Source organism: Phyllobates terribilis, unplaced genomic scaffold, assembly GCF_046119375.1.
Source record: "Phyllobates terribilis strain yellow unplaced genomic scaffold, ASM4611937v1 Scaffold_11__3_contigs__length_659146591, whole genome shotgun sequence".
Classification (NCBI taxonomy): Eukaryota; Metazoa; Chordata; class Amphibia; order Anura; family Dendrobatidae; genus Phyllobates; species Phyllobates terribilis.
In genome coordinates this window covers 579277346-579565703 of record NW_027362771.1, presented here as the reverse complement: position 1 = coordinate 579565703, position 288358 = coordinate 579277346, and the positions used below count along the sequence as shown (strand labels likewise).

Here is a 288358-nt window from a genome sequence, read left to right as displayed (position 1 = left end):
GCGGCTATATGGAGCCGTCGCTGCTGTGCTGAACCTCTGGAGCTGTTGTTTAGTGCAGCAGAGTTGGTTCAGCTCTCCACAGGCAGAGCTTAGCTCCAGGGCAGCGTAGAGATGTTGTAGATGTTATAGGTGATGCTGGGCGTTGTAGTGCAGGGGTGATGGCGCAGATAATAATCACAGAGACAGTGGGATGCAGTCTTCAGGGTCTTTACTCACGGTTGTTGCAGTCCAAGTTACAGGTACCGGTGTAACTTCCCTCATCGTACTGCGCTTACTCAGAGAGAGGTTCGGCCAACCCCCAGATATCTCAGGAGTACTTAGCGGGACCCCCTTCTGTGTGTTCTCCCTCTCTGGCCGTCTCCCTGCACCTCATACCTAGTGTCCCAATCTGGTACCTGCGGGCCTTGTCGAGTGACGTTTGTTCCGTCCCCTGGGTCCTCTATGGCTACCTTCTTGGTGAGACTGATATGGACTGTTGGCTGCAAGACTTGAAATACGGCAGCCTCCAGTTTCTAGTTGAGTCATAAAGTACTCTGCTAGTTGAGTGACCGGTCCCCTTTGTGCGGCCTGACCCCTCCACCTCCTGCTAGATTCGGGCGTACGGGTGGCCTCCAGCACTGCCTGTACCCTTGGGGTCCCTTCCTTGTTCCTGGAGCCTTTCCTGCTCCTCTCCTTCTCTCTTCAGTCCTGGGCCTCTCCTCAGGCCCTCCTCCTGAGCAGAGCTCCTGCTCCCAACTCCTCTCACTGTAGACTTGTAGCGCCCCGAGGGTTCGGTCGCTACAGAGGTACTGCATCTCACCCAGAGGTGTGATATCTCACTTCCAGGTAAGGATGGAGTGTGGCTCAGGACCCTAACACCCACATGCACTACACCACATTTCCGGGGAACAGGGCGACAATGCTCGCGGGTGTGAGCACAACTGTCCCTGTCCCTAGCTGGAGTGGGGGGAGGGAACACCTAGAAAGGGGGAATCCGGTAGTGTGTGGGTGGGGAGAGTAGATCCCAGGTGCACGATAAAGGGAGTATATAAGGTGGGCACCATCTTAGAGTCAGTGTTGAAAGAAGTGGAAAGAGAGAGAGAGCAGAGAGAGAAGGAGGCTGGGAGCAGAGGCTCTGCATGGGCGCTGCTCCGCAGGCAGGCCAATTCTCAAGGCCTGGTCCTGGAGGAGAAGAAAGGAGAGGAGAGGAATGGAGGAAGCTCTAGGAGAAGACTGAAGGGACCCCAGGGGTGCGGACCGGTCAGTCGCCACCGCACGCTCGTTGCTACCAGAGTAGGGGGGTCAGGCCAAGAAAGGGAACCGGATCCCTCATCTAGTGGAGGAGAGTAACTACCCTCAGCTAGCAACCGGAGGCCGTGGCATTGTACGTGCACGGCCCCTCACTACACCCGTTAGGAAGGCACTATATAGGACCCAGGGAAATGGAACATACGTTTGCCCACCAAGGCCCGAGGCAGCTGGACAGAAACGTGGTCAATTGTGGGGTACGACAGACCAGAGAAAGGACACACGAAGGGGGTCCTGAAAAGCATTCCAAAGGTACCTGGGAGTTGGCCGAGCCCCTCACCTGGTGAGCACAGCACGACGTAGGCAGCCATTACCTGCAGAAGTGGCCTGGAGTGTAAAACTGTGAGTAAAGACCCTGGACTGCATCACTGGACTCTGAGTCATTACTGTTGCTCCCGCGCACCATCACCCCCGCCATCTGCACTCACTGCCCTGAAGCTATACTCCTCCCGTGGGGAGTTATACTACCCCCTGCTGCACACACAACATCAGCCTCAGCGGTCTGCCCCACAGCGGCGGTTCTCAGTGACCACAATCCATGGGTGGCGTAGTCGGACATTTAAACGTTAAAAACCAAGCAAACAGATCCGCCACTGGTATGACCACCCTGAGCCACAGGACTGGGTCGCCGCCATGGAGACTACAACCCCTGACATTACACAGGGGCCCGGCTCCGGGTATTCCCTCACGCACACGGCCCAGGGGGCGCGTCAGACTCACCCCTACTAGAATGTTCCACCACCCTTTTATATCACTTCCTTCCATGTGCTCCCCTAACCTGCTTCCTCCACCCACACCCTCTACATAGTTCCACTCTTCAGCTAGGGACCAGGGACTGTGCTCTCCCTTAGGAGCAATCTCGCCCTGCCCCCACTGAAGTGGAATGTGTCGGATGCAGGTGTTAGGGTCCCGGGCTGTACTCCTTCCTTACCTGAGAGTGAGATGCCACACCTCTGGGTGAGATGCAGTACCTCTGTGGTGACCGAACCCTCAAGGGCGCCACATTTCCAGTCAGTTTGCCACCACCACCACCAACCTGTCTTCCAAACGGTCCAGTCTCAGTAGCTGTGAGTCTGGACCACATAGTCTTCACCCTGATCCTCCTTCCTCCCATCATGCCGAGTGCCCGGAGACAACTGATCCCTCACTTGGACACTCCGAAGAGCTGTTTTGTTCATCCTTCCATTTACAGATTCTGGCCTCTTGCTGGGTCCGCTTCAGTCGGGGGAACAGGAGATCGCATGTAGCGATGCTCAAATATTTCAGCAGCCATGGTCAAACAAAGGTGACGGCGGGAAAGTGCAATTACTATCGCAAAAGGTGGATGATGATGAGACACAAGGGACAGAAAGTCAGGAGGAGGACCAGGGTGCGGAAGTGTAATGCGGGGTGGTGGACGATGAAGTAGTAAGGTGACATGCATAGCGAGGACAGCCGCACAGAGGGAGAGGAAGATGTAGCACCACAACAGGCAGAAAGAAGCATTGGGGTGGCCACAGACACAAGGCTGGCAACTGTTCACCAAAACACCAATACCAGGGACGTTTCTAGTCCAACTGCTAGGTCTTCCGGAGTTTGGCTCTTTTTTAACCCCTTACCGACGTGGTGAGTATTAATACGCATCATGTTGGTACCCCCAGTTCAACGCGGGCTCCGGCTCTGAGTCTGCACTGAACCGGGCACATGTCAGCTGATTTATACAGCTGACATGTGCCTGCAAGGGCCACGGGTGGAATCGCGATCCACACGGTGCTGTTAACCAGTTAAATGCCGCTGTCAATCTCTGACAGCGGCATTTAACTCACGCTTCCGGGAAGAGCGTCACTGACTCCGCCTATCGGTGACCCCGTCACATGATCGCGGGTCACCGATACTGACAACCCAGGGACAGCAGACCCCTGTGGTTGTCATATCTAGATTGCTATGAGCACCGCCCAGTGGTCGACGCTCATAGCAGAGGTGATCTGCTCATCGCCTGTGTGTAACCGAAACGATCAGATAACTACAGCTTCTAGTCTCCTATGGAGACTATTGAAGCATGCAGAAAGTGTAAAAAATTTTTTTAAAAAAATATAAAAAAAATTTAAAAAATAAAAGTTTAAATCACGCCCCATCCGCCCCATTCAAAATAAAACAATAAAAAAAAACACATACTCATATTTGGTATCATCGCTTTCAGAACTGCCCGATCTATCAATATAAAAAAAGAATGAATCCGATTGGTAAACGGTGTAATGAGAAAAAAATTCTAAACGGCAGAATTACGTTTTTTTGGTTGCCGCAACATTGCAATAACATGCAATAACAGGCGATCAAAACATCTACCCCAAAATGGTATTAATAAAAACGTCAGCTCGGCCCGCAAAAAATAAGCCCTCACCCAGCCCCTGTCCCGAAAAATGGAGGCGCTACTGGCCTCGGAATATGACAACTTTTCTTTTTTTTGGTTTTTTAGCAAACTTTGGATTTTTTTTTCACCACTTAAATGAAAAAGAACCTATACATGTTTGGTGTCTACGAATTCGTGATGACCTGGAGAATAATAATGACAGGTCAGTTTTAACATTCAGTGAACGTGGTAAAGAAGAACAACCAAAGAACAACTGTGGAATTACACTGTTTTTGCAATTTCACCGCACTTGGAATTTTTTTCCTGTACGCCACGTGTGTGCCCATTTCACAAAGTCAGCTACAGCTTCGACCACCCTGAAAGTGCTTCAGCAGCATTTGTAGCTTCCAGCTCACTGACTGGTTTGCGATGTTACCACACTTTAGAAATCAACATTGCAGATGTTGGGAATAATTTGTGAGCAGCAGAGGGTAGTTGTTGAGCACCAGCTTCAACACTCCCGTTGGAATTCAGGTCAGCCTCCCCACATAAGAGCTGATGAGTGGGCATGGATGTTTGACATCTGTGCTGTCCTCCAAAACTTTGAGAACTCCACCATGATAGTGAGCGACAATGATGCCATAATTAATGTCACCATCCTGCTTCTCTTTCTACTGAAATTCTTGCTTTTAACAATTAAAGAGGAGGCATCGCTGGCACAGCAAGGAACTATACAGGATGATGCTACAAAGCCCAGCCTCATCTCATCTCAATGAAGATTGGGTGATAATGAGGAGGACGAGGAGGAGAACATTGAGAGTCATCCTCTTGGTGAGTGTCATAGAAATATTGAAAATCTCTCTTCTCTATCATAGAAAGATTGAAAATCTCTCTTCTCTCCCAAACCCCTCTTCCCTCCTCCCATATACCATTTGTCAGAGGCAAAAAGTTGACAATCTAAAGAGCTGTCTGTATGCATATTAGCACACACAGGAGAAGTGGCTTGTAGGTAAATGCTAGCACAAATGGAGCGACAGACACAATTAACATGCGAGTGTGTTTTCCAGTGGCACAGGCTTGTGATAAATTTACACCTAGGTGAGAATCATGTACTCCTGTTGAGCGAGGGCAGCAATGACACTTCACGGTTGACCAAGTGAGTGTCAAATAATTATGTTACAAGGTTGATTGCGCAATTCAACAGAAAGCCAGACGAAGACAGAGCTCTGTATGGGAGGATTCGGAGAATCTCTAACCCCTGTTTATTCTACTTAGCATTATATATTGTTTTGAGTATATCAATAGCCAATCACCTACAGCCATACTACATGCGTAAACCAATGTTAGTAGAATTATTACAGAAACACACATATGGTCATATTATCGTTAGTTGGGCACATGATGGAAAGTTACAGGGTTATACATCCTGGCTCTGACTAGTTAGATAACAGGAGCAGGGTGTTTCATAGAATGTTCTTGAGAGAAAATTGCATGTGCAGCAGGAGAAAAGAATTAAAGAATGTATGATATGTAAGGAGTAATAATAACATGATTTTAGGATCAAGCAACAGAAATGAAGTAACTATAAAAGTAACCATAGCATGAATATTGATATGTCCTTTACACTCCCGGGCTTCAAAAGAATTCTCTCTCACCCCTCAGTGCCTCACCCTTTTGCTGAACAGCAATCTTCAGTCTGGCAGGCACCGACATGAAATATTGAATATTGGAAGTTCCATATCTCCGATAATAGTGGGACACGTATTTTTAGTGGCAGGGTCAGCTAAGGAACAATATGCTTATTTTTCCGCAGCTATGAGCCCCTCCGGTGAGCTGTGGCGCAAAAGTACCAGAATAACGGACCGCAGCTGTGCCATGTGTAGTCTCTAAGGAAAGGTAAATTCATAATAAAGAATATGGCATCACTTGCAAGTTTCTGCGATCAACCAGAAATAAGTTATCCCAGTAGTTGGAGATTTTAATAAAAATATGAAGGCTGGAGCCCATCCCACGTGATGTCATCACAGTGGGTGTGTGGGCAGGTTCCCCCCCTTCGACATTAAGATCCAGCTGGAGGTGGGTCAGTATTCGTTGCCAGGAGGTATAGATTCTATAATCAAGGGGTCACGTTCGCTGAATGGGTATTGGAGCGCCTCCCCTCCATCTAAACTGAATCGTCTCTGCAATCTCTTTAGTAAGTTCTTCTTTAACCCCATTTTATTTTTGTAACTGTATATTCTGTACTGTAAATGTCTCCATTTGTAAAATATTTGCATACTTTTCATAAACACTGCCTCCCTTTTGGATTATATATAAAATGTAATAGTTCTGTTTCTTTTGTTCTGTAATCGTTCCCACTCCCCCGAAGCCATACATTAGCAGAAAGCAGGCGTCCAATCAGGCCTGTATTGTATTTTAAAAGCTGGTCGGTGGTGGCAGCAAATAATAATAAGTGGGTTATCGTGAAGCTGGCAGTAACTGTACGGGGGGTATTCACCTATTCCATGCATTGCAATCTGGAGGTGTTTACGCCATATGTTAACTGCGCGCTTGCCGATACCTACATAGTGAGTAATCGGAATCGTGTGCGTGCGAATCCCTGCTCAATTCTGTCAAAGTGACGGCAGCAGTGGGATATTGTGTGATCTCCCCAGTGTTGTCTCTGTGAAACCTTGACAGTGAGGATAAGGAAGTCTTGGCTGTCTTGGAAGTCTTGGTACCCCTGTTTCAGTCTGTGGGAAAGCTGTATGAGTTTCGCTTAAAGATGACCTTCAGTCGCCTAAACCATGGCTTTGTTTATACATGTTATTTCTCAAAATGCATTGCAGATCAGGCCATTGCCCAACTCTGTAGTCATGAAATTCAAAGCTTAAAGATCTTTGTGTGTCGAAGCTCTGACAAATGTGAGCTGATGTTGGACGGGCTGCCATTGCTTATGGACCAAGCTGCATTAGAGGACTTCCTGGGGAGAAATGACAGTCAGAGTAGATACGGTTTCCCTCTATGCCAGTCCTTTTACCAACCTAAAGAATATGGCTGTGGTGAAATACAACTCTCACCGAGAAGCAGCCTTGGCTAAGAAAAGTCTGTGTGAAGGTTCCCGGACACTCTATGGCTATTTCTTTTACTGTAAACTGGCTCCAGAAATCTATAAGACTTAAGATGCAATCTGGCACCTTGGCAAAGCCCAATTCTGTTCTCCCTCTGATATCTAACAAACAGGTCATGCTGAAGAAACTTGCACTTACTGCCAGCCAGTGTCTTCAGCTCTTTTGTGAGAAACGAATGTTTGGGCAGCCAGTCTACCAAATAAAATTCCTGAGATATGGAAATTGTAGATAGCTTCGCTTCTGGTACTGGGTGCTAATACCAAACCATGGCATGTGATTCATTGGATATTCCTGGCTGGTTGGAAACAAACTCACTCCCACAGAAAAGTACCAGCAAGCTAAGGAGATGGTGGCGTCTATCATCATGAAGGAGTTTGCTTGTTGTCTAGGAAACTGACCACCACTGCTGTCTACCTTGTGAACATTGTGTTAAAGCTTGCAAGGATTAAGAGGTTACATTGGCGAGACTAGTTTTTATAGTATAGATTCTGCTATGTTTTTATCTTTTTTTACATCTCTTCAAATGTGTATTGGAGTGTGTCCTAATTTTTGCTTGAAATTGCTGCATATGTAATAACAGTATAGGAGACCCACTCCTTAATAATGGGAAGAACAATTCAAATAAATTCTATATTCTAGAATATTACCTGCCTTATCTGAAATTCGTTTATGGGTAAGCTATTGCAGTATGCATAGCATACTACACCAATCCAGCCAGGTATTATTGCCTTATACTGTGTGCTGCTGGTGCTGCAGAAAAAAATACAAATCTATCCTATTCACTATTGATACTGCTGTTAGATGCATATACAATAAAGACAGGTGCTGCTAGGTGGTATCATCAGCTCGCGATGAGTGTTCATTCTGGTCGCATAAATCTCTACCACAGTTCATACCTTTTTTTTATTATTTATTTGGCCTTATATACAAATCATGACCCTGCAAAGAATGTTTCTTAAATCCATTTTAGCTTCGTTTTTGTATGTTTTATTGTCAGTCCATAAAAATGGCGTAATACTTTGACAATACTGTTCACAGATATGCTACCTATAAATAGGTTTGAACAACACATAACTGGCAGATTTTAAATGGAGTGTAATATCTGGCAAGCTCCCCAAAATGTTACAATTATTACGGCAGTAATATGGGATCACGTCTGATCAACACGGTTTTAAGTAGTGGCCTATTAGTATGATATCGGTCAGTGACCAAGTGTGAATAGGTTTTAACAACACATAACTGGTAGACTTTAAATGGAGTGTAATATCTGGCACGCTCCCAATAAATTCCGTATTATTAGCGCAGTAATATCTGATCCGGTCTGATGACCACGGTTTTAGGCAGTGGCATTAGAAATATGGTATTGGTCAGCGACTAAGTGTGAATAGGTTGAACAACACACAACTGGCAGACTTTAACTGGAGTGTAATATCTGGCACGCTCCAAAAAATATGACAATTATTACCGCAGCAATATCTGATCCCGTCTGATGACCACGGTTTTAGGCAGTGGCGTTAGAGATATGGTATTGGTCAGCGACTAAGTGTGAATAGGTTGAACAACACACAACTGACAGACTTTAACTGGAGTGTAATATTTGGTACGCTCCAAAAAATATGACGATTATTACCGCAGTAATATCGGATCACGTCTGTTCACCACGGTTTTTGGCAGTGGCATTAGAGATATGGTATTGGTCAGCGACTAAGTGTGAATAGGTTGAACAACACACAACTGGCAGACTTCAACTGGAGTGTAATATTGGGCACGCTCCAAAAAATGTGACGATTATTACCGCAGTAATATGGGATCACATGGGATGACCACGGTTTTAGGCAGTGGCTTTAGAGATATGGTATTGGTCAGTGACCAAGTGTGAATAGGTTGAACAACACACAACTGGCAGACTTTAACTGGAGTGTAATATTTGGCATGCTCCAAAAAATGTCACGATTATTACTGCAGTAATATCAGACCACGTCTGATGATGGACAAGTTTCTCTGCTTCCACAATACAGCAATGCAAATAAAATTAAAAAAATCTTGCTGTATTCTGCTAACAAGCAAATGGAGTAGTAAAATGGTGTACTATATTGCTTTTTAAGCAAAGAATCTGGATTAAGAGCAAAAAAAAATTAGCCCTGATATAAAGGGCTATGGATATCTGTAACAGCAGCAGCAGCAGACAGAACGTGCAATGGATCCTATTCTGCTCATATACTCTCCAAAAACTCTGCCTGCCTAAGGTTGTGTGCCCACTATGCGTTTTTTAAGCGTTTCTGCAGCGGCCCTTCCACGTTAATCCGCATGTGCTGTGCACATGCTGCGTAAATTTCCGCTGCGGATTATCATTGTGGAAAAATCCGCAGCAATACCAATTATTTTGCGGAAGCGCGGCCTTTCCGCAGCCATTGACTTGCATTGTGTAGCATCGGCGTCTCTGCCCCGTTCTAGGCAGAGACGCCGTCCCTCTCACCTCCCCGCTCCTGGCGCGGCGTCCTCCAGCGCTTCTCTCCCCGCTGCTTCCGACACGCGCCCCTTTCCCGGCAGTGTGCTTAGGGCGCGCGCGCGCGCTCCCCCTCTCTTAAAGGGACCGCGCGCGCCATCCTAAGGAGTCCCCGGCCAATTGCCGGAGGACCTCCCATATAAAAGGCACCTCCTCCAAAATGGAGGTGCCCGAGCAATGTTGTAGCACTGTTCACTACTCTGCTTCAGCCCTCAGGTCCCGTTGCCAGTTACCTGCCAGATACCTGCCAGATTCCTGCCAGATTCCTGCCAGTCTGCTGTCTAATTCCTGCCTGATATCCTGCTACCTGCCTGCTAGCCTGAGGTCCGACCGTCTGCCCTCCAACTTCTGTCAGTCTGTCTAAGGACCAGCTTGCCCGCTCACCTGGGAGCGCACATCTTCTACCTGCCTGCTTGCCTGAGGTCCGACGGTCTGCCTTCCAACTCCTGTCAGTCTGTCTAAGGACCAGCTTGCCCGCTCACCTGGGAGCGCTCATCTGCTGCCTGTCTGCTAGCCTACCAGGAGGCTCTGCCGTCACGTGCTGTGACCACCCGCCTGTCCAGAGACTCCTGCCCGCTCACCTAGGAGCGCTCATCTGCTACCTGTCTGTTGGTCTTCCTGGAGGCTCCGCCGTCACATGCTGTGACCACCCGTTTATCCAGAGACTCTCGCCTGCTCACCTGGGAGCTCACGTCTATCATCTGCCGCCACAGGTCGTACCAATCCTTTACCCAGAGACTGCCCCGGTCACTTGCCGTGACCTCCTGCCCGTTCATCCAGAGACTGCCCCGGTCACTTGCCGTGACCTCCTGCCCGTTCATCCAGAGACTGCCCCGGTCACTTGCCGTGACCTCCTGCCCGTTCATCCAGAGACTGCCCCGGTCACTTGCCGTGACCTCCTGTCCGTTCATTCAGAGACTGTCCCAGTCACCTGCTGTGACTGCCTGCCCGTCTACCCTGGTCGCCACCCGCTCCCTTACAAGGACCACCCCCTTGTATAGTAGCTCAGAGGTTCCGCCTCCCAGACCCGTTACAGTTTGCTCGGGCCATGGAACCCGGTGGCACCCAAGCTCCCTCGCTCTCGGACCTGTGTCATGAACTGTCCCGTCAGAGGTCCCAACAGGAGTCCATCCTGGGTCACCTGCGGAATGTCAATTCTCGCCTGGACACTCTGACTGCTCTGCCTGCAACCACCGCCAGTGCCATGACTCGCAATCCGGCAGCTCCACTGCCCACTAATAACATGGTATCCTACCCCGGACCCCGGCTTTCTGCACCTCCTCGTTTCGGAGGCGACTCCGCCCAGGCTCGGGGCTTCATAAATCAGTGCACCCTGCACTTTGAACTCCTGTCTCACCAGTTTAACTCCGACCGGGCCAAAATTGCCTTCATCATGTCCCATCTCACCGGGGAGGCCCTGGCCTGGCTAAATCCTCTATGGGAGAGAGGAGACCCCCTGGTGTCCGACTTGCCTGCCTTTCTCACGGCTTTCCGGAAAGTCTTTGACGAACCCGGACGGAAGACCTCATCCGCATCATCTCTGCTACGCCTCCGTCAGGGAAGTCTCACCGTGGGCCAATATGCCATACGGTTCCGTACCCTTGCCTCGGAGCTGGCCTGGGATAATGACGCTCTGGTTTCCGTCTTCTGGGAGGGTCTGTCCGGCCGTATTAAAGATGAACTTGCCGGTCGGGACATTCCTACCACTCTCGATGACCTTATAACTCTTGCCACCCGGATTGACCTGCGGTTCCAGGAGCGTGCCAAAGAGGTCACCCGTGAGAGGAGGGTTCCACGTCTAGCTCCTACTTTCCAGAAACCCGTCACTCCCTCCGTCTCTCCTCAGCTACACTCTCCTGAGCCTATGCAGGTCGACCAGACCAAGATGGTCGGTTCTCGCCAAGAATCTCACCGAGCCGAGGGAAGCTGTTTCTATTGTGGCAGTATGAAGCACTTCATCCGTTCCTGCCCGGAAAAAACGGGAAACGCCAGTGTCTAGGACCACTCGGAGAGGTCGTCCTAGACAAAAGTAAGCCCTCTCCGTCTCTGACCTTACCGGTCTCTATTGCTTGGGGAGAGAACCGTCTCTTTGAACTCGCCCATCTGGATTCTGGAGCTGCTGGAAACCTCATCTCCCAGTCTCTGGTAGAGAGATACCATATTCCCACCAAGTCCTTGGCTGAACCATTGTCAGTTGCCTCCGTGGATGGAAGACTTCTCTCGGAGACCATCCTGCTCGTCACCGAACCCATAACCCTGCAGGTGGGAATGCTGCACTCTGAGGAGATCTCATTCCATGTGCTGTCCGGACTTTCTCACTCCCTGTTGCTAGGTCTACCTTGGCTCCAGACACATGAACCCGTATTGAACTGGCGGTCCGGTGAAGTACTCCGATGGGGTCCTGACTGCCATAGGACCTGCCTGGTCCCGGTCCGTCCACTTCGCCCTCAGCCTACTCCAGCTAACTTACCTGGTCTCCCGGCTCCCTACTGGCCCTATGCGGACGTCTTCGGTAAGAAGGAAGCTGAGACGTTGCCACCCCATAGGCCATACGATTGCCCGATCGACCTGGTACCTGGCACCACTCCTCCCCGTGGGCGTTTCTACCCGTTGTCTGCAGCCGAGACCCGAGCCATGTCTGAGTACATTGAAGAGAATCTGGCTAGGGGATTTATCCGAAAATCTACCTCCCCGGCTGGAGCCGGATTCTTCTTTGTCAAAAAGAGAGACGGCTCGCTACGTCCCTGTATTGATTACAGAGGACTCAATCTCATCACGGTAAAAAACAAATATCCCCTGCCACTCATCTCCGAATTGTTTGACCGTCTCAAGGGCGCCAGGATCTTCTCCAAGCTGGATCTATGAGGAGCGTATAATCTGGTCCGTATCCGTCAAGGAGACGAGTGGAAGACGGCATTCAATACCCGGGACGGTCACTACGAGTGCCTTGTGTTGCCCTTCGGTCTCTGTAATGCTCCCGCGGTCTTTCAGGAACTAGTCAATGACATCTTCCGTGACCTCCTGTACTCCTGCGTAGTGGTATACCTGGACGATATCTTGGTCTTCTCTCCGGATCTCCCCACACACCGGAGGGATGTTCGTCAGGTCCTGCTTAGGCTTCGGCAGAACCACCTTTACGCCAAATACGAGAAGTGCCTCTTCGATCAGACCTCCCTTCCGTTCTTGGGCTATGTCATCTCCCAAACAGGTCTGCAAATGGATCCCGAGAAGCTCTCTTCCGTTCTAAAATGGCCTCGTCCTGAAGGTTTGAAGGCGATACAGCGATTCCTGGGCTTCGCTAATTATTATCGTCTTTTCATCCCACACTTCTCGTCTCGGACTGCTCCCATATCTGCACTTACCCGTAAGGGGGCTAACCCCAGGACATGGTCGCCTGAAGCCGAGGAGGCCTTCCTTTCCCTAAAGAAAGCCTTCGCCTCTGCTCCCGTCCTGCACCGTCCGGACTGTAATAAACAATTCTACCTGGAGGTTGATGCCTCCTCCTCCGGAGCCGGAGCGGTGCTCACCCAGAAGTCTTCTACCGGGAGAATGGTAACGTGCGGCTTCTTCTCCAAAATCTTCTCCTCGTCGGAGCGCAACTACTCCATTGGAGACCGGGAATTGCTAGCCATCAAATTGGCACTGGGAGAGTGGCGCTATCTGCTTGAAGGGGCTCTCTACCCGGTAATTATCTACACGGATCACAAAAACCTGGCATATCTCCAAAATGCCCAGAGACTCAATCCTCGCCAGGTCCGGTGGTCGTTGTTTTTTGCCCGCTTCGACTTCATTCTTCATTTCCGTCCGGCGGACAAGAACGTCAAAGCTGATGCCTTGTCCCGGTCCTTCCTGTCCTCCGATCAAGAGGAGGAACCTACGCACATCATCGACTCCTCCAAGGTTATGAATGTGGCCCCCTTGGATCTGACTCGTCTTCCACCCGGTAAGACGTTCGTAGCTGTGCCAGATCGGGAGAGGGTTCTTCGCTGGGGACATTCTTCTAAACTAGCTGGCCATGCTGGCCAAAAGAAGACCTTCCAACTTATTACCCGGCATTACTGGTGGCCTACCCTGCGTAAGGACGTGGTAGACTTCGTCGCGGCCTGTTCATCCTGTGCCCGTAACAAAGTTCCCCGACATCTACCTGCCGGCCATCTCCTGCCCCTTCCCGTACCTGCTGCTCCTTGGCAACACATCGCTATGGACTTTATCACCGACCGTCCAGTTTCTGCCGGTTGTACTGTCATTTGGGTTGTCGCTGACCGTTTTTCTAAGATGGCCCACTTCATTCCCCTGCCTGGTCTTCCGTCTGCACCCGAGCTGGCTAAAGACTTTATCCGCCACATCTTCCGTCTCCATGGTCTGCCCCTCCACATCGTGTCGGATCGTGGGGTTCAGTTCACCTCTCGCTTCTGGAGAGCCACATGTAAGCTGCTGGACATTACCCTGGATTTCTCCTCCGCTTACCACCCTCAGTCCAATGGTCAAGTGGAGCGGATCAATCAGATCTTGTCCAGCTACCTCCGGCACTTCGTTGATGCTCACCACTCGGACTGGGTGGATCTCTTACCATGGGCCGAGTTCTCTTATAACAACCATGAGAGCGAGTCCTCTTCCAAATCCCCGTTCTTTATAGTCGGTGGCCAACATCCCCGGATTCCACTTCCTGTCTCCGTTTCTGTGGACAACCCTGCTGCGGAGTCTCTTGTCAGCGAATTTTCTACTATTTGGGAGAGCACCAGGTCCGCTCTTCTCTCCTCTGAGCGGATGAAGAGATATGCTGATAAGAGACGTCTGGATCCGCCCCAATTCCGTCCGGGAGACAAGGTTTGGCTCTCATCCAAACATGTGCGGCTCAAAGTACCCTCCTACAAGTTGGGTCCTCGATTCATCGGCCCCTTCGAAGTCCTCAGGCAAATTAACCCTGTGGCCTACAAATTAAAACTCCCGGCCACCCTACGGATCCCCAACTCCTTCCACGTATCTCTCCTCAAACCCGTTGTCTTTAACTTTTTTTCCAAAAATCCAGGTGCCCCTCCTGCTCCGGTTTCCGCTGATGACATCTTTGAGGTAGAGAGTATTACCAAGAGGGTAAGAGGAAAAACCTTTTTTTCTGGTAGATTGGAAGGGGTTTGGTCCTGAGGAGAGAACTTGGGAACCCAGGGAGAACATCAACGCCCCGCTTCTCCTTGAGAAATTTCTTTCTGGCCAAAAAAATAGGGGGCCTAAAGGGGGGGGTACTGTAGCATCGGCGTCTCTGCCCCGTTCTAGGCAGAGACGCCGTCCCTCTCACCTCCCCGCTCCTGGCGCTGCGTCCTCCAGCGCTTCTCTCCCCGCTGCTTCCGGCACGCGCTCCTTCCCCGGCAGTGTGCTTAGGGCGCGTGCGCTCGCGCTCCCCCTTTCTTAAAGGGACCGCGCGCGCCGTCCTAAGGAGTCCCCGGCCAATTGCCGGAGGACCTCCCATATAAAAGGCACCTCCTCCAAAATGGAGGTGCCCGAGCAATGTTGTAGCACTGTTCACTACTCTGCTTCAGCCCTCAGGTCCCGTTGCCAGTTACCTGCCAGATACCTGCCAGATTCCTGCCAGTCTGCTGTCTAATTCCTGCCTGATATCCTGCTACCTGCCTGCTAGCCTGAGGTCCGACGGTCTGCCCTCCAACTTCTGTCAGTCTGTCTAAGGACCAGCTTGCCCGCTCACCTGGGAGCGCACATCTTCTACCTGCCTGCTTGCCTAAGGTCCGACGGTCTGCCTTCCAACTCCTGTCAGTCTGTCTAAGGACCAGCTTGCCCGCTCACCTGGGAGCGCTCATCTGCTGCCTGTCTGCTAGCCTACCAGGAGGCTCTGCCGTCACGTGCTGTGACCACCCGCCTGTCCAGAGACTCCTGCCCGCTCACCTGGGAGCGCTCATCTGCTACCTGTCTGTTGGTCTTCCTGGAGGCTCCGCCATCACATGCTGTGACCACCCGTTTATCCAGAGACTCTCGCCTGCTCACCTGGGAGCTCACGTCTATCATCTGCCGCCACAGGTCGTACCAATCCTTTACCCAGAGACTGCCCCGGTCACTTGCCGTGACCTCCTGCCCGTTCATCCAGAGACTGCCCCGGTCACTTGCTGTGACCTCCTGCCCGTTCATCCAGAGACTGCCCCGGTCACTTGCCGTGACCTCCTGCCCGTTCATCCAGAGACTGCCCCGGTCACTTGCCGTGACCTCCTGTCCGTTCATTCAGAGACTGTCCCAGTCACCTGCTGTGACTGCCTGCCCGTCTACCCTGGTCGCCACCCGCTCCCTTACAAGGACCGCCCCCTTGTATAGTAGCTCAGAGGTTCCGCCTCCCAGACCTGTTACACATTGGACCGCATGTCATCCGCATCACTAGATCTGTACATGCGGATACCATGCATTTCAATGTGCGGATGGTACCCGGGTTTGGAGAAGAGGAGACTCTCCCCCAGACCCGGGTACCGTAGAACCTGTAAAAAAAAGAATAAAATAAAAAATAAATATTATACTTACCTTCTGATGGCCTCCGATGTTCTTGTCTCGGCTTGCTGGCAGCTCGCGGTAGACTAAAAGGTCCTGCGGTGACGTCATTTAGTCATGTAACGGGTCACGCGACCGCTGACGTTGGCAGGTCCTTTAATCTACCGCGAGCTGCCGGAAAGCCAGGAAGCATCGGATAAAGACATCGGGGGCCATCAGAAGGAAAGTATAATATTTTTTTTTATTTTTTACCATTCTTTAGGTCACACTATATAAATCCATGGCATTTGCATGGATTTATATACTGTGACCAAGTTGTCAAGCACTTTCCAAGTGATGCTAAAATTGCTTGGAAAGTGCTTGACAACCCACATGCGGAAATGCATGTGAAGAACGCTTCACTTCCACTTGTCCCTGGCAGGAAAAACGCATGTACAATCCGCATGTACAATCAGCATGCGTTTTTTCTGCCAGGGAGATGCAGAAACGCTCAGGAAAAATCCGGAGCATTTCTGCATCACGGGCACATAGCCTAACACCTGATATCACCAGGATTAATAATATATGCAACTGGATTAGTCCTTAGCAGGACTATTAGTTAAGATGTGTATATATAGCTGTGCAATGCCTAATACCTCACTAATAAACCGCCAGTTCTCTCCCTATCTCAGTAGCAGCTCTCCCTACACTACCTGTCTGAAGGGTAGACTGTGACGAACATAGGGTCACCAGGTCTGCTATAGACCTGATGACACTACGGGGCCAGCCAATCACTGTAATGCCACAACCAACATGGCTGCGGCATTAAGTGAGTGGCAGGCAATCCCTGCATGTTTATTCGCTGTTAAAACAGTGCCAAACATGCGGGGCAGGGACTTAAGCTCCCGCCCGAGTATCACTGAAATACTCGCCAAGCGCTGAGCATCTCGAACAGTGAGATGCTAGGGTGAGTACCGAGCAGATGCGAGCACGCTCGCTCATCACTAGTTAGTAGTGATAAGCGAGCGTGCTCATTTAACACTTTCGCCGAGCACACTTGGATGCTTTCTGAGTATCTTCGGCGTGCTCATATATTAAGTTCGAGTCCCTACGTCTGCATGATTTATGGCTGTTAGTCAGAGATTGCCTGTTTGTTAGGGAATCCTCACATCTGTTGAGGCTGGCTAACAGCCATAAATAAACTTAATATAGGAGCACGTCGAAGATACTCGGAAAGCACCCGAGCGTTCTCGGCGAAAAGGTTAAATGAGCACGCTCGCTCATCACTACTAGTTAGTAGAGTTGAGCCACCCCCGTAGTGTTCGGGTTTGGTTCGGTTCGTCGAACACCGGTGCGTTCGCCGAACTGTTCGTCGAACTGTTCATCGAACACCGTTGAACACCGTTAAAACCAATGGCAGGCAAACAAAAACACATAGAAACACATAGAAAACACCTTCAAAGGTGTCCAAAAGCTGACAAACTGCTCAGAAGACACAACTAACACATGGAAAAGTGACAAGTACATATAATCATGCGAAAGGAAAAGAAAAGAAAAGAGGTGGAGGAGTAAAAGGAGGGGGAGACACAGATATAGGCATGTCATGCCCTTCTAAAATCAAGAAAGGCTGGAGTAAAAATCTAAAATCAGCCTACCAACACCCAGACGTCGTAACAAGAAAATTAAAAAAAGAAATATCTTTAGGTAGAATGGCGGTTTGATTCAGAACACTTTCCTTACAAGACGTAGTGGTATCCCCGTTGTGTGTTGTGCCAAAAACGGAACCCAATACATTCGGACTAATCCACCATTTGTCATATCCAAGGGGCAGGTCAGTAAATGACAACATCGACGCGGAACCAAGTACAGTAGTATATACTGTACATCCTTTGACAAGGCAATCAGGCAGATCAAGAAGTTGGGAAGGGTCACCCTAATGGCCAAAACAGACATTGATGCGGCGTTCCGGTTACTTACTACCTGTGCCTCCGAATAGTGTCCACCTATTGGCCTGCTTCTGGGAAGAAGCATCGTATATAGATCGCTGTTTGCCCATGGGGTGGTCCAGATCCGGCTAACTATTTGAGGCGTTTAGTTGCTTCCTCGAATGGGTTGTAATGGACGTTTCTAAGGGGGCACATATTATCCATTACCTCGACCACTTCTTTTGCCTGGGCCCAAAAGATTCGCCACAGTGTGAATACACACGGTAGTCCACCTGTGAGAAGGAGAGAGCTGGAGGGAGAGCGGACACCACAGAGCCAAGGGGTTAGATGGACAACGGAAGAAGGAAAGAAGGCAAGGGAGGTAAGGGAGTACAGTGGAAGGCCGACCTGAGCTCCCCCACGTTCCTGCTGGGCGGGGAACAGCCCTGGGAAGAAAAGTCGCTTACGCATCCCTTTCAGGTTACGGGCACGAGTGGGTAAAGGGACTACGCTGGAGTGCGAAGCCGACACGGCCAGTCCGTTCCTGCCCGTGTGACCTCCTTGTCGCTGGGTTTGTGCCAGAGCCTCGGTGGACCCTGACGGCCAGCCCCCCTCTCCCAATACTGGTGCCTGTCCGCTGGTGGGTCGAGCCCCCCTACGGTGGAGGCAGGTGTAACCTCTGTAATTTAAATTGGCTCTGTAATTTGAATGAGTACACTTTTACAAGGATCTATTGGAGGGCAAGTCTGATGCCAGCTGCCGCGGTAATTCCAGCTCCAGCAGCATACACTAAAGCTGCTGCAGTTATAAAGCTTTTATAAGGATCGAGCTTGGCGGTCCACCGCAAGGCGTGCTACCGCCAGTTCCAGCCCCTTTGCCTTGGGGCGCCTCCCCGATGCTCTTCACTGAGTGTCCCGGGGGCCCGAAGCATTTCCTTTGAAAACATTAAGTGTCCAAACCACAGGTGGTGTAGCTTGCTTAACAGCTGGGATACTCCGCTGACTAGCATGCACTGCTACTAGGCCCAAAGTATTGCCTGGGCTAGATGCAGTTAAAAATTTGTAATTAGATCTACAGGTGGTGGCTACTCTGCTGACTAGCAGACACTGATGCTTTGGAGCAGACCTCTGATTCCCAGGCTATAGTATGAGTAAACAGCTCTTCAGACTCAACCATCTGTGTTACCCCAAGCCATAGTGTATGTAGCTTCTTACGGTTAAAAGGGGAAGGAGGGACCCGACCCACCAGGAATTGACAATGCCAACATCATGTAAAACACAGCAAGGGGACTCCAAAAAGAGTCTCCATTTTTTCCAAAAATTGTGGCACAGACACCACTTAAGTGGCATCAATTGTCCCAGAGTTGCTTAAAATGGTTGGTGAGGTGATTTTCCAAAATCCTCAAGCTTTTAGTCTCCCCAGGATGACACAGGTGGGGCAGATGGTGGTTGGCCCACTGCAACTTATGCTTCATATCCATGTGACGGTTCATGCATGAAGTACTCAAACTATGGATTTTTTGGCCTCTACTTAGCTTTTGGTGACAAATATTACAGATAACATGAGTTGGGTCATCCTTATCGATCTGAAAAAATGCCAGGCTATGCAAGGCTTAGAGCCCATGCGACCTGAAGAGCCACCACGACTTGTGGTCAGAGGCAGAGTTGTGGTTGAGGATGCAGTTGTTGACGTGCTTCCAGTACTCCGTCTCTGTCCAGGAAGGCGCAACCTAACCTCGTCGTCAATAGCATCCTCCATATCCTCCTCCTCCTCCTCTGCTGACCTCATCGACTGGCTGACTGTGTGTTTACAGTAAGTGGGATCTCCAACCTCATCATCATCACCCTGTGTGTTCTCACACCCGTCGTCCTCAGAGCCAACCTCTTCCTGCCCTGACCGATAAGTCAAGTTGTCGCTCCAATCAGGTATTTGAGTCTCATCATCGTTTTCATCATTGTCTCCACCAACAGGAGTTACAGCTTGGGAACGAGGGTCTACATTATGCTCAGAACCTTCTTCATCTGGTCCTGGATCCGACTCATAAAGATTCTGGGCATCAGTGCAGATCATTTCCTCGTCTGGATTAACAGAAGCTCTGGAGCCGACCTCCGTTTCCCAGGCTATAGTATGAGTAAACAGCTGTGCAGACTCAACCATCTGTGTTACCCCATACTCAGATGGGCAGCTGGAGACTTGGCTGCTGTGAGGAAGCAAGTGCGATTGGGGTGACACCTCTGAGGACTGGAGTATTTGTGATGTTGAAGTTGAGGTGGAGGACAGCCCACTTGAAGGAGCACCTGATATCCGTTGAAGCACCTGCTGTTTTTGTGCCTCATCTGGAATTTGTAGCGATGGGCGTGTCCGTAAGAAAGGGATCGCATCACATTGTCCATGAAAACAAGTAGACATCTTAGTTTGGCTGGAAGATGGTCTTTCTTCTGGATGGTCTCTTCTCCAGAAGCTACTGTTGCTTTAACACCTACCCCACGGACACAACCTTTTTTTCCAACACGCCTATTCCCCTTTTCACCAGCAGCAGGCCTTTTGCCATTCATTTTGGTGGTTAATTAATTGACAACTCAGCAGTTGTTTGCACAAAAAACAATGGATGGAAACCGAGCAGAGCTGAGTGGCCAAACTGTGGTACTAGCCCAAAAGGGTTGGCTGGGTTAGATGCAGTAAAACAAATTTATTAGATACACAGGTGGTGTAGCTTGGTACAGATGGGCTACTATAATGAGTAACAGACACTGCTACATGTCCAAAAGTATTTACTGGGCTAGATGCAGTAAAAAATTGTTATTAAATACAAAGGTTTTGTAGCATGGTACAGATGGGCTACTACAATGAGTAACAGACACTGCTACAGGCCCAAAAGTATTTACTGGGCAAAATGCAGTAAAAAATTGTTATTAAATACAAAGGTGGTGTAGCTTGGTACAGATGGGCTACTCCAATGAGTAACAGACACTGCTACAGGTCCAAAAGTATTTACTGGGCTAGATGCAGTAAAAAATTGTTATTAAATACAAAGGTGGTGTAACTTGGTAAAGATGGGCTACTCCAATGAGTAACAGACACTGCTACTATGCCCAAAAGGTTTTACTTGGCTAGGTGCAGTAAAAAATTGTTATTAAATACAAAGGTGGTATAGCTTGGTACAGATGGGCTACTCCAATGAGTAACAGACACTGCTACAGGCCCAAAAGGATTTACTGGGCTAGATGCAGTAAAAAATTGTTTTTAAATACAAAGGTGGTGTAGCTTGGTACAGATGGGCTACTACAATGAGTAACAGACACTGCTACAGGCCCAAAAGTATTTACTGGGCTAGATGCAGTAAAACATTGTTATTAAATACAAAGGTGGTGTAGCTTGGTACAGATGGGCTACTCCAATGAGTAACAGACACTGCTACAGGCCCAAAAGTATTTACTGGGCTAGATGCAGTAAAAATTGTTATTAAATACAAAGGTGGTGTAGCTTGGTACAGATAGGCTACTACAATGAGTAACAGAAACTGCTACAGGCCAAAAGGTTTTACTTGGCTAGATGCAGTAAAAAAGTGTTATTAAATACAAAGGTGGTGTAGCTTGGTACAGATGGGCTACTCCACTGACTACCAGACACTGCTACTATGCCCAAAAGGTTTTACTTGGCTAGATGCAGTAAAAATTTGTTATTAAATACAAAGGTGGTGTAGCTTGGTACAGATGAGCTACTACAATAAGTAACAGACACTGCTACAGGCCCAAAAGGATTTACTTGGCTAGATGCAGTAAAAAATTGTTATTAGATACAAAGGTGGTGTAGCTTGGTACAGATGGGCTACAACAATGAGTAAAAGACACTGCTACAGGCCCAAAAGTATTTACTGGGCTAGATGCAGTAAAAAATTGTTTTTAAATACAAAGGAGGTGTAGCTTAGTACAGACGGGCTACTACAATGAGTAAAAGACACTGCTACAGGCCCAAAAGAATTTACTTGGCTAGATGCAGTAAAAAATTGTTATTAAATACAAAGGTGGTGTAGCTTGGTATAGATGGGCTTCTAAAATGAGTAACAGACACTGCTACAGGCCCAAAAGGTTTTACTTGGCAAGATGCAGTAAAAAATGTTATTAAATACAAAGGTGGTGTAGCTTGGTACAGATGGACTACTCCACTGACTACCAGACACTGCTACTATGCCCAAAAGGTTTTACTTGGCTTGGTGCAGTAAAAAATTGTTATTAAATACAAAGGTGGTGTAGCTTGGTACAGATGGGCTAGTCCAATGAGTAATAGACACTGCTACAGGCCAAAAAGGATTTAATGGGCTAGATGCAGTAAAAAATTGTTATTAAATACAAAGGTGGTGTAGCTTGGTACAGATGGGCTACTCCACTGACAACCAAACACTGCTACATGCCCAAAAGGTTTTACTTGGCTAGATGCAGTATAAAATTGTTATTAAATACAAAGGTGGTGTAGCTTGGTACAGATGGGCTACTCCAATGAGTAACAGACACTGCTACAAGCCCAAAAGTATTTACTGGGCTAGATGCAGTAAAAAAATTGTTATTAAATACAAAGGTGGTGTAGCTTGGTAAAGATGGGCTACTCCAATGAGTAACAGACACTGCTACTATACCCAAAAGGTTTTACTTGGCTAGGTGCAGTAAAAAATTGTTATTAAATACAAAGGTGGTATAGCTTGGTACAGATGGGCTACTCCAATGAGTAACAGACACTGCTAAAGGCCCAAAAGGATTTACTGGGCTAGATGCAGTAAAAAATTGTTTTTAAATACAAAGGTGGTGTAGCTTGGTACAGATGGGCTACTACAATGAGTAACAGACACTGCTACAGGCCCAAAAGTATTTACTGGGCTAGATGCAGTAAAACATTGTTATTAAATACAAAGGTGGTGTAGCTTGGTACAGATGGGCTACTCCAATGAGTAACAGACACTGCTACAGGCCCAAAAGTATTTACTGGGCTAGATGCAGTAAAAATTGTTATTAAATACAAAGGTGGTGTAGCTTGGTACAGATAGGCTACTACAATGAGTAACAGACACTGCTACAGGCCAAAAGGTTTTACTTGGCTAGATGCAGTAAAAAAGTGTTATTAAATACAAAGGTGGTGTAGCTTGGTACAGATGGGCTACTCCACTGACTACCAGACACTGCTACTATGCCCAAAAGGTTTTACTTGGCTAAATGCAGTAAAAAATTGTTATTAAATACAAAGGTGGTGTAGCTTGGTACAGATGAGCTACTACAATAAGTAACAGACACTGCTACAGGCCCAAAAGGATTTACTGGGCTAGATGCAGTAATAAATTGTTATTAGATACAAAGGTGGTGTAGCTTGGTACAGATGGGCTACAACAATGAGTAAAAGACACTGCTACAGGCCCAAAAGTATTTACTGGGCTAGATGCAGTAAAAAATTGTTTTTAAATACAAAGGAGGTGTAGCTTAGTACAGACGGGCTACTACAATGAGTAACAGACACTGCTACAGGCCCAAAAGAATTTACTTGGCTAGATGCAGTAAAAAATTGTTATTAAATACAAAGGTGGTGTAGCTTGGTATAGATGGGCTTCTAAAATGAGTAACAGACACTGCTACAGGCCCAAAAGGTTTTACTTGGCAAGATGCAGTAAAAAATGTTATTAAATACAAAGGTGGTGTAGCTTGGTACAGATGGACTACTCCACTGACTACCAGACACTGCTACTATGCCCAAAAGGTTTTACTTGGCTTGGTGCAGTAAAAAATTGTTATTAAATACAAAGGTGGTGTAGCTTCGTACAGATGGGCTACTACAATGAGTAACAGACACTGCTACAGGCCCAAAAGGATTTACTGGGCTAGACGCAGTAAAAAATTGTTATTAAATACAAAGGTGGTGTATCTTGGTACAGATGGGCTACTCCACTGACAACCAAACACTGCTAGAGGCCCAAAAGGTTTTACTTGGCTAGATGCAGTATAAAATTGTTATTAAATACAAAGGTGGTGTAGCTTGGTACAGATGGGCTAGTCCAATGAGTAACAGACACTGCTACAGGCCCAAAAGTATTTACTGGGCTAGATGCAGTAAAACATTGTTATTAAATACAAAGGTGGTGTAGCTTGGTACAGATGGGCTACTACAATGAGTAACAGACACTGCTACAGGCCCAAAAGTATTTACTGGGCTAGATGCAGTAAAACATTGTTATTAAATACAAAGGTGGTGTAGCTTGGTACAGATGGGCTACTCCAATGAGTAACAGACACTGCTACAGGCCCAAAAGTATTTACTGGGCTAGATGCAGTAAAAAAATGTTATTAAATACAAAGGTGGTGTAGCTTGGTACAGATAGGCTACTACAATGAGTAACAGACACTGCTACAGGCCAAAAGGTTTTACTTGGCTAGATGCAGTAAAAAAGTGTTATTAAATACAAAGGTGGTGTAGCTTGGTACAGATGGGCTACTACAATGAGTAACAGACACTGCTACAGGCCCAAAAGGATTTACTTGGCTAGATGCAGTAAAAAATTGTTATTAAATACAAAGGTGGTGTAGCTTCGTACAGATGGGCTACTACAATGAGTAACAGACACTGCTACAGGCCCAAAAGGATTTACTGGGCTAGACGCAGTAAAAAATTGTTATTAAATACAAAGGTGGTGTAGCTTGGTACAGATGGGCTACTCCACTGACTACCAGACACTGCTACTATGCGCAAAAGGTTTTACTTGGCTAGATGCAGTAAAAAATTGTTATTAAATACATAGGAGGTGTAGCTTGGTACAGATGGGCTACTACAATAAGTAACAGACACTGCTACAGGCCCAAAAGGATTTACTGGGCTAGATGCAGTAAAAAATTGTTATTAGATACAAAGGTGGTGTAGCTTGGTACAGATGGGCTACAACAATGAGTAACAGACACTGCTACAGGCCCAAAAGTATTTACTGGGCTAGATGCAGTAAAAAATTGTTTTTAAATACAAAGGAGGTGTAGCTTAGTACAGACGGGCTACTACAATGAGTAACAGACACTGCTACAGGCCCAAAAGAATTTACTTGGCTAGATGCAGTAAAAAATTGTTATTAAATATAAAGGTGGTGTAGCTTGGTATAGATGGGCTTCTAAAATGAGTAACAGACACTGCTACAGGCCCAAAATGACTTACTAGGCTAGATGCAGTAAAAAATTGTTATTAAATACAAAGGTGGTGTAGCTTGGTACAGATGGGCTATTCCAATGAGTAACAGACACTGCTACTATGCCCAAAAGGTTTTACTTGGCTAGGTGCAGTACAAAATTGGTATTAGATACACAGGTGGTATAGCTTGCAACACAGATAGGCTACTCCACTGACTAACACACACTGCTAGAGGCCCAAAAGAATTGGCTTAGCTAGATTTAGCCAAATGCTGTGAAAAACACTTGCACAGCACTGGCACAGACCTGCCTGGCAAAAGTGCTAGGAACTGCTGTAACCTAGCCCTCAAAATGTCTGCAATTACAACTAGTCCCTACTCCCTAAACCTATCTGTTTATTTAAGAGCAAATTCGCTTGCAATTCACACAGTTACAAAGTATAGCGCCCACAGCAGCAGCGGTGCCGTCTAACACCCAGCTGCAGCAGTGAGAAAATGGTGGCGACGGGGAAAATGGCTGGGTCTTATAGGGCAAGGACATGTGACATACACAGCCAATGACACATGCCCTTGCTTGTGTGAAAGAAAAGCACTTCGCTGCGTGTGCGCTGCTGATAGGCTGACAGACTGCACCTCCCCACTGTAAAGAAAAAAAAATGGAGATCGGCATTATTTCTGCAGAGATCCATCCCCTGCCCCTCTCCCCACCCACTCTACACTGAAACTGTCTATTAACATTGATTAACAGTATTACTGTGAAAAAAATCCAGTTACGATTTTAGTGCATGAACAGTTATCGAACATAACCTCGAACAGCCGGATTTTTTGCAAATCGTTCGTGATCATCGAACGGCTCGAACACCGCCCAAAACAGCTCGAATTTGAGATTGGAGAACAGTTCGAGTCGAACACCGCTCATCTCTACTATTTAGAGCTAATAGGGTTGAAGGGCATTAGGGATAGTTTGGTACAAGGCCCTCAGGAACATTCTTCTCAAAGTTTTTGCACTAGGAGCCAAGAGCTTTGAACTATACTTTAGATGATTTTTTTCACTTGTAATTTCATCACCTTTTTCCATGTAAAACCAGAATACATAATCTTTTAGGTCACATTTTCTTGTATAAACGCAGATGCTCATTAACTCAATAGTTTTATGGCATCATGATACACGGAAGTCAAGACTAAAGACTAAGTACAGGATGAAATTGGGTGAAAAGTGAAGTCATGCATGTCTTTTAATTGCAGGACATTATAATGTCTGAAATCCTATAGTCAAATGTTAGTCACATTTATTTGATTTCTAAAATATCCATATATTTTTTTAAATTATCACACTTGTCACAATAATTATAAAGTGCATACCATTTCTCTATCATCACGTGAACACAGCCCAAGAAAATTTATGATCTTAGGTTATGAAGGGATTAATGCTTCAAAACTAAAATTCCAATTTATTTATTAAGGATAGATGCAAGTAAAATAAATAATTTAAATGAAGCAGGTGAACATACAGCTAACACAGTTATGTTGGAAATTCTTACAACTTTTTTAATAATATATAACCAAATACCTATACATAGAGGGATCTCCAATCAGGGTTAGGCTAAATTGCAAGTGTTTAGGTGAATTACATAGTGTAGTGGTCTCTAGATAGACCTGTCTTTATCGAGCATCAACATTTGATTACCAGTATGTATTTTGCTAGCAGGGTTATGAGACATTTTACTCCTTTTTTATGTATAAAATCAAATACATGTACACAGAGGGTTCTCAAAAACAAGGTAAGGCTAAAGTGCAAGTGCTGAAATAATAATAAATTATATAGTATAATAACCTCCAACTATACCTTTTTTCTAGAGCATCAGCATCTGATTATCAACATGCATCGTGGCACCACACTCGCTCACACCCCTGACAGGCTGAGAGGCACCTTCACAAGCTCCAGCGCAGCAGAACATTGTCAACCTGGGAGAGCTGCCACCAGTTTCTATTAGATATAACGGACTTATATCAGGCTAGAAACCATCCCGGTAGCATGTTCGTCGGACCGGACAATGGACGTGAGAGTTCGTGAATTGAGATAAAAGAGCAGCCCAAGGTTAAATTATATGTTTAATCACCATAAGGGCACACTAGACCATTACACTATATAAATAAGGGTTATACATACTTAATGGTCGGAGATGAAAACACACTATTAGTGGTACAAAATATATAAGCAGAACTTAAGAGTCAATTACCAGTCAGATGAAAGACCTGGCTTGTGGGGGAGGGTCTGCCACATGGGAGGCTTGTGGTGCCCTCTCTCTTTGTTGCAGGACTTCGCCCACACTATGTATCCTCGCGACCTCCCATGGACAAAGACCCTTGGCTCTAGCTATAGGGGCTCTTAACCTCTCTGAGTCACTCCCCTTACTTCCCCCTGGTTGAGCTTAAGTCTCTACCCCTGGTCTCTCTCAGATAAAAACTCCCAAAAACTAAAATGGGCTATACCTCCTTAATGGACGGTCCTGGGAAACCGGTTCTGGTGTCATCGGACCCAGCCGGGCCCCTGCTATGCGTGGATACCAAGCACCGGGGCCCTAGGAGCTCCCACAAGATTGTGCCATGTATCTTCCTTTCCCTACGCGCTGGACTGTGCTGAAAGCCAGTGTGACATTCCCCATTCTCTTGGGTTTCCAAAAATCTACTTTGTGTATCACTGAGATGTATCGTATTCCCATAATTCAGTATTGAATTATAGTATCTGACACAAAGACATGCCGCATGGCTTGGAAGCCACAGGGAGCCTTCCTGTGGCAGCTCAAAGCTGCTGGTGGGTGGGTTTTGTCACTCACTGTGTCTCTCAGCCCCCTCCCTTCTTCTTTAGCTGTAGAAGTGTCGGACTGCAGCTGACACTGTACATTGAAGATCTCTATAATCCCCGCCAAACAGGACACAGTGATTGACATGGGATTATCTTGAATATTCTTTACAGGTGGGTTTTATCTGTTGTCACTAATAGCAGTTCCTAATAAATGTACTCACCTTTAAGAAAGTATGAGATTTTCATATTTTTCTGTGCAATGGTTATCCCTTATGATATGCTAGAAGCACCATCCTTTTCTATTAAGCACAAAACTTTTGTTGCAGTCATGCTGATCCCTTCCAAAAATGTGACACAACATTTTTTTATCTGTCTGGGATTACTTGGAGAGACAGTGCGGAACCAGTTCTGTAGCTGTCCCTCAAAGATGTTTGGAGCAACTTCCCTGCCGAGTTCCTTCAAAAACTAAAGTGTATCTTGAAGAATTAATACTTTTTTCATGGTAAATGATGATCACTTGCATTTAAAGAATAACAGCAGTTATACATGTAAGCAGAGAGAATCTTTCTATAGTTTGAACTGCGGCCTATAGCTAACAGCTAAGGCTGATGTCTCTCATGCAATCGTTTGTGAATTTGAATCCCAGGTAAGACCACAATTACATGAATATATGTATAGGGAACAGACAGTTGCTTGCCCCTCCACCAAGGTTCTGGGGAACTGAGCAATTACAGCAGTGTCTGTGCCTACACAGAGTCAGTGTGCTGGCTCTGAGAAATCATGCAGATTACCAGGGCTGCAACAACAGTACCTTATCCAATATGAGGAACATTTTGCCTCCCCCTTATCCATATTTTCATATAGCCTGAACTCTTAAGGCATTTTTCAATCACATTCTGCAACCGGGCTAGGAAACCATATGTCAATTGCTATACATCACAACAGGCAAGTCCATCTTCTTAGCGAAAACCAGTAACAAGGATACCACACATCCCTAGCTGAGACTTCAAATGGCCCTTAACACATCTGTTAACTAGAAGATAAATGATTACAAAAAAACAAGCATCGTGACCAAAGTAATCATGACAAATATTTTTTCTTTTTATCCCTCTTTTTCCCTTTTTTTATATATTCCATTAGCATGAAAAAATTACTAGAATAGATGCCCAAAGATGCAACTTAAAATAATTTGGGAGAAGGAATGTCTACACAGGTAGACGATACCAACCATAGCACACTCAGAGGGGGAAGGGGCAAAATGAAAAACACTAAAGTTATGGGACCGAAGGTGAGGGAACCCCAGGCTTATCTGGACAACAACCTCCCATGAGTTAGGGTGCACCTTTCTTAGGCCCCCTTCACACATCCTGATATTAGTGGTACTGGAAAAAAACAGTACTAGTGCTATCCATGTCCGTGTGTCCGTGTGTAATATCTAATGGATTGTCCATTTCTGGGGCAGCTGAGGGCTTGTGCTCTTAGTCTGGGAGGGGGTCAATATCCATGGCCCCTTTCCAGCCTATTAATATCAGCCCGCAGCTGTCTGTTTAGCCTTTGCTAGTTATTAAAAATATGGGGGACCCCATGTCATTTTTTTGAGTTCCCCCTTTAATAACAAGTAAACATAAGCAAACAGCTGTGAGCTGTTACTAATAGGCTGGGAACCTTTATGACTATTGGCCCCTTCCCAGAATAATAACAACAGCCCTCAGCTGTCTGCTTTCACTCAGCTGGTTAGGTAAAATAAGGGGGACCCCACACAGTTTTTTTTATTTATTTAATGCATGCTATACACAGACGGTGGGTGCTGTCTCCAACTCTCATCAGCATCTCCTGGTCGTGTTGATCACAGGGAGACCAGGCAACAATGATGAGAGTTGGATTCAGCACCCGGCACATGGGAATAGCGCTAATTGGACTGCTTTTCCCAGTGGTATGTGTCACACTAATGACACATGGATGTCTTCCATGTGTCATCAGTGTGCATGTGTGCGGGATGTATTACAAACCCCGCTGCCGGCAGAAAACTGACCAAGTCTATGTATTTTGCACGGTCCGTGTGAACACACTGACATGTGCGCAGACCCATAGATTTGAATGGGTCTACGTGTGTCAGTGTCTCCAGTATGTGTGAAAACTGTCATGTACTGGAGACACTGACTTGTGAAGGGGGCCTAAGTCAAAGTGCACTACATCCTAAGAACACAAAGCTGAAGTTGGGATACAACCCTGTTCTTTCAGGACAGCTGGACATCTCCCCAAATTCAGGCCAGTCCTGCTGGATCTGGGACAGTTGAGAGGTATGCTGATGGTATGGTAAAGTGATAACAAACACAATGATGTCACAGTATAGGGATAATAATTTCAATCATGTCACAGTATATAGATAATAAACACAGTGATGGCACAGTACAGGATAATAACCATAGTAATGTCACTGTACAGGAATAATAAACACAGTGATATCACAATACAAGATGATAAACACTGATGTCACAGTACAGAGATAATACACACAGTAATGTCACAGTACAGGGATAATAAACACAGTAATGTCACAGTACAGGAATGATAAACACAGTGATGTCACAGTACAGGGATAATAAACACAGTGATGTGACAGTACAGGGATAATACACACAGTGATGTCACAGTACAGGGATAATAAACACAGTGATGTCACAGTACAGGGATAATGAACACAGTGATGCCACAGTACAGGCATAATAAACACAGTGATATCACAGTACAGGGATAATAAACACAGTGATGTCACAGCACAGGGATAATAAACACAGCGATGTCACAGTACAGGGATAATAAACACAGCGATGTCACACTACAGGGATAATAAACACAGTGATGTCACAGTACAGGGATAATAAACACAGCGAAGTCACAGTACAGGAATAATAAACACAGTGATGTCACAGTACAGGGATAATACACACAGTGATGTCACAGTACAGGGATAATAAACACAGTGATGTCACAATACAAGATAATAAACACAGTGATGTCACAGTACAGGGATAATAAACACAGTGATGTCATAGTACAGGGATAATATAAACAGTGATGTCACAGTACAGGGATAATAAACACAGTGATGTCACAGTACAGGGATAATAAACACAGTGATGTCACAGTACAGGGATAATACACACAGTGATGTCACAGTACAGGGATAATAAACACAGTGATGTCACAGTGCAGAGATAATACACACAGCGATGTCACAGTACAGGGATAATTAACACAGTAATGCCACAGTATAGAAATAACAAATATCCTGATATCATAGCTTAAAAATTGGGCATACAATGAAAACACCTTTGGTTTCATATTACACAATGGCCTCCATTTTATATGCATTTCCTCTCACATCCCTTCCTCCTACTATACATACCTGAGAGGACAAAGCTCTGCATATCAAAAACAAACAGACAAAAAACAAAAGAAAATCACAGCAATCAGACTTGACAAGAAGAAGGAATAAAGGGATAAGATAAGTTGCCACTTACATAAGGAGCTCGTATCAATGTGATGTTTGATTTCTGCACTAATCATATGCTGAAGTCAATTGCAAACCGTATATTGAGCACTAGTGATGAGTGAGCATGCTCGCTACTGCTCAGTGCCCGCCCGAGCATCTCACTGCTCTAGATCCTCCGCGCTGACCGAGTATTTCCGGGTTTCTCGACGGGAGCTCGAGTCCCCTCCGTGCATGTTTGGCGCTCCGTAGAGAGCCAATGAACATGCAGGGATTACCTGCCATGCACCCTAATGCCGTAGCCATGTTGGTTGTGGGCATTACAGTGATTGGCTGGCCGCACAGCATCATCAGGTCTATATCAGACCTGGCGCCGCCATGCTCATCACAGTCACTCTGGAATCAGACAGTGTAGGGAGAGCTGCTGCTGCGTCAGGGACAGATTTGCTTGTGTATTAGGTAGTGTAGGGAGAAAAACCGTACATTACACATATCCATCTTAACAAACAGTCCTTCTGAGGACTAATCCATCTGCAAAGATATCAGGCAGGCAGGGTGTATAGGCAGGCAGGGTGTATAGGCAGGCAGTGTATATAGGCAGGCAGTGTATATAGGCAGGCAGGCAGTGTATATAGGCAGGCAGTGTATATAGCAGACTGCAGTGCGTATAGCACAAGAGGCTCCATTCCAATTCTGACTTCTGCTGCTGTTAGATATTTCTATACAAAAGCCCAGGTCTCAGGGGCCAGGAATACTTTTCTTTGGATCTTAATCCTCATTATTTACTTAAAAAGCAATCCAGAGAACACCATTTTTTCTTCCGCATTTGCTTGTTGGCACTGCAGAATACAGCCAGGTCCTTTCCATATTACAGCGCTAGAAATCCAGCTATTTAAAAGTGTGTTTTCTCTGACAAATGGATCACATATACGTTGTCAGAAAATACTGCCATTTCTGGCCTCCATTAAAAATTTCTTTCAGTGTGTCATTGAAGCAATTCACCGCAGTTTGCTGTTCAAACTACTTACCTACAGGCCAGGTATTTAAAACTCCGTTTTCTCCGTCCCACGGATCATATACAAGTTCGCTCCAAACTCAGTCATTTGTAGTGAGCGTGGAAGATACTGTCCTCCATTTAAAATGGGCAAGGCACGTGGCAAGGGACGGGGAACTGGACGTGATGGTGCCTGCAGAGGCCGAGGACAAGGCCGTGAGCAAGGCAAAATTGTGCCACAACAAACACCCACATCTTCTTTCCTGACCTTCCTTTCTCAATTTCTAGGGGACCGCAGCACACCACTATTGAACCCAGAGCAGTGTCAAAAGGTTGTTGGTTGAATAGCGGATAATGCTTCCAGTCACTTAGCCACCACCACCACCACCCTGTTTTCCACAGAGTCGAGTCTCAGTAGCCGTGAGTCTGGACCGCATATTCCTCACCCTGATCCTCCTTCCTCCCACCATGCCGAGTACCCAGAGACAACTGATCCCACACTTGGACACTTTGAAGAGCTGTTCACTTTTCCATTTATAGATTCGGGCCTGTCGCCCGGTCCACTTGAAGCGGGGCAAGAGGAGATCGCGTGTAGCGATGCCCAAATATTTGAGCAGCCACGGTCACAGGAAGGCGACGGTGGAAAAGTGTCACAAGAGGTGGATGATGATGAGACACAATTGGCAGAAAGTCAGGAGGAGGACCAGGGTGTGGAAGTGGAAGACGAGGTGGTGGATGATATAGTAACTGACCCAACCTGGCAGGAGGACATAGCGAGGACATCAGCACACAGGGGGAGGGAGGCAGAGCACCACAACAGGCAGGAAGAAGCAGTGTGGTAGTGGCAGACAGAAGGCAGGCAACCGTTCCCCGTAACACCAACATGAAAGAAGTTAGGTCTACCCGAGTCTGGTTATTTTTTAAAGACTCTGCCGATAACCCCAAAAAGGCCATTTGCACCACCTGCCAGGCCAGCATCAGCAGGGGTGGCAAAACGACCAGCCTGACCACCACCAGAATGATCAGGCACATGGCAGCAAAGCACCCGACTTTGTGGGCCAAACCCCATGGTCCAGGAACAATGTCTGCGGGTGGCACCATTGCTTCTTCCACTGTTGTGCATGCAAGCCAACCCCCTGTCCATGGTGCATGCGAAGACGCCTCCTGCCTTGCACCTGTCATTGCACACTCTCAAGTAGCAGCATCAGGAAGCACGTCCATGTCCTTGTCCCAGCGCAGCATTCAGTTGTCCATATCCCAGTCCTTGGAACGCAAGCGCAAATATCCAGCCAACGCCCCACAGGCCACACTACAAAATTCTCACATTTCACGACTGCTTGCGCTCGAAATGTTGCCTTTTAGGCTCGTGAAGACGGAAGCATTCCGCAACCTGATGGCAGCGGCCGTCCCTCAGTACTCGGTTCCCAGCTGCCACTATTTCTCCCGGTTTGCCGTCCCCGCATTACACAAGCACGTGTCCCAAAACATTAGCCGTGGTCTCAACAATGCAGTTACCGGTAAAGTCTACCTAACCACGGACACGTGGACAAGTGCTTGTGGGCAGGGACAGTACATCTCACTGACGGCACTCTGGGTTAACATAGTGGAAGCCGGGTCCCAGTCAGACCTTGGGACGAAACACGTCCTCCTGACGCCAAGGATTGCGGGCCCTAGGTCAATCAGGGTTGCCCCCACGGTCTACAGCTCCTGCACCTAATCCTCCTCAGCCTCCTCCTCCTCTTCAGCCTCCATCTCCGAAATGACCACATCAGTCACAAGCTGGAAGCACTGCAGCACTGCCTCAGCCAAGCGGCAACAGGCTGTGCTGAAACTAATATACTTAGGTGAAAAACCGCACAATGCTGAAGAGTTGTGGAAAGCTCTGAAAGAGCAGGCAGATCTGTGGCTCACACCGCTGAACCTACAGCCAGGCATGGTCGTGTGTGACAATGACCGGAACCTGGTGGTGGCTCTGAGGCGAGGCGAGCTCACACACGTACCATGCCTGGCCCATGTGCTTAAACTCATGGTTCAGTGGTTTCTCAAATCCTACCCAGAGATTCCGGATCTGCTTGTTAAAGTACGTCACCTGTGTGCCCATTTTAGAAAGTCGGCTACAGATTCCGCTGCCCTTGCCGTGTTTCAGCAGCGTTTGCAGCTTCCGACTCACAGACTGGTGTGTGATGTCCCCACGCGTTGTAACTCTACACTGCAGATGTTGGAAAGGATTTGTGAGCAGAAGAGGGCAGTTGTTGAGTACCAGCATCAACAAGGCCATCGGTATTCAGTTCAGACTCCACACATAAGACCTCAGGAGTGGACATGGATGTCAGACATATGTACGATCGTCCAAAACTTTGAGGACTCCACCAAGATGGTGAGCGGCGATGACGCCATAATTAGCGTCACCATCCCGCTTCTCTGTCTTCTGAAACGCTCTCTGCTCACAATCAAAGAGGATGCATTGCAGGCGAAGCACGATGAGATGAAGCAAGGAACCATACAGGGTGATTACACACAGCCAAGCCTCATCTCATTACAACAAATGGATTGGGTGACAATGAGGAAGAGGAGGAGGAGGAAGGACAGGAGCTAGTTTCATGCACTATAGACGGTATTACCTGCACAGCTGTCATACCGTCTGTTCAGCGTGGATGGCCAGAGGACAGAGAGGAGGAGGAGGAGAACATGGTCAGTCATCCTCTTGGTGAGGACATGGAAGTCTTGCCTGTTAGTAGTCTGGCACGCATGGCTGAGTTTATGTTACGCTGCCTTTCCCATAACCCTCGCGTTCTCAAAATTTTGAGTGACAGTCATTACTGGTTGGTGATACTTCTAGACCCACGCTTCAAGGAGAACTTTATATCTCTTATTCCTGAGGCGGACAGTTCTACAAAAATGGGGCAGTACCAGAAGGCCCTTGTTGCGGAACTATTAAAAAAATTCCCATCTGAAAACGCTGGCGGCAGAGGGCACACTTCGTTGGACAACTAAGGAGTACAGGCGGGAGAGACACAACTTCAATCCAGCAGAGGCAAGGGAACACTGTCAAAGTTCTGGGAGAGTTTTCTCAGACCCTCCCACCCTCCCATCGCACAGGTCCTGAGGTGCAGGGTACTCTCACAAGTAGTGCAAAGTTTGGGAAGATGCTGAGGGAGTACCTTGCCGACCGTATCAACATCCACGTGCCTTATAATTATTGGGTATCCAAGCTGGATACGTGGAATGAACTGGCTCTCTATGCCTTGGAGGTTCTGGCCTGCCCTGCCGCCAGCGTTTTATCAGAGCGGGTTTTTAGTGCCGCTGGTGGAATTATAACTGATAAGCACATCCGCCTGTCAACTGAAAATGCTGACAGGCTGACTCTTATAAAAATGAACAAGGGCTGGATTGGGCCAGACTTCTCAACACCACTGAATGATAGCAGCGTAACATAAACTCAAATCCAGTGTTTTTTCTTGGGAGGTGTATTCCCATGCACCTTTTCACACCCAACACATGGGTATACGCTTCCTGATTTTATCTATTTGCTCTTGTCCTCCTCCTTCTCCTTATCCTCCACCACCATATCACCAGGGTGACCATGGTCCGTGATGCAACACCCACATAATTTTTTATACAGTATGTTCATGTATACCCCCCAGGGGTAAATGTTTGTCTTAGTATGCACTTAGTGCATGGGCATTACAAGTATAGGAGGCCTGCTCCTTTCTAATGGGAACATTTTTTTATGAGGCCCTCCTCCACGTCTCTTCCAAGGGTCATTGAAGTGCCTCCAAATTTTTGGCAGCCCTTGCATTCACTGCATAGGCCAACACTGTGGGAGACTCTCTCCATTCTAATGTGAATTTGTCGTCACTGTGGCCCTGCTCTGTGTGTCTTTAAATTCTTAGTGGGTTTTTCCTAAAATTGGTCAGCCGTTGGACTCACTGCATACCCTATAACTGTATAGCAGACCCTCTCCTTTCTAATGGGAACATGTCATACCTTGTTACTGTGGCCCTGCTCTATGTGTCTTTAAATTCTTAGTGGGGTTTTTCCTAAAATTGGTCAGCTGTTGGACTCACTGCATACCCTATAACTGTTTAGCAGACCCTCTCCTTTCTAATGGGAACATGTCGTACATTGTTACTGTGGCCCTGCTCTATGTGTCTTTAAATTCTTAGTGGGGTTTTTCCCAAATTTTGGCAGCCCTTGTAGTCACAGCATGGGCATTAACACTATAGGAGACCCGCTCCTTTATAATGGGAACATTTTTTTTACTGAGACCCTCTTCTATGTCTCTTCAAAGGGGTATTGGGTTGCGTCCCAATTTTTGGCAGCCCTTGCAGTCACTGGATACGCCTTAACAGTATAGGAGACCCACTTGTTAATAAAGGGAACAACAAAGCATAGCTGGCTGATGGCTCTCTAAAAATAGCTAGGGCCGACTGCTGGCCTTTTAAGAATAGTAAGGGCCATCTGATGTTCCTATAAAAATAGGCTTTATGACTTTCAGAGTCCCTCCATCATAAATAAAAAGGATGTGTCTGATGATGTGTCACACACCACATTGCCAGATAAGGTTGTAAAATGTTAAAATGACATTTCCCGATGAATGCATTTGTCTTAAAATATAACGTAAAAAAAACAAAACAATAGGATCTTTCTTTAGTATAAAAAACAGCGTCACCAATTTAACCTCAATGTAATCACATTGTTCATCTCATGCACCTCCTCCTCCATCTCTGAAATGACCACATCAGTCACAAGCTGACAGCACTGCAGCACTGCATTGGCCAAGCGGCAACAGGCTGTGCTGAAGATAACATGCTTAATGCTTAATTGACAAACTGCCTAGCGCTGCAGAGTTGTTGAAAGCTGTAACACAGCAGCCTGATCTGTGGCTCTCACTGCTGAACATACAGCCAGGCATGGTCGTGTGTGACAATGGGCGGAACCTGGTGACGGAGAAATGACAGCCGGGGTAGATACAGTTTCCCTCTATGCAAGTCCTTTCACCGAGCTAAGGAATATGGCTGTGGTGAAATACAACTCCCACTGAGAAGCTGTTTCAGATTGAAAAACATTGTGCCCACCAGAGGATTTGATTCTGAGGACTAACCTTTCTCACCCGCTCAAGAGCCCCATAGCAGCTGCAAACTTAGCGCTATCATGAACTCTCCTGAGGTAGAAGCCAAGGCACACCTGAGGATTAGAGATGAGCGTTGTTCTACTCGAACTGTTCGCCAATCTCAAATTCGAGCTGTTTTGGGCGGTGTTCGAGCCGGTCGGCGAACACGAACAATTTGAGAAAAATTCGGCTGTTCGAGGTTATGTTCGATAACTGTTCGTGCACCAAAATCATAACTGGATTTTTTCTCAGTAATGATGAAAATTAATGTTAATACGCAGTTTGAGTGTACAGCGGGGCGGGGGGAGGGGCAGGGGATGGATCTCTGCAGGAACAATGAAGATCTCCATTTTTTTTTCTCTTTCCCGCATTTGCAGTGGGGAGGTGCAATCTGTCAGCCTATCAGCAGCGCACACACGGAGCGAAGTGCTTTTTTTCACACAAGCAAGGGCATGTGTGATTGGCAGTGTATGTCACATGTCCTTGCCCTATAAGACCAAGCCATTTTCCCCGTCGCCACCATTTTCTCACTGCTGCAGCTGCGTGTTAGACGGCACCGCTGTTGCTGTGTGCGCTATACCTTGTTAATTTCAAGCCAATTTTCGCACAAATATACAGATAGCTTGGGAGTAGGGAATAGTTGTGATTGCAGTCCTTTTAAGGACTAGGTTACAGCATTTCCTACGACTTTTATCAGGCAGGTCTGTGCTCTTAAATAGATAGATTGTGGGAGTAAAGACTAATTGTAATTGGAGTCCTTTTCAGGACTAGGTTACATCAGTTCCTATCAGTTTTTGCCAGGCAGGTCTGTGCCAGTGCTGTGCAAGTTTTTTTCACAGCATTTTGCTGAATCTAGCAAAGCTAATCCTTTTTGGCCTATTGCAGAGTGTGTTAGTCAGTGGAGTAGCCTATCTGTGTTGCAAGATATACCACCTGTGTATAGAATACCAATTTTTTTACTGCACCTAGTGAAGTAAAATCTTTTGGGCATAGCATCATTCTATTAGTCCATCTATACTGACCTCCATCAGGTTGCAAACTGAATATAATTTTTTTCTGCATCTAGCTCTGAAAAAATATTTGGGCTTCTAGCAGTGTGTGGGACTTGGTCTACTAGTCCATCTATACTGACCTCCATCAGGTTGCAAATTAAAAATAATTTTTTTCTTCATTTAGCTCTGAAAAAATATTTGGGCTTCTAGCAGTGTGTGGGACTTGTTCTATTAGTCCTTCTATACTGACCTCCAGCAGGTTGCAAATTGAATATAATTTTTTTCTGCATCTAGCTCTGAAAAAATATTTGGGCTTCTAGCGGTGTGTGGGACTTGGTCTATTAGTCCATCTATACTGACCTCCATCAGGTTGCAAATTAAAAATAATTTTTTTCTGCATCTAGCTCTGAAAAAATATTTGGGCTTCTAGCAGTGTGTGGGACTTGGTCTATTAGTCCATCTATACTGACCTCCATCAGGTTGCAAATTAAAAATAATTTTTTTCTTCATTTAGCTCTGAAAAAATATTTGGGCTTCTAGCAGTGTGTGGGACTTGTTCTATTAGTCCTTCTATACTGACCTCCAGCAGGTTGCAAATTGAATATAATTTTTTTCTGCATCTAGCTCTGAAAAAATATTTGGGCTTCTAGCGGTGTGTGGGACTTGGTCTATTAGTCCATCTATACTGACCTCCATCAGGTTGCAAATTAAAAATAATTTTTTTCTGCATCTAGCTCTGAAAAAATATTTGGGCTTCTAGCGGTGTGTGGGACTTGGTCTATTAGTCCATCTATACTGACCTCCATCAGGTTGCAAATTAAAAATAATTTTTTTCTGCATCTAGCTCTGAAAAAATATTTGGGCTTCTAGCAGTGTGTGGGACTTGGTCTATTAGTCCATCTATACTGACCTCCATCAGGTTGCAAATTGAATAAAAAAATTTTCTGCATCTAGCTCTGAAAAAATATTTGGGCTTCTAGCGGTGTGTGGGACTTGGTCTATTAGTCCATCTATACTGACCTCCATCAGGTTGCAAATTAAAAATAATTTTTTTCTGCATCTAACCCAGCCAATAGTTTTGGCCTAATACCACAGTTTGGCCACTCAGCTCTGCTCGGTTACCATCCATTGTTTTTTTGTGCAAACAACTCCAGAGTTGTGAATTAGTTAACCACCAAAATGAGTGGAAAAAGGCCTGCTGCTGGTGGAAAGGGGAATAGGCGTGTTGGGAAGGGGAAAAAAGGTTGTGTCCGTGGGGTAGGTGCAGAAGAAAGACCATCTTCCAGCCAAACTAAAATGTCTACTTCTTTTAGCGGACAATGTGATAAGATCCCTTTCTTACGGCCACGCCAATCGCTACAAATTCCAGATGAGGCACAAAAACAGCAGGTGCTTCAACGGATATCAAGTGCTCCTTTAAGTGGGCTCTCCTCCACATCAACTTCAACATCACAAATACTCCAGTCCTCAAAGGTGTCACCCAAATCGCACTTGCTTCCTCACAGCTCCCAAATCTCCAGCTGCCCGTCTGAGTATGAGGTAGAACAGATGGTTGAGTCTGCAGAGCTGTTTACTCATACTATAGCCTGGGAATCAGAGGTCGACTCCAGCGCTTCTGTGAATCCAGACGAGGAAATGATCTGCACTGATGCCCAGAATCTTTATGAGTCGGATCCAGGACCAGACGCAGAAGGTTCTGACCATAATGTAGACCCTCATTCCCAAACTGTAACTCCTGTTGGTGGAGACAATGAGGAAGACGATGATAAGACTCAAATACCTGATTGGAGCGACAACTTTAGTTTTTTGTCAGGGCAGGAACAGGTTGGCTCTGAGGACGACGGGTGTGATAACGCATAGGGTGATGATGATGAGGTCGGAGATCCCACTTACTGTCAACCCACAGTCAGCCAAGAGATGAGGTCAGCAGAGGAGGTGGAGGAAGATGCTAGTGACGACGAGGTCAGGTTGCGCCTTCCTGGACAGAGACGTAGTACTGGAAGCACGTCAACAACTGCATCCTCAAACACAACTCTGCCTCTCACCACAAGTCGTGGTGGCTCTTCAGGTCGCATGGGTGCTAAGCCTTGCATAGCCTGGGCATTTTTTCAGATCGATAAAGATGACCCAACTCGTGTTATCTGTAACATTTGTCAGCAAAAGCTAAGTAGAGGCCAAAAAATACATAGTTTGAGTACTTCATGCATGAACCGGCACATGGACATGAAGCATAAGTTGCAGTGGGAAGCTCAGTGTGCTACAATGCGGTCTAGCCGGCCGGGCCAACCACCGTCTGCCATATCTTGTGCATCCGCGGCCTCTTCATCCTCTGTGACTGGGGGGACAGCAGTCACACCTGTTTTGGGGCGCAGACCTGCCACCTCTTTACCCGCAACAGCCAGCGTGATTGGCAGGTCATCATTTTCTTTGGAGGTGGTAACACCAGCTGGTCTTGAGCGCTGTCCGACATCGATAGCACCACCTTTGGATCAAGGCAACCTAACATGTCCGCCTGCATCTTCCTCACAGACCGGCAATTTGCCGGGGACACCCTTATCAACCCCGTCTAAGCACAATAGCCAGCCCTCGGTCCCTCAGATGTGGACAAGTAAAAGACCATTTCCTCCTAGCCATGAGAAAGCTAAGAGGTTGAATTTCACCATCTGCAAGCTCTTGGCTACAGAAATGCTGCCTTTCCGCCTGGTGGACACAGAAGATTTTCGAGACCTTATGTCCGTCGCAGTGCCCCAGTACCAAATGCCCAGTCGGCACTACTTCTCAAAGAAAGGTGTGCCTGCGCTCCACCAGCATGTCGCACACAACATCACCGCTTCTTTGAGAAACTCTGTGTGTGACAGGGTGCATTTCACCACAGACACTTGGACGAGTAGGCATGGACAGGGGCGTTACATGTCACTGACTGGGCACTGGGTAACTATGGTGACAGCAGGACAAGGGGCTGCTGTCCAAGTCTTGCCGTCCCCACGAGTTGTGCGTCAATCCTCTTTATGTCATTTTTCCTCCACTGCTTCTGCCTCCTCAACCTCCTCTCGGTCTTCCACCTGCACCCAAAGCCTGTCTGGTCATGCCACAAGCTTTCTAACTGCGCAGAAGGGATCCTGCACACCTCCTTACTATGCTGGCAGTAGGGCTCAACGTCATCAGGCGGTTTTTACATTGAAATGTCTGGGAAATGTGAGTCACACAGCTGAGGAGTTGTGGTCAGCTCTGGAGAACCAATTTCATGAATGGTTGTCTCCACTGGACCTGAAACCAGGGAAGGCCGTGTGCGACAATGCTGCAAACCTGGGTGCGGCCCTTCGCCGGGGCAATGTCACACACGTGCCTTGTATGGCTCACGTGTTGAACCTGGTTGTCCAGAAATTTTTAGCCCACTATCCCAGACTAGATGGCCTTCTGCAGAGGGCACGGTCGCTGTGTGCTCACTTCCGCCGTTCGCATCCCGCAGCTCAGCGACTTACATCTCTACAGAAGTCGTTGGGCCTGCCACTTCACCGGCTAAAATGCGATGTGCCTACCCGGTGGAATTCAACTCTGCACATGTTGCAGCGACTGTGGCAGCGCCGACAAGCCCTGGTGCAATACGTTCTGACGTATAGCCTGGGCCAACGAGATTCAGAGGTGGGGCAAATCACGCTGGAGGAGTGGTCTCAGATCAGGGACCTATGCACCCTTCTGCACAGTTTTGAAATGGCGACGAAGATGTTTAGTGCTGACGATGCCATTATCAGCATGACTATTCCGGTGATTTACATGCTGGAGCACATGTTAAACAGATTTCGGAGTCAGGTGGTGGCACAAGAGGAGGTGGAGGAAGTAGAGGAGGAGGAGTTGTATGCGGAAGGGCTAACATCTGCAAGGTCCAGACGGTCGGCAGCACCAAGGCGGCAGGCATGTGAGGGTGGGGGAGATGATTTTACCAGGGCGCATGGTAGCAGCCAAACTAGTGAGGAAGGTGCAGGAGCCCAGGAAGAAGTGGAGGACGAACTGATGGAAGACTCATCAGATGAGGGAGACGTTGATCACATTTCTGTTGTGCGAGGTTGGGGGGAGAGGACAGAAGAAGGAAGCATGATTGCTACCTCGCCACCAACACAACAGGGACTTGGTGCTCCTGGATGCGCAACACACATGAGTGCCTTCTTGCTGCACTACCTGCAACATGACCCTCGAATTGTGAGAATTAGAAATAATCCTGACTACTGGGTTGCCACACTGTTAGATCCCCGGTACAAAAGTAAATTTGCAGAAATTATTCCTGCCATAGAAAGGGATGCACGCATGCAGGAGTATCTGCAGAGACTGTTGCAGAATCTTACATGTGCTTTTCCACAAAATACCAGTGGTGCACGTAGTGAATCTCACAGTTCCAACTAGCCAACCGTGGGACCGTCAAGTGTTCAGCACTCAAACCGTAACAGAACCACAGTATCTGCTGGTAACATCAATTTTGCGGAATCATTTCACCACTTTTTTAGCCCATCCTTTGCAAGGCCACAGGAGACAAGAAGTCTGACACATAGTCAACGCCTAGAGACGATGGTACAGGAGTATCTCCAAGTAAACATTGAAGCCACGACTGTGTCACTGGACCCTTGCTCTTTTTGGGCTTCCAATCTGGATAAATGGCCGGAGCTAGCCACTTACGCCTTGGAGATCTTGTCATGCCCCGCAGCCAGCGTTCTGTCTGAACGTGTGTTCAGCGCTGCTGGTGGTGTGCTGACAGATAAGCGCACGCGGCTCTCCACTGATAATGTAGACAGACTCACGTTCATAAAGATGAACAAATCATGGATCCGAAACGACTTTTCTACCCCTGTGTCATCCTGGGGAGAGTAAAAGCTTGATGATTGGTTAAAATCACCCTACCAACCGTTTTAAGCTTTCAAATTACTAATCATGTTTATCTGTATCTTGACTGGAAAATAATTTGGGCTTTGTAGCAGTGTGCAGCACTGATCCTATTAGGCCATCTATAATAAGCTTCACCAGATTTAAAATTAAAAATAATTTTTAGCTGCATCTAGCCCGGAAAATAATTTTGGGGCTCCGAGATGCGCAAGACACATAAGTGCCTTCTTGCTGCACTACCTGCAGCATGACCCTCATATTGTCAGAATTCGAAGTAATCATGACTACTGGGTTGCCACACTCTTAGATCCCCCAAACTTTTCGATCAACCTTTTCATTTTAATAAAGACAAAAAAAATGGTCATTTTTGAAATTATAAGCATTAGCAGGTTGTTAGAAACTGAAATCAAACAGTTTTCAACTCAAAACTTTATTCTAGGTGATGTTACATTTTCACATAGGACCCCTTGTTCGAAAGGAGCTTCTGAACTCTCTCGTCCATTGAATTTGTCAGGTTTTGGATGGTTTCTGCTTCAATTGTTTTGCATGAGGACAGAATACCCTCCCAGAGCTGTTGCTTAGATGTGAACTGCCTCCCGCCATCATAGACACTCCTTTTAATGATGCTCCAAAGGTTCTGAATGGGGTAGAGGTCAGGGGAGCATGGGGGTCACACCATAAGTTTGTCCCCTTTTATGCCCATATCAGCCAGAGATGCAGATGTTTTATGTGCAGCATGAGATGGTGCATTATCATGCAGAAAAATGATCTTGCTGTGAAATACACGGTTCTTCTTCTTGAACCATGGCAGGAAGTGCTGTTTGAGAAAATCCACATACATTATGGAGTTCATCTTTAGCGCCTTCAGGGATCCTAAAGGGGCCGACAATCTCTCTCCCCATGATTCCAGCCCAAAACATTACTCCACCTCCTCCTTGTTGGCGCTGTAGCCGTGTTTGCGTGGGGTGTCCATCAACCAGCCATCCTCCACTCCATTCATCTGGACCATCGAGCGCTGCACGGCACTCATCCGTGAACAAAACAGTTTTGAAATCAGTCTTCATGTAATGTTTGGCCCACTGGAGCCGTTTCTGCTTGTGTGAAGTGGATAGAGGAGGTCGACAGGATGGCATATGCACAGCTGCAAACCTCTGAAGGACCCTGCATCTTGTTGTTGGGGGGACGTTGGAGGCACAAGCAGCTTCAAAAACTTGTCTGCTGCTATGACAAGGCTTTTTTGCCGCTGCTGTTTCAACCTGACGTAATTGCCTGTAGGAAAGAGTCCTCAATTTGCCCTTATCAGCACGCACACGTGTGTACTGTGAATCAGCTACATACTTCTTGATTGCCAAGACACTTCATCCTGATCATCGCACAATGTTGATTGTAGTCATGCCTTGACCTAAACACTCCACAATTTGTTGCTTCTCAGCAGCCGACACATCCTTTTTCTTTCCCATTTTGGCAGAAAATGTAGGCTGCTTAATAATGTGAGAGAGCCTTCTTAAGTAGCCTTGCCTTTCATTGGACACACCTGCCAAACTAATTAGCACAGGTGTCTGCAATTGCTTACAGTGATATAAAGAGCCCTGACACACATCACCATCAATGAGTTTAACTGACAAACAAACAAATTCTTCCCTTATCACTCCTAAACACTTTTTGCATAATAATTTGGAACGCGGTGTACATGTGCTTTTCCACAAAACACCAGTGGTTCACGTAGTGAATCTTACAGTTCTAACTTGCCAACCGTGGTCTGTATGGAATTGTTCAATAAAGGGCCCAAAATTAAGATAACATAGATGGGAGAGGTCTCTATGAATAGGAATTCCTAAGTATTTGATACCCTGTGAGGGCCAGGCAAAGGGAAAGTTGGACTGGATGGAATCCTATATGGATTTAGGGAGGGAGACATCGAGGGCCTCAGACTTCGCTGCATTGATTTTAAAATTTTACCATGTAACAAAGTGATCTATTTCAGCCATAACAGCAGGGATGGATATATGTGATTGAGTGATATATACTAGGACATCATCAGCAAATAGAGAGCACTTGTACTCGGTGCCTCCCACCTCAATCCACCTAATATTGGGGTTATGGCGAATTGATGAGAGCAGGTGCTCCGTCACTAGGATGTATAAGAGAGGGGACAGAGGACATCCCTGCCTTGTCCCATTGGTGATTGTGAAAGGTGATGAAAATGTTCTGACGCACCCCCTGGGCCTTGGGACACCCGGAGCCGGACCCTTTTTGGTGGATGCTGGTGGTTGTAGTCTTCGTGGTGGCGATCCGGTTCCGTGGCTCAGGGCGGTCAAACCAGTGGCGGAACTATTTATGTGGTTTTGATGTTTAAATGTCCGACTACGCCACCCGTGGATTGCGGTCAGAGTGAACCGCCGCTACAGGGCAGACCGCTAAGGCTGGTGTTGTGGGTGCAGCAGAGCGTAGCATAACTCCCCACGGGAGGAGTATAGCCTCAGGGCAGTGTATGCGGAGGATGGGGGTGATGGTGCAGGGCAGCAGCAGTAACGACACGGAGTCAGTGATGCAGTTCAGGGCCTTTACTCACAGTTCTTATTATCCAGACCACGTCTGCAGGTAACGGCTGCCCACGTCGTACTGTGCTCACCAGGTGAGGGGCTCAGACAACTCCCAGATAACTTTGGAGCGCTTCACAGGACCCCCTTTGTGTGTCCTTTGTCTGGCCTTTCTTACCAACACTTCTGTCCGGCTGCCTCGGGCCTCCTCTTGGTAAACTTGGCGCCAGTTTCCCTGACCCTATGTGGTGCCTTCCTAGCGGGTGGAGCAAGGGGCTGCGCCACATAAAATGTCAGAGCCTCCGGTTTCTAGCTGAGGGTCGTTTCCTGCCTCCACTAGTTCGGGGACCGGTCTCCCCCTTTGGCCTGACCCCTCCACGCAGGTGGATTCGGGCGTGCGGTGGCGACTCGCCGATCCGCACCCCTGGGATCCCTTCATTCCTCGTTCCTGGAGCCTTCTCCGCTCCTCTTCCTTCCTTCTCCCTCTTGCAGGCCTGGGCCTCTGTTACTAGGCCCGCCTCTGGAGCAGAGCTCATGCAGAGCCCCTGCTCCCTGCCACTTCTGCTCAGAATTCTCTGCACTGAACTAAGATGGTGCCCACCTTTTATACTCCCTTCTCAATGCACCCAGGAACTGCTTCCTCCCTGCTCCTGCACTGCAGGGTTCCCCTTCCTCAGTGTTCCCTCCCCCCACTCCAGCCAGGGACAGGGACTGTCGTGCCCATCTCAGGGGCATATTGGTCGCCCTGCCCCACGGCAATGTGGTGTAATGCATGCAGGTGTCGGGTCCTGATCCACACTCCATCCTTATCTGAGAGTGAGATATCACACCTCTGGGTGAGGTGCAATACGTCTGTAGCAACCGAGCCCTCGGTGCTACAGTTCCATTTATCTTCAGCCTAGGTGACGTATTGTGATACAGGGCCGTGATTTTGGCTATAAAAGGGTCCCCTAGACCCCTACCCCAAGCTTTTTAAGAGAATCATATATGGCGTGCCAGGAGACTCTATGGAATGCTTTCTCAGCATCCAACGAGAGTATCTACTTACAAATTTTTAACTGCATCTAGCCCAGGAAATACTTTGTGCCTAGTAGCAGTGTCTGCTAGTCAGCGGATTATCCCGGCTGTTAAGCAAGCTACACCACCTGTAGTTTGGACACTTAATTTTTTCAAAGGAAATGCTTCGGGACCACGGGATACTTAGTGAAGAGCATCAGGAGGCACCCCAAGGCATAGGGGCTGGGACTGGCACTAGGATGCCTTGCGGTGGACAGCCGAGCTCGATCCTTATAAAAGCTTTTTAACTGCAGCAGCTTTAGTGGACGCTACTGGAGCTGGAATTACGCGGCTGCTGGCATGAGACTTGCCCTCCAATAGATCCTTGTAAATGGATTTAAAGTGTATTCATTCAAATTAGAGGGACAATTTAAATTAAAAAGCTTAGAGCTGCCTCCACCACAGGGGGGCTCTCTCGACCCACCAGCGGACAGGCACCAGTATTGGGAGAGGGGGGCTGGCTGTCAGGGTTCACCGCGGCTCTGGCACAAACCCGGCGACACGGAGGTGGCACGGGCAGGAGCGGACTGGCCGTCTCGGCTTCTCACTTTTTGGATTTTAGAAGGGCATGACATGCCTATATCTGTGTCTCCCCCTCCTTTTACTCCTCCACCTCTTTTCTTTTCGCATGACTATATGTACTTGTCACTTTTCCATGTGTTAGTTGTGTCTTCTGAGCAGTTTGTCAGCTTTTGGACACCTTTGAAGGTGTTTTCTATGTGTTTCTATGTGTTTTTGTTTGCCTGCCATTGGTTTTAACGGTGTTCGAAGGTGTTCGACGAACAGTTCGACGAACAGTTCGGCGAACACACGGGTGTTCGACGAACCGAACCGAACTCGAACACTACGGGGGTGGCTCAACACTACTGAGGATTCTCTGGTGGGACTGGCTAAGAAAAGTGTGTGGGAAGGTTCCCGGACACTCTATTGCTGCTTTTTCACTGAGGAGGAAACACAGGCAAACACGGGGAGAACATACAAAGTCCTGGTAGATGTTTTCCTTGCTGGGATTTGAACCCAGGATCCCAGCGCTGCAAGGCTTCAGTGCTAACCACTGATCCAATGTGCTGCCGTTCACCCTCTAATATCTAACAGGCTGGAGAAACTTGCACCTACTGCCACTCTATCTTCAGCTCCTTTGTGAGAAAATGTATTTGGGCAGCCACTCAGTCTACCAAATAAAATTCTTGAGAAGGAAATTGGGGATGGCTTCGCTATTGGTACTGGGGGCAGTGCTAATACCATGCCGTCGTACCATAGTTTGCTGGAAATATTCCAGGCTGGTAGGAGGCAAGCAAATTCCCACAGAAAAGTACCAGCAGTAATGTTCAGGCCACATTTCAAGTGCAAGCTGCTTTAGAGGACTTCCTGGGAGAAATGACACGCAGGGTAGATACGGTTTCCCTCTATGCCAGTCCTTTCACTGAGCTAAATACCACTCTTAGCAAAAAAAGTTGTGGACTGGCTCCGTACCGTCCCTGGCCACATTCACCTGTCCACGTGTTTGTGGTTAGGCGGTCCTTCCCAGTAAGTGCTCTGGGGAGGGCATGGGTAATGTTGTGGGACCTGTGCTTGTGGAAGGCGGAGGCGATACCGGGAAATATAGTGGCGGCTGGGGACCGAGTATGGACACCCGGCCGCCGCCAGCAGGAGGTTGTGAAAAGCTTCCGCCTCCACGAGCCTAAAAGGCCACATTTCAAGTGCAAGCAGCTGTCAAAAACTTGGCAGTATAGTATTGCAGCCTGTGGGAGGGTGGGTGGCTGGCTGCATACTTGTGCTTGCATTCCAAGGAATGGGGTAGGGACAACTGAATGCTGCAGTGGGACAAGGACGTGGATGGTGATTGCTGCAAGTCTGCAACGACAGGTGCATGGTGGGAGGCATCTTCGCATGCTCCAAGGATCACTTATGATGGGCACACTTTTAGGCAGTGACCTGGGAGTCAGAGATGCTTCCAGAGGTCTTCCCCATGTGGTTCCCATGTCTTTTCAGCACTGTATGCATGTGTCTGATGATGTGTCACACACCACATGGCCAGATAAGATTGTAAAATGTTAAAATGACATTTCCTTGTGAATGCATTTGTCTTGGTTGAAAGCAATTCAAAAGTGCAAAAACGCATCAAAAATGCTACGTGTGAACATAGCCCAAGCTGTGGAAGAGTATTTTTGTTTTTGGTTATTTGTTTTGCCTTATATACAAGTCATTACCCTGGAAAGGATGTTCCTAAACATATTTCCCAGGAAAATCCATTTTGGTTTTGTTTTTGTATGTTTTATTGTGAGTCCGTAAAAGTGGCGTAATACTCCGACAACTTTGTTGACAGCAGTGATCTGGGAGTCAGTAATGCTTCCAGGGGTGTTCCCCATGCTGTTCCCATGTCATTTGAGCACTGTTCCCATCGATTTGGGCAATTTTTAGGCCCTCTGCAGACCGCCGGGGGAAGCCTCCTGAAAAGTGCTCGACTTTGTCATAGACTTACATTGGGCTCGTTACTCGGACCGAGCACTTGAGAATTCCAATTTTCTCGACCCGAGCAACGAGTACCCGAGCATCTTAGTGCTCGCTCATCACTATTGAGCACATGTCACAGTATAGTGGTATTATGCAGAGTGATGTCACATTTCAGAGAAATAAACAGAGTTATGTCACAGTTTAGGGATGATACAAACAGTGATGTCACAGTTTTGGAATACCAAGTATCTTAATATCATAGCTCAAGAATCAGGTATTCATTGAATTTACAGTATGAAAGCACTTTCTGTCTAATATTACACAATGGCCTCCATTTTATGTGCATTTCCTCTCACCTCCCACCCTTCTACTATATAGAGCTATGAGGACAAAGTTCTCCCTATTAAAAAAAACAGCCACAAACTGCAACCAGATTGGGCAAGAAGAAAGAATACGGATATAAGAGAAGGTGCCACTTACAGCAGGTGTTCATATCAATGTGATGTTAGATTTCTGGACCAACCATATACAGAAGAAGTCATCTGTGGACCATATACAGTAACATTGAGCCATATCATATGAGCTACAGAGATAAAATCACACACAGGTTCACCCAAGGTAAGAGAAAAATACAACTATATCACACACAATATTGTATTCTAATCTCAATCTAAGCCTATCATGTGTAATATCTGCCAAGCTGTACATCCAAAAATTACATGTATAATAGTGTCTGATGAGCACAGTGCATCTAATTCTAAGACTTTCATATGTGATGTTGAGAGACTACAGGCTGAATTGGACCTATTGAGTGTTTGTGCATCCACGTGGCAGATTAGGTTCAAGGTGGAGGAATGTTAAGTTATTCATATGGAGACTACTAATGTGTGGGTATCATATGTTCTAGGGGAGAGTAAAACTAGGAGAGTCACTTATAGAGAAGGATCTGGGTGTTCTTGTTGATTATAGACGACATAACAGCACGTGATGGCAATCAGCGGCTTCTTTAGCCAGCAGTATACTGTGTGTATATATATATATATATATATATATATATATATATATATATATATATATATACAGTCATGGCCAAAAGTTTTGAGAATGACACCAAAATTATATTTTCACATGATCTGCTGGCCTCTGGTTTTTATTAGTGTTTGCCTGATGTTTATATCACATACAGAAATATAATTGCAATCAGATTATGAGTACCAATAGGTTATATTGACAGTTAGAATGAGTTAATGCAGCAAGTCAATATTTGCAGTGTTGCCCCTTCTTCTTCAAGACCTCTGTAATTCTCCCTGGCATGCTCTCAATCAACTTTTGGACCAAATCCTGACTGATAGCAGTCCATTCTTGCATAATCAATGCTTGCATTTAGCCACAATTTGTTGGTTTTTGTTTGTCCACCCGTCTCTTGATGATTGACCACAAGTTCTCAATGGGATTAAGATCTGGGGAGTTTCCAGGCCATGGACCCAAAATCTCTATGTTTTGTTCCATGAGCCATTTAGTTATCACCTTTGCTTTATGGCAAGGTGCTCCATCATGCTGGAAAAGGCATTGTTGGGTGCCAAACTGCTCTTGGACGGTTGGGAGAAGTTGCTCTTGGAGGACATTCTGGTACCATTCTTTATTCATGGCTGTGTTTTTAGGCAAGACTGTGAGTGAGCCGATTCCCTTGGCTGAGAAGCAACCCCAAACATGAATGGTTTCAGGATGCTTTACAGTTGGCATGAGACAAGACTGGTGGTAGCGCTCACCTCTTCTTCTCCAAATAAGCTGTTTTACAGATATCCCAAACAATCGAAAAGGGGATTCATCAGAGAAAATGACTTTGCCCCAGTCCTCAGCAGTCCACTCCCTGTACCTTTTGCAGAATATCAGTCGGTCCCTGATGTTTTTTCTGGAGAGAAGTGGCTTCTTTGCTGCCCTCCTTGAAACCAGCCCTTGCTCAAAGAGTCTCCGCCTCACAGTGCGTGCAGAAGCACTCACACCAGCCTGCTGCCATTCCTGAGCAAGCTCGGCACTGCTGGTAGTCCGATCCCGCAGCTGAAACAGTTTTAAGATACGGTCCTGGCACTTGCTGGTCTTTCTTGGGCGCCCTGGAGCCTTTTTGACAACAATGGAAGCTCTCTCCTTGAAGTTCTTGATGATGCGATAGATTGTTGACTGAGGTGCAATCTTTGTAGCTGCGATACTCTTCCCTGTTAGGCCATTTTTGTGCAGTGCAATGATGGCTGCACGTGTTTCTTTAGAGATAACCATGGTTAACTGAAGAGAAACAATGATACCAAGAACCAGCCTCCTTTTAAAGTGTCCAGTGATGTCATTCTTACTTAATCATGACTGATTGATCGCCAGCCCTGTCCTCATCAACGCCCACACCTGTGTTAATGGATCAATCACTAAAACGATGTTAGCTGCTCCTTTTAAGGCAGGACTGCAATGATGTTGAAATGTGTTTTGGGGGTTAAAGTTCATTTTCTGTGCAAATATTGACTTTGCAAGTACAGTAATTGCTGTTAAGCTGATTACTCTTTGACATTCAGGAGTATATGCAAATTGCCATTACAAAAAATGAAGCAGTAAACTTTGGAAAAATTACTATTTGTCTCATTCTCAATACTTTTGGCCATGACTGTATATATATAGTTGAAACCATAAGTTTACATACACTAAATAAAAAAACACATATGTATGTTTTTCTCAATATCTGACATGAAATCAGAATAAACCTTTCCCATTTTAGGTTAATTAGGATTACCATAATGTTTAATATTTGCCAAATGCCAGAATAATGAGAGAGAGGGAATGTTTTAAGGCATTTTTATTACTTACTGCAAAGTCAAAAGTTTACATACATTTCATTAGTATTTGGTACCATTGCCCTTAAACTGAATGACTTGGGTCAAACGTTTGGGATATCCTACCACAAGCTTCTCACAATAGTTGGTTGGAATTTGGGCTCATTCCTCCTGACAAAACTGGTGTAACTGATACAGTATGTAGGTCGCCTTGCTCGCACCTGCCTTTTCAGCTTTGCACATAAATTTTCAATAGAATTGAAATCAGGACTTTGTGATGGCCACTCCAAAACATTGACTTTGTTATCCTTAAGCCACTTTGTTACCATTTTGGCAGTATGCTCAGGTCGTTGTCCATTTGGAAGACCCATTTCCCCACAAGCTTTAACTTCCTTGCTGATGTCTTGAGATGTTGCTTCAGTATTGCAACATAATCTTCTTTTCTCATGATGCCATCTATTTTGTAAAGTGTAGCAGTCCCTCCTGCAGCAAAACAACCCCACAACATGACGCTGCTACCCCCGTGTTTCACAGTTGGGATGGTGTTTTTAAGGCTTCCAAGCTTCTTCCTTTTTCCTCCAAATGTAACAATGGTCATTATGCCCAAAAAGTTCAATTTTAGTTTCATCAGACCACAGGACATGTCTCAAAAAATGAAGGTCTTTGTACCTGTGTGCATTTTCAAACATTAATCTGGCTTTTTTATGTTTCTTTTGGAATAATGTCTTCTTCCTGGCAGAGTGGCCTTTCAGCCCATGTTGATATAGTACTTGTTTCACTGTGGATATTGACACAATCTTCCCAGCTTCCACCATCATCTTCACAAGGTCTTTTGCTTTTGTCCTTGGGTGGATATGTACATGTCGGACCAAAGCACGTTCATCCCTGGGACACTGAACCCGTCTCCTTCCTGAGTGTTATGATGGCTGGCCATTCCCATCTTGTTTGTTATTGCATATAATTGTTTGTACAGATGATTGAGGCACCTTTAGGTATCTTGAAATTGTACCCAAGGATGAGCCAGATATCTTCCTGATATTTTGGATGATTTCTTTAGATTTTCCCATGGTGCTACACAAAAAAGCAGTGTGTTTCAGGTGTGCATTAAAATATATCCACAGTTGTGTCTCTAATTAACTCAGATGTTGCCAAAAAAACAGAAGCTTCCAAACACATGACATCATCATATGGGCAGTCCAGAATTGTTTAAAGGCATAGAAACATTCTCTCTCTCTCTCATTATTCTTGACCTAACGAGAAAGGCTTATTCTGATTTCATGTCAGATATTGAGAAAAACATGCATATGTGTCTTTTTATATAGTGTATGTAAACTTCTGGTTTCAACTGTGTATATATATACTGTATATATATATATATATATATATATATTTATGTATGTATATATATATTTATATATATATATATATATATATACTGTCATTTATTAGAAAAGTAAGAACTCGAGGGACACATACGTAATACTACCATTAAGACTTTACAAAGTGGTAGTGTGACGTCATCTGGAATATGTAGTTCAGTTCTGGGCCCTGGAGCTGGAAAAGGTACAAAGTACAAAGAAGAGCCATAAAACTGAAAGGGGCATGGGGGATCTTTGTTATAAGGAAAGGCTAAAGTATTTAAATGTATTAATTGTTGAGAAGAGATGTCTAAGGGGGGAGATGATTAACTTGTTCAAGTACATAATTGGCATATACAAAAATATGGTCAAACTCTGTTTCATGTAAAAGCCCTTCAAAAGACAAGTGGGCACTCCCTCTGCCTGGAGAAAGAAAGGTTGAATCTCCAGATGAGACAAGGCTTCCTTACCATCTGAACCAGTAGCATAGCTACTGGGGGGGAGCAAAGGGGGCGGTTGCCCAGGGCCCTGCGCTCTCAGGGGCCTACCTGGAGCTACGCTAGTATAACTGTAAGGACAACATCTGCAAGGAGTTTGTATGTTCTCCCCATGTTTACGTGGGTTTCCTCCGGGTTCTCTGGTTTCCTGCCACTCTCCAAAGACTTACTGATAGGGAATTAAGATTGTGAGCCCCGATGGGGACAGTACCCATAATGTCTGTAAAGTGCTGTGGAATTAATGGTGCTATATAAGTGAGTAAAATAAATAAAATAAACTGTATGGACGTGTGCAGCATGCTGATACAGTTACACTCTGGAGCAGAGCAGGGAGACTCTATGTCCCTGCACTGCCAGGCTGCTGCTATTGGGCAATTGAGCAGGAGGGGGCAACCCAGTGCCAGCATCGGTCTCCCTGATGATTGCCGGCACTTCACCAGACATGGCCACCCACGGTGCGCTGTGTGGCTGTGTCTGGTAGTAATGCCACGGCAGGGGCGACACTGCGCCTTTAATTGTGCTTGTGTGTTGCCCCTGCCACGTCATTAGTACCAGACACAGCCGCACAGTGCACTGCGGGCGGTCATGTCTGGTAAAGTGCCGGCAATCAAGCAGCAGCACTGGCGGTCCTGCAGAGATTCTGGGGCCAGGTCTGTGATGGCCAAAAACACACCGGCGGTCCTGCAAAGCTGGATGGGACACAGGCCGGGAGCAGGTAAGTGAGGCTTGTTGCCAGCTTCCCTAATCCCCATATTAAATATATTTCTAATGTATTTGTGTGTGTGTGTGTATGATGTGAATGTCTGTGTATAAATATTTATGTCTATTTTATATGTGTTTTTAAGAATTTATGTTCAAATATGTACAGTATGTATGTATGTATGTGCACGTATCTGTGTATATGTTTGTGTATGCGTGTCTGCGTAATGTATGTGTGCATATCTGTGTTTCGTGTGTGTGTGCATGTCTGCATGTGCGTGAGTGCATGTATGTATGCACGTCTGCGTACCATATGCGTGTCTGCGTACCGTGTGCGTGTCTGCATATGTGAAGGATGAGGTGGCAGGCTGAGCCCGTGTTGTATACCTAGATTTCTCCCCTATATCTGTGCATCATGAATTGTGGTAAGCTTTAAAGGGGCCTACTGAGACTCTTTCGCCCGGGGCCCACGAAAATCTGGAGCCAGCCCGGGCCCTGCCAGTCACCCCAAGTTCAATAATGAGAGAGGGAGCGCGACGCTCCCTCTCCCATCAGTCCCCTCTGTGTCTGACGTCTCTGACTGAGCACAATGACATCACCACTTAGCGCCCGCTTTTCTGAGATATGCGGGAGCTCGGAGAAGAGTGGAGAATGAGGAGGAGAGGTGAGTATTGTATTTATTTTTTATGGGGGTGCATTAAACTATATAGACTGCCTACATGGGTGCATTATACTATATACTCTGCCTATGGGGGTGCATTATACTATATAGAGTCTGCATATGGGGGTGCATTATACTATAGACTCTGCCTATGGGGTGCATTATACTATATAGACTCTGCCTATGCGGGTGCATTGTACTATATAATCTGCCATTGAGGTGCATTATACTATAGACTCTGCCTATGGGGGTGCATTATACTATATAGAGTCTGCATATGGGGGTGCATTATACTATAGACTCTGCCTATGGGGTGCATTATACTATATAGACTCTGCCTATGCGGGTGAATTATACTATATACTCTGCCTATGGGGGTGTATTATATTATAGACTTTGCCTATGGGGGTGCATTATATTATATATACTCTGCCTATGGGGGTGCATCCTACTATAAAGACTGCCTATGGGGGTGCATTATTCTATATACTCTGCCTATGGGGGTGCATCATACTATATAGACTGCCTAAGGGGATGTATTATACTATATACTCTGCCTATGGTGGTGCATTATACTATAGAGGCCTATGAGGTGCATTATACTATATGGAGGCCTATGGTGGTGAATTTTACTATATAGAGTCTGCCTATGGAGGTGCATTATACACTATATAGAGACCTATTGGGATGCATTTTACTGTATAGAGTCTGACTATGGGGAGTGTATTATACTATAGAGGCCCATGGGGAGTGCATTATACTATATTGGGGACTATCTGGTGCATTATACTATATGTAGGCTATTTAGGGTGCCATCATACAGTGTGGGAGATAATGTGAGGTCTTTTTACAGTGTTGGAGACATCAGTTTGGAGGCTACTAAGGGGTCAGTATACTGTGTGGGGGTACTATACAGTGAGGTGGCATTATACTATGCATAGGAGAGAATCATACTGTGTAAAGAGGAGTTGTACATGGGGGAGACTCAGGACATTATTAAATGTTAAGTGGGCACTTATCATTATAGGGGAACTCAGGTTATTGTGACTGTCAAAGGGGCACACAGAGGGCACTAATGCTTTCTAGGGGGCAAAATGTGGGCACTGTTTTCTAGGGCACTTGCACATGGCATTTCTATAGTCTAGAGGTTTGTTTTACCATTTAGAGGGCACACCGTACCACACAGAAGGTGCAGTAATAGGGACATGGCAGCAGCGACTCAGTATTGGGGTATCAGCAGGATGAGGAGTTTGTGCAGGTCGGGAATAGATGTGGTCGGTGCCTGAAATGTAAGGAGTCAAATGTGTATTTGTTGTAATCTCTGGAGACGAGTCCTGGATGGAGAAGTTGTCATGTCGGTCTTGGCCACATGGAAAATACGGGAAAAGTGAACGATTTCATCAGACGTCACCTGTAAGGTACTATATATAACTGTACTGTAATCTCTTTAGTGTTCTGCAGGACTGATATCTACCACTATATGGTTACCATATAGCCGTAATATCAGTGCTGGTCTTTGTATAGACATTATTTTTAGTAACAGCTCTGTCCTCTGTTGAGGTTCTCCTGTGGAGGTTTCACCAATTTAAGATACACCAGGTAACTGCTCTCCTCCAAATTAAAGATGTCCGAGTGCATGCAAAGAAGCTAATTAACCAAATTTGCTAATCTGGTTGAAAAACTTCATTCAGAGACTGAACCACGTAAAATGGCATACTTTATGACGTAGACATGGGGTTATATAGTATTCTACTCATAGGTGGGATTAGTAAAATTCATTGCTCTTTCTGATAACTTGGCACACTGCAATTTGCTCATCCATGTATCTCTTGGCCTCAGTAACGCCTTAGGAATTCTGATGGGAGGGATGAAGTCGTCTCTCAGCGCCATCTTTACCAACTCGACATAAATTTCTCTGTTATCAGCCATGCACATACATACGTCATTCCCAGGAAATCATTTAGTTGTTCATGCCTACAATAAGAACAGAAACTGTTAGTTATATATTCATTAACTATTAGCATAATCCATGTGCATAAACACATTTGCATACATACATACACATAGATTATTCCATCATCTCTATATTAATTCACACTGATTAGGTAATCTATTAAAATAAACTAATTGATTTTCTATAATATATATATTTTACCTTGACAGACCCCCCTAAAATCAATTATTTGCTTTTAATATCCATATGCTAAATATCAAAGGGGGAGAAGGAATTGACCCCATGTTAAGACAATTCCAGAACCCTACGATGTGGCGGGCGCCCCGTCCCTTTTAGACGGACCCACCAACGTTTCCTAAATCTAACTCAAACAAAGACCTACAAGAAAGGGATGGAGACCCTAAAAGATCTAGTGACTGGGTAATCGAGGGCCACCCCTAACACAGAAATATGGATATTAACTTTACAAACTCATTTATATCCGGTAATCTCTCTGTTCTCAGGGAACTGTTTGTTCATAGACCTCTTCATTAGATTCTTCGGACAAGATGCTGACAGGTACTGCTGCATCTACTGTTTTGGCAATTAACCTCTTGACACAGGGAATCACACAGATCAGCAATACACTAATTAGAATTATCACACTTAGTAAAATAATTCCCCCTTGGATTAACCAACTCTTCCAATCTCTCATCCAAGAAAAATATTTATCCCAGGGATCAGTCACACCTGAATTCCTTTCCAGTTCTTCACTTAAATCTGACATTTTTTTGAGAGCCTTAGTAACTTTCCCTGTGGGGACGGTATTGTCTGGGATATAAGTACAACAATGCTCACCTATCATTTTGCATTCCCCTCCTTTTTCTGCAAGTAACATATCCAGAGCTATTCTGTTTTGGAAGGCCATTGTAGATGTGGGTGCTAGTTGGTCAGATATCCCTTGCAGGGCATCTTTGGTGTAATTGACAAATCTTTGTTGGTTATAATATATGTAATTTATCCAATCTGCGTTCTTGTTGACGGTTATTGTGGGTATTATGTACTCAAATGTCGCCTTCACTTGGTCTCGGGCCTTGAATTCGTCTGGAACCCCTAGGCACTCTGAGAACATCAATATATATATATGGGTCAAATCTGCCTTTGGGGTTAACTTCTCTCTTGGCCCTGTATGTACCTGCAAACGCAGCCTTTATTTCCTCTTTGGATTCCTGGGACTCAGATATAAGGTAAACAGACATTATTGCTTTAGTTAAGGCACATTCCCTAGTCCATTTGCCCTCCAGTCTAGTCCTAATCTTCATGTCACCACAAATCCAGTACATGTCACTCAGAGATTGTTTCTGGTACTGGGCCTCTGTACTCTCTATAGTACTGTAATTCCCACAGTAACCTTGTGTAAAATTCCCTAAGAAATTCCCACTCCCCCGGATATTTTGGAAACAAGTGTAATTTCCTGGGTAGATGATTATTCCCTGTTCGGGGCTTGATATTCCGGTGGTAATGAAATATTTCGTTCTCCAGGGGATGCAGACACTGGAATTTGAAGTCCTGTTGGTATACATATCCAAGAGACACCTTTGCACCTCCTCAGGGAAGATTAGAGGGACTGTACCCAAATGTGGCCTGGCCTTTGAACATACATAACAATCACTAAAGTTATGTTGGGTTGCTGTATACTTCATCCATTCTAACCACCAGTTATGATCTGAAAATCCCGTTTCTATGGTTAGGGTATCCTCATAAGTGGGATTGGCTATGCCTTCCATACCTTCCATCCTGTGGTGCCGAGGAGCTAATGGGTTTATCTTCGGACCCACTTTTATAGGAATACTGGCCAATTTGAACTTTCCCATACCTTCCATACTTCCTTCACTCCAGGATCCTAATATATATATTCCTCCATCTTGCTCAGTAGGGTTCTCTATGGTGATGGTCAACCCATTACATGTACCTATAGCCTTACACCCAGGTTTAATTGGCCTTTTTAGTAGTTTGAAACGGTCAAACAAGGATTTCCCGTTATTATCCTTTTTGTCCTTAGCAGATTGTGGTTTGTATCCCCAGTTGTAGTCACCTGTGTTCCACCCAACAGCACCCCAGTAATCACATTTTTGTCCCCAGTAATTGTCAGTGACACAGATATATTGGTCAGCGTCCACCCACAAAGCTCTTAACCAGTAACTACTCAATCTCTCATACCCCCTACAAGATACTATCCCACAGTAATCAAATTGGAAAGTCACCACACTCAAGGAAGTGTTGTACCAGAAAACTGGAATATCATTCTCTTTAGTAATAATTGCTTGGAATGCACGTGTTACCGTAGCAAAGGCTTCCCCCATAGCTACTATCATCAGAAAAAGGAACACCAGGGTTGTGGGTCTGAGACCGCCTTCTTGCAATGGGATGCGTGGACCCATGATGTTCGACCTTCGACCTTCACAGCCGTAGGTGATGTAAGCAGCACTTGGTATGGCCCTTCAAATCTGGCATCCAGTGTGCCTTGCACGTGATTTTTTATCCAGACATAATCTCGAGGCTGGATGCTGTGAGTACCTGGTTCAAGATCTGAGTCTGGAATAGAAGAGTATACTGAAGCATGTGTTATTTTTAACTCTTTAGCAAGTCCGACAAAAAAATTCACAAGCTTATCATTCCCTGAACTAAGCTGCTGTGGGTAATATCGACCCATTTTAGGTGGCCCCCCAAACAAGATCTCATATGCTGTGTGCCCTGTGGATTGTCTCAGGGTATTTCAGACTGAGTATAGGTCAATAGGTCTTGCCATGGAAGTGACAATTCTTTACTGGCTTTAAGAATTTTGTTTTTCAAAGTGCCATTCATCCTTTCAACTTTGCCGCTACTTTGAGGATGATAAGGAGTATGCAGGCCCAAATCCGCCCCAATCATCTCCCAGATTGATTTGGTAACTTCTGCCGTGAAGGTGGGTCCTTGATCACTTTCAGTCACCTCTGGAATTCCGAATCTGCATATAAGTTCTGCCAGAAGCCTTTTCACTGTAGTTCTAGCAGTCATGTTGGCCACTGGGTATGCTTTCTGTCCAGCCGGAAAATATATCCACCACCACCAAAACATATTCATATCTTCCACTCTTGGGTAATTGGGTAATTGCATATGATCAATTTGGATTCTCTGGAAAGGATACTGTGACTTTGCCAGCTTCTTCTTTGGCACATGTTCTGTTCTTCCGGGATTACAAGTGTTACAAATCTAACAGCTCCTAGTATAGTTTGTAGCAAGAGCTGAGATCTCGGGTGCAATATAGAGTTTATTGAGAGCTGATATCATCTGATTCTTCCCTCTATGTACCTTTCCATGAGCCCACTGAACCTCTGCAGGATACAGTGCTCTTGGCAGACATATTATTCTTCCCACTCTCCAGATTCCGTCATTACAAAACGTTCCTCCTCGTCCAATCCATTCTTGTTTTTCTTCTTCTGTTACCGCATTCTGCCGGTTCACTAAAGTCCTGTGTGCCGGATTCTCTTCCAGTCTTTGCTCCTCTTCATCTTCCTCCTCTTCTTTTTCCAACCCCAAATTTCTCATTCTCGTTTCTTCCTCATCCCCTCGTTGTCTCTGACTTCTGGTAAGCATAAACACCTCCGTAGCCCCGACACCTCTGCTTCCTCTGGAAATATTGGTTCCATAGCTGCTGCTTTTGCTGTAATGTCAGCCAGATGATTCCCCTTGGCTTCCTCCGAATTCAGTTAACCATGAGACTTAATTTTGATCACAGACACTTGCCTAGGTAACTTCAGAACTTCTAGCAGACTTCTCACTGCCACTGCATTCCAGATTGGAGGTCCACTGGCTGTCTTGTAGCCCCTCAGGGCCCATATCAGGCCAAAGTCGTGGGCAATCCCGAATCCGTACCTGGAGTCCATGTAGATATTGGCCACTCGACTCTCTGCGCACTTGCAGGCTTTGGTCAGAGCATACAGTTCGGCCTCTTGAGCTGACATATAAGATGGCAGTGGTCCAGCAGAAACAACTGTTGGTGGGAACACCAGCACATATCCGGTATGGTAAGTTCCGTTTTCAACTGCATATCTGGACCCGTCAGTATACAATATCAGATCCGCTTCAGGCAGTGGCTGTTCAAAGGCAGTAGGTAGGTGAGAGGTTTCTGCCTTAATGACTGCAAGGCAATCATGGTCACTCGAATCAGGGTTTTCATGGTCTTATAAGGACCCCCCTAAGTCTTCAGAGCAGTCCCCCCTTGACAGAGGAAGCAGAGTGGAGGGGTTCAAGACAGTACATCACCGAATAGCTATATTTTCTGGTAAAAGGAGCTCACATTGGATTCTGACACAATGTTGCATAGATAGATGGTTGTGCTGGGTTTGTGCAAGGATAGCTTTCAAATCATGAGGGGCCAGTATAGTTGTAGGATGGCCAAGTACAACATCTGCTGTTCTGTGGAGGAGTTCTGTAGCTGCCAGCACTGCTTTGAGGCATGTTGGAGCTGTTTGCGCCACTGGATCCAATTTGCTGGAATAATATCCGACGGGTCTCATGTGGCCTCCATGTTTTTGTGTCAAAACTCCTTAGGCATGGCCACACGCTTCAGAGACAAATAGAAAGAATGGAAATTCCTAGTTGGGAATCCCCAGTGCAGGGGCTGAAATGATGAGTTCTTTCAACTGGTCCGTTGCATCCTCAGCTTCTTGGTCAAAATGCAGGTCAAGCTCAGAAGAGTGGACCCGATCATATAGAGGTTGCATGAGAGCTGACATGTTAGGGATCCACTGCCTGCAGTATGTGACCATTCCCAGGAAAGCTTGAAGTTGCTTGACAGTTCTCGGGTACGGGATGTCACGGATGGCAGTTTTCTGCTCTTCAGTGAGATGCTTGGTACCTTGGGATATGCAATGACCCAAAAACACAACTTTGGTACAACACCATTGTAGCTTTCGCAGATGGTGGCCAGAAATTGGAGCAAAGAATAGCTGAACCTGTGGCAAGGTTGGTCATCGGGACAATAGAGGAGTAGATCATCGACATATTGTATCAATGTGACTTCAGGGTTCTCACTCTTCCAGGGTTGGAGACAGGTAGTTAAGGCCAGTGTGAAGTGATGAGGGGAGCTTCTTGAGGCATAACCGTCCAGGTGTACTGTACTCCTCTGTGTGTAAAAGCAAAAAGATACTGACAGTTTGGATGCAGAGGCACAATGAAGAAGGTGTTTTCCAAGTCGATTACTGTAAAATGCGTTGCCTCAGGGGGAATTTCACTGAGTAACGTATGTGGATTTGGCACCACTGGGGTCTCCAGGATTGTAACTGCATTCACAGCTCTCAGATCTTGCACCATTCTAAATTTATCCGGTTCTCCTCTTGCAGTTTCCTTCTTCACTAGAAACAATGGAGTGTTAGAAGGAGAAACACAGGGCATTAATGCTCCTTTCTTGAGTAATTCTTGGATCTGGGCATCTAATGACGCTTCTTGGGCTGCTTTCAGTGAGTACTGTGGGAGTCTGGGAATCCGTACACCTTCTTTCAGGAAAACTTGGACTGGCGGGACAGGCATCCGGCCTATATCATCAGGACCTCGAGACCAGAGTTCAGGTGGTATGCAGTCAAGATAATGCTGTGGTATGGCGGTTATTGAAAATTGGATGACACACAATGGGAGGGTATGTACCCTTGTTTGTTCCTATAATGATAATGGAGTAGAGACATTTAGATGCATTCCATTCTCATCATATGATATCTGAGCATTTAACTTCTGGAGTAGATCTGCTCCCAACAAATTAAGCGGGCAGGTGTCTGAAACGAGCAGTCTGGCCAGCAGCTTCTGTTCTTTCCCAATAGGCAATGGAAATGTTAGTCGGGATGAGTGTGGTTTTCCATCCACTCCCACACATGGAAATCATCAGATATAAGCGATTCATAGGGTAAATCTCTTGACCGTATTACTGATCTGGCTGCACCCGTGTCTACTAGAAAAGGTAAAGTTCTGTCCCCTACATCAATTTTGACAGTAGAAATCAGTCCAGATTTATTGGGGACGTTTTCAACTGAGGTCAAGGTGAGCACGGGTTTGCCACTGTCCTATGCGGGGTAATTCTGCTCTTACACCGTAAACAGGCGTGGTGGGTCCCTGTTGTTGTTTTGAGGATATGGGCCGTCACGATATTGTGGATCCCTGTTACTTTGGTACATCTGTTGTGGTGGCTGGTCTCTGTCATTCTGCACAGGTTCTCTTGGCATTGTCTCATACTCTCCCTGTGGTGGCTGCCATGATGGCTGTCTATACTCTTGGCGGGAGTACCATGGATTCCCTTGGTAGCGTGAAGAATCTCTTCTTTCAAATTGAGGGTTGTAGGAGAGTGGCATCGAGCCATAGAAAGGATCCTCTCTATTCTCTGGACATTCTCTTCTGAAATGACCTGGTTGGTTACAACGGTGACAGATGGGTTCCCTTAGTCTTAAACTCGGTCCTCTGTACATTTGTGGAGGACCCATCCATCGTGGGGGTGAGCGGTATAGTTGTTGTGGGTATCCTGGGGGATATGGCAACTGTTCTTGTTGATTATCTGCAGGTTGATAGACTGCTAGAGCAGCTGGAGCAGGCGCAGGAACAGGAGTCGGTGCAGGTGCTGGAGCAGGCTCAGGAACAGGCATTGGTACAGCATTCAATTGTTTCTCTATAGCTTTAGCAATAAGGAGTACCTTTCGCGGGGACATGTCCACATATTCTGGTCTGGAGTCTGTAAGCTTTGCTGAGATTTCCTCTCTGAGTCCCCTAACAAATGAAGTGACTAGCAGATTCTGTTGGATCCACTGACCTTCATCGGACCCTTGATCCTTGAACAGAGTATAGATTCTGGTGTAAAATTTTTCAACATTCTCCCCTGATTCTTGAGTACAGTCCGATACACTGGTAGATGAGTCTGTGAGCCGCTCCTTGGCCTATTGCTGAAGTTGTTGACAAAAAGCTCCTCCTGATTGGTAAGTCTCCTTGTCTGTCACTTGGCTGTCATTCAGAGCTACTTGAATTATTGGCCAGAAGGCATCTCCCACTTTAATGCTAGTGATTTCATGAAGATCTTTCCAAGTGGCTGAATAAGTTTGTTGAATTTGTCTGATTCTTCTGTAGAACGCCATAGGTTGTCTGTCTGGGTCAGGTAGTTAACTAATCACTTGATTAACTTGCGAGGGTGTGAATGCAACATATCTATTATGGTGATCTGGCACTGGAGATTCAGACTGAGAAGATGTTGAGGGAGATACCGGCAACATAGCAACAGGAGGTGGGCTTGTTTGTCCAGGAAATAGTTAATTTGTGTTATCTTCTGAGGTCATCTGGCGGCTAAGTGGGTCTGATCTAGCTGTGGCACTTTCCACAGCTCTGGTGAGAATTTGAGATTTATGATACTCATTGCTGATTAGTCTTATCTCCTCCAATGTAGTTAGTCCTCTATACTACTGTATAGCTTGGACTATTGCTTGGGCACAGGCTTGCATAGGAAATATATACATTCCAGAACTTATAGCAGGAAGAGCAATAAAAGTAAGGTTCCTTGTTCCAGCATAGTTCAGAATATTGTTGATTGTAGCTCTAAATTGTGACACACACTGATCATGATGATCTTCATCATACACTGGACCTACTGCATGAATGATAAGCCTGCATAGTAATCTCCCTGGTCTGTTTCCTCGACTGGTCCTGAAGAATGTACAATGCTGTTACAGTCTTCCTGAATAGCATTACCTCTGGCTTGCACAATAGTCTTAGCCACTCTTCCCCTATGTTGTAATCTAGGGTTTGCTGCATTAACTATAGCATCCACCTGCTGTGTTACCAGTTCCCCCAGACCTGCTGTTAGCACCGTTGATGACTTCCAAATCATTCTTTCTGTCCATGGTTTCCACACCTGTGGGTATTCTTCATCTGAAAGGGGGGCACGGGATTCCTCCCGATCCGGAGTGAATTCTGATATTGATGTACGAAATGACACACGAGCCGGTTTACCTTCTGTATCGCTTGTCGATGTGGATGCTGATGGTGCTGATGGTGGTGGTGGTAGTGCTGCCGCCTCTTTATCCCCCGGCTCCTCCGGTTCAATAGTATTTCTCCTTCGGTTTAGGGCTTGCCAAAACTCCGGACTATTAAATAGAGTTTCAGCACTAGGCAAATGAGGATAGAGAGGGACATAGTCTTTTGGGACATAGTACGCACCCTCCGGAGTGACAACCGGACACACTGGTATAGGAGTAAATGTAGCGGTTGATGTTCTGGGTGTAGTATGTATTGCGGCCTGTATTCCGGGTGCGCCAAGATGGCCGCCACCGGAAGGAAGCACACTACCGGAAGGGTGCGTGCCACTGGGAGGAAGCACACCCACTGACATCCTTAGACTTATGATCAGACCAGGCAGCTGATACACAAGGAGAATTGTAACAGGTCCCTACACTCCCTACCAAGCACTGAACTGATTCTTTTACGACTTAATGAAGCACTGAAAACCCAGCGCACCCGTGTCCCAGTGACATCTTAATATGCGGCTTAACGATGCAGTTGGCGCCCCGCATATTCCACGTCTTAATAGAGGATTGGTTGGCCCGGAGTGCTCGCGCCCTAATAGCATCTTAATACACAACTTATCAGCAACGTCATTCCCCGCGTGCCCGCGTTACAAACAAAGAAATTTTCCTAAATTCTCAAGTGTATACTTGTACACCCCTGCGTACAAAGATCGTTCTAATGGGACGGAACACCTCAGAAACCACAAAGCAGCAGTTAGCCAGGAGAGACTACACACCAGAGTTCTTGGAATCACACTGCGGGGACTCGCCCAGTCGCACGGGGCTGTCCCTAAGGGCCAATCTAGACACCACAAACTCACCAGAGACCGCTCAAATAATGAACTATCACTACGGATTCATTAACTCTGCAGACTTACCATATTCAGTGATGAAAGTTGATCAGGCTTTCGCTGTGAGCAGTCCCGGCTTGTCCGTAGGTGGTCCGGTGATGGGCACCCCAAGACCTAGAGTCCCCTCGAGTGTGATCCAAGTCACAGCACCATTTGTGGAGGTTTCACCAATTTAAGATACACCAGGTAACTGCTCTCCTCCAAATTAAAGATGTCCGAGTGCATGCAAAGAAGCTAATTAACCAAATTTGCTAATCTGGTTGAAAATCATCATTCAGAGACTGAACCACGTAAAATAGCATACTTTATGACGTAGACATGGGGTTATATGGTATTCTACTCCTAGGTGGGATTAGTAAAATTAATTGCTCTTTCTGATAACTTGGCACACTGCAATTTGCTCATCCATGTATCTCTTGGCCTCAGTAACGCCTTAGGAATTCTGATGGGAGGGATGAAGTAGTCTCTCAGCGCCATCTTTGCCAACTCGACATAAATTTCTCTGTTATCAGCCATGCACATGCATACGTCATTCCCAGGAAATCATTCAGTTGTTCATGCCTACAATAAGAAGAGAAACTGTTAGTTATACAGTACAGACCAAAAGTTTGGACACACCTTTTAATTTATAGATTTTTCTGTATTTTCATGACTATGAAAATTGTACATTCACACTGAAGGCATCAAAACTATGAATTAATACATGTGGAATTATATACTTCACAAAAAAGTATGAAACAACGGAAAATATGCCTTATATTGTAGGCTATTCAAAGTAGCCACCTTTTGCTTTGATGACTGCTTTGCACACTCTTGGCATTCTCTTGATGAGGTTCAAGAGGAAGTCACCGGAAATGGTCTTCCAACAATCCTGAAGGAGTTCCCAGAGATGCTTAGCACTTTTTGGCCCTTTTGCCTTCACTCTGCGGTCCAGCTCACCCCAAACCATCTCGATTGGGTTCAGGTCTGGTGACTGTGGAGGCCAGGTCATCTGGCGTAGCACCCCATCACTCTCCTTCTTGGTCAAATAGCCCTTACTTACACAGCTTGGAGGTGTGTTTGGGGTCATTGTCCTGTTGAAAAATAAATGATGGTCCAACTAAACGCAAACCGGATGGAATAGCATGCCGCTGCAAAATGCTGTGGTAGCCATGCTGGTTCATTATGCCTTCAATTTTGAATAAATCCCCAACAGTGTCACCAGCAAAGCACCCCCACACCATCACACCTCCTCCTCCATGCTTCACGTTGGGAACCAGGCATGTAGAGTCCATCCGTTCACCTTTTCTGCATCGCACAAAGACACGGTGGTTGGAACCAAAGATCTCAAATTGGGACTCATCAGACCAAAGCACAGATTTCCACTGGTCTAATGTCCATTCCTTGTGTTCTTTAGCCCAAACAAGTCTCTTCTGCTTGTTGCCTGTCCTCAGCAGTGGTTTCCAGCAGCTATTTTACCATGAAGGCCTGCTGCACAAAGTCTCCTCTTAACAGTTGTTGTAGAGATGTGTCTGCTGCTAGAACTCTTTGTGGCATTGACCTAGTCTCTAATCTGAGCTGCTGTTAACCTGCGATTTCTGAGGCTGGTGATTCGGATAAACTTATCCTCAGAAGCAGAGGTGACTCTTGGTCTTCCTTTCCTGCAACTGCACTTGGGGACACTTTAAAAGTTTGCCCAATTTTTCGGACTGACTGACCTTCATTTCTTAAAGTGATGATGGCCACTCGTTTTTCTTTACTTAACTGCTTTTTTCTTGCCATAATACAAATTCTAACAGTCTATTCAGTAGGACTATCAGCTGTGTATCCACCAGACTTTTGCACAACACAACTGATGGTCCCAACCCCATTTATAAGGCAAGAAATCCCACTTATTAAACCTGACAGGGCACACCTGTGAAGTGAAAACCATTTCCAGTGACTACCTCTTGAAGCCCATCAAGAGAATGCCAAGAGTGTGCAAAGCAGTCATCAAAGCAAAAGGCGGCTACTTTGAAGAACCTAGAATATAAGACATATTTTCAGTTGTTTCACACTTTTTTGTTAAGTATATAATTCCACATGTGTTAATTCATAGTTTTGATGCCTTCAGTGTGAATGTACAATTTTCATAGTAATGAAAATACAGAAAAATCTTTAAATGAGAAGGTGTGTCCAAACTTTTGGTCTGTACTGTATATTCATTAACTATTAGCATAATCAATGTGCATAGACACATTTGCATACATACATACACATAGATTATTCCATCATCTCTATATTAATTCACACTGATTAGGTAATATATTAAAAGAAACTAATTGATTTTCTATAATATATATATATTTTACCTTGACACTCCTACATCCACTATCTGGGTGCACCACCATAGTTGTATTCAGCGTTACCTGGTAAAGGGCACACTCAGAAGTTTTGCCCCCCTGAACCAAAACCCTAGCTACGCCTCTGATCTGAACTATTGATATGTGTCACACTGACTCTGCGTACAGGAGGTCAGGGGCCTAAGCTGACCCTAAGCTGGGGCCATGACTAATCCCTCTACCTGGAGGTACTGTTAAAGGTACAGAGGTCCAGGCCGCCAGCGTAACCCCTACCTCCTGAGGATCCCTGCACCTCTGTAATCTAGTCCTGAGAAGGACCCCGATCACAACAATAGGGAACAGGAAATAATATGCCAACACTCAGTACTTAGACGAACGAGACAGTACAAGGGTCAAACCAAAAACCACCTTGCATACAAAAACTACACCACAACTACAGAGGGAACACCAACGGGAAAGGAGATAAATGATAAAGCGAGGAAGGGAAAAACCACACCAAATACACTTAGCTCAGAACTCCAAAATACCACGATCCGCTCTGTTTGTCTGTATGAAATGCTTTCACCGACACTTCCCTAACAGACTGGCAGGCATTTGAAGGAGTCCCACTACTGCAGCATTGATTGCAGCTGGGCGAGGCTGGACCTCGTCTAACACAGAGAGAGAGAGTTAACTCCCTCACTGCCGAAAAACACAAAACAACAAAAACTCAGCTGCGAGAAGTCAGGCTGTGTAATCGTGACGATCTTCGTGGTGACACACCCGTGACAATATGTGGAATAGGCTACCTCAAGAGCTGGTCACAGATGGACCCGCTGATGGTTTAAAAAAAGGCTTAGATGTTTGGTTTTTTTTAGCAGAAAATAATATACATAATAATGTAAATGCGTAAAGTTCTTTCCTGAATGTTTAGTCAAGTGGATTGAAAATTGGGATCAGGAGGGAAAGAATTGCTCTTCTGGGGTAGATATGATCATTCATTGTAGTTGTACATATGCCCCTTCCTTTTATCCTTTCCCATCCCTTGGTTGATCTTGACCGAAATTTGTCTTTTTTTCTATGATATTAACTATTTATCCATTAGTTTGTGTGGGGTGCAGTAATAGTGCCCATATTTGTGCGTTATACAGTAACAGTACCTCCTGTTGTGCCTAATCGAATAATAGAGCTACCTTAGTGGCATCAATGCATTGTAAGGCAGAGGCAATGACGATGCGGTAATGAGGCAGTGACCCAGGATAGTTCAACTTAAACGTCTTTATTTTTGGCATCTTACAAAAATAAGTAAAATTTTATCCTCCGGTTCACAGCCGGATCTTCCGTAACAGTCCATATCAATCCATTGCCGTAGCCGACTGCACAGCCGTATGACTTGTGGGTGGGTCAGTGGCTTGGCTCTCACTGGCTCTGATCTGTTTTCAGTTTCACACAGACTTGTCCTGCACAGAGCTCCTGCTCTGTTGCTTGCAAGCCAAAAACTGACACACCCAAACATTAACTTAAAGTTTAAATGGGAATCATGGACATGGGCCCCTCCCAAGATCCATAATGGAAGGAGAGATCTGTCCCACTACCTTCCTACAGATCTCTCCAAAAATAAAAGCCCATGTCAGGTTTACCTAAATCTGATTTGGTCAAATAGTTTTACCAAATCCACACTCTATTTTATTTTGCATAGTAACCACCGCTGTGGCAATAATTACAATCCTCTCCGGCTATGTTTCTATGCATATCCTGGGGGACACGTAAGGACCCACATATATGATTCCCATCACTGTCTCACAACAGTAATAGTGCAACCCAATATCTCCACATAGTATATGTACTCCTTTATTGCCTTCCTCACAGTCACAGTTGACGTCCTACTTCAAAGTAGAAAAAGTACTTTCCACATACTCCCAGAGTAATCCAATAAAAAATGTGTCATTATTTGCTCATCATACAAGAAAATATAATTGTTATAGGTGAAAGAAGCTTGGGAGTGGAGTAAACGCTGAGCTGAGCTAAACTGGTAAATAATTGACAGAAGACAGGTTTTAAAATATTGTAAACCCCTTTTCTCGCTTCCTACTACAAATGTATGTTTAGATATAATTTTTGAAAAGATATTTGCAAAGTGCTCCAAATTATCTGCTTAGAAAGCATGAGCTCTCTGAGCACAATCTATCTAGGGCCGCCACAAGGACAAATTTCAGAGGTCACTGTTAGTGTTGAGCCACCCCCGTAGTGTTCGGGTTCGGTTCGGTTCGTCGAACACCGGGATGTTCGAGGAACTGTTCGTCGAACTGTTCGTCGAACACCTTAGAACACCGTCGAACACCGTTAAAACCAATGGCAGGCAAACAAAAACACATAGAAACACATAGAAAACACCTTCAAAGGTGTCTAAAGCTGACAAACTGCTCAGAAGACGCTTTCTTTAAAAAAGCCGGCCGGCAATTCAGCAGCGGCATACACCGGTACCCGACAATTTAGACAAGAAGGAATAGAGCATCACACATAGATTAGATAGATAGAAACATGTCAGTCACATATATATGAAGTACAGTGACAATGTTGCTTACTGTACTTGTCATTTAGTGTAAAGGATTTATTAAAAAAAATAATAGTGTTTTCATGCACTGTCTCTTTAAAAAAGCCGGCCGGCAATTCAGCATCTGTACCCGACAATTTATAACAGACAGAATAGAGCTTCACACATAGATTAGATAGATAGAAACATGTCAGTCACATATATATGAAGTACAGTGATAGTGTTGGTTACTGTACTTGTCATTTAGTATTAAAATAAAGAATTTATTATTAAAAAAAATTGGCGTGGGGTTCCCCTTAATTTTAGTCTCTAGCGGAGGTTAAGCAGACAGCTGGGGCAGATGTTTGAAGCCTGGGAAGGGGGTAATACCCACGGAGCTTCCCAGGCTACTAATATGAGCCCCCAGCTGAATACATAGCCTTTACTAGCTATTAAAATGGGGGACCCCCCCAAAAAAATGACGTGGGGTCCCCCCTAATTTAATAGCTAGCAAAGGCTAGGCAGACAGCTGGGGGCTGATACATCGAGATAACAGGATGGACCGCAGAAGAAAGCTGCCATCCAGCCTGTCATCCCGCAGACACTGAGAAGCGCAGGCATGCTTGCGCTCTGCAGTGTCTGGCTGTGACGGCATAAAGATGAGACGAGTTCATGTCCAATGAACTCGGCTCACCTCATGCACGTCACTGACAGCGTGGGAAAATTCTCACGCTGAAGCGCTGAGTGCAGGAGAATTCTCCCATGCTGTCAGTGACGTGCATAAGGTGAGCTCATGTCCAATGAACTCAGCTCACCTCCTGCACGTCACTGACAGCGTGGGAGAATTCTCCTGCACTCAGCGCTTCAGCGTGAGAATTCTCCCACGCTGAAGCGCTGAGTGCAGGAGAATTTTCCCACGCTGTCAGTGACGTGCATAAGGTGAGCTCATGTCCAATGAACTCAGCTCACCTCCTGCACGTCACTGACAGCGTGGGAGAATTCTCCTGCACTCAGCGCTTCAGTGTGAGAATTCTCCCATGCTGAAGCGCTGAGTGCAGGAGAATTTTCCCACGCTGTCAGTGACGTGCATGAGGTGAGCCGAGTTCATTGGACATTAACTCGGCTCATCTGGATGCCCTCACAGAGAGACACTGTGGAGCGCAAGCATGCCTGCTCTTCTCAGTGTCTGCGGGATGACAGGCTGGATGGCAGCGTTCTGCTGCGGTCCAGCCTGTCATCTCGATGTAGCAGAGCTGAAGCTGTCATGGGAACCATGGAAAGGTAAGGATGATGTTGCTTTATTATTTTTCTTTTATTTCAGGAGATCGTTGGCTTCAGCTGGAATGGGCGTGACGGTAAGTATGGTTTAATTTAGAACAATAAGGAATTGTGTGTTTATTTCAATTAAAGGACTTTTTTCTGGGTGTTGTGTTTTTTTTAAATACTTTACTAGAAATTCATGGTGGTCATGTCTAATATTGGCGTGACCCCATGAATTTTGGGCTTAGGGCCAGCTGATAATGCCAAGCTGGCCCTAACCCCTTTATTACCCAGTGAGCCACCGCATCAGGGCCCTGGATGAGTTGGGTACAGCGCCAGAAGATGGCGCTTCTATGAACGCGCCATTTTCCGGGGTGGCTGCGGACTGCAATTTGCAGCGGGGGGGGGGCCCAGAAAGCTTGGGCCTCCCTGCGCTGCGGATTCCAGCCCCCAGCTGCCTAGTTGTACCTGGCTGGACACAAAAACAGGGCGAAGCCCCACGTCAATTTTCTTTAAATTATTTCATGAAATAATTAAGAAAAAAAGGGCTTCCCTATATTGTTGTGTCGAACCAGGTACAAATAGGCAGCTGGTGGTTGGGGGATGCCCGTTCCTGCCTGCTGCACCTGACTGGACACAAATATAGTGCGAAGCCCCACGTCAATTTTTTTTTAATTATTTCATGAATTTCTAGTAAAGTATTTAAAAAAAACACAGCACCCAGAAAAAAGTCCTTTAATTGAAATAAACACACAATTCTTTATTGTTCTAAATTAAACTATACTTACCATCACGCCCATTCCAGCTGAAGCCAACGATCTCCTGCAATAAAAGAAAAATAATAAACCAACCTCATCCTTACCTTTCCATGGTTCCCACGACAGCTTCAGCTCTGCTACATCGAGATGACAGGCCATCCAGCCTGTCATGCCGCAGACACTGAGAAGAGCAGGCTTGCTTGCGCTCCTCAGTGTCTCGCTGTGACGGCATCCAGATGAGCCGAGTTCATGTCCAATGAACTCAGCTCACCTCATGCACCTCACTGACAGCGTGGGAAAATTCTCCTGCACTCAGCGCTTCAGCGTGAGAATTTTCCCACGCTGTCAGTGACGTGCATGAGGTGAGCCGAGTTCATTGGACATGACCTCGGCTCATCTTTATGCCGTCACAGAGAGACAATGTGGAGCGCAAGCATGCCTGCTCTTCTCAGTGTCTGCGGGATGACAGGCTGGATGGCGGCGTTCTGCTGCGGTCCAGCCTGTCATCTCGATGTAGCAGAGCTGAAGCTGTCGTGGGAACCATGGAAAGGTAAGGATGAGGTTGCTTTATTATTTTATTTTTATTACAGGAGATCGTTGGCTTCAGCTGGAATGGGTGTGATGGTAAGTATGGTTTAATTTAGAACAATAAAGAATTGTGTCTTTATTTCAATTAAAGGACTTTATTCTGGGTGTTTGTGTTTTTTTTAACTTTGACTATGGGGTTAGTAATGGGGGTGTCTTATAGACGCCTCTCCATTACTAACCTGGGCTTGATGTCAGCTGGCATTATAAGCTGACATCAACCCCAGCCCTATTACCCCCTGCCACCGCAGCAGGGCAGCGTGGAAGAGCGAGGCTAAGTGCCAGAATTGGCGCATCCTATGAATGCGCCATTTCTGGGGCGGCTGACGGCTGGTGTTTCTAGCCTGGGAGGGGGCCAATATTCATGGCTCCCTTCCTGGGCTATTAATATCAGCCCCCAGCTGTCTGCCTAGCCTTTGCTAGCTATTAAATTAGGGGGGACCCCACGTCATTTTTTTGGGGGGATCCCCATTTTAATAGCTAGTAAAGGCTATGTATTCAGCTGGGGGCTGATATTAGCAGCCTGGGAAGCTCCGTGGGTATTACCCCCTTCCCAGGCTTCAAACATCTGCCCCAGCTGTCTGCTTAACCTCCGCTAGAGCCTAAAATTAAGGGGAACCCCACGCCAATTTTTTTAATAATAAATCCTTTATTTTAATACTAAATGACAAGTACAGTAACCAACACTATCACTGTACTTCATATATATGTGACTGACATGTTTCTATCTATCTAATCTATGTGTGAAGCTCTATTCTGTCTGTTATAAATTGTCGGGTACAGATGCTGAATTGCCGGCCGGCTTTCTTAAAGAGACGGTGCATGAAAACACTATTATATTTTTTAATAAATCCTTTACACTAAATGACAAGTACAGTAAGCAACACTGTCACTGTACTTCATATATATGTGACTGACATGTTTCTATCTATCTAATCTATGTGTGAAGCTCTATTCTGTCTGTTATAAATTGTCGGGTACAGATGCTGAATTGCCGGCCGGCTTTCTTAAAGAGACGGTGCATGAAAACACTATTATTTTTTTTGATAAATCCTTTACGCTAAATGACAAGTACAGTAAGCAGCACTTTCACTGTACTTCGTATATATGTGGCTGACATGTTTCTATCTATCTAATCTATGTGTGAAGCTCTATTCTTTCGGTTCTAAATTGTCGGGTACCGGTGTATGCCGCTGCTGAATTGCCGGCTTTTCATGTTTCACTGTTGGCACTGTTCCCATCGATTTGGGCAATCACTGTAATGCCACAACCACCATGGCTGTGGCATTACAGTGAGTGGCAGACAATCCCTGCATGATTGGTGCTCTAAATAGCGCCAGACATGCAGGACACGCTTTTGGTGCACGAACAGTTATCGAACATAACCTCGAACAGCAGAATTTTTTGCAAATCGTTCGGGTTCGTCGAACAACTCGAACACCGCCCAAAACAGCTCCAATTTGAGATTGGTGAACAGTTCAAGTCGAACACCGCTCATCTCTAGTCACTGTATATACTCCATGTGTACAAAGTAGCTGAATTGGGGCTACAGATCATCCCTTCACTGTATCTTGTACCTCTCAGGTCTCAGTGGTAAATTCCATAATGTAATGAAAAACATAATTATATTATTAATTAAACTCCTTTATATGTGAACAAGTTAATATTTTGCAATTTGGTCCATTGCTACATTTAATGATTTTTATTTATCATGGTTGAGCAACTGCTTTACTTTTACAGTGTTTAAAATCGTTTGGTTACAAAGTCATCTCAGAAAAAGAATCAGTCTTATCAACACCAAGTCAGATTACCAATGAACTAAGAAAACAGCGGCCTGCATCATACGATACTCAGGCTAGGAAACTGGTCAATAAATTCCCAAACCCAGCCAGGGAATGCGTACTCAGAAACATGTAAAAAGATTGGAGAAAACATGAGTATCATGGCATAAAAATGGATTTTATTAAATAGTGTAAAATATATATATCAGTAAATCACAATGTATATGTAGCACCCTGAGGATTCGGCTGCTACAGGGGTATTGCACCTCAACCCAGAGGTGTGATATTCCACTCCCGGGTAAGGATGGAGTGTGGAACTGAGCTCGGTAGGCTGCATGCACTACATACATCCCATTTCCGAGGAGCAGGCCGACGGTACTCCCACTTAGAAATGTGCAGGTACGACCGAGTCTGTTCCTGGCTGGAGTGGGAGGGGGGTGGTACATCCCAAGTAGTGTAGGGGCAGATAGGGGGAGCAGCCTGGGTAAAGATAGGAGCTCATTGGGTGCTGGTCACCTGAGCTCACACATAGAGGGTGTATATAAGGTGGGCACCATCAAAGAACAGGGTCAGTCTGTCAGTCAGCCACGGTCAGTCAGCCTGTCAGAGTGGAGTCAGTGAGTCAGCCTTTGCAGAGGAGTGAAAGAGAGCAGAGGAGCAGAGCGGCCTGAGCCAGAGTGAGAGAGGAGAAGAAAGAGAGACCCAGAGGGGGTAAAAAGAAAGGACTCTAAGAACCCAAATTCAATCCCCGGGTGAAGAGTCGGCAATAGGGTACCGGAGCCCAAACTGGTGGGGGCAAAAGCACACCCTAGCCAGAGACCGGAGGCCGTGGGCAGCGTCTGCCACGGCCACCCACCACATCCACCCCGAAGGCAGACCACGTGGAGGGTCAGGGAACCCAAGGCCAAGGGTCTCCCAACAGAAGGCCCGAGGGAGCTGGACCTGGGTGGATCACTAGTGGGGACGGCCAGAGAAAGGACAGAAGGAGAGCTCAGGGTCACGCTCCGGACTTGTTTGGGGGTTGGCTGGATCCAGGACCTGGTGGACGCAGCACGGCTCGGGTGGTCACTTGAAGCTGGAGTGACCGGAACATCAGCAGTAAGTAAATACCCTAAACTGCACAACCCGACTCTGTCTTCATTTTACATCTACGCTGCACCACCACAACCCCCATCCTCTGCACCTGACCCCCTGAGGCTATGCCCCACCCGTTGGGGGTTATACCATCACAAGCTGCACCTATACCATCAGCCTCAGCGGACCCTGCTGCAGCGGCGGCCATAGTGACCGCAATACAACGGGTGGCGTAGTCGACATTAAGAACTTAATAACATCTGTAGGACTGCCACATACAACTGAGTTTGACACCCTGGGCACGGACCGGGTCACAGCCACTCGGAAGACTACAACTCCCATCTGATCCGGCTCCGGATATTCCCCCTAAAGAATATGGCCCAGTGGGCGCGTCATATACAAAAAACATGGAGTGTAGTGGATCAAGAACTGCGACACCGTACGGTGTAAAGAGGACCCAAATATATATCCCATATAAGTGGGAAATGGTGAGAAAAGGGAATAACTATGTAACAATTAATTGGTTGACACAAGTCAGAAACATACAATACTCAGGTCTCACACATAAGCCAATCACAAGTGTCAAACATGAAATGTCCCATATGCCCACCAAAACAGGGGGCCACAAGGCAACATAGGGTGTCACAAAGATGATGCGGAGGTAAAAGCACGCCTCAACGCGCGTTTCGCCCGCAACACTGAGGCTTTCTCAAGAGGCACTCTTGAGAAAGACTAAGTGATTGGCTTATGTGTGAGCCCTGAGTACTGGATGTTTCTGACTTGTGTTAACCAACTGATTGTTATATAGTTATTCCCTTTTCTCGCCATATCCCACTTATATGGGATATATATTTGGGTCCTCTTTACACCGTACGATGTCGCAGTGCTTGATCCACTACACTCCATGTTTTTTGTATACATTGTGATTTACTGATATATGTATTTTACACTACTTAATAAAATCCATTTTTATGCCATGATACTCATGTTTTCTCCAATCTTTTACCAATGAACTAGCAGGATGCAGTAGACCCCCACAATAAAGGCGGGCGGATAAAGGCGGGCGGATAAAGGCGGGGGTAGCACATGTGTAAAATACTGGTGGAACAACCACTCACAAACCATAGGTTTGCCCCATCTTTATCATGGGGGTCTACTGCACCCTGGTAGTGCTTTGGCAATCTGACTTGGTGTTCGTAAGGCTGTTTCTTTTTCTGTGATGATTTTTGAATCTTTGTCCTTCTGTGAGCTGTTTTTACAAAGTCATAGAGTAAACTGAGCTTAAGACGTGACTGCATACAATGCATTGGTATACAAGGCACTTTCATGTGTCAAATACTCGACAAAAATTCAAATGGATGTATTTTCGGGTCACAGATGACCCATCGCAGTACCTTTTAGCTGTCCAAAATAAGATGGATTACGTGGTAATTTCATATAATGTGATGAAAACCATATTTAGCATTTATTTCTGACCATTTTAATACCATGTTGTATTTAGAGTCAAGATTTTTCACTCATACATTTAATAACATATATTGTGCAACAGCTTTTCTCTTACAGTGCTCCATATCTTCTGCTCACAAAACCATAAAGTTAATTGATCACATTCTTGTTGCAGCCACCAATAGGATCACATTAGGAGGCGACTGCATACACTCCATGGGTATATAGTGTGTCAAGCAGTCAATAAAGAAAGCAAATGGATGTCTCTTGAGTCCACAGTTGACCCCATCACATTAACTTGTAGCTGTCTAACACAGGATGTTTAAGTGGTAAATATCCATAGTGTAATAAAAATTACAAACATATCATTAATTAAACTCTTTTATATGTGATTATATTAACATATTGTATTTATTTCCAAGATTTTTATATATTGTTAACAGTTGAGCCATTCCTTTTCTCTTACATTGCTCCAAATCTTCTCACAAAGCCATAACATTAACTGATGGCATTCTAGCAGCTGCCACCACTAGGGGGAGCTTACTGCATACAATGCATGGCTATGCAGGGCATTTGCATGTGTCAAAGATTATAAAAAATTTAATGAATGTGTCTTGGGGCCACAGATGACCCCATCGCAGTACCTTGCATCTGTCTGAAAAAGAATGATTAGAGCATTAACATCACATCACAGCTTTATATTTGCCAATGTTAATTCCATGTTGTACTTAGGTCCAATCTTCTGCACTGATATATTTTATAATATATCTTACTAATGGTTGAGCCACTGCTTTTCTCTTACAGTACTCTAAATCTGTAGCTCACACAGCGAAAGCACTAACTGATCATCTTCTAACTGCTACTGCTAAGGTCAGAAATCGGCGACTCCCTGCAGCCCACAGTGCATGCACTGGGGGGGGATTCATAAGTATGCAGTCACACAGAGTGAATGCAGACTTATCGGTTTGGACTGGAGAACCCCTTTAATCATTCGATATTATTGGTCAACCCCCTTTATACCTGGATTCCACATCCTCAAGCTTGATGTGTACAGTTTTATAAGTTCTTAATTTGCTATTCCAAAGAATCAATATATATAGCCAAAGGCTGGTGCTTGTTTTATAAAAATATGGCTTTATTTACCGTTCTCAGGGCCAGTCATTGGTCATTTCTTTTTTCTCATGTGATTGGTTCTTAATGATTTAAATATGACACCATTTTGATTTGTGCATTATTCAACGACTAAGGGCAATTTTACCAGGAATGCGTCAGAATTTTAATTTTTTTCCACGGATTTGTTTGTGTTTTTTTTAATAGAACTTCAATAAAGAAAAAACATTTTTAGATTTGCCTTGATGGATGTGCTGAATTTCCTCTTCCTATTTTAAAGGAACCCTAACCCTAGAAATGAATGTATAAATTGAACATGAAATATAGTTGGTTTGTGAATTTCCTATATTTACTGTTTCTAAAAGCTTTGCTTCAGTGGAGGGTCAGACCTCCTGAATAAGTATTACTTTTGGGAATAAATACAATTCCTCACTTATGCACCATATGGCAGCACACAGAGTCTATATGAATTCCTTGTGCCATTGTTCAGGATAAAAAAAGGGTAAATACTCTATAGTCAGGAAATGTAAAATGTATCTTTTTTTATACTGTAGCTTTGTTAATATTTTTTGGGGTAGTTTTTTTTTGCTATTTACTACTATCTCTTTTCTAATGTATATTTTGCCTTTGTTAGGTACAGGCCAAACTTTCCTAGGTGCTCATAAGTAGAGATGAGCATCGCGAATATGTTCAAAAAACAATTGCCAATTTCAAATTTGGCACGAATATGACACATTCGGATTCATGATCGGACACATGTGCATTTTATCATTGTGTTGCCACTAAAGTATTTTTAGCACTTTGGCTAGGATAGTGGTGGTGTATGATGAGTGGGGGGGGATGTGTTTGATGAGGGGAGGGGGTGGGGAGAGGTTTTTTTCCAAACTTTATGTATGCAAATTGCGGCTAGCCAATCAGGGCGTGGAACCATCCACAATGTCCAGACACAAGGGTTTGTGCCATTGGCTGCTGAAATCACATGTCCCTCTCTATATAAAGAGCAGACATATATTTCATAGAAGTCTGTTGTGCACTGCTTCTATTGTGCTCCATGCACGAGTACACCTTTAAAAATCAATTTTTTTTCTGTGACTAACGTGAGCCAGCACACCATATCTCACCTTCTCATTTTGTGACAGTGAAATTCAACTGTATGCAGAGCTCATGCAGAGTAAAAAAAACTATTTTTTTTCAGTTGCTATCATGATTCAGCACTCAATATCTCACCTTGTCGTTTAGTGGCACTAAAATTCAGCTGTGTGCAGACTAAAAAAAAAAGATTTTTTTTTTAGTTGCTAACGTGATTCAGCACCCCATATCTCACCTTGTCATTTAGTGGTGCTGAAATTCAGCTGTGTGCAGAGTAAAAAAAAATATTTTTTTCTTGCTAATAGCATGCTCCTACCACACTATCTGAGCAATATAAGTGGGAAAAAGTGAGGTCGTGGTGGAAGGGGGAATAGGCTTGGTGTTCAAGGTTTACATGGGGTAGATAGTAATGTTAGTGAAAGCACTAGTGAGCCAACACCATCACGTCCTATCCAAGCACAACTGACAACTTCTGTTACTAGACAAGCTACTCCACTCCCTTTCTTTGGCAACCGCAGAGCGGTACGCCTTGTTGATGAGGGCCAGAAGGAGTATGTGCTCCAGTGGATGGCAAGCGCTGCTTCAAGTGGCCTCTCCTCTTCTTCCTCCACCTCAACATCACACACAGTACAGTCCACAGAGGTGGCACCCCAATTAGCCTTGCTTTCCTACACATCACAACTCTCCAACCACCCAACTGACTCTAGAGAACCACAGATGGGTGAGTCTGCAGAGCTGTTCACACATTCTATGCCATGGGCATCAGAAGTGTACTCCAAATATTCACAGAGTCAAAAGGAGGAAATCATCTGCACCGATGCCCACATTTTTTTTGGTTGGGTCTGGGGCAGGACGAATTAGGGTTCGAGCAGCATCCTAACCCTTACGTGATCCTGATGGGGGGAGGTGATCCTGATGAGACTCAGATACCTGAGGCTCACGCTGACTGTACTGTGCTGTCAGGGCAGGAAGAGGAGGAGGGGGACTCTCAGGGTGAGGAATGGGATAACACATTGGATGATGATGAGGTTGTAGATCCCACTTGGTGTGAACCCAGAGGCATGCAGCTGAGTAGGTCATCTGAGGAGGTGGAGGAGGATGAAGATGAGCTTATGTTGCGCCATACGGTGCAGACGCAGAGCGATACAACCACGATGAGCACTGCATCCTTAGCCACAACTGTGGCCATGGCCAGCAGCGGTCGTGGGTCTGCAGCTCGCATGGGTGTCAAGGGTTGCCTAGCCTGGGCCTTTTTTGATACCACAAAGGATGAGCCAATTCACGTTATCTGCCAACTTTGCGGAAAAAAAACTCAGTAGACTCAAAGAGTGCAATAATTTGACTACTACATGCATGAACCTTCACATGTGCAATCAACAAGCATTAGTATTGCAATCTCACTGCGATAAAATGCGGACCAGCAGATCTCAATAACCATCAGCCGCTCCATCAACCGCATCTGCTGCTTCTTCTTCCTCCTTTGGTAACCGTGCCAAGTATTGTCACGCAGGTGTCCGACCGCAGAACCTCTGGTTCTTTACCAGCTCCAGTCAGGCTGAGTGAGAGCATGTCTGCTGTAACTGAAGTGGACATGCCTGCTGTTTTTGACCAATCTCAGATAACAAGCACACCACAACTTTATCAATTCACCGTAGCATCTCCGCCTGCACCTCACTCACGGTCCAGCAGTTTGTCCTGTTCACCGTATTCTGCCCTCTCTCAGCACTGCAGCCAGCCCTCAGTCCCACAGTTGTGGTCATGTAAAAGATTGTTTCCTCCTACACATGAGAAAGCTAAGAGGTTGAACTCCACCATCTCCAATCTGTTGGCCACGGAAATGCTGCATTTCCACCTGGTAGATACAGGTGGTTTTCGGAAAGCTGATGGGTCATCGCAGTCCCCCAGTACCAGTTGCCCAGTCAGCATTACTTCTCTAAGTAAGCTGTGCTTGCACTACACCAGCATGTCGCAGACAATATCATCCATTCCTTGACTAAATCTATATCTGCCAGGGTGCATTTCACCACAGACACCTGGATGAGTAAGCATGGCCAAGGGCATTACATCTCGTTTACTGGGCACTGAGTGACTCTGGTGGTTGTGGGGGCAGGCGGGGAAGGAATTGCTTGACAAGTCTTGGAATCCTCAAGGCTTACAGAACAAACCTCTGTATTTCACACTTCCTGCACTGCTTCTGTCTCATCCACCTCCTCTAGGGCCTCCACCTGCGCACTCAACCTCTGCCTTAATGAGATACGCATTCTAACAGTGCAGAGCGAATCCACACCACCTCCATACTGCGCAGCCAGGGCTCACTGCAATCAGGCATTCTTCAAATTAATAAGCCTTGGAGATCGCAGTCATACAGGCGAATAGTTGTGAGCAGCTCTCCAGGCTCAGTTTGAGCAGTGGCTGTCTCCACTGAACCTAGAGCCAGGGAAGGCTGTGTGCGATAATGGTGCAAACCTGTTAGCGGCCCTAGGCCGAGGTAAGCTCGCACACATGCCAGTGTTAAAATTAATATTCTTTGGAGATCACAGTTATACAGCTGAAGAGTTGTGGACAGCTCTCTCGGCTGAGTTTGAGCAATGGCTGTCTCCGCTGATTCTGGAGCAAGGGAAGGCCGTGTGCGATAAAGGTGCGAAGCTGGTGGCGGCCTCACACTGACACAATCTATCACACGTGCCTTGCATGGCTCTCGTCCTCAACCTGGTGGTACAGTGATTTCTTCACCACTATCCTGGCCTGAATCAGCTGCTGCAGAAAGCATGGAAGCTGTGTGTTCACTTACGCCATTCGCACTCCTCAGGTCATTGACTTGCAGCGATGCAGAGGTCTTTGTCCATGCCAGTTAACAGGTTGATATGCTATGTGCCGACATGGTGGAATTACACTCTGCACATGCTGCAGTGACTGTGGCAGCAGCAACGAGCCCTGATGCAGTATGTCATGATGTATTGCCTGGGCAGTACGGATGTGGGGCATATGACGTTTACTGAGTGGACACAGATTAAGGACCTCTGCACAGTTTAGAAATGGCTATTAAGATGGTTAGTCCTGACGATGCCGCCATCAACATCACTATTCCGGTCATCTACATGCTGGAGCAGACTTTGAATAGACTATGGGAGCAGGTGGTGGTCCCAGAAGAAGAGGAGGATGCGGAAAGGATAAAAATGTCTCAAACTTCCAGACTGTCGTCACACAGGTGAGTGCCAAGTGAGGGTGGATTACTGCAATAGAGGGGCTTGTTGATACCAGACAAACTGTTAGTGAAGGTGCAAGAGCCGAGGAACAAATGGAGGAGGAAGAGGTGATGGGTGAGCAACAGTCAGGAGATGGAGAGGATAATCATCCCCTCTCTGTTGTTAATAGTTGGCGGGAGGGGATGGAGGAAACAAGCATCAGTGTTACCCAACCATCAAAACAGCATGGGCTTGGACCTCCTGGAAGAGCCCAACATATGAGTGTGTTGCTGCTGCACTATCTGCAACATGATCCCCATATAGTTATGATTCGAAATAGTGCTGATTACTGGGTTCCCAGTCTGTTAGATCCATGTTATAAGAGTAAATTTTGCCAGATGCTTCCCGCCCTGGAAAGCTGGAGTATCGAGACAAGCTTTTACACAATCTTAAGAGAGGTTTTCCCCAAGACAGCAGTGAGGCACACAGTGTGGATCGCAGGTCTAGACTTTCAACCTCTAGCACGTCAATTCATCAACACCAAAACATTAGCAGCAGCAGTAGTGTAAGTGGCAGAAGCAATTTCTGTGAGCCCTTTCACACATTTTTTACACCAGCTTGTCCACCAGCACAACAGAGCACAAGTCTGACACTTGGTGAATGACTGGAGAGGATGGTGCAGGAGTATCTAGAGCTCAATATCAATACCATCAGGGAGGGTTTGGACCCTATTACAATATGGTCTTCAAAAATGGATGAGCGGCCTGAGCTCGCCTCTCACACGTTGGAGGTTTTATCATGCCCGGCAGCCAGCGTTCTCTCAGAATGTGTCTTCAGCGCTGCTGGTGGTGTCCTGATGGATAAGCGTAGCCAGCTGTCCCCTGAAAGTGTAGACCACCTTACTTTCATCAAGATGAACAAGTCATGGATATCCAAGATCTTTTGCGCCCCAATCGCCGACTATAAAGACTAAGCGATGTTGTCGTTTTTAGTGTGCCGCATTGATCTTGCGTAATTGCGGTCTCTGATATATCTTTAGCGTGGCTTCTGTACCTACTGTTGCTGCTGCTACAGATGTTAACACTAATTTTTGGCAATGTGAACACTCCTGGCTTTGTCTCCATTTGCCGGGTTGACTGTAGTGATAAAGGTGTCGGTCCTAATTATACTATTTCTACTCTAGTGAAATTGATGCCACTTCGGTGGTGTCTGCCATTAGTTTTTGGAAATGTGGAGACTCCTGTTGGGTCTCCATCTGCTGGGTAGGCTGTAGTGGAAGAGGTGTCGGTCTCAATTATACTAATTCTACTCTACTGAAATTGATGCCACTTTTGTGGTGTCTGCCACTAATTTTTGGAAATGTGGAGACTCCTGATTGGGTCTCCATCTGCCGGGTTGGCTGTAGTGGAAAAGGTGTCAGTCCTAATTATACTATTTCTACTCTAGAGAAATTGATGCCACTTTGGTGGTGTCTGCCCCTAATTTGATCTGTTTTGGCAGCTTTTGGGCCCATTTGAAGGTGTTGTGTATGCATTTGGTTTTGCCTCCCATTGAATCCAATGGGGTTTGTATACGTTCGATGAATGTTGAGCAAATTAATCGGCGAATATTGCAAATTCGATGATTGTAAACCGAACTGAACATTGAAATGTTCGCTCCTCTCTATTCATAACGCATATCTGCTGAACATGATGTCAGAATATCAAATACAGAAGAAATAAAGCGAACACTGGGTGGGACTGAATAAAAATGATTCTCCTTTGTTAGATGCATAATTTAAAAGATTAAAACTTGCACTTTGGATATCTATAACTCCAGGGGATAAATATACAGAAACATAACCAACTATTTTCATAAGGAAATGGTGAGTCACAATTCAATATAGCAGCCAATCTGGTATCAATTCTGGGTGAATGGAGTTAGGAAAAGAGATACAATAGCAAAAAGGACAATTGCATACATTTACACAATATTACAAAAAAACACATTTAAGGCAAACAGTTGCATAAAAGGAAAGAGTAAAATGAAAACTTTTCTGGGAGTGGTTCTAAGCACATCATCTCCTGATTGATTCTACACATACCCCAAACTTTCATGTCTTGTGTAAAGTGGAAAATTAGACCATATATTTCATTATTCTCAACTGGTTATGTGCTCATTTATTTGAGTTTTGAAAAAGTTATGGTTCTTATAACTTTAAATGAATGAACAAGTAATAAATCTTTTGGTGCCTATTGTCCCAATTGATGCAGCAGGACAATCTCACAGTCTCCTGGTCCTGGTTGGTGCGCTGAATGTTCCTCACTGCCACCATGCTCCTTTGACATTTACTCCTATTATTAACATAGTGCAGCACCATGTGAGCATGGCAATGACCTACTGAGTTCATGTTGAGCAGAGCAATACAGGTGACCAGGGTGCTGAGGAGACAGCCTAAGGGCAGAGAGGAATGCTGAGGAGATGTATAAAGGGCAGAGAGGAGCACAGAAGAGACAGCCTGAGTGCAGGGAGAGGAACAGTGAGGAGATGGTTGAGGACTGAGAGAAGCACTGAGGCAACAATAAGAAGGTACAGAGGAATGCTGAGGATATGGTCTGAGAGATGAGAGGAATCCTGAGGACAAAGCCTAAGAGCAGAAAGAAATGCTGAGGAGACAGTCTGAGGGCAGAGAGGAACTCCGAGGAGACAGGCTGAAAGCAGTGAGGAACACTGATAACATGGCCTGAGAGCAGAAAGGAATGCTAAGAAGATGGCCTGAGGGCAGAGAGGAATGTAGAGCAGACAGCCTGAGGGCAGAGAGGAGTGCTGATAAGATGGTCTGAGAGCAGAGAGGAGGGCTGAAGAGATAGCCTGAAAGGAGAAAGGAATGCTGAGAAGATGGCCTGAAAGCAGAAAGCAGCGCTGAGGAGATGGCTTTAAAGCAGAGAGGAATACTAAGGAGATGACATGAGGGAAAAGAGGAGTGCTAAGGAGATGACTTGAGAACAGACAACTTGTGCTGAGGAGACAACCTGAGGGTAGAGGTTAGCTATGGGGAGATGCGAATACATTAGAACACTATAGTGCCATGATAGGGGCAGCAGAGTGCTCGTCAGCCCCGGCCCCGACATGCATAGGTGTGATGAGGTCAGCATGCTGTTGACCTCATCACATTGTGTGGCGCCCCTGAGGGTTCAGTCGCCACAGAGGTACTGCACCTCACTCAGCGATGTGGTGCCTCCCTTCACTCAGGTAAGGAGGGAGTGCTGCACAGAACCCCAAAGCACCTGCATCCAACACTACACTGCTCCAGGCCAGCTGGAGGGGCGACATGCAGAGCGCAGCTGCTGAGCCCTGTCCCTGGCTGGAGTGGGGGGAACCCAAAGGTTGGGGGAACCAGTAGTGGGGGTGGATGGAGGAAGTAGTTTAGGGAAGCACTCATACAGTAAAAATATAAAAAGAAGCCATCTTAGAATAGTGCAGTCCAGTCAGTGGGAGGAGAACAGAGAGTCTAGTACTTGGAGTACAGTCAGGGAGCAGAGTCTCTCTAGGGAGCTCTGCTCCACTACAAGGGCCCAGGACTGAGGCCCAGGAGGGGAGCAGGGAGTAGGCTCCATTCTATTGAAGGGATCCTAGGGGGTACGGCGAGTGCTGGTGGCACCCGTACACCCCGAACCTGCCAGGTGTCAGGAGGTTCTAGGCCGCAAGAAGGGGACCGGCCCCTGGCCCAGTTGTGCAGCGCCAAGCCTCGGCTGGAAAACACCGGAGGCTTCTGACTTCTGTAGCAGAAGCCAACCTCTCACTTCAATCCAAGAGTAAGGTCGAGCAGGTCTGTGCAACTCCGACGGACAGGGGGGACCTCGCAGCACCCGAATAGGATTCACAGTGAGAAGCGCAGGGCAGGAGGGAGTAAAGACCCAGCGTGAAGTCAGTCTAGGAAGGTACATTTGAAAGTGAGGTTCTGCCAGGTACACCCGAGCTGCCTGAGGAAGGACCGAATTCCTGCCTGGTGAACGCAGTGCGACGCGGGAGGCTTGCACCAGTACTGTACACCTGAGGAACTTGTACGGAACTGTGAGTAAACTCGGATGACTGCACTGAACTGCCTCCGCTCCTTCATTTCGCCGATACCTTTTTCCTCCCTGCACTACAAAGCCCAGCGCACCTCCTCCATCTTCTACTATACTGCCCTGAGGCCTGCTCCACCTGTGGGGAGCCGTCCCATCACAAGCTGCCCTACCACCTGCCTCAGAGGACTGTTGCAGCGCTGGTGATCCTCACCAGACACCACAGGTGGCGTCACGACAAATCCCCTATACATATTCCCCCTTTCAGTGATCGCCCTGGGCCACAGACCCGGCCAGCCACCGTGATCTCCCCCAAAAGCAGCCATAAGGCCCGGCTGCTGAGTACTGGGGGCGCGTCAATTGCTTCTGGCATTGGGCCCTAGAGGTGGTGAGGACGCAAAGGGCTGTGTGCGGGGGATATTATAGAAAGGGGCAGTTTTGGGGATATTATGAACATTTTGGAGAGGGGAAGTGAGTTGGGGAACATTATGAAGTGGGGTAGTATTTGGGGGGGTACTATGGAGAGGGGCAGTGTGAGGGGGATATTTTTTGCAGGAAGCACAGTAAGGGGGAATTATTTATTCAGTGGCGCAGCATTGGAGATTTTTTATTCATGGGGAAATATAATGATACTTTTATTTCTAAAGGCACTGTGTCGGGAAGTGCTGCTGATGACGGAGAAGAGGGAAGTCTGCAGACAGGCTCTGGGCGTGAAATCTCATCATGGTGTCCGTACTACATGAAGACAAAACAGATAGTAACGACTTGAGTTAGAGAAGATTAGTGTTGAGCCACCCCCGTAGTGTTCGAGTTCGGTTCGGTTCGTCGAATACCCGTATGTTCGCCGAACTGTTCGTCGAACTGTTCGTCGAACACCTTCGAACACCATTAAAACCAATGGCAGGCAAACAAAAACACATAGAAACACATAGAAAACACCTTCAAAGGTGTCCAAAACCTGACAAACTGCTCAGAAGACACAACTAACACATGGAAAAGTGACAAGTACATATAGTCATGCGAAAAGAAAAGAGGTGGAGGAGTAAAAGGAGGGGGAGACACAGATATAGGCATGTCATGCCCTTATAAAACCAAAAAAGTGCGAAGCCGACAGAGCCAGTCCGTTCCTGCCCATGCGACCTCCGTGTCGCCGGGTTTGTGCCAGAGCTGCGGTGGACCCTGACAGCCAGCCCCCCTCTCCCAATACTGGTGCCTGTCCGCTGGTGGGTCGAGCGAGCCCCCCTGCGGTGGAGGCAGGTCTAAGCTTTTCAATTTAAATTGTCTCTCTAATTTGAATGAATACACTTTAAATCCTTTTACAATGATCTATTGGAGGGCAAGTCTCATGCCAGCAGCCGCATAATTCCAGCTCCAGTAGCGTCCAATAAAGCTGCTGCAGTTAAAAAGCTTTTATAAGGATCGAGCTCGGCGGTCCACCGCAAGGCGTCCTACCGCCAGTCCCAGCCCCTATACCTTGGGGTGCCTCCTGATGCTCTTCACTGAGTATTCCGGGGTCCCAAAGCATTTCCTTTGAAAAAATTAAGTGTCCAAACTATAGGTGTAGCTTGCTTAACAGCTGGGATAATCCGCTGACTAGCAGACACTGCTACTAGGTACAAAGTATTTCCTGGGCTAGATGCAGTTAAAAATTTGTAATTAGATACTCTCGTTGGATGCTGAGACAGCATTCCACAGAGTCTCCTGGCACGCCATATATTATTCTCTTAAAAAGCTTGTGGTAGGGGTCTAGGGGACCCTTTTATAGCCAAAATCACGGCCCTGTATCGCAATACGTCACCTAGGCTGAAGATAAATGGAACTGTAGAACCCCGAGGGCTCGGATGCTACAGAGGTATTGCACCTCACCCAGAGGTGTGATATCTCACTCTCAGGTAAGGATGGAGTGTGGATCAGGACCCCGACACCTGCATGCATTACACCACATTGCCGTGAGGCAGGGCGACCAATATGCCCCTGAGATGGGCACGACAGTCCCTGTCCATGGCTGGAGTGAACACTGAGGAAGGGGAACCTTGTAGTGCAGGAGCAGGGAGGAAGCAGTTCCTGGGTGCATTGAGAAGGGAGTATAAAAGGTGGATACCATCTTAGTTCAGTGCAGAGAAGTCTGAGCAGAAGTGACAGGGAACAGGGGTTCTGCATGAGCTCTGCTCCGGAGGTGGGCCTAGTAACAGAGGCCCAGGCCTGGAAGAGGGAGAAGGAAGGAAGAGGAGCGGAGAAGGCTCCAGGAACAAAGAACGAAGGGATCCCAGGGGTGCGGATGGGCGAGTCGCCACCGCACGCCCGAATCCACCTGCGTGGAGGGGTCAGGCCAAAGGGGGAGACCGGTCCCCTAAACTAGTGGAGGCGGGAAACGACCCTCAGCTAGAAACCGGAGGCTGTGACATTTTATGTGGTGCAGCCCCTCGCTACACCCGCTAGGAAGGCACCACATAGGGTCAGGGAAACTGGCGCCAAGTTTACCAAGAGGAGGCCCGAGGCAGCCGGACAGAAGCGTTGGTAAGAAAGGCCAGACAAAGGACACACAAAGGTGGTCCTGTGAAGCGCTCCAAAGTTATCTGGGAGTTGTCTGAGCCCCTCACCTGGTGAGCACAGTACGATGTGGGCAGCCGTTACCTGCAAAAGTGGTCTGGATAATAAGAACTGTGAGTAAAGGTCCTGGACTGCATCACTGACTCCGTGTCGTTACTGCTGCTGCCCTGCACCATCACCCCCATCCTCCGCATACACTGCCCTGAGGCTATACTCCTCCCGTGGGGAGTTATACTACGCTCTGCTGCACCCACAACACCAGCCTCAGCGGTCTGCCCTGCAGCGGCGGTTCACTCTGACAGCAATCCACGGGTGGCGTAGTCGGACATTTAAACATCAAAACCACATAAATAGTTCTGCCACTGGTTTGACCTCCCTGAGCCACGGAACCGCAACCACCAGCATCCACCCAGGGGGTGCGTCAGAACATTTTCATCACCTTTCATAATCACCAATGGGACAAGGCAGGGATGTCCTCTGTCCCCTCTCTTATACATCCTAGTGACGGAGCACCTGCTCTCATCAATTCGCCATAACCCCAATATTAGGTGGATTGAGGTGGGAGGCACCGAGTACAAGTGCTCTGCATTTGCTGATGATGTCCTAGTATATATCACGCAATCACATATATCCATCCCTGCTGTTATGGCTGAAATAGATCACTTTGTTACATGGTCAAATTTTAAAATCAATGCAGCGAAGTCTGAGGCCCTCGATGTCTCCCTCCCCAAATCCATACAGGATTCCATCCAGTCCAACTTTCCCTTTGCCTGGCTCTCACAGGGTATCAAATACTTAGTACTTACTATTCATAGAGACCTCTCCCATCTATGTTATCTTAATTTTGGGCCCTTTATTGAACAACTCCATACAGACCACGGTCGGCAAGTTAGAACTGTAAGATTCACTACGTGAACCACTGGTGTTTTGTGGAAAAGCACATGTACACTGTGTTCCAAATTATTATGCAAAAAGTGTTTAGGAGTGATAAGGGAAGAATTTGTTTGTTTGTCAGTTAAACTCATTGATGGTGATGTGTGTCAGGGCTCTTTATATCACTGTAAGCAATTGCAGACACCTGTACTAATTAGTTTGGCAGGTGTGTCCAATGAAAGGCAAGACTACTTAAGAAGGCTGTCTCACATTATTAAGCAGCCTACATTTTCTGCCAAAATGGGAAAGAAAAAGGATGTGTCGGCTGCTGAGAAGCAACAAATTGTGGAGTGTTTAGGTCAAGGCATTACTACAATCAACATTGCCAAGACACTTCATCCTGATCATCGCACAATCAAGAAGTATGTAGCTGATTCACAGTACACACGTGTGCGTGCTGATAAGGTAAAATTGAGGACTCTTTCCTACAGGCAATTACGTCAGGTTAAATGAGCAGCAGCAAAAAAGCCTTGTCATAGCAGCAGACAAGTTTTTCAAGCTGCTGGTGCCTCCAACGTCCCCCGAACAACAAGATGCAGAGTCCTTCAGAGGTTTGCAGCTGTGCGTAAGCCATCCTGTCGACCTCCTCTATCCACTGCACACAAGCAGAAACGGCTCCAGTGGGCCAAACAATACATGAAGACTGACTTCAAAACTGTTTTGTTCACCGATGAGTGCCATGCAACGCTCGATGGTCCAGATGGATGGAGTGGAGGATGGCTGGTTGATGGACACCCCACGCAAACACGGCTACAGCGCCAACAAGGAGGAGGTGGAGTAATGTTTTGGGCTGGAATCATGGGGAGAGAGATTGTCGGCCCCTTTAGGATCCCTGAAGGGTTAAAGATGAGCTCCATAATGTATGTGGAGTTTCTCAAACAGCACTTCCTGCCATGGTTCAAGAAGAAGAACCGTGCATTCCACAGCAAGATCATTTTCATGCATGACAATGCACTGTCTCATGCTGCACATAACACATCTGCATCTCTGGCTAATATGGGCATAAAAGGGGACAAACTTATGGTGTGACCCCCATGCTCCCCTGACCTCAACCCCATTCAGAACCTTTGGAGCATCATCAAAAAGAGTGTCTATGATGGCGGGAGGTAGTTCACATCTAAGCAACAGCTCTGGGAGGGTATTCTGTCCTCATGCAAAACAATTGAAGCAGAAACCATCCAAAACCTGACAAATTCAATGGACGAGAGCGTTCAGAAGCTCCTTTCGAACAAGGGGTCCTATGTGCAAATGTAACATCACCTAGAATAAAGTTTTGAGTTGAAAACTGTTTGATTTCAGTTTCTAATAACCTGCTAATGCTTATCATTTCAAAAATGACCATTTTTTTGTTCTTCATTAAAATGAAAAGGTTGATCGAAGAGTGTGGGGGATCTAAGAGCGTGGCAACCCAGTAGTCAGGATTACTTCGAATTCTGACAATCTGAGGGTCATGTTGCAGGTAGTGCAGCATGAAGGCACTCATGTGTCTTGGGCATCTAGGTGACCCAAAATTATTTTCCGGGCTAGATGCAGCTAAAAATTATTATTAATTTGAAAGCTGGTGGAGCTTAGTATAAATGGCCTAATAGAATCAGTACTGCACACTGCTACAAAGCCCAAATTATTTTCCAGCCAAGATACAGATAAACATGATTAGTAATTTTAAATCTGGTGGAGCTTAGTATAGATGGCCTAATAGAATCAGTACTGCACACTGCTACAAAGCCCTAATTATTTTCCAGCCAAGATACAGATAAACATGATTAGTAATTTTAAAGCTTAAAACGGTTGGTGAGGTGATTTTAACCAATCATCAAGCTTTTACTCTCCCCAGGATGACACAGGGGTAGAAAAGTCATTTCGGATCCATGATTTATTCATCTTTATGAACGTGAGTCTGTCTACATTATCAGTGGAGAGCCGCGTGCGCTTATCTGTCAGCACACCACCAGCAGCGCTGAACACACGTTCAGACAGAACGCTGGCTGCAGGGCATGCCAAGATCTCCAAGGCGTAAGTGGCTAGCTCCGGCCATTAATCCAGATTGGAAGCCCCAAAAGAGCAAGGGTCTAGTGACACAGTCATGGCTTCAATGTTTACTTGGAGATACTCCTGTACCATCGTATCTAGGCATTGACTATGTGTCAGACTTCTTGTCTCCTATGGCCTTGCAAAAGATGGGCTAACAAAGTGGTGAAATGATTCCGCAAAATTGATGTTACCAGCAGATACTGTGGTTCTGTTACGGTTTGAGTGCTGAACACTCGACGGTCCCACGGTTGGCAAGTTGGAACTGTGAGATTCACTACGTGCACCACTGGTATTTTGTGGAAAAGCACATGTAAGATTCTGCAACAGTCTCTGCTGATACTCCTGCATGCGTGCATCCCTTTCTATGGCAGGAATAATTTCTGCAAATTTACTTTTGTACCGGGGATCTAACAGTGTGGCAACCCAGTAGTCAGGATTATTTCTAATTCTCACAATTCGAGGGTCATGTTGCAGGTAGTGCAGCAAGAAGGCACTCATGTGTGTTGCGCATCCAGGAGCACCAAGTCCCTGTTGTGTTGGTGGCGAGGTAACAATCATGCTTCCTTCCTCTGTCCTCTCCCCCCAACCTCGCACAACAGAAATGTGATCAATGTCTCCCTCATCTGATGAGTCTTCCATCAGTTCGTCCTCCACTTCTTCCTGGGCTCCTGCACCTTCCTCACTAGTTTGGCTGCTACCATGCGCCCTGGTAAAACCATCTCCCCCACCCTCACATGCCTGCCGCCTTGGTGCTGCCGACCGTCTGGACCTTGGAGATGTTAGCCCTTCCGCATACAACTCCTCCTCCTCTACTTCCTCGGCCTCCTCTTGTGCCACCACCTGACTCCGAATTCTGTTTAACGTGTGCACCGGAATAGTCATGCTGATAATGGCATCGTCAGCACTAAACATTTTCGTCACCATTTCAAAACTGTTCAGAAGGGTGCATAGGTTCCTGATCTGAGACCACTCCTCCAGCGTGATTTGCCCCACCTCTGGATCTCGTTGGCCCAGGCTATACGTCAGAACGTATTGCACCATGGCTTGTCGGTGCTGCCACAGTCGCTGCAACATGTGCAGAGTTGAATTCCACCGGGTAGGCACATCGCATTTTAGCCGGTGAAGTGGCAGGCCCAATGACTTCTGTAGAGATGTAAGTCGCTGAGCTGCGAGATGCGAGCGGCGGAAGTGAGCACACAGCGGCCGTGCCCTCTGCAGAAGGCCATCTAGTCAGGGACAGTGGGCTAAAAATTGCTGGACAACCAGGTTCAACACGTGAGCCATACAAGGCACGTGTGTGACATTGCCCCGGCGAAGGGCCGCACCCAAGTTTGCAGCATTATCGCACACGGCCTTCCCTGGTTTCAGGTCCAGTGGAGACAACCATTCATGAAACTGGTTCTCCAGAGCTGACCACAACTCCTCAGCTGTGTGACTCACATTTCCCAGATATTTCAAAGTAAAAACCGCCTGATGACGTTGAGCCCTGCTGCCAGCAGAGTAAGGAGGTGTGCAGGATCCCTTCTGCTCAGTTAGAAAGCTTGTGGCATGACCAGACAGGCTTTGGGTGCAGGTGGAGGACCGAGAGGAGGTTGAGGAGGCAGAAGCAGTGGAGGAACTTTGAGATAAAGAGGATTGTCGCACAACTCGTGGGGACGGCAAGACTTGCACAGCAGCCCCTTGTCCTGCTGTCACCATAGTTACCCAGTGCCCAGTCAGCGACATGTAACGCTCCTGTCCATGCCTACTCGTTCAAGTGTCTGTGGTGAAATGGACCCTGTCACACACAGAGTTTCTCAAAGAAGCGGTGATGTTGTGTGCGACATGCTGGTGGAGCGCAGGCACACCTTTCTTTGAGAAGAAGTGCCGACTGGGCATCTGGTACTGGGGCACTGTGACGGACATAAGGTCTCTAAAATCCTCTGTGTCCACCCGGTGGAAAGGAAGCATTTCTGTAGCCAAGAGCTTGCAGATGGTGAAATTCAACCTCTTAACTTTCTCATGTCTAGGAGGAAATGTTCTTTTACTTGTCCACATCTGAGGGACCGAGGGCTGGCTGTTGTGCTTAGACGGGGTTGAGAAGGGTGTCCCCGGCAAACTGCTGGTCTGTGAGGAAGATGCAGGCGGACATGTTAGGTTGCCTTGATCCAAAGGTGGTGTTATCGATGTCGGACAGCGCTGAACACCAGCTGGTGTTACCACCTCCAAAGAAAATGATGATCTGTCAATCACGCTGGCTGTTGCGGGTTAAGAGGTGGCAGGTCTGCGTCCCAATACAGGTGTGACTGCTGTCCCCCTAGTCACAGAGGATGAAGAGGCCGCGGATGCACAAGATGTGGCAGAAGGTGGTTGGCCCAGCCGGCTAGGCCGCATTGTAGCACAGTGAGCTTCCCACTTCAACTTATGCTTCATGTCCATGTGCCGGTTCATGCATGAAGTACTCAAACTATGTATTTTTTGGCCTCTACTTAGCTTTTGCTGACAAATGTTACAGATAACACGAGTTGGGTCATCTTTATCGATCTGAAAAAATGCCCAGGCTATGCAAGGCTTATAACCCATGCGACCTGAAGAGCCACCACGACTTGTGGTCAGAGGCAGAGTTGTGTTTGAGGATGCAGTTGTTGACGTGCTTCCAGTACTACGTCTCTGTCCAGGAAGGCGCAACCTGACCTCGTCGTCACTAGCATCCTCCTCCACCTCCTCTGCTGACCTCATCTCTTGGCTGACTGTGGGTTGACAGTAAGTGCGATCTCCAACCTCATCATCATCACCCTGTGTGTTATCACACCCGTCATCCTCAGAGCCAAACTGTTCCTGCCCTCACAAAAAAACTAAAGTTGTCGTTCCAATCAGGTATTTGAGTCTAATCATCGTCTTCCTCATTTTCTCCACCAACAGTAGTTACAGTTTGGGAATGAGGGTCTACATTATGGTCAGAACCTTCTGCGTCTGGTCCTGGATCCGACTCATAAAGATTCTGGGCATCAGTGCAGATCATTTCCTCGTCTGGATTCACAGAAGCTCTGGAGCCGACCTCTGATTCCCAGGCTATAGTATGAGCAAACAGTTCTGCAGACTCAACCATCTGTTCTACCCCGTACTCAGACGGGCAGCTGGAGATTTGGGAGCTGTGAGGAAGCAAGTGCGATTGGGGTGACACCTCTGAGGACTGGAGTATTTGTGATGTTGAAGTTGAGGTGGAGGAGAGCCCACTTAAAGGAGCACTTGATATCCGTTGAAGCACCTGCTGTTTTTGTGTCTCATCTGGAATTTGTAGCGATTGGCGTGGCCGTAAGAAAGGAATCTTATCACATTGTCCACTGAAAGAAGTAGACATTTTAGTTTGGCTGGAAGATGGTCTTTCTTCTGCAGATGTTACTGTTGCTTTAACACCTACCCCACGGATATAACCTTTTTTTCCCTTCCCAACACGACCTATTCCCCTTTCCACCAGCAGCAGGCCTTTTTCCACTCATTTTGGTGGTTAACTAATTCACAACTTTGGAGTTGTTTGCACAAAAAAACAATGGATGGGAACCGAGCAGAGCTGAGTGGCCAAACTGTGGTATTAGGCCAAAAGTATTGGCTGGGTTACATGCAGAAACAAATTATATTGATTTTGCAACCTGATGGAGGTCAGTATAGATGGACTAATAGAACAAGTCCCACACACTGCTAGAAGCCTAAATATTTTTTCAGAGCTAGATGCAGAAAAAAATTATATTGAATTTGCAACCTGATGGAGGTCAGTATAGATGGACTAATAGAACAAGTCCCACACACTGCTACAAGCTGAAATATTTTTTCAGAGCTAGATGCAGAAAAAAATTATATTGAATTTGCAACCTGATGGAGGTCAGTATAGATGGACTAATAGAGCAAGTCCCACACACTGCTAGAAGCCCAAATATGTTTTCAGAGCTACATGCAGAAAAAAAATATATTGAATTTGCAACTTGATGGAGGTCAGTATAGATGGACTAATAGAACAAGTCCCACACACTGCTACAAGCTGAAATATTTTTTCAGAGCTACATGCAGAAAAAATTTATATTGAATTTGAAACCTGATGGAGGTTAGTATAGATGGACTAATAGAATGATGCTATGCCCAAAAGGTTTTACTTCACTAGGTGCAGTAAAAAAATTGTATTCTATACACAGGTGGTGTAGCTTGCAACACAGATAGGCTACTCCACTGACTATCACACTCTGCAATAGGCCAAAAAGGATTTGCTTTGCTAGATTTAGCCAAATGCTGTGAAAAAAACTTGCACAGCACTGGCACAGACCTGCCTGGCAAAAAGTGATAGGAACTGATGTAACCTAGCCCTGAAAAGGACTGCAATTACAATTAGTCTTTACTCCCAACCTATCTATTTAAGAGCACAGACCTGCCTGATAAAAGTCGTATGAAATGATGTAACCTAGTCCTTAAAAGGACAGCAATCACAACTCTTCCCTACTCCCAAGCTATCTGTAGATTTGTGCGAAAATTGGCTTGAAATTAACAAAGTATAGCGCACACAGCAACAGCGGTGCCGTCTAACACGCAGCTGCAGCAGTGAGAAAATGGTGGCGACGGGGGAAATGGCTGGGTCTTATAGGGCAAGGACATGTGACATACACTGCCAATGACACATGCCCTTGCTTGTGTGAAAAAAAGCACTTCGCTCCGTGTGTGCGCTGCTGATAGGCTGACAGATTGCACCTCCCCACTGTAAATGCGGGAAAGAGAAAAAAAAATGGAGATCTTCATTATTCCTGCAGAGATCCATCCCCTGCCCCTCCCCCCGCCCCGCTGTACACTCAAACTGCGTATTAACATTAATTTTCAGCATTACTGAGAAAAAATCCAGTTATGATTTTGGTGCACAAACAGTTATCGAACATAACCTCGAACAGCCGAATTTTTTTCAAATCGTTCGTGTTCGCCGAACGGCTCGAAAACCGCCCAAAACAGCTCGAATTTGAGATTGACGAACAGTTCAAGTCGAACACCGCTCATCTCTAGAGAAGATGTCACGTATAAGGTACCTGGTTGTAAATGTTAATTTGTGATACTGCCTGTGATTCATCACTGCCATGGTTGCTGTATGGTCCGCAGTCTGACGATGGCTGGAAACTACAAATTCCAGCATCTCCTTACTATTGTTTAGGACATTGTCATGCTAGGTATGGGAGGGACCCAGCGTACGACGAGGGGAAAAGGAGGGGAAGCACAGCAGCTATGGAAAGGGAGATTGGAGATCCCTCGGTAGATCTTACAACACCCTGGCTCCCCTATCGTCTCTAAATAGGTTCCTCACCTATCGCCGAGCAGGATACCTTGGCCCTGGCTGACCCTGGAGCTAGGTCCTAGGTAGGGAGGGGGAGGGGTGAGCACTAGTCAGCCCCACTGCAACTATAGATAAACAAGGTAAACAGGCAAAGGGATACACTTAGGTTTGAGAAAACACCAAAGCGATCACGACAAAGATCACAAAGGAACTCCAAGAAGAAACTAGCCGACTGCTAGAACTCCAGGGCTGAACAGAGGAATATACTTTTCTCACCAGCAATTCTCTGGAGAGACTGGGTGTTATTTAAAGGTCCAGCTAGGGTGTGTTAATTAGCAGCAGAAAGTGGAGCTCACCGCTGGGTCCTAGAGAGGAAAACATGGTGAAAGAATCAATGTTACGGATCCGGGTGGTGGAACCTCTGTGCTGCGGAGCAAGGAGGGACGAGTGGGGCATAACTAGGTATCAACTCGGACTGACCAAGTTCGCACGGCCGCTCAATCGACTCCGTGAACCAGGGAAGGACCGAGCAGAGGGACCAGGTGCTACTCTGCGCCTGTCCTTGTATGAGAGCAGGTGACTCCCACGGGTAACTGGTAGGAGCCTCCAGGTAGGCTGGCTGATAGGCACAGCAGGTAACTGGTACGTTCTCCGGGTAGGCAGGCAAGCCAGGCCCATTGACAGACTGGCGGGTATGGATCGAAGGCAGACCATCGGACTGGAGAGTACACTTGGCTGGCGGAGACAGGTAGTCAGGCTGGCGGACAGGATTGGTAGTCAGGCTGGCGGACTGGACTGGTAGTCAGGCTGGCGGACAGGACTGGTAGTCAGACTGGTGGACTGGACTGGTAGTCAGGCTGGCGGACTGGACTGGTAGTCAGGCTGGCGGACTGGACTGGTAGTCAGACTAGCAGCGGGACCTGAGGGCTGAAGCAGAGTTTAGGACACAAAGCTGCAACCTTGTACGGGCACCTTCATTTTGGAGGAGGTGCCTTTTATATGAGAGGTCCTCCGGCCATTGGCCAGGGACTCCTTAGGACGGCGTGCGCGTCCCCTTTAAGAGGGAGGGAGCGCGCGCCCTAAGCACAGTGCCCGGGAAGCTGCGCGGGTCGGCAGCAGCAGCACGAGAGCCGGAAGACGCCGGGCCGAGAGCGCAGCGGTAAGAGGGACGGCGTCTCTGCCTGTCAGAGGGTAGAGACGACGATACTACAATCAAGAACGTGTCTGCAAGGCCAAGCGCAGCGACCTTCTACAGTTGGATCCAAAATGACTGTCTGTCACACCCGACACACCCGTGACAGACATACTGGGAATTGTAGGTTCAAGCAGTAGAATTATATATGGGGCTGACATGACATTGCAATTGATTGCTGTACTAAGCTTGGTGTTCTATACATGTGCTGACAGTGGTTCTGATCTTGTACACATCTGTAGCAATTCATAATGTGCTTCATGGCTGTGTTAACATTTAAAAGTCCTCAAAACTTAGAGATTTGAGATTATTTATGAGGAGGACTTGGCGAGTTTCTGCTAAAAAAAACTCATTTTATGTTAGCATGTGTTCATACTGATTTGGTTTTGGAGTAGAAACTCTCCAAATCCTCCTCAAATATTGAAAACTTGGTTTTGGTGATGTATTAAAGTACTGATGGTTCTAGTGATGTATTCCTGTCATTATGGCAATGTGGCCTTTGGACCAAAAAATCTTGTGTACCTCTGTTTTAAAGCATTTGGATGTAGCATATATACCCATCCTGAAGCGTTTCACTAGAGTCAGGAATGATCTGTGTCTGTGATTGATTTTCAGTCACATTTCAAAATATTATCTTTGTGCTTTTAAGAACCTTGGCCTGTGCTGGGCTTCATAGGACATTGCAATACACTCTTCAATATTGAAATTATGACACCAAGAAAGAAAATTTGTGGTATCATGCAAATCACAGGATCAACAGACATTAATTATATGCAAGAGAAACAACATTTTCTAAACATCTCAATTTATTCAGTATGGAGTATGAGCGCCACATGCAGAAATCTCCGCACTTACACATCTTGGCTGCTATGAGTGAGGTTATTAATGGTTGTCTGAGGAACGTTCTGAATTCACCAATGATATCCAAATGTGCTCAATGGGAGACAAGTCCCGAGACGCTGCAGAACATGTTTGCACGTTTAGGCCACACAGGCTGCTTACAGCTGCACGAGCCTGCTGTTGTATTGAAAAATGGCTTCTGGGACACTTTGGAGAAATGTTCACACCACTGGTTCCACATGACAAGCTGTTCGTGCAACTGGAATGAAGACTAGATGTGTCCAGCTACATTATGTCGCCCTCTATCATAATCCTGGGTGTAGGACAGGTGTGATGTTCCATGTGAAGGCCTCTTCCTGGCATTCTCCAGACCAATTTCTGACTGTCATTGCATCTAAGGCAAAGGGGGACACATCGCTAAACATGATAGATCTCCATTCCTACCTCCATTACCATCTTGCTCTGCATAAGGATAGATATTACGATTAAGACTAGAGAGTAGTGTTGAGCGATACCTTCCGATATCGGGAAATATCGGATCGGATTGGATCGGACCGATACCCAAAAAGTATCGGATATCGCCGATTCAGATACCGGAAACCAATGCAAGTCAATGGGACAGAAATATCGGAATGAAATAAACCCTTTCTTTCCTTGTAGGTTAATTCTACATGAAGGAAAACAACCAAGAATAATGTAGAATGTATTGGGGGAGGTGGGGGAGACAATAAAGGCATAGAGGTTTAGCCCAATCAAATGGAATAGCAGGAATTAATATTTTTTTTAAGACCTTCTGAGTTACGGAAATATTGACTATGTTAAGTATTTTTATATTTTGTCAGATATTTATGTTTCACTACTTCCATGCTCTTCACCTTCTTTTTTACTTCTCCCACACTTTCTCCTTCATCATCCTCAGCATCAGCATCTTTTTCATCAACTTCTTCTTCACCTTCTTCATCTTCTTCTTCTTCACCTTCTTCGTATTATTCTTTTTTTTTTACATTCTTCATATTCTTCTTATTCAACTATTATTCTTCTTCATATTCTACTTCTTCATCTTCTTCATATTCTTCTTCTTCATCATATTCTTATTTGTGACAGCCATTCCTGTAGTTGTTATCTATAAAAGTTTGAACATTACACCTTTCGTTCTGCTTGTCACAAAAGATTTACAACAGGATTTGTCCACGTTCAGTTTGGCCTGCAGCAGCAGGTCTTTTCCAGGGGCACCACGAGGATGAACGGACTCACCCCCATACACTGCTTAGTCATCTTCTGCTTATAATTTAGATATTATCTTTTGTTCTGATTTTTAGTCTTATGCTTAATGTTCTTCTGCTTTTTGTTCTGCAGCTTCTTGTACTTCTGCTTCTTGGTTTTCTGTCTCTTGTTCTTCTGTATCTTGGTGGTTGTCTTCTTCTTCTTTGTCCTCTTGGTCAACTTCTTCAGGGTCAGATTCTTGGTCTTCTTCGGGGTGGTCTTCAGGGTCGTCGTCTTCAGGGTCGTCGTCTTCGGGGTCCTCGTCTTCAGGGTCGTCGTCTTCGGGGTCCTCGTCTTCATGAGGGTCGTCTTCAGGGTCCTCGTCTTCAGGGTCGTCGTCTTCGGGGTCCTCGTCTTCTTTGGGTTGGTCTTCAGGGTCCTCGTCTTCGGGGTCCTCGTCTTCTTCGGGTTGGTCTTCAGGGCCCTCGTCATCAGGGTCCTTGTCTTCGGGGTCCTCGTCTTCTTCGGGTTGGTCTTCAGGGTCCTCGTCTTCAGGGTCCTCGTCTTCGGGGTCCTCGTCTTCTTCGGGGCGGTCTTCAGGGTCCTCGTCTTCAGGGTCCTCGTCGGGGAGATCCAGAGTGATTACCAAGAACCATTTCAAAAAGCTTGAACTTGGAAATGTAGCAGAAGGTACAAGAAGGCTGAGGAACTACCGAGGACCAGCTGACGGTACTGGAACCCGGATGGGTAGCAGAAGGTACAAGAGCCAATGGAACTACCGAGAACCAGCTGACGGTACTGGAACTCGGTTACTAAGCAGGAGGTACCTGTGCCAGAAAGCACTACCAAGGACCAGCAGGCATTGATGGAACTTGGATACCGAGAAGGAGGCACCTAAGCCAAAGGCACTGCCGAGAACCAGCTGACGGTGCTGGAACCCGAATGGGTAGCAGAAGGTGCAAGAGCCAATGGAACTACCGAGGACCAGCTGACGGTACTGGAACTCGGTTACTAAGCAGGAGGTACCTGTGCCAGAAAGCACTACCAAGGACCAGTAGACGTTGGTGGGACTTGGATACCGAGAAGGAGGCACCTAAGCCAAAGGCACTGCCGAGAATCAGCTGACGGTACTGGAACCCGGATGGGTAGTAGAAGGTACAAGAGCAAATGGAACTAACGAGGACCAGCTGACGGTACTGGAACCCGGATGGGTAGCAGACGGTACAAGAGCCAATGGAACTACCGAGGACCAGCTGATGGTACTGGAACTCGGTTACTAAGCAGGAGGTACCTGTGCCAGAAAGCACTACCAAGGACCAGCAGACATTGGTGGAACTTGGATACCGAGAAGGAGGCACCTAAGCCAAAGGCACTGCCGAGAACCAGCTGACGGTACTGGAACCTGGATGGGTAGCAGAAGGTACAAGAGCCAATGGAACTACCGAGGACCAGCTGACGGTACTGGAACTCGGTTACTAAGCAGGAGGTACCTGTGCCAGAAAGCACTACCAAGGACCAGCAGACGTTGGTGGAACTTGGATACCGAGAAGGAGGCACCTAAGCCAAAGGCACTGCTGAGAATCAGCTGACGGTACTGGAACCCGGATGGGTAGTAGAATGTACAAGAGCAAATGGAACTAACGAGGACCAGCTGACAGTACTGGAACCCGGATGGGTAGCAGAAGGTACAAGAGCCAATGGAACTACCGAGGACCAGCTGATGGTACTGGAACTCGGTTACTAAGCAGGAGGTACCTGTGCCAGAAAGCACTACCAAGGACCAGTAGACGTTGGTGGGACTTGGATACCGAGAAGGAGGCACCTAAGCCAAAGGCACTGCCGAGAATCAGCTGACGGTACTGGAACCCGGATGGGTAGTAGAAGGTACAAGAGCAAATGGAACTAACGAGGACCAGCTGACGGTACTGGAACCCGGATGGGTAGCAGACGGTACAAGAGCCAATGGAACTACCGAGGACCAGCTGATGGTACTGGAACTCGGTTACTAAGCAGGAGGTACCTGTGCCAGAAAGCACTACCAAGGACCAGCAGACATTGGTGGAACTTGGATACCGAGAAGGAGGCACCTAAGCCAAAGGCACTGCCGAGAACCAGCTGACGGTACTGGAACCTGGATGGGTAGCAGAAGGTACAAGAGCCAATGGAACTACCGAGGACCAGCTGACGGTACTGGAACTCGGTTACTAAGCAGGAGGTACCTGTGCCAGAAAGCACTACCAAGGACCAGCAGACGTTGGTGGAACTTGGATACCGAGAAGGAGGCACCTAAGCCAAAGGCACTGCTGAGAATCAGCTGACGGTACTGGAACCCGGATGGGTAGTAGAATGTACAAGAGCAAATGGAACTAACGAGGGCCAGCTGACAGTACTGGAACCCGGATGGGTAGCAGAAGGTACAAGAGCCAATGGAACTACCGAGGACCAGCTGATGGTACTGGAACTCGGTTACTAAGCAGGAGGTACCTGTGCCAGAAAGCACTACCAAGGACCAGCAGACGTTGGTGGAACTTGGATACCGAGAAGGAGGCACCCAAGCCAAAGGCACTGCCGAGAACCAGCTGACGGTACTGGAACCCGGATGGGTAGTAAAAGGTACAAGAGCAAATGGAACTAACGAGGACCAGCTGACGGTACTGGAACCCGGATGGGTAGCAGAAGGTACAAGAGCCAATGGAACTACAGAGGGCCAGCTTACGGTACTGGAACTCGGTTACTAAGCAGGAGGTACCTGTGCCAGAAAGCACTACCAAGGACCAGCAGACGTTGGTGGAACTTGGATACCGAGAAGGAGGCACCCAAGCCAAAGGCACTGCCGAGAACCAGCTGACGGTACTGGAACCCGGATGGGTAGTAAAAGGTACAAGAGCAAATGGAACTAACGAGGACCAGCTGACGGTACTGGAACCCGGATGGGTAGCAGAAGGTACAAGAGCCAATGGAACTACAGAGGGCCAGCTTACGGTACTGGAACTCGGTTACTAAGCAGGAGGTACCTGTGCCAGAAAGCACTACCAAGGACCAGCAGACGTTGGTAGAACTTGGATACCGAGAAGGAGGCACCTAAGCCAAAGGCACTGCTGAGAACCAGCTGACGGTACTGGAACCCGGATGGGTAGTAGAAGGTACAAGAGCAAATGGAACTAACGAGGACCAGCTAACGGTACTGGAACCCGGATGGGTAGCAGAAGGTACAAGAGCCAATGGAACTACCGAGCACCTGCTGACGGTACTGGAACTCGGTTGCTAAGCAGGAGGTACCTGTGCCAGAAAGCACTACCAAGGACCAGCAGACGTTGGTGGAACTTGGATACCGAGAAGGAGGCACCTAAGCCAAAGGCACTGCCGAGAAACAGCTGACGGTACTGGAACCCGGATGGGTAGTAGAAGGTACAAGAGCAAATGGAACTAAAGAGGACCAGCTGACGGTACTGGAACCCGGATGGGTAGCAGACGGTACAAGAGCCAATGGAACTACCGAGGACCAGCTGATGGTACTGGAACTCGGTTACTAAGCAGGAGGTACCTGTGCCAGAAAGCACTACCAAGGACCAGCATACGTTGGTGGAACTTGGATACCGAGAAGGAGGCACCTAAGCCAAAGGCACTGCTGAGAACCAGCTGACGGTACTGGAACCCGGATGGGTAGCAGAAGGTACCCATGTAAAAAAAAGTTTCAAGGCCGCGAGCAGGCCGCAGTTACCAAAACCTTGTTTGTCCTATTGGCACTATGGAACCAGCCTTCATTGCCAGATCCCGCAGCCCACATAGGAGTCACCTAAACTGCAGGCACCATAGAGTCGGCTAACCCGACCGCAACACGACAGGACAACGCATTGGAGGCAAAGTGACGTTGACACTACCCGGAAACAGCTGGCGTGCTGGAACCAGGCTGGGCAGTAGGGAGTACCCGTGCCAAAGACACTGCTGGGTAACAGCTGGTGGTGCTGGAACCCAGGGTAAATACTAAAAACAGAGTGGAACCAGAGGCGTAATTGGAGCAACTTTAAAATCTGTAGTAGTCTGAATGTGGACAGAGCAGGAGAAATTGCCGGACACACAGCTGGGGATCAGCTGACGTTACTGAACCCCAATAACACTGGAGCAAGCATTGACTGTGCAGACGGCACTTCTGAGCAGCAACTAGCGGTATTGGAGCCCAGGGTAAATACTAAAAACAGAGGAGCCAGAGGTGTAATTGGAGCAAGTTTTAAATCAGTAGTACAGTGGATGTGGACAAAGCAGGAGAATTTGCCGGACACACCTCTGGGGATCAGCTGACGTTACTGAACCCCAATAACACTGGAGCAAGCATTGACTGTGCAGACGGCACTTCTGAGCAGCAACTAGCGGTATTGGAACCCAGGGTAAATACTAAAAACAGAGGAGCCAGAGGTGTAATTGGAGCAACTTTAAAACCTGTGGTAGTGAGAATGTGGACAGAGCAGGAGAAATTGTCGTCCGCACAGCAGGGGAACCGCTGACGTTACTGAACCCCAATAACATGGCAGCAAGTGTTGACTGTGCAGACGGCACTTCCGAGCGCCAACTGGCGGTGTTGGAGCTCAGGGATAATACTGAAAACAGAGGAGCCAGAGGTGTAATTGGAGCAACTTTAAAATCTGTAGTAGTGAGAATGAGGACAGAGCAGAAGAAATTGCCGTCCGCACAGCAGGGGAACAGCTGACGTTACTGAACCCCAATAACACGGCAGCAAGTGTTGACTGTGCAGACGGCACTTCCGAGCGCCAACTGGTGGTGTTGGAGCTCAGGGATAATACTGAAAACAGAGGAGCCAGAGGTGTAATTGGAGCAACTTTAAAATCTGTAGTAGTGAGAATGTGGACAGAGCAGGAGAAATTGCCGTCCGCACAGCAGGGGAACAGCTGACGTTACTGAACCCCAATAACACGGCAGCAAGTGTTGACTGTGCAGACGGCACTTCCGAGCGCCAACTGGCGGTGTTGGAGCTCAGGGATAATACTGAAAACAGAGGAACCAGAGGTGTAATTGGAGGAACTTTAAAATCTGTAGTAGTGAGAATGTGGACAGAGCAGGAGAAATTGCCGTCCGCACAGCAGGGGAACAGCTGACGTTACTGAACCCCAATAACACAGCAGCAAGTGTTGACTGTGCAGATGGCACTTCCGAGCGCCAACTGGCGGTGTTGGAGCTCAGGGATAATACTGAAAACAGAGGAGCCAGAGGTGTAATTGGAGCAACTTTAAAATCTGTAGTAGTGAGAATGAGGACAGAGCAGGAGAAATTGGCGTCCGCACAGCAGGGGAACAGCTGACGTTACTGAACCCCAATAACACGGCAGCAAGTGTTGACTGTGCAGACGGCACTTCCGAGCGCCAACTGGCGGTGTTGGAGCTCAGGGATAATACTGAAAACAGAGGAACCAGAGGTGTAATTGGAGGAACTTTAAAATCTGTAGTAGTGAGAATGTGGACAGAGCAGGAGAAATTGCCGTCCGCACAGCAGGGGAACAGCTGACGTTACTGAACCCCAATAACACGGCAGCAAGTGTTGACTGTGCAGATGGCACTTTCGAGCGCCAACTGGCGGTGTTGGAGCTCAGGGATAATACTGAAAACAGAGGAGCCAGAGGTGTAATTGGAGCAACTTTAAAATCTGTAGTAGTGAGAATGAGGACAGAGCAGGAGAAATTGCCGTCCGCACAGCAGGGGAACAGCTGACGTTACTGAACCCCAATAACACGGCAGCAAGTGTTGACTGTGCAGACGGCACTTCCGAGTGCCAACTGGCGCTGTTGGAGCTCAGGGATAATACTGAAAACAGAGGAGCCAGAGGTGTAATTGGAGCAACTTTAAAATCTGTAGTAGTGAGAATGAGGACAGAGCAGGAGAAATTGCCGTCCGCACAGCAGGGAAACAGCTGACGTTACTGAACCCCAATAACACGGCAGCAAGTGTTGACTGTGCAAACAGCACTTCTGAGCGCCAACTGGCGCTGTTGGAGCTCAGGGATTACAGTTCAGGTGGTAGAAACATGAACACAACAGGAGACCTGGATACTGTTGCCAACCAATTATTTATTCTGGAAGAGGACTGGCAAATTCATGACAGATCCAGGCCTTGTTCATTTTAAGAAAAGTAAGCCGGTCAACGTTATCGGAGGATAGTCGCATGCGACGGTCTGTTAGTACGCCACCTGCGGCACTAAAGACGCGTTCCGATAATACACTAGCAGCAGGGTAAGCTAGCACCTCCAATGCATACTGACTAAGCTCTGGCCATGTATCCAGCTTACAGACCCAAAACTTGAAGGGAGAAGAGCCGTCTGGGAGTACACTGAGAGGGCAAGACATGTAGTCTGTCACCATCTGACGGAAACGTTGCCTCCTGCTGACTGGAGCCGTCTGTGATGGTGTAGACATTTGTGGCGGTGGGGACACAAAACTTTGCCACATTTCGGCCATACTGGTCTTGCCTTGTGCTGAGGCGCTGCTTCTGCTCCCTCTTTGTGCAGAGCTTCCTCCACTGCCTAGACACACTGAGCTGCTTTGTAAAGCACTAGCAGCACTGCTCTCGGTTGGAATGGAGAACATGATGGAATGCACCAGTGCGTCTTGGTACTCCCGCATTTTACGCTCCCGATTCAATGGTGTTATGAGGCTTTGTAAGTTGTCCCGGTATCGAGGATCAAGGAGGGTGGACACCCAATAATCAGCCATGTTGAGAATGTGGGCGATGCGGCGGTCGTTTCTCAGGCACTGCAGCATGAAATCAACCATGTGCTGCAGACTGCCAACTGGCCAAGAAATGCTGTCCCCTGCTTGAGGCGTGATCTGTGCCTGCTCTGCATCACCCCACCCTCACTCTAGATACTGACTACTAGAGCATTGTGTACCTCCCTCCTCTGGACAGATGTCTTCCTCCTCCAATGACTCCTCCTCATCCTCCTCACAAAGTGTCCCCTGCCTAGGCCTTTGTGAGGAACCACATTGCGCAGACTGTAGAGAAGCAGATGGCATTTGTGACTCCTCATCCTCCACCTCTTCCAAAAGCTGGTCCCTTAGTGCTTGCAGTGTTTTTTCAAGCAGGCAGATAAGAGGGATAGTCATGCTGACTAGTGGTGGTGAAGTGTGAACGGCGCGCACTGCGACTTGTTTGCACCTGCTGCAGCTGGTACTCCATTACTGCTGCCTGCTGCTCACACAACCTCTCCAACATATGTAACGTTGAATTCCACCTGGTGGGTAGGTCACATATGATGCGATGTTCCGGAAGACGTAATCGGCACTGCAGAGCTGCAATGCGTGATCTTGCGTTGCTGGAACGCCGCAAGTGAGCGCACTCTATGCGGACCTTGTGAAGCAGTGCATCAAGATCTGGATAGTCCCTCAAAAAACTCTGCACGACCAAGTTGAGCACATGTGCCAGACATGGGATGTGAGTGAGGTTGCCTAGGCCCAGAGCTGCCACCAGATTTTGGCCATTGTCACACACTACCATGCCTGGCTGGAGATTCGCTGGCAAAAACCACACGTCGCTCTGCTGCTTGATGGAATTCCAGAGCTCCTGCGCTGTGTGGCTTCGATTCCCCAAAGAAATTAATTTTAATACGGCCTGTTGACGTTTGGCCACTGCTGTGCTCATATCGGTCATCATAACAGGTAACCGTTCACGGGTCGATGTGGAAGTAGACCGTGACGGCTCCTGCAGCGCTGATTCAGAGGAACTGGAGTATGAGGAGGAGTCAATGTGTACAGACTGGATTCCTGCAATCCTTGGAGTTGGCAGAACACGTACAGTGCCACTCTCAAGATCTGTACCCGGCTCCACAACATTTACTCTATGGGCAGTGAGGGAAAGGTATCATCCCTGTCCATGCTTACTGGTCCACGCATCGGTGGTCAGGTGGACCTTGCTACTGACGGCGTTTTGTAGCGCATGTTTAATTTTTCCCTCCACATGATGTTGCAGGGCTTGCCTGCTAAAATAAAAGCGGCTGGGCACGTTGTATTGTGGGACTGCCAATGCCATAAAGTTACGGAAGGTGTCAGTCTCAACCAGCCTGAATGATAGCATTTCAAGGGCCAGTAGTTTAGCAATGCCAGCATTCAGAGCCTGTGCTCGGGGGTGGTTTGCCGAGTATGGGTGCCTTTTCTCCCATGCCTGTGCTAACGATGGCTGTAGACTGGCCTGGGAGTGTGAGGATGACTGGGAAAGTGGTGGTGTGGGTGGAATTACACTGTGTCTCTGTACAAAAGTGCCAGAGATTCCTCCATGGCGATCCTGTGAGGAAGCCGAACCAGCTGTGTGTGAGCTGGAAGAAGAGGCTACAACACGAGCTGAAGTGGTGGTAGGTGGCGCTGTAGGTTGGCCTAGGTCTTCAGTGTGTTTTTGTAACTCCACCACGTGCTTGGTCCGCACATGTTTCCACATATTTGTGGTATTGAGGTTGCTGACACTTTTCCCTCTTTTCACCTTCTGATTACACAGCTTGCATTTGACAAAGCAAATGTCATCTGCAACTGTGTCAAAAAAGGACCAGGCACTGCAAGTCTTGGGAACGCCCGCTTTGGATTTTGGAAGAGCCATGCTCCTAATGAGTGCCGAAGTGGAGGCTACAGGCAACCAAGTCTGCCCCCTCCCTCTCCCTCCTTTTTGGGCTGTTCGGGGAATCTCTTCCTCAGAACTGCTCCCACCACCTTCCTGTTCCTCACTCCATGATGAGTCAAGGACCTCATCATCTACACCACCCTCTTCAAACAACTGCTTCTCCTGGGTAGTCTCGACAGCACAGTACGCACCAGAAAGTGGCACCTGAGTCTCATCATCAGATGCGTACTGAGGTGTGCTGCTGACCATAGGCACTGGCCCACCCGCCTCTTCAGATTCAGAGAGACAAAACGGTTGCGCATCACTGTATACTACCTCTTCTTCAAATTCTCGAATTCTGCTTGGCTGGCCCCCTCTTTCCAAGCCAAGAGATTCAGAGAACAGAAGTAGAGATGGCTCCTGTCCAGGGCTGTCTTACTGCCTGGGCAATTTGGAAGGTGGTGAAGAGACAGATGGGTGCTCTTCAGTGCTCAGGACCTGAGAGGATCTGGAACTAATTGAAGTCGATGCGTTAGCTGCCATCCATCCGACAACGGCTTCAATTTGGTCCTCCCGCAGCAGTGGGGTACGGCTAGCTCCTACAAAGCTGTGCATAAAGGACTGTTCCCTGGGGGATGCTGAGTCACTGGTGCCCGCAGCAGGCACAGAATCCCCACGTCCTCTCCCTGCAGGCACAGAATCCTCACGTCCTCTCCCTGCAGAAACTCCATGCCCACGACCACGACCACATGCCTTACTCCCTGCCTTCTTCATCTTGGTAGACTGATAAAGATAGGCAGAAAAGTACTAAGGGCTTAGTGTGCTTATTCCTGAACAGCTGCTAACAGGTATAAGAAACACTAATTTTATGAAGTGTGGACTAGACTTTAATATGAGCTAATGTGGCCTACACAACTGTAAAGTGGAGTGTTTGGTGAACTTTATTTAGGTTTTTTTTGTCACAAAAAGACACTGGATGTGCCCAAAGATGTAATACCGATAGTATCACAAACTTTTTGTAGCTATTACAATGTAGGAAGGTAACCTACAATGCAATAGATGAGGCTATAAAAATAGGGTAATACTAATCTGGCTGGGGCTGCAGGGCACAATGCTGCAGAAAGGCTCCTCTAACTACTCCTATATAGTGTGTTTGGAACCAATTTAGCTGAATACGGAAGGAACCACCACACTAATAGGAGATATCAGGAAAAATTATGAATTGGCAAAAAAGGACAATGTATGAGGCAGTGACGCACACTGAGTGCACTACAACCAGATGTGGCTGAAGCACACACTACAGGGTGAGCTGCACTCACACACACAGACCTTGCAGACAGCGGTGAACAGTACAGATGCAGAGCACTGTGCACTAGCGCTGCAAGACAAAAAAAAATTCTCTATCTACTCCTATATAGTGTGTTTGGAACCAATTTAGCTGAATACGGATGGAACCACCACACTAATAGGAGATATCAGGAAAAATTATGAATTGGCAAAAAAGGACAATGTATGAGGCAGTGACGCACACTGAGTGCACTGCAACCAGACGTGGCTGAAGCACACACTACAGGGTGAGCTGCACTCACACACACAGACCTTGCAGACAGCGGTGAACAGCACAGAGAACTGTACACTAGCGCTGCAAGGCACAGCGATTTATAAAGTAGCTTGGGTAAAGCAGAATAGACCAAATAGGTAGCTAAAACTGTCCCTCAGAACAACAGCGTCCTATCCCTAACTGAATTCACAGCAGAGTGAGCTGAAAATGGCGGTGGCGGCTTTTATAGTGCATCATGACATCATTTCAGCAGCCAATCACAACAATGCCATTAGTTAAGATGCCTACATGCCTAACAGGATGTGCCCACACTTCTTAGGATCCTCGTTGGCTGAATAAAATGAAACTGGCTCATTGCATTATGGGAACTTCCGATTCCGGTATACGATATTGCAAAAGTATCGGAATTAAGTATCGGAATTCCGATACCGCGAATATCGGCCGATACCCGATATTTCAGTATCGGAATGCTCAACACTACTAGAGAGTCAAAATGTGTCAACATTATTTGCTGTTACAATTTTTTGTATGGAATTTTGAATAAAGCAACTTATGTGAATGGAGACATCAGTTTTTCTTTTTTTTATTGGATTACATTTGCCTACTTGCTGAGTCTCTGTGTTTATATATGTGGTGGTGGAGAGGAGACATCAAATCGGTGAATTAAAATTCCTGTGTTTTTTTTTCCCGCTGGTACCGTATATACACACACATATACACGGTACTGTACAAAAATTGTTTTAGGCAGGTGTAAAAAAAAGTTATGCAAAATAAAACTTTCTAAATAGAAGTGTCAATAGTTTCATTTTATAAATTAAGAAAATGTAAAGTGAATGAGCAAAAGAGAAATATAAATCAAATCAATATTTGGTGTGACAGGCCCAAACTTAGAGAGAACCACCACCATGCTTCATTGCTTTCTGCATTACTGCTCTCCAAACTGCCTTCTATTACAACAGCCAAATATTTTACATTTTGACTAATCAATCAGTCCAGAGCACCTGCCGCATTTTTACTGCACCCATGTTTCTATGTTTTTCTTCACAGTTGAGTCACTTGGCATTGCTTCTACGTTGAAGGTATAGTTTTTTTCCATGAAAACCGCTTCTGAACAGATTTTTCTGAACACTAGATGGGTGTAACTGAGTACCACTTTTTCCACCAGTTCTGAGCTGATGGCACTGCTGGACATATTCCAATTTCGGAGGTAAGTAAGCATGATGGGACTTTCATCTGCTGCTCTATTACTTTGGCTGACATTTGCATGTAAGGTCTTCAATTTTGCCCATTTCTTGGTGCTTTTTAAAAGATCTTGAACAACACACCTGGAAACCTTAGTCTGTTTTGCAATTTTTGCCTGGGAGAGATTTTGCTGATGAAGTATTATTACCTTGTGTCTTGCTAATGCTCAGTCTTGTCGTAATGGATGACCTGTGACATGAAACTGTCTTCCGCAACTACATCTTTGTTTCTCACCCTGTTTTAAGTGGAGTCTGGCATCTGCAAAATGAATGTGAAACAATCTATTGAGCGATATAGATTAGCCCTTATAATAATAAATATACAAGCACTGTACCTGTTACAGGTACAGTGCCTGAGAAAAATACTTGCAATGCAAATGAGAAGGCTTAGTGCATGCTTAGCATGGCCAAGCGTTCAGTGCACCGTTATTCCCCTCATTTTGTGATCTTCTGAATGACAGTGTTCACTTCCCAGAGCAAGCATTGGCTGAATTAAGACTACATGTTTGCACATGTGCACTGACTGTCTGAGCCCAGCCAAAGTCCCAGTGTCAATGTGCACTCAGTGTCAGTATGTGTGTGTTTACAATGCAGCTCCCCTGTCAGTTGAGATACAGGTTTCAGTAGCTGTATTTCTTTAGACTACAGCCAGTCCTGACATATATAGTGAAGGAAATAATTATATGATCCCTTGCTGTTTTTGTAAATTTGCCCACTGACAAAGACATGAACAAGTCTATAATTTTAAGGGTAGGTTAATTTTAACATTGAGAGATAGAATATCCCCCAAAAAATCAAGAAAATCACATTGTATAAATTAGATAAATTTATTTGCATTTTGCAGAGAGACAAAAAGAATTTGATTCCTCTGGCAAACAACACTTAATACTTGGTGGCAAAACCCTTGTTGGCAAGCACAGCAGTCAGACATTTTTTATAGTTGATGATGAGGTTTGCGCACATGTCGGGAGGAATTTTGCTCCACTCCTCTTTGCAGATCATCTCTAGTGTTGAGCGAGCATGCTCGACGCTGCTCGGTACTTGCCCGAGCATGTCACTACTCGGGATGTTCGGCAAGCACCGAGCATTTTCGGGTTACTCGGGCGGGAGCTCGGGTCTCCGCCCTGCATGTTTGGCGCTCTTTACAGAGCCAATGAACATGCAGGGATTGCCAGCCAGTCACTGTAATGCTGCAGCCATGTTGGTTGTGGGCATTAGAGTGATTGGCTGGCACAGCGTCACCTCGAGTATTTAAAACCAGGCGCCGTCATCTTGGACACAGTCACTCCGGATCAGACAGCGTAAGGAGAGTGCTGCTGAGCTAGGGAGAGATTTATACTGCGAAATAGGTAGTGTAGGGTCTCTAAAGCCTGCAAAATCAAACAAAGAGTCCTTCTGAGGACTAATATCCATCCCAGATATCAGGCAGGCAGGCAGGCTGTATAGGAGACGCAGTGGTTATATCAACAAACAATGAATTACAGTCCTGTGTGCTGCTGCTGCTCAAATTGCTAGACTTAGCCCCAGGTCTCAGGGGCCAGGAAAAATCCTTTTTATTTCATCTAAATCCTCTTTTTTTTTTCCTCAGTCAGACTGTGCCAATACCCATCTTATTAACCTTTTGTTATTTCCCCGCACCCCCAAAAAAAATTGAGTATGTCTGTGAGTGTTCAGACGCAAATATATCTGTTTAAAAGAGTCTGATTTCGGCCATATAACTAGTACTGTGGTTTTGCAGTTCCACGGTTCAAATCTCTGTATTATCCACTTTTTTGCCTTTTTTCCATAAAAAGAAACAGTTTGAGTGTCTCGCTGACTGTTCAGACACAAATATATCGGTTTAGAAAAGTCTGGTATACGCCAGGGAATTAGAACTGTGGTTTTCCTCTTCCACGGTTCAAATCTTGGTGTTATCCACCTTTTTGCCTTTTTTCCATAAAAAAAAAACAGTTTGAGTGTCTCGATGACTGTTCAGACAAAAATATATCTATTTATAAAAGTCTGGTATATGCCAAGAAATTAGAACTGTGGTTTTCCTCTTCCACGCTTCAAATCTCGGTGTTATCTACCTTTTTGCCTTTTTTTCCATGAAAAAAACAGTTTGAGTGTCTCGCTGACTGTTCAGTAGTGTTGAGCCACCCCCGTAGTGTTCGAGTTCGGTTCGGTTCGTCGAACACCCGTGTGTTCGCCGAACTGTTCGTCGAACTGTTCGTCGAACACCTTCGAACACCGTTAAAACCAATGGCAGGCAAACAAAAACACATAGAAACACATAGAAAACACCTTCAAAGGTGTCCAAAAGCTGACAAACTGCTCAGAAGACACAACTAACACATGGAAAAGTGACAAGTACATATAGTCATGCGAAAAGAAAAGAGGTGGAGGAGTAAAAGGAGGGGGAGACACAGATATAGGCATGTCATGCCCTTCTAAAATCCAAAAAGTGAGAAGCCGAGACGGCCAGTCCGCTCCTGCCCGTGCCACCTCTGTGTCGCCGGGTTTGTGCCAGAGCCGCGGTGAACCCTGACGGCCAGCCCCCCTCTCCCAATACTGGTGCCTGTCCGCTGGTGGGTCGAGAGAGCCCCCCTGTGGTGGAGGCAGCTCTAAGCTTTTTAATTTAAATTGTCCCTCTAATTTGAATGAATACACTTTAAATCCATTTACAAGGATCTATTGGAGGGCAAGTCTCATGCCAGCAACCGCGTAATTCCAGCTCCAGTAGCGTCCACTAAAGCTGCTGCAGTTAAAAAGCTTTTATAAGGATCGAGCTCGGCTGTCCACCGCAAGGCATCCTAGTGCCAGTCCCAGCCCCTATGCCTTGGGGTGCCTCCTGATGCTCTTCACTAAGTATCCCGTGGTCCCGAAGCATTTCCTTTGAAAAAATTAAGTGTCCAAACTACAGGTGGTGTAGCTTGCTTAACAGCCGGGATAATCCGCTGACTAGCAGACACTGCTACTAGGCACAAAGTATTTCCTGGGCTAGATGCAGTTAAAAATTTGTAAGTAGATACTCTCGTTGGATGCTGAGAAAGCATTCCATAGAGTCTCCTGGCACGCCATATATGATTCTCTTAAAAAGCTTGGGGTAGGGGTCTAGGGGACCCTTTTATAGCCAAAATCACGGCCCTGTATCACAATACGTCACCTAGGCTGAAGATAAATGGAACTGTAGCACCGAGGGCTCGGTTGCTACAGACGTATTGCACCTCACCCAGAGGTGTGATATCTCACTCTCAGATAAGGATGGAGTGTGGATCAGGACCCGACACCTGCATGCATTACACCACATTGCCGTGGGGCAGGGCGACCAATATGCCCCTGAGATGGGCACGACAGTCCCTGTCCCTGGCTGGAGTGGGGGGAGGGAACACTGAGGAAGGGGAACCCTGCAGTGCAGGAGCAGGGAGGAAGCAGTTCCTGGGTGCATTGAGAAGGGAGTATAAAAGGTGGGCACCATCTTAGTTCAGTGCAGAGAAGTCTGAGCAGAAGTGGCAGGGAGCAGGGGCTCTGCATGAGCTCTGCTCCGGAGGCGGGCCTAGTAACAGAGGCCCAGGCCTGCAAGAGGGAGAAGGAAGGAAGAGGAGCGGAGAAGGCTCCAGGAACGAGGAATGAAGGGATCCAGGGGTGCGGACGGGCGAGTCGCCACCGCACGCCCGAATCCACCTGCGTGGAGGGGTCAGGCCAAAGGGGGAGACCGGTCCCCGAACTAGTGGAGGCAGGAAACGACCCTCAGCTAGAAACCGGAGGCTCTGACATTTTATGTGGCGCAGCCCCTTGCTCCACCCGCTAGGAAGGCACCACATAGGGTCAGGGAAACTGGCGCCAAGTTTACCAAGAGGAGGCCCGAGGCAGCCGGACAGAAGTGTTGGTAAGAAAGGCCAGACAAAGGACACACAAAGGGGGTCCTGTGAAGCGCTCCAAAGTTATCTGGGAGTTGTCTGAGCCCCTCACCTGGTGAGCACAGTACGACGTGGGCAGCCGTTACCTGCAGACGTGGTCTGGATAATAAGAACTGTGAGTAAAGGCCCTGAACTGCATCACTGACTCCGTGTCGTTACTGCTACTGCCCTGCACCATCACCCCCATCCTCCGCATACACTGCCCTGAGGCTATACTCCTCCCGTGGGGAGTTATGCTACGCTCTGCTGCACCCACAACACCAGCCTTAGCGGTCTGCCCTGTAGCGGCGGTTCACTCTGACCGCAATCCACGGGTGGCGTAGTCGGACATTTAAACATCAAAACCACATAAATAGTTCCGCCACTGGTTTGACCGCCCTGAGCCACGGAACCGGATCGCCGCCACGAAGACTACAACCACCAGCATCCACCAAAAAGGGTCCGGCTCCGGGTGTCCCAAGGCCCAGGGGGTGCGTCAGAACATTTTCATCACCTTTCACAATCACCAATGGGACAAGGCAGGGATGTCCTCTGTCCCCTCTCTTATACATCCTAGTGACGGAGCACCTGCTCTCATCAATTCGCCATAACCCCAATATTAGGTGGATTGAGGTGGGAGGCACCGAGTACAAGTGCTCTCTATTTGCTGATGATGTCCTAGTATATATCACTCAATCACATATATCCATCCCTGCTGTTATGGCTGAAATAGATCACTTTGTTACATGGTAAAATTTTAAAATCAATGCAGCGAAGTCTGAGGCCCTCGATGTCTCCCTCCCTAAATCCATATAGGATTCCATCCAGTCCAACTTTCCCTTTGCCTGGCCCTCACAGGGTATCAAATACTTAGGAATTCCTATTCATAGAGACCTCTCCCATCTATGTTATCTTAATTTTGGGCCCTTTATTGAACAATTCCATACAGACCACGGTTGGCAAGTTAGAACTGTAAGATTCACTACGTGAACCACTGGTGTTTTGTGGAAAAGCACATGTACACCGCGTTCCAAATTATTATGCAAAAAGTGTTTAGGAGTGATAAGGGAAGAATTTGTTTGTCAGTTAAACTCATTGATGGTGATGTGTGTCAGGGCTCTTTATATCACTGTAAGCAATTGCAGACACCTGTGCTAATTAGTTTGGCAGGTGTGTCCAATGAAAGGCAAGACTACTTAAGAAGGCTCTCTCACATTATTAAGCAGCCTACATTTTCTGCCAAAATGGGAAAGAAAAAGGATGTGTCGGCTGCTGAGAAGCAACAAATTGTGGTGTGTTTAGGTCAAGGCATGACTACAATCAACATTGTGCGATGATCAGGATGAAGTGTCTTGGCAATCAAGAAGTATGTAGCTGATTCACAGTACACACGTGTGCGTGCTGATAAGGGCAAATTGAGGACTCTTTCCTACAGGCAATTACGTCAGGTTGAAAGAGCAGCGGCAAAAAAGCCTTGTCATAGCAGCAGACAAGTTTTTGAAGCTGCTTGTGCCTCCAACGTCCCCCGAACAACAAGATGCAGGGTCCTTCAGAGGTTTGCAGCTGTGCATACGCCATCCTGTCGACCTCCTCTATCCACTTCACACAAGCAGAAATGGCTCCAGTGGGCCAAACATTACATGAAGACTGATTTCAAAACTGTTTTGTTCACGGATGAGTGCCGTGCAGCGCTCGATGGTCCAGATGAATGGAGTGGAGGATGGCTGGTTGATGGACACCCCACGCAAACACGGCTACAGCGCCAACAAGGAGGTGGAGTAATGTTTTGGGCTGGAATCATGGGGAGAGAGATTGTCGGCCCCTTTAGGATCCCTGAAGGCGCTAAAGATGAACTCCATAATGTATGTGGATTTTCTCAAACAGCACTTCCTGCCATGGTTCAAGAAGAAGAACCGTGTATTTCACAGCAAGATCATTTTTCTGCATGATAATGCACCATCTCATGCTGCACATAAAACATCTGCATCTCTGGCTGATATGGGCATAAAAGGGGACAAACTTATGGTGTGACCCCCATGCTCCCCTGACCTCTACCCCATTCAGAACCTTTGGAGCATCATTAAAAGGAGTGTCTATGATGGCGGGAGGCAGTTCACATCTAAGCAACAGCTCTGGGAGGGTATTCTGTCCTCATGCAAAACAATTGAAGCAGAAACCATCCAAAACCTGACAAATTCAATGGACGAGAGAGTTCAGAAGCTCCTTTCGAACAAGGGGTCCTATGTGAAAATGTAACATCACCTAGAATAAAGTTTTGAGTTGAAAACTGTTTGATTTCAGTTTCTAACAACCTGCTAATGCTTATAATTTCAAAAATGACCATTTTTTTGGTCTTTATTAAAATGAAAAGGTTGATCGAAAAGTTTGGGGGATCTAAGAGTGTGGCAACCCAGTAGTCATGATTACTTCGAATTCTGACAATATGAGGGTCATGCTGCAGGTAGTGCAGCAAGAAGGCACTTATGTGTCTTGCGCATCTCGGAGCCCCAAAATTATTTTCCGGGCTAGATGCAGCTAAAAATTATTTTTAATTTTAAATCTGGTGAAGCTTATTATAGATGGCCTAATAGGATCAGTGCTGCACACTGCTACAAAGCCCAAATTATTTTCCAGTCAAGATACAGATAAACATGATTAGTAATTTGAAAGCTTAAAACGGTTGGTAGAGTGATTTTAACCAATCATCAAGCTTTTACTCTCCCCAGGATGACACAGGGGTAGAAAAGTCGTTTCGGATCCATGATTTGTTCATCTTTATGAACGTGAGTCTGTCTACATTATCAGTGGAGAGCCGCGTGCGCTTATCTGTCAGCACACCACCAGCAGCGCTGAACACACGTTCAGACAGAACGCTGGCTGCGGGGCATGACAAGATCTCCAAGGCGTAAGTGGCTAGCTCCGGCCATTTATCCAGATTGGAAGCCCAAAAAGAGCAAGGGTCCAGTGACACAGTCGTGGCTTCAATGTTTACTTGGAGATACTCCTGTACCATCGTCTCTAGGCGTTGACTATGTGTCAGACTTCTTGTCTCCTGTGGCCTTGCAAAGGATGGGCTAAAAAAGTGGTGAAATGATTCCGCAAAATTGATGTTACCAGCAGATACTGTGGTTCTGTTACGGTTTGAGTGCTGAACACTTGACGGTCCCACGGTTGGCAAGTTGGAACTGTGAGATTCACTACGTGCACCACTGGTATTTTGTGGAAAAGCACATGTAATATTCTGCAACAGTCTCTGCTGATACTCCTGCATGCGTGCATCCCTTTCTATGGCAGGAATAATTTCTGCAAATTTACTTTTGTACCGGGGATCTAACAGTGTGGCAACCCAGTAGTCAGGATTATTTCTAATTCTCACAATTCGAGGGTCATGTTGCAGGTAGTGCAGCAAGAAGGCACTCATGTGTGTTGCGCATCCAGGAGCACCAAGTCCCTGTTGTGTTGGTGGCGAGGTAACAATCATGCTTCCTTCCTCTGTCCTCTCCCCCCAACCTCGCACAACAGAAATGTGATCAAGGTCTCCCTCATCTGATGAGTCTTCCATCAGTTCGTCCTCCACTTCTTCCTGGGCTCCTGCACCTTCCTCACTAGTTTGGCTGCTACCATGCGCCCTGGTTAAACCATCTCCCCCACCCTCACATGCCTGCCGCCTTGGTGCTGCCAACCGTCTGGACCTTGCAGATGTTAGCCCTTCCGCATACAACTCCTCCTCCTCTACTTCCTCCACCTCCTCTTGTGCCACCACCTGACTCCGAATTCTGTTTAACATGTGCTCCAGCATGTAAATCACCGGAATAGTCATGCTGATAATGGCATCGTCAGCACTAAACATCTTCGTCGCCATTTCAAAACTGTGCAGAAGGGTGCATAGGTCCCTGATCTGAGACCACTCCTCCAGCGTGATTTGCCCCACCTCTGAATCTCGTTGGCCCAGGCTATACGTCAGAACGTATTGCACCAGGGCTTGTCGGTGCTGCCACAGTCGCTGCAACATGTGCAGAGTTGAATTCCACCTCGGTAGGCACATCGCATTTTAGCCGGTGAAGTGGCAGGCCCAACGACTTCTGTAGAGATGTAAGTCGCTGAGCTGCGGGATGCGAACGGCGGAAGTGAGCACACAGCGACCGTGCCCTCTGCAGAAGGCCATCTAGTCTGGGATAGTGGGCTAAAAATTGCTGGACAACCAGGTTCAACACGTGAGCCATACAAGGCACGTGTGTGACATTGCCCCGGCGAAGGGCCGCACCCAGGTTTGCAGCATTGTCGCACACGGCCTTCCCTGGTTTCAGGTCCAGTGGAGACAACCATTCATGAAATTGGTTCTCCAGAGCTGACCACAACTCCTCAGCTGTGTGACTCACATTTCCCAGACATTTCAATGTAAAAACCGCCTGATGACGTTGAGCCCTACTGCCAGCATAGTAAGGAGGTGTGCAGGATCCCTTCTGCGCAGTTAGAAAGCTTGTGGCATGACCAGACAGGCTTTGGGTGCAGGTGGAAGACCGAGAGGAGGTTGAGGAGGCAGAAGCAGTGGAGGAAAAATGACATAAAGAGGATTGACGCACAACTCGTGGGGACGGCAAGACTTGGACAGCAGCCCCTTGTCCTGCTGTCACCATAGTTACCCAGTGCCCAGTCAGCGACATGTAACGCCCCTGTCCATGCCTACTCGTCCAAGTGTCTGTGGTGAAATGCACCCTGTCACACACAGAGTTTCTCAAAGAAGCGGTGATGTTGTGTGTGACATGCTGGTGGAGCGCAGGCACACCTTTCTTTGAGAAGTAGTGCCGACTGGGCATCTGGTACTGGGGCACTGCGACGGACATAAGGTCTCGAAAATCCTCTGTGTCCACCAGGCGGAAAGGCAGCATTTCTGTAGCCAAGAGCTTGCAGATGGTGAAATTCAACCTCTTAGCTTTCTCATGGCTAGGAGGAAATGGTCTTTTACTTGTCCACATCTGAGGGACCGAGGGCTGGCTATTGTGCTTAGACGGGGTTGATAAGGGTGTCCCCAGCAAACTGCCGGTCTGTGAGGAAGATGCAGGCGGACATGTTAGGTTGCCTTGATCCAAAGGTGGTGCTATCGATGTCGGACAGCGCTCAAGACCAGCTGGTGTTACCACCTCCAAAGAAAATGATGACCTGCCAATCACGCTGGCTGTTGCGGGTAAAGAGGTGGCAGGTCTGCGCCCCAAAACAGGTGTGACTGCTGTCCCCCCAGTCACAGAGGATGAAGAGGCCGCGGATGCACAAGATATGGCAGATGGTGGTTGGCCCGGCCGGCTAGACCGCATTGTAGCACACTGAGCTTCCCACTGCAACTTATGCTTCATGTCCATGTGCCGGTTCATGCATGAAGTACTCAAACTATGTATTTTTTGGCCTCTACTTAGCTTTTGCTGACAAATGTTACAGATAACACGAGTTGGGTCATCTTTATCGATCTGAAAAAATGCCCAGGCTATGCAAGGCTTAGCACCCATGCGACCTGAAGAGCCACCACGACTTGTGGTGAGAGGCAGAGTTGTGTTTGAGGATGCAGTTGTTGACGTGCTTCCAGTACTACGTCTCTGTCCAGGAAGGCGCAACCTGACCTCATCGTCACTAGCATCTTCCTCCACCTCCTCTGCTGACCTCATCTCTTGGCTGACTGTGGGTTGACAGTAAGTGGGATCTCCGACCTCATCATCATCACCCTGTGCGTTATCACACCCGTCGTCCTCAGAGCCAACCTGTTCCTGCCCTGACAAAAAACTAAAGTTGTCGCTCCAATCAGCTATTTGAGTCTTATCATCGTCTTCCTCATTGTCTCCACCAACAGGAGTTACAGTTTGGGAATGAGGGTCTACATTATGGTCAGAACCTTCTGCGTCTGGTCCTGGATCCGACTCATAAAGATTCTGGGCATCAGTGCAGATCATTTCCTCGTCTGGATTCACAGAAGCGCTGGAGTCGACCTCTGATTCCCAGGCTATAGTATGAGTAAACAGCTCTGCAGACTCAACCATCTGTTCTACCTCATACTCAGACGGGCAGCTGGAGATTTGGGAGCTGTGAGGAAGCAAGTGCGATTTGGGTGACACCTTTGAGGACTGGAGTATTTGTGATGTTGAAGTTGATGTGGAGGAGAGCCCACTTAAAGGAGCACTTGATATCCGTTGAAGCACCTGCTGTTTTTGTGCCTCATCTGGAATTTGTAGCGATTGGCGTGGCCGTAAGAAAGGGATCTTATCACATTGTCCGCTAAAAGAAGTAGACATTTTAGTTTGGCTGGAAGATGGTCTTTCTTCTGCACCTACCCCACGGACACAACCTTTTTTCCCCTTCCCAACACGCCTATTCCCCTTTCCACCAGCAGCAGGCCTTTTTCCACTCATTTTGGTGGTTAATAGTGTTGAGCGATACCTTCCGATATCAGGAAATATCGTATCGGATTGGATCGGGCCGATACCCAAAAAGTATCGGATATCGCCGATTCCGATACCGGAAACCAATGCAAGTCAATGGGACACAAATATCGGAATGAAAATAAACCCTTTCTTTCCTTGTAGGTTAATTCTACATGAAGTAAAACAACTAAGAATAATGTAGAATGACATGAAAAGCCGGCAATTCATCAGCGGCATTCACCGGTACCCGACAATTTACAACAGAAAGAATAGAGCTTCACACATAGATTAGGTAGATAGAAACATGTCAGTCACATATATAAGAAGTACAGTGACAGTGTTGCTTACTGTACTTGTCATTTAGTGTAAAGGATTTATTTTAAAAAATATTAGTGTTTTCGTGCACCGTCTCTTTAAAAAAGCCGGCCGGCAATTCAGCAGCGGTACCCGACAATTTATAACAGACAGAATAGAGCTTCACACATAGATTAGATAGATAGAAACATGTCAGTCACATATATATGAAGTACAGTGACAGTGTTGCTTACTGTACTTGTCATTTAGTGTAAAGGATTTATTTAAAAAATTATAGTGTTTTCATGCACCGTCTCTTTAAAAAAGCCGGCCGGCAATTCAGCATCTGTACCCGACAATTTAAAATAGAAAGAATAGAGAATCACACATAGATTAGATAGATAGAAACATGTCAGTCACATATATATGAAGTACAGTGACAGTGTTGATTACTGTACTTGTCATTTACTGTTAAAATAAAGGATTTATTTAAAAAAAAAATTGGCGTGGGGTTCCCCTTAATTTTAGGCTCTAGCGGAGGTTAAGCAGACAGCTGGGGCAGATGTTTGAAGCCTGGGAAGGGGGTAATATCCACGGAGCTTCCCAGGCTACTAATATCAGCCCCCAGCTGAATACCTAGCTTTTATTAGCTATTAAAATGGGGGACCCCCCCAAAAAAATAACGTGGGGTCCCCCCTAATTTAATAGCTAGCAAAGGCTAGGCAGACAGCTGGGGGCTGATTTTAATAGCCCAGGAAGGGTGCCATGAATATTGGCCCCCTCCCAGGCTAGAAACACCAGCCGTCAGCCGCCCCAGAAATGGCGCATCCATAGGATGCGCCAATTCTGGCACTTAGCCTCGCTCTTCCCACTGCCCTGTAGCGGTGGCAGTGGGGTAATAGGGCTGGGGTTGATGTCAGCTTATAATGCCAGCTGACATCAAGCCCAGGTTAGTAATGGAGAGGCGTCTATAAGACACCCCCATTACTAACCCCATAGTCAAAGTTAAAAGAAAACACAAACACCCAGAAAAAAGTCCTTTAATTGAAATAAAGACACAATCCTTTATTGTTCTAAATTAAACCATACTTACCGTCACGCCCATTCCAGCTGAAGCCAACGATCTCCTGCAATAAAAGAAAAATAATAAAGCAACCTCATCCTTACCTTTCCATGGTTCCCACGACAGCTTCAGCTCTGCTACATCGAGATGACAGGCTGGACCGCAGCAGAACGCTGCCATCCAGCCTGTCATCCCGCAGACACTGAGAAGCGCAGGCATGCTTGCGCTCCTCATTGTCTCTCTGTGACGTCATCCAGATGAGCCGAGTTCATGTCCAATGAACTCAGCTCACCTCATGCACGTCACTGACAGCGTGGGAAAATTCTCACGCTGAAGCGCTGAGTGCAGGAGAATTTTCCCACGCTGTCAGTGACGTGCATGAGGTAAGCTCATGTCCAATGAACTCAGCTCACCTCATGCACGTCACTGACAGCGTGGGAAAATTCTCACGCTGAAGTGCTGAGTGCAGGAGAATTTTCCCACGCTGTCAGTGACGTACATGAGGTGAGCTCATGTCCAATGAACTCGGCGCACCTCATGCACTTCACTGACAGCGTGGGAAAATTCTCACGCTGAAGTGTTGAGTGCAGGAGAATTTTCCCACGCTGTCAGTGACGTGCATGAGGTGAGCTGAGTTCATTGGACATGACCTCGGCTCATCTTTATGCCGTCACAGCCAGACACTGAGGAGTGGAAGCATGCCTGCGCTTCTCAGTGTCTGCGGGATGACAGGCTGAATGGCAGCGTTCTGCTGCGGTCCAGCCTGTCATCTCGATGTAGCAGAGCTGGAGCTGTCGTGGGAACCATGGAAAGGTAAGGATGAGGTTGCTTTATTATTTTACTTTTATTGCAGGAGATCGTTGGCTTCAGCTGGAATGGGCGTGATGGTATGTATGGTTTAATTTAGAACAATAAAGAATTGTGTGTTTATTTCAATTAAAGGACTTTATTCTGGGTGTTGTGTTTTTTTAAATACTTTACTAGAAATTCATGGTGGTCATGTCTAATATTGGCGTGACCCCATGAATTTGGGGCTTAGGGCCAGCTGATAATGCCAAGCTGGCCTTAACCCCTTTATTACCCAGTGAGCCACCGCACCAGGGCCCTGGATGAGTTGGGTACAGCGCCAGAAGATGGCGCTTCTATGAACGCGCCATTTTCTGGGGCGGCTGCGGACTGCAATTTGCAGCGGGGGTGGCCCAGAAAGCTTGGGTCTCCCTGCGCTGCGGATTCCAGCCCCCAGCTGCCTAGTTGTACCTGGCTGGGCACAAAAATAGGGCGAAGCCCCACGCATTTTTTTTTTTAATTATTTCATGAAATTCATGAAATAATTAAGAAAAAAAGGGCTTCCCTATATTGTTGTGTCCAACCAGGTACAAATAGGCAGCTGGTGGTTGGGGGCAGCCCGTTCCTGCCTGCTGTACCTGGCTGGACACAAATATAGTGCGAAGCCCCACGTCAATTTTTTTAAAATCATTTCAGGAAATTCATGAAATAATTAAAAAAAATTGATGTGGGGCTTAGCCCTATATTTGTGTCCAGTCAGGTACAGCAGGCAGGAACGGGCTGCCCCCAACCACCAGCTGCCTATTTGTACCTAGCCGGACACAACAATATAGGGAAGCCCTTTTTTTCTTAATTATTCCATGAATTTCATGAATTTAAAAAAAAAATACGTGGAGCTTCGCCCTATTTTTGTGTCCAGCCAGGTACAACTAGGCAGCTGGGGGCTGGAATCTGCAGCGCAGGGAGGCCCAAGTTTTCTGGGCCACCCCCGCTGCAAATTGCAGTCCGCAGCCGCCCCGGAAAATGGCGCGTTCATAGAAGCGCCATCTTCTGGCGCTGTACCCAACTCATCCAGGGCCCTGGTGCGGTGGCTCACTGGGTAATAAAGGGGTTAAGGCCAGCTTGGCATTATCAGCTGGCCCTAAGCCCGAAATTCATGGGGTCACGCCAATATTAGACATGACCACCATGAATTTCTAGTAAAGTATTTAAAAAAAACACAAACACCCAGAAAAAAGTCCTTTAATTGAAATAAACACACAATTCTTTATTGTTCTAAATTAAACCATACCTACCATCACGCCCATTCCAGCTGAAGCCAACGATCTCCTGAAATAAAAGAAAAATAATAAACCAACATCATCCTTACCTTTCCATGGTTCCCACGACAGCTTCAGCTCTGCTACATCGAGATGACAGGCTGGACCGCAGCAGAACGCTGCCATCCAGCCTATCATCCCGCAGACACTGAGAAGCGCAGGCATGCTTGCGCTCCTCAGTGTCTGGCTGTGACGGCATCCAGATGAGCCGAGGTCATGTCCAATGAACTCAGCTCACCTCATGCACGTCACTGACAGCGTGGGAAAATTCTCCTGCGCATGCGGTGAGCGTGAGAGACTCGGCTTATCGGGATGCCGTCACAGCCTGACACTGAGGAGCGCAAGCATGCCTGCGCTTCTCAGTGTCTGCGGGATGACAGGCTGGATGGCAACTTTCTGCTGCGATCCAGGCTGTCATCTCGATGAAGCAGAGCTGAAGCTGTCGTGGGAGCCGTGGAAAGGTAAGGATGATGTTGCTTTATTATTTTACTTTTATTGCAGGAGATCGTTGGCTTCAGCTGGAATGGGCGTGACGGTAAGTATGGTTTAATTTAGAACAATAAAGAATTGTGTCTTTATTTCAATTAAAGGACTTTTTTCTGGGTGTTTGTGTTTTTTTTAAATACTTTACTAGAAATTCATGGCGGTCATGTCTAATATTGGCGTGACCCCATGAATTTCGGGCTTAGGGCCAGCTGATAATGCCAAGCTGGCCTTAACCCCTTTATTACCCAGTGAGCCACCGCACCAGGGCCCTGGATGAGTTGGGTACAGCGCCAGAAGATGGCGCTTCTATGAACGCGCCATTTTCCGGGGCGGCTGCGGACTGCAATTTGCAGCGGGTGGGGCCCAGAAAGCTTGGGCCTCCCTGCGCTGCGGATTCCAGCCCCCAGCTGCCTTGTTGTACCTGGCTGGACACAAAAATAGGGCGAAGCCCCACGCATTTTTTTTTTTTAATTATTTCATGAAATTCATGGAATAATTAAGAAAAAAAGGGCTTCCCTATATTGTTGTGTCCGGCTAGGTACAAATAGGCAGCTGGTGGTTGGGGGCAGCCCGTTCCTGCCTGCTGTACCTGGCTGGACACAAATATAGAGCGAAGCCCCACGTCAATTTTTTTTTAATTATTTCATGAATTTCCTGAAATAATTAAAAAAAATTGACGTGGGGCTTTGCACTATATTTGTGTCCAGCCAGGTACAGCAGGCAGGAACGGGCTGCCCCCAACCACCAGCTGCCTATTTGTACCTAGCCGGACACAACAATATAGGGAAGCCCTTTTTTTCTTAATTATTCCATGAATTTCATGAAATAATGAAAAAAAAAAAAAACGTGGAGCTTCTCCCTATTTTTGTGTCCAGCCAGGTACAACTAGGCAGCTGGGGGCTGGAATCCGCAGCGCAGGGAGGCCCAAGCTTTCTGCCCCCCTCCCCCCCCCCCGCTGAAAATTGCAGTCCGCAGCCGCCCCGGAAAATGGCGCGTTCATAGAAGCTGGATGCTGTACCTGGCTGGCATACAAAAATATGGCGAAGCCCACGTCAAAAGTTTTGGGAAAAATTAATTAAAAAATAAATAATAATTTAGGGACTGCATCTTTATTAACTCCTCAAATGTCATTTAGTGTTAAAATAAAGGATTTATTTAAAAAAAAAATGGCGTGGGATCCCCCATAATTTTAGTCTCTAGCGGAGGTTAAGCAGACGGCTGGGGCAGATGTTTGAAGCCTGGGAAGGGGGTAAAACCCACGGAGCTTCCCAGGCTACTAATATCAGCCCCCAGCTGAATACCTAGCCTTTACTAGCTATTAAAATGGGGGACCCCCCCCAAAAAAATGACGTGGGGTCCCCCCTATTTTAATAGCTAGCAAAGGCTAGGCAGACAGCTGGGGGCTGATATTAATAGCCCAGGAAGGGTGCCATGAATAATGGCCCCCTCCCAGGCTAGAAACACCAGCCGTCAGCCGCCCCAGAAATGGCGCATCCGTAGGATGCGCCAATTCTGGCACTTAGCCTCGCTCTTCCACGCTGCCCTGGTGCGGTAGCAGGGGGTAATAGTGGTGGGGTTCATGTCAGCGCCAGCTGCCATGAAGCCCAGGTTAGTAATGATGGGCGTCTATAAGACACCCCCATTACTAACCTACAAAGTGTTAAAAAGAAAAAACACACTACACCCAGAAAAAAATAATTTATTTGAAATAAAACACACCATTTTATTTAATTCTTAGTTCACTAAAAATAATAGTTACCTGTCCACGTTCCTGTGCTGATCTCCCATGCACAGCTGTCACATCTGGAGATGGTGACAGCTGTGCATGGCTGCTGTAAGCTCACACTGCCGGGAACACGTCCGCTCCCGGCAGCGGGAGCCACTGACTGAGGTCACCGGAGTGCATTCAGGCAGCGCAGCTCCGGAGACCTCCTTTACGGCAGTGCTGTACCGTGGGAATTTCTCACGATACAGCAGGGCCGTAAAGCAGCTAACCGGAGCAGCGCTGCCTGAACTCCGGTGAACCCGCTTATGCAATGACGGGGCTGCTTTACGGCCCCGTCATTCTAGCGGCGGCAGCGGTTCAGAGCGGTCACATTCTATGTGGCTGCTCTGAACTGGAGATCTTCGTGGGACACTCGTGGACTACTCCGGAGGGGTAAGGATAAGGTTGTGGTTTATTATTTTATATTTTATTACAGGAGATCGATGGCTTCGGGGAATTAGGTGTCTAGGTGAGTATAGGTGTAGTTTTTTATTTTTTACTTTATTTTAGGTGGCGATCGGCGGGGACAGGTAATGTATGAACTAATTTATTGTAGGTAACCACTGGCCACCAATGACATGTATTTAACATTTATTGGGGCACAGTAGGGCAATTTAAATAGCAGGATCAGACTGATGGGAACTACTGCTCCCATCGAGCTGATCCTGCTGGCACGAGTGGACGGGGGACAGACATAGGCCGATGGGAGTAGTAGTGTCACATCGGCCTATGTCTGCCTGCACGCACAGACACCCGCACAAACATCGCACAGACACCCCGCACACAGACACCCCGCACACAGACACCCCGCACAGACACCCCGCACACACACTAATCATGACCGGTCTGATGGTCTGTGAGGTGTGGCTGACCTGTGCGGTCGTGGGAAAGTTCATGTGAGTTCATGCAGTCAAGCATGAACTCACATGAACCCTCTGAGGGCACCGCGGCTACTTCAAATGAACAGCTGATCGGCATCACCTGATACCTCAGCTGTTCATTTGAAATAACCGGCGGGAAAGCGCAGCACAGAACGGGAAAGCCGGCGGTGAAGTCTTTTCACTGCCGGCTTCCCCGCCCGGGTCCTTCGCTCCTTGGTGCTGCGCTCCCTGCCCGGTCCTAACTTACGATCGGGATGGGAGGTGGCGAGGGGAGCGGAGGATCGGGGTGGGAGGCTGTGGGGAAGCAGTATGGGGCTGTGTGATTGTTTAAAAGCCGGCGGCTTTTTACCGCGCGCCGGCTTTTAAACAATCAGGAGAATTCTCCCCCGCTGGGATGGCATTCTGATGACAGGCTGGATCGCGCTGCCATCCAGCTTGTCATCCTTCACAGACACTGCAGAGCGCAGGCATTATGGGAACTTCCGATTCCGGTATTCGATATTGTAAAAGTATCGGAATTAAGTATCGGAATTCCGATACTGCGAATATCGGCCGATACCCGATATTACAGTATCGGAATGCTCAACACTAGTGGTTAACTAATTCACAACTCTGGAGTTGTTTGCACAAAAAAACAATGGATGGTAACCGAGCAGAGCTGAGTGGCCAAACTGTGGTATTAGGCCAAAACTATTGGCTGGGTTAGATGCAGAAAAAAATTATTTTTAATTTGCAACCTGATGGAGGTCAGTATAGATGGACTAATAGACCAAGTCCCACACACCGCTAGAAGCCCAAATATTTTTTCAGAGCTAGATGCAGAAATTTTTTTTATTCAATTTGCAACCTGATGGAGGTCAGTATAGATGGACTAATAGACCAAGTCCCACACACTGCTAGAAGCCCAAATATTTTTTCAGAGCTAGATGCAGAAAAAAATTATTTTTAATTTGCAACCTGATGGAGGTCAGTATAGATGGACTAATAGACCAAGTCCCACACACTGCTAGAAGCCCAAATATTTTTTCAGAGCTAGATGCAGAAAAAAATTATTTTTAATTTGCAACCTGATGGAGGTCAGTATAGATGGACTAATAGACCAAGTCCCACACACCACTAGAAGCCCAAATATTTTTTCAGAGCTAGATGCAGAAAAAAATTATATTCAATTTGCAACCTGCTGGACGTCAGTATAGAAGGACTAATAGAACAAGTCCCACACACTGCTAGAAGCCCAAATATTTTTTCAGAGCTAAATGAAGAAGAAAATTTTTTTATTCAATTTGCAACCTGATGGAGGTCAGTATAGATGGACTAATAGACCAAGTCCCACACACTGCTAGAAGCCCAAATATTTTTTCAGAGCTAGATGCAGAAAAAAATTATTTTTAATTTGCAACCTGATGGAGGTCAGTATAGATGGACTAATAGACCAAGTCCCACACACTGCTAGAAGCCCAAATATTTTTTCAGAGCTAGATGCAGAAAAAAATTATTTTTAATTTGCAACCTGATGGAGGTCAATATAGATGGACTAATAGAACAAGTCCCACACGCTGCTAGAAGCCCAAATATTTTTTCAGAGATAAATGAAGAAAAAAATTATTTTTAATTTGCAACCTGATGGAGGTCAGTATAGATGGACTAATAGACCAAGTCCCACACACTGCTAGAAGCCCAAATATTTTTTCAGAGCTAGATGCAGAAAAAAATTATTTTTAATTTGCAACCTGATGGAGGTCAGTATAGATGGACTAATAGACCAAGTCCCACACACCGCTAGAAGCCCAAATATTTTTTCAGAGCTAGATGCAGAAAAAAATTATATTCAGTTTGCAACCTGATGGAGGTCAGTATAGATGGACTAATAGAATGATGCTATGCCCAAAAGATTTTACTTCACTAGGTGCAGTAAAAAAATTGGTATTCTATACACAGGTGGTATATCTTGCAACACAGATAGGCTACTCCACTGACTAACACACTCTGCAATAGGCCAAAAAGGATTAGCTTTGCTAGATTCAGCCAAATGCTGTGAAAAAAACTTGCACAGCACTGGCACAGACCTGCCTGGCAAAAACTGATAGGAACTGATGTAACCTAGTCCTGAAAAGGACTCCAATTACAATTAGTCTTTACTCCCACAATCTATCTATTTAAGAGCACAGACCTGCCTGATAAAAGTCGTAGGAAATGCTGTAACCTAGTCCTTAAAAGGACTGCAATCACAACTATTCCCTACTCCCAAGCTATCTGTATATTTGTGCGAAAATTGGCTTGAAATTAACAAGGTATAGCGCACACAGCAACAGCGGTGCCGTCTAACACGCAGCTGCAGCAGTGAGAAAATGGTGGCGACGGGGAAAATGGCTTGGTCTTATAGGGCAAGGACATGTGACATACACTGCCAATCACACATGCCCTTGCTTGTGTGAAAAAAAGCACTTCGCTCCGTGTGTGCGCTGCTGATAGGCTGACAGATTGCACCTCCCCACTGCAAATGCGGGAAAGAGAAAAAAAAATGGAGATCTTCATTGTTCCTGCAGAGATCCATCCCCTGCCCCTCCCCCCGCCCCGCTGTACACTCAAACTGCGTATTAACATTAATTTTCATCATTACTGAGAAAAAATCCAGTTATGATTTTGGTGCACTAACAGTTATCGAACATAACCTCGAACAGCCGAATTTTTCTCAAATTGTTCGTGTTCGCCGACCGGCTCGAACACCGCCCAAAACAGCTCGAATTTGAGATTGGCGAACAGTTCGAGTAGAACAACGCTCATCTCTACTGTTCAGACACAAATATATCTGTTTTAAAGATTTTGGTGTAGGCCAGAGAACTAGAACTGTGGTTTTCTTCTTCCATGGTTCAAATCTGGGTGTAATCCACCTTTTTACCTTTTTTACATAAAAAAAACAGTTTCAGTGTTTCGCTGACTGTTCAGACACAAATATATCTGTTTAAAAGAATCTGGTGTAGGCCAGAGAACTAGAACTGTGGTTTTCCTCTTCCACAGTTCTAATCTCTTTTTTATTACTATTTTACTTCATTTACAATGGGCAAGGAGCGTGGCAAGGGACGTGGAACTGGACGTTCTGGTGATGGTGCGTGCAGAGGATGGGGCCGTGGCCAAGAAGAAAATGTGCCACAACCAACAGCCACATTTTCTCGCTCCCAGTTCTTGACCGAATTAATAGGGAAGCACACAACAACACCACTATTGCGAACTGATCAGTTTGAACAGGTTGTTAATTGGATAGCAGATAATACTTCCAGTCACCTGGGCACCACCACCTCCGGTCTGTCTTCCACATGGTCAAGTCTTAGTAGCCGTGAGTCTCGACCGCACACTCCTCCTCACCCTGATGCTCCTTCCTCCCACCATGCCGAGTGTCGTCAGACAGCAACTGATCCCACAGTTGGACACTCTGAAGAGCTGTTCACTGGTTCATTTCCATATTTGGGCGCCTCGCCTGCTCCACTTGAAGTGGTGGAAGAGGAGATCCCATGTAGCGATGCCCAAATATTTGAACAGCCACGGCCACAGGAAAGCGACACTGGCAATTTGTCACAAGAGGTGGACGATGACGAGACACAATTGCCACAAAGTGAGGAGGAGGAAGAGGTGGTGGATGATCTAGTAACTGACCGAACGTGGCAGGAGGACATGCAGAGCGAGGCCAGCAGCACACATGGGGAGGGAGGCAGAGTACCCCAACAGGCAGGAAGAAGCAGTGTGGTGGCCGCAGACAGAAGGCGGGCAACCGTTCCCCGTAACACCAACACGAGGGACGTTGCCAGTACAATCGGTAGGTCTTCCAGAGTATGGAATTTTTTTAAAGACTCTGCTGATAACCCCAAAAAGGCCATTTGTACCACCTGCCAGGCCAGCATCAGCAGGGGTGACAAAACTACCAGCCTGACCACCACCAGCATGATCAGGCACATGTCAGCAAAGCACCCGACTTTGTGGGGTGAACCCCAGGGTCCACGACCAGTGTCAGAGGGTGTCAGCACTGCTTGTTCCACTGTTGTGCATGTAAGAGAACCCCCTGTTGTGAGTGCAAGGCAATCCCCTGTTCATACTGCATGCAAAGATGCCCCCTCCTCTCAGTCTTCACTTGTTATGGCAGTTTCTCAAGAAACAGCATCAACGTCCACATCCACATCCCACCGCAGCATTCAATTGTCCATTGCCCAGACCTTTGAACGAAAGCACAAATTCGCAGCCAGCGCCCCACAGGCCACAGTCCTAAATTCGCACATTTCATGACTGTTTGCGTTGGAAATGCTGCCTGTTAGGCTGGTGGAGACGGAATCCTTCCGCAATCTTATTGCGGTGGCCGTCTCTTGGTACTCGGTCCCCAGCCGACACTATTTTGCCCGGTGTGCCATCCCTGCACTACACAAGCATGTGTACCAAAACATCTGCCGTGCCCTCAACAACGCAGTTACTGGCAGAGTCCACCTGACAACGGACACGTGAACAAGTGCTTGTGGCCAGGGACGGTAAATCTGACGGCACACTGGGTAAACATAGTGGAAGCAGGGAATCTGTCGGAAATTTTGACGAAACACATCCTCCCCACACCGTGGAATGCGGGCCCTATGTCCGTCAGAGTTGCCCCAACAGTGTACAGCTCCTGTGCATCATCCTCCTCCTCCTCATGTTCAGCCTCCATCTCAGATATCACCACATCAGTTACAAGCTGGAAGCACTGCAGTACTGCCTCAGGCAAGCGGCAACAGACTGTGATGAAACTCATAAGCTTAGGTGATAAACCTCACACTGCTTGTGAGTTGTGGACAGCTGTGAAAGAGCTGGCAGATCTGTGGCTGAGACCGCTGAACCTACATCCAGGCATGGTCGTGTGTGACAATGGCCATAACCTGGTGGCGGCTCTGAGGCGAGGCGAGATCACACACGTACCATGCCTGGCTCATGTGCTTAACCTCGTGGTTCAGCGGTTTCTTAAATCGTACCCCGAGTTGCCAGATCTGCTCGTCAAATTAAGCCGCCTGTCAGCTCATTTTCAGAAGTCGGCTACAGCTTCCGCCGCGCATGCTGTGTTGCAGCAGCTTTTGCAGCTTCCGGCACACCGACTGGTGTATGATGTCCCCACACATTGGAACTCTACCCTCCACATGTTGCAATGGATTTGTGAGCAGAAGAGAGCAGTTGTGGAGTACCAGCTGCAACAAGGCCATCGTTATTCAGGTCAGACTCCACACATAAGACCTCAGGAGTGGACCTGGATGTCTGACATATGTACCCTCCTGACAAACTTTGAGGAGTCCACCAAGATGGTGAGTGGCGATGACGCCATCATTAGCGTCAGCATCCCACTTGTCTGGGAGGCATTGCAGCCAGAGTATGATGAGATGGATAAAGAAGCCATAGCGGGCGATTACACACAGTCCAGCCTCATCTCTTCCCAACGTGAATTGGGGGACAATGAGGGAAAGGAGGAGGAGGAAGAACAGGAGCTGGTACCATTCGCTGTAGATGGTAGTACCTGTACAACTGTCATACCGTCGGTTCAGCGTGGGTGGCCTGAGGACAGGGGGGAGGAGGAGGAAGAGGAGAAGAGCATGGTCAGTCCTCATCTTGGTGAGGACATGGAAGTCTTGCCCGTTACCAGTCTGGCAAGCATGGCTGACTTTATGTTATGCTGCCTTAACTGTGACCCTCGCATTTTCAAAATGTTGGGTGACAGTCAATACTGGTTGGTGACAATTTTAGACCCCCGCTACAAGGAGAACTTTCACTCTCTTATTCCTGAGGTGAAAGTACTGCAGTACTGTTAAAAAAATTCCCATCTGAACACACTAGTGGCAGAGGTCACAGTTTGTTGCCCAACCTAGGCGTACAGGCGAGAGAGACTCAACTCCAGTCCAGCAGAGGCAGGGGAACACTGTCAACGTTCTGGGACAGTTTTCTGAGACCCGCCAAGCTTACAGGCCCTGAGGCGCGGGGTACTCTCACAAGGAGTGGAAAGTTTCAAAAGATGGTGACGGAGTACCTTACCAACCGTACCAGCGTCCTCCGTGATTCCTCTGTGCCTTTTAATTATTGGGTATCCAAGCTGGACACTCGCTCTGTATGCCTTGGAGGTCCTGGCCTGCCCTGCCGCTAGCATGTTATCGGAGCGTGTTTTTAGTACCACTAGGGATATTATAACTGATAAGCACACTCGCCTGTCAACTGACAATGCTGACAAGCTGTCCCTTATCAAAATGAACAAGGGCTGGATTGGGCCAGACTTCTCATCACCACCAAATGACAGCAAAGTAACATAAAGTCAAATCCACTGTGTTATTTCGGGAGGTGTATTCCTATGCACCACTTCACACCCACACATGGGTATACGCTTTCCTCATTTTGGCTGTTTTTTGCTCTTCTCCTTATCCTCAGCCTCCACCACCACTATACCACCAGGGTGTCCATGGTCCGTGTTGCCAGCATTGCAAGTTCCTCCGTCCTAATTTTTGCTTGGAAAGCATAGGCAAAGACTATGGGAGACCCACTCCCAATAATGGGAATAATGTTTTTAATATGCTGTACTGCATGGCTCTTGTAAGGGGCATTGCAAGTTCCTCCGTCCTAATTTTTGGCAGCTTTTGCTTGGAAGGCATAGGCAAAGACTATGGGAGAACCATTTCTTAATAATGGGAATAATGTTTTTAAGATGCTGTGCTGCATGGCTCGTGAAAGGGGCATTAAAATCGTCTTGTTAATCTACTGTGACCTCCACGTCTCTTTCAAGGGTCATTGAAATTGTCTTTTTATTCCACTGGGACCTCCACGTCTCTTCCAAGGGGCATTGATATTGTTTTTTTATTCCACTGTAACCTCCAAGTCTCTTCCAAGGGACATTAAAACCATCATGTAAAGCAACTGTGACCTCCACGTCTCTTCCAAGGGGCATTAAAACAGTCTTGTTAAACCACTCTGAACTCCACGTCTCTTCCAAAGGGCATTAAAATCATCTTGTTAAGCTATTTTGACCTCCACCTCTCTTCTAAAGGTCATTGTTATTGTCTTTTTATTTCACTGGGACCTCCACCACTCTTCCAAGGGGCATTGATATTGTCTTTTTATTCCACTGCGACCTCCACCACTCTTCCAAGGGGCATTGATATTGTCTTTTTTTTTCACTGTAACGTCGACCACTCTTCCAAGGGGCATTGATATTGTCTTTTTATTCCACTAGGACCTCCACATCTCTTGCAAGGGGCTTTAAAACCGTCTTGTTAAGCTACTGTGACCTCCACGTCACTTCCAAGGGGCATTAAAACCGTCTTGTTAAACCACTCTGAGCTCCACGTCTCTTCCAAGGGGCATTAAAGCCATCTTGTTAAGCTACTGTGACCTCCATGTGTCTTCCAAGGGGCATTAAAACTGTCTTGTTAAACCACTCTGAACTCCCCGTCTCTTCCAAGGGGCATGAAAACCATCTTGTTAAGCTACTGTGACCTCCACGTCTCTTCCAAGGGGCATTAAAACCGTCTTGTTAAACCACTCTGAACTCCACAGCTCTTCCAAGGGGCATTGAAATGTTGTTTTTAATTACCTCTAACCTCCACGACTCTTCCAACGGGCATTGCATTTCCTCCTAATTTTAGTCAGCTTTTGCTTTTCAATGCATAGGTGAACACTAAGGGAGACCCACTCCCCAGTAATGGGTAGAAGGTTTTTACGACGCTGTAATCCACATCTGTTTCAAGGGGCATTGCAGTTCCTCATAATTTTTGGAAAGCCTTCCATTCACTGCTTAGGCCAACAGTGCACAGGAAACCCAGTTGCTATAAATGGAAAAAACTGTTTAGTTAAGGCCCTCTGACCTCCATGTCACTTCCAAGGGGCATTGGAGTGCCTCGAAATTTTTGGTAGGCATTGCGCTCACTGTATGCCCTATAACTGTGCAGCCGAACTGCTCCTTTTGGTACAGAAACATATCCTACAAGACATGTGTGGTTGACTGGCCTAATATTGATGTGAATGGTCCCTGTTCCTCCTGCTCTTTCTCCTTTGCCACCACCTCATCCATCATTCATTACCTGAAGCTTTGTTTTAAATGGAGTTATAGAACTGGGATAGTAGCAGGAAAATATCCAGCAATCCTCGAAGGAGGTAGGATATGCGCCAAAACGCTGACCACCTCAGGCCTAGCCGCTACTACATACATGCGCTTGCATTCCAAGAAAACAAAGCAGGTGCTAACTTCTATCATCATCATCATCATACTCCTCACGTTGGCACTCTCAACTCCCCTGATGGAGAAGCCAGGGCCCACCAGAGGAGTCGGGTGGGCTCGTCCAATGCTGCCCTAAAGCAGGCCAGGCTAAGAAAAGTGTGGGAAAGGTTACCGGGACAAATAGTGGCGGCTGGGGACTGAGTATGGAGACCTCGCTGCCGAAGCAGCCATGAAGTAGTGTCCAGCTTCGGCCTCCTCCAGACTAAAAGGCCCCATTTCAAGTGCAAGCTGGCAGTATGGTATTGCAGCCTGGGGGTGGGTGGGTGGCAGGCTGCACGCTTACGCTTGCATTCCAAGAAAACAAAGCAGATGCTAACTTCTATCATCATAATCATGCTCCTCACCTTGGCACTCTCAACTCCCCCTGATGGAGAAGCCAGGGCCCACCGGAGGAGTCTATGGTTGCCTGGTGGGCTCATCAAATGCTGCCCTAAAGCAGGCCAGGCTAAGAAAAGTGTGGGGAAAGTTACCGGGGCAAATAGTGGCGGCTGGTGACTGAGTATGGAGACCTCGCCGCCGACGCAGCCTTGAGGTAGTGGCCAGCTTTGTCCTCCTCCAAACTAAAAAGTTCCATTTCAAGTGCAAGCTAGCAGTATAGTATTGCAGCCTGCGGGTGGTGGGTGGTTGGCTACATATTTGCGCTTGCATTGCAAGGAATTGGGGAGGTACAATTGAACACTGCCCTGGGACAAGGACTTGCATGGGGATAGTTGCAAGTCTACATCTTCTGATGAGGCAAGGATCACTTCTTATGGGCACACTTTTAGGCAGTGACCTGGGAGTCAGAGATGCTTCCAGGGGTATTCCCCATGCTGTTCCCATGTCTTTTCAGCACTGTATGCATGTGTCACATAGCACATGGGCAGATAAGGTTGTAAAATGTTAAAATGACATTTCCCGGTGAATGCATTTGTCACAGTTGAAAGCAATACAAAAGTGCAAAAACGCATAAAAAATGTTACTTGTGAACATAGCCCAAGGTGTGGAGGAGTAATTTTTTTTTGGTTATTTATTTTACCTTATACACAAGTTTTTACCCTGGAAAGGATGTTCCTTAACATATTTTACAGGAAAACAGTTTCAGTTTCGTTTTTGAACGTTTTATTGTGAGCCCGTAAAAGTGGCTTAATACCTCTGACCACCTTGTTGACAACAGTGACCTGGGGGGTCAGAAATGCTTCCTGGGGCGATCCCCATGCTGTCCCCATGTCATTTGAGCACTGTCACTATCGTTTTGGGCACTTGTTAGGCTTTTAAAAGACTGCCGGGGGTGCCGCCGCAAAAATGCAGGGGTCTCCCATAGACTAACATTGGGCTCGTTGCTCGGTCCGAGCACACGAGTATCACGGCGAGCTCAGCCCGAGCTTCGAGCACTCGAGCATTTTAGTGCTCGCTCAACACTAATCATCTCTAAATCATTAAGATTTTGAGGCTGTCGCTTGGCAACTCGGATGTTATGATCTGCTACAAGAACTAAGGAAAGATAGGAAAACTGTCCCTACAATAGGACTAAGCTGATTCCCTACGATGCAGCGGGCAATCTGTTCCTTGTGAACAGACCCACCTTCGTCCTCAGCTAGTCTGAACGCAGACCTATAGATATAAGGGAGGGGTCCCTCAAATTACTAAGGACTGGGACAAAATTGGACACCTCCTAGCAGAAGTTGTAGCGGAGCAAAAAGACAAACAGACAAAAATACTTAGAGGTCCAAGGACCAAGCAAACTATAGAGATAGGTACAAAGCACCTGGCTAGATTAAGAGTCAAAGTAACACTGAAGTCCAGCAAAGCCAGAAGGGCGGAGCTGGAATAAATAGGCAGCAGGTCACGTAACTACAAAATAGAAAAAAAACTAACAGGAGGGTTCTAACAGTGCCCCCTCTTCTATGAGGATTCTCCGGATCCTCCGGGCCCAGGCCTATCAGGAAACCTCCTGTGAAACGCTCTGATAAGTCTAGGAGCAGAGACATCATCTGCCCTTACCCAGGAGTTATCCTCAGGACCGAAACCTTTCCAAGCGATGAGATACTGCAATCTCCCTCTATGCCTTCTGGAATTCAGGATATGAGAAATTTCATATTCACCGTCTTCCACCACAGGAGGAACTGTGACAGTGGCCTCCCTATCCGATACATCAGCTTTTTTCAACAAGGAAACATGAAACACCGGATTAATCTTCCAGGACGAGGGAACCTCCAACCTAACAGCAGACTGGTTAACCACCTGAAGCACCTTAAATGGTCCCACAAACTTCGGACCCAATTTCTTAGAAGGACTCCTCAACCGCAGATTCTTTGAGGACAACCAAACCATGTCACCAACAGTAAACAAAACCTCTTGACGTTTCCTGTTAAAAAACTTCTTAGACTTTTTGTTAGCCTCTTGAAGGTTACAACGTACTGTACATCATTCCAAACTCTCTCCAAATCACCGGAAAAATTCTCCTCCTCCGGCACAGCCGACACCAATTTGGAGAACGAACCAAACGACGGATGTCTCCCAGTACAACAAAAAGACGGAGAACACCCAGCAGAAGAGGATGTATGGTTGTTAAGAGCAAATTCAGCAAGTGGCAGAAACTCAGACCACACCTCTTGATTGTCTGCCACAAAACAACGCAAAAACTGCTCAACATCCTGGTTCTTTCTTTCTGTCTGTCCATTAGACTCAGGATGATACCCAGATGAAAATAACAAATGGACTCCCAACCTGTCACAAAAGGCACGCCAAAAACGAGCCACAAACTGAGGTCCCCTATCAGAAACAATGTCAGTGGGAACGCCATGGAGTCTGACAATTTCCTTGACAAAAGCCTTAGCGAATGTCTTAGCGCAGGGTAGTTTAATGAAAGGAACCAAGTGACACATCTTGCTAAAACGGTCCACGACCACCCAGATGACAATGAAGCTCTCGGACACAGGAAGGTCAGTAATAAAATCCATTGCAAGATGCATCCAAGGTGCACTAGGAACCTCCAGAGGGCAAAGCAACCCCGCAGCAGGAGCATGAGAAGCCTTTGATCTACCACACACCGTACATTGACGCACCTATTTAATGATTTCCTTCTGCCACCCAGGCCACCAAAAACTGCGACCTACCAGTCTCTTAGTCTCAGAAATTCCTGGATGACCTGCCAACCGAGACTCATGATACTCCACAAACAAATCTCTCCTAAAGGTTCTAGGTACAAACAACCTCCCATGGGGAGTGTTAGATGGGGCATCCTGGGCTTTCAGATTCCCGGTTTACAAAAAGGAGTCCAATGCTGCTATCACAACTCCTTCCTGTAAAATGCTCTCCTCCTCCTCGATACCAACCATGGGAGAAAAGCTGAGAGATAAAGCATCAGCTTTAACATTCTTAGTACCCAGGATGTAAGTAACAGAAAAATTAAACCACGAAAAAAAAAGTGCCCACCCAGCCTGACGGGCATTCAAGCGCTTGGCAGCATCTAGATAGATCAGATTCTTATGATCAGTGAAAACCTGAATGGGAAATTTAGCACCTTCCAAGAAATGACGCCAATGTTCAAATGCGAGTTTGATAGCCAGCAATTCCCGATTATCAACATCGTAATTAAGTTCGGTTTCAGAAAATTTTTTCTAAAAAAAAGCACAGGGATGAACCCCATCCTTGTTCTCCTGAGACAAAACCGCACCGACCCCCACCGAAGAAGCATCAACCTCGACCAAAAAAGGCTTGGTCTCATCAGGCTGCATAAGGATGGGGGCAGAACTGAACCTCTCCTTGAGATACACAAAAGCTTCAATGGCCTCAGTAGTCCACTGGACCGTATTCGCACCTTTCCTGGTGAGATCGGTCAGTGGCTTAACAATTATAGAAAAATTCTTAATGAATTTTCTGTAATAATTGGCGAAACCCAAAAATCTCTGTATCGATTTTAAACCAATAGGCCTAGGCCATTCCTGCACAGCCTGAACCTTCACCGGGTCCATCTCAAAGCCCTCGCTGGAGATAATGTAGCCCAAAAAACTAATTCTCTGCACAGCGAACTCGCATTTCTCCAGCTTAGCAAAAAGTGAATTGTCACTTAATAACTGCAATACCTCACGTACGCTCTGCCAATGAGACTCCAGATCTGGTGAATAAATCAAAATGTCATCCAAATACACCACCACATTCTTACCAATCAAAGGTCTCAGGATGTCATTAATAAGGTTCTGAAAAAACGCTGGTGCATTGGTAAGACCAGAAGGCATAACCAGATTCTCAAAATGCCCCACCGGAGTGTTAAAAGCAGTCTTCCATTCATCACCCTCCTTCATTCGCAACAAATTGTATGCCCCCCGGAGATCAATTTTAGAGAACCACTGGGCCCCCACTAACTGGTTAAACAAGTCAGTGGGTAGGAATTGCGTATGGTAATTTTATTAATTTCAAGAAAGTCCAGACAAGGACGTAAACCGCCGTCTTTTTTTTTACAAAAAAAATCCAACAGCCACAGGTGACTTAGAAGGTCTAATGTGACCAGCAGCCAAGCTCGTCTGTATGTATTCCTCCAAGGCTTTTCTTTCAGGGATAGTAAGATTGAATAAGTGACTCTTGGGAATCATAGAATCATAGAATGGTAGAGTTGGAAGGGACCTCCTGGGTCATCTGGTCCAACCCCCTGCTCAAAGCAGGATTCACTAGATCATCTCAGACAGATGTCTGTCCAGCCTCTGTTTGAAGACGTCCATTGAAGGGGAACTCACCACCTCTCGTGGCAGCCTGTTCCACTCATTAATCACCCTAACTGTCAAAAAGTTTTTTCTAATATCTAATCTGTGTCTCCTCCCATTTAGTTTCATCCCATTGCTTCTAGTCTTTCCTTGTGCAAATGAGAATAAAGATGATCCTTCTACAATGTGACAGCCCTTGACATATTTGTAGACAGCTATTAAGTCTCCTCTCAGTCTTCTTTTTTGCAAGCTAAACATTCCCAAATCCTGCAACCGTTCCTCATAGGACATGGTTTGCAGACCAGTCACCATTCTGGTCGCTCTTCTCTGAACTTGCTCCAGTTTGTCTATGTCTTTTTTAAAATGTGGAATACTGTACACAGTATTCCAGATGAGGTCTGACCAAAGAGGAGTAAAGACCGATAATGACTACACGTGATCTAGACTGTATGCTTCTGTTAATACATCCCAGAATTGTATTTGCCTTTTTTGCTGCTGCATCACACTGTTGACTCATGTTCAGTCTATGATCTATTAGTATACCTAAGTCTTTTTCACATGTACTGTTGCTTAGCTCTATTCCTCCCATTCTGTATATGCTTTTTTCATTTTTATTGCCCAGATGTAGTACTTTGCATTTTTCCCTGTTAAAAACCATTCTGTTGGTTGCTGCCCACTGCTCCAGTTTATTAAGGTCTTTTTGAATCCTCTCTCTCTCTTCTCTAGTATTAGCTATCCCTCCTAGCTTTGTGTCATCAGCAAATTTAATCAGTTTACCCTCAATTCCTTCATCTAAATCATTGATAAAGATGTTGAACAATACAGGTCCCAGGACGGAGCCCTGTGCTACCCCACTTGAGACATTCATCCAGCTGGATGTGAAGCCATTTACAACCACCCTTTGAGTCCGATCACTAAGCCAGTTATGAATCCATCTAACAGTTGCCTAGTCCATTGCATACTTGGTCATTTTTTCAATAAGGATGGTGTGAGATACTTTGTCAAATGCTTTGCTGAAGTCAAGATATATTATATATCTACAGCATTTCCCTGATCCACCCAGTCAGTGATTCTGTCATAGAAGGAAATTAAGTTAGTCTGACATGACTTGTTAGTTACAAACCCATGCTGACTCTGGTTAATCACTTCATTCTTATTCATGTACTTACATACATGTAGTTTAATAATTTGTTCAAAGATCTTTCCTGGTATAGAAGTCAGACTCACCGGCCTATAGTTCCCTGGGTCCACCTTCTTCCCCTTTTTGAAGATAGGAACAACATTTGCTCTTCTCCAGTCTTCTGGGACTTCTCCTGTTCTCCAAGAATTTTCAAAGATTATGGAGAGTGGTTCTAAAATTTCTTCTACGATCTCCTTCAGTACTCTGGGGTGTAATTCATCTGGACCTGGAGACTTGAACTCATTTATGTTAGCTAAATATTCCCTCACAATCTTTCTGTTTACAGATAACTTGGATTCCTCTATTCCTTTAAAAGGACAGTGAAGATCAGTTGATGTTACATTTTCTTTCTGAGAGAAAACAGATGCAAAATAGGAATTAAAAAGTTCGGCCTTCTCAACATCCTCTCTTACCATTTCTCCATTTTCATCCTGTAAAAATCCTATAGCATCTTTGACTTTTCTTTTACTTTTGACATACCCCCAAAATCCTTTTTTATTGCTTTTGACATCTCTTGCAAGCCTTAATTCATTGTCAGCTTTAGCTAATCTGATACGTGCCCTGCAGGATCTGCAGACTGCATTATAATCTTCTTTAGATATGCCTCCCTCTTTCCATTTAATAAACATTTCTTTCTTTCTTTTTAGCATGTGTTTAAGTTCTGTGTTCATCCATCCTGGTTTCCTTAAATGCTTCCCATTCTTCCTACTTTTCGGGATTGTTAACGATTGTGCTTTGAGAATCTCATTTTTAAAAATTTCCCATCCTTCCTGGACATTTTTGTCCTTAAGGACATCCAGCCATTGGATCCCTCCTATTCTCTTTCTGAGTCTCTTAAAATCTGCCTTTCTAAAATCTAACCTTGAAGTCTGAGTCTTCACATGTCTTCCTCCTCTAGTTATCCAAAATTCTATAATAGCATGATCGCTGCCTCCTAGGGTCCCAGCCACCTTTACCTCCTCAACCATTTCCTCCCTGTTTATAAGGATTAGATCCAAAGTAGCAGATCCCCTTGTTTTCTCCCCTACCTTTTGGAAGATAAAGTTGTCAGCAAGAGAGGATAAGAATTTGCTTGACCTGTTAGTTTTACTTGAGAGAGATTCCCAACAAATGTCTGGATAGTTGAAATCTCCCATGACCACTACGTCATATTTTTTGGAGAACTTGGTCATTTGATACATAAAGAGTTCATCCATATCTTCAGCTTGCCCAGGTGGCCTGTAGTAAATGCCTACAATGGTGTCCTTTCCGTTGTTCTCTCCTTGTATTCTTACCCAAACAGTTTCCACAGAACTCCCAGTCTCTGAAGCTTCAATCTCTGTGCAGATATACGCTTTTCTAACATACAATGCAACACCTCCTCCTCGTTTATCAAGTCTGTTTCTTGCAAATAAGTTGTATCCTTTTAGCCTTTTATTCCAATTATGTGTATCGTCCCACCAAGTTTCGGTGATTTCAATGACATCATATTCCTTTTCCTGCATTAGTAGTTCCAATTCTCCTTGTTTGTTGCCCATGCTTTGTGCATTTGTATAAAAACATTTTAGTTTGTGATTGGTTTCTCTTCCTCCCATATTTTTCTTATTTAAATTGTTTTGTCTTTGTTCTTCCTTTCCACTTCCAGTAGCAGAGATCTCAATAGTATTTGTCAGCTGTATGGCTTTTTCTGGCCTTTTGCTTCCCTTCCCACATTGTTCTAGTTTAAAGCTCTTCTGATGAGTGTAGCAAGGCGACTTCCAAATACATGTTTTCCAGTCTTCGTAAGGTGCACCCCATCTCTAGCAAGTAGTCCATCGTATAGGTAATTCATTCCGTGATCCAGAAATCCAAATCCTTGTTGACGGCACCATCGACGTAGCCAGTTGTTCACCTGTAGAAGAGTAGCTCCAGGAACAAACTCAATGGTGCAATCATAGTCCCTATGAGGAGGTAGAATTTGTGATTGCTCCTCTGAAAAAACCTTCCAAAAATCCTGAATAGGTACAGGTAATTCCCCTCTTTCCACAGCAGCAATGCGACCTTTACAACATTTATCATAACACTTAGGACTCCAAGATTTAATCTCATTAGTAGACCAGTCCAGTAAAGGATTGTGCAGTTTTAACCAAGGCAAACCTAACACTACTGGAAAAGGTAAATTATTTAATACCACTAAATCTAAATTCTCTCGGTGAATACCATTAATAGTGAGGGGAAATTCAAAAACCTTGTGAGTAACACATTTCAAAGGAGTGTTATCAACAGCAACCACAGAAATAGGAGATGTAAACCTAAAGATAGACACATCAACCAATGAATAATAAATAATTCGATTTTATTGAATAGTTGAATTTAAAAATCACAATGACAGAGCGGGAAAGGGAGTAAAAACAAGATCCGAAAGAGGCACACGCAGGGGTATACAATGATTGACTCCATCCATATAGGTTATAATAACACCCAAAGGATGGTAGTGGTAACAGTAATATCTAAAAGTGACAAGATAGCAGATAATGATATGCAAATAGGATAAAGTCTATATAAATAAATAAATAAATAAACAAATAAAGTGCACGATATAAATTCATACAAGTGTTCTAATAATATATATGACCCTTAATTGTTAATAATATGAATTAATAAATATGCATGGTAAATTACAATATAATAATAAATGTAGAAATAATAAGCGGTAATAATATATTAATTAGATGAAGTATGCATAAAGTTATATAAAGTGCACAAAATTGTATTAATTCATTCAAAAAATCTCCAACTACATATATACTACTAGTAATCACTCAGTGGATATGTACAAAAACAGTCATAGAAGGTGCATATAGAGCCATGTAAGCACATGTACTGACCCCAGCTGTGTCTCACATCCGACGCGCGTTTCGCTGTTGCTATCCTTGAGAAAGCAACAGCGAAACGCGCTTCGGATGTGAGACACAGCTGGGGTCAGTACATGTGCTTACATGGCTCTATATGCACCTTCTATGACTGTTTTTGTACATATCCACTGAGTGACTACTAGTAGTATATATGTAGTTGGAGATTTTTTGAATGAATTAATACAATTTTGTGCACTTTATTTAACTTTATGCATACTTCATCTAATTAATATATTATTACCGCTTATTATTTCTACATTTATTATTATATTGTAATTTACCATGCATATTTATTAATTCATATTATTAACAATTAAGGGTCATATATATTATTAGAACACTTGTATGAATTTATATCGTGCACTTTATTTGTTTATTTATTTATTTATTTATATAGACTTTATCCTATTTGCATATCATTATCTGCTATCTTGTCACTTTTAGATATTACTGTTACCACTACCATCCTTTGGGTGTTATTATAACCTATATGGATGGAGTTAATCATTGTATACCCCTGCGTGTGCCTCTTTCGGATCTTGCTTTTACTCCCTTTCCCGCTCTGTCATTGTGATTTTTAAATTCAACTATTCAATAAAAAATCGAATTATTTATTATTCATTGGTTGATGTGTCTATCTTGAGGTTTAGATTTGTAATTGACACATAAACATTTAATATTTCTGCTTGATTAAGCTAATTTTTTTGTGGTTACAAATAGGAGATGACAAAGGTTTAGGTTCCAATTTAAGTTTTTCCAAAAATCCCTTATCAATCACATTCAGTGTAGAACCACAATCAACAAAAACCTGAAATTCAATCAATGCCTCCTGCAGTGAGGTACTCCCTGAAAGAAATGATCCCTTAGAGTTTAAACAAGCAATATAGGCGTAACTGACCTTTTTTTTTTTTTGTTTAACAGAAGCTCACAGTTCTTAACAAAATGGTCAGATTTAACACAGTAAAAACACAATCCCTTGGAAAACCTGCGGTCTTTTTCCTGAGAGCGGAGTGGCATCGCCCCAATCTCCATCGGTTCTCCGTCGTCCGAGCAGACCCTCTGATGACTAGGAGCTGCCATAGCAGGAGTTTTCTCCTCATTAACCCTGGCACGCAGTCTCCTGTTCACCCGTATAGCTAATTGCATGGCTTCTTGCAAGTTTCCAGGTGCAGGGAAAGCAATCAGCAGATCCTTAACCCTTCCACTTAGGCCAGCAAGAAACAAACATTTTAACGCCGAATCATTCCATCTCACTTCAGAAGACCACCTTCTGAAGTGTGTTCAATAATTTTCAACATCACCTGACCCCTGCTTTAAATGTCTCAGTTGTGTCTCAGCAGAAGAGACTCGATCGGGATCGTCATACCACAACCCCATAGCAGAAAAAAAATCTTCCATCGATCCAAAACACGGATCATTAGGTTGGAGAGAAAAGGCCCATCTGTCACGGGTGTGTCGCCACGAAGATCGTCACGAGTACACAGCCTGATTTCTCGCAGCTGACTTGTTGGTGCTTTGTGTTTTTCGGCAGTGAGGGAGTTAATTCTCTCTCTCTCTGTGCTAGACGAGGTCCAGCCTCGCCCAGCTGCAATCAATACTGCTGTAGTGAGACTCCTTCAAATGCCTGCTGGTCTGTTTGGGAAGTGTCGGTGATAGCATTTCATTCAGACTAACAGAGCGGATCGTGGTGTTTGGAGTTTCTGAGATAAGTGTATTTGGAGTGTTTTTTCCCTTCCTCGCTTTATCATTTATCTCCTTTCCCGTTGGTGTTCCCGCTGTTGTAGTTGTGTAGTTGTTGTATGCAAGGTGGTTTTGGTTTTTCCCTTGTACTGTCTCGTTCGTCTAAGTACTGTGTGTGGGCATATTATTACTTGTCCCCTTTTGTTGTGATCGGGGTCCTTCTCAGGACTAGATTACTTAGGTGCAGGGATCCTCAGGAGTTAGGGGTTACGCTGGCGGCCTGGACCTCTGTACCTTTAACAGTACCTCCAGGTTGAGGGACTAGTCAGGGCCCCAGCTTAGGGTCAGCTTAGGCCCCCTACCTCCAGTATACAGAGACAGCGTGACATTTTCACCGACCCACTTAGTTTTTCTCCAGCTACCATGGATCCAGTAGCCGGTCTAGCTCGGCAGTTGCAGAGTTTGTCCATGGAGCTGGCGGACGTTAGGTCCAAGGTTTTGCATCCTCAGGAGCAAGCCGGACCAGAACCTAAAGTAGCTCTCCCTGACAGGTTCACTGGGGGGCGGGACAAGTTTTTTGTTTTCCGGGAGGCATGCAAGTTGTACTTTCGGCTGCGGCCTCGGTCATCGGGGAGTGAAGAACAAAGGGTGGGAATTGTCATCTCGCTCCTACAAGGGGACCCACAATCTTGGGCGTTCTCTCTTCCCCCGGGCTCCCCGGCTCTCCAGTCAGTGGATAGGTTTTTCGCTGCTCTGGGACTCGTATATGATGACCCAGATCGGATCTCCCTTGCTGAGTCTAAGTTACGTAGGATCCAGCAGGGAGATCGTCCGGTGGAGGAATTCTGTTCGGAGTTCCGTAGGTGGGCCACGGACACCCAGTGGAATGACCCGGCTCTTAGGAGCCAGTTTTGTCATGGTTTATCCGACAAATTACAGGATGTGTTGGCACAGTATGACTCTCCCGCGTCACTGGAAGCCGCTATGGCCCTTGCTATTCGCGTTGACAGACGGCTTCGGGAGAGGTGCGGGATAACTCTACCCCCTGTGATGACTCCACCTCCTACAAGGTCCCCTCATATGGTGGTTCCCCTGGTCAGTCCAGAGGAGCCTATGCAATTAGGAGGGACATCATTTCGGGGGAGGGGACCGGTGGTGCGCCATAAGACAGGAAGGTGTTTCTTCTGCGGGAGAAAGGGACATTTTATTGGGGGGTGTCCATCCCGTCCCTTGCAGAGTGAAGAGTCGTCGGAAAACTGTTGATCCCAGGTTGTGTGGTGGACGGCAATCTGGGAGTAGGTATTTCGTCCCTAGGTTCGTCTCAGTTTCTCGTACCGGCGGAGGTGGTGGTGGGTACGAGAACTGAGAGGATATCTGTTCTTCTGGATAGTGGGGCCGGGGCTAATCTGGTTGATGCTCGGTTTGCCCGGGTTCAAGGTATGCGATTGAGTGAGTTGGCTAAACCCATCCCCATATTCTCGATCGATGCCAGGCCTCTCGGTCAGGGAAGTTTTCTGCAAGCTGTGCATGACGTAAAACTTCAAGTGGGGGCGATACATAAAGAACTGTTGTCTTGCTACGTGTTGGAGGGTCTTCCCACTCCTATAGTGTTGGGCCTTCCTTGGTTAGCTAAGCATAACCCGGTTATTAATTGGCAAACCAGAGAGATAAGCCAATGGAGTAAATTCTGTAATAAAAACTGCATGAGCACGGTCATCGGTGCGGTTACTCCTTGGGTCTTACCTCCATTTCTGGCGGACTTTGAGGATGTATTCTCGGAGAAAGGGTGTCAGGAACTACCTCCTCATCGCGAGTATGACTGTTCTGTAAAACTGCTCCCTGAGGCCAAGTTACCTAAAGCTAGGTTGTATAACCTTTCTGGTCCTGAGAGGCAGGCCATGAAGGATTATATTTCAGAAAGTCTGGCTAAGGGGCATATTAGACCTTCATCTTCACCGGTGGCTGCGGGGTTCTTCTTTGTTAAGAAGAAAGATGGAGGCCTACGCCCTTGCCTGGATTTCCGTGAACTTAATCGGATTACGGTCCGAGATCCGTATCCGCTCCCACTTATTCCCGATCTCTTTAATCAGATCGTGGGCGCCAAATGGTTCTCTAAGTTGGATCTCAGGGGGGCGTACAATCTGATTAGGATGAAGGAGGGGGATGAGTGGAAGACGGCGTTTAACACTCCGGAGGGGCATTATGAGAACCTTGTCATGCCATTCGGTCTGACTAATGCCCCGGCGGTGTTCCAACACTTTGTTAATGACATTTTTCGCCGCCTGGTGGGACAGTTTGTTGTCATATATCTGGATGATATCTTAATTTACTCGCCGGATCTGGTGTCTCATCAGGAGCACGTTAGGCAGGTGTTACAGATCTTGCGGGATAATAAACTGTATGCCAAATGGGAAAAGTGTGTGTTCGCCGTACAGGAACTCCAGTTTTTAGGCTTCCTGGTTTCAGCGTCCGGTTTTCGTATGGACCCTGGGAAAGTGCGGGCAGTTCTTGAGTGGGATCGGCCAGAGAATCTTAAGGCACTACAACGTTTCCTGGGGTTTGCTAATTATTACCGGAAGTTCATTCGTAATTTCTCGTCCATGGTTAAGCCTCTCACAGACATGACTAAAAAGGGGACGGATTTTTCTAGGTGGTCTGACAAGGCTTGTCAAGCATTCTCCTCCTTGAAAAAATGTTTTGCCTCGGCACCCATACTCATTCAACCTGATGCGTCACAGCCATTCATTGTAGAGGTAGACGCTTTCGAGGTAGGGGTGGGAGCAGTATTGTCACAGGGTTCGTCCCCTGGTAAGTGGCATCCGTGCGCCTTTTTCTCTAAAAAATTGTCGTCCGCTGAGAGGAATTACGATGTCGGCAATAGGGAACTCTTGGCCATTAAGTTAGCTTTTGAGGAGTGGCGCCATTTTTTGGAGGGGGCAGTCCATCCGGTCACCGTCATCACCGATCACAAGAACCTGCTACATCTGGAGTCCGCGAAACGTCTGAATCCCAGACAAGCTAGGTGGTCATTGTTTTTTACCAGGTTTAATTTTGTCGTTACATATCGTCCTGGGTCAAAAAATGTAAAGGCGGATGCCTTATCTCGTAGTTTCCCTGGGGCAGGGAATACGGACGACCCGATTCCTATCCTTCAGGAGGGGGTGGTGGTTTCGGCAGTATGCTCTGAGCTGGAGGAGGAGGTATTGGAGGCTCAGGGGGACGCCCCTGTTGGACCTCCGGGGAGACTGTTTGTTCCAGATCAGTTGTGACAAAAGGTGATCGAGGCACACCATAACTCAGTTTTTGCAGGACACCCGGGGAGTAAAGCAACTGTGGATCTCCTCTCGCGTCGGTTTTGGTGGCCTAACTTACATAAGGAGGTGGTAACTTTTGTCGCGTCCTGTGGGGTTTGTGCGCGCTCTAAGACCTCACATACCCGTCCGTCTGGGGCCCTCTTACCTTTGAAGATCTCGGAGCGTCCTTGGACTCATCTGTCTATGGACTTTATTACGGACCTCCCTCCGTCTTCGGGTAAAACGGTCATACTCGTTGTAGTGGACAGGTTCAGCAAGATGGCACATTTTATCGCTCTTCAGGCTCTCCCTAATGCTAAAACTCTTGCGCAGGTGTTCATTGGGGAGATTGTGAGGCTTCACGGGGTACCCTCCGAGGTGGTGTCTGATCGGGGGTCTCAGTTTGTGTCCAAGTTCTGGAAGGCGTTTTGTGCACGGCGGGGGATGCATTTGTCATTCTCATCGGCTTTTCATCCTCAGACCAATGGTCAGACGGAACGTATGAACCAGAGCTTGGAGACATATCTCCGGTGTTTTGTGTCAGAGAACCAGGAGGACTGGGCTTCTTTCTTACCTCTGGCAGAGTTTGCTCTTAATAATAGGCGGAGCGAGTCCACTGGTAAGTCCCCGTTTTTTGGGGCATATGGTTTTCACCCCCAGTTTTGTACTTTCAGTAGGGGGGGCTCTTCGGGGGTTCCTGAGGAGGAACGATTTTCCTCATCACTCGCTTCAGTATGGAGAGGGGTGCTGAAGAATCTGAATACTATGGGGAACCGATACAAACGTATGGCTGATAGCAGGAGAGTGTCTGGTCCGGACCTAAGTGTGAACGATCGGGTATGGTTGTCTACCAGGAATATTAAACTTAAGGTTCCCTCCTGGAAACTGGGTCCCAGGTTCATCGGGCCGTACAGAATCAGTTCTATTATTAATCCGGTGGCATTCCGCCTTGACCTCCCCCCTACGTTTAAAATTCACAACGTGTTCCACAGATCGTTGCTTAAGAGGTATGTGGCGCCGGTGGTACCGTCACCTTTACCTCCCCCTCCAGTGGTGGTCAATGGTAACTTGGAGTTCCAGGTATCGAGGGTCATCGATTCACGCTTTAATCGCCGGTCCCTTCAGTACCTGGTTCATTGGAAAGGGTATGGTCCTGAGGAGAGGATGTGGGTTCCTGCGTCGGATATTAACGCAGACCGATTAGTTCGGGCCTTCCACACGACTCACCCGGATAAACCTGGCCCTGAGGGTCCGGAGGCCCCTCGTAGAAGGGGGGGTACTGTCACGGGTGTGTCGCCACGAAGATCATCACGAGTACACAGCCTGACTTCTCGCAGCTGACTTGTTGGTGCTTTGTGTTTTTCAGCAGTGAGGGAGTTAATTCTCTCTCTCTCTGTGCTAGACGAGGTCCAGCCTCGCCCAGCTGCAATCAATACTGCTGTAGTGAGACTCCTTCAAATGCCTGCTGGTCTGTTTGGGAAGTGTCGGTGATAGCATTTCATTCAGACTAACAGAGCGGATCGTGGTGTTTGGAGTTTCTGAGATAAGTGTATTTGGAGTGTTTTTTCCCTTCCTCGCTTTATCATTTATCTCCTTTCCCGTTGGTGTTCCCTCTGTTGTAGTTGTGTAGTTGTTGTATGCAAGGTGGTTTTGGTTTTTCCCTTGTACTGTCTCGTTCGTCTAAGTACTGTGTGTGGGCATATTATTACTTGTCTCCTTTTGTTGTGATCGGGGTCCTTCTCAGGACTAGATTACTTAGGTGCAGGGATCCTCAGGAGGTAGGGGTTACGCTGGCGGCCTGGACCTCTGTACCTTTAACAGTACCTCCAGGTTGAGGGACTAGTCAGGGCCCCAGCTTAGGGTCAGCTTAGGCCCCCTACCTCCAGTATACAGAGACAGCGTGACACCATCCCTGTGGTTCCTTGCGCAAAAGCGACATGATAAACCCAATGCGCTGTGATTCATTCCCAGAGGACCTGGGTTTCAAACAAAAATATAGTAAACAAGCATTTTTAAAAGAAAAAAAATCTTGTTGTTTACCATAAAAAAAATCAGGCAGTCCTACCTTCGTTTCAACAAAATGCGCTCCAGGACAGCTACTCACGTGTTGCTGGAGCTCGGCCACCTCAACAGACAATCCCTGTAGGCATTGAGCCAATTCCTGAACAGACACCATGCTGATCTCCGGATCTTGTTCCTTAGGATTTTTTTTTCTTTTGATTTTGGGCTGCACTTACTGTTATGATCTGCTACAAGAACTAAGGAAAGATAGGAAAACTGTCCCTACAATAGACTAAGCTGATTCCCTACGATGCAGCGGGTAACCTGTTCCTTGTGAACAGACCCGCCTTCGTCCTCAGCTAGTCTGAACGCAGACCTATAGATATAAGGGAGGGGTCCCTAAAAGTACTAAGGACTGGGACAAAATTGGACACCTCCTAGCAGAAGTTGTAGTGGAGCAAAAAGACAAACAGACAAAAATACTTAGAGGTCCAAGGACCAAGCAAACTATAGAGATAGGTACAAAGGACCTGACTAGATTAAGAGTCAAAGTAACACTGAAGTCCAGCAAAGCCAGAAGGGCGGAGCTGGAATAAATAGGCAGCAGGTCACGTGACCATAAAATAGAGAAAAAACTAACAAGAGGGTTCCAACATCGGAGCGTCAACTCCCTCCATAAGTTTTCTATGGGATTAAGGTCTGGAGCCTGGCTTGGCCACTCCATGACCTTAATGTGCTTCTTTTTGAGCCAGTCCGTTGTTGCCTTGTCTGTATGTTTTGGGTCATTGTCTTGCTGGAAGACCCAGCCACGATCCATTTTTAATGTCTTGGCGGAGGGAAGGAGGTTGTCACTCAGGATTTTATGGTACACGGCTCCATCCATTCTCCCGTTGATGTGGTGAAGTATTCCGGTGCCCTTAGCAGAGAAACACCCCTAAAACATAATGTTTCCACCTCCATGCTTGACAGTGGGTACGATGTCCTTTGGGTCATAGGCAGCATTTCTCTTCCTCCAAACATGGCGAGTTGAGTTAATGGCAAAGAGCTCAATTTTTGTCTCATCTGACCACAGCACCTTCTTCCAATAACTCACAGAATCATACAGGTGTTCATTGACAAACTTCATATAGGCCTGCACATGCGGCTTCTTGAGCAGGGGGACATTGCAGCCACTGCAGGATTTTAAACCTTTAAGGCTTAATGTGTTAAAATGGTTTTCTTGGTGACTTTGGTCCCAGCTGCCTTGAGTTCATTAACAAGTTCCCCCCGTGTAGTTTTAGGCTGATCTCTCACCTTCCTCTTGATCAAGAATACCCCACGAGGTGAGATTTTGCATGGTGCCCCAGATCGATGTTGATTGACAGTCATTTCGTATTTCTTCCATTTTCTTACTATTGCACCAACAGTTGTCTCCTTCTCACCCAACATCTTACTTATGGTTTTGTAGCCCATTCCAGCTATGTGCAGGTCTATAATCATGTCCCTGACATCCTTAGAAAACTCTTTGGTCTTGCCCATGTTGTAGAGGTTAGAGTCTGACTAATTGACTCTGTGGACAGGAGTCTTTTATACAGGTGACTATGTAAGACAGCTGTCTATAATGTAGGTAACGAGTTGATTAGGAGCATCTAACTGGTCTGTTGGAGTCAGAACTTATAATGGTTTGTAGGGGGATCAAATAATTCTTATTTCACACTGCAAAATGCAAATAAATTTATCTAATTTATACAATGTGATTTTCTTGATTTATTTTTGGATAGTCTATCTCTCAATGTTAAAATTAACCTACCCTTAAAATTATAGACTGTTCATGTCTTTGTCAATGGGCAAACTTAAAAAAACAGCAAGGTATTAAATAATTATTTCCTTCACTGTATACTAGGATGGACTGCCATTTTAATTCATATTAGGGGCCATTTTATTATATTCTTGTAGAACCTCTTTAAGGTGGCACGAGCTGTGTTAACAGTACTTGCTACACTACTGCTTCCGAAACAATGAGTGGTTGAAGTCTCTGCTAGCCGCAGTTAGCTGCTGCTCTGCTCACTGGCCCGTTTACGGCTGCTGATGTTTCTCTATATTATGTGATTTCTTAAGAGCTAAACCTACTATAGTGAGAGTTAATAGAAACTTCTACTCACATGGTACATGGACAAAGGCCTTTGCCTTTGTTTCTACCACCTCTTGTTTCACCAGCATATTTATTGTATATTCTGGTATGTTCTCATAAAGCAAGTGTTGTATTACCAAGTACAGCATTTTTGTCCATCCATGGGTAACCATTTATAGACATTGAGGCCACATAATATGTACACATCAGATGGAAATTCAAAATTGCAAAGTCATATATTAAATCGGCCAGATCCATGAGCTTTACTGTATTTTTAAAAAGGCTCTGGTAAAATTACTCCCATGGGACTATAACAAAAATATGGGCTACATTTGACTGGGCAAAAGTCATGATCTGTCAGCCATATCATCTTGGTTCATGACACCCCCTAGTGTTAAACAAGTGTTTTCATGTAATTTTTGGGATGTAGCTGTCTAGCCCAGGGGAATGGGGATGACTCGGTACCCGGGCCTTTAGCCTGGCCTTTAGGGATGTCGCGGTGGTCGGCTTCCGGGCCCGTACCCTGGGCCGCTCTTTTAAAAAAGGGGTTGATATATGTAAAGTTTATAAAAGAAAGAGTTTGTGACGCCACCTGTGGCTTCTGGTGAGGATCACCAGCGCTGCGCAGTCCACTGATGCCGATGATAAGGCAGCTTGATGGTATAGCTCCCCACAGGTGGAGCTGGGCCTCAGGGCAGTATAGGAATGGGGATGCAGGACAAAGAGACTCCGCAGGGCCAAAGCAAGAACAGGGACGGACACAATAGTCACTTCAGTACCTTTTACTGGTGGAATTTCCAGGCACTCCCCGGAGCACTGTAGGGTGAAGGGTGTATGTCCGGATCCTCCCCAATGAGCAGGTTTTGGGCCTCCTGGTTCTGGCTTCTGCGTAATAAGTTTCTGACCTGCCTGGAGCTAGGCCCAACTTTGTCTCTGTCCTGCACTGGCTGACATTGTGGTAGGGCCTTCTCTTGGAGTGCACGCTCCTGACCTACGGGGCCTATGTGTCTCCTGGCTCTGGTACGTATCAGCACTTTAGTGATCCTGGGACCTGTAGTTCTCCAGGGATTCTGGTTTATCTTACTGGGTCGTGGAGATCCCGGCAAGCTTCGGACCCGGTGTCCGGTAACTACTTCTTCTTCGGGGTGAGCTAGTTAAGCTCCTCTGCCCCCTATGAGCTAACACTCTACTCGTCGCCTTCGGCCTACTCGGACCCTCAATAGGCTATTCACACTAACGGCAGCTTGCCGCGTTTCACTGATCTTATGGCGCCGGCACACCTACAGCTCACTCCTCTGAGCTACAACTGAGTCTGGACTGTGCTCCACTGCAGACTGACCTCTCTCAGGCTTTTGCACTGCAGGAACTCTCACAACAGGTTTGCTTTCTGTCGTCTCCAGTCTAGACTAACGGCTGCCTGGCTCCACCTTCCCTTTTATATCTCCCTAAGGAGCTCCCTCTGGTGGTCTGAGGTGGAAGGTGGAGATGTGTGAATGGTATAGGGGCCTCTTGTGGAGGAATCCTTCAATACACCCTTCTGGGATTTGTGATACCAAGCAGAGCTGGGCTTCACATTCCCCCCTAGTTAAACTCAGCACTCCCGGGCTGAAGTACATTTTATATGAAAACCGTAACAATGGGAAACATAAGCAATACTAGAACATTCTTCCCTTTATGGGAGGCACGAATCTTAAACGTTTCATAACCAAAACAAATACAGAGTGTCCTCAGAATCCAAGTCTCTTAAGGTGAGGTTCCCAAGAAGGATGTCCATCTCACAAGGTAGAGTACTTTGGTAGTTATGAGGGACCTGTCCTAAACCCTCTACGTAGGCCCTGGGGTGGCTGCAGGGCATGAAGATCCCAAATTGGGCCTCCACAAAAGCCATTCCAGACAGGTTTTTCTTCTGAGGTCACCTAAAAGGGCACTCCAGGGAGCGCAATTATATACAATAGAGAGATTTTGGGCTGCACACAGTCCTCAGCCACGCAGTTCATAGGTAAATAAAGAATTAATGAGGAAAAAGCACAAATTGATAAGCATGCATGAAATTATACAACTATGCACTAAATTACAATTTAATACCCCAGTGGTAACTATCTACACTTTCAGCAATTTTGATCATCTACTGTGTGTACCTAACAGGAGGTTTACCTCTTGTGCTGCATACTGATCTGCGTAGTGCTGTGGTTGGTGGAGTGTCAGTATCTGTATCCTCAGTTACTCTACCAGTTCTACGTGTAACCATGTTGTAAAACTGCCTTAACCTCTCTCTTGGACTGGCAAGTCTACCATTGGCTGGGCCCTCTTGCTCTGCTCCTGCCGGGGATCCTTCATCCGGGGATTCTTCTTGAGCTGGCTCTTCTGCAGCACTTACAGGTTCAACTTGCTGTGGAGGGTTTTCTGGCTGTTCATAGAATTGGAGTACTGGAATGATTACTGCACCTCCGATCTGAGGCCAATCCGCTGGGAAGTCTCCTAGGTCAGTGTGGATCACTGTTTCTTTAGGTTCTTCCTGGGTTGTGAAAGACACTTCTTCCTGAGTCTTTAGTAGATGTGGACACAATTTTAGATGGTCCCTGGACACTGTAGCAGATGTTTTTCCTCCATCACGACTGATGATGCAGGTCTTTTTGTTGTCAAACCTCGACGGTAGCACAATGTAAGGGTCTTTGTGGTTGCGTCTTTTCCTTTTTAGTACTGTTTCACCAGGTGTGAAAGGTTCTGCGGGTGCGTTTTTGTTGTATTGAATTTCCTGTTTTTCTCTCACCCGAGTAAGACTATCCTTGACACAAGCTTGTACTCTTCTGTACTGCTTTTGACTGGTGGTGTCCCAGTCCTCAGTGGTCATATCAGCTTCAGGTTCAACAACACCAAGCTCCAAGTCCATGGGCAACTTCCCTGGTCTTGCCCGCATGAGATATGCCGGAGTGCAATTGGTGGAACTTACTGGTATATGATTGTACAGATCCACTAAGTCTGGTAGTAGGTCTGGCCACTGGTTTCTCTCTTCAAGTGGTATGGTATTTAGTAGGTCAATGATGATGTTGTTCATCTTTTCACAGAGACCGTTGGTTTGTGGGTGATAAGGCGTAGTTCTGATCTTTTTACACCCGTAGAGATGGCAGAACTCCTTGAACAATTCAGCCTCAAAAGCCGGGCCTTGGTCCGTCAGTACCTGCTCAGGGTAACCATGGGGTCTACAGAAATACGCTTGGAATGTCTTTGCTGCTGTTTCTGCTGTCAGGTCTTTGACAGGGGCGACCACCAGGAAACGTGAGTAGTGATCCACCATGGTCAGAGCATAGGAGTACCCTGACCTGCTTGGGGACAGCATGACGTGGTCCAGGGCCACGATTTCTAGAGGCCGAGTCAACTTGATGGGTTGCAGGGGTGCCTTCTGGCTGCTGAAGTCCTTTCTTCTTAGGCCGCAGGGCCCACAGTCCCGGCACCACCTCTCAATGGAGCTGCGCATTCCTACCCAGTAGAATCGACACTTCAGCAGGGTCTCTAGCTTTTTCCAGCCAAAGTGCCCCGCCTGATTGTGGTAAGCTTCTAATACGATTTGGATGTCTGTCTTCGGGACCACTATCTGTCATACCATCTCATGGGTTCTTGGATTAACGTACCTCCGGCACAACTTCTCATGGTAGATAAACAGCCAGCTACTCTCATTCCACAGCTGCTTTGCTTAGAGAGACACTTCCTTCTCTAGAGAGGCACCTTCTTGGGTTATCAGCTGTTTAATATGGCTGACAACCGGGTCGCTGTCCTGGGTCTCTTTCCAGTTGTGGTGAGGCAGGGGGTTTAACGTCTTTCCACGCTGCTTGTTAGAGACTCTCTGCTCATGGATCATCCCATTCCGGTGAAAGGCAGGTAGCTCAATCTCTTCCAGGTCATCCACTTCTTCCTCCGTGTCTGACTGGTGAGGCATCCTAGACAGGGCATCGGCGTTGGCGTTCTTGTGGCCCGCCCGGTATTTAATTGTAAATTGATAGTTTGACAACCGAGCCATCCATCGTTGTTCCAGAGCCCCCAACTTAGCTGTTTCAAGATGGGTCAAGGGGTTGTTATCAGTAAAGGCAGTGAACTTGCTGGAGGCTAGATAGTGCTTGAACCGCTCAGTGATGGCTCAGACCAAGGCCAGGAACTCCAACTTGAAGCTGCTATAGTTCTCTGGGTTCCTCTCAGTCGGGCGGAGCTTCCTGCTTGCATATGCCATGACTTTCTCTTGCCCATTCTGCTTCTGACTCAGGACAGCTCCCAGGCCTTCGTTGCTGGCATCTGTATACAGCAGGAATGGTTGGTTGTAGTCAGGGTAGGCTAAGATCTCGTCACCTGTCAGGATCTCCTTCATCTGCTGAAATGATTCAGCCTGTTCTTTACCCCAGTGGAATGGAGGGTTTTTGCCTTTGGGGGACTGCCCTACCAGGAGGTCTTGCAGAGGAGCTGCCTTCTTTGTGTAGTCCTTTACGAACCTCCGGTAGTATCCTACTAGTCCCAAGAACTGACGCACCTCCTTGAGGTTCTTTGGCTCCGGCAATTTCTGGATGGCAGTGACCTTCTCCGGGTCCGGTGCTACCCCTTCCGGACTGACAATGTGCACCAGGTACTGTACCTTTCTCTTGAGCAGGTGGCACTTTGAGGGCTTCAACTTCATCCCGTACCGGGACAGTGACTCAAATACCTCTGCCAGGTGTTTCAGGTGGTCCTCGTACGTTCTGGAGTACACAATTACATCGTCCAGATAAAGTAACACAGTCTCGAAGTTGCGGTGTCCCAGGCAGCACTCCATCAGTCTCTGGAACGTTCCGGGGGCATTGCAGAGTCCAAACGGCATGCTGTTGAACTCGCAGAGTCCCATCGGGGTGGTAAAGGCCGTCTTCTCCCGATCCTCCTCAGCCACAGCGACCTGCCAGTAACCACTAGTGAGGTCAAGGGTAGAAAAGTAATTTGCAGACTTTAAGGCAGCTAGGGACTCCTCTATGCGTGGTAAAGGGTATGCATCTTTATGTGTAATGCGATTTACTTGACGGTAATCTACACACATTCTCATGCTCCCATCCTTTTTCCTAACCAGCACTAGGGGAGCCGCCCAGGGACTGCAACTATCCCTAATTACTCCCGCCTTCCTCATGTCATGCAGCATTTCTTTTGCCTTCTGGTAGTGAGCTTCGGGTATAGGCCTATAACGTTCTTTAATTGGGGAATGGTTGCCTGTGGGGATATGATGTTGAACCCCCTTAACCCTCCCGAAGTCTAGTGGATGTTTACTGAAAACCTGCGAGTATTCTTGAACCACCCGGTGTACACCCTGTTTTTGATGGACAGGAGTGGTGGCTGTCCCAACATGGAGCTGTTGACACCAATCCTCCACCTGGGTTGCAGGGTCATTATCCTCTACTTCATCTGGTGAGGTTAAGGACTCTGCCTCATGGATACAGTTGTTGTTGACAGCATGTAACTTAGCAACAGTGGCATAACATGGCAGTTTAACCTCATCTTCCCCTAGGTTAAGAATACGGACAGGCACCCTCCCATTACGTACATCTACCACTCCCCTGGCAGTTAAGAGCGTGGGTCTGTGCTCAGAGCAAAGGGGTTCTACTACCGCCTGGTAGCTCTGTCCTCTAAGACCTATGGCAGCTCTACACCAGATGAGCATTTCACTCATAGGGGGGACGACAATGGGGTTAGGGTCTGTTACCCGCACGTTACCGATTTCACCATCTGTTAACTTTACTTGCTGTTGATACATCAGGACGCGGATCTCTCTCTGCAGCGCCCTCCTTTGTCTCGGTCTGGCAGTGTCAGCGATCTGTTGGAGCAAGAACACAACCTCTCCCAAACAGTTACCAACAACATTAGTGCCTAGTACCATATATGGGTTGTTGTCATCAGGGTTAGTCTCCACTACAATTAGTCCCTGGTCCTTCAGCTCCACTCTCCCCACCTTTACAGTCACATTCTTAACCCCGAGTAGGTTAAGGGGGAGTCCATTTGAGGTGTATACAGAGAAATTTGGAGCTGGCGGACGTAGATCGTCCATGGACCAGAACCTCTTGTAGAGGACTTCAGGCATGATGGTTACCTGAGATCTGGTGTCCAGCAGGGCATGCATCGGGATCCCGTCCAATACAATGGACAGGAAAGGTCTTCCTCCGACGAACCTGTTGTACCAGTCTGATGGGCCTGGTGAGTCTACTCCTGGGTGTCGGCCCTCGAACCCAGGGTTTTCTCGTTTAAAGGACACTTCTGGGCGAGGTGTCCGGTCTTACGGCATCGGTAGCAGGTTGGTTCCCTCGGTGGATGGCGTTGGTCACTGGTCCTCGGCGAGGGTGGTGTTGGCCTCCTCCTCCTCCGCATCCAGGGGACATCCTCAGGGCTGTCGGCTAGCAGGATTTTCCCTCCTTCCTCAGGCTCCGTCCGCAGCTGCAGAGCACTCAGCACAGTGGTCAGGGTTTTGCTCAACTGGCGCACCTCAGAGCGCAGACTGTCCAGTTCTTTAGGGGACGTTGCTGGAACCTTAGCTTCAGCAGTCACTGGGGAAAAGGTGGGTGTAGCAGGCTCTGGGGTATCCCCACCCTGGTAACGTTGGATGGTATTTGTTTCCAGGGGCTGCAGTTCTTTTATAGCCATGTCCTTGCGATTGTCAAAGGTGGCATCTGGATGATCCAGGGACCACCAACGCACTGTCCTGCTCTCCTCTGGAGACCTCAGTCCCCGGACAAACTGTTCCTTCAGCATTTTGTTCTCACTCTCAACGCTGGCTGGGCTAACCTGGTTCAGAGCCCGCAGGGCCCCTTGAAGACGCCAGGCGTAGTCCCGAACATTGTCCTCTGGTTGTTGGGAGCAGCTGTAGAACCTCATTCGGAGGTCCGCCTCAGTAAGGTCCTCAAAGACAGTCTGTAATTTTTGGAATATTGCGGACACTGTCTCCCGGTCTGCGGCCGACCATATTTCCACTTCCCGTTCCGCAGCACCAGTCAGTTGTCCTAATACAACGGCAGCTCTTTCTTTGCCGGTCATAGAGTACATGTCTAAGATACCACATATCTTCCGTTTGAATCCAGACAGGGTATCTGGTTTTCTGTTGTACTGGGGGAGCCACTTTGCTCAAAGAATGTACGGTAAAGTCATAGGAATAACAGGTGTTACAGGCGCTGCTGGTGGAGTGGCGGCTTCGGCCTGCCCATTATCGGGTGCGGGCTGAACTTCAGGGACGTTGACCGGTAGGTCGGCATTCTGCTGCTCGATGGACATCCTAGCGCCCCCCTAGTTAACCGTGGCCTACCTTCTGGTTTTTCTTCCGGTAGGCCGCAGCTCTGCAGGTGACGGTTGCCTTCAGGACCTTGCGTCGTTTGCATCCTACGTCAGTGCGTTCAGCGACGCTCCGTACAGGACCTGGCGCTTCCTGATTTGACGTCGAGGCGTGGGGCGTGTCCGGGATTTCGCGCTCTTTTGCAGGTACGCCCCTTATTTTCCCGCAGTTACGCCCTTCTTCTCACTCAACGGCCCAACAATGGCGGCTATCTTCACCACAACTTTACGTACACAGTTCAAAATAAAGGCGCACACTACCTGGTGGCAACGGGCAAAACACTTCGTCGTTGCAGCGGGCACGGAATCCTGTTCGTGACGCCAGGAAAGAGATATCTAGCCCAGGGGAATGGGGATGACTCGGTACCCGGGCCTTTAGGGATGTCGCGGTGGTCGGCTCCCGGGCCCGTACCCTGGGCCGCTCTTTTAAAAAAGGGGTTGATATATGTAAAGTTTATAAAAGAAAGAGTTCGTGATGCCATCTGTGGCTTCTGGTGAGGATCACCAGTAGTGTTGAGCCACCCCCGTAGTGTTCGGGTTCGGTTCGGTTCGTCGAACACCGGGATGTTCGAGGAACTGTTCGTCGAACTGTTCGTCGAACACCTTAGAACACCGTCGAACACCGTTAAAACCAATGGCAGGCAAACAAAAACACATAGAAACACATAGAAAACACCTGCAAAGGTGTCCAAAAGCTGACAAACTGCTCAGAAGACACTCTCTTTAAAAAAGCCGGCCGGCAAATTCAGCAGCGGCATACACCGGTACCCGACAATTTAGACAAGAAAGAATAGAGCATCACACATAGATTAGATAGATAGAAACATGTCAGTCACACATATAAGAAGCACAGTGACAGTGTTGGTTACTGCACTTGTCATTTAGTGTAAAGGATTTATTAAAAAAAATATTAGTGTTTTCGTGCACCGTCTCTTTAAAAAAGCCGGCCGGCAATTCAGCATCTGTACCCGACAATTTAGAACAGAAAGAATAGAGCTTCACACATAGATTAGATAGATAGAAACATGTCAGTCACATATATAATAAGTACAGTGATAGTGTTGCTTACTGTACTTGTCATTTAGTGTAAAGGATTTATTTAAAAAAATAATAGTGTTTTCATGCACTGTCTCTTTAAAAAAGCCGGCCGGCAATTCAGCATCTGTACCCGACAATTTAGAACAGACAGAATAGAGCTTCACACATAGATTAGATAGATAGAAACATGTCAGTCACATATATATGAAGTACAGTGATAGTGTTGGTTACTGTACTTGTCATTTAGTATTAAAATAAAGGATTTATTATTAAAAAAATTGGCGTGGGGTTCCCCTTAATTTTAGGCTCTAGCGGAGGTTAAGCAGACGGCTGGGGCAGATGTTTGAAGCCTGGGAAGGGGTTAATACCCACGGAGCTTCCCAGGCTACTAATATCAGCCCCCAGCTGAATACATAGCCTTTACTAGCTATTAAAATGGGGGACCCCCCAAAAAAAATGACGTGGGGTCCCCCCTAATTTAATAGCTAGCAAAGGCTAGGCAGACAGCTGGGGGCTGATATTAATAGCCCAGGAAGGGAGCCATGAATATTGGCCCCCTCCCAGGCTAGAAACACCAGCCGTCAGCCGCCCCAGAAATGGCGCATTCATAGGATGCGCCAATTCTGGCACTTAGCCTCGCTCTTCCACGCTGCCCTGGTGCGGTGGCAGGGGGTAATAGGGTTGGGGTTGATGTCAGCTTATAATGCCAGCTGACATCAAGCCCAGGTTAGTAATGGAGAGGCGTCTATAAGACACCCCCATTACTAACCCCATAGTCAAAGTTAAAAAAAACACAAACACCCAGAATAAAGTCCTTTAATTGAAATAAAGACACAATCCTTTATTGTTCTAAATTAAACCATACTTACCATCACGCCCATTCCAGCTGAAGCCAACGATCTCCTGCAATAAAAGAAAAATAATAAAGCAACCTCATCCTTACCTTTCCATGGTTCCCACGACAGCTTCAGCTCTGCTACATCGAGATGACAGGCTGGACCGCAGCAGAACGCTGCCATCCAGCCTGTCATCCCGCAGACACTGAGAAGCGCAGGCATGCTTGCGCTCCTCAGTGTCTCTCTGTGACGACATCCAGATGAGCCGAGTTCATGTCCAATGAACTCGGCTCACCTCATGCACGTCACTGACAGCGTGGGAAAATTCTCACGCTGAAGCGCTGAGTGCAGGAGAATTTTCCCACGCTGTCAGTGACGTGCAGGAGGTGAGCTGAGTTCATTGGACATGAGCTCACCTCATGCACATCACTGACAGCGTGGGAGAATTCTCCTGCACTCAGCACTTCAGCGTGAGAATTTTCTCACGCTGTTAGTGACGTGCATGAGGTTAGCCGAGTTCATTGGACATGACCTCGGCTCATCTGGATGCCGTCACAGAGAGACAGTGAGGAGCGCAAGCATGCCTGCGCTTCTCAGTGTCTGCGGGATGACAGACTGGATGGCAGCGTTCTGCTGCGGTCCAGCCAGTCATCTCGATGTAGCAGAGCTGAAGCTGTCGTGGGAACCATGGAAAGGTAAGGATGAGGTTGGTTTATTATTTTTCTTTTATTGCAGGAGATCGTTGGCTTCAGCTGGAATGGGTGTGATGGTAAGTATGGTTTAATTTAGAACAATAAAGAATTGTGTCTTTATTTCAATTAAAGGACTTTATTCTGGGTGTTGTGTTTTTTTTTAAATACTTTACTAGAAATTCATGGCGGTCATGTCTAATACTGGCGTGACCCCATGAATTTTGGGCTTGGGGCCAGCTGATAATACCAAGCTGGCCCTAACCCCTTTATTACCCAGTGAGCCACCGCATCAGGGCCCTGGATGAGTTGGGTACAGCGCCAGAAGATGGCGCTTCTATGAACGCGCCATTTTCCGGGGTGGCTGCGGACTGCAATTTGTAGCGGGGGGGGGCCCAGAAAGCTTGGGCCTCCCTGCGCTGCAGATTCCAGCCCCCAGCTGCCTAGTTGTACCTGGCTGGACACAAAAATAGGGCGAAGCCCCACGTACTTTTTTTTTAATTATTTCATGAAATTCATGAAATAATTAAGAAAAAAAGGCCTTCCCTATATTGTTGTGTCCGGCCAGGTACAAATAGGCAGCTGGTGGTTGGTGGCAGCCCGTTCCTGCCTGCTGTACCTGGCTGGACACAAATATAGTGCGAAGCCCCACTTCAATTTTTTTAAATTATTTCAGGAAATTCATGAAATAATTTAAAAAAAATTGACGTGGGGCTTCGCACTATATTTGTGTCCAGCCAGGTACAGCAGGCAGGAACGGGCTGCCCCCAACCACCAGCTGCCTATTTGTACCTGGCCGGACACAACAATATAGGGAAGCCCTTTTTTTCTTAATTATTTCATGAAATAATTTAAAGAAAATTGACGTGGGGCTTCGCCCTGTTTTTGTGTCCAGCCAGGTACAACTAGGCAGCTGGGGGCTGGAATCCGCAGCGCAGGGAGGCCCAAGCTTTCTGGGCCACCCCCGCTGCAAATTGCAGTCCGCAGCCACCCCGGAAAATGGCGCGTTCATAGAAGCGCCATCTTCTGGCGCTGTACCCAACTCATCCAGGGCCCTGATGCGGTGGCTCACTGGGTAATAAAGGGGTTAGGGCCAGCTTGGCATTATCAGCTGGCCCTAAGCCCGAAATTCATGGGATCACGCCAATATTAGACATGACCACCATGAATTTCTAGTAAAGTATTTAAAAAAAACACAACACCCAGAAAAAAGTCCTTTAATTGAAATAAACACACAATTCTTTATTGTTCTAAATTAAACCATACTTACCATCACGCCCATTCCAGCTGAAGCCAACGATCTCCTGAAATAAAAGAAAAATAATAAAGCAACATCATCCTTACCTTTCCATGGTTCCCATGACAGCTTCAGCTCTGCTACATCGAGATGACAGGCTGGACCGCAGCAGAACGCTGCCATCCAGCCTGTCATCCCGCAGACACTGAGAAGCGCAGGCTTGCTTGCGCTCCACAGTGTCTCTCTGTGAGGGCATCCAGATGAGCCGAGTTATTGTCCAATGAACTCGGCTCACCTCATGCACGTCACTGACAGTGTGGGAAAATTCTCCTGCACTCAGCGCTTCAGCGTGGAAGAATTCTCACGCTGAAGCGCTGAGTGCAGGAGAATTCTCCCACGCTGTCAGTGACGTGCAGGAGGTGAGCTGAGTTCATTGGACATGAGCTCACCTTATGCACGTCACTGACAGCGTGGGAGAATTCTCCTGCACTCACCGCTTCAGCGTGAGAATTTTCCCACGCTGTCAGTGACGTGCATGAGGTGAGCCGAGTTCATTGGACATGAACTCGGCTCATCTGGATGTCGTCACAGAGAGACGCTGAGCAGCGCAAGCAAGCCTGCGCTTCTCAGTGTCTGCGGGATGGAGGCTGGATGGCAGCGTTCTGCTGCGGTCCAGCCTGTCATCTCGATGTAGCAGAGCTGAAGCTGTCGTGGGAACCATGGAAAGGTAAGGATGAGGTTGCTTTATTATTTTTCTTTTATTGCAGGAGATCGTTGGCTTCAGCTAGAATGGGCGTGACGGTAAGTATGGTTTAATTTAGAACAATAAAGGATTGTGTCTTTATTTCAATTAAAGGACTTTATTCTGGGTGTTTGTGTTTTTTTTAACTTTGACTATGGGGTTAGTAATGGGGGTGTCTTATAGACGCCTCTCCATTACTAACCTGGGCTTGATGTCAGCTGGCATTATAAGCTGACATCAACCCCAACCCTATTACCCCCTGCCACCGCACCAGGGCAGCGTGGAAGAGCGAGGCTAAGTGCCAGAATTGGCGCATCCTATGAATGCGCCATTTCTGGGGCGGCTGACGGCTGGTGTTTCTAGCCTGGGAGGGGGCCAATATTCATGGCAGCCTTCCTGGGCTATTAATATCAGCCCCCAGCTGTCTGCCTAGCCTTTGCTAGCTATTAAATTAGGGGGGACCCCACGTCATTTTTTTTGGGGGTCCCCCATTTTAATAGCTAGTAAAGGCTATGTATTCAGCTGGGGGCTGATATTAGTAGCCTGGGAAGCTCCGTGGGTATTACCCCCTTCCCAGGCTTCAAACATCTGCCCCAGCCGTCTGCTTAACCTCCGCTAGAGCCTAAAATTAAGGGGAACCCCACGCCAATTTTTTTAATAATAAATCCTTTATTTTAATACTAAATGACAAGTACAGTAACCAACACTATCACTGTACTTCATATATATGTGACTGACATGTTTCTATCTATCTAATCTATGTGTGATGCTCTATTCTGTCTGTTATAAATTGTCGGGTACCGCTGCTGAATTGCCGGCCGGCTTTTTTAAAGAGACGGTGCATGAAAACACTATTATTTTTTTTGATAAATCCTTTACGCTAAATGACAAGTACAGTAAGCAGCACTTTCACTGTACTTCGTATATATGTGGCTGACATGTTTATATCTATCTAATCTATGTGTGAAGCTCTATTCTTTCGGTTCTAAATTGTCGGGTACCGGTGTATGCCGCTGCTGAATTGCCGGCTTTTCATGTTTCACTGTTGGCACTGTTCCCATCGATTTGGGCAATCACTGTAATGCCACAACCACCATGGCTGTGGCATTACAGTGAGTGGCAGACAATCCCTGCATGATTGGTGCTCTAAATAGCGCCAGACATGCAGGACACGCTTTTGGTGCACGAACAGTTATCGAACATAACCTCGAACAGCCGAATTTTTTGCAAATCGTTCGGGTTCGTCGAACAACTCGAACACCGCCCAAAACAGCTCGAATTTGAGATTGGCGAACAGTTCTAGTCGAACACCGCTCATCTCTAATCACCAGCGCTGCGCAGTCCACTGAGGCCGATGATAAGGCAGCTTGATGGTATAGCTCCCCACAGGTGGAGCTGGGCCTCAGGGCAGTATAGGAACGGGGATGCAGGACAAAGAGACTCCGCAGGGCCAAAGCAAGAACAGAGACGGACACAATAGTCACTTCAGTACCTTTTACTGGTGGAATTTCCAGGCACTCCCCGGAGCACTGTAGGGTGAAGGGTGTATGTCCGGATCCTCCCCAATGAGCAGGTTTTGGGCCTCCTGGTTCTGGCTTCTGCGTAATAAGTTTCTGACCTGCTTGGAGCTAGGCCCAACTTTGTCTCTGTCCTGCGCTGGCTGACCTTGTGGTAGGGCCTTCTCTTGGAGTGTACGCTCCCGACCTACGGGGCCTATGGGTCTCCTGGCTCTGGTACGTATCAGCACTTTAGCGATCCTGGGACCTGTAGTTCTCCAGGGATTCCGGTTTATCTTACTGGGTCGTGGAGATCCCGGCAAGCTTCGGACCCAGTGTCCGGTAACTACTTCTTCTTCGGGGTGAGCTAGTTAAGCTCCTCTGCCCCCTATGAGCTAACACTCTACTCGTCGCCTTCAGCCTACTCGGGCCCTCAATAGACTACTCACACTAACGGCAGCGTGCCGCGTTTCATCGATCTTATGGCGCCGGCACACCTACAGCTCACTCCTCTGAGCTACAACTGAGTCTGGACTGTGCTCCACTGCAGACTGACCTCTCTCAGGCTTTTGCACTGCAGGAACTCTCACAACAGGTTTGCTTTCTGTCGTCTCCGGTCTAGACTACAGCTGCCTGGCTCCACCTTCCCTTTTATATCTCCCTAAGGAGCTCCCTCTGGTGGTCTGAGGGTGAAGGTGGAGATGTGTGAATGGTATAGGGGCCTCTTGTGGAGGAATCCTTCAATACACCCTTCTGGGATTTGTGATACCAAGCACAGCTGGGCTTCACATAGCAGCCCAGTCCCATGACTCATTGTGTATTATCCACAGGAATTGGATGTTTCGCCCCCAGCAGTTCGCCCCCAGCAATTCGCCCCCGGGTACATTTCGCCCCCGCACATTTCATCCCCAGCATTTGGCCCCCAGGATGTTTTGCCCCCGCACATTTCACCCGCGCACAAATCGCCCCCAGTTTGCCCCCGGAGGTTTCGCCTCGTGAAACGTCCGGGGACAAAATGTGCGGGGGCGAATATTTCTGGGGGCGAAATGATAGGGGCGAAATGTGCGGGGGCGAACTGCTGGGGGCAAAACTTCCTATAACCATTATCCACTATAGACAACTGTAGAAATCTAAACCACACCCAGATACTCTTTAAAATTATATGAGTAGTGTGTGTGTGAAATGCCTCAGGATTATGAGCCCCTCGGGAATCTTGACTTTTTTTCATTTCCCTTAAACCTTTTGATAGTCCATTATCTCATAAATTGTAAGCTTGCGAACAGGGCCCTCACTCCATATCTGAGTTATATGTTATTCTGTAATGTCTTTAAGTCCTCTCTAAAATTGTAAAATGCTGTGAAATATGTTGGCGCTTTATAAATAAAAATTATTATTTCACATTTTTTACCCAGAGAGATATTCACTATTCAACATGGTTTCTTAGCTCATATTACCATCACTAGTGGAACAATTACATGAATCCATATTTTTTTTAACAAAATAAAGATATTTTATGCGTCATTGTTAAATTTCACCAGTTAGGCTGGAATAACTCTTGCTGGCACTGCCTGATAGGGTATAATTGTAGCTGCTACAGGGAAGAGAGTGTGGATTAAACAGTCAATGAAATTAATCAACTTAACTATAGACTGAAGGTGTTAATGAATTTCTTGTCCCACTTGTCTGTTCATGTATGGCCTCGGCAGTGATCAAAACTAGCACAAAACCACTTATCTGAAACACAGGCATAATGTAGTCTGACACGTGTCCTTGGTTATTGAAAGCTTTTTACAACGAGAAGCATGTATAAAAGGTGACTTTCTTTCTAGTTTAATTGAGGCTGGTTTGGTTAATTGGCCATACATTGGCACTTCAAACCTACGCTCCAGACATTCCTGCACGTGCTTCTTTACAACCACCTTGTCTCCAGGCTTTAATGAATGACACGGTTCCAGTCCTTCAGGATATGGTATGGAAAAAAAGCATGTTGTTGAATTTGTGACAATGTCTATTGTAATGAATTGAGGTATCATATAAGGTCCATGTATAAATGCTGTAACTGCTGGGTAATAAGAACTAGTCTTAGCGTGTCTCCTAAACAGAATCTCATAAGGAGAGAGTCCTGTTTTTCTGTTGGGAGTCCATCTAATTTAGTATAGAGCTACTGGTAGACAGTTTTCCTGTTTGTACCATTTTCAGAATCTTTAACTTCAGTGTCCCATTCAGTCTCTCAACTTTGCCACTGCTCTGAGGATTATATAGGGTATGTAATGCTTGCTGTATTCCCAAATACTATAAGATCTTTCTCAAAACTTTTCCCGTGACATGTGTTCCCCTGTCACTTTCTCTTATCTCCGGAATCCCATATTGACATGTCACTTCTAACACCAACTTCTTGGCCATTGCGGTTGCCTTCTCACAAAATCAGTCTTCAGATTATTCTGAAAAGAGATCCACACAGACAAGGACATACTCATGTGTGCCTACCTTTAGTAACTGTGTGAAGTCAATATTGCAGTTTCTAGAATGAGCACAATGGCCTTGGGCTGCATACTTGTGGGACCTTAACAGCAGTGGGGTACTGGCTGCAGATACAGTTATAAGAAATTATGGAACGGAGCTGGAGCTGTAAGTTCCATCTTCCATAATTCTACATGTGCGTCTGAACTCTGACGTCTCAGTGCAGTGGGCGTGATGATGTCACTGCATCGTGTCCGCTGTGTTGAGCAGTGCAGAGCTTCGGAACACACATTGCAAAGACAGGAGCAGCTGGGGAATGGGTAGAGGTGAGTACGTTTTTCTCTAAATCAATGAGTACATTGTGGAGGGCAATTATACTGTTTTGATGACTATATAGGGGCCATTATGATATTTAGAGGGATATTTGGGGGCTATTATACTATTTGGAGAGCTATATGGGTGCCATTATACTATTTGAAGAGCTATATGGAGACCATCACACTATTTTGAGGCCTATGTGGGGGCCATTATACTGTTTGCGGGCCATTATACAGTTATAGCTTGCCTAATAGCTCAAAGTCATATTCCGGTCTGAAGGCATACCTGCAATCTGTGATAATGTTTGCTGTCCTACTTTCTGCCATTATATAGGCAGGAGCACCTTCAGCTCCGTCGCTTCCCTGGTGTGACCCTAGTCTAAGGGCCAGACCTAATATGGCCACGCTGTTCACACATTTTTAGCATTTCTTTCATTGTCACATTCCAGGATCCATAACTTTTTTATTTTTTAAACTTTCCTGTATGAAGGATTATTTTTTGTGGGAAGAGTCGTTTTTATCAGTGACACCATTTTGTGGTACACATAATCTAATACCTGACTTTTATTAACTCTTTATAGGAAGAAATAGTAAAAAAACACAAATACTGCTGTTGTTTTTTTGACATTTTATATTTTATACTTATCATTTGCAGTTCAAATAAAGTGTTTACTATATTCTGTGAACCGGCACAATTCTGGTGATACCGAATTCATGTGATACTTTTCTGGCAATGAAGCTATGTAAGGGCTTATTTTTTGCAGGACAAGATGTACTCTTCATCATTGGTCCTGTTTTCTGATTCATGTGACCTTTTGATCACTTTTTATTGCATTATTTGTGAGGAAAAATGAGCAAAAAAGCAGTAATTCTCAAATTTGTAAAAAACATCACTCTCAATTCTATAAAATTAATGTAATCAACATAAGTCCCAATAACATTGATGTTTGCATACCACTTCAAAAATATAAGAATCAAAAAACACCCGGGTCTACATGTTGGCTCAGGTAAGTGAAGAGATATATGCTAAAATTAAAAAAAGTTTATCTTTATTAATCACAAATAAAAAACATGAAACACATAAAAATTTTAAACAAGAATATGAATAAAAATCAAGCCTCAGGATCCACAGTTCATACTGATGGCAGGGAACCTCAGTCCGTCAAATATAGTGATACACATGCAAAGAAATGAGAATACTATAGTTACAATTTGTCATTTGGTTTGGGCAGCATTAGTGTAGTGATTCATATGGACATGGCCCGAGAGTAGAAGGAATAGATCTAATATTGTACGCTGCGCCAAATTAATAAATGAGTAAACAAGTGACCATGAATACAAGAGAAAACAATCAATGTGTTATTGCACCATTTCCTATTAGCCTAAGAAATACTTCAAAGTTACATACTGTTGCTCCATCAATGTTCAAAGAGGAAAATGAAGTAAAATGCAGACTGCATTGAGTAAGAAATAAAGCGGGCTAGGAGTAGGTTGGGTAAAGGTCATGTGAGAGACCTGTGAACTGATTAGCTATCCAGATTTCTATGTGGTCAGTAACTGTGATATACTCACATAGAAAGGCTGATCCTAGAGGTCAAGGATATACCTCTAGGATCAACCTATATATATATATATATATATATATATATATATATATATATATATATATATATATATATATATATATACACTGCTCAAAAAATAAAAGGAACACTTAAACAACAGAATATAACTCCAAGTAAATCAAACTTCTGTAAAATCAAACTGTCCACTTAGGAAGCAACACTGATTGGCAATCAATTTCACATGCTGTTGTGCAAATGGAATAGACAATAGATGGAAATTATTGGCAATTATCAAGACACCCTCAATAAAGGAGTAGTTCTGCAGGTGGAGACCACAGACCACATCTCAGTATCAATGCTTTCTGGCTGATGTTTTGGTCACTTTTGAATGTTGGTTGTGCTTTCATACTCATGGTAGCATGAGACGGACTCTACAACCCACAAAAGTTTCTCAGGTAGTGCAGCTCATCCAGGATGGCACATCAATGCGAGCTGTGTCTGTCAGCGTAGTGTCCGGAGACTAGAGGCGCTACCAGGAGACAGGCCCGTACACTAGGAGACGTGGAGGGGGCCGTAGGAGGGCAACAACCCAGCAGCAGGACCACTACCTCCGCCTTTGTGCAAGGAGGAACAGGAGGAGCACTGCCAGAGCCCTGCAAAATGACCTCCAACAGGCCACAAATGTGCATGTGCCTGCACAAACGGTTAGAAACCGACTCCATGAGGGTGGAATGAGGCCCGTCGTCCACAGGTGGGGGTTGTGCTCACAGCCCAACACCATGTAGGATGCTTGGCATTTGCCACAGGACACCAGGATTGGCAAAGTCGCCACTGGTGCCCTGTGCTCTTCACAGATGAAAGCAGGTTCATGACGCGCCCCCTGGGCCATGGGGTACTCGGTAGCCGGGTCGGTCGTTGCTAGGGGAGATGTCACAGTGGCGGTGACCCGGTCCATGACCCAGGGCGGTCAATTAAAGGGGGTTTAAAGAAAAGGATTATAGTTTTTATAGTTTAATGTTTGTGACGCCACCTGTGGTATGAGGCTATATAGAGCCGCCGCTGAGGTGCAGGTCCTCCGGAGCTGTGGTTAATGCAGCAGAGTTGGTTTAGCGCTCCACATGTAGAGCTTAGCTCCAGGGCAGTGTAGTGGGGAAGTCATAGATGTTACTGTTACAGTGTAGTGCAGGCTGGTTTTGGCGCAGAAATTATTCACAGAGACAGTGGGGTGCAGTCTTCAGGGTTTTACTCACAGTTTGCCAAGACTCCAGGTTACAGTTACCGGTGTATAACCTCCCTGTAACGGGTCTGGGAGGTGGAACCTCTGAGCAACTATACAAGGAGGCAGTCCTTGTAAGGAAGCGGGTGGCTCCCAGGGAAGGTGGGCAGGTAGTCACGGCTAGTGACCGGGACAGTCTCTGGGTAAACGGGCAGGAGGTCACGGCAAGTGACCGGGACAGTCTCTGGGTAAACGGGCAGGAGGTCACGGCAAGTGACCGGGACAGTCTCTGGGTAAAGGGTAGGTACGACCTGTGACGGCTGAGCCTCCAGGTAGGCTAGCAGGCAGATGGCAGATGTGTGCTCCCAGGTGAGCAGGCGAGAGTGTCTGGATAAGCAGGTGGTCACAGCATGTGACGGCGGAGCCTCCAGGTAGGCTAACAGGCAGGTAGCAGATGAGCGCTCCCAGGTGAGCAGACGAGAGTCTCTGGATAAGCAGGTGGTCACAGCATGTGACGGCGGAGCCTCCAGGTAGGCTAACAGGCAGGTAGCAGATGAGCGCTCCCAGGTGAGCGGGCAAGAGTCTCTGGACTGGCAGGTGGTCACAGCACGTGACGGCGGAGCCTCCAGGTAGGCTAGCAGACAGGTAGCAGGTGAGCGCTCCCAGGTGAGCGGGCAAGCTGGTCCATAGACAGACTGACAGGTGTAGGAAGGCAGACCGTCGGACCTCAGGCTAGCAAGCAGGTAAGCGGATAACAGGCAGGAATCAGACAGCAAACTGGCAGAAACTGGCAGGTAACTGGCAGGTAACTAGAAACGGGACCTGAGGGCTGAAGCAGAGTAGTGAACAGTGCAACAACATTGCTCGGGCACCTCCATTTTGGAGGAGGTGCCTTATATATGGGAGGTCCTCCGGCAATTGGCCGGGGACTCCTTAGGACGGCACGCGCAGTCCCTTTAAGAGAGGGGGAGCGCGCGCGCGCCCTAAGCACACTGCCGGGGAAGGAGCGCGTGCCGCAAGAAGCGGGGAGAAAAGCGCTGGAGGACGCCGCGCCAGGAGCGGGGAGGTGAGAGGGACGGCGTCTCTGCCTAGTACGGGGCAGAGACGCCGATGCTACACTCCCACGTCGTTCTGTGTCTACTCAGGGAGGGATTCAGCAACTCTCACGTAATTTAAGAGCACTTAGCGGGACCCCGTTCTGTGTGCCTTTTCTGGTCGACTTCCTGGGCTGGCTCTCTCCCTCCTGCCCTGTGCTTCACACCCAGTGTCCCAACCCAGTGACCGCGGACCTTGTCGGGGAACGTCTTCTCGGTCCCCTGGTTCCTCTATGGCCTCCTTTTTAGCGATTAGATGTGGCTGTTGGCTGCAGCACCTGAAATGCTGCACCCTCTGGTTATCTAGTTGAGACTTCTGCTAGATTAGGGGCTGGTCCCCTCTCTGCGGCCTGATCCTTCCACTCCTGGTGGGTTCGGGCGCACGGGTGGCATCCGCACTGCCCATGCCCCTGGGATCCTTTCTGTTCTGGAGCCTTCCTTCCTGCTCCTCTCCTCTCTTCAGTTTGTCCTGGGCCTCTCTCACTAGGCCTTCCTCCTGAGCAGAGCTCCTGCTCCTTTCACTGTCCTCCTCTGACTGTCTCACTGACTGGACTGACTGACTGAACTCCCAAGATGGCTTCCCCTTTTTATATCCTTCTTCTCAAGTGCTCCCCTGATCTTCTTCCTGCACTCACACCCACTACATGGTTCCCCGTCTCTTGGTACCCCCCACTTCAACCAGGGACAGGGCTCAGCAGAGCAGAAGGGCATCTTGCCCCTCCTGCTGGTCTGGAGTAGTGTAGTGTTGGATGCAGGTGTTAGGGTCCCGGGCAGTACTCCATCCTTCCCTGAGAGTGGGATACCACACCTCTGGGTGAGATGCAGTACCTCTGTGGCGACTGAACCCGCAGGAGCACCACATTCACACTGAGCACATGTACCAGACGTGACAGAGTCTGGAGACGCGATGGAGAGTGATTTGCTGCCAGCAACATCCTTCAGCATGACCGGTTTGGCAGTGGGTCAGTAATGGTGTGGGGTGGCATTTCTTTGCTGGGCCGCACAGCCCTCCATGTGCTCGCCAGAGGTAGCCTGACTGCCATTAGGTGCTGAGATGAGATCCTCAAACCCCTTGTGAGACCATATGCTGGTGCGGTTGGCCCTGGGTTCCTCCTAATGCAGGACAATGCCAGACCTCATGTGGCTGGAGTGTGTCAGCAGTTCCTGCAAGATGAAGGCATTGAAGCTATGGACTGGCCCGCCCGTTCCCCAGACCTGAATCCGATTGAGCACATCTGGGACATCATGTCTCGCTCCATCCACCAACGTCACGTTGCACCACAGACTGTCCAGGAGTTGGCGAATGCTTTAGTCCAGGTCTGGGAGGAGATCCCACAGGAGACCATCCGCAACCTCATCAGGAGCATGCCCAGGTGTTGTAGGGAGGTCATACAGGCACGTCGAGGCCACACACAATACTGAACCTCATTTTGACTTGTTTTAAGGACATTACATCAAAGTTGGATCAGCCTGTAGTGTGTTTTTCCACTTTAATTTTGGGGGTGACTCCAAATCCAGGCCTCCATTGTTTAATACATTTGATTTCCATTGATGATTTTTGTGTCATTTTGTTGTCAGTACATTCAACTTTGTACAGAACAAAGTATTCAATGAGAATATTTCATTCATTCAGATCTAGGATGTGTTATTTGAGTGTTCCCTTTATTTTTTGAGCAGTGTATATATATCTCTTCACTTAGCTGAGCCAATATGTAGAATGTAGACCCTGGTGTTATTAATGTGTCACTTTTTTTCTGCAGGGCAATACGATAATGAGCATACCAAATTCATTGATTCTGTTATGTGTTAGTACTTTTGCTAGAAAAAAAACAGAAAAAAAAACAGTTGTGTGGTCATTATTTTCTGAGACCCATAACAATTTTATTTTTCTACAGACAGAGTTGAATGAGGATTTGTTTAATGCAAGACTAGCTGTAGTATTTATTGGTACTGTTTTAGAGTAGATGTGACTTTTTTGATCACTTTTTATAAATTTTTGTTATGGGGGAGTGAACAAAAACATCATTGTTTTTTGCATTTTTTGTGTAGAATAATAAGATATATACATTTATTGTATGGGTCAATATGATATTTTTTTTGTAGAATAATAAGAGATATATAAATTTATTGTATGGGTCAATATGATTACAGTAATTCCCAATTTATAATTTTTTTATGTTCCACTACTTTTAAACAAAAAAAATTTCTTTAAAAAAATATACTTTGTCAGCATGATATTCAGAGAGCCATCATTATTTTCATTTTTCAGAGTACAGAGTTCTTTAGAGGCTAGTTTGTTATCTTTGTCATTTTGGGGCGCATATTTTTTTTAAATAATTTTATATGAGGTGGTATGAACAAAGACTATTTAAGACCTGCTGCCCCTATGCTCGTCACAGTCTAACCCGGAAACAGGCAGAGTAGGGAGAGCTGCTGCTGAGTGAGGGAGAGATTTGCTTGTTTATTAGTTAGTGTAGGTATTCCACAACATACAGTACAGACCAAAAGTTTGGACACACCTTCTCATTTAAAGATTTTTCTGTATTTTCATGACTATGAAAATTGTACATTCACACTGAAGGCATCAAAACTATGAATTAGCACATGTGGAATTATATACTTAACAGAAAAAGTGTGAAACAACTGAAAATATGTCTTATATTCTAGGTTCTTCAAAGTAGCCACTTTTTGCTTTGATGACTGCTTTGCACACTCTTGGCATTCTCTTGATGAGCTTCAAGAGGTAGTCATCGGAAATGGTCTTCCAACAATCTTGAAGGAGTTCCCAGAGATGCTTAGCACTTGTTGGCCCTTTTGCCTTCACTCTGCGGTCCAGCTCACCCCAAACCATCTCGATTGGGTTCAGGTCTGGTGACTGTGGAGGCCAGGTCATCTGGCGTAGCACCCCATCACTCGCCTTCTTGGTCAAATAGCCCTTACACAGCCTGGAGGTGTGTTTGGGTTCATTGTCCTGTTGAAAAATAAATGATGGTCCAACTAAAGGAAAACCGGATGGAATAGCATGCCGCTGCAAGATGCTGTGGTAGCCATGCTGGTTCAGTATGCCTTCAATTTTGAATAAATCCCCAACAGTGTCACCAGCAAAGCACCCCCACACCATCACACCTCCTCCTCCATGCTTTATGGTGGGAACCAGGCATGTAGAGTCCATCCGTTCACCTTTTCTGCGTCGCACAAAGACACGGTGGTTGGAACCAAAGATCTCAAATTTGGACTCCTCAGACCAAAGCACAGATTTCCACTGGTCTGATGTCCATTCCTTGTGTTCTTTAGCCCAAACAAGTCTCTTCTGCTTGTTGCCTGTCCTTAGCAGTGGTTTCCTAGCAGCTATTTTACCATGAAGGCCTGCTGCACAAAGTCTCCTCTTAACAGTTGTTGAAGAGATGTGTCCGCTGCTAGAACTCTGTGTGGCATTGACCTGGTCTCTAATCTGAGTTGCTGTTAAACTGCGATTTCTGAGGCTGGTGACTCGGATAAACTTATCCTCAGAAGCAGAGGTGATTCTTGGTCTTCCTTTCCTGGGGCAGTCCTCATGTGAGCCAGTTTCTTTGTAGCGCTTGATGGTTTTTGCAACTGCACTTGGGGACACTTTCAAAGTTTGCCCAATTTTTCGCACTGACTGACCTTCATTTCTTAAAGTAATGATGGCCACTCGTTTTTCTTTACTTAGCTGCTTTTTTCTTGCCATAATACAAATTCTAACAGTCTATTCAGTAGGACTATCAGCTGTGTATCCACCAGACTTCTGCACAACACAACTGATGGTCCCAACCCCATTTATAAGGCAAGAAATCCCACTTATTAAACCTGACAGGGCACACCTGTGAAGTGAAAACCATTTCCGGTGACTACCACTTGAAGCTCATCAAGAGAATGCCAAGAATGTGCAAACAGTCATCAAAGCAAAAGGTGGCTACTTTGAAGAACCTAGAATATAAGACATATTTTCAGTTGTTTTACACTTTTTTGTTAAGTATATAATTCCACATGTGTTAATTCATAGTTTTGATGCCTTCAGTGTGAATGTACAATTTTCATAGTCATGAAAATACAGAAAAATCTTTAAATGAGAAGGTGTGTCCAAACTTTTGGTCTGTACTGTATCTATATATCCATCTGAACTAACAGTCCTTCTGAGGACTAATCCAGCTGCATATATTCAGTGATGATAGCAGGAGTTAGGCAGGCAGAGAAATTTGTGAACACTATACAGCACAATAGTGTCCATTGCACCTTCTGTCTGCTCCTGCTGTTACTGATATCCGTAGACATAGCCCCAGATATCAGGGGGCAGGGCTATTTTTTTTTATCTTAACCCTGATTATTTATTTAAAAAACAATCCAGAGTACACCATTTTTCTGCTCCATTTGCTTTTTAGCAGTGCAGAATATAGCCAGATCTTTTCCATATTACAGCAATATAAATTCATAAATTTGTACTGAACGTGGAAAATATTGATCTCCATTTACATTTTGTTGCAGTGTGTCAGTGAAGCAATTCACAAGTGGTCACTGTGAGGAATAGTAAACTACAGGGCCACTGTTTAAAACCGTGGTTGTCAGTCAGACGTATCACATATAACTGCGATCCAAATTCAGGAATTTCTGTCCTCCATTTACAGTTTGTTGCAGTGTGTCAGTAAAGCTTTTCACATGTGCTCACTGTGAAGAAAAGTAAACTACAAGCCCGCTATTTAAAACTGTGGTTGTTCGTCAGACGTATGACATATAACTGCGGTTCAAATCCAGCCATTTGTAGTGAACGTGGAAAATATTGTCCTTCACTTAAAATGTGAAAGGCGCGAAGCAAGGGATGGGGAATTGGACGTGATAGTGCATGCTGAGGCCGGGGCTGTGGGCAAGCTCAATTTGTGCCACAACAAACACCCACATCTTGTCGTTCGACCTTCCTGTCCCAATTAATAGGGGATCGCAGAACTCCACTATTGAACACAGAGCAGTGTCAAAAGGTTGTTGGTTGGATAGCAGATAATGCTTCCAGTCACTTTGCCACCACCACCACCCTTTCTTCCACATGGTCAAGTCTCAGTAGCCGTGAGTCTGGACCGCATATTCATCACCCTGATCCTCCTTCCTCTCACCATTCCAAGTGCCCAAAGACAACTGATCCCACACTTAAACACTCCGAAGAGCTGTTCACTTTTCCATTTATAGATTCGGGCCTATCACCGGGCCAGCTTCAGGAGGGGCAAGAGGAGAACGAGTGTAGCGATGCCAAAAAATTTGAGCAGCCACGGTCACACGAAGGCGACGGTGGGAAAGTGCAATTACTGTAGCAAGAGGTAGATGATGATGAGCTACAATTGCCAGAAAGTCAGGAGGAGGACAAGGGTGCTGAAGTGGAAGTCGAGGTGGCGGATGATGAAGTCACTGACCCAACCTGGCAGGGGGACATGCCTAGCAAGGATAGTAGGACACAGAGGGAGAGAGGTGTAGCACCACAACAGGCAGGAACAAGTAGTGGTGGCCACAGATTCAAGGCAGGCAACTGCTCCCCGGTACACGTACACAACGGAAGTTGCCAGAACAACTGTTAAGTCTTTCCGAGTCTGGTTGTTTTTTAAAGACTCTGGAGATAACCACAAAAAGGCCATTTGCACCACCTGCCAGGCCAGCATCAGGAAGAGTAGCAGCCTGACCACCACCAGCATGATCAGACACATGAAAGGAAAAGCACCCAACTTTGTGGGCCGAACGCCAGTGTCCAGAAACAGTGTCTGCCGGTGACACCACTGCTTGTTCCACTGTTGGGCATGCCAATCCCCTGTTCATGGTGCATGTGAAGATGTCTCCCGCCCTGCACCTGGCATTGCACACTGTCAACTAGCACCATCAGCAACCACGTCCACATCCTTTTCCCAGTGCAGAGTTCAGTTGTCCCTACCTCAGTCCTTGGAACGCAAGCACAAATACGAAGACAACGCCCCACAGGCCACACTACTAAACTCACACATTTCACAAATGCTTGCGCTTGAAATGTTACCTTTTAGGCTCATGGAGACGAAAGCTTTCCGCAACCTGATGGTGGCGGCAGTTCCACGGTACTCGGTCCCCAGCTGCCACTATTTCTCCCGGTGTGCCGTCTCTGCATTACACAAGCACGTGTCCCACAACATTAGCCGTGCCCTCGATAACGCAGTCACTGGGAAGGTCCACCTAACCACGGACACGTGGACAAGTGCTTGTGGGCAGGATTGGTACATCTCGTTGATGGCACACTGGGTTAATATAGTGGAAGCCCGGACCCAGTTGGACCTTGGGACAGAACACGTCCTCCCGATGCCTGAGGATTGCAGGCCCTGGGTCAATCAGTGTTGCCACCATGGTCTACAGCTCCTGCGCCTCCTCCTCCTCTTCAGCCACTATCTCCAAAATGACCACATCAGTCACAAGCTGGAAGCACTCCAGCACTGCCTCAGCCAAGCGGCAACAGGCTGTGCTGAAGCTAATATGCTTAGGTTACAAACCGCACAACACTGAAGAGTTGTGGACAGCTCTGAAAGAGCAGGCAGATCTGCGGCTGACACTGCCGAACCTACAGCTATGCATTGTCGTGTGTGACAATGGCCGAAACCTGGTGGCAGCTCTGAAGCAAGGCGAGCTCACACACGTACCATGCATGGCCCATGTGCTTAACCTCATGGTTCAGCAGTTTCTCAAAACCTACCCAGAGCTGCCAGATATGCTTGTCAAGGTACGCCGCATGTGTGCCCATTTTAGAAAGTCAGCTACAGCTTCTGCCGCCGTTGCCGTGCTTCAGCAGCATTTGCAGCTTCCAGCTCACCAACTGGTGATTGATGTCTCCACACGTTGGAACTCAACGTTGCAGATGTTGTAAGGATTTGTGAGCAGCAAAGTGCAGTTGTTGACTACAAGCATCAACACGGCCGTCGGTATTCAGGTCAACCTCCACACAGAAGACCTCAGGAGTGGGCATGGATGTCAGACATCTGTGCCATCCTCCAAAACTTAGAGGACTCCACCAAGTTGGTGAGCGCCGATGAACCATAATTAGCATCACCATCCGATTTCTCTGTCTTCTGAAGTGCTCACTGCTCACAATTAAAGAGGAGGCATTGCAGGTGGAGCACGATGAGATGGAGCAAGGAACCATACAGGGTGATTTCATACAGCCCAGCCTCATATCATCCCAATGTGGATTGGGTGACAATGAGGAAGAGGAGGAGGAAGAACATGAGTTAGTTTCCTGCGCTACTAACGGTACTACCCACACAACTGTCATACCGTCTGTTCAGCATGGATGGCCTGAGGAGAGGGAGGAGGAGGAGGAGGAGGAGAGCATGGTCCTCTTGGTGACGACAAGGAAGTCTTGCCTGTTAGCAGTCTGACACACATGGCTGAGTTTATGTTACGCTGCCTTTCCCGTGACCCTCGCGTTCTCCAAATTTTAGGTGACAGTCATTACTGGTTGATTACACTTTTAGACCAACGCTACCAGGAGAACTTTTTATCTCTTATTCCTGTGGTGGACAGGTCTGCTAAAATGGGGCCATACAAGAAGGCCCTTGTTGCGGGATTATTAAAAAAATTCCCATCAGAAGACGCTGGCGGCAGAGGTCACAGTTTGTTGGACAACCAAGGAGTACAGGCGACAGAGACACAAATCCAATCCAACAGAGGCAGGGGAACACTGGCAAAGTTCTGGGACAGTTTTCTCAGACCGTACTATTGCACAAGGCCTGATGCGCAGGGTAGTCTCACAAGGAGGTAATAGTTTGGGAAGATGCTGAAGGAGTACCTTGCTGACCGTACCAACGTCCTCCGTGATTCAGCTGTGCCTTATAATTATTGGATATCCAAGCTGGACACGTGGCATGAACTGGCTCTCTACGCCTTGGAGGTTCTGAGTTGCCCTGCCGCTAGCGTTTTGTCAGAGCGGGTTTTTAGTGCCGCAGGGGAAATTATAACTGATAGCATTTTCAGTTGACAGGCGGATGAGCCTAACAGGCTGACTCTTATAAAAATGAATAAGGTCTGGATTGGGCCAGACTACTCAACACCACCGAATGATAGCAGCGTAACATAAACTCAAATCCAGTGTCTTTTTTTTGGGAGGTATATTCACATGCACCTCTTCACACCCAGACATGGGTATACACTACCTGATTTTGTCTATTTGCTCTTGCTCTCCTCCCTCTCCTTATCCTAATCCTCCACCACCATATCTACCATATTACCATATCTACGTCTCTTGCAAGGGGCATTGGAGTGCCTCCAAATTTTTAGCAGCAGCTGCATTCACTGCATAGGCAATAACTGTATGGGAGGCCCACTTCCTAATAATAAAAACATTTTTTTATGAGGCCCTCCTCTACGTCTCTGGCAAGGGGCATGGAAGTGCCTCCAAATTTTTAGCAGCCGTTGCATTCCCTGCATAAACAGTAGCAGTGTGGGAGACCCACTTCCTAATAATGTGAACATTTTTTTCATGAGGCCCTCTTCTACATTTCTTGTAAGGGGCATGGGAGTGCCTCCAATTTTTTGGCAGCAGTTGCAGTCACTGCATTCGCAAGAACAGTATAGGAGACCTGCTCCTTTCTAATGAGAACATGTAGTTACTGAGACCTCTATGTGTCTTTAAATTGGTATTGGGGTTTATCCCAAATTTTGGCAGCCATTGCAGTCACTACATATGCAATAACAATATAGAAGACCCACTCGTTAATAATGGGAACAGCAAAGCATAGCCGGCTGATGGCTCTCTAACAATATCGAGGGCCGACTGCTGGCCCTTTAAGAATTGTAAGGGTCGCCTGATGGCCCCAAAAAATAGGCTTTGTGACTTTCAGAGTCCCTCCTTCATAAATGAAACAGGATGTGTCTGATCATGTCTCACATACCGCATGGCCAGATAAGGTAGTAAAGTGTTAAAATGACATTTACTGGTGAATGCACTTTTCACCGTTGAAAGCAATGCAAAAGTGCAAACACACATCAAAAATGCTACGTGTGAACATAGCCCATGGTGTGGAGGAGCATTTTTGTTTTTGATTATTTATTTTGCCTTATATACAAGTCATTACCGTGGAAAGGATGTTTCTTAACATTTCTCGCAGGAAAATCCATTTTGGTTTTGTTTTTGTATGTTTTATTGTGAGTCCATAAAAGTGGTGTAATATTCTGACAACATTGTTCACAGCGGTGACCTGGGAGTCAGAGATGCTTCCAGGGGTCCTCCCCATGCTGTTCCCATGTCATTTGAGCACTGTTCCCATCGATTTGGATAATTTTTAGACCCCTGCAGACCTCAGGGGAAGGGGGGGAGCACCCGAATATTCCAATTTGCTCGACTTGAATAGTGTTGAGCCACCCCCGTAGTGTTCGAGTTCGGTTCGGTTCGTCGAACACCCGTGTGTTCGCCGAACTGTTCATCGAACTGTTCGTCGAACACCTTCGAACACCGTTAAAACCAATGGCAGGCAAACAAAAACACATAGAAACACATAGAAAACACCTTCAAAGGTGTCCAAAAGCTGACAAACTGCTCAGAAGACACAACTAACACATGGAAAAGTGACAAGTACATATAGTCATGCGAAAAGAAAAGAGGTGGAGGAGTAAAAGGAGGGGGAGACACAGATATAGGCATGTCATGCCCTTCTAAAATCCAAAAAGTGAGAAGCCGACACGGCCAGTCCGTTCCTGCCCGTGCCACCTCTGTGTCGCCGGGTTTGTGCCAGAGCCGCGGTGGACCCTGACGGCCAGCCCCCCTATCCCAATACTGGTGCCTGTCCGCCGGTGGGTCGAGGCCCCCCACGGTGGGGGGGGGAGTAACATCTGCAGAAGAAAGACCATCTTCCAGCCAAACTAAGATGTCGACTTCTTTTCGTGGACAATGTGATACGATCCCATTCTTATGGACACGCCCATCGCTACAAATTCTAGATGAGGCACAAAAACAGCAGGTGCTTCTACGGATATCAATTGCTCCTTCAAGTGGGCTCTCCATCACCTCAATTTCAACATCACAAATACTCCAGTCCTCAGAGGTGTCACCCCAATCGCACTTGCTTCCTCACAGCTCCCAAGTCTCCAGCTGCCCGTCTGAGTGTGGGGTAACACAGAATGTTGAGTCTGCACAGCTGTTTACTCATACTATAGCCTGGGAAACGGAGGTCTGCTCCAGAGCTTCTGTTAATCCAGATGAGGAAATGATCTGATCTGATGCCCAGAATCTTTATAAGTCGGATCCAGGACCAGATGAAGAAGGTTCTGAGCATAATGTAGACCCTTGTTCCCAAACTGTAACTCCTGTTGGTGGAGACAATGATGAAGACGATGATGAGACTCAAATACCAGGGTGATGATGACGAGGTTGGAGATCCCACTTACTGTCAACCCACAGTCAGCCAGTCGATGAGGTCAGCAGAGGAGGTGGAGGAGGATGTGACTAGCCCTGGGGATGGGGATGACTCGGTACCCGGGCATTTGCCTGGCCTTGGGGATGTCGCGGTGGTCGGCTCCCTGGCCCGTACCCTGGGGTCTCTCTTTAAAAGGGTGGATAATTGTTAATTTTATAAGAGTTCATGACGCCACCTGTGGTATCTGGTGACAAGCACCAGCGCTGCAGCAGTCCACTGAGGCCGGTGATAAGGCAGCTCGATGGTATAGCTCCCCACAGGTGGAGCTAGGTCTCAGGGCAGCGTATGCAGGGGGAATGCAGGACAGGCGAGACCCAGCTGGGTCAGAGCAAGAACGGGAACGGAAACGGTAGTCACTTCAGTACCTTTTACTGGTGGAAATCCAGGCACATCCCGGAGCACTGTAGGGTGAAGGGTGCATATCAGGATCCTCCTCAATGAGCGGGTGTAGGGCCTCCTGTTTCTTGCCTCTGCGTAGTAATTTTCTGACCTGCCTGGAGCTAGGCCTAACTTTGTCTCTGTCCTGCGCTGGCTGACCTTGTGGTAGGGCCTTCTCTTGGAGTTCACGCTCCCAGTATGCGGGGCCTAAGCGTCTCCTGGCTCTGTTACATATCAGCACCTTAGCGATCCTGGGACTTGTAGTTCTCCAGGGATTCCGGTTATGCCTTACTGGGTCATAGAGATACCGGTAAGCTCGGATCCTGTGTCCGGTAAATGCTTCGGGGTGAGCTGGTTAAGCTCCTCTGCCCCTTATTTACTAACTCGCCACTAGCCTTCGGCCTACTCGGGCCCTCACTAGGCTATACACACTAAAGGCAGCTTGCCGCGCTTCACTGATCTTACGGCACCGGCACACCTTAAGCTCTATCTGGGCTCCCTGAATCTAGCAAGCAGGAGCCTCGTGCTCCACTGCTGAACTATTAACTGCGTTCTCTAGACTAGACTGAGCTCCACTGCAGACTGACCTCTCTTAGGCTTCTCTACTGCAGGAACTCTTCAGAAGAACTGAACTGCCTAGCTCCACCTTCCCTATTTATATCCCTAACGGGCTCCCTCTGCTGGTCTGAGGTGGAAGGTGGAGATGTGTGAATGTTTATGGGGGCCTCTTGTGGAGGATTCCATCAATGCACTCTTCTAGGATCTGTGATACCAAGCGCAGCGGGGCATCACAGATGCTATTGACGACGAGGTTAGGTTGCGCCTTCCTGAACAGAGACGGAGTACTGGAAGCACGTCAACAAGTGAATCCTCAACCACAACTCTGCCTCTGACCACAAGTCGTAGTGGCTCTTCAGGTCACATGGGCTCTAAGCCTTGCATAGCCTGGGCATTTATTCAGATCGATAAGGATGACCCAACTCGTGTTATCTGTAATATTTGTCAGCAAAAGCTAAGTAGAGGCCAAAAAATCCATAGTTTGAGTACTTCATGCATGTACCGTCACATGGATATGAAGCATAAGTTGCAGTGGGAAGCTCACTGTGCTACATTGCGGCCTAGCCGGCTGGGCCAACCACCGTCTGCCCCATCTTGTGCATCCGCAGCCTCTTCATCCTCTGTGACTGGGGGGACAGCAGTCACACATGTTTTTGGACGCAGACCTGCCACCTCTTTACCCACAACAGCCAGTGTGATTGGCAGGTCGTCAGTTCATTGGGAAGTGGAAACACCTGCTAGTGTTGAGCGCTCTCCGACATCGAGAGCACCACCTTTGGATCAAGGCAACCTAACATGTCTGCCTGCATCTTCCTCACAGACCGGCAGTTTGCCGGGGACACCCTACTCAACACCGTCTAAGCACAACAGCCAGCCCTCGGTCCCTCAGATGTGGAAAAGTAAAAGACCATTTCCTCCTAGCCATGAGAAAGCTAAGAGGTTGAATTTCACCATCTGCAAGCTGTTGGCTACAGAAATGCTGCCTTTCCACCTGGAGGACACAGAGGATTTTCAAGACCTTATGTCCGTCACAGTGCCCCAGTACCAGATGCCCAGTCGGCACTACTTCTCAAAGAAAGGTGTGCCTGCGCTCAACTAGCATGTCGCACACAGCATCACCGCTTCTTTGAGAAACTCTGTGTGTGACAGGGTGCACTTCACCACAGACACTTGGACGAGAAGGCATGGACAGGGGCGTTACATGTCGCTGACTGGGCACTGGGTAACTATGGTGACAGCAGGACAAGGGGCTGCTGTCCAAGTCTTACCGTCCCCACGAGTTGTGCGTCAATCCTCTTTATCTCGAAGTTCCTCCTCTGCTTCTGCCTCCTCAACCTCCTCTCGGTCCGCCACCTGCACCCAAAGCCTGTCTGGTAATGCCACCTGCTTTCTAACTGCGCAGAAGGAATCCTGCACACCTCCTTACCATGCTGGCAGCAGGGCTCAACGGCATCAGTGTTTACTTTGAAATGTCTGGGAAATGTGAGTCACACAGCTGAGGAGTTGTGGTCAGCTCTGGAGACCCAGTTTCATGAAAGGTTGTCTCCACTGGACCTGCAACCAGGGAAGGTCATGTGCGACAATGCTGCAAACCTGGGTGCGGCACTTCGCCGGGGCAATGTCACACACGTGCCTTGTATGGCTCACGTGTTGAACCTGGTTGTCCAGCAATTTTTAGCCCACTATCCCGGACTAGATGGCCTTCTGCAGAGGGCACGGTCGCTGTGTGCTCACTTCTGCCGTTTGCATCCCGCAGTTCAACGACTTACATCTCTACAGAAGTAGTTGGGCCTGCCAGTTCACCGGCTGAAATGCGATGTGCCGACACTGTGGAATTCAACTCTGCACATGTTGCAGCGACTGTGGCAGCACCGACAAGCCCTGGTGCAATACGTTCTGACGTATAGCCTGGGCCAACGAGATCCAGAGGTGGGGCAAATCACGCTGCAGGAGTGGTCTCAGATCAGGGACCTATGAAGTTGACGTGCCCCCTGGGCCATGGGATACCCTGAGCCGGGCCGGTAGACGCTGGGGGTTGTAGTCACTGTGGCGGTGACCCAGTCCATGACCCAGGGCGGTCAATCCAAGGGTAATTTGTATATATGGATTTTATAATGTCTGACTACGCCACCTGTGGAGTGCGGCCAAAGGGGCCGCCGCTGCGGAACAGTCCTCTGAAGCTGGTGGTTTTGCAGCAACGGTATTATTACTCACCACAGGAAGAGTGTAGCTTCAGGGCAGTGTGGGTGGATGATGGTGGTTGTAGTGCAGGGAGTCAGTAATGAACACAGAGTCCGTGTGATGCCGTCTCAAGATATTACTCACAGTTGTTGTAGTCCAGATTGCAGGTACCAGAGCAATCTCCCCCGTCGTGCTGTGCATACTCAGTGAGGGGCTCAGTCCACCCCCAGATAGCTCTGGAGTACTTAGCAGGAACCCCTTCTGTGTGTCCTTTCTCTGGCCTTCTCCCTGCACCTCACACCCAGTGACACTTCTATCCGGTATCCTCGGGCCTTGGCGGGTGACGTGTGTTCCGTCCCCTGGGTCCTATGTGGCTACCTTCTTAGTGAGACTGGTGTGGACTTTGGCCTGCAGTACATGAAATGCAGCAGTCTCCGGTTTCTAGTTGAGTCTTGCTGTTTCTCCGCTAGTTGAGGGACCGGTTCCCATTATCTGGCCTGACCCCTCTACCTCCTGGTAGCAGCGGGAGTACGAGTGGCCTTCTGCACGGCCCGTAGCCGTAGGGTCCCTTCGGTTCCTGGAGCCTTCCAGCTCCCACTCCTCTCTTCTCTCCTTCAGTCCTGGGCCTCCCAGGCTAGGCCCGCCTCCGGAGCAGAGCTCATGCCTAGTCTCTGCTCCTGTCACTTTTCCTCCTCTGTCTGGCTTGCTCTTTCTAAGATGGCTTCCTATTTATACTCTCCTTGTCATGTGCTCCCCTAAGCTGCTCCCCTAAGCACCCACTACATAGGACCCTCAAACCAGCTAGGGACCTGGGACTGTGCTCTCCCTTAGGAGCAATCTCGCCCTACCCCCACTGCGGGTATGTGTTGGATGCAGGAGTTAGGGTCCCGAGGCATACGCCTTCCTTACCTGAGGGTGAGATACCACACCTCTGGGTGAGATGCAGTAACTCTGTGGCGACTGAACCCTCAGGGGCGCCACACACCCTTCTGCACAGTTTTGAAATGGCGACGAAGATGTTTAGTGCTGACGACGATGCTATTATCAGCATGACTATTCCGGTGATTTACATGCTGGAGCACACATTAAACAGAATTCAGAGTCAGGTGGTGGGACAAGAGGAGGTGGAGGAAGTAGAGGAGGAGTCGTATGCGGAAGGGATAACATCTCCAAGGTCCAGACGGTTGGCAGCACCAAGGCGGCAGGCATGGGAGGGTGGGGGAGAGGGATTAACCAGGGCGCATGGTAGCAGCCAAACTGTTGAGGAAGGTGCAGGAGCCGAGGAAGAAGTGGAGGACGAACTGGCGATGGGCATGGAAGACTTATCAGATGAGGGAGACCTTGATCACATTTCTGTTGTGCGAGGTTGGAGGGAGAGGGCAGAGGAAGGAAGCATGATTCTTACCTCGCTACCAACACAACAAGGACTTGGTCCTTCTGGATGCGCAAGACACATGAGTAGAGATGAGCGTTGTTCTACTCGAACTGTTCGCCAATCTCAAATTCGAGCTGTTTTGGGCGGTGTTCGAGCCGGTCGGCGAACACGAACAATTTGAGAAAAATTCGGCTGTTCGAGGTTATGTTCGATAACTGTTCGTGCACCAAAATCATAACTGGATTTTTTCTCAGTAATGATGAAAATTAATGTTAATACGCAGTTTGAGTGTACAGCGGGGCGGGGGGAGGGGCAGGGGATGGATCTCTGCAGGAACAATGAAGATCTCCATTTTTTTTTCTCTTTCCCGCATTTGCAGTGGGGAGGTGCAATCTGTCAGCCTATCAGCAGCGCACACACGGAGCGAAGTGCTTTTTTTCACACAAGCAAGGGCATGTGTGATTGGCAGTGTATGTCACATGTCCTTGCCCTATAAGACCAAGCCATTTTCCCCGTCGCCACCATTTTCTCACTGCTGCAGCTGCGTGTTAGACGGCACCGCTGTTGCTGTGTGCGCTATACCTTGTTAATTTCAAGCCAATTTTCGCACAAATATACAGATAGCTTGGGAGTAGGGAATAGTTGTGATTGCAGTCCTTTTAAGGACTAGGTTACAGCATTTCCTACGACTTTTATCAGGCAGGTCTGTGCTCTTAAATAGATAGATTGTGGGAGTAAAGACTAATTGTAATTGGAGTCCTTTTCAGGACTAGGTTACATCAGTTCCTATCAGTTTTTGCCAGGCAGGTCTGTGCCAGTGCTGTGCAAGTTTTTTTCACAGCATTTGGCTGAATCTAGCAAAGCTAATCCTTTTTGCCTATTGCAGAGTGTGTTAGTCAGTGGAGTAGCCTATCTGTGTTGCAAGATATACCACCTGTGTATAGAATACCAATTTTTTTACTGCACCTAGTGAAGTAAAATCTTTTGGGCATAGCATCATTCTATTAGTCCATCTATACTGACCTCCATCAGGTTGCAAACTGAATATAATTTTTTTCTGCATCTAGCTCTGAAAAAATATTTGGGCTTCTAGCGGTGTGTGGGACTTGGTCTATTAGTCCATCTATACTGACCTCCATCAGGTTGCAAATTAAAAATAATTTTTTTCTGCATCTAGCTCTGAAAAAATATTTGGGCTTCTAGCAGTGTGTGGGACTTGGTCTATTAGTCCATCTATACTGACCTCCATCAGGTTGCAAATTAAAAATAATTTTTTTCTGCATCTAGCTCTGAAAAAATATTTGGGCTTCTAGCAGTGTGTGGGACTTGGTCTATTAGTCCATCTATACTGACCTCCATCAGGTTGCAAATTGAATAAAAAAAATTTCTGCATCTAGCTCTGAAAAAATATTTGGGCTTCTAGCGGTGTGTGGGACTTGGTCTATTAGTCCATCTATACTGACCTCCATCAGGTTGCAAATTAAAAATAATTTTTTTCTGCATCTAGCTCTGAAAAAATATTTGGGCTTCTAGCAGTGTGTGGGACTTGGTCTATTAGTCCATCTATACTGACCTCCATCAGGTTGCAAATTAAAAATAATTTTTTTCTGCATCTAGCTCTGAAAAAATATTTGGGCTTCTAGCAGTGTGTGGGACTTGGTCTATTAGTCCATCTATACTGACCTCCATCAGGTTGCAAATTAAAAATAATTTTTTTCTGCATCTAGCTCTGAAAAAATATTTGGGCTTCTAGCAGTGTGTGGGACTTGGTCTATTAGTCCATCTACACTGACCTCCATCAGGTTGCAAATTAAAAATAATTTTTTTCTGCATCTAGCTCTGAAAAAATATTTGGGCTTCTAGCAGTGTGTGGGACTTGGTCTATTAGTCCATCTATACTGACCTCCATCAGGTTGCAAATTAAAAATAATTTTTTTCTTCATTTATCTCTGAAAAAATATTTGGGCTTCTAGCAGCGTGTGGGACTTGTTCTATTAGTCCATCTATACTGACCTCCATCAGGTTGCAAATTAAAAATAATTTTTTTCTGCATCTAGCTCTGAAAAAATATTTGGGCTTCTAGCAGTGTGTGGGACTTGGTCTATTAGTCCATCTATACTGACCTCCATCAGGTTGCAAATTAAAAATAATTTTTTTCTTCATTTAGCTCTGAAAATATATTTGGGCTTCTAGCAGTGTGTGGGACTTGTTCTATTAGTCCTTCTATACTGACGTCCAGTAGGTTGCAAATTGAATATAATTTTTTTCTGCATCTAGCTCTGAAAAAATATTTGGGCTTCTAGCGGTGTGTGGGACTTGGTCTATTAGTCCATCTATACTGACCTCCATCAGGTTGCAAATTAAAAATAATTTTTTTCTGCATCTAGCTCTGAAAAAATATTTGGGCTTCTAGCAGTGTGTGGGACTTGGTCTATTAGTCCATCTATACTGACCTCCATCAGGTTGCAAATTGAATAAAAAAATTTTCTGCATCTAGCTCTGAAAAAATATTTGGGCTTCTAGCGGTGTGTGGGACTTGGTCTATTAGTCCATCTATACTGACCTCCATCAGGTTGCAAATTAAAAATATTTTTTTTCTGCATCTAGCTCTGAAAAAATATTTGGGCTTCTAGCAGTGTGTGGGACTTGGTCTATTAGTCCATCTATACTGACCTCCATCAGGTTGCAAGTTAAAAATAATTTTTTTCTGCATCTAGCTCTGAAAAAATATTTGGGCTTCTAGCAGTGTGTGGGACTTGGTCTATTAGTCCATCTATACTGACCTCCATCAGGTTGCAAATTAAAAATAATTTTTTTCTGCATCTAGCTCTGAAAAAATATTTGGGCTTCTAGCAGTGTGTGGGACTTGGTCTATTAGTCCATCTATACTGACCTCCATCAGGTTGCAAATTGAATAAAAAAAATTTCTGCATCTAGCTCTGAAAAAATATTTGGGCTTCTAGCGGTGTGTGGGACTTGGTCTATTAGTCCATCTATACTGACCTCCATCAGGTTGCAAATTCAAAATAATTTTTTTCTGCATCTAGCTCTGAAAAAATATTTGGGCTTCTAGCAGTGTGTGGGACTTGGTCTATTAGTCCATCTATACTGACCTCCATCAGGTTGCAAATTGAATAAAAAAAATTTCTGCATCTAGCTCTGAAAAAATATTTGGGCTTCTAGCGGTGTGTGGGACTTGGTCTATTAGTCCATCTATACTGACCTCCATCAGGTTGCAAATTGAATAAAAAAATTTTCTGCATCTAGCTCTGAAATAATATTTGGGCTTCTAGCGGTGTGTGGGACTTGGTCTATTAGTCCATCTATACTGACCTCCATCAGGTTGCAAATTAAAAATAATTTTTTTCTGCATCTAACCCAGCCAATAGTTTTGGCCTAATACCACAGTTTGGCCACTCAGCTCTGCTCGGTTACCATCCATTGTTTTTTTGTGCAAACAACTCCAGAGTTGTGAATTAGTTAACCACCAAAATGAGTGGAAAAAGGCCTGCTGCTGGTGGAAAGGGGAATAGGCGTGTTGGGAAGGGGAAAAAAGGTTGTGTCCGTGGGGTAGGTGCAGAAGAAAGACCATCTTCCAGCCAAACTAAAATGTCTACTTCTTTTAGCGGACAATGTGATAAGATCCCTTTCTTACGGCCACGCCAATCGCTACAAATTCCAGATGAGGCACAAAAACAGCAGGTGCTTCAACGGATATCAAGTGCTCCTTTAAGTGGGCTCTCCTCCACATCAACTTCAACATCACAAATACTCCAGTCCTCAAAGGTGTCACCCAAATCGCACTTGCTTCCTCACAGCTCCCAAATCTCCAGCTGCCCGTCTGAGTATGAGGTAGAACAGATGGTTGAGTCTGCAGAGCTGTTTACTCATACTATAGCCTGGGAATCAGAGGTCGACTCCAGCGCTTCTGTGAATCCAGACGAGGAAATGATCTGCACTGATGCCCAGAATCTTTATGAGTCGGATCCAGGACCAGACGCAGAAGGTTCTGACCATAATGTAGACCCTCATTCCCAAACTGTAACTCCTGTTGGTGGAGACAATGAGGAAGACGATGATAAGACTCAAATACCTGATTGGAGCGACAACTTTAGTTTTTTGTCAGGGCAGGAACAGGTTGGCTCTGAGGACGACGGGTGTGATAACGCACAGGGTGATGATGATGAGGTCGGAGATCCCACTTACTGTCAACCCACAGTCAGCCAAGAGATGAGGTCAGCAGAGGAGGTGGAGGAAGATGCTAGTGACGACGAGGTCAGGTTGCGCCTTCCTGGACAGAGACGTAGTACTGGAAGCACGTCAACAACTGCATCCTCAAACACAACTCTGCCTCTCACCACAAGTCGTGGTGGCTCTTCAGGTCGCATGGGTGCTAAGCCTTGCATAGCCTGGGCATTTTTTCAGATCGATAAAGATGACCCAACTCGTGTTATCTGTAACATTTGTCAGCAAAAGCTAAGTAGAGGCCAAAAAATACATAGTTTGAGTACTTCATGCATGAACCGGCACATGGACATGAAGCATAAGTTGCAGTGGGAAGCTCAGTGTGCTACAATGCGGTCTAGCCGGCCGGGCCAACCACCGTCTGCCATATCTTGTGCATCCGCGGCCTCTTCATCCTCTGTGACTGGGGGGACAGCAGTCACACCTGTTTTGGGGCGCAGACCTGCCACCTCTTTACCCGCAACAGCCAGTGTGATTGGCAGGTCATCATTTTCTTTGGAGGTGGTAACACCAGCTGGTCTTGAGCGCTGTCCGACATCGATAGCACCACCTTTGGATCAAGGCAACCTAACATGTCCGCCTGCATCTTCCTCACAGACCGGCAGTTTGCCGGGGACACCCTTATCAACCCCGTCTAAGCACAATAGCCAGCCCTCGGTCCCTCAGATGTGGACAAGTAAAAGACCATTTCCTCCTAGCCTTGAGAAAGCTAAGAGGTTGAATTTCACCATCTGCAAGCTCTTGGCTACAGAAATGCTGCCTTTCCGCCTGGTGGACACAGAGGATTTTCGAGACCTTATGTCCGTCGCAGTGCCCCAGTACCAGATGCCCAGTCGGCACTACTTCTCAAAGAAAGGTGTGCCTGCGCTCCACCAGCATGTCGCACACAACATCACCGCTTCTTTGAGAAACTCTGTGTGTGACAGGGTGCATTTCACCACAGACACTTGGACGAGTAGGCATGGACAGGGGCGTTACATGTCGCTGACTGGGCACTGGGTAACTATGGTGACAGCAGGACAAGGGGCTGCTGTCCAAGTCTTGCCGTCCCCACGAGTTGTGCGTCAATCCTCTTTATGTCATTTTTCCTCCACTGCTTCTGCCTCCTCAACCTCCTCTCGGTCTTCCACCTGCACCCAAAGCCTGTCTGGTCATGCCACAAGCTTTCTAACTGCGCAGAAGGGATCCTGCACACCTCCTTACTATGCTGGCAGTAGGGCTCAACGTCATCAGGCGGTTTTTACATTGAAATGTCTGGGAAATGTGAGTCACACAGCTGAGGAGTTGTGGTCAGCTCTGGAGAACCAATTTCATGAATGGTTGTCTCCACTGGACCTGAAACCAGGGAAGGCCGTGTGCGACAATGCTGCAAACCTGGGTGCGGCCCTTCGCCGGGGCAATGTCACACACGTGCCTTGTATGGCTCACGTGTTGAACCTGGTTGTCCAGCAATTTTTAGCCCACTATCCCAGACTAGATGGCCTTCTGCAGAGGGCACGGTCGCTGTGTGCTCACTTCCGCCGTTCGCATCCCGCAGCTCAGCGACTTACATCTCTACAGAAGTCGTTGGGCCTGCCACTTCACCTGCTAAAATGTGATGTGCCTACCCGGTGGAATTCAACTCTGCACATGTTGCAGCGACTGTGGCAGCACCGACAAGCCCTGGTGCAATACGTTCTGACGTATAGCCTGGGCCAACGAGATTCAGAGGTGGGGCAAATCACGCTGGAGGAGTGGTCTCAGATCAGGGACCTATGCACCCTTCTGCACAGTTTTGAAATGGCGACGAAGATGTTTAGTGCTGACGATGCCATTATCAGCATGACTATTCCGGTGATTTACATGCTGGAGCACATGTTAAACAGAATTCGGAGTCAGGTGGTGGCACAAGAGGAGGTGGAGGAAGTAGAGGAGGAGGAGTTGTATGCGGAAGGGCTAACATCTGCAAGGTCCAGACGGTCGGCAGCACCAAGGCGGCAGGCATGTGAGGGTGGGGGAGATGGTTTAACCAGGGCGCATGGTAGCAGCCAAACTAGTGAGGAAGGTGCAGGAGCCCAGGAAGAAGTGGAGGACGAACTGATGGAAGACTCATCAGATGAGGGAGACCTTGATCACATTTCTGTTGTGCGAGGTTGGGGGGAGAGGACAGAGGAAGGAAGCATGATTGTTACCTCGCCACCAACACAACAGGGACTTGGTGCTCCTGGATGCGCAACACACATGAGTGCCTTCTTGCTGCACTACCTGCAACATGACCCTCGAATTGTGAGAATTAGAAATAATCCTGACTACTGGGTTGCCACACTGTTAGATCCCCGGTACAAAAGTAAATTTGCAGAAATTATTCCTGCCATAGAAAGGGATGCACACATGCAGGAGTATCAGCAGAGACTGTTGCAGAATCTTACATGTGCTTTTCCACAAAATACCAGTGGTGCACGTAGTGAATCTCACAGTTCCAACTTGCCAACCGTGGGACCGTCAAGTGTTCAGCACTCAAACCGTAACAGAACCACAGTATCTGCTGGTAACATCAATTTTGCGGAATCATTTCACCACTTTTTTAGCCCATCCTTTGCAAGGCCACAGGAGACAAGAAGTCTGACACATAGTCAACGCCTAGAGACGATGGTACAGGAGTATCTCCAAGTAAACATTGAAGCCACGACTGTGTCACTGGACCCTTGCTCTTTTTGGGCTTCCAATCTGGATAAATGGCCGGAGCTAGCCACTTACGCCTTGGAGATCTTGTCATGCCCCGCAGCCAGCGTTCTGTCTGAACGTGTGTTCAGCGCTGCTGGTGGTGTGCTGACAGGTAAGCGCACGCGGCTCTCCACTGATAATGTAGACAGACTCACGTTCATAAAGATGAACAAATCATGGATCCGAAACGACTTTTCTACCCCTGTGTCATCCTGGGGAGAGTAAAAGCTTGATGATTGGTTAAAATCACCCTACCAACCGTTTTAAGCTTTCAAATTACTAATCATGTTTATCTGTATCTTGACTGGAAAATAATTTGGGCTTTGTAGCAGTGTGCAGCACTGATCCTATTAGGCCATCTATAATAAGCTTCACCAGATTTAAAATTAAAAATAATTTTTAGCTGCATCTAGCCCGGAAAATAATTTTGGGGCTCCGAGATGCGCAAGACACATAAGTGCCTTCTTGCTGCACTACCTGCAGCATGACCCTCATATTGTCAGAATTCGAAGTAATCATGACTACTGGGTTGCCACACTCTTAGATCCCCCAAACTTTTCGATCAACCTTTTCATTTTAATAAAGCCCAAAAAAATGGTCATTTTTGAAATTATAAGCATTAGCAGGTTGTTAGAAACTGAAATCAAACAGTTTTCAACTCAAAACTTTATTCTAGGTGATGTTACATTTTCACATAGGACCCCTTGTTCGAAAGGAGCTTCTGAACTCTCTCGTCCATTGAATTTGTCAGGTTTTGGATGGTTTCTGCTTCAATTGTTTTGCATGAGGACAGAATACCCTCCCAGAGCTGTTGCTTAGATGTGAACTGCCTCCCGCCATCATAGACACTCCTTTTAATGATGCTCCAAAGGTTCTGAATGGGGTAGAGGTCAGGGGAGCATGGGGGTCACACCATAAGTTTGTCCCCTTTTATGCCCATATCAGCCAGAGATGCAGATGTTTTATGTGCAGCATGAGATGGTGCATTATCATGCAGAAAAATGATCTTGCTGTGAAATACACGGTTCTTCTTCTTGAACCATGGCAGGAAGTGCTGTTTGAGAAAATCCACATACATTATGGAGTTCATCTTTAGCGCCTTCAGGGATCCTAAAGGGGCCGACAATCTCTCTCCCCATGATTCCAGCCCAAAACATTACTCCACCTCCTCCTTGTTGGCGCTGTAGCCGTGTTTGCGTGGGGTGTCCATCAACCAGCCATCCTCCACTCCATTCATCTGGACCATCGAGCGCTGCACGGCACTCATCCGTGAACAAAACAGTTTTGAAATCAGTCTTCATGTAATGTTTGGCCCACTGGAGCCGTTTCTGCTTGTGTGAAGTGGATAGAGGAGGTCGACAGGATGGCGTATGCACAGCTGCAAACCTCTGAAGGACCCTGCATCTTGTTGTTCGGGGGACGTTGGAGGCACAAGCAGCTTCAAAAACTTGTCTGCTGCTATGACAAGGCTTTTTTGCCGCTGCTCTTTCAACCTGACGTAATTGCCTGTAGGAAAGAGTCCTCAATTTGCCCTTATCAGCACGCACACGTGTGTACTGTGAATCAGCTACATACTTCTTGATTGCCAAGACACTTCATCCTGATCATCGCACAATGTTGATTGTAGTCATGCCTTGACCTAAACACACCACAATTTGTTGCTTCTCAGCAGCCGACACATCCTTTTTCTTTCCCATTTTGGCAGAAAATGTAGGCTGCTTAATAATGTGAGAGAGCCTTCTTAAGTAGTCTTGCCTTTCATTGGACACACCTGCCAAACTAATTAGCACAGGTGTCTGCAATTGCTTACAGTGATATAAAGAGCCCTGACACACATCACCATCAATGAGTTTAACTGACAAACAAACAAATTCTTCCCTTATCACTCCTAAACACTTTTTGCATAATAATTTGGAACGCGGTGTACATGTGCTTTTCCACAAAACACCAGTGGTTCACGTAGTGAATCTTACAGTTCTAACTTGCCAACCGTGGTCTGTATGGAATTGTTCAATAAAGGGCCCAAAATTAAGATAACATAGATGGGAGAGGTCTCTATGAATAGGAATTCCTAAGTATTTGATACCCTGTGAGGGCCAGGCAAAGGGAAAGTTGGACTGGATGGAATCCTATATGGATTTAGGGAGGGAGACATCGAGGGCCTCAGACTTCGCTGCATTGATTTTAAAATTTTACCATGTAACAAAGTGATCTATTTCAGCCATAACAGCAGGGATGGATATATGTGATTGAGTGATATATACTAGGACATCATCAGCAAATAGAGAGCACTTGTACTCGGTGCCTCCCACCTCAATCCACCTAATATTGGGGTTATGGCGAATTGATGAGAGCAGGTGCTCCGTCACTAGGATGTATAAGAGAGGGGACAGAGGACATCCCTGCCTTGTCCCATTGGTGATTGTGAAAGGTGATGAAAATGTTCTGACGCACCCCCTGGGCCTTGGGACACCCGGAGCTGGACCCTTTTTGGTGGATGCTGGTGGTTGTAGTCTTCGTGGCGGCGATCCGGTTCCGTGGCTCAGGGCGGTCAAACCAGTGGCGGAACTATTTATGTGGTTTTGATGTTTAAATGTCCGACTACGCCACCCGTGGATTGCGGTCAGAGTGAACCGCCGCTACAGGGCAGACCGCTAAGGCTGGTGTTGTGGGTGCAGCAGAGCGTAGCATAACTCCCCACGGGAGGAGTATAGCCTCAGGGCAGTGTATGCGGAGGATGGGGGTGATGGTGCAGGGCAGCAGCAGTAACGACACGGAGTCAGTGATGCAGTTCAGGGCCTTTACTCACAGTTCTTATTATCCAGACCACGTCTGCAGGTAACGGCTGCCCACGTCGTACTGTGCTCACCAGGTGAGGGGCTCAGACAACTCCCAGATAACTTTGGAGCGCTTCACAGGACCCCCTTTGTGTGTCCTTTGTCTGGCCTTTCTTACCAACACTTCTGTCCGGCTGCCTCGGGCCTCCTCTTGGTAAACTTGGCGCCAGTTTCCCTGACCCTATGTGGTGCCTTCCTAGCGGGTGGAGCAAGGGGCTGCGCCACATAAAATGTCAGAGCCTCCGGTTTCTAGCTGAGGGTCGTTTCCTGCCTCCACTAGTTCGGGGACCGGTCTCCCCCTTTGGCCTGACCCCTCCACGCAGGTGGATTCGGGCGTGCGGTGGCGACTCGCCCGTCCGCACCCCTGGGATCCCTTCATTCCTCGTTCCTGGAGCCTTCTCCGCTCCTCTTCCTTCCTTCTCCCTCTTGCAGGCCTGGGCCTCTGTTACTAGGCCCGCCTCCGGAGCAGAGCTCATGCAGAGCCCCTGCTCCCTGCCACTTCTGCTCAGACTTCTCTGCACTGAACTAAGATGGTGCCCACCTTTTATACTCCCTTCTCAATGCACCCAGGAACTGCTTCCTCCCTGCTCCTGCACTGCAGGGTTCCCCTTCCTCAGTGTTCCCTCCCCCCACTCCAGCCAGGGACAGGGACTGTCGTGCCCATCTCAGGGGCATATTGGTCGCCCTGCCCCACGGCAATGTGGTGTAATGCATGCAGGTGTCGGGTCCTGATCCACACTCCATCCTTATCTGAGAGTGAGATATCACACCTCTGGGTGAGGTGCAATACGTCTGTAGCAACCGAGCCCTCGGTGCTACAGTTCCATTTATCTTCAGCCTAGGTGACGTATTGTGATACAGGGCCGTGATTTTGGCTATAAAAGGGTCCCCTAGACCCCTACCCCAAGCTTTTTAAGAGAATCATATATGGCGTGCCAGGAGACTCTATGGAATGCTTTCTCAGCATCCAACGAGAGTATCTACTTACAAATTTTTAACTGCATCTAGCCCAGGAAATACTTTGTGCCTAGTAGCAGTGTCTGCTAGTCAGCGGATTATCCCGGCTGTTAAGCAAGCTACACCACCTGTAGTTTGGACACTTAATTTTTTCAAAGGAAATGCTTCGGGACCACGGGATACTTAGTGAAGAGCATCAGGAGGCACCCCAAGGCATAGGGGCTGGGACTGGCACTAGGATGCCTTGCGGTGGACAGCCGAGCTCGATCCTTATAAAAGCTTTTTAACTGCAGCAGCTTTAGTGGACGCTACTGGAGCTGGAATTACGCGGCTGCTGGCATGAGACTTGCCCTCCAATAGATCCTTGTAAATGGATTTAAAGTGTATTCATTCAAATTAGAGGGACAATTTAAATTAAAAAGCTTAGAGCTGCCTCCACCACAGGGGGGCTCTCTCGACCCACCAGCGGACAGGCACCAGTATTGGGAGAGGGGGGCTGGCCGTCAGGGTTCACCGCGGCTCTGGCACAAACCCGGCGACACGGAGGTGGCACGGGCAGGAGCGGACTGGCCGTCTCGGCTTCTCACTTTTTGGATTTTAGAAGGGCATGACATGCCTATATCTATGTCTCCCCCTCCTTTTACTCCTCCACCTCTTTTCTTTTCGCATGACTATATGTACTTGTCACTTTTCCATGTGTTAGTTGTGTCGTCTGAGCAGTTTGTCAGCTTTTGGACACCTTTGAAGGTGTTTTCTATGTGTTTCTATGTGTTTTTGTTTGCCTGCCATTGGTTTTAACGGTGTTCGAAGGTGTTCGACGAACAGTTCGGCGAACACACGGGTGTTCGACGAACCGAACCGAACTCGAACACTACGGGGGTGGCTCAACACTACACATGAGTGCCTTCTTGCTGCACTACCTGCAACATGACCCCCGGATTGTCAGAATTCGAAGTAATCCCGACTACTGGGTTGCCACACTCTTAGATCCCCGGTACAAAAGTATATTTGCCGAAATAATTCCTGCCATAAAAAGGTATTGACGAATGCAGGAGTATCTGCAGACGCTGTTGCAGAATCTTACATGTGCTTTTCCACAAAACACCAGTGGTGCACGTAGTGAATCTCACAGTTCTAACTTGCCAACGGTGGGACTGTCGAGTCTTCATCACTCAAACAGTAACAGTAACACAATATCTGCTGGTAACAGCAATTTTGTGGAATCGTTTCACCACTTTTTTAGCCCATCCTTTGCAAGGCCACAGGAGACAAGAAGTCTGACACATAGTCAATGCCTAGAGAGGATGGTACAGGAGAATCTCCAAGTGAACATCGAAGCCATGACTGTCTCACTGTACCCTTGCTCATTTTGGTATTCCAATCTGGAAAAATCGCCGTAGCTCGCCACTCACGCCTTGGAGATCTTGTCATGCCATGCAGCCAGCGTTCTCTCTGGACTTGTGTTCAGCGCTGCTGGTGGTGTGCTGACAGATAAGCGCACGCGGCTGTCCACTGAGAATGTAGACAGACTCACGTTCATAAAGATGAACAAATCATGGATTCACAAGGACATTTCTACCCCTGTGTCATCCTTGGGAGACTAAAAGCTTGGGGATTTGGTAAAATCACCTCACCAACCGTTTTAAGCAACAGTGGGGCAATTGATGCCACTTAACCCTAGAACGCATGACCATAAAAATCTACACTTTCACATACCTGGGGCCCTTTAGGCCCGTGTGCAAATAACATGGAATAACTCAAACTCAAATGACGAACAACTATATGCATGAAGAATACCTAGAGTTTCAAAATTCTAACTAAAGTAATCTTGCAGAAAATAGAAAACAATTAACTGGGCGGGCCTGCAAGGCCACAGGTATGCATTCTAGGGTTAAGTGGTGTCTGTGCCACAATTTTGGGAGTCCCCTTGCTGTGTCTTACGTGACGTTGGCATCGTCAATTCCAGGTGGGTTGGTTCGCACCCCCCCCCCCTTTTAACTGTAAGAAACTACATACACTATGGCTTGGGGTAACACAGATGGTTGAGTCTGAAGAGCTGTTTACTCAGAGGTCTGCTCCAAATCTTCAGTGTCTGCTAGTCAGCGTAGAATTTTTAACTCCATCTAGCCTAGGCAATACTTTGGGCGTAGTAGCCCAGCTGCGAAGCAAGCTGCACCGCCTGTGTATCTAATAAGAATTTTTAAATGAATCTAGCCTAGGCAGACTGTGGGGACCCCCAACCAAACCCAGACGCTCAGCCCCCCTACCGCCCCCCTTTCATGGACAATACAATAATGTAACTCTTACAACTGGATGGGTGAGGATTGGTCACAGCTTTATTAACTCTTTATATTCATTCCATTAGAAAGGCATTTTATTTCTAAAATAATTCAGCTTGTTGCAGCATGCCCTGGGTCCCCACTCCGGCAAGTTGGCCAACAAGTGTAACTCTCCAACATGTCCTTTCTATTTCCAGGCCACGGAGGATCCAGCGTACTCTTATGCAGGACTCTGACCCCCACCCATCACTCTTAACGCTTGTTCCACTCCGTCCTGGAGTCCTGACAGGAATATGTCCAGTCCAATATCTATTAAGTGAACACCGTAGGGCCGTATGAGGCCTGCTTTATCTCCTTCCAGTTGTAGGTGTCGTATCACTACACCGCCTCTGTCTCTTCTAAATTTTGCCATCCGAATATTTATTACCTGCCTTGTCCATTCGATGGCCGTGATGTCTCGCGCACCTTGCCATACCGCTATCGGCACAATCTCTGACCATACTATAGCTAATTTTGTGAAAAATTCTCTGAAGCGCTCAGTGTCTAGTTTCATTATTGCCATTAGTTATGCGCTCTTGTGATGACCTAGGTTGTTTCCTCCGGCCTGTATAACTAAGATGACCGGACCTCTTGCCTCTCTCCCTACCTTGATTACCTCTATTAGTACCTGTGGCCATAGCAGGCCTCTAATACCTCTCCAGTTGAAATATGTGTTATGAAACTCTAATTTCCTCCCGCCTGGGCGGACTTTCGCCCTTTTTTGTGCCCAATATATATACGAGTAGCCTATCACTCACACTGTTGGCTTAGCGTCACCTGTAAAAGAAACAAACCACGTTAGGATAACAAGTCCGGTCTTATGTACTGTATCTCGCCAAACACGTGGATCGCCATCTCCCTATCCTCTGAACTTCCGTTTCTGACAGTCCTGCTCTTGCTGCTTCCGTGGCCGCACCTATGCGGAATGAGTGTGTCCCGTAATCTTTGGGGTGGTTCCCTGCCGATGTTATACATTTATTAAATTTAGCTTGGAACAGGTATCTTGATAATGGCGTTCCATCAATGTGTGATAGGAAGAAATTACTTTGTGATCTGATGGTTAGATATGTTTTTACTATTGTTACCCGACTCAGTGTACCGTTTGTGGGTTGTAGAAGTACCCAAGTACCCCTGCCCGCTGGAACCGTTTTCGATTGGTGTATGCGTAGACGTATTGCATTATTGGCTATGACTACGTCCTGGTGTAATAAGCCTCCACTGGTGGTAATTTTGGATTGAGGGACTAATTCGCTTATACATAGAGCCCCGAAGAAGGCGATCACAAATGCAGTAGACATTAGTGTTGCTTCAAATTGTGAGTGTCATGTTAATGGTGTTAGGGATAAGATGTGAGAAATCAGTTTCAGTGACACGGGACGGGACGTCTACATTCCTGACTTGGCTGACCCCTTTTCCACCCTTTTATGGATTGTCTGATGATGAATCTTTGTCACATCTCCCCAATTCAGTAGTTGGAAGTGAAATGCTACTCCGGTCAGACACCGCTGCGCTGACGCCCCTGATATGCCCCTCATCATTAGCTGGTGGAGAAATTCTATGGTGACTTGTGATCTGGCTTGTTCACATTGATCAAACCCGTCTGCCTGCTACTAGTCGTGTCCACTCTTCCCATGCCTTACCGTATGCTTGCCACGTTGACGGGGCAACTGACGCTCTGATTAATGGCATCAACTATTCGCCACTAGATCCCATAGGGAGGGTGGGCAACTGTTGCCCGATGGGTGGGCGTTGTGGAAGAGCTCTGTGAAAATCTGCCAATTGAATTGTTATAAAGCGTTAGCAGCAGCTTTATACCCCTCAGCATAGTGGCTAGCGCGGACCCATACATTGTGTTTTAGGCACAGGAATGCTAGCCTGCGTAGTAGGCCTAGCACTGGGAGAGACGATGATGCCATCTTATTAATGCAGTGCGCTAGGCTGGTGTTTTGTGTTATGAAGCGTAAATTTTTGTTAGCCAGGCGCGCGCCCCATATTTCTATTGCTACCACTATTGGGAAAAATTATTTTCAGGGCTAGATGCAGCTAAAAATTATTATTAATTTCAAAGCTGGTGGAGCTTGGTATAGATGGCCTAATACAATGAGTCCCACACACTGCTAGAAGCCCAAATATTTTTTCAGAGCTAGATGCAGATTAAAAATTATTTTTAATTTGCAGCCTGATGGAGGTCAGTATAGATGGACTAATAGAACAAGTCCCACACACTGCTAGAAGGCCAAATATTTTTTCAGAGCTAGATGCAGACAAAAAATTATATTCAGTTTGCAACCTGATGGAGGTCAGTATAGATGGACTAATAGACCCAGTCCCACACACTGCTAGAAGCCCAAATATTTTTTCAGAGCTAGATGCAGAAAAAAATTATATTCAATTTGCAACCTGATGGAGGTCAGTATAGATGGACTAATAGAACAAGACCCACTCAGTGCTAGAAGCCCAAATATTTTTTCAGAGCTAGATGCAGATAAAAATTATTTTTAATTTGCAACCTGATGGAGGTCAGTGTACATAGACTAATAGACCAAGTCCCACACACTGCTAGAAGCCCAAATATTTTTTCAGAAGTAGATGCAGAAAAAAATTATATTCAATTTCCAACCTGATGGAGGTCAGTATAGATGGACTAATAGAACAAGTCCCACACACTGCTAGAACGCCAAATATTTTTTCAGAGCTAGATGCAGACAAAAAATTATTTTGAATTTGCAACCTGATGGAGGTCAGTATAGATAGACTAATAGATCAAATCCCACACACAGCTAGAAGCCCAAATATTTTTTCAGAGGTAGATGTAGATAAAAATTATTTTTAATTTGCAGCCTGATGGAGGTCAGTATAGATGGACTAATAGAGAAAGTCCCACACACTGCTAGAAGGCCAAATATTTTTTCAGAGCTAGATGCAGATAAAAATTATTTTTAATTTGCAACCTGATGGAGGTCAGTATAGATGGACTAATAGAGAAAGTCCCACACACTGCTAGAAGCCCAAATATTTTTTCAGAGCTAGATGCAGAAAAAAATTATATTCAATTTGCAACCTGATGGAGGTCAGTATAGAAGGACTAATAGAACAAGTCCCACTCACTGCTAGAAGCCCAAATATTTTTTCAGAGCTAGATGCAGATAAAAATTATTTTTAATTTGCAACCTGATGGAGGTCAGTGTACATGGACTAATAGACCAAGTCCCACACACTGCTAGAAGCCCAAATATTTTTTCAGAAGTAGATGCAGAAAAAAATTATATTCAATTTGCAACCTGATGGAGGTCAGTATAGATGGACTAATAGAACAAGTCCCACACACTGCTAGAACGCCAAATATTTTTTCAGAGCTAGATGCAGACAAAAAATTATTTTGAATTTGCAACCTGATGGAGGTCAGTATAGATGGACTAATAGAACAAGTCCCACACACAGCTAGAAGCCCAAATATTTTTTCATAGGTAGATGCAGATAAAAATTATTTTTAATTTGCAGCCTGATGGAGGTCAGTATAGATGGACTAATAGAGAAAGTCCCACACACTGCTAGAAGGCCAAATATTTTTTCAGAGCTAAATGCAGACAAAAAATTATTTTGAATTTGCAACCTGATGGAGGTCAGTATAGATGGACTAATAGAGAAAGTCCCACACACTGCTAGAAGGCCAAATATTTTTTCAGAGCTAGATGCAGACAAAAAATTATTTTGAATTTGCAACCTGATGGAGGTCAGTATAGATGGACTAATAGAACAAGTCCCACACACAGCTAGAAGCCCAAATATTTTTTCATAGGTAGATGCAGATAAAAATTATTTTTAATTTGCAGCCTGATGGAGGTCAGTATAGATGGACTAATAGAGAAAGTCCCACACACTGCTAGAAGGCCAAATATTTTTTCAGAGCTAAATGCAGACAAAAAATTATTTTGAATTTGCAACCTGATGGAGGTCAGTATAGATGGACTAATAGAGAAAGTCCCACACACTGCTAGAAGGCCAAATATTTTTTCAGAGCTAGATGCAGACAAAAAATTATTTTGAATTTGCAACCTGATGGAGCTCAGTATAGATGGACTAATAGAGAAAGTCCCACACTCTGCTAGAAGGCCGAATATTTTTTCAGAGCTAGATGCAGATAAAAATTATTTTTAATTTGCAACCTGATGAAGGTCAGTGTAGATGGACTAATAGACCAAGTCCCACACACTGCTAGAAGCCCAAATATTTTTCCAGAAGTAGATGCAGAAAAAATTTATATTCAATTTGCAACCTGATGGAGGTCAGTATAGATGGACTAATAGAACAAGTCCCACACACTGCTAGAAGCCCAAATTTTTTTTCTGAGGTAGATGCAGAAAAAAATGATATTCAGTTTGCAACCTGATGGAGGTCAGTATAGATGGACTAATAGAACAAGTCCCACACACTGCTAGAAGCCCAAATATTTTTTCAGAGCTAGATGCAGAAAAAATGATATTCAATTTGCAAACTGGTGTAGGTTAGTATAGATGGACTAATAGAATGATGCTATGCCCAAAAGATTTTACTTCACTAGGTGCAGTAAAAAAATTGGTGTTCTATACACAGGTGGTATATCTTGCAACACAGATATGCTACTCCACTGACTAACACACTCTGCAATAGGCCAAAAAGGATTAGCTTTGCTAGATTCAGCCAAATGCTGTGAAAAAAACTTGCACAGCACTGGCACAGACCTGCCTGGCAAAAACTGATAGGAACTGATGTAACCTAGTCCTGAAAAGGACTCCAATTACAATTAGTCTTTACTCCCACAATCTATCTATTTAAGAGCACAGACCTGCCTGATAAAAGTCGTAGGAAATGCTGTAACCTAGTCCTTAAAAGGACTGCAATCACAACTATTCCCTACTCCCAAGCTATCTGTAGATTTGTGCGAAAATTGGCTTGAAATTAACAAGGTATAGCGCACACAGCAACAGCGGTGCCGTCTAACACGCAGCTGCAGCAGTGAGAAAATGGTGGCGACGGGGAAAATGGCTGGGTCTTATAGGGCAAGGACATGTGACATACACTGCCAATGACACATGCCCTTGCTTGTGTGAAAAAAAGCACTTCGCTCCGTGTGTGCGCTGCTGATAGGCTGACAGATTGCACCTCCCCACTGTAAATGCGGGAAAGAGAAAAAAAAATGGAGTTCTTCATTATTCCTGCAGAGATCCATCCCCTGCCCCTCCCCCCACCACGCTGTAGACTCAAACTGCGTATTAACATTAATTTTCATCATTACTGAGAAAAAATCCAGTTATGATTTTGGTGCACGAACAGTTATCGAACATAACCTCGAACAGCCGAATTTTTCTCAAATCGTTCGTGTTCGCCGAACGGCTCGAACACCGCCCAAAACAGCTCGAATTTGAGATTGGCGAACAGTTCGAGTAGAACAACGCTCATCTCTAGACTTGAACAATGAATACCCGAGCATTTTAATGCTCACTCATCACTAATTATGAACATTACAAATTTAGAAAATATGTCCATTTTGATGGAGAAGATTTATAGAATATATGGTCATACTTTTAGAATATGAAATCTCAGATGACCTTAATAAAAAATAATATTATATTTCTGCGAAGTAAAAATGGATTGGAGAAAGAAATCATATTTTGGAACGTTCACATAAAAAAAGTATCAAGAACTTCTCAAGATAAAGAGAATTTTTCAGAAATGTATATATCTTACATTGGGACCCAGTATGGGCATGGCATAAGCTGGTTTAGGGAGCTATTACTGACTTACCATTCTGACCCATGAGCTTCAAGTTATGTTTCTGGTCACTGCTCATCATTGAAGCTTGTGGAACTTCATGCAAAATCTACAACAGTACCATCAAACTGATACAGATTTTTAACTCGTTCCATAAATACAAGTGTATATGGCACATGTTGGATGTGTGTGTGTGTGTAGAGCGGATTCAAGAGCTGAGCCTGCACCTTACTCGGCAGATGCTAGCTGCATTACATAGCCGGCATCTGCCTGTAACAGCAACCATCGGAGCTAACTTTTTAAGCTGTACTAATAAATTGGTGGACACATTAATTTGCTTTGTTGTCATCTTGAGCCAAGCAGGGGCTTTTACTTTCAGTGTTGATTATCTTTACAGCAAATATACGGTAGCTGGTGAACCTTTGTATTTTGTGCTTATTTTATGGGTTTCATAGGAATCATCTTCAATACATATTGTAATACAGTTATATTTGAGTAACATCTATCAGTGTAATCAGTCAGATCATGGCAGAATTAAATCCCATAAGACATGGGTGGGGAACCTCAGTCCCATGGGCCATTTATGGCCCTCGATGACCTTTTATCTGAGCAGTGTTCACTACTGAAGGCTGAGGCACGTGCAATGAAAGATTATGTCCTGACACCAGTGCCAGCGTCAGGACGTACTTTGTGGGCGGAGTTAGTGCGCAAGTTTTACGGTCCCTGAAGGATGGTATAAATATCCAAATGGCTTTTGGCAGAAAAAAGATTTCCCACCCCTGCCATAAGAGGACTAATCAAAAAATAATTAAAAAACAACTTAAACATAAAGACTTAAATATAACCATAATCGGCACTGCTACATCTGTGAAAGACTAATCTTTCAAAATATAAAATAATATAACCCATGCAGCCATACAGTACAATAAACACCATTAAAGCAAAAAAATATCAAAAAGGCCAAAATTGCCGTTTTGCAGTTGCCACACCTCCTAAAAATGCAAAAAAAGTAATCAATACATTGTTTATACCCCAAAATAGTGTTATTAAAAACATCAGCTCCCCATGCTAAAAACAAACTCTCATTCTGCTCAATCAATGTAAAAAAAGTTACCGGTCTAACAAAATGGCAGTACAAACCAAATTTGGAATTTTTATTCAGAATTTTTTTCACAGCTAAAAGAAAAAACGATATAACTTTTGTTTCTCTATAATTATACCAACCCAGAGAATCATATTGGCAGATCATTTGTACCACACATTGAACGCCATAAAAATCAAATCCACCCCCAAAATGGAAAATTTGAAGTTTTTTCTCTCAATTTCATAGAATTTGGATTTTTTTTCCTTATTTTTCAGTACAATATATGGTAAATTGAATGGTGTCATTCAAAACTACAACTTGTCCTGGAAGAAAAGAAGCCCTCATACGACTTTGTCTACTGAAAATGAAAAAGAGTTGCGGCTCTTGGAAAAAGAGGAAGAAAAAACAAACAATAAAAAAATGAAAACTGGCTTCTGTGGGAAGAGGTTAATAGAATTGGTATTCTTATATAGGGCGAAGGGATTTTTGGCGCTCTTAAGCTCCAGGGTTTGGGTGCAACTACATCTGCTATAGCTGCGCCCCTGCATTAGGACTGTAAATAATGTAGACTGCTGAATTTCATTGTTTTTGTGCAATTTTTTTTCTTTTTACATTTTGTCTCATTTTTACAGAAATCTTGGTGAAGCCCTGATCTTTGGAGGACAAAATGCGTCGCCGAATCTGCTCTCGAAAATTTCTTACCTTTTATTTCGGGATTCTTATGTTAATGTCTGGGTACTTATTCTACTCTGAAAGTAAAATAAGTCATGATTCTGTAAAATTTCAAGGGAAGAAAAACTCTGTGAATAATTTGACTTTCCCAGTGTTCAAGCATCCATTGGCTCCTCCGTACCCATTTCCATACAAGTTCCTCATTAACCAGCCGGACAAGTGCAAGAACCGGAAGCCTTTCCTTGTTATAATGGTGTTGGTCCAGTGCCAGGACTTGAACTCTAGGCATATAATCCGAGACACATGGGGTAATGAAAGTCTTTATGATATTGAGGTGGTCAGGATTTTTCTGGTGGGTCTACCTCAGATTGCTCCTGAGCGAACCAAAGATGTATTGAAGGAGGAAAACGTGACCTTTGGGGATATCGTCCAACAAGACTTCTTGGACACCTATTACAATTTGACCTTGAAAACCTTAATGGGTATGGAGTGGGTGATCAAATTCTGTTCTTCTGCCAGTTATGTCATGAAGATAGACAGTGACATGTTTCTTAATGTGGACTACTTGATTCATAATATTCTTTATCCAGACTTACCTGTTCGTACAAATTACTTTACAGGAGCCATATATAGGAACACTAAACCTAAGAGGAAAAAATCCTCGAAGTGGTACGTACCTAAGGAAATCTATCCAAATAATACGTACCCACCCTATTGCGCTGGTCCTGGATATGTCTTCTCAACTGACATGGCAAAGAAAATCTATGATGTGGCCCAAGAGATTAGGGTCATCCCAATGGAGGATGCTTTTATGGGAATTTGCTTGTATAAGCTCCACATTCCAGTTAGTGAACCCCCTAGAGGAAAATTTGTCAGCCGCAAGGTTCATTACAACCATTGCAGATTTAGGAAAGTTGTCACAGTGCACCATTACGGTGGATATGAACTACGAAGAATATGGGCAGACTTTTGGGCTAAGAGATCTCAGAAGTGCTAAGAAAACAAACTAAAAATGAACTGGAGAAAATAAGTCACATTTCAGGAGACCCTCCCAAGATGAAGAGACTCTTTTAATTAATATAAAGAAACAAATTTACACATACTGTATGTCAATTTTTTTGCAGGATTTATATAACAAACTCTCTCTATATATTTTTTTAATTATTTAAAAGCTATAGACACATTTGAGCTGATTTTTGTATTTCGATTTTATTTCTTTAAATGGAAAATTAAGCAACTTTGAGAATACATTCTTAAAAAAATCTACCATTTCTCTGCTGCATAGTCTGTGCACCTGCTTCACATGTCCGACTTTCCTGCTGCTCACGATATAGGTTAGGAACTTCTGTCTGTGTTAGCTCTCTTTGCTTTCACTCATCCTTTTCTCAGAGTTAGGGTTCAGTCAGACTGCTGTATTACTTGCATGAGGATGGCATCGCAATTAGTGTTGAGCCACCCCCGTAGTGTTCGAGTTCGGTTCGGTTCGTCGAACACCCGTGTGTTCGCCGAACTGTTCGTCGAACTGTTCGTCGAACACCTTCGAACACCGTTAAAACCAATGGCAGGCAAACAAAAACACATAGAAACACATAGAAAACACCTTCAAAGGTGTCCAAAAGCTGACAAACTGCTCAGAAGACACAACTAACACATGGAAAAGTGACAAGTACATATAGTCATGCGAAAAGAAAAGAGGTGGAGGAGTAAAAGGAGGGGGAGACACAGATATAGGCATGTCATGCCCTTCTAAAATCCAAAAAGTGAGAAGCCGAGACGGCCAGTCCGCTCCTGCCCGTGCCACCTCCGTGTCGCCGGGTTTGTGCCAGAGCCGCGGTGAACCCTGACGGCCAGCCCCCCTCTCCCAATACTGGTGCCTGTCCGCTGGTGGGTCGAGAGAGCCCCCCTGTGGTGGAGGCAGCTCTAAGCTTTTTAATTTAAATTGTCCCTCTAATTTGAATGAATACACTTTAAATCCATTTACAAGGATCTATTGGAGGGCAAGTCTCATGCCAGCAGCCGCGTAATTCCAGCTCCAGTAGCGTCCACTAAAGCTGCTGCAGTTAAAAAGCTTTTATAAGGATCGAGCTCGGCTGTCCACCGCAAGGCATCCTAGTGCCAGTCCCAGCCCCTATGCCTTGGGGTGCCTCCTGATGCTCTTCACTAAGTATCCCGTGGTCCCGAAGCATTTCCTTTGAAAAAATTAAGTGTCCAAACTACAGGTGGTGTAGCTTGCTTAACAGCCGGGATAATCCGCTGACTAGCAGACACTGCTACTAGGCACAAAGTATTTCCTGGGCTAGATGCAGTTAAAAATTTGTAAGTAGATACTCTCGTTGGATGCTGAGAAAGCATTCCATAGAGTCTCCTGGCACGCCATATATGATTCTCTTAAAAAGCTTGGGGTAGGGGTCTAGGGGACCCTTTTATAGCCAAAATCACGGCCCTGTATCACAATACGTCACCTAGGCTGAAGATAAATGGAACTGTAGCACCGAGGGCTCGGTTGCTACAGACGTATTGCACCTCACCCAGAGGTGTGATATCTCACTCTCAGATAAGGATGGAGTGTGGATCAGGACCCGACACCTGCATGCATTACACCACATTGCCGTGGGGCAGGGCGACCAATATGCCCCTGAGATGGGCACGACAGTCCCTGTCCCTGGCTGGAGTGGGGGGAGGGAACACTGAGGAAGGGGAACCCTGCAGTGCAGGAGCAGGGAGGAAGCAGTTCCTGGGTGCATTGAGAAGGGAGTATAAAAGGTGGGCACCATCTTAGTTCAGTGCAGAGAAGTCTGAGCAGAAGTGGCAGGGAGCAGGGGCTCTGCATGAGCTCTGCTCCGGAGGCGGGCCTAGTAACAGAGGCCCAGGCCTGCAAGAGGGAGAAGGAAGGAAGAGGAGCGGAGAAGGCTCCAGGAACGAGGAATGAAGGGATCCCAGGGGTGCGGTCGGGCGAGTCGCCACCGCACGCCCGAATCCACCTGCGTGGAGGGGTCAGGCCAAAGGGGGAGACCGGTCCCCGAACTAGTGGAGGCAGGAAACGACCCTCAGCTAGAAACCGGAGGCTCTGACATTTTATGTGGCGCAGCCCCTTGCTCCACCCGCTAGGAAGGCACCACATAGGGTCAGGGAAACTGGCGCCAAGTTTACCAAGAGGAGGCCCGAGGCAGCCGGACAGAAGTGTTGGTAAGAAAGGCCAGACAAAGGACACACAAAGGGGGTCCTGTGAAGCGCTCCAAAGTTATCTGGGAGTTGTCTGAGCCCCTCACCTGGTGAGCACAGTACGACGTGGGCAGCCGTTACCTGCAGACGTGGTCTGGATAATAAGAACTGTGAGTAAAGGCCCTGAACTGCATCACTGACTCCGTGTCGTTACTGCTGCTGCCCTGCACCATCACCCCCATCCTCCGCATACACTGCCCTGAGGCTATACTCCTCCCGTGGGGAGTTATGCTACGCTCTGCTGCACCCACAACACCAGCCTTAGCGGTCTGCCCTGTAGCGGCGGTTCACTCTGACCGCAATCCACGGGTGGCGTAGTCGGACATTTAAACATCAAAACCACATAAATAGTTCCGCCACTGGTTTGACCGCCCTGAGCCACGGAACCGGATCGCCGCCACGAAGACTACAACCACCAGCATCCACCAAAAAGGGTCCGGCTCCGGGTGTCCCAAGGCCCAGGGGGTGCGTCAGAACATTTTCATCACCTTTCACAATCACCAATGGGACAAGGCAGGGATGTCCTCTGTCCCCTCTCTTATACATCCTAGTGACGGAGCACCTGCTCTCATCAATTCGCCATAACCCCAATATTAGGTGGATTGAGGTGGGAGGCACCGAGTACAAGTGCTCTCTATTTGCTGATGATGTCCTAGTATATATCACTCAATCACATATATCCATCCCTGCTGTTATGGCTGAAATAGATCACTTTGTTACATGGTAAAATTTTAAAATCAATGCAGCGAAGTCTGAGGCCCTCGATGTCTCCCTCCCTAAATCCATATAGGATTCCATCCAGTCCAACTTTCCCTTTGCCTGGCCCTCACAGGGTATCAAATACTTAGGAATTCCTATTCATAGAGACCTCTCCCATCTATGTTATCTTAATTTTGGGCCCTTTATTGAACAATTCCATACAGACCACGGTTGGCAAGTTAGAACTGTAAGATTCACTACGTGCACCACTGGTATTTTGTGGAAAAGCACATGTAAGATTCTGCAACAGTCTCTGCTGATACTCCTGCATGCGTGCATCCCTTTCTATGGCAGGAATAATTTCTGCAAATTTACTTTTGTACCGGGGATCTAACAGTGTGGCAAGCCAGTAGTCAGGATTATTTCTAATTCTCACAATTCGAGGGTCATGTTGCAGGTAGTGCAGCAAGAAGGCACTCATGTGTGTTGCGCATCCAGGAGCACCAAGTCCCTGTTGTGTTGGTGGCGAGGTAACAATCGTGCTTCCTTCCTCTGTCCTCTCCCCCCAACCTCGCACAACAGAAATGTGATCAAGGTCTCCCTCATCTGATGAGTCTTCCATCAGTTCGTCCTCCACTTCTTCCTGGGCTCCTGCACCTTCCTCACTAGTTTGGCTGCTACCATGCGCCCTGGTAAAATCATCTCCCCCACCCTCACATGCCTGCCGCCCTGGTGCTGCCGACCGTCTGGACCTTGCAGATGTTAGCCCTTCCGCATACAACTCCTCCTCCTCTACTTCCTCCACCTCCTCTTGTGCCACCACCTGACTCCGAATTCTGTTTAACATGTGCTCCAGCATGTAAATCACCGGAATAGTCATGCTGATAATGGCATCGTCAGCACTAAACATCTTCGTCGCCATTTCAAAACTGTGCAGAAGGGTGCATAGGTCCCTGATCTGAGACCACTCCTCCAGCGTGATTTGCCCCACCTCTGAATCTCGTTGGCCCAGGCTATACGTCAGAACCAGGGCTTGTCGGTGCTGCCACAGTCGCTGCAACATGTGCAGAGTTGAATTCCACCGGGTAGGCACATCGCATTTTAGCCGGTGAAGTGGCAGGCCCAAGGACTTCTGTAGAGATGTAAGTCGCTGAGCTGCGGGATGCGAACGGCGGAAGTGAGCACACAGCGACCGTGCCCTCTGCAGAAGGCCATCTAGTCTGGGATAGTGGGCTAAAAATTGCTGGACAACCAGGTTCAACACGTGAGCCATACAAGGCACGTGTGTGACATTGCCCCGGCGAAGGGCCGCACCCAGGTTTGCAGCATTGTCGCACACGGCCTTCCCTGGTTTCAGGTCCAGTGGAGACAACCATTCATGAAATTGGTTCTCCAGAGCTGACCACAACTCCTCAGCTGTGTGACTCACATTTCCCAGACATTTCAATGTAAAAACCGCCTGATGACGTTGAGCCCTACTGCCAGCATAGTAAGGAGGTGTGCAGGATCCCTTCTGCGCAGTTAGAAAGCTTGTGGCATGACCAGACAGGCTTTGGGTGCAGGTGGAAGACCGAGAGGAGGTTGAGGAGGCAGAAGCAGTGGAGGAAAAATGACATAAAGAGGATTGACGCACAACTCGTGGGGACGGCAAGACTTGGACAGCAGCCCCTTGTCCTGCTGTCACCATAGTTACCCAGTGCCCAGTCAGCGACATGTAACGCCCCTGTCCATGCCTACTCGTCCAAGTGTCTGTGGTGAAATGCACCCTGTCACACACAGAGTTTCTCAAAGAAGCGGTGATGTTGTGTGCGACATGCTGGTGGAGCGCAGGCACACCTTTCTTTGAGAAGTAGTGCCGACTGGGCATCTGGTACTGGGGCACTGCGACGGACATAAGGTCTCGAAAATCCTCTGTGTCCACCAGGCGGAAAGGCAGCATTTCTGTAGCCAAGAGCTTGCAGATGGTGAAATTCAACCTCTTAGCTTTCTCATGGCTAGGAGGAAATGGTCTTTTACTTGTCCACATCTGAGGGACCGAGGGCTGGCTATTGTGCTTAGACGGGGTTGATAAAGGTGTCCCCGGCAAACTGCCGGTCTGTGAGGAAGATGCAGGCGGACATGTTAGGTTGCCTTGATCCAAAGGTGGTGCTATCGATGTCGGACAGCGCTCAAGACCAGCTGGTGTTACCACCTCCAAAGAAAATGATGACCTGCCAATCACGCTGGCTGTTGCGGGTAAAGAGGTGGCAGGTCTGCGCCCCAAAACAGGTGTGACTGCTGTCCCCCCAGTCACAGAGGATGAAGAGGCCACGGATGCACAAGATATGGCAGACGGTGGTTGGCCCGGCCGGCTAGACCGCATTGTAGCACACTGAGCTTCCCACTGCAACTTATGCTTCATGTCCATGTGCCGGTTCATGCATGAAGTACTCAAACTATGTATTTTTTGGCCTCTACTTAGCTTTTGCTGACAAATGTTACAGATAACACGAGTTGGGTCATCTTTATCGATCTGAAAAAATGCCCAGGCTATGCAAGGCTTAGCACCCATGCGACCTGAAGAGCCACCACGACTTGTGGTGAGAGGCAGAGTTGTGTTTGAGGATGCAGTTGTTGACGTGCTTCCAGTACTACGTCTCTGTCCAGGAAGGCGCAACCTGACCTCGTCATAACTAGCATCTTCCTCCACCTCCTCTGCTGACCTCATCTCTTGGCTGACTGTGGGTTGACAGTAAGTGGGATCTCCGACCTCATCATCATCACCCTGTGCGTTATCACACCCTTCGTCCTCAGAGCCAACCTGTTCCTGCCCTGACAAAAAACTAAAGTTGTCGCTCCAATCAGGTATTTGAGTCTTATCATCGTCTTCCTCATTGTCTCCACCAACAGGAGTTACAGTTTGGGAATGAGGGTCTACATTATGGTCAGAACCTTCTGCGTCTGGTCCTGGATCCGACTCATAAAGATTCTGGGCATCAGTGCAGATCATTTCCTCGTCTGGATTCACAGAAGCGCTGGAGTCGACCTCTGATTCCCAGGCTATAGTATGAGTAAACAGCTCTGCAGACTCAACCATCTGTTCTACCTCATACTCAGACGGGCAGCTGGAGATTTGGGAGCTGTGAGGAAGCAAGTGTAATTTGGGTGACACCTTTGAGGACTGGAGTATTTGTGATGTTGAAGTTGATGTGGAGGAGAGCCCACTTAAAGGAGCACTTGATATCCGTTGAAGCACCTGCTGTTTTTGTGCCTCATCTGGAATTTGTAGCGATTGGCGTGGCCGTAAGAAAGGGATCTTATCACATTGTCCGCTAAAAGAAGTAGACATTTTAGTTTGGCTGGAAGATGGTCTTTCTTCTGCACCTACCCCACGGACACAACCTTTTTTCCCCTTCCCAACACGCCTATTCCCCTTTCCACCAGCAGCAGGCCTTTTTCCACTCATTTTGGTGGTTAACTAATTCACAACTCTGGAGTTGTTTGCACAAAAAAACAATGGATGGTAACCGAGCAGAGCTGAGTGGCCAAACTGTGGTATTAGGCCAAAACTATTGGCTGGGTTAGATGCAGAAAAAAATTATTTTTAATTTGCAACCTGATGGAGGTCAGTATAGATGGACTAATAGACCAAGTCCCACACACCGCTAGAAGCCCAAATATTTTTTCAGAGCTAGATGCAGAAATTTTTTTTATTCAATTTGCAACCTGATGGAGGTCAGTATAGATGGACTAATAGACCAAGTCCCACACACTGCTAGAAGCCCAAATATTTTTTCAGAGCTAAATGAAGAAAAAAATTATTTTTAATTTGCAACCTGATGGAGGTCAGTATAGATGGACTAATAGACCAAGTCCCACACGCTGCTAGAAGCCCAAATATTTTTTCAGAGATAAATGAAGAAAAAAATTATTTTTAATTTGCAACCTGATGGAGGTCAGTATAGATGGACTAATAGACCAAGTCCCACACACCGCTAGAAGCCCAAATATTTTTTCAGAGCTAGATGCAGAAAAAAATTATATTCAATTTGCAACCTGCTGGAGGTCAGTATAGAAGGACTAATAGAACAAGTCCCACACACTGCTAGAAGCCCAAATATTTTTTCAGAGTAAATAAATAAAGAAATTATTTTTAATTTGCAACCTGATGGAGGTCAGTATAGATGGACTAATAGACCAAGTCCCACACACTGCTAGAAGCCCAAATATTTTTTCAGAGCTAGATGCAGAAAAAAATTATATTCAGTTTGCAACCTGATGGAGGTCAGTATAGATGGACTAATAGAATGATGCTATGCCCAAAAGATTTTACTTCACTAGGTGCAGTAAAAAAATTGGTATTCTATACACAGGTGGTATATCTTGCAACACAGATAGGCTACTCCACTGACTAACACACTCTGCAATAGGCCAAAAAGGATTAGCTTTGCTAGATTCAGCCAAATGCTGTGAAAAAAACTTGCACAGCACTGGCACAGACCTGCCTGGCAAAAACTGATAGGAACTGATGTAACCTAGTCCTGAAAAGGACTCCAATTACAATTAGTCTTTACTCCCACAATCTATCTATTTAAGAGCACAGACCTGCCTGATAAAAGTCGTAGGAAATGCTGTAACCTAGTCCTTAAAAGGACTGCAATCACAACTATTCCCTACTCCCAAGCTATCTGTATATTTGTGCGAAAATTGGCTTGAAATTAACAAGGTATAGCGCACACAGCAACAGCGGTGCCGTCTAACACGCAGCTGCAGCAGTGAGAAAATGGTGGCGACGGGGAAAATGGCTTGGTCTTATAGGGCAAGGACATGTGACATACACTGCCAATCACACATGCCCTTGCTTGTGTGAAAAAAAGCACTTCGCTCCGTGTGTGCGCTGCTGATAGGCTGACAGATTGCACCTCCCCACTGCAAATGCGGGAAAGAGAAAAAAAAATGGAGATCTTCATTGTTCCTGCAGAGATCCATCCCCTGCCCCTCCCCCCGCCCCGCTGTACACTCAAACTGCGTATTAACATTAATTTTCATCATTACTGAGAAAAAATCCAGTTATGATTTTGGTGCACGAACAGTTATCGAACATAACCTCGAACAGCCGAATTTTTCTCAAATTGTTCGTGTTCGCCGACCGGCTCGAACACCGCCCAAAACAGCTCGAATTTGAGATTGGCGAACAGTTCGAGTAGAACAACGCTCATCTCTAATCGCAATCCTAGGACTAGCCCTCGACTCTCCTGACCTGAGCGTGACAGCATGTATTTCCATACAGCTATCACGCTCAGGTCAGGAGAGCTGATGGCCAGTCCGCTGATTGCGATGTGATCTTCACGCAAGTTACTCAGCTGTCTGACTGCACCCTTAGAGATAGCAGCAGGACAAGGTTGTAGACAACAAATCCAAAGGTGGAAAGTGTAAAAAGCATTTAAGTTTTCAGGGAAAGTAGATCACACAGACTGCGGATAGGGAGGAAAGCATACATAAGGAATTTTTCAAAGGAATGCTGTGCATGAGTGTTGAGTGAAAAAAGAGCACCAGGTGGGTCTGCAGAAGGAAAAAGCAGTAGAGGATTGAAGTTTTTCTGATACATGAGAGCTAGTGAAAGTATTAGCATCCTGAACATACAGGTCTTACATCCAGCATATATTACTCTGAGGGACTTGAATAATTTAGAAAAGTATTAAACTAGGAGTAAGTTTCAACCAGCATATCAATGGGTCAAAAAAAGATGAAAAGGAATAAAGACTGCAGTCTGAAATCAAGTACAACTTTATAAGTCAACATGACATACAGTATCATATGTAAAGATCATTTTATCAATGTCAAAGAAGTTAAAAGCCTTTAAAGGCAATGTGACGGCTGTTTTTACCCAACTGACTAGTTCATGAGGAATCAAGTATAATGAATGAAATCTAAGTTGCTGATCATATATCAATGTTAACTTAGAAAAGGAAGTTTTAATAATTCATGCACTGTTTGCAAATGAGTGGCCAGGTATCCATCGAGTGTTACTCTACCAGCAAAGCGTCCTGACTCCTGGCTTCTCCACTCTAAATTGTCACAATACAAACTGCGGTTTATTGATAATACCATAGCTCCCAATCGTCCTGGTTTCTGCGGGACTGTCCCGCTTTGAGGGCTCAGTCCCGTGTCCTGTTACGGCTCAGCTGTTCTTTCACTTCTATACATTCTGGCTGTGGTGGGTGATTTGCGGCGGTGGAAGCTGCAGCTACCACGTGTGCCCGCTGCTAAAAAAAATTAATATTCTCTCCTCTCCACACCCATGGGAGTGGAGAGGAGTGAATATTAGTGTTGAGCGAACATGCTCGACACTGCTCGGTACTCGCCCGAGCATCACGCTACTCGGGATGTTCGGCGAGCACCGAGGATTTCCGGGTTACTCGGGCGGGAGCTCAGGTCTCCGCCCTGCATGTTTGGCGCTCTTTACAGAGCCAATGAACATGCAGGGATTGCCAGCCAGTCACTGTAATGCCGCAGCCATGTTGGTTGTGGGCATTACATTGATTGGCTGGCCGCACAGCGTCACCTCAAGTATTTAAAACCGGGCGCCGCCATCTTGGACACAGACGGCTGGGATCAGACAGTGTAGGGACAGCGCTGCTGATTTAGGGAGAGATATATACTGCAAAATAGTTAGTGTAGGGTCTGTAAAGGCTGCCAGAACAAACAAACAGTCCTTCTCAGGACTAATATCCATCCCAGGTATATCAGGCAGGCAGGCAGGCTGTATAGGAGACGCAGTGGTTATACCAGCAAATGCTGCATTACAGTCCTGTGTGCTCCTGTTGCTGAAATTGCTGGACTTAGCTCCAGGTCTCGGGGGCCAGGAAAAATCCTTTTTTTTTTTTATCTAAATCCTCTTTTTTTTTTCCCCTCCTTCACACTGTACAAATACCCATCTTATTAACCTTTTGGTGTCCGCCCCCCCAAAAAAACAAACAAAAAAAAAACTGTGTCTGTGACAGTTCGGACACAAATATATTTTTTTAAAAGAGTCTGGTGTAGGCCATTGAAATAGAAGTGTGGTTTTGCAGTTCCACGGTTCAAACCTTTGTATTATCCACTTTTGGGCCAATTTTACCTAAAAAAAAAACAGTTTGAGTGTGTCGCTCACTGTTGAGCGGCAAATATATCTATTTAAAAAAGTCTGGTATACCCCAGTAAATTAGAACTGTGGTTTTGCCGTTCCATGGTAAAAAATCTCTATTATCCAGCTTTTGGCATTTTTTGCTGTAAAAAAAAACCTGTAATAGTGTCTCCTGATTGTTCAGACACAAATATATTTGTTGAAAATAGTCTGGTGTAGGCCAGAGAAATAGAAGTGTGGTTTTGCAGTTCCACAGTTCAAACCTCTGTATTATCCACTTTTGGGCCATTTTTACCTAAAAAAAACAGTTTGAGTGTGTCGCTCACAGTTCAGCCGCAAATATATCTCTTTAAAATTGTCTGGTATACCCCAGTAAACAATAACTGTGGTTTTGCCATTCCACGGTAAAAAAATCTCTATTATTCAGCTTTTGGTATTTTTTCCTTAAAGAAAAACAGTAATAGTTTCTCCCTGATTGTTCAGATTGTTTAAAAGAGTCGGGTGTAGGCCAGAGAAATAGAACTGTGGTTTTCCTCTTCCACGGTTCTAATCTACTTTTTATTACCCTTTTTCCATTGATAGTGTGAGTGTAAACTATTTTACTTCCTTTACAATGGGCCAGGCGCATGGCAAGGGACGTGGAACTGGACGTTCTGCTGATGGTGCGTGCTGAGGACGGGGCCGTGGCCAAGGTGAAAATGTGCCACAACCAACAGCCACAGCTTCTCGCTCCCACTTCTTGACCGAATTACTAGGGAAGCACAGAACAACACCAGTATTGCGAACTGATCAGTGTGAACAGGTTATTAATTGGATAGCAGATAATACTTCCAGTTACCTGGGCACCAACACCTCCGGTCTGTCTTCCACACGGTCAAATCTTAGTAGCCGTGAGTCTCGACCGCATACTCCTCCTCACCCTGATGCTCCTTCCTCCCACCATGCCGAGTGTCGTCAGACAGTAACTGATCCCACACTTGGAAACTCTGAAGAGCTGTTCTCTGGTCTATTTCCAGATTTGTGCCCCTCGCCTACTCCGCTTGAAGTGGTGGAAGAGGAGATCCCAAGAAGCGATGCCCAAATATTTGAACAGCCACGGCCACAGGAAGTCGACGCTGGCAATTTGTCACAAGAGGTGGACGATGACGAGACACAATTGCCAGGAAGTGAGGAGGAGGATCGTGGTGCGCAAGTGAAAGAGGAGGAGGTGGTGGATGATCTAGTAACTGACACAACATGGCAGGAGGACATGCAGAGCGAGGCCAGCAGCACACAGGGTGAGGGAGGCAGAATACCCCAACAGGCAGGAAGAAGCAGTGTGGTGGCCGCACACAGAAGGAAGGCAACAGTTCCCCGTAACACCAACATGAGGGATGTTGCCAGTACAACCTGTAGGTCTTCCAGAGTCTGGAATTTTTTTAAAGACTCTGCTGATAACCCCAAAAAGGCCATTTGTACCACCTGCCATGCCAGCATCAGCAGGGGTGACAAAACTACCAGCCTGACCACCACCAGCATGATCAGGCACATGGCAGCAAAGCACCCGACTTTGTGGGGTGAACCCCAGGCTCCACGACCAGTGTCAGCGGGTGTCACAACTGCTTCTTCCGCTGTTGTGCGTGCAATAGAACCCCCTGTTGTGTGTGCAAGGCAATCCCCTGTCCATACTGCATGCAATGATGCCCCCTCCTCTCAGTCTTCACTTGTTATGGCAGTTTCTCAAGAAACAGCATCAATGTCCACGTCCACGTCCCACCACAGCATTCAATTGTCCATATCCCAGACCTTTGAACGAAAGCGGAAATTCGCAGCCAACGCCCCACAGGCCACAGTCCTAAATTCGCACATTTCACGACTGCTTGCATTGGAAATGCTGCCTTTTAGGCTGGTGGAGACGGAATCCTTCCGCCACTTTATGGCGGTGGCCGTCCCTCGGTACTCGGTCCCCAGCCGACACTATTTTGCCCGATGTGCCATCCCCGCACTACTGCCGTGCCCTCAACAACGCAGTTACTGGGAGAGTCCACCTGACAACGGACACGTGGACAAATGTTTGTGGCCAGGGACGGTACATATCCCTGACGGCACACTGGGTAAACATAGTGGCAGCCAGGACCCAGTCGGACCTTGGGAAGGAACACATCCTCCCCACACCGAGGATTGCGGGCCCTATGTCAGTCAGAGTTGCCCCCACAGTGTACAGCTCCTGCGAATCCTCCTCCTCCTCCTCATGTTTAGCCTCCATCTCAGATATCACTACATCAGTTACAAGCTGAAAGCACTGCGGTACTGCCTCCGCCAAGCGGCAACAGGCTGTGCTGAAACTCATAAGCTTAGGTGAGAAACCTCACACTGCTTGTGAGTTGTGGACATCTGTGAAAGAGCAGGCAGATCTGTGGCTGAGACCGCTGAACCTACATCCAGGCATGGTCGTGTGTGACAATGGCCGTAACCTGCTGGCGGCTCTGAGGCGAGGCGAGATCAGACACGTACCATGCCTGGCTCATGTGCTTAACCTCGTGGTTCAGCGGTTTCTTAAATCGTACCCCGAGTTGCCAGATCTGCTCATCAAAGTACGCCACCTGTCAGCTCATTTTCGCAAGTCGGCTACAGGTTCCGCCGCCCTTGCTGTGTTGCAGCAGCATTTGCAGCTTCCGGCACACCAACTGGTGTGTGATGTCCCCACACATTGAAACTCTACCCTCCACATGTTGCAAAGGATTTGTGAGCAGAAGAGAGCAGTTGTGGAGTACCAGCTGCAACAAGGCTGCCGATATTCAGGTCAGACTCCACACATAAGTCCTCAGGAGTGGACCTGGATGTCTGACATATGTACCATCTTGACAAACTTTGAGGAGTCCACAAAGATGGTGAATGGCGATGACGCCATCATTAGCGTCAGCATTCCTCTTGTCTGTCTTTTGCAATGCTCTCTGCAGAGAATTAAAGAGGAGGCATTGCAGCCAGAGTATGATGAGATGGATCAAGAAGCCGTAGCGGTCGATTACACACAGCCCAGCCTCATCTCATCCCAACGTGCACTGGGGGACAATGAGGGAGAGGAGGAGGAGGAGGAAGAACAGGAGCTTGTATCATGCTCTGTAGACGGTAGTACCTGTACAACTGTCATACCGTCGGGTCAGCGTGGGTGGCCTGAGGACAGGGGGGAGGAGGAGGAGAGCATGGTCAGTCGTCATCTTGGTGAGGACACGGAAGTCTTGCCCGTTACCAGTCTGGCACGCATGGCTCACTTTATGTTACGCTGCCTTAACTGTGACCCTCGTGTTATCAAAATGTTGGGTGACAGTCATTACTGGTTGGTGACAGTTTTAGACCCCCGTTACAAGGAGAACTTTCACTCTCTTATTCCTGAGGTGGAGAGGTCTACAAAAATGGGGCAGTACCAGAAGGCCCTTGCTGCAGAACTGTTAAAAAAATTCCCATCTGAACACGCTAGCGGCAGAGGTCACAGTTCGTTGCCCAACCAAGGCGTACAGGCGAGAGAGGCGCAACTCCTAACCAGGAAAGGCAGTGGAACACTGTCAACATTCTGGGACATTTTTCTGAGAGCTGCCCAGCTTACAGGCCCTGAGGCACAGGGCACTCTCACAAGGAGTGGAAAGTTTCAAAAGATGGTGAGGGAGTACCTTGCCGACCGTACCAGCGTCCCCTGTGATTCCTCTGTGCATTTTAATTATTGGGTATCCAAGCTGGACAATTGGAATGAACTCGCTCTGTACGCCTTGGAGGTCCTGGCCTGCCCTGCCGCTAGCATGTTATCGGAGCTTGTTCCAGTACCGCTGGGAGAATTATAACTGATAAGTGCACTCGCCTGTCAACTGACAATGCTGACAAGCTGACCCTTATCAAAATGAACAAGGGCTGGATTGAGCCAGACTTTTCATCACCACCAAATGACAGCAGAGTAACATAAAGTCAAATCCACTGTTTTATTTCTGGAGGTGTATTCCCATGCACCACTTCACACCCACACATGGGTATACGCTTCCTCATTTCGACTGTTTTTTGCTCTTCTACTTATCCTCAGCCTCCACCACCTCTATACCGCCAGGGTGACCATGGTCCTTGTTGCCAACATTGCAAGTTTCTCCATCCTAATTTTTGGCAGCTTTTGCTTGGAAGGCAAAGGCAAAGACTATGGGAGACCCACTCCTCATTAATGGGAATAATGTTTTCTATATGCTGTACTGCATGGCTCTTGTAAAGGGGCATTAAAACTGTCTTGTTAAGCTACAGTGACCTCCATATCTCTTCCAAGGGGCGTTAAAACCGTCTTGGTTAACCACTCTCAACTCCACAGCTCTTCCAAGGGGCATTGAAATGTTGTTTTTAATTACCTCTAACCTCCACGACTCTTCCAACGGGCATTGCATTTCCTCCTAATTTTAGTCAGCTTTTGCTTTTCAATGCATAGGCGAACACTAAGGGAGACCCACTCCCCAATAATGGGTAGAAGGTTTTTAGTACGCTGTAATCCACGTCTGTTTCAAGGGGCATTGCAGTTCCTCATAATTTTTGGAAAGCTTTCCATTCACTGTTTAGGCCAACAGTGTACAGGAGACCCAGTTGCTATAAATGTAAAAAACGGTTTAGTTAAGGCCCTCTGACCTCCATGTCACTTCCAAGGGACATTGGAGTGCCTCGAAATTTTTGGTAGGCATTGCACTCACTGTATGCCCTATAAAGGTGTAGCCGAATCGCTCCTTTTGGTACAGTAACATATCCTACAAGACATGTGTGTTTGACTTGCCTGACATTGTTGTGAATGGTCCCTGTTCCTCCTGCTCTTTCTCCTTTGCCACCACCTCATCCATCATTCATCACCTGAAGCTTTGCTTTAACGGGAGTCATAGAACTGGGATAGTAGCAGGAAAACATCCAGCAATCCTCGGAGGAGGTAGGATATGCGCCAAAACGCTGACCACCTCAGGCCTAGCCGCTACTACATACATGCGCTTGCATTCCAAGGAACAGAAAGCTAAGGAGATGGATGGCCTCATGATCATGAATAATTTACTCGTTGTGGAGGAGGCCGATCACTGCTGCTGTCTACCTTCTGAACTTTGTGTTGAAGCCTGATTGACCCAAGACCCGCAATCCTCTATGTCTGGAGGACGTGTTGCATCCCAGTGTCCAACTGTGTCCCGGCTTCCACAATATTTACCCAGTGTGAAGGCGTCAGTGAGATGAACCATCCCTGGCCACATTCAGTTGTCCACGTGTTTGTGGTTCGGCTGTCCTTCCCACTAAATGCACTGGGGAGGGCACAGGTAATATTTTGGTATGCGCGCTTGTGTATAAGGCACACAGGGAAATAGAGGGGCGGCTGGGGACTGTTTATGGACACCCGGCCTCCCCCAGGTGGCTGGGGACCGAGTATGGACACCCGGCCGCCCCCTGGCGGCTTGTGACCGAGTGTGGACACCCGGCCGCCGGGCGGCTGGGGACTGAGTATGGATACCAGGCCACCGACGCAGCCATGACATGGTGGCCGGCATCAGCCTCCACATGCCTAAAAGGCCTCATTTCAAGTGCAAGCAAGCTAGCAGTATGGTATTGCAGCCTGGGGGTGGGTGGGTGTCAGGTTGCACACTTACGCTTGCATTCCAAGAAAACAAAGCAGATGCTAACTTCTATCATCATCATCATGCTCCTCACCTTGGCACTCTCAACTCCCCTGATGGAGAAGCCAGGGCCCACCGGAGGAGTCTGGTTGTCTGGTGGGCTCGGCCAATGCAGCCCTAAAGCAGGCCAGGCTAATAAAAGTGTGGGGAAGGTTACTGGGACAAATAGGGGTGGCTGGGGACCGTTTATGGACACCCGGCCGCCCCCAGGCGGCTGGGGACCGTGTGTGGGCACCCGGCCGCGGGGCGGCTGGGGACTGAGTATGGATACCAGGCCATGACGTGGTGGCCAGATTCCGCCTCCACATGCCTAAAATGCCCAATTTCAAGTGCAAGCAAGCAAGCAGTATGGTATTGCAGCCTGGGGGTGGGTGGGTGGCAGGCTGCATACTCGCGCTTGCATTGCAAGGAATGGGGGAGGTACAATTGAACACTGCCCTGGGACAAGGACTTGCACGGGGATAGTTGCAAGTCTGCATCTTCTGATGCGGCAAGGATCACTTCTGATGGGCACATTTTTAGGCAGTGACCTGGGTGTCAGAGATGTTTCCAGAAGTCTTCCCCATGCTGTTCCCATGTCTTTTCAGCACTATATGCATGTATCACACAACACATGGCCAGATAGGGTTGTAAAATGTTAAAATGACATTTCCCGGTGAATGCATTTGTCACGGTTGAAAGCAATGCAAAAGTGCAAAAACGCATAACAAATGCTACTTGTGAACATAGCCCAAGGTGTGGAGGAGCATTTTTGGTTTTGGTTATTTATTTTACCTTATACACAAGTCTTTACCCTGGAAAGGATGTTCATTAACCCCTTTCCGACGTATTCAGTAATAGTACGCACCAGGTCGGGAAGGCCGGTTCAGTGGGGGCTCTGGCGCTGAGCCCGCCCTGAACCGAGCACATGTCAGCTGATTATTACAGCTGACATGTGCCCGCAACAGCCGCAGGTGGAATCGCGATCCACCTGCAGCTGTTAACATGTTAAATGACGCTGTCAATCTCTGACAGCGGCATTTAACTCGTGCTTCCGGGAAGAGCGTCCTAAGCCCCGCCCATCGGTGACTCCGTCACGTGATCACGGGTCACCAATGGATGGGCATGACAACCCAGGGTCTGCAGCAGATGCCTGTGGTTGTCATGTCTCATTTGCTATGAACGCCACCTAGTGGTCGGCGCTCATAGCAAGTGAGCATTTCTCCTTCATACAAGCGATCTGCTCATTGCTTGTATGCAGTAGAAGCAATCAGACAACTGCTGCTTCTAGTCTCCTATGGAGACTATTGAAGCATGCAAAAAGTGTAAAAAAAAGTCTTTAAATTATAAAAAAAATAAAAAAAAATATAAAAGTTTAAATCACCTCCCTTTCGCCCCATTCAGAATTAAATATATATCTAAAAAAAAAACCCACATACACATATTTGGTATCGACGCGTTCAGAATTGCCTGATCTATCAATATAAAAAAAGAATTAATCTGATCAGTGAATGGTGTAACGAGAAAACAATTCTAAACGCCAGAATTACGTTTTTTTGGTCGCTGCAGCATTGCAATTAAAATGCAATAACGGGCGATCAAAATATCGGATCTACCCCAAAATTGTATCAATAAAAACCCCAGATCCCGAAAAATGGAGACTCTACGGGTCTCGGAAAATGATGTCATTTTTTTTTTTTTTAGCATACTTTGGATTTTTTTTTCACCACTTAAATAAAAAAGAACCTGTACATGTCTGGTGTCTACAAACTCGTAATGACCTGGAGAATAATTATGGCAGGTCAGTTTTAGCAATCAGTGAACGTGGTAAAAAAAGGACCCAAAAAACACATCTGTGGAATTGCATTTTTTTTGCAGTTTCACCGCAATTGGAATTTTTTTCCCGTTTTCCAGCACACGATATGGTAAAACCAGTGATGGCATTTAAAAGTACAACTCGTCCCACAAAAAATAAGCCCTCACACGGCCATATTGAACAAAAATTAAAAACGTTCTGGCTCTGGGAAGAAGGGGAGCAAAAACTGAAAAAAAAAACCCAGAAAGACCCAAGGTCATTAAGGGGTTAACATATTTCACAGGAAAACCGTTTCAGTTTCGTTTTTGAACGTTTTATTGTGAGCCCGTAAAAGTGGCTTAATACCTCTGACCATGTTGTTGACAGCAGTGACCTGGGGGTTAGAAATGCTTCCTGGGGTGACCCCAATGCTGCCCCCATGTCTTTTGAGCACTGTCACTATCATTTTGGGCACTTTTTAGGCTTTCTACAGACTGCCGGGGGTGCCGCCGCAAAAATTCTCGGGTCTCCCATAGACTAACATTGGGCTCGTTGCTCGGGTCGAGCACCCGAGTATCACGGTGAGCTCGGCCCGAGCTTTGAGCACCCGAGCATTTTAGTGCTCGCTCAACACTAGTGAATATTCATTCTCTTTAAAAGCGCACAGTGTCAATCACAGCCGCCGGCCCCTGCAACTTCTCCGCGATCCTGTGTGCCCGCTATTAGAGAGAATGAATATTCACTCTTCTCCACTCCCATGAGCGTGGAAAAGACTGAATATTCATTCTCTTTAGTAGAGGGCACACAGGATCGCTGAGCCGCAGCAGGAACGCGGCTGTGCTGACAGTGCGATCTAGTAAGGAGAATGACTTCACTCCTCTCCACTCCAGGACTATGAATATCCCCGCAGCTCACCTCGGCATCTGAGGGTGCATGGCAGTGATGTCATGCGCTGCTCAGATGCTGAGATCAGCTACTGACAGACAGGACACAGCGCTGAAGCAGAGGAGAGGAAGGTGAGTAGAAGTGTTTTTTTTTTCATGTGTGCAGTGATGGAGGGCCATTTTACCACGATAGGGGGGCCATGCATATCAGGATTGAGTCTGCGGGGGCCATGCATACCAGGATTGGGTTTGAGGGGGCCATGCATACCAGGATTGGGTCTGAGGGAGCCATGCATACCAGGATTGTGTCTGAGGGGGCCATGCATATCAGGATTGGGTCTGAGGGGGGATTCATACCAGGATTAGGTCTGAGGGGATCTGAGAGGGCCATGCATACCAGGATTGGTTCTGATGGGGCCATGCATACCAGGATTGGGTCTGAGGGTCCATTCATACCAGGATTGGGTTTGAGGGGGCCATGCATACCAGGATTGGGTCTAAGGGGGCCATGCATACCAGGATTGGGTCTAAGGGGGCCATGCATACAAGGATGGGGTCTGAGGGGTCCATGCATACCAAGAATGGGGATGAAGGGGCCTTGCATACCAGGAATGGGGATGAGGGCTGTCTGCTGAATGTCCCTCATTACCAGCGCCCCTCTGACAACTCCTCCAGCCAAAGGAGAAAGAAATTGTAAATGGGCATGGATTGGGGTGTGGCCAGGGGCGTTGCCAACATTTGCCACGACGCGCTATACGTGCTGCATGATCTGTCCCTCTTTCTCGTCTTCAAAAGTTGGGAGTTATGATAATACTTCAGTCTTTGTCATATTAGTGCCATTTCTCTAAATCCAAAGCATGTGACGTCTGGGATATGTAACACCTGACACCTGCATAATGGCTTTTTCTTCTATGGGCATAGACTTCAATGAATTAATGAGTCTGCGCCAGTCTGTGATGCATTGTGTCCAAGGCCAATACTGCTCAAAGCATGCAAAAACGTTACGGATCTTTGCTGCATGACTGTAATATACTGTTTGTTGGGTAGTAGTGCATTAAAGTAGTATCTACATATTTTACAATATTGTATTTTATGACCCAATGGGCTGCCTGTGGCCTAGTCAGTGTATTGCAATGCTGGAGAATAAAGCAGACATACTAAAGTTTGGGCCTGATAACAGGTATTCCTACACTTCAACCGGAAGTCCCTTTGTTCTACTGTAGGCTGCACATACCCTGCAGGACCTTGCACACAGCCGCATCTACCTCATACTTGGCTCCTCAGCAAGTCTGCATTCCTCACACCTCAAAGCATTTGATTACATGATATACTTTGATAATTCTGCTGGCTTATTTGTTCTAATCTGATTTATGACTATTATTTCTTTGATAAAGACCATTGTTGGTCAAAACGTTGGACCTTTTCTTCCTGGGTCAAAATAAAATATTCACTTATTGCATCAAGGTCTTTGTTCTCCATTGTCATTTCAATTCTGAGGTTTTTTGCCTACATTAAGTCAGGACTGCAGTCCTTTGCTTGAGTATTTACACTTCAGGAGCAGTAGTGCAGGTCTTTCCTCCAGAATTTGTTCCACGCTGAGTCATACTGGCCCACCAGAACCCTAAATAGTCCTCTAGTGGACCATGGATGGCTGTCACACATTAGTGAACCTTGACTAAAACATTCAGAAAAGTGAAGCAGAAGATAACCCCATGTAGAGATAAGTTTGGTGCCAATGACTTTAAAGTCTATTTATTATTTAGTGACTCAAAAAGAATTTGCCCCTGGGAACAGACAGAAATTCATGCCAAATGCCCACTTTCGAGGATGGTTTGCTAAACCCCACCTTTCTGTGGTCTGCTTCATGGGATTTGGGTAGCAAAATCAGGACTGTTGGCAAGCATATAACACTACAATAAATATCATTGCAAGTATTGCAAGTATACAAATCGCATCTTTGTGGCCACATTATCGCCCACTCCCGACACTGAAGAATCTGTGCGGATTCACAAGTCTGCAGTCATGCAGAATGACCGGGCAACCCTTTTAATGAAATCTATACAAATAATAATTACTCACGCTATTGCTCTGGTCCTGGATATGTCTTTACAGTTGATATGGTAAAAAAAAAAATCTATGCTAAGGCTCAAGAGATTAGGGTCAGTCTCACAGAAAATAGTTCTATGGGAATTTGTTTGTATGAGCTCTACATTCCACCTAGTGAACCCCCTAGAGGTGTATTTATCACCTATTGGTCTAATTATGAAAACTGTAAATTTAAGAAAGTTATCACAGTGCACCACATATGGGCAGACTTTTGGTCTTAGAAATCTCAGAAGTGCTAACAAACTAGGAACATTTATAGAAGCTACGAATGGACATATTTAGTGTTGAGCGAGCATGCTCGACACTGCTCGATGCTCGCCCGAGCATCACGCTACTCGGGATGTTCGGCGAGCACCGAGCATTTCCGGGTTACTCGGGCGGGAGCTCGGGTCTCCGCCCTGCATGTTTGGCGCTCTTTACAGAGCCAATGAACATGCAGGGATTGCCAGACAGTCACTGTAATGCCGCAGCCATGTTGTTTGTGGGCATTACAGTGATTGGCTGGCCGCACAGCGTCACCTCAAGTATTTAAAACCGGGCGCCGCCATCTTGGACACAGTCGCTCCGGATCAGACAGTGTAGGGACAGCGCTGCTGATTTAAGGAGAGATATATCCTGCAAAATAGTTAGTGTAGGGTCTGTAAAGGCTGCCAGATCAAACAAACAGTCATTCTCAGGACTAATATCCATCCCAGATATGAGGCAGGCAGGCAGGCAGGCTGTATAGGAGACACAGTGGTTATATCAGCAAACGCTGCATTACAGTCCTGTGTGCTCCTGTTGCTGAAATTGCTGGACTTAGCTCCAGGTCTCGGGGCCAGGAAAAATCCTTTTTTTTCATCTAAAACCTCTTTTTTTTTCCTCCTTCACACTGTACAAATCCCCGTCTTATTAACCTTTTGGTGCCCCCCCCCCCAAAAAAAAAAGTGTGTCTCTGATTTTTCAGACACAAATATATCTGTTGAAAATAGTCTGGTGTAGGCTACAGAAATAGAAGTGTGGTTTTGCAGTTCCATGGTTCAAACATCTGTATTATCCAGTTTTGCGCCATTTGTATCTAAAAAAACAGTTTGAGTATGTCGCTCACTGTTCAGCCGCAAATATATATATTTAAAAAAATCTGGTATACACCAGTAAATTATAACTGTGGTTTTGCTGTTCCACGGTAAAAAATCTCTATTATCCTGATTTTGGCATTTGCCGTAAAAAAAGCTAATATTGTCTTCTGATTGTTCAGACACATATATATCTGTTGAAAATAGTCTGGTGTAGGCCCGAGAAATACAAGTGTTGTTTTACAGATCCACGGGTCAAATCTCTGTATTATCCTGCTTTTTTGTATTTTTTGCAGTAAAGAAAAACAGTAGTGTCTCCTGATTGTTCAGACACAAATATATCTGTTGAAAATAATCTGGTGTAGGCCCGAGAAATACAATTGTGGTTTTGCAGTTCCACGGGTCAAATCTCTGTATTATCCTGCTTTTTTGCATTTTTTGCTGTAAAGAAAAACAGTAGTGTCTCCTGATTGTTCAGACACAAATATATCTGTTGAAAATAGTCTGGTGTAGGCCCGAGAAATACAAGTGTGGTTTTGCAGTTCCATGGGTCAAATCTCTGTATTATCCTGCTTTTTTGCATTTTTTGCTGTAAAGAAAAACAGTAGTGTCTCCTGATTGTTCACACACAAATATATCTGTTGAAAATAGTCTGGTGTAGGCCCGAGAAATACAAGTGTGGTTTTGCAGTTCCACGGTAAAAAATCTCTATTATCCTGCTTTTGGCATTTTTTGCCGTAAATAAAAACAGTAGTAGTGTCTCCTGATTGTTCAGACAAAAATATATCTGTTGAAAATAGTCTGGTATACATCAGTAAATTATAACTGTGATTTTGCTGTTCCACGCTAAAAAATCTCTATTATCCTGCTTTTGGCATTTTTTGCCGTAAAAAAAAAACTAATAGTGTCTCCCTGATTTTTCAGACACAAATATATCTGTTGAAAATAGTCTGGTGTAGGCCCGAGAAATACAAGTGTGGTTTTGCAGTTCCACGGGTCAAATCTCTGCATTATCCTGCTTTTTTGCATTTTTTGCTGTAAAAAAAAACAGTAGTGTCTCCTGATTGTTCAGACACAAATATATCTGTTGAAAATAGTCTGGTCTAGGCCCGAGAAATACAAATGTGGTTTTGCAGTTCCATGGGTCAAATCTCTGTATTATCCTGCTTTTTTGCATTTTTTGCTGTAAAGAAAAACAGTAGTGTCTCCTGATTGTTCACACACAAATATATCTGTTGAAACTAGTCGGGTGTAGGCCCGAGAAATACAAGTGTGGTTTTGCAGTTCTACGGTAAAAAATCTCTATTATCCTGCTTTTGCCATTTTTTGCCGTAACGAAAAACAGTAGTGTCTCCTGATTGTTCAGACACAAATATATCTGTTGAAAATAGTCTGGTATACACCAGTAAATTATAACTGTGGTTTTATCATTCCACGGTAAAAAATCTCTATTATCCTGCTTTTGGCATTTCTTGCCGTAAAAAAAAACTAATAGTGTCTCCTGATTGTTCAGACACAAAAATATCTGTTGAAAATAGTCTAGTATACACCAGTAAATTATAACTGTGGTTTTGCTGTTCCACGCTAAAAAATCTCTATTATCCTGCTTTTTTTTCATTTTTTGCCGTAAAAATAAAAACTAATAGTTTCTCCCTGATTTTTCAAACCGGCACTGTTCAGATCAGAAACAGCGTAGGGGTAGTAAACTCATCAACATATTGCCTTGTGGCAACTAGAACCCCAAACTAAAGCCCCATAAAACTTAACTTTTAAGTTTTTCAGACACAAATATATCTGTTGAAAATAGTCTGGCGTAGGCCCGAGAAATAGAAGTGTGGTTTGGCAGTTCCACGGGTCAAATCTCTGTATTATCCTGCTTTTGCCATTTTTTGCCGTATAGAAAAACAGTAGTAGTGTCTCCTGATTGTTCAGACACAAATATATCTGCTGAAAATAGTCTGGTATACACAAGTAAATTATAACTGTGGTTTTGCTGTTCCACGCTAAAAAATCTCTATTATGCTGCTTTTGGCATTTTTTGCCAGAAAGAAAAACAGTAGTAGTGTCTCCTGATTGTTCAGACACAAATATATCTGTTGGAAATAGTCTGGTATACATCAGTAAATTATAACTGTGGTTTTGCTGTTCCACGCTAAAAAATCTCTATTATGCTGCTTTTGCCATTTTTTGCCAGAAAGAAAAACAGTAGTAGTGTCTCCTGATTGTTCAGACACAAATATATCTGTTGAAAATAGTCTGGTATACACCAGTAAATTATAACTGTGGTTTTGCTGTTCCACGCTAAAAAATCTCTATTATGCTGCTTTTGGCATTTTTTGCCGTAAAAATAAAAACTAATAGTGTCTCCCTGATTTTTCAGACACAAATATATCTTTTGAAAATAGTCTGGTGTAGGACCGAGAAATACAAGTGTGGTTTTGCAGTACCATGGGTCAAATCTCTGTATTATTCTGCTTTTTTGCATTTTTTGCTGTAAAGAAAAACAGTAGTGTCTCCTGATAGTTCAGACACAAATATTTCTGTTGAAAATAGTCTGGTATACATCAGTAAATTATAACTGTGGTTTTGCTGTTCCACGGTAAAAAATCTCTATTATCCTGCTTTTGGCATTTTTTGCCATAAAGAAAAACAGTAGTACTGTCTCCTGATTGTTCAGACACAAATATATCTTTTGAAAATAGTCTGGTGCAAGCCCAAGAAATACAAGTGTGGGTTTGTAGTACCATGGGTCAAATCTCTGTATTATTCTGCTTTTTTGCATTTTTTGCTGCAATGAAAAACAGTAATGTCTCCTGATTGTTCAGACAAAAATATATCCGTTGAAAATAGTCTTGTGTAGGCCCGAGAAATACAAGTGTGGATTTGTAGTTCCACGGGTCAAATCTCAGTATTATCCTGCTTTTTTGCATTTTTTGCTGTGAAGAAAAACAGTAGTGTCTCCTGATTGTTCAGACACAAATATATCTGTTGAAAATAATCTGGTGTAGGCCCGAGAAATACAAGTGTGGTTTTGCAGTTCCATGGGTCAAATCTCTGTATTATCCTGCTTTTTGCATTTTTTGCTGTAAAGAAAAACAGTAGTGTCTCCTGATTGTTCACACACAAATATATCTGTTGAAAATAGTCTCGTGTAGGCCCGAGAAATACAAGTGTGGTTTTGCAGTTCCACGGTAAAAAATCTCTATTATCCTGCTTTTGGCATTTTTTGCCGTAAAGAAAAACAGTAGTAGTGTCTCCTGATTGTTCAGACACAAATATATCTGTTGAAAATAGTCTGGTATACATCAGTAAATTATAACTGTGATTTTGCTGTTCCACGCTAAAAAATCTCTATTATCCTGCTTTTGGCATTTTTTGCCGTAAAAAAAAACTAATAGTGTCTCCCTGATTTTTCAGACACAAATATATCTGTTGAAAATAGTCTGGTGTAGGCCCGAGAAATACAAGTGTGGTTTTGCAGTTCCACGGGTCAAATCTCTGCATTATCCTGCTTTTTTGCATTTTTTGCTGTAAAAAAAAACAGTAGTGTCTCCTGATTGTTCAGACACAAATATATCTGTTGAAAATAGTCTGGTGTAGGCCCGAGAAATACAAATGTGGTTTTGCAGTTCCATGGGTCAAATCTCTGTATTATCCTGCTTTTTGCATTTTTTGCTGTAAAGAAAAACAGTAGTGTCTCCTGATTGTTCACACACAAATATATCTGTTGAAACTAGTCTGGTGTAGGCCCGAGAAATACAAGTGTGGTTTTGCAGTTCCACGGTAAAAAATCTCTATTATCCTGCTTTTGCCATTTTTTGCCGTAACGAAAAACAGTAGTGTCTCCTGATTGTTCAGACACAAATATATCTGTTGAAAATAGTCTGGTATACACCAGTAAATTATAACTGTGGTTTTATCATTCCACGGTAAAAAATCTCTATTATCCTGCTTTTGGCATTTCTTGCCGTAAAAAAAAACTAATAGTGTCTCCTGATTGTTCAGACACAAAAATATCTGTTGAAAATAGTCTAGTATACACCAGTAAATTATAACTGTGGTTTTGCTGTTCCACGCTAAAAAATCTCTATTATCCTGCTTTTTTTTCATTTTTTGCCGTAAAAATAAAAACTAATAGTTTCTCCCTGATTTTTCAAACCCGCACTGTTCAGATCAGAAACAGCGTAGGGGTAGTAAACTCATCAACATATTGCCTTGTGGCAACTAGAACCCCAAACTAAAGCCCCATAAAACTTAACTTTTAAGTTTTTCAGACACAAATATATCTGTTGAAAATAGTCTGGCGTAGGCCCGAGAAATAGAAGTGTGGTTTGGCAGTTCCACGGGTCAAATCTCTGTATTATCCTGCTTTTGCCATTTTTTGCCGTATAGAAAAACAGTAGTAGTGTCTCCTGATTGTTCAGACACAAATATATCTGTTGAAAATAGTCTGGTATACACCAGTAAATTATAACTGTGGTTTTGCTGTTCCACGCTAAAAAATCTCTATTATGCTGCTTTTGGCATTTTTTGCCAGAAAGAAAAACAGTAGTAGTGTCTCCTGATTGTTCAGACACAAATATATCTGTTGGAAATAGTCTGGTATACATCAGTAAATTATAACTGTGGTTTTGCTGTTCAACGCTAAAAAATCTCTATTATGCTGCTTTTGCCATTTTTTGCCAGAAAGAAAAACAGTAGTAGTGTCTCCTGATTGTTCAGACACAAATATATCTGTTGAAAATAGTCTGGTATACACCAGTAAATTATAACTGTGGTTTTGCTGTTCCACGCTAAAAAATCTCTATTATGCTGCTTTTGGCATTTTTTGCCGTAAAAATAAAAACTAATAGTGTCTCCCTGATTTTTCAGACACAAATATATCTTTTGAAAATAGTCTGGTGTAGGACCGAGAAATACAAGTGTGGTTTTGCAGTACCATGGGTCAAATCTCTGTATTATTCTGCTTTTTTGCATTTTTTGCTGTAAAGAAAAACAGTAGTGTCTCCTGACAGTTCAGACACAAATATTTCTGTTGAAAATAGTCTGGTATACATCAGTAAATTATAACTGTGGTTTTGCTGTTCCACGGTAAAAAATCTCTATTATCCTGCTTTTGGCATTTTTTGCCATAAAGAAAAACAGTAGTACTGTCTCCTGATTGTTCAGACACAAATATATCTTTTGAAAATAGTCTGGTGCAAGCCCAAGAAATACAAGTGTGGGTTTGTAGTACCATGGGTCAAATCTCTGTATTATTCTGCTTTTTTGCATTTTTTGCTGCAATGAAAAACAGTAATGTCTCCTGATTGTTCAGACAAAAATATATCCGTTGAAAATAGTCTTGTGTAGGCCCGAGAAATACAAGTGTGGATTTGTAGTTCCACGGGTCAAATCTCAGTATTATCCTGCTTTTTTGCATTTTTTGCTGTGAAGAAAAACAGTAGTGTCTCCTGATTGTTCAGACACAAATATATCTGTTGAAAATAATCTGGTGTAGGCCCGAGAAATACAAGTGTGGTTTTGCAGTTCCATGGGTCAAATCTCTGTATTATCCTGCTTTTTGCATTTTTTGCTGTAAAGAAAAACAGTAGTGTCTCCTGATTGTTCACACACAAATATATCTGTTGAAAATAGTCTCGTGTAGGCCCGAGAAATACAAGTGTGGTTTTGCAGTTCCACGGTAAAAAATCTCTATTATCCTGCTTTTGGCATTTTTTGCCGTAAAGAAAAACAGTAGTAGTGTCTCCTGATTGTTCAGACACAAATATATCTGTTGAAAATAGTCTGGTATACATCAGTAAATTATAACTGTGATTTTGCTGTTCCACGCTAAAAAATCTCTATTATCCTGCTTTTGGCATTTTTTGCCGTAAAAAAAAACTAATAGTGTCTCCCTGATTTTTCAGACACAAATATATCTGTTGAAAATAGTCTGGTGTAGGCCCGAGAAATACAAGTGTGGTTTTGCAGTTCCACGGGTCAAATCTCTGCATTATCCTGCTTTTTTGCATTTTTTGCTGTAAAAAAAAACAGTAGTGTCTCCTGATTGTTCAGACACAAATATATCTGTTGAAAATAGTCTGGTGTAGGCCCGAGAAATACAAATGTGGTTTTGCAGTTCCATGGGTCAAATCTCTGTATTATCCTGCTTTTTTGCATTTTTTGCTGTAAAGAAAAACAGTAGTGTCTCCTGATTGTTCACACACAAATATATCTGTTGAAACTAGTCTGGTGTAGGCCCGAGAAATACAAGTGTGGTTTTGCAGTTCCACGGTAAAAAATCTCTATTATCCTGCTTTTGCCATTTTTTGCCGTAACGAAAAACAGTAGTGTCTCCTGATTGTTCAGACACAAATATATCTGTTGAAAATAGTCTGGTATACACCAGTAAATTATAACTGTGGTTTTATCATTCCACGGTAAAAAATCTCTATTATCCTGCTTTTGGCATTTCTTGCCGTAAAAAAAAACTAATAGTGTCTCCTGATTGTTCAGACACAAAAATATCTGTTGAAAATAGTCTAGTATACACCAGTAAATTATAACTGTGGTTTTGCTGTTCCACGCTAAAAAATCTCTATTATCCTGCTTTTTTTTCATTTTTTGCCGTAAAAATAAAAACTAATAGTTTCTCCCTGATTTTTCAAACCGGCACTGTTCAGATCAGAAACAGCGTAGGGGTAGTAAACTCATCAACATATTGCCTTGTGGCAACTAGAACCCCAAACTAAAGCCCCATAAAACTTAACTTTTAAGTTTTTCAGACACAAATATATCTGTTGAAAATAGTCTGGCGTAGGCCCGAGAAATAGAAGTGTGGTTTGGCAGTTCCACGGGTCAAATCTCTGTATTATCCTGCTTTTGCCATTTTTTGCCGTATAGAAAAACAGTAGTAGTGTCTCCTGATTGTTCAGACACAAATATATCTGTTGAAAATAGTCTGGTATACACCAGTAAATTATAACTGTGGTTTTGCTGTTCCACGCTAAAAAATCTCTATTATGCTGCTTTTGGCATTTTTTGCCAGAAAGAAAAACAGTAGTAGTGTCTCCTGATTGTTCAGACACAAATATATCTGTTGGAAATAGTCTGGTATACATCAGTAAATTATAACTGTGGTTTTGCTGTTCAACGCTAAAAAATCTCTATTATGCTGCTTTTGCCATTTTTTGCCAGAAAGAAAAACAGTAGTAGTGTCTCCTGATTGTTCAGACACAAATATATCTGTTGAAAATAGTCTGGTATACACCAGTAAATTATAACTGTGGTTTTGCTGTTCCACGCTAAAAAATCTCTATTATGCTGCTTTTGGCATTTTTTGCCAGAAAGAAAAACAGTAGTAGTGTCTCCTGATTGTTCAGACACAAATATATCTGTTGGAAATAGTCTGGTATACATCAGTAAATTATAACTGTGGTTTTGCTGTTCCACGCTAAAAAATCTCTATTATGCTGCTTTTGCCATTTTTTGCCAGAAAGAAAAACAGTAGTAGTGTCTCCTGATTGTTCAGACACAAATATATCTGTTGAAAATAGTCTCGTATACACCAGTAAAATATAACTGTGGTTTTGCTGTTCCACGCTAAAAAATCTCTATTATGCTGCTTTTGGCATTTTTTGCCGTAAAAATAAAAACTAATAGTGTCTCCCAGATTTTTCAGACACAAATATATCTTTTGAAAATAGTCTGGTGTAGGCCCGAGAAATACAAGTGTGGTTTTGCAGTACCATGGGTCAAATCTCTGTATTATTCTGCTTTTTTGCATTTTTTGCTGTAAAGAAAAACAGTAGTGTCTCCTGATAGTTCAGACACAAATATTTCTGTTGAAAATAGTCTGGTATACATCAGTAAATTATAACTGTGGTTTTGCTGTTCCACGGTAAAAAATCTCTATTATCCTGCTTTTGGCATTTTTTGCCATAAAGAAAAACAGTAGTACTGTCTCCTGATTGTTCAGACACAAATATATCTTTTGAAAATAGTCTGGTGCAAGCCCAAGAAATACAAGTGTGGGTTTGTAGTACCATGGGTCAAATCTCTGTATTATTCTGCTTTTTTGCATTTTTTGCTGCAATGAAAAACAGTAATGTCTCCTGATTGTTCAGACAAAAATATATCTGTTGAAAATAGTCTTGTGTAGGCCCGAGAAATGCAAGTGTGGTTTTGTAGTTCCACGGGGTCAAATCTCAGTATTATCCTGCTTTTTTGCATTTTTTGCTGTGAAGAAAAACAGTAGTGTCTCCTGATTGTTCAGACACAAATATATCTGTTGAAAATAATCTGGTGTAGGCCCGAGAAATACAAGTGTGGTTTTGCAGTTCCACGGGTCAAATCTCTGTATTATCCTGCTTTTTTGCATTCTTTGCTGTAAAGAAAAACAGTAGTGTCTCCTGATTGTTCAGACACAAATATATCTGTTGAAAATAGTCTGGTGTAGGCCCGAGGAATACAAGTGTGGTTTTACAGTTCCACGGGTCAAATCTCTGTGTTATCCACTTTTGGGCCATTTTTACCTAAAAAAAACAGTTTGAGTGTGTCGCTCACTGTTCAGCCGCAAATATATCTATTTAAAATTTTCTAGTATACCCAAGTAAACAATAACTGTGGTTTTGCCATTCCACGGTAAAAAATCTCTATTATTCAGCTTTTGGTATTTTTTCCGTAAAGAAAAACAGTAATAGTTTCTCCCTGATTGTTCAGATTGTTTAAAAGAGTCGGGTGTAGGCAAGAGAAATAGAACTGTGGTTTTCCTCTTCCACGGTACTAATATACTTTTTAGTACCCTTTTTCCATTGATAGTGCGAGTGTAAGCTATTTTACTTCCTTTACAATGGGCAAGGCGCGTGGCAAGGGACGTGGAAGTGGACGTTCTGGTGATGGTGCCTGCAGAGGACGGGGCTGTGGCCAAGGTGAAAATGTGCCACAACCATCAGCCACAGTTTCTCACTCCCACTTCTTGACCGAATTACTAGGGAGGCACAGAACAACACCAGTATTGAACTGATCAGTGTGAACAGGTTATTATTTGGATAGCAGATAATACTTCCAGTTACCTGGGCACCACCACCTCTGGTCTGTCTTCCACATGGTCAACTCTTAGTAGCCGTGAGTCTCGACCGCATACTCCTCCTCACCCTGATGCTCCTTCCTCCCACCATGCCGAGTGTCATCAGACAGCAACGGATCCCACACTTGGACACTCTGAAGAGCTGTTCACTGGTCCATTTCCAGATTTGTGCCCCTCGCCTGCTCCACTTGAAGTGGTGGAAGAGGAGATCCCATGTAGCGATGCCCAATTATTTGAACAGCCACGGCCACAGGAAGTCAACGCTGGCAATTTGTCACAAGAGGTGGACGATGACGAGACACAATTGCCAGAAAGTGAGGGGGAGGATCGTGGTGCGCACGTGGAAGATGAGGAGGTGGTGGATGATCTAGTAACTGACCCAACGTGACAGGAGGACATGCAGAACGTGGCCAGCAGCACACAGGGTGAGGGAGGCAGAGTACCCAAAAAGGCAGGAAGAAGCAGTGTGGTGGTCGCACACAGAAGGAAGGCAACAGTTCCCCGTGACACCAACACGAGGGACATTGCCAGTACAACCTGTAGGTCTTCCAGAGTCTGGAATTTTTTTAAAGACTCTGCTGATAACCCCAAAAAGGCCATTTGTACCACCTGCCATGCCAGCATCAGCAGGGGTGACAAAACTTCCAGCCTGACCACCACCAGCATGATCAGGCACATGGCAGCAAAGCACCCGACTTTGTGGGGCGAACCCCAGGGTCCACGACCAGTGTCAGCGGGTGTCACCACTTCTTCTTCGGCTGTTGTGCGTGCAATAGAACCCCCTGTTGTGTGTGCAAGGCAATCCCCTGTCCATACTGCATGCAAATATGACCCCTCATCTCAGTCTTCACTTGTTATGGCAGTTTCTCAAGATACTGCATCAACGTCCACGTCCCACCGCAGCGTTTAATTGTCCATATCACAGACCTTTGAATGAAAGCGGAAATTCGCAGCTAACGCCCCACAGTCCACAGTCCTAAATTCGCACATTTCACAACTGTTTGCGTTGGAAATGCTGTCTTTTAGGCTGGTGGAGACTAGTGTTGAGCCACCCCCGTAGTGTTCGAGTTCGGTTTGGTTCGTCGAACACCCGTGTGTTCGCCGAACTGTTCGTCGAACTGTTCGTCGAACATCTTCGAACACCGTTAAAACCAATGGCAGGCAAACAAAAACACATAGAAACACATAGAAAACACCTTCAAACGTGTCCAAAAGCTGACAAACTGCTCAGAAGACACAACTAACACATGGAAAAGTGACAAGTACATATAGTCATGCGAAAAGAAAAGAGGTGGAGGAGTAAAAGGAGGGGGAGACACAGATATAGGCATGTCATGCCCTTCTAAAATCCAAAAAGTGAGAAGCCGACACGGCCAGTCCGTTCCTGCCCGTGCCACCTCTGTGTCGCCGGGTTTGTGCAAGAGCCGCGGTGGACCCTGAGGGCCAGCCCCCCTATCCCAATACTGGTGCCTGTCCAACGGTGGGTCGAGGCCCCCCACGGTGGGGGGGGGGTAACATCTGCAGAAGAATGACCATCTTCCAGCCAAACTAAGATGTCGACTTCTTTTCGTGGACAATGTGATACGATCCCATTCTTACGGACACGCCCATCGCTACAAATTCTAAATGAGGCACAAAAACAGCAGGTGCTTCAACGGATATCAAGTGCTCCTTCAAGTGGGCTCTCCATCACCTCAATTTCAACATCACAAATACTCCAGTCCTCAGAGGTGTCACCCCAATCGCACTTGCTTTCTCACAGCTCCCAAGTCTCCAGCTGCCCGTCTGAGTATGGGGTAGCACAGATGGTTGAGTCTGCACAGCTGTTTACTCATACTATAGTCTGGGAAACGGAGGTCTGCTCCAGAGCTTCTGTTAATCCAGATGAGGAAATGATCTGATCTGATGCCCAGAATCTTTATAAGTCGGATCCAGGACCAGATGAAGAAGGTTCTGAGCATAATGTAGACCCTTGTTCCCAAACTGTAACTCCTGTTGGTGGAGACAATGATGAAGACGATGATGAGACTCAAATACCTGATTGGAGCGACAACTTGACTTTTCGGTCAGGGCAGGAAGAGGTTGGCTCTGAGGACGACGGGTGTGATAACACACAGGGTGATGATGACGAGGTTGGAGATCCCACTTACTGTCCACCCACAGTCAGCCAGTCGATGAGGTCAGCAGAGGAGGTGGAGGAGGATGTGACTAGCCCTGGGGATGGGGATGACTCGGTACCCGGGCATTTGCCTGGCCTTGGGGATGTCGCGGTGGTCGGCTCCCTGGCCCGTACCCTGGGGTCTCTCTTTAAAAGGGTGGATAATTGTTAATTTTATAAGAGTTCATGACGCCACCTGTGGTATCTGGTGACAAGCACCAGCGCTACAGCAGTCCACTGAGGCCGGTGATAAGGCAGCTCGATGGTATAGCTCCCCACAGGTGGACCTAGGTCTCAGGGCAGCGTATGCAGGGGGAATGCAATACAGGCGAGACCCAGCTGGGTCAGAGCAAGAACGGGAACGGACACGGTAGTCACTTCAGTACCTTTTACTGGTGGAAATTCAGGCACATCCCGGAGCACTGTAGGGTGAAGGGTGCATATCAGGATCCTCCCCAATGAGCGGGTGTAGGGCCTCCTGTTTCTTGCCTCTGCGTAGTAAGTTTCTGACCTGCCTGGAGCTAGGCCTAACTTTGTCTCTGTCCTGCGCTGGCTGACCTTGTGGTAGGGCCTTCTCTTGGAGTTCACGCTCCCAGTATGCGGGGCCTAAGCGTCTCCTGGCTCTGTTACATATCAGCACCTTAGCGATCCTGGGAGTTGTAGTTCTCCAGGGATTCCGGTTATGCCTTACTGGGTCATAGAGATACCGGTAAGCTCGGATCCTGTGTCCGGTAAATGCTTCGGGGTGAGCTGGTTAAGCTCCTCTGCCCCTTATGTACTAACTCGCCACTCGCCTTCGGCCTACTTGGGCCCTCACTAGGCTATACACACTAACGGCAGCTTGCCGCGCTTCCCTGATCTTACGGCACCGGCACACCTTAAGCTCTATCTGGGCTCCCTGAATCTAGCAAGCAGGAGCCTCGTGCTCCACTGCTGAACTATTAACTGCGTTCTCTAGACTAGACTGAGCTCCACTGCAGACTGACCTCTCTTAGGCTTCTCTACTGCAGGAACTCTTCAGAGGAACTGAACTGCCTAGCTCCACCTTCCCTATTTATATCCCTAACGGGCTCCCTCTGCTGGTCTGAGGTGGAAGGTGGAGATGTGTGAATGTTTATGGGGGCCTCTTGTGGAGGATTCCATCAATGCACTCTTCTAGGATCTGTGATACCAAGCGCAGCGGGGCATCACAGATGCTATTGACGACGAGGTTAGGTTGCGCCTTCCTGAACAGAGACGGAGTACTGGAAGCACGTCAACAACTGCATCCTCAACCACAACTCTGCCTCTGACCACAAGTCGTAGTGGCTCTTCAGGTCACATGGGCTCTAAGCCTTGCATAGCCTGGGCATTTATTCAGATCGATAAGGATGACCCAACTCGTGTTATCTGTAATATTTGTCAGCAAAAGCTAAGTAGAGGCCAAAAAATCCATAGTTTGAGTACTTCATGCATGTACCATCACATGGATATGAAGCATAAGTTGCAGTGGGAAGCTCACTGTGCTACAATGCGGCCTAGCCGGCTGGGCCAACCACCGTCTGCCCCATCTTGTGCATCCGCAGCCTCTTCATCCTCTGTGATGGGGGGGACAGCAGTCACACATGTTTTTGGACGCAGACCTGCCACCTCTTTACCCGCAACAGCCAGTGTGATTGGCAGGTCGTCAGTTCATTGGGAAATGGAAACACCTGCTAGTGTTGAGCGCTCTCCGACATCGAGAGCACCACCTTTGGATCAAGGCAACCCATCATATCCGCCTGCATCTTCCTCACAGACCGGCAGTTTGCCGGGGACACCCTACTCATCACCGTCTAAGCACAACAGTCAGCCCTCGGTCCCTCAGATGTGGAAAAGTAAAAGACCATTTCCTCCTAGCCATGAGAAAGCTAAGAGGTTGAATTTCACCATCTGCAAGCTGTTGGCTACAGAAATGCTGCCTTTCCACCTGGAGGACACAGAGGATTTTCAAGACCTTATGTCCGTCACAGTGCCCCAGTACCAGATGCCCAGTCGGCACTACTTCTCAAAGAAAGGTGTGCCTGCGCTCCACTAGCATGTCGCACACAACATCACCGCTTCTTTGAGAAACTCTGTGTGTGACAGGGTGCACTTCACCACAGACAATTGGACGAGAAGGCATGGACAGGGACGTTACATGTCGCTGACTGGGCACTGGGTAACTATGGTGACAGCAGGACAAGGGGCTGCTGTCCAAGTCTTACCGTCCCCACGAGTTGTGCGTCAATCCTCTTTATCTCGAAGTTCCTCCACTGCTTCTGCCTCCTCAACCTCCTCTCGGTCCTCCACCTGCACCCAAAGCCTGTCTGGTAATGCCACCTGCTTTCTAACTGCACAGAAGGAATCCTGCACACCTCCTTACTATGCTGGCAGCAGGGCTCAACGGCATCAGTGTTTACTTTGAAATGTCTGGAAAATGTGAGTCACACAGCTGAGGAGTTGTGGTCAGCTCTGGAGACCCAGTTTCATGAAAGGTTGTCTCCACTGGACCTGCAACCAGGGAAGGCCATGTGCGACAATGCTGCAAACCTGGGTGCGGCACTTCGCCGGGGCAATGTCACACACGTGCCTTGTATGGCTCACGTGTTGAACCTGGTTGTCCAGCAATTTTTAGCCCACTATCCCGGACTAGATGGCCTTCTGCAGAGGGCACGGTCGCTGTGTGCTCACTTCCGCCGTTCGCATCCCGCAGTTCAACGACTTACATCTCTACAGAAGTCGTTGGGCCTGCCAGTTCACCGGCTGAAATGCGATGTGCCGACACGGTGGAATTCAACTCTGCACATGTTGCAGCGACTGTGGCAGCACCGACAAGCCCTGGTGCAATACGTTCTGACGTATAGCCTGGGCCAACGAGATCCAGAGGTGGGGCAAATCACGCTGCAGGAGTGGTCTCAGATCAGGGACCTATGAAGTTGACGCGCCCCCTGGGCCATGGGGTACCCTGAGCCGGGCCGGTAGACGCTGGGGGTTGTAGTCACTGTGGCGGTGACCCAGTCCGTGACCCAGGGCGGTCAATCCAAGGGTAATTTGTATATATGGATTTTATAATGTCTGACTATGCCACCTGTGGAGTGCGGCCAAAGGGGCCGTCGCTGCGGAACAGTCCTCTGAAGCTGGTGGTTTTGCAGCAACGGTATTATTACTCACCACAGGAAGAGTGTAGCTTCAGGGCAGTGTGGGTGGATGATGGTGGTTGTAGTGCAGGGAGTCAGTAATGAACACAGAGTCCGTGTGATGCCGTCTCAAGATATTACTCACAGTTGTTGTAGTCCAGATTACAGGTACCAGAGCAATCTCCCCCGTCGTGCTGTGCATACTCAGTGAGGGGCTCAGTCCACCCCCAGATAGCTCCTGAGTACTTAGCAGGACCCCCTTCTGTGTGTCCTTTCTCTGGCCTTCTCCCTGCACCTCACACCCAGTGACACTTCTATCCGGTATCCTCGGGCCTTGGCGGGTGACGTGTGTTCCATCCCCTGGGTCCTATGTGGCTACCTTCTTAGTGAGACTGGTCTGGACTTTGGCCTGCAGTACATGAAATGCAGCAGCCTCCGGTTTCTAGTTGAGCCTTGTTGTTTCTCCGCTAGTTGAGGGACCGGTTCCCCATATCTGGCCTGACCCCTCTACCTCCTGGTAGCAGCGGGAGTACGGGTGGCCTTCTGCACGGCCCGTAGCCGTAGGGTCCCTTCGGTTCCTGGAGCCTTCCTGCTCCCACTCCTCTCTTCTCTCCTTCAGTCCTGGGCCTCCCAGGCTAGGCCCGCCTCCGGAGCAGAGCTCATGCCTAGTCTCTGCTCCTGTCACTTTTCCTCCTCTGTCTGGCTTGCTCTTTCTAAGATGGCTTCCTATTTATACTCTCCTTGTCATGTGCTCCCCTAAGCTGCTCCCCTAAGCACCCACTACATAGGACCCTCAAACCAGCTAGGGACCTGGGACTGTGCTCTCCCTTAGGAGCAATCTCGCCCTACCCCCACTGCGGGTATGTGTTGGATGCAGGAGTCAGGGTCCCGAGCCATACGCCTTCCTTACCTGAGGGTGAGATACCACACCTCTGGGTGAGATGCAGTAACTCTGTGGCGACTGAACCCTCAGGGGCGCCACACACCCTTCTGCACAGTTTTGAAATGGCGACGAAGATGTTTAGTGCTGACGACGATGCCATTATTAGTGTTGAGCCACCCCCGTAGTGTTCGGGTTCGGTTCGGTTCGTCGAACACCGGGATGTTCGAGGAACTGTTCGTCGTACTGTTCGTCGAACACCTTAGAACACCGTCGAACACCGTTAAAACCAATGGCAGGCAAACAAAAACACATAGAAACACATAGAAAACACCTTCAAAGGTGTCCAAAAGCTGACAAACTGCTCAGAAGACACTCTCTTTAAAAAAGCCCGCCGGCAATTCAGCAGCGGCATACACCGGTACCTGACAATTTAGACAATAAGGAATAGAGCCTCCCACATAGATTAGATAGATAGAAACATGTCAGTCACATATATATGAAGTACAGTGACAGTGTTGCTTACTGTACTTGTCATTTAGTGTAAAGGATTTATTAAAAAATATAATAGTGTTTTCATGCACTGTCTCTTTAAAAAAGCCGGCCGGCAATTCAGCATCTGTACCCGACAATTTATAACAGACAGAATAGAGCTTCACACATAGATTAGATAGATAGAAACATGTCAGTCACATATATATGAAGTACAGTGACAATGTTGCTTACTGTACTTGTCATTTAGTGTAAAGGATTTATTAAAAAAAATAATAGTGTTTTCATGCACCGTCTCTTTAAAAAAGCCGGCCGGCAATTCAGCATCTGTACCCGACAATTTATAACAGACAGAATAGAGCTTCACACATAGATTAGATAGATAGAAACATGTCAGTCACATATATATGAAGTACAGTGACAATGTTGCTTACTGTACTTGTCATTTAGTGTAAAGGATTTATTTAAAAAAATAATAGTGTTTTCATGCACCGTCTCTTTAAAAAAGCAGGCCGGCAATTCAGCATCTGTACCCGACAATTTATAACAGACAGAATAGAGATTCACACATAGATTAGATAGATAGAAACATGTCAGTCACATATATATGAAGTACAGTGATAGTGTTGGTTACTGTACTTGTCATTTAGTATTAAAATAAAGGATTTATTATTAAAAAAAATTGGCGTGGGGTTCCCCTTAATTTTAGTCTCTAGCGGAGGTTAAGCAGACAGCTGGGGCAGATGTTTGAAGCCTGGGAAGGGGGTAATACCCACGGAGCTTCCCAGGCTACTAATATGAGCCCCCAGCTGAATACATAGCCTTTACTAGCTATTAAAATGGGGACCCCCCCCAAAAAATGACGTGGGGTCCCCCCTAATTTAATAGCTAGCAAAGGCTAGGCAGACAGCTGGGGGCTGATATTAATAGCCCAGGAAGGGAGCCATGAATATTGGCCCCCTCCCAGGCTAGAAACACCAGCCGTCAGCCGCCCCAGAAATGGCGCATTCATAGGATGCGCCAATTCTGGCACTTAGCCTCGCTCTTCCACGCTGCCCTGTAGCGGTGGCAGGGGGTAATAGGGCTGGGGTTGATGTCAGCTTATAATGCCAGCTGACATCAAGCCCAGGTTAGTAATGGAGAGGCATCTATAAGACACCCCCATTACTAACCCCATAGTCAAAGTTAAAAGAAAACACAAACACCCAGAATAAAGTCCTTTAATTGAAATAAAGACACAATCCTTTATTGTTCTAAATTAAACCATACTTACCATCACGCCCATTCCAGCTGAAGCCAACGATCTCCTGCAATAAAAGAAAAATAATAAAGCAACCTCATCCTTACCTTTCCATGGTTCCCACGACAGCTTCAGCTCTGCTACATCGAGATAAAAGGCTGGACCGCAGCAGAAATCTGCCATCCAGCCTGTCATCCCGCAGACACTGAGAAGCGCAGGCATGCTTGCGCTCTGCAGTGTCTGGCTGTGACGGCATAAAGATGAGACGAGTTCATGTCCAATGAACTCGGCGCACCTCATGCACGTCACTGACAGCGTGGGAAAATTCTCACGCTGAAGCGCTGAGTGCAGGAGAATTCTCCCACGCTGTCAGTGACGTGCATAAGGTGAGCTCATGTCCAATGAACTCAGCTCACCTCCTGCATGTCACTGACAGCGTGGGAGAATTCTCCTGCACTCAGTGCTTCAGCGTGAGAATTCTCCCACGCTGAAGCGCTGAGTGCAGGAGAATTTTCCCACGCTGTCAGTGACGTGCATAAGGTGAGCTCATGTCCAATGAACTCAGCTCACCTCCTGCACGTCACTGACAGCGTGGGAGAATTCTCCTGCACTCAGCGCTTCAGTGTGAGAATTCTCCCACGCTGAAGCGCTGAGTGCAGGAGAATTTTCCCACGCTGTCAGTGACGTGCATGAGGTGAGCCGAGTTCATTGGACATTAACTCGGCTCATCTGGATGCCCTCACAGAGAGACACTGTGGAGCGCAAGCAAGCCTGCGCTTCTCAGTGTCTGCGGGATGACAGGCTGGATGGCAGCGTTCTGCTGCGGTCCAGCCTGTCATCTCGATGTAGCAGAGCTGAAGCTGTCATGGGAACCATGGAAAGGTAAGGATGATGTTGCTTTATTATTTTTCTTTTATTTCAGGAGATCGTTGGCTTCAGCTGGAATGGGCGTGACGGTAAGTATGGTTTAATTTAGAACAATAAAGAATTGTGTGTTTATTTCAATTAAAGGACTTTTTTCTGGGTGTTGTGTTTTTTTTAAATACTTTACTAGAAATTCATGGTGGTCATGTCTAATATTGGCGTGATCCCATGAATTTTGGGCTTAGGGCCAGCTGATAATGCCAAGCTGGCCCTAACCCCTTTATTACCCAGTGAGCCACCGCATCAGGGCCCTGGATGAGTTGGGTACAGCGCCAGAAGATGGCGCTTCTATGAACGCGCCATTTTCCGGGGTGGCTGCGGACTGCAATTTGCAGCGGGGGTGGCCCAGAAAGCTTGGGCCTCCCTGCGCTGCGGATTCCAGCCCCCAGCTGCCTAGTTGTACCTGGCTGGACACAAAAACAGGGCGAAGCCCCACGTCAATTTTCTTTAAATTATTTCATGAAATAATTAAGAAAAAAAGGGCTTCCCTATATTGTTGTGTCCGGCCAGGTACAAATAGGCAGCTGGTGGTTGGGGGCAGCCCGTTCCTGCCTGCTGCACCTGACTGGACACAAATATAGTGCGAAGCCCCACGTCAATTTTTTTTTAATTATTTCATGAATTTCCTGAAATAATTTAAAAAAATTGAAGTGGGGCTTCGCACTATATTTGTGTCCAGCCAGGTACAGCAGGCAGGAACGGGCTGCCCCCAACCACCAGCTGACTATTTGTACCTGGCCGGACACAACAATATAGGGAAGGCCTTTTTTTCTTAATTATTTCATGAATTTCATGAAATATTTAAAAAAAAAATACGTGGGGCTTCGCCCTATTTTTGTGTCCAGCCAGGTACAACTAGGCAGCTGGGGGCTGGAATCTGCAGCGCAGGGAGGCCCAAGCTTTCTGGGCCCCCCCGCTGCAAATTGCAGTCCGCAGCCACCCCGGAAAATGGCGCGTTCATAGAAGCGCCATCTTCTGGCGCTGTACCCAACTCATCCAGGGCCCTGATGCGGTGGCTCACTGGGTAATAAAGGGGTTAGGGCCAGCTTGGTATTATCAGCTGGCCCCAAGCCCAAAATTCATGGGGTCACGCCAGTATTAGACATGACCGCCATGAATTTCTAGTAAAGTATTTAAAAAAAACACAACACCCAGAATAAAGTCCTTTAATTGAAATAAACACACAATTCTTTATTGTTCTAAATTAAACTATACTTACCATCACGCCCATTCCAGCTGAAGCCAACGATCTCCTGCAATAAAAGAAAAATAATAAACCAACCTCATCCTTACCTTTCCATGGTTCCCACGACAGCTTCAGCTCTGCTACATCGAGATGACAGGCTGGACCGCAGCAGAACGCTGCCATCCAGCCTGTCATGCCGCAGACACTGAGAAGAGCAGGCATGCTTGCGCTCCTCAGTGTCTCGCTGTGACGGCATCCAGATGAGCCGAGGTCATGTCCAATGAACTCGGCTCACCTCATGCACGTCACTGACAGCGTGGGAAAATTCTCGCGCTGAAGTGCTGAGTGCAGGAGAATTCTCCCACGCTGTCAGTGACGTGCATGAGGTGAGCTCATGTCCAATGAACTCAGCTCACCTCATGCACCTCACTGACAGCGTGGGAAAATTCTCCTGCACTCAGCGCTTCAGCGTGAGAAATCTCCCAAGCTGTAAGTGACGTGCATGAGGTGAGCCGAGTTCATTGGACATGACCTCGGCTCATCTTTATGCCGTCACAGAGAGACAATGTGGAGCGCAAGCAAGCCTGCTCTTCTCAGTGTCTGCGGGATGACAGGATGGATGGCGGCGTTCTGCTGCGGTCCAGCCTGTCATCTCGATGTAGCAGAGCTGAAGCTGTCGTGGGAACCATAGAAAGGTAAGGATGAGGTTGGTTTATTATTTTTCTTTTATTGCAGGAGATCGTTGGCTTCAGCTGGAATGGGCGTGACGGTAAGTATGGTTTAATTTAGAACAATAAAGAATTGTGTCTTTATTTCAATTAAAGGACTTTATTCTGGGTGTTTGTGTTTTTTTTAACTTTGACTATGGGGTTAGTAATGGGGGTGTCTTATAGACGCCTCTCCATTACTAACCTGGGCTTGATGTCAGCTGGCATTATAAGCTGACATCAACCCCAGCCCTATTACCCCCTGCCACCGCACCAGGGCAGCGTGGAAGAGCGAGGCTAAGTGCCAGAATTGGCGCATCCTATGAATGCGCCATTTCTGGGGCGGCTGACGGCTGGTGTTTCTAGCCTGGGAGGGGGCCAATATTCATGGCTCCCTTCCTGGGCTATTAATATCAGCCCCCAGCTGTCTGCCTAGCCTTTGCTAGCTATTAAATTAGGGGGACCCCACGTCATTTTTTTGGGGGGGTCCCCCATTTTAATAGCTAGTAAAGGCTATGTATTCAGCTGGGGGCTGATATTAGTAGCCTGGGAAGCTCCGTGGGTTTTACCCCCTTCCCAGGCTTCAAACATCTGCCCCAGCTGTCTGCTTAACCTCCGCTAGAGCCTAAAATTAAGGGGAACCCCACGCCAATTTTTTTAATAATAAATCCTTTATTTTAATACTAAATGACAAGTACAGTAACCAACACTATCACTGTACTTCATATATATGTGGCTGACATGTTTCTATCTATCTAATCTATGTGTGAAGCTCTATTCTTTCGGTTCTAAATTGTCGGGTACCGGTGTACCGCTGCTGAATTGCCGGCTTTTCATGTTTCACTGTTGGCACTGTTCCCATCGATTTGGGCAATCACTGTAATGCCACAACCACCATGGCTGTGGCATTACAGTGAGTGGCAGACAATCCCTGCATGATTGGTGCTCTAAATAGCACCAGACATGCAGGACACGCTTTTGGTGCACGAACAGTTATCGAACATAACCTCGAACAGCCGAATTTTTTGCAAATCGTTCGGGTTTGTCGAACAACTCGAACACCGCCCAAAACAGCTCGAATTTGAGATTGGCGAACAGTTCTAGTCGAACACCGCTCATCTCTAGCCATTATCAGCATGAATATTCCGGTGATTTACATGCTGGAGCACACATTAAACAGAATTCAGAGTCAGGTGGTGGTACAAGAGGAGGTGGAGGAAGTAGAGGAGGAGTCGTATGCGGAAGGGATAACATCTCCAAGGTCCAGACGGGTGGCAGCATCAAGGCGGCAGGCATGGGAGGGTGGGGGAGAGGGATTAACCAGGGCGCATGGTAGCAGCCAAACTGTTGAGGAAGGTGCAGGAGCCGAGGAAGAAGTGGAGGACGAACTGGCGATGGGCATGGAAGACTCATCAGATGAGGGAGACCTTGATCACATTTCTGTTGTGCGAGGTTGGAGGGAGAGGGCAGAGGAAGGAAGCATGATTCTTACCTCGCTACCAACACAACAAGGACTTGGTACTTCTGGATGCGCAAGACACATGAGTGCCTTGTTGCTGCACTACCTGCAACATGACCCCCGGATTGTCAGAATTCAAAGTAATCCCGACTACTGGGTTTCCACACTCTTAGATCCCCGGTCCAAAAGTATATTTGCCGAAATAATTCCTGCCATAAAAAGGTATTGACGAATGCAGGAGTATCTGCAGACGCTGTTGCAGAATCTTACATGTGCTTTTCCACAAAACACCAGTGGTGCACGTAGTGAATCTCACAGTTCTAACTTGCCAACGGTGGGACTGTCGAGTCTTCATCACTCAAACAGTAACAGTAACACAGTATCTGCTGGTAACAGCAATTTTGTGGAATCGTTTCACCACTTTTTTAGACCATTCTTTGCAAGGCCACAGGAGACAAGAAGTCTGACACATAGTCAATGCCTAGAGAGGATGGCACAGGAGAATCTCCAAGTGAACATCGAAGCCATGACTGTGTCACTGGACCCTTGCTCATTTTGGTATTCCAATCTGGAATAATCGCCGGAGCTCGCCACTCACGCCTTGGAGATCTTGTCATGCCATGCAGCCAGCGTTCTCTCTGAACGTGTGTTCAGCGCTGCTGGTGGTGTGCTGACAGATAAGCACACGCGGCTGTCCACTGAGAATGTAGACAGACTCACGTTCATAAAGATGAACAAATCATGGATTCGCAAGGACATTTCTACCCCTGTGTCATCCTTGGGAGACTAAAAGCTTGGGGATTTGGTAAAATCACCTCACCAACCGTTTTAAGCAACAGTGGGGCAATTGATGCCACTTAACCCTAGAACGCATGGCCATAAAAATCTACACTTTCACATACCTGGGGCCCTTTAGGCCCGTGTGCAAATAACATGGAATAACTCAAACTCAAATGACAAACAACTATATACATGAAGAATACCTAGAGTTTCAAAATTCTAACTAAAGTAATCTTGCAGAAAATAGAAAACAATTAACTGGGCGGACCTGCAATGCCACAGGTATGCATTCTAGGGTTAAGTGGTGTCTGTGCCACAATTTTGGGAGTCCCCTTGCTGTGTCTTACGTGACGTTGGCATCGTCAATTCCAGGTGGGTTGGGTCGCACCCCCCCCCCTTTTAACTGTAAGAAACTACATACACTATGGCTTGGGGTAACACAGATGGTTGAGTTTGAAGAGCTGTTTACTCAGAGGTCTGCTCCAAATCTTCAGTGTCTGCTAGTCAGCGTAGAATTTTTAACTGCATCTAGCCTAGGCAATACTTTGGGCGTAGTAGCCCAGCTGCGAAGCAAGCTGCACCGCCTGTGTATCTAATAAGAATTTTTAAATGAATCTAGCCTAGGCAGACTGTGGGGACCCCCAACCAAACCCAGATGCTCAGCCCCCCTACCGCCCCCCTTTCATGGACAATACAATAATGTAACTCTTACAACTGGATGGGTGAGGATCTGTCACAGCTTTATTAACTCTTTATACTCATTCCATTAGAAAGGCATTTTATTTCTAAAATAATTCAGCTTGTTGCAGCATGCCCTGGGTCCCCACTCCGGCAAGTTGGCCAACAAGTGTAACTCTCCAACATGTCCTTTCTATTTCCAGGCCACGGAGGATCCAGCGTACTCGTATGCAGGACTCTGACCCCCACCCATCACTCTTAAAGCTTGTTCCACTCCGTCCTGGAGTCCTGACAGGAATATGTCCAGTCCAATATCTATTAAGTGAACACCGTCGGGCCGTATGAGGCCTGCTTTATCTCCTTCCAGTTGTCGGTGTCGTATCACTACTAGAGATGAGCGGTGTTCGACTAGAACTGTTCGCCAATCTCAAATTCGAGCTGTTTTGGGCGGTGTTCGAGTTGTTCGACGAACCCGAACGATTTGCAAAAAATTCGGCTGTTCGAGGTTATGTTCGATAACTGTTCGTGCACCAAAAGCGTGTCCTGCATGTCTGGCGCTATTTAGAGCACCAATCATGCAGGGATTGTCTGTCACTCACTGTAATGCCACAGCCATGGTGGTTGTGGCATTACAGTGGTTGCCCAAATCGATGGGAACAGTGTCAACAGTGAAACATGAAAAGCCGGCAATTCAGCAGCGGCATACACCGGTACCCGACAATTTAGAACCGAAAGAATAGAGCTTCACACATAGATTAGATAGATATAAACATGTCAGCCACATATATACGAAGTACAGTGAAAGTGCTGCTTACTGTACTTGTCATTTAGCGTAAAGGATTTATCAAAAAAAATAATAGTGTTTTCATGCACCGTCTCTTTAAAAAAGCCGGCCGGCAATTCAGCAGCGGTACCCGACAATTTATAACAGACAGAATAGAGCTTCACACATAGATTAGATAGATAGAAACATGTCAGTCACATATATATGAAGTACAGTGATAGTGTTGGTTACTGTACTTGTCATTTAGTATTAAAATAAAGGATTTATTATTAAAAAAAATGGCGTGGGGTTCCCCTTAATTTTAGGCTCTAGCGGAGGTTAAGCAGACGGCTGGGGCAGATGTTTGAAGCCTGGGAAGGGGGTAATACCCACGGAGCTTCCCAGGCTACTAATATCAGCCCCCAGCTGAATACATAGCCTTTACTAGCTATTAAAATGGGGGACCCCCCAAAAAAAATGACGTGGGGTCCCCCCTAATTTAATAGCTAGCAAAGGCTAGGCAGACAGCTGGGGGCTGCTATTAATAGCCCAGGAAGGGAGCCATGAATATTGGCCCCCTCCCAGGCTAGAAACACCAGCCGTCAGCCGCCCCAGAAATGGCGCATTCATAGGATGCGCCAATTCTGGCACTTAGCCTCGCTCTTCCACGCTGCCCTGGTGCGGTGGCAGGGGGTAATAGGGTTGGGGTTGATGTCAGCTTATAATGCCAGCTGACATCAAGCCCAGGTTAGTAATGGAGAGGCGTCTATAAGACACCCCCATTACTAACCCCATAGTCAAAGTTGAAAAAAACACAAACACCCAGAATAAAGTCCTTTAATTGAAATAAAGACACAATCCTTTATTGTTCTAAATTAAACCATACTTACCATCACGCCCATTCCAGCTGAAGCCAACGATCTCCTGCAATAAAAGAAAAATAATAAAGCAACCTCATCCTTACCTTTCCATGGTTCCCACGACAGCTTCAGCTCTGCTACATCGAGATGACAGGCTGGACCGCAGCAGAACGCTGCCATCCAGCCTCTCATCCCGCAGACACTGAGAAGCGCAGGCTTACTTGCGCTGCTCAGCGTCTCTCTGTGACGACATCCAGATGAGCCGAGTTCTTGTCCAATGAACTCAGCTCACCTCCTGCACGTCACTGACAGCGTGGGAGAATTCTCCTGCACTCAGCGCTTCAGCGTGAGAATTCTCCCGCTGAAGCGCTGAGTGCAGGAGAATTTTCCCACGCTGTCAGTGACGTGGATAAGGTGAGCTCATGTCCAATGAACTCAGCTCACCTCCTGCACGTCACTGACAGCGTGGGAGAATTCTCCTGCACTCAGCGCTTCAGTGTGAGAATTCTCCCACGCTGAAGCGGTGAGTGCAGGAGAATTTTCCCACGCTGTCAGTGACGTGCATGAGGTGAGCCGAGTTCATTGGACATTAACTCGGCTCATCTGGATGCCCTCACAGAGAGACACTGTGGAGCGCAAGCAAGCCTGCGCTTCTCAGTGTCTGCGGGATGACAGGCAGGATAGCAGCGTTCTGCTGCGGTCCAGCCTGTCATCTCGATGTAGCAGAGCTGAAGCTGTCATGGGAACCATGGAAAGGTAAGGATGATGTTGCTTTATTATTTTTCTTTTATTTCAGGAGATCGTTGGCTTCAGCTGGAATGGGCGTGATGGTAAGTATGGTTTAATTTAGAACAATAAAGAATTGTGTGTTTATTTCAATTAAAGGACTTTTTTCTGGGTGTTGTGTTTTTTTTAAATACTTTACTAGAAATTCATGGTGGTCATGTCTAATATTGGCGTGACCCCATGAATTTCGGGCTTAGGGCCAGCTGATAATGCCAAGCTGGCCCTAACCCCTTTATTACCCAGTGAGCCACCGCATCAGGGCCCTGGATGAGTTGGGTACAGCGCCAGAAGATGGCGCTTCTATGAACGCGCCATTTTCCGGGGTGGCTGCGGACTGCAATTTGCAGTGGGGTGGCCCAGAAAGCTTGGGCCTCCCTGCGCTGCGGATTCCAGCCCCCAGCTGCCTAGTTGTACCTGGCTGGACACAAAAACAGGGCGAAGCCCCACGTCAATTTTCTTTAAATTATTTCATGAAATAATTAAGAAAAAAAGGGCTTCCCTATATTGTTGTGTCCGGCCAGGTACAAATAGGCAGCTGGTGGTTGGGGGCAGCCCGTTCCTGCCTGCTGTACCTGACTGGACACAAATATAGTGCGAAGCCCCACGTCAATTTTTTTTAAATTATTTCATGAAATAATTAAGAAAAAAGGGCTTCCCTATATTGTTGTGTCCGGCCAGGTACAAATAGGCAGCTGGTGGATGGGGGCAGCCCGTTCCTGCCTGCTGTACCTGGCTGGACACAAATATAGTGCGAAGCCCCACGTCAATTTTTTTTAAATTATTTCATGAATTTCCTGAAATAATTTAAAAAAATTGAAGTGGGGCTTCGCACTATATTTGTGTCCAGCCAGGTACAGCAGGCAGGAACGGGCTGCCCCCATCCACCAGCTGCCTATTTGTACCTGGCCGGACACAACAATATAGGGAAGCCCTTTTTTTCTTAATTATTTCATGAATTTCATGAAATAATTAAAAAAAATTGAAGTGGGGCTTCGCACTATATTTGTGTCCAGCCAGGTACAGCAGGCAGGAACGGGCTGCCCCCATCCACCAGCTGCCTATTTGCACCTGGCCGGACACAACAATATAGGGAAGCCCTTTTTTTCTTAATTATTTCATGAATTTCATGAAATAATTAAAAAAAATTGAAGTGGGGCTTCGCACTATATTTGTGTCCAGCCAGGTACAGCAGGCAGGAACGGGCTGCCCCCAACCACCAGCTGCCTATTTGTACCTGGCCGGACACAACAATATAGGGAAGGCCTTTTTTTCTTAATTATTTCATGAATTTCATGAAATAATTAAAAAAAAAGTACGTGGGGCTTCGCCCTATTTTTGTGTCCAGCCAGGTACAACTAGGCAGCTGGGGGCTGGAATCTGCAGCGCAGGGAGGCCCAAGCTTTCTGGGCCCCCCCCCGCTACAAATTGCAGTCCGCAGCCACCCCGGAAAATGGCGCGTTCATAGAAGCGCCATCTTCTGGCGCTGTACCCAACTCATCCAGGGCCCTGGTGCGGTGGCTCACTGGGTAATAAAGGGGTTAGGGCCAGCTTGGTATTATCAGCTGGCCCCAAGCCCAAAATTCATGGGGTCACGCCAGTATTAGACATGACCGCCATGAATTTCTAGTAAAGTATTTAAAAAAAACACAACACCCAGAATAAAGTTCTTTAATTGAAATAAAGACACAATTCTTTATTGTTCTAAATTAAACCATACTTACCATCACACCCATTCCAGCTGAAGCCAACGATCTCCTGCAATAAAAGAAAAATAATAAACCAACCTCATCCTTACCTTTCCATGGTTCCCACGACAGCTTCAGCTCTGCTACATCGAGATGACTGGCTGGACCGCAGCAGAACGCTGCCATCCAGTCTGTCATCCCGCAGACACTGAGAAGCGCAGGCATGCTTGCGCTCCTCACTGTCTCGCTGTGACGGCATCCAGATGAGCCGAGGTCATGTCCAATGAACTCGGCTCACCTCATGCACGTCACTGACAGCGTGGGAAAATTCTCCTGCACTCAGCACTTCAGCGTGAGAATTTTCCCACGCTGTCAGTGACGTGCATGAGGTGAGCCGAGTTCATTGGACATGAACTCGGCTCATCTGGATGTCGTCACAGAGAGACGCTGAGCAGCGCAAGCAAGCCTGCGCTTCTCAGTGTCTGCGGGATGACAGGCTGGATGGCAGCGTTCTGCTGCGGTCCAGCCTGTCATCTCGATGTAGCAGAGCTGAAGCTGTCGTGGGAACCATGGAAAGGTAAGGATGAGGTTGCTTTATTATTTTTCTTTTATTGCAGGAGATCGTTGGCTTCAGCTGGAATGGGCGTGATGGTAAGTATGGTTTAATTTAGAACAATAAAGGATTGTGTCTTTATTTCAATTAAAGGACTTTATTCTGGGTGTTTGTGTTTTTTTTAACTTTGACTATGGGGTTAGTAATGGGGGTGTCTTATAGACGCCTCTCCATTACTAACCTGGGCTTGATGTCAGCTGGCATTATAAGCTGACATCAACCCCAACCCTATTACCCCCTGCCACCGCACCAGGGCAGCGTGGAAGAGCGAGGCTAAGTGCCAGAATTGGCGCATCCTATGAATGCGCCATTTCTGGGGCGGCTGACGGCTGGTGTTTCTAGCCTGGGAGGGGGCCAATATTCATGGCTCCCTTCCTGGGCTATTAATATCAGCCCCCAGCTGTCTGCCTAGCCTTTGCTAGCTATTAAATTAGGGGGGACCCCACGTCATTTTTTTGGGGGGGTCCCCCATTTTAATAGCTAGTAAAGGCTATGTATTCAGCTGGAGGCTGATATTAGTAGCCTGGGAAGCTCCGTGGGTATTACCCCCTTCCCAGGCTTCAAACATCTGCCCCAGCCGTCTGCTTAACCTCCGCTAGAGCCTAAAATTAAGGGGAACCCCACGCCAATTTTTTTAATAATAAATCCTTTATTTTAATACTAAATGACAAGTACAGTAACCAACACTATCACTGTACTTCATATATATGTGACTGACATGTTTCTATCTATCTAATCTATGTGTGATGCTCTATCTTTCTGTTCTAAATTGTCGGGTACCGCTGCTGAATTGCCGGCCGGCTTTTTTAAAGAGACAGTGCATGAAAACACTATTATTTTTTTAAATAAATCCTTTACACTAAATGACAAGTACAGTAAGCAACACTATCACTGTACTTATTATATATGTGACTGACATGTTTCTATCTATCTAATCTATGTGTGAAGCTCTATTCTTTCTGTTCTAAATTGTCGGGTACAGATGCTGAATTGCCGGCCGGCTTTTTTAAAGAGACGGTGCATGAAAACACTAATATTTTTTTTAATAAATCCTTTACACTAAATGACAAGTGCAGTAACCAACACTGTCACTGTGCTTCTTATATGTGTGACTGACATGTTTCTATCTATCTAATCTATGTGTGATGCTCTATTCCTTCTTGTCTAAATTGTCGGGTACCGGTATATGCCGCTGCTGAATTTGCCGGCCGGCTTTTTTAAAGAGAGTGTCTTCTGAGCAGTTTGTCAGCTTTTGGACACCTTTGCAGGTGTTTTCTATGTGTTTCTATGTGTTTTTGTTTGGCTGCCATTGGTTTTAACGGTGTTCGACGGTGTTCTAAGGTGTTCGACGAACAGTTCGACGAACAGTTCCTCGAACATCCCGGTGTTCGACGAACCGAACCGAACCCGAACACTACGGGGGTGGCTCAACACTAATCACTACACCGCCTCTGTCTCTTCTAAATTTTGCCATCCGAATATTTATTACCCGCCTTGTCCATTCGATGGCCGTGATGTCTCGCGCACCTTGCCATACCGCTATCGGCACAATCTCTTACCATACTATAGCTAATTTTGTGAAAAATTCTCTGAAGCGCTCAGTGTCTAGTTTCATTATTGCCATTAGTTATGCGCTCTTGTGATGACCTAGGTTGTTTCCCCCGGCCTGTATAACTAAGATGACCGGACCTCTTGCCTCTCTCCCTACCTTGATTACCTCCATTAGTACCTGTGGCCATAGCAGGCCTCTAATACCTCTCCAGTTGAAATATGTGTTATGAAACTCTAATTTCCTCCCGCCTGGGCGGACTTTCGCCCTTTTTTGTGCCCAATATATATACGAGTGGCCTATCACTCACACTGTTGGCTTAGCGTCACCTGTAAAAGAAACAAACCACGTTAGGATAACAAGTCCGGTCTTATGTATCTCGCCAAACACGTGGATCGCCATCTCCCTATCCTCTGAACTTCCGTTTCTGACGGTCCTGCTCTTGCTGCTTCCGTGGCCGCACCTATGCGGAATGAGTGTGTCCCGTAATCTTTGGGGTGGTTCCCTGCCGATGTTATGCATTTATTTTGGAACAGGTATCTTGATAATGGCGTTCCATCAATGTGTGATAGGAAGAAATTACTTTGTGATCTGATGGTTAGATATGTTTTTACTATTGTTACCCGACTCAGTGTACCGTTTGTGGGTTGTAGAAGTGTCCAAGTACCCCTGCCCGCTGGAACAGTTTTCGATTGGTGTATGCGTAGACGTATTGCATTATTGGCTATGACTACGTCCTGGTGTAATAAGCCTCCACTGGTGGTAATTTTGGATTGAGGGACTAATTCGCTTATACATAGCGCCCCGAAGAAGGCGATCACAAATGCAGTAGACATTAGTGTTGCTTCAAATTGTGAGTGTCATGTTAATGGTGTTAGGGATAAGATGTGAGAAATCAGTTTTAGTGACACGGGACGGGACGTCTACATTCCTGACTTGGCTGACCACTTTTCCACCCTTTTATGGATTGTCTGATGATGAATCTTTGTCACATCTCCCCAATTCAGTAGTTGGAAGTGAAATGCTACTCCGGTCAGACACCGCTGCGCTGACGCTCCTGATATGCCCCTCATCATTAGCTGGTGGAGAAATTCTATGGTGACTTGTGATCTGGCTTGTTCACATTGGTCAACCCGTCTGCCTGCTACTAGTCGTGTCCACTCTTCCCATGCCTTACCGTATGCTTGCCACGTTGACGGGGCAACTGACGCTCTGATTAATGGCATCAACTATTCGCCACTAGATCCCATAGGGAGGGTGGGCAACTGTTGCCCGATGGGTGGGCGTTGTGGAAGAGCTCTGTGAAAATCTGCCAATTGAATTGCTATAAAGCGTTAGCAGCAGCTTCATACCCCTCAGCATAGTGGCTAGCGCGGACCCATACATTGTGTTTTAGGCACAGGAATGCTAGCCTGCGTAGTAGGCCTAGCACTGGGAGAGACGATGATGCCATCTTATTAATGCAGTGCGCTAGGCTGGTGTTTTGTGTTATGAAGCGTATATTTTTGTTAGCCAGGCGCGCGCCCCATATTTCTATTGCTAACACTATTGGGAAAAATTATTTTCAGGGCTAGATGCAGCTAAAAATTATTATTAATTTCAAAGCTGGTGGAGCTTGGTATAGATGGCCTAATACAATGAGTCCCACACACTGCTAGAAGCCCAAATATTTTTTCAGAGCTAGATGCAGATAAAAATTATTTTTAATTTGCAACCTGATGGAGGTCAGTATAGATGAACTAATAGACCCAGTCCCACACACTGCTAGAAGCCCAAATATTTTTTCAGAGCTAGATGCAGAAAAAAATTATATTCAATTTGCAACCTGATGGAGGTCAGTATAGATGGACTAATAGAACAAGTCCCACTCACTGCTAGAAGCCCAAATATTTTTTCAGAGCTAGATGCAGATAAAAATTATTTTTAATTTGCAACCTGATGGAGGTCAGTATAGATGGACTAATAGACCAATTCCCACACACTGCTAGAAGCCCAAATATTTTTTCAGAGGTAGATGCAGAATAAAATTATATTGAATTTGCAACCTGGTGTAGGTTAGTATAGATGGACTAATAGACCAAGTCCCACACACTGCTAGAAGCCCAAATATTTTTTCAGAGCTAGATGCAGAATAAAATTATATTGAATTTGCAAACTGGTGTAGGTTAGTATAGATGGACTAATAGAAAAAGTCCCACACACTGCTAGAAGCCCAAATATTTTTTCAGAGCTAGATGCAGAAAAAAATGATATTCAATTTGCAACCTGATGGAGGTCAGTATAGATGGACTAATAGACCAAGTCCCACACACTGCTAGAAGCCCAAATACTTTTTCAGAGCTAGATGCAGATAAAAATTATTTTTAATTTGCAACCTGATGGAGATCAGTATAGATGGACTAATAGACCAAGTCCCACACACTGCTAGAAGCCCAAATATTTTTTCAGAGCTAAATGCAGAATAAAATTATATTGAATTTGCAAACTGGTGTAGGTTAGTATAGATGGACTAATAGAACAAGTCCCACACACTGCTAGAAGCCCAAATATTTTTTCAGAGCTAGATGCAGAAAAAAATGATATTCAATTTGCAACCTGATGGAGGTCAGTATAGATGGACTAATAGACCAAGTCCCACACACTGCTAGAAGCCCAAATATTTTTTCAGAGCTAGATGCAGATAAAAATTATTTTTAATTTGCAACCTGATGGAGGTCAGTGTAGATGGACTAATAGACCAAGTCCCACACACTGCTAGAAGCCCAAATATTTTTTCAGAAGTAGATGCAGAAAAAAATTATATTCAATTTGCAACCTGATGGAGGTCAGTATATATGGATTAATAGAACAAGTCCCACACACTGCTAGAAGCCCAAATTTTTTTTTCTGAGGTAGATGCAGAAAAAAATGATATTCAGTTTGCAACCTGATGGAGGTCAGTATAGATGGACTAATAGAACAAGTCCCACACACTGCTAGAAGCCCAAATATTTTTTCAGAAGTAGATACAGAAAAAAATGATATTCAATTTGCAACCTGATGGAGGTCAGTATAGATGAACTAATAGAACAAGTCCCACACACTGCTAGAAGGCCAAATATTTTTTCAGAGGTAGATGCAGATAAAAATTATTTTTAATTTGCAGCCTGATGGAGGTCAGTATAGATGGACTAATAGAGAAAGTCCCACACACTGCTAGAAGGCCAAATATTTTTTCAGAGCTAGATGCAGACAAAAAATTATTTTTAATTTGCAACCTGATGAAGGTCAGTACAGATGGACTAATAGAGAAAGTCCCACACACTGCTAGAAGGCCAAATATTTTTTCAGAGCTAGATGCAGACAAAAAATTATTTTTAATTTGCAACCTGATGGAGGTCAGTATAGATGGACTAATAGAGAAAGTCCCTCACACTGCTAGAAGGCCAAATATTTTTTCAGAGCTAGATGCAGAAAAAAATTATATTCAGTTTGCAACCTGATGGAGGTCAGTATAGATGGACTAATAGAACAAGTCCCACACACAGCTAGAAGGCCAAATATTTTTTCAGAGGTAGATGCATATAAAAATTATTTTTAATTTGCAGCCTGATGGAGGTCAGTATAGATGGACTAATAGAGAAAGTCCCACACACTGCTAGAAGGCCAAATATTTTTTCAGAGCTAGATGCAGACAAAAAATTATTTTGAATTTGCAACGTGATGGAGGTCAGTATATATGGACTAATAGAACAAGTCCCACACACTGCTAGAAGGCCAAATATTTTTTCAGAGCTAGATGCAGAAAAAAATTATATTCAGTTTGCAACCTGATGGAGGTCAGTATAGATGGACTAATAGACCAAGTCCCACAAACTGCTAGAAGCCCAAATATTTTTTCAGAGCTAGATGCAGAAAAAAATTATATTCAATTTGCAACCTGATGGAGGTCAGTATAGATGGACTAATAGAATGATGCTATGCCCAAAAGATTTTACTTCACTAGGTGCAGTAAAAAAATTGGTATTCTATACACAGGTGGTATGTCTTGCAACACAGATAGGCTACTCCACTGACTAACACACTCTGCAATAGGCCAAAAAGGATTAGCTTTGCTAGGTTCAGCCAAATGCTGTGAAAAAAACTTGCACAGCACTGGCACAGACCTGCCTGGCAAAAACTGATAGGAACTGATGTAACCTAGTCCTGAAAAGGACTGCAATTACAATTAGTCTTTACTCCCACAATCTATCTATTTAAGAGCACAGACCTGCCTGATAAAAGTAGTAGGAAATGCTGTAACCTAGTCCTTAAAAGGACTGCAATCACAACTATTCCCTACTCCCAAGCTATCTGTAGATTTGTGCGAAAATTGGCTTGAAATTAACAAGGTATAGCGCACACAGCAACAGCGGTGCCGTCTAACACGCAGCTGCAGCAGTGATAAAATGGTGGCGACAGGGAAAATGGCTGGGTCTTATAGGGCAAGGACATGTGACATACACTGCCAATGACACATGCCCTTGCTTGTGTGAAAAAAAGCACTTCGCTCCGTGTGTGCGCTGCTGATAGGCTGACAGATTGCACCTCCCCACTGTAAATGCGGGAAAAAGAAAAAAAAATGGAGTTCTTCATTATTCCTGCAGAGATCCATCCCCTGCCCCTCCCCCCACCCCGCTGTACACTCAAACTGCGTATTAACATTAATTTTCATCATTACTGAGAAAAAATCCAGTTATGATTTTGGTGCACGAACAGTTATCGAACATAACCTCGAACAGCCGAACTTTTCTCAAATCGTTCGTGTTCGCCGAACGGCTCGAACACCGCCCAAAACAGCTCGAATTTGAGATTGGCGAACAGTTCGAGTAGAACAACGCTCATCTCTAGTGGAGACGGAATCCTTCTGCACCCTTATGGCGGTGGCCGTCCCTCGGTACTCGGTCCCCAGCCGACACTATTTTGCCCGGTGTGCCATCCCCGCACTACACAAGCAAACGTCCCAAAACATCTGCCGTGCCCTCAACAACGCAGTTACTGGGAGAGTCCACCTGACAACGGACACGTGGACAAGTGCTTGTGGCCAGGGACGGTACATCTCCCTGACGGCTCACTGGGTAAACATAGTGGAAGCCGGGACCCAGTCGGACCTTGGGATGGAACACATCCTCCCCACACCGAGGATTGCGGGTCCTATGTCAGTCAGAGTTGCCCCCACAGTGTACAGCTCCTGCGCATCATCCTCCTCCTCCTCCTCATGTTCAGACTCCATCTCAGATATCACCACATCATTTACAAGCTGGAAGCACTGCAGTACTGCCTCAGCCTAGCGGCAACAGGCTGTGCTAAAACTCATAAGTTTAGGTGATAAACCTCACACTGCTTGTGAGTTGTGGACAGCTGTGAAAGAGCAGGCAGATCTGTGGCTGAGACCGCTGAACCTATATCTAGGCATGGTCGTGTGTGACAATGGCCGTAAACTGGTGGCGGCTCTGAGGCGAGATCACACACGTACCATGCCTGGCTCATGTGCTTAACCTCGTGGTTCAGCGGTTTCTTAAATCATACCCCGAGTTGCCAGATCTGCTCGTCAAAGTACGCCGCCTGTCAGCTCATTTTCGCAAGTTGGCTAGAGCTTCCGCCGCCCTTGCTGTGTTGCAGCAGCATTTGCAGCTTCCGTCACACCGACTGGTGTGTGATGTCCCCACACTTCGCAACTCTACCCTCCACATGTTGCAAAGGATTTGTGAGCAGAAGAGAGCAGTTGTGGACTACCAACTGCAACAAGGCCGTCGATATTCAGGTCAGACTCCACACAAAAGACCTCAGGAGTGGACCTGGATGTCTGACATATGTACCATCATGACAAACTTTGAGGAGTCCACCAAGATGGTGAGTGGCGATGACGCCATCATTAGCGTCAGCATCCCACTTGTCTGTCTTTTGCAACGCTCTCTGCAGAGAATTAAAGATGAGGCATTGCAGCCAGAGTATGATGAGATGGATCAAGAAGCCGTAGCGGTCGATTACACACAGCCCAGCCTCATCTCATTCCAATGTGCATTGGGGGACAATGAGGGAGAATAGGAGGAGGAAGAACAGATGCTTGTATCATGCACTGTAGACGGTAGTACCTGAACAACTGTCATACCGTCTGTTCAGCGAGGGTGGCCTGAGGACAGGGAGGAGGAGAAGGAGGAGGAGGAGAGCATGGTCAGTCATCATCTTGGTGAGGACACGGAAGTCTTGCCCGTTACCAGTCTGGCGCGCATGGCTTACTTTATGCTACGCTGCCTTAACCTTGACCCTCGCGTTGTCAAAATGTTGGGTCACAGTCATTACTGGTTGGTGGCACTTTTAGACCCCCGCTACAAGGAGAACTTTCACTCTCTTATTCCTGAGGTGGAGAGGTCTATAAAAATGGGGCAGTACCAGAAGGCCCTTGCTGCAGAACTGTTACAAAAATTCCCATCTGAACACGCTAGCGGCAGAGGTCACAGTTCGTTGACCAACCAAGGCATACAAGCGAGAGAGAGTTAACTCCAATCCAGCAGAGGCAGGGGAACACTGTCAACGTTCTGGGACAGTTTTCTGAGACTCGCCCAGCTTACAGGCCCTGAGGCGCGGGGTACTCTCACAAGGAGTGGAAAGTTTCAAAAGATGGTGAGGGAGTACCTTGCCGACCGTACCAGCGTCCTCCGTGATTCCTCTGTGCCTTTTAATTATTGGGTATCCAAGCTGGACACTTGGAATGAACTCGGTCTGTACGCCTTGGAGGTCCTGGCCTGCCCTGCCGCTAGCGTGTTATCGGAGCGTGTTTTTAGTGCCGCTGGGGGAATTATAACTGATAAGCGCACTTGCCTGTCAACTGACAATGCTGACAAGCTGACCCTTATCAAAATGAACAAGGGCTGGATTGGGCCAGACTTCTCATCACCACCAAATGACAGCAGAGTAACATGAAGTCAAATCCACTGTGTTATTTCGGGAGGTGAATTCACATGCACCGCTTCACACCCACACATGGGTATACGCTTCCTCATTTCGGCTGTTTTATGTTCTTCTCCTTATCCTCAGCCTCCACCACCACTATACCACCAGGGTGACCGTGGTCCGTGTTGCCATTATTGAAAGTTCCTCTGTCCTTATTTTTGTCAGCTTTTGCTTGGAAGGCATGAGCAAAGACTCTGGGAGACACACTCCCCAATAATGGAAATAATGTTTGTAATATGCTGTACTGCATGGCTCTTGTAAGGGGCATTGCAAGTTCCTCCGTCCTAATTTTTGGCAGCTTTTGCTTGGAAGGCATAAGCAAAGACTATGGGAGACACACTCCCCAATAATGGGAATAATGTTTGGAATATGCTGTACTGCATGGCTCTTGTAAGGGGCATTGCAAGTTCCTTCGTCTTAATTTTTGGCAGCTTTTGCTTGGAAGGCATAAGCAAAGACTATGGGAGACACACTCCCCAATATTGGGAATAATGTTTGGAATATGCTGTACTGCATGGCTCTTGTAAGGGGCATTGCAAGTTCCTCCGTCCTAATTTTTGGCAGCTTTTGCTTGGAAGGCATAAGCAAAGACTATGGGAGACACACTCCCCAATAATGGGAATAATGTTTGTAATATGCTGAACTGCATGGCTCTTGTAAGGGGCATCGCAAGTTCCTCCGTCCTAATTTTTGGCAGCTTTTGCTTGGAAGGCATAAGCAAATACTATGGGAGACCCACTCCCCAATAATGGGAATAATGTTTGTAATATGCTGTACTGTATGGCTCTTGGAAGGGGCATTAAAAGCATCTTGTTAAGCTACTGTGACCTCCACCACTTTTCCGAGGTGCATTAAAACCATCTTGTTAAGCTACTGTGACCTCCACGTCTCTTCAAAGGGGCATTAAAAGCGTCTTCTTAAGCCACTCTGAACTCCACAGCTCTTCCAAGGGGCATTGAAATGTTGTTTTTAATTACCTTTAACCTCCATGACTCTTCCAACGGGCATTGCATTTCCTCCTAATTTTAGTCAGCTTTTGCTTATCAATGCAAAGGCGAAAACTAAGGGAGACCCACTCCCCAATAATGGGTAGAAGGTTTTTAGTACGCTGTAATCCACGTCTGTTTCAAGGGGCATTGCAGTTCCTCATAATTTTTGGACAGTCTTCTATTCACTGCTTAGGCCAACACTGTACAGGAGACCCAGTTGCTATAAATGGAAAAAACGGTTTAGTTAAGGCCCTCTGATCTCCATTTCATTTCCAAGGGGCATTGGAGTGCCTCAAAACTTTTGGTAGGCATTGCACTCACTGTATGCCCTATAACTGTGTAGCCGAACCGCTCCTTTTGTTACAGAAACATATCCTACAAGACATATGTGGTTGACTGGCCTGATATTGATGTGAATGGTCCCTGTTCCTCCTGCTCTTTCTCCTTTGCCACTACCTAATCCATCATTTATCACCTGAAACTTTGTTTTAACTGGAGTCATAGAACTGGGATAGTAGCAGGAAAACATCCAGCAATCCTCGGAGGAGGTAGGATATGCGCCAAAATGCTGACCACCTCAGGCCAAGCCGCTACTACATACATGCGCTTGCATTCCAAGAAAACAAAGCAGATGCTAACTTGTATCATCATCATCATGGTCCTCATCTTGGCACTCTCAACTCCCCTGATGGAGAAGCCAGGGACCACCGGAGGAGCCTGTTTCTCTGGTGGGCTCGCCCAATGCTGCCCTAAAGCAGGCCGGGCTAAGAAAAGTGTGTGGGGGGATGTTCCAAGGAGAAATAGGGGCGGCTGGGGACCAAGTATGGACATCCGGCTGCCGGGCGGCTGGGGACTGAGTATGGATACCAGGCCGCCAACGCAGGCATGTCGTGGTGGCCAGATTCCGCCTGCACATGCCTAAAAGTCCCAATTTCAAGTGCAAGCAAGCAGTATGGTATTGCAGCCTGGGGGTGGGTGGGTGGTTGGCTGCATATTTGCGCTTGCATTGCAAGGAATGGGGGAGGTACAATTGAACACTGCCCTGGGACAAGAACTTGCACGGGGATAGTTGCAAGTCTGCATCTTCTGATGCGGCAAGGATGACTTCTGATGGGCATACTTTTAGGCAGTGATCTGGGAGTCAGAGATGCTTCCAGGGGTCTTCCCCATGCTGTTCCCATGTCTTTTCAGCACTGTATGCATGTGTCACACAGCACATGGGCAGATAAGGTTGTAAAATGTTAAAATTACATTTCCTGGTGAATGCATTTGTCACGGTTGAAAGCAATACAAAAGTGCAAAAACGCATAAAAAATGCTACTTGTGAACATAGCCCAAGGTGTGGAGGAGTATTTTTTTTTGGTTATTTATTTTGCCTTATACACAAGTCTTTACCCTGGAAAGGAACTTCCTTAACATATTTCACAGGAAAGCAGTTTCAGTTTCGTTTTTGAACGTTTTATTGTGAGCCCTTAAAACTGGCTTAATACCTCTTACCACGTTGTTGACAGCAGTGACCTGGGGGTCAGAAATGCTTCCTGGGGCGATCACCATGTCATTTGAGCACTGTCACTATCGTTTTGGGCACTTGTTAGGCTTTTAAAAGACTGCCGGGGGTGCCGCCGCAAAAATGCTCGGGTCTCCCATAGACTAACATTGGGCTCGTTGCTCGGGTCGAGCACCCAAGTATCACGGCGAGCTCGGCCCGAGCTTCGAGCACCCGAGCATTTTAGTGCTCACTCAACACTAGACATATTTAAAAATTCAAATAAAAAAGTATCAAGACCTTCTCATGATGAGGAAACTCTTTAGAAGTGTACAGATTTTGCATTGAGGCTCAGCAGTTTCAAGTTACACCACTGCCTTTGAGCCTGGTAGATGGTGGTATACGGGAAATATTACAGATTCTGCATTCAGACCTCTGTTTATTTCTCATCATTATGTACACAATGGGAATTTAAAAAATGTAATGCAATTTAATGTCAACGTCTTATCATCTCTGTGTTGTTTTTAACATTTTCTCTCACTTTTACAGAATTCCTTGTAAAGTACTGATCTCTGGAGATGAAAATGAATGGACGAATCTGCTTCCAGAAATGTTTTAGCTTATTTTTCCTGATTCTTATGTTCATGTTCGGATACTTATTTTACTACGAAGGACAAATAAAAATAATTAACAAATGGATTGAAGATTCTGTAAAATTACAGGAGAGAAATAAACCTGTGAATAATTTGACTTACCCATCGTTCAAGCACCCCCTAGCTCCTCCATACCCATTTCCATACAAGTTCCTCATTAACCAACCGGAAAAGTGCAAGAACCGGAAACCTTTCCTTGTTATAATGGTGGTTGTACGGTGCCAGGACTTGATATCTAGTAGAGATGAGCGTTGTTCTACTCGAACTGTTCGCCAATCTCAAATTCGAGCTGTTTTGGGCGGTGTTCGAGCCGGTCGGCGAACACGAACAATTTGAGAAAAATTCGGCTGTTCGAGGTTATGTTCGATAACTGTTCGTGCACCAAAATCATAACTGGATTTTTTCTCAGTAATGATGAAAATTAATGTTAATACGCAGTTTGAGTGTACAGCGGGGCGGGGGGAGGGGCAGGGGATGGATCTCTGCAGGAACAATGAAGATCTCCATTTTTTTTTCTCTTTCCCGCATTTGCAGTAGGGAGGTGCAATCTGTCAGCCTATCAGCAGCGCACACACGGAGCGAAGTGCTTTTTTTCACACAAGCAAGGGCATGTGTGATTGGCAGTGTATGTCACATGTCCTTGCCCTATAAGACCAAGCCATTTTCCCCGTCGCCACCATTTTCTCACTGCTGCAGCTGCGTGTTAGACGGCACCGCTGTTGCTGTGTGCGCTATACCTTGTTAATTTCAAGCCAATTTTCGCACAAATATACAGATAGCTTGGGAGTAGGGAATAGTTGTGATTGCAGTCCTTTTAAGGACTAGGTTACAGCATTTCCTACGACTTTTATCAGGCAGGTCTGTGCTCTTAAATAGATAGATTGTGGGAGTAAAGACTAATTGTAATTGGAGTCCTTTTCAGGACTAGGTTACATCAGTTCCTATCAGTTTTTGCCAGGCAGGTCTGTGCCTGTGCTGTGCAAGTTTTTTTCACAGCATTTGACTGAATCTAGCAAAGCTAATCCTTTTTGGCCTATTGCAGAGTGTGTTAGTCAGTGGAGTAGCCTATCTGTGTTGCAAGATATACCACCTGTGTATAGAATACCAATTTTTTTACTGCACCTAGTGAAGTAAAATCTTTTGGGCATAGCATCATTCTATTAGTCCATCTATACTGACCTCCATCAGGTTGCAAACTGAATATAATTTTTTTCTGCATCTAGCTCTGAAAAAATATTTGGGCTTCTAGCAGTGTGTGGGACTTGGTCTATTAGTCCATCTATACTGACCTCCATCAGGTTGCAAATTAAAAATAATTTTTTTCTTCATTTAGCTCTGAAAAAATATTTGGGCTTCTAGCAGTGTGTGGGACTTGTTCTATTAGTCCTTCTATACTGACCTCCAGCAGGTTGCAAATTGAATATAATTTTTTTCTGCATCTAGCTCTGAAAAAATATTTGGGCTTCTAGCGGTGTGTGGGACTTGGTCTATTAGTCCATCTATACTGACCTCCATCAGGTTGCAAATTAAAAATAATTTTTTTCTGCATCTAGCTCTGAAAAAATATTTGGGCTTCTAGCAGTGTGTGGGACTTGGTCTATTAGTCCATCTATACTGACCTCCATCAGGTTGCAAATTAAAAATAATTTTTTTCTTCATTTATCTCTGAAAAAATATTTGGGCTTCTAGCAGCGTGTGGGACTTGTTCTATTAGTCCATCTATACTGACCTCCATCAGGTTGCAAATTAAAAATAATTTTTTTCTGCATCTAGCTCTGAAAAAATATTTGGGCTTCTAGCAGTGTGTGGGACTTGGTCTATTAGTCCATCTATACTGACCTCCATCAGGTTGCAAATTAAAAATAATTTTTTTCTGCATCTAGCTCTGAAAAAATATTTGGGCTTCTAGCAGTGTGTGGGACTTGGTCTATTAGTCCATCTATACTGACCTCCATCAGGTTGCAAATTGAATAAAAAAATTTTCTGCATCTAGCTCTGAAAAAATATTTGGGCTTCTAGCGGTGTGTGGGACTTGGTCTATTAGTCCATCTATACTGACCTCCATCAGGTTGCAAATTAAAAATAATTTTTTTCTGCATCTAGCTCTGAAAAAATATTTGGGCTTCTAGCAGTGTGTGGGACTTGGTCTATTAGTCCATCTATACTGACCTCCATCAGGTTGCAAATTAAAAATAATTTTTTTCTTCATTTAGCTCTGAAAAAATATTTGGGCTTCTAGCAGTGTGTGGGACTTGTTCTATTAGTCCTTCTATACTGACGTCCAGCAGGTTGCAAATTGAATATAATTTTTTTCTGCATCTAGCTCTGAAAAAATATTTGGGCTTCTAGCGGTGTGTGGGACTTGGTCTATTAGTCCATCTATACTGACCTCCATCAGGTTGCAAATTAAAAATAATTTTTTTCTGCATCTAGCTCTGAAAAAATATTTGGGCTTCTAGCGGTGTGTGGGACTTGGTCTATTAGTCCATCTATACTGACCTCCATCAGGTTGCAAATTAAAAATAATTTTTTTCTGCATCTAGCTCTGAAAAAATATTTGGGCTTCTAGCAGTGTGTGGGACTTGGTCTATTAGTCCATCTATACTGACCTCCATCAGGTTGCAAATTGAATAAAAAAATTTTCTGCATCTAGCTCTGAAAAAATATTTGGGCTTCTAGCGGTGTGTGGGACTTGGTCTATTAGTCCATCTATACTGACCTCCATCAGGTTGCAAATTAAAAATAATTTTTTTCTGCATCTAACCCAGCCAATAGTTTTGGCCTAATACCACAGTTTGGCCACTCAGCTCTGCTCGGTTACCATCCATTGTTTTTTTGTGCAAACAACTCCAGAGTTGTGAATTAGTTAACCACCAAAATGAGTGGAAAAAGGCCTGCTGCTGGTGGAAAGGGGAATAGGCGTGTTGGGAAGGGGAAAAAAGGTTGTGTCCGTGGGGTAGGTGCAGAAGAAAGACCATCTTCCAGCCAAACTAAAATGTCTACTTCTTTTAGCGGACAATGTGATAAGATCTCTTTCTTACGGCCACGCCAATCGCTACAAATTCCAGATGAGGCACAAAAACAGCAGGTGCTTCAACGGATATCAAGTGCTCCTTTAAGTGGGCTCTCCTCCACATCAACTTCAACATCACAAATACTCCAGTCCTCAAAGGTGTCACCCAAATCGCACTTGCTTCCTCACAGCTCCCAAATCTCCAGCTGCCCGTCTGAGTATGAGGTAGAACAGATGGTTGAGTCTGCAGAGCTGTTTACTCATACTATAGCCTGGGAATCAGAGGTCGACTCCAGCGCTTCTGTGAATCCAGACGAGGAAATGATCTGCACTGATGCCCAGAATCTTTATGAGTCGGATCCAGGACCAGACGCAGAAGGTTCTGACCATAATGTAGACCCTCATTCCCAAACTGTAACTCCTGTTGGTGGAGACAATGAGGAAGACGATGATAAGACTCAAATACCTGATTGGAGCGACAACTTTAGTTTTTTGTCAGGGCAGGAACAGGTTGGCTCTGAGGACGACGGGTGTGATAACGCACAGGGTGATGATGATGAGGTCGGAGATCCCACTTACTGTCAACCCACAGTCAGCCAAGAGATGAGGTCAGCAGAGGAGGTGGAGGAAGATGCTAGTGACGACGAGGTCAGGTTGCGCCTTCCTGGACAGAGACGTAGTACTGGAAGCACGTCAACAACTGCATCCTCAAACACAACTCTGCCTCTCACCACAAGTCGTGGTGGCTCTTCAGGTCGCATGGGTGCTAAGCCTTGCATAGCCTGGGCATTTTTTCAGATCGATAAAGATGACCCAACTCGTGTTATCTGTAACATTTGTCAGCAAAAGCTAAGTAGAGGCCAAAAAATACATAGTTTGAGTACTTCATGCATGAACCGGCACATGGACATGAAGCATAAGTTGCAGTGGGAAGCTCAGTGTGCTACAATGCGGTCTAGCCGGCCGGGCCAACCACCGTCTGCCATATCTTGTGCATCCGCGGCCTCTTCATCCTCTGTGACTGGGGGGACAGCAGTCACACCTGTTTTGGGGCGCAGACCTGCCACCTCTTTACCCGCAACAGCCAGTGTGATTGGCAGGTCATCATTTTCTTTGGAGGTGGTAACACCAGCTGGTCTTGAGCGCTGTCCGACATCGATAGCACCACCTTTGGATCAAGGCAACCTAACATGTCCGCCTGCATCTTCCTCACAGACCGGCAGTTTGCCGGGGACACCCTTATCAACCCCGTCTAAGCACAATAGCCAGCCCTCGGTCCCTCAGATGTGGACAAGTAAAAGACCATTTCCTCCTAGCCATGAGAAAGCTAAGAGGTTGAATTTCACCATCTGCAAGCTCTTGGCTACAGAAATGCTGCCTTTCCGCCTGGTGGACACAGAGGATTTTCGAGACCTTATGTCCGTCGCAGTGCCCCAGTACCAGATGCCCAGTCGGCACTACTTCTCAAAGAAAGGTGTGCCTGCGCTCCACCAGCATGTCGCACACAACATCACCGCTTCTTTGAGAAACTCTGTGTGTGACAGGGTGCATTTCACCACAGACACTTGGACGAGTAGGCATGGACAGGGGCGTTACATGTCGCTGACTGGGCACTGGGTAACTATGGTGACAGCAGGACAAGGGGCTGCTGTCCAAGTCTTGCCGTCCCCACGAGTTGTGCGTCAATCCTCTTTATGTCATTTTTCCTCCACTGCTTCTGCCTCCTCAACCTCCTCTCGGTCTTCCACCTGCACCCAAAGCCTGTCTGGTCATGCCACAAGCTTTCTAACTGCGCAGAAGGGATCCTGCACACCTCCTTACTATGCTGGCAGTAGGGATCAACGTCATCAGGCGGTTTTTACATTGAAATGTCTGGGAAATGTGAGTCACACAGCTGAGGAGTTGTGGTCAGCTCTGGAGAACCAATTTCATGAATGGTTGTCTCCACTGGACCTGAAACCAGGGAAGGCCGTGTGCGACAATGCTGCAAACCTGGGTGCGGCCCTTCGCCGGGGCAATGTCACACACGTGCCTTGTATGGCTCACGTGTTGAACCTGGTTGTCCAGCAATTTTTAGCCCACTATCCCAGACTAGATGGCCTTCTGCAGAGGGCACGGTCGCTGTGTGCTCACTTCCGCCGTTCGCATCCCGCAGCTCAGCGACTTACATCTCTACAGAAGTCGTTGGGCCTGCCACTTCACCGGCTAAAATGCGATGTGCCTACCCGGTGGAATTCAACTCTGCACATGTTGCAGCGACTGTGGCAGCACCGACAAGCCCTGGTGCAATACATTCTGACGTATAGCCTGGGCCAACGAGATTCAGAGGTGGGGCAAATCACGCTGGAGGAGTGGTCTCAGATCAGGGACCTATGCACCCTTCTGCACAGTTTTGAAATGGCGACGAAGATGTTTAGTGCTGACGATGCCATTATCAGCATGACTATTCCGGTGATTTACATGCTGGAGCACATGTTAAACAGAATTCGGAGTCAGGTGGTGGCACAAGAGGAGGTGGAGGAAGTAGAGGAGGAGGAGTTGTATGCGGAAGGGCTAACATCTGCAAGGTCCAGACGGTCGGCAGCACCAAGGCGGCAGGCATGTGAGGGTGGGGGTGATGGTTTTACCAGGGCGCATGGTAGCAGCCAAACTAGTGAGGAAGGTGCAGAAGCCCAGGAAGAAGTGGAGGACGAACTGATGGAAGACTCATCAGATGAGGGAGACCTTGATCACATTTCTGTTGTGCGAGGTTGGGGGGAGAGGACAGAGGAAGGAAGCATGATTGTTACCTCGCCACCAACACAACAGGGACTTGGTGCTCCTAGATGCGCAACACACATGAGTGCCTTCTTGCTGCACTACCTGCAACATGACCCTCGAATTGTGAGAATTAGAAATAATCCTGACTACTGGGTTGCCACACTGTTAGATCCCCGGTACAAAAGTAAATTTGCAGAAATTATTCCTGCCATAGAAAGGGATGCACGCATGCAGGAGTATCAGCAGAGACTGTTGCAGAATCTTACATGTGCTTTTCCACAAAATACCAGTGGTGCACGTAGTGAATCTCACAGTTCCAACTTGCCAACCGTGGGACCGTCAAGTGTTCAGCACTCAAACCGTAACAGAACCACAGTATCTGCTGGTAACATCAATTTTGCGGAATCATTTCACCACTTTTTTAGCCCATCCTTTGCAAGGCCACAGGAGACAAGAAGTCTGACACATAGTCAACGCCTAGAGACGATGGTACAGGAGTATCTCCAAGTAAACATTGAAGCCACGACTGTGTCACTGGACCCTTGCTCTTTTTGGGCTTCCAATCTGGATAAATGGCCGGAGCTAGCCACTTACGCCTTGGAGATCTTGTCATGCCCCGCAGCCAGCGTTCTGTCTGAACGTGTGTTCAGCGCTGCTGGTGGTGTGCTGACAGGTAAGCGCACGCGGCTCTCCACTGATAATGTAGACAGACTCACGTTCATAAAGATGAACAAATCATGGATCCGAAACGACTTTTCTACCCCTGTGTCATCCTGGGGAGAGTAAAAGCTTGATGATTGGTTAAAATCACCCTACCAACCGTTTTAAGCTTTCAAATTACTAATCATGTTTATCTGTATCTTGACTGGAAAATAATTTGGGCTTTGTAGCAGTGTGCAGCACTGATCCTATTAGGCCATCTATAATAAGCTTCACCAGATTTAAAATTAAAAATAATTTTTAGCTGCATCTAGCCCGGAAAATAATTTTGGGGCTCCGAGATGCGCAAGACACATAAGTGCCTTCTTGCTGCACTACCTGCAGCATGACCCTCATATTGTCAGAATTCGAAGTAATCATGACTACTGGGTTGCCACACTCTTAGATCCCCCAAACTTTTCGATCAACCTTTTCATTTTAATAAAGACCAAAAAAATGGTCATTTTTGAAATTATAAGCATTAGCAGGTTGTTAGAAACTGAAATCAAACAGTTTTCAACTCAAAACTTTATTCTAGGTGATGTTACATTTTCACATAGGACCCCTTGTTCGAAAGGAGCTTCTGAACTCTCTCGTCCATTGAATTTGTCAGGTTTTGGATGGTTTCTGCTTCAATTGTTTTGCATGAGGACAGAATACCCTCCCAGAGCTGTTGCTTAGATGTGAACTGCCTCCCGCCATCATAGACACTCCTTTTAATGATGCTCCAAAGGTTCTGAATGGGGTAGAGGTCAGGGGAGCATGGGGGTCACACCATAAGTTTGTCCCCTTTTATGCCCATATCAGCCAGAGATGCAGATGTTTTATGTGCAGCATGAGATGGTGCATTATCATGCAGAAAAATGATCTTGCTGTGAAATACACGGTTCTTCTTCTTGAACCATGGCAGGAAGTGCTGTTTGAGAAAATCCACATACATTATGGAGTTCATCTTTAGCGCCTTCAGGGATCCTAAAGGGGCCGACAATCTCTCTCCCCATGATTCCAGCCCAAAACATTACTCCACCTCCTCCTTCTTGGCGCTGTAGCCGTGTTTGCGTGGGGTGTCCATCAACCAGCCATCCTCCACTCCATTCATCTGGACCATCGAGCGCTGCACGGCACTCATCCGTGAACAAAACAGTTTTGAAATCAGTCTTCATGTAATGTTTGGCCCACTGGAGCCGTTTCTGCTTGTGTGAAGTGGATAGAGGAGGTCGACAGGATGGCGTATGCACAGCTGCAAACCTCTGAAGGACCCTGCATCTTGTTGTTCGGGGGACGTTGGAGGCACAAGCAGCTTCAAAAACTTGTCTGCTGCTATGACAAGGCTTTTTTGCCGCTGCTCTTTCAACCTGACGTAATTGCCTGTAGGAAAGAGTCCTCAATTTGCCCTTATCAGCACGCACACATGTGTACTGTGAATCAGCTACATACTTCTTGATTGCCAAGACACTTCATCCTGATCATCGCACAATGTTGATTGTAGTCATGCCTTGACCTAAACACTCCACAATTTGTTGCTTCTCAGCAGCCGACACATCCTTTTTCTTTCCCATTTTGGCAGAAAATGTAGGCTGCTTAATAATGTGAGAGAGCCTTCTTAAGTAGTCTTGCCTTTCATTGGACACACCTGCCAAACTAATTAGCACAGGTGTCTGCAATTGCTTACAGTGATATAAAGAGCCCTGACACACATCACCATCAATGAGTTTAACTGACAAACAAACAAATTCTTCCCTTATCACTCCTAAACACTTTTTGCATAATAATTTGGAACGCGGTGTACATGTGCTTTTCCACAAAACACCAGTGGTTCACGTAGTGAATCTTACAGTTCTAACTTGCCAACCGTGGTCTGTATGGAATTGTTCAATAAAGGGCCCAAAATTAAGATAACATAGATGGGAGAGGTCTCTATGAATAGGAATTCCTAAGTATTTGATACCCTGTGAGGGCCAGGCAAAGGGAAAGTTGGACTGGATGGAATCCTATATGGATTTAGGGAGGGAGACATCGAGGGCCTCAGACTTCGCTGCATTGATTTTAAAATTTTACCATGTAACAAAGTGATCTATTTCAGCTATAACAGCAGGGATGGATATATGTGATTGAGTGATATATACTAGGACATCATCAGCAAATAGAGAGCACTTGTACTCGGTGCCTCCCACCTCAATCCACCTAATATTGGGGTTATGGCGAATTGATGAGAGCAGGTGCTCCGTCACTAGGATGTATAAGAGAGGGGACAGAGGACATCCCTGCCTTGTCCCATTGGTGATTGTGAAAGGTGATGAAAATGTTCTGACGCACCCCCTGGGCCTTGGGACACCTGGAGCCGGACCCTTTTTGGTGGATGCTGGTGGTTGTAGTCTTCGTGGCGGCGATCCGGTTCCGTGGCTCAGGGCGGTCAAACCAGTGGCGGAACTATTTATGTGGTTTTGATGTTTAAATGTCCGACTACGCCACCCGTGGATTGCGGTCAGAGTGAACCGCCGCTACAGGGCAGACCGCTAAGGCTGGTGTTGTGGGTGCAGCAGAGCGTAGCATAACTCCCCATGGGAGGAGTATAGCCTCAGGGCAGTGTATGCGGAGGATGGGGGTGATGGTGCAGGGCAGCAGCAGTAACGACACGGAGTCAGTGATGCAGTTCAGGGCCTTTACTCACAGTTCTTATTATCCAGACCACGTCTGCAGGTAACGGCTGCCCACGTCGTACTGTGCTCACCAGGTGAGGGGCTCAGACAACTCCCAGATAACTTTGGAGCGCTTCACAGGACCCCCTTTGTGTGTCCTTTGTCTGGCCTTTCTTACCAACACTTCTGTCCGGCTGCCTCGGGCCTCCTCTTGGTAAACTTGGCGCCAGTTTCCCTGACCCTATGTGGTGCCTTCCTAGTGGGTGGAGCAAGGGGCTGCGCCACATAAAATGTCAGAGCCTCCGGTTTCTAGCTGAGGGTCGTTTCCTGCCTCCACTAGTTCGGGGACCGGTCTCCCCCTTTGGCCTGACCCCTCCACGCAGGTGGATTCGGGCGTGCGGTGGCGACTCGCCCGTCCGCACCCCTGGGATCCCTTCATTCCTCGTTCCTGGAGCCTTCTCCGCTCCTCTTCCTTCCTTCTCCCTCTTGCAGGCCTGGGCCTCTGTTACTAGGCCCGCCTCCGGAGCAGAGCTCATGCAGAGCCCCTGCTCCCTGCCACTTCTGCTCAGACTTCTCTGCACTGAACTAAGATGGTGCCCACCTTTTATACTCCCTTCTCAATGCACCCAGGAACTGCTTCCTCCCTGCTCCTGCACTGCAGGGTTCCCCTTCCTCAGTGTTCCCTCCCCCCACTCCAGCCAGGGACAGGGACTGTCGTGCCCATCTCAGGGGCATATTGGTCGCCCTGCCCCACGGCAATGTGGTGTAATGCATGCAGGTGTCGGGTCCTGATCCACACTCCATCCTTATCTGAGAGTGAGATATCACACCTCTGGGTGAGGTGCAATACGTCTGTAGCAACCGAGCCCTCGGTGCTACAGTTCCATTTATCTTCAGCCTAGGTGACGTATTGTGATACAGGGCCGTGATTTTGGCTATAAAAGGGTCCCCTAGACCCCTACCCCAAGCTTTTTAAGAGAATCATATATGGCGTGCCAGGAGACTCTATGGAATGCTTTCTCAGCATCCAACGAGAGTATCTACTTACAAATTTTTAACTGCATCTAGCCCAGGAAATACTTTGTGCCTAGTAGCAGTGTCTGCTAGTCAGCGGATTATCCCGGCTGTTAAGCAAGCTACACCACCTGTAGTTTGGACACTTAATTTTTTCAAAGGAAATGCTTCGGGACCACGGGATACTTAGTGAAGAGCATCAGGAGGCACCCCAAGGCATAGGGGCTGGGACTGGCACTAGGATGCCTTGCGGTGGACAGCCGAGCTCGATCCTTATAAAAGCTTTGTAACTGCAGCAGCTTTAGTGGACGCTACTGGAGCTGGAATTACGCGGCTGCTGGCATGAGACTTGCCCTCCAATAGATCCTTGTAAATGGATTTAAAGTGTATTCATTCAAATTAGAGGGACAATTTAAATTAAAAAGCTTAGAGCTGCCTCCACCACAGGGGGGCTCTCTCGACCCACCAGCGGACAGGCACCAGTATTGGGAGAGGGGGGCTGGCCGTCAGGGTTCACCGCGGCTCTGGCACAAACCCGGCGACACGGAGGTGGCACGGGCAGGAGCGGACTGGCCGTCTCGGCTTCTCACTTTTTGGATTTTAGAAGGGCATGACATGCCTATATCTGTGTCTCCCCCTCCTTTTACTCCTCCACCTCTTTTCTTTTCGCATGACTATATGTAGTTGTCACTTTTCCATGTGTTAGTTGTGTCTTCTGAGCAGTTTGTCAGCTTTTGGACACCTTTGAAGGTGTTTTCTATGTGTTTCTATGTGTTTTTGTTTGCCTGCCATTGGTTTTAACGGTGTTCGAAGGTGTTCGACGAACAGTTCGACGAACAGTTCGGCGAACACACGGGTGTTCGACGAACCGAACCGAACTCGAACACTACGGGGGTGGCTCAACACTAATATCTAGACATACAATCCGAGAAACATGGGGAAATGAAAGTATTTATGATGTTGAGGTGGTCATGATTTTTCTGGTGGGTCTACCTCAGATTGCTCTGAGCCAAACCCAGGATTTGTTAGAGGAGGAAAGTATGACCTTTGGGGACATCATACAGCAAGACTTCATGGACACCTATTACAATTTGACCCTAAAAACCTTAATGGGTATGGAGTGGGTGACCAAATTCTGTCCTTCTGCGAGCTACGCCATGAAAGTAGACAGTGACATGTTTCTTAATGTAGACTACCTGATTCATAATGTTCTTTATCCAGACTTACCTGTTCGTACAAATTACTTTGCAGGAGCCCTAGTTGAGAACTCGAGAGCTGTGAGGAACAAGGCTTCTAAGTCATATGTACCTAAGGAAATCTATCCAAATGATACCTACCCACCCTATGGCTCTGGAGCTGGATATGTATTTTCACTTGACATGGCAAACAAAATCTATGATGTGGCACAAGAAATTAGAGTCATCCCCATAGAAGATGCTTTTATGGGAATTTGTTTGTATGAGCTCCACATTCCCCTTAGTGAATCCCCTAAAGGTGCATTTATCACATATAGGCTTAATTATGACCACTGCAAATTTAGGAATGTTGTCAGAGTGCAGGATTACTCTGGAGAAGAGCTAAGGAATATATGGGCTGACTTTCAAGCTAAGAAACCTCAGAAATGCTAAGAAAATAGGAACATTTTTTATGAGAAAGGGGGTGTTTTCTCCTGAAATATCACATGACAGAGGGTCTCGGTGTATGGGTAAGAAGCATATCAGTGATACTGCATTTCTGTCAACATTGTATATGGAATGAAAAGAAATGGAGGACAAAGTCCAACATTTTGACTAAAAGTCAGCAATGCTACTTTGCGGTGAACAGATTTCACTGATTGATCTTTGCTGGCGCCCTCATTACCACGTTAATCTGTAGAGCCCAGTTCTAGAGATGATTACTAGTACCACCTATCTCTCTAGTCCTTAGTAGCCAACGTCTCTAAGTTATATTCTCCTTTGAGCATTCCTGAACTCCTGGGTAGTGTTGAGCCACCCCCGTAGTGTTCGGGTTCGGTTCGGTTCGTCGAACACCGGGATGTTCGAGGAACTGTTAGTCGAACTGTTCGTCGAACACCTTAGAACACCGTCGAACACCGTTAAAACCAATGGCAGGCAAACAAAAACACATAGAAACACATAGAAAACACCTGCAAAGGTGTCCAAAAGCTGACAAACTGCTCAGAAGACACTCTCTTTAAAAAAGCCGGCCGGCAAATTCAGCAGCGGCATACACCGGTACCCGACAATTTAGACAAGAAGGAATAGAGCATCACACATAGATTAGATAGATAGAAACATGTCAGTCACACATATAAGAAGCACAGTGACAGTGTTGGTTACTGCACTTGTCATTTAGTGTAAAGGATTTATTAAAAAAAATATTAGTGTTTTCATGCACCGTCTCTTTAAAAAAGCCGGCCGGCAATTCAGCATCTGTACCCGACAATTTATAACAGACAGAATAGAGCTTCACACATAGATTAGATAGATAGAAACATGTCAGTCACATATATAAGAAGTACAGTGACAGTGTTGCTTTCTGTACTTGTCATTTAGTGTAAAGGATTTATTTAAAAAAATAATAGTGTTTTCATGCACTGTCTCTTTAAAAAAGCCGGCCGGCAATTCAGCATCTGTACCCGACAATTTATAACAGAAAGAATAGAGCATCACACATAGATTAGATAGATAGAAACATGTCAGTCACATATATAATAAGTACAGTGATAGTGTTGGTTACTGTACTTGTCATTTAGTGTTAAAATAAAGGATTTATTAAAATAAAAATTGGCGTGGGGGTCCCCCATAATTTTAGTCTCTAGCGGAGGTTAAGCAGACGGCTGGGGCAGATGTTTGGAGCCTGGGAAGGGGGTAATACCCACGGAGCTTCCCAGGCTACTAATATCAGCCCCCAGCTGAATACCTAGTCTTTACTAGCTATTAAAATGGGGGACCCCCTCAAAAAAATGACGTGGGGTCCCCCCTATTTTAATGGCTAGCAAAGGCTAGGCAGACAGCTGGGGGCTGATATTAATAGCTCAGGAAGGGTGCCATGAATATTGGCCCCCTCCCAGGCTAGAAACACCAGCCGTCAGCCGCCCCAGAAATGGCGCATCCATAGGATGCGCCAATTCTGGCACTTAGCCTCGCTCTTCCACGCTGCCCTGGTGCGGTGGCAGGGGGTAATAGGGCTGGGGTTGATGTCAGCTTATAATGCCAGCTGACATCAAGCCCAGGTTAGTAATGGAGAGGCGTCTATAAGACACCCCCATTACTAACCCCATAGTCAAAGTTAAAAAAAAACACAAACACCCAGAATAAAGTCCTTTAATTGAAATAAACACACAATTCTTTATTGTTCTAAATTAAACCATACTTACCATCACGCCCATTCCAGCTGAAGCCAACGATCTCCTGCAATAAAAGTAAAATAATAAAGCAACCTCATCCTTACCTTTCCATGGTTCCCAGGACAGCTCCAGCTCTGCTACATCGAGATGACTGGCTGGACCGCAGCAGAACGCTGCCATCTAGCCTGTCATCCCGCGGACACTGAGAAGCGCAGGCATGCTTGCGCTCCTCAGTGTCTGACTGTGACGGCATCCAGATGAGCCGAGGTCATGTCCAATGAACTCGGCTCACCTCATGCACGTCACTGACAGCGTGGGAAAATTCTCACGCTGAAGTGCTGAGTGCAGGAGAATTCTCCCACGCTGTCAGTGAGGTGCATGAGGTGAGCTGAGTTCATTGGACATGAGCTCACCTCATGCACGTCACTGACAGCGTGGGAGAATTCTCCTGCACTCAGCACTTCAGCGTGAGAATTTTCCCACGCTGTCAGTGACGTGCATGAGGTGAGCCGAGTTCATTGGACATGACCTCGGCTCATCTGGATGCCGTCACAGCGAGACAGTGAGGAGCGCAAGCATGCCTGCGCTTCTCAGTGTCCGCGGGATGACAGGCTGGATGGCAGCTTTCTGCTGCGGTCCAGCCAGTCATCTCGATGTAGCAGAGCTGAAGCTGTCGTGGGAACCATGGAAAGGTAAGGATGAGGTTGGTTTATTATTTTTCTTTTATTGCAGGAGATCGTTGGCTTCAGCTGGAATGGGTGTGATGGTAAGTATGGTTTAATTTAGAACAATAAAGAATTGTGTGTTTATTTCAATTAAAGGACTTTATTCTGGGTGTTGTGTTTTTTTTAAATACTTTACTAGAAATTCATGGCGGTCATGTCTAATACTGGCGTGACCCCATGAATTTTGGGCTTGGGGCCAGCTGATAATACCAAGCTGGCCCTAACCCCTTTATTACCCAGTGTGCCACCGCACCAGGGCCCTGGATGAGTTGGGTACAGCGCCAGAAGATGGCGCTTCTATGAACGCGCCATTTTCCGGGGTGGCTGCGGACTGCAATTTGCAGCGGGGGGGGGGGCCCAGAAAGCTTGGGCCTCCCTGCGCTGCAGATTCCAGCCCCCAGCTGCCTAGTTGTACCTGGCTGGACACAAAAATAGGGCGAAGCCCCACGTATTTTTTTTTTAATTATTTCATGAAATTCATGAAATAATTAAGAAAAAAAGGCCTTCCCTATATTGTTGTGTCCGGCCAGGTACAAATAGTCAGCTGGTGGTTGGGGGCAGCCCGTTCCTGCCTGCTGTACCTGGCTGGACACAAATATAGTGCGAAGCCCCACTTCAATTTTTTTAAATTATTTCAGGAAATTCATGAAATAATTAAAAAAAAATTGACGTGGGGCTTCGCACTATATTTGTGTCCAGTCAGGTGCAGCACGCAGGAACGGGCTGCCCCCAACCACCAGCTGCCTATTTGTACCTGGCCGGACACAACAATATAGGGAAGCCCTTTTTTTCTTAATTATTTCATGAAATAATTTAAAGAAAATTGACGTGGGGCTTCGCCCTGTTTTTGTGTCCAGCCAGGTACAACTAGGCAGCTGGGGGCTGGAATCCGCAGCGCAGGGAGGCCCAAGCTTTCTGGGCCACCCCCGCTGCAAATTGCAGTCCGCAGCCGCTCCAGAAAATGGCGCGTTCATAGAAGCGCCATCTTCTGGCGCTGTACCCAACTCATCCAGGGCCCTGATGCGGTGGCTCACTGGGTAATAAAGGGGTTAGGGCCAGCTTGGCATTATCAGCTGGCCCTAAGCCCGAAATTCATGGGGTCACGCCAATATTAGACATGACCGCCATGAATTTCTAGTAAAGTATTTAAAAAAAACACAACACCCAGAAAAAAGTCCTTTAATTGAAATAAACACACAATTCTTTATTGTTCTAAATTAAACCATACTTACCATCACACCCATTCCAGCTGAAGCCAACGATCTCCTGAAATAAAAGAAAAATAATAAAGCAACATCATCCTTACCTTTCCATGGTTCCCATGACAGTTTCAGCTCTGCTACATCGAGATGACAGGCTGGACCGCAGCAGAACGCTGCCATCCAGCCTGTCATCCCGCAGACACTGAGAAGCGCAGGCATGCTTGCGCTCCACAGTGTCTCTCTGTGAGGGCATCCAGATGAGCCGAGTTAATGTCCAATGAACTCGGCTCACCTCATGCACGTCACTGACAGCGTGGGAAAATTCTCCTGCACTCAGCGCTTCAGCGTGGGAGAATTCTCACACTGAAGCGCTGAGTGCAGGAGAATTCTCC

The 288358-nt window shown here is 46.4% G+C and overlaps 2 protein-coding genes across 3 annotated transcripts; both read left to right on the top strand.

Moving 5' to 3' along the window:
• Positions 1-49538: 49538 nt before the first annotated feature.
• Positions 49539-272633, top strand: LOC141165353 (beta-1,3-galactosyltransferase 2-like). Of its 2 annotated transcripts, none has more exons than XR_012251148.1 (2): positions 49539-49704; positions 272462-272633. XR_012251148.1 is itself a non-coding variant. In XM_073650948.1 (2 exons), exon 2 carries the CDS (start codon positions 211004-211006, stop codon positions 212003-212005), a length of 1002 nt encoding a protein of 333 aa, XP_073507049.1. In that variant the 5' UTR covers positions 49539-49704; positions 210969-211003; the 3' UTR covers positions 212006-212056. The 2 variants fall into 2 exon arrangements, 1 of the variants encoding a protein (XP_073507049.1); XM_073650948.1 differs by lacking the exon at positions 272462-272633 and adding an exon at positions 210969-212056.
• A 10965-nt stretch (positions 272634-283598) lies between these two features.
• Positions 283599-284636, top strand: LOC141167380 (beta-1,3-galactosyltransferase 2-like; the record flags this gene model as incomplete). The annotated part of the gene is made up of 1 exon (XM_073654789.1): positions 283599-284636. A coding segment is annotated over one exon (720 nt), but the record flags the coding sequence as incomplete, so codon positions are not given.
• Positions 284637-288358: the final 3722 nt, after the last annotated feature.

Bases quoted from the DNA above. Each gene is read 5' to 3' on its own strand.
- LOC141165353 (XM_073650948.1), top strand. From the start codon at position 211,004: ATGCGTCGCCGAATCTGCTCTCGAAAATTTCTTACCTTTTATTTCGGG.